Source organism: Megascapheus bottae, chromosome 1, assembly GCF_031878675.1.
Source record: "Megascapheus bottae isolate mThoBot1 chromosome 1, mThoBot2.hap1, whole genome shotgun sequence".
Classification (NCBI taxonomy): Eukaryota; Metazoa; Chordata; class Mammalia; order Rodentia; family Geomyidae; genus Megascapheus; species Megascapheus bottae.
Window position 1 is genome coordinate 104,947,667 of NC_143509.1, and position 259,031 is coordinate 105,206,697.

At 48.8% G+C, this 259,031-nt stretch overlaps 2 protein-coding genes across 14 annotated transcripts in view; both read left to right on the forward strand.

Moving 5' to 3' along the window:
- The first annotated feature begins 51,993 nt into the window (after positions 1 to 51,993).
- Pcbp3 (poly(rC) binding protein 3) lies at positions 51,994 to 232,672 on the forward strand. Of its 13 annotated transcripts, none has more exons than XM_090350672.1 (16): positions 51,994 to 52,129; positions 101,476 to 101,566; positions 165,897 to 166,028; positions 191,678 to 191,832; positions 202,904 to 202,927; positions 203,847 to 203,879; positions 204,437 to 204,553; positions 207,820 to 207,951; positions 208,703 to 208,831; positions 211,815 to 211,958; positions 215,494 to 215,535; positions 224,960 to 225,038; positions 225,629 to 225,688; positions 228,001 to 228,053; positions 230,866 to 231,035; positions 231,994 to 232,672. In XM_090350672.1, the coding sequence occupies exons 3-16, from the start codon at positions 166,019 to 166,021 to the stop codon at positions 232,028 to 232,030; spliced, it is 1,185 nt and encodes a 394-aa protein (XP_090206798.1). In that variant the 5' UTR covers positions 51,994 to 52,129; positions 101,476 to 101,566; positions 165,897 to 166,018; the 3' UTR covers positions 232,031 to 232,672. The 13 variants fall into 13 exon arrangements, with proteins under 13 accessions (XP_090206798.1, XP_090206816.1, XP_090206850.1 ...); XM_090350690.1 differs by having other exon boundaries at positions 224,963 to 225,038; XM_090350724.1 differs by having other exon boundaries at positions 211,815 to 211,889.
- Positions 232,673 to 250,777: 18,105 nt separating this feature from the next.
- Positions 250,778 to 259,031, forward strand: part of LOC150069784 (collagen alpha-1(VI) chain-like) — a 31,212-nt gene continuing 22,958 nt past the window's right edge. Inside the window, exons 1-7 of the mRNA XM_090331559.1 lie at positions 250,778 to 251,051; positions 254,190 to 254,306; positions 254,691 to 254,756; positions 255,143 to 255,241; positions 256,015 to 256,191; positions 256,910 to 257,135; positions 258,028 to 258,097. Of these exons, the coding sequence (XP_090187685.1) occupies positions 250,778 to 251,051; positions 254,190 to 254,306; positions 254,691 to 254,756; positions 255,143 to 255,241; positions 256,015 to 256,191; positions 256,910 to 257,135; positions 258,028 to 258,097 (1,029 nt within the window). The remainder of the gene's footprint in view (positions 251,052 to 254,189; positions 254,307 to 254,690; positions 254,757 to 255,142; positions 255,242 to 256,014; positions 256,192 to 256,909; positions 257,136 to 258,027; positions 258,098 to 259,031) is intronic.

Here is a 259,031-nt window from a genome sequence, read left to right on the forward strand (position 1 = left end):
TATAGAGAACGTGGAGGTGTACTGAAGATGGAGGACGTGGAGGTGTACTGAAGATAGAGGACGTGGGGGTGTACTGAAGATAGACAACATGGAGGTGTACTGAAGATAGAGGACGTGGAGGTGTACTGAAGATAGAGAACGTGGAGGTGTACTGAAGATAGACAACATGGAGGTGTACTGAAGATAGAGGACGTGGAGGTGTACTGAAGATGGAGAACGTGGAGGTGTACTGAAGATAGAGGACGTGGAGGTGTACTGAAGATAGAGGACGTGGAGGTGTACTGAAGATAGAGGACGTGGAGGTGTACTGAAGATAGAGGACGTGGGGGTGTACTGAAGATGGAGAACGTGGAGGTGTACTGAAGATAGAGGACGTGGAGGAGTACTGAAGATAGAGGACGTGGAGGTGTACTCAAGATAGAGGACGTGGAGGTGTACTGAAGATAGAGGACGTGGAGGTGTACTGAAGATAGAGGACGTGGAGGTGTACTGAAGATAGAGGACGTGGAGGTGTCCTGAAGATAGAGGACGTGGAGGTGTCCTGAAGATAGAGGACGTGGAGGTGTACTGAAGATAGACGACGTGGAGGTGTACTGAAGATAGAGGATGTGGAGGTGTACTGAAGATGGAGGACGTGGAGGTGTACTGAAGATGGAGGACGTGGAGGTGTACTGAAGATGGAGGACGTGGAGGAGTAGTGAAGATGGAGAACGTGGAGGTGTACTGAAGATGGAGAACGTGGAGGTGTACTGAAGATGGAGGACGTGGAGGTGTACTGAAGATAGAGGACGTGGGGGTGTACTGAAGATAGAGGACGTGGAGGTGTACTGAAGATAGAGGACGTGGAGGTGTACTGAAGATAGACAACATGGGGGTGTACTGAAGATAGAGGACGTGGAGGTGTACTGAAGATGGAGAACGTGGAGGTGTACTGAAGATAGAGGACGTGGAGGTGTACTGAAGATGGAGAACGTGGAGGTGTACTGAAGATAGAGGACGTGGAGGTGTACTGAAGATAGAGGACGTGGAGGTGTACTGAAGATAGAGGACGTGGGGGTGTACTGAAGATAGAGGACGTGGGGGTGTACTGAAGATAGAGGACGTGGAGGTGTACTGAAGATAGACGACGTGGAGGTGTACTGAAGATAGAGGACGTGGAGGTGTACTGAACATAGAGGACGTGGAGGTGTACTGAAGATAGAGCACGTGGAGGTGTACTGAAGATGGAGGACGTGGAGGTGTACTGAAGAGGGAGGACGTGGAGGTGTACTGAAGGTAGAGGACGTGGAGGTGTACTGAAGATAGAGGACGTGGAGGTGTACTGAAGAGGGAGGACGTGGAGGTGTACTGAAGATAGAGGACGTGGAGGTGTACTGAAGATAGACGACGTGGAGGTGTACTGAAGATAGAGGACGTGGAGGTGTACTGAAGATAGAGGACGTGGAGGTGTACTGAAGATGGAGGACGTGGAGGTGTACTGAAGAGGGAGGACGTGGAGGTGTACTGAAGGTAGAGGACGTGGAGGTGTACTGAAGATAGAGGACGTGGAGGTGTACTGAAGATAGAGGACGTGGAGGTGTACTGAAGATAGAGGACGTGGAGGTGTACTGAAGATAGACGACGTGGAGGTGTACTGAAGATAGAGGACGTGGAGGTGTACTGAAGATAGAGAACGTGGGGGTGTACTGAAGATAGAGGACGTGGAGGTGTACTGAAGATAGAGAACATGGGGGTGTACTGAAGATAGAGGACGTGGAGGTGTACTGAAGGTAGAGGACATGGAGGTGTACTGAAGGTAGAGGACGTGGAGGTGTACTGAAGATAGAGGACGTGGAGGTGTACTGAAGATAGAGGACGTGGAGGTGTACTGAAGATAGAGGACGTGGAGGTGTACTGAAGATAGAGGACGTGGAGGTGTACTGAAGAGGGAGGACGTGGAGGTGTACTGAAGAGGGAGGACGTGGAGGTGTACTGAAGATAGAGGACGTGGAGGTGTACTGAAGATAGAGGACGTGGAGGTGTACTGAAGATAGAGGACGTGGAGGTGTACTGAAGATAGAGGACGTGGAGGTGTACTGAAGATAGGGGACGTGGAGGTGTACTGAAGATAGAGGACGTGGAGGTGTACTGAAGATAGAGGACGTGGAGGTGTACTGAAGAGGGAGGACGTGGAGGTGTACTGAAGATAGAGGACGTGGAGGTGTACTGAAGATAGAGGACGTGGAGGTGTACTGAAGAGGGAGGACGTGGAGGTGTACTGAAGATGGAGGACGTGGAGGTGTACTGAAGATGGAGGACGTGGAGGTGTACTGAAGATGGAGGACGTGGAGGTGTACTGAAGAGGGAGGACGTGGAGGTGTACTGAAGATAGAGGACGTGGAGGTGTACTGAAGGTAGAGGACGTGGAGGTGTACTGGAGATAGAGGACGTGGAGGTGTACTGAAGATAGAGGACGTGGAGGTGTACTGAAGATAGAGGACGTGGAGGTGTACTGAAGATAGAGGACGTGGAGGTGTACTGAAGAGGGAGGACGTGGAGGTGTACTGAAGATAGAGGACGTGGAGGTGTACTGAAGATAGAGGACGTGGAGGTGTACTGAAGATAGAGGACGTGGAGGTGTACTGAAGAGGGAGGACGTGGAGGTGTACTGAAGATAGAGGACGTGGAGGTGTACTGAAGATAGAGGACGTGGAGGTGTACTGAAGATAGAGGACGTGGAGGTGTACTGAAGAGGGAGGACGTCTAGGTGTACTGAAGATAGAGGACGTGGAGGTGTACTGAAGATAGAGGACGTGGAGGTGTACTGAAGGTAGAGGACATGGAGGTGTACTGAAGATAGAGGACGTGGAGGTGTACTGAAGATAGAGGACGTGGAGGTGTACTGAAGAGGGAGGACGTGGAGGTGTACTGAAGGTAGAGGACATGGAGGTGTACTGAAGATAGAGGACGTGGAGGTGTACTGAAGGTAGAGGACATGGAGGTGTACTGAAGATAGAGGACGTGGAGGTGTACTGAAGATAGAGGACGTGGAGGTGTACTGAAGATAGAGAACGTGGAGGTGTATTGAAGAAGGCCAAATCCCTGTGGTTGGATCACCGTGCCTGGCTTACCGTGTGGGCCCTTGAGTAATGGCATTGTAACCCAAAGCATGGACTAGCCCTGTGTCCAATATGGCAGACGCACATCCCCAGCCAACACAAGTTCCTGCCAGCACTCAACACCCAGGCAATTTGAGGAACACCAACAGAAACGGCTGCTGGATTATAACCCATGTAGAAATGATACCCAGTCCTTGCCAAGGCAGCAGGCGGCCAGACAGAAACAAAGAGCAGGAGAAAACGCCAGGTATTTGCAGAGTCCCTTCCTTTAAGAGATCACAGGGAGAACAGCGCCACTCCCCACCATGTAGTGGGAGCCGTGGGGGACAAGCCCCTTCCCCCCGCCCCGGGACCCCTTCCTACCACCTTCCCATCCCTCCCCCTCCCATGGTCCAGGTCCACATCGCAGTGCTCAGCCAGGCAACAGTATGCTTCCTTCACGTGAAATGAAAAGGAAGACTCACCTCCGTGGTCCTCCTTCCAAACACCATAAACCGAGTTCAGCACAAGAAACTTCAGACTCCAGCACAATGGGGCCGTCTACAAAGTACCCGGCCAGTCCTCCTCGGTGCTGTCAAGGTCATCATAAACAAGACAAATGTGACCTTGTCACCGCCAAGAAGAGTGTGTGCCAATCACCTTAACGTGGTCTCCTGGGGGAGACTGTGGAATAGAAAGGGTGGCAGGCGTAAAGAGGAAATCTAAGACAGGAGAGAGGCCTCTGACTAACCCGAGATGTGCAACTGCATGTGGTTTGCGAGGATCCCCGATGCTAGCTTCATAGTCCTTACAGAATTTAGAGCTGTCTTTTAATAAAAAGCAAAGCTTATTTTAAAAAGAAAGCCATTCAGAAAATATTGACCAAGATTGTGGCTATGGGAAATAGACACATGGAAAGGTGCTGGTATTCATTAGAGAAAAACATGGAAACTCAGTAGGCCGGCTCTTCACACCCTCTCAAATCCTTAACAACAAAACTAAACAAACTAGTGCTGCAGGAGGGGCTCAGCTGGAACCCTTGTGCAGCGTGATGGAGACACGCACCGTACCCCCAAAGGGATTTCAGTCGTTAAAGAGCCCAGTGCCAGTCATGGGTCAGGCATGGTGACCCTGCCTGTAAACGCAGCAGTGCAGGAGGCAGATGAGGAGAACAGTAGTGAGGGCAAACTCTTCCTGAGATATTTCCAGCCAGTAAGCTGTGCACTGTGGCACACACTGGTGGTCCCAGCCATGTGGGAGGCCACGGGGAGGGGTATCACATTTTGGGGTGGCCTTAAGCAAAATTGAGAAAACTTCCCTACATGAAAAATCACTAAAGCAAAGAAGGTTGGGGTATGGCTCAGGACATAGCATGTGCTCTCGAGCGCAAGGCCCTAAGTTCAAATCCCAGTGCTGCCAAACAAAACAAAAGCTAAACTTACGCCGTCCTTGGGGCCCGGCCACGCCTCTCCTCGGCATTCACCCGAGATAACTGAGAACAGGAGTTCTGGGTAGCTTCCCTGTAGTAAAAACTAGCCCTAAGCCAACCGCCTCCTAGAACGCATGAGCTGCTGAACTGAGAGCGGCGCAGTGAACATTATGCAGCCGTGAAAAAGAGTGCGCTCCTGACCATCTTCTTTTGGAAGAAGGCTCCGTGGAGATGGGCCCCACAGTGTGTGCACGCCGGCCTGGCTGCGTCCCTCAGCCTGATGGGTTCAGGCTTCCCACAGTGCCCGCAGCCCAGCCAGGAAGGAAGGCAGGTGGTACAGAAAAGAAATCCAAGAGCAGGAAGGACTTCTGGGGTGGTGGTGTTCATGACCTTGTCTTTAAGGACAGTTTTTCAAGTACCCTCAACCTACATAATGAGGGTGTGTGGTTTGTTTGTGTCCATAATGAAGCTGAGAATATCCAAGGCACTGGAGATGTGAGGTGGGGTAAACCTGACTTAGTGACTTGCTTGTCCCAGGGGACTGTTGTGCTTCTTTTGTCTCGAGTCCTGCCTGCAGTTTACAGTGCCTGAGGTCAGTGGTCCAGCAGGGGTTCGCCCCCAGTGCAGCAAGCCCTAACCTATGGCCTGGGAGATCTCTGTTCTCTCTGGGATGGGGGCTTGCTCCTTTGCTGGCTGGGGAGGGCAGGGCCTGTCTGGTGGGTCTGGTGGGGTGACCAGAATTTGGCTCCCGGCACACAAATAGAAATTTCCAGAGATGCTTCTTTCCCCCTTCATCACGTCTTTAATTTCTCAAATGGGCCTCTCTGTTGCTCCAGTTGCCAGGTTAACTCAGCTGCCAGGCCAGGGAAGTCTGGCAGGCTCTCCAGGGAGGCATCTCAATCTCCAGTGGGAAGCCAGACCCTTCCTCCATCGTCTCCCAGACACCTCCTTCCAGAAAAAGCAGGGCCAGCCTAATCGGATTGGCGGCTCCCTGTTAAGCCCTAATCAGATTGCTTTGCCCACCAGCTGCTGTCAGGCAGCCCTACGCCTTCCTCCCTGTCTGGATTTGAAAACGGTGGGAGTGCAGGTGGCCTGGGTTCCCGGATTTGAGCTCGGCTCAGAGGTCTGCTTTAATGGAATTGGTATGGGGTGAGAGCTGGCCCAGTTCTGTCTCTGACCTTGAGGACATAATTTGTTCTCTCTAGGCCCAGGCTTCTACGTCCTGGGGATGACAGGTTCCCTTCTCCTCTGCCCTGCTAGCTGTCTCTGGGTGCTGATTTAATATCGCCTACACAGAGGTTACACATCTGACTTTGCCCCTGCTGCTTTGTTTTCATGGAAAACAGATAAAACTTGCCTAGCATGAGTCAGGCAGCCATGCCAAAGGTCAAAGTCAGTCACGACAGACCTGCAGATCGCTATGTGGGCAGAGAATTGTAGAGCAATGTGGTGGGATCACAAATGGCATCATGCCTGCTCTCCCCTGGATGTCTAGTTCAAGGTCACAATTAACCCCGAGATGCCTGCTTGTGGCTGGTGGAGTCCAGCTTCCTTGAGGCTGGAAGCCCATTGGACCCCAGCCCTCACCCTTCCTCTAGCCCTGCAACACACACCACGCTTTCCATCCAGTGTTCTTTCTGGGAATCTCAGGAGATGGACTGGGGCCTGGCCCACCCGGGGAGGGGGAAGCAGCAGCGCTGCTCTGTGCCAGGCACTGTGCCAGGGTCTGGGTGTGGAGTTTGCGTCATCTTCCCAGCAGCATTAAGAGGGAAGCTATAATTATCTCCACTTTGCAGAAGAGGAATTGGCCTGGAGAGGGAGCGGGGCTGCTGGCGTCCGGTGGAGGGCAGGATGCTGGCTCTGAAGCTGCCTTCGGCGGAAGGGGTAAAGCGCTCCTACGCTCCCCCCAGCAGATGCACGGGGCAGCCATGTTCAACCTGCAAGCTGTTGGCTCCCACGTCTCCCGGCCATTGGGTTGACACGGGTGTTTCCCAGTCCATAGTCCCAGCATGCATCTGTGACTTGACTTAACTCCCTAAAGCTGTGCCACAAATATTCCACTTTCCACTCTTGTTTATTCCTCAGAAATGTCTATAGTTCTTGTCAGTGCCTCAGTCGTCCATTGAGTCTGGACAGTGCCACTGGCTGTCTTCCAGTCTGCAGATCTGACTGGTGATGGTGTTGTCAGCAGTTTGGACCAGAGCAGGCTCTTCCACATCTGTGTTGGTTTCTTCGGACCCTCCCAGCACCTGTTGCTGTCCGTCTCTCACCTCTTCTGGGGACTGGGGGTATCTCCTGGCCTGCGGGGCTCCACACAGCCGGTACTTACGTCAAGGGCTGGGGCCAGGGGAGGGTCTGGCCGCTACATCACCGGGGCTGAGGGGTAGCATTGTGTGGGAACACACGTGTTGTGACGTGTGCTAGGGGGACAGGTGTGACAGCCCACACGCACACTGCCCTGCACAATCACCTGACTCAGCCAGCGGGGGCCACCCTGGTGGGGACAGGCTCCCGTCCTGACCCCACGTAACCCTTAGGTCCCTCCCTCATGCAGCAGGACCCCTGTCCCCCCTTCCAGCCCCACGGGGCTGTGGGAGGCCAGGCTACCTTCCAGGCCTGCCCCTCACAGGGCGAGATCACCATCTACCGCGGGGCCCGGGGCCCTGGGTCGCGCTGCCAGCCAGCGCTCGGCCCGGGGCCCTGGGTCGCGCTGCCAGCCAGCGCTCGGCCCGGGGCCCTGGGTCGCGCTGCCAGCCAGCGCTCGGCCCGGGGCCCTGGGTCGCGCTGCCAGCCAGCGCTCGGCCCGGGGCCCTGGGTCGTGCTGCCAGCCAGTGGCTGTTGTTTCCCCTGTGAGTTTGGTTTGGTTTCTATTTTTCTCCTCGACCTCCTCTCTCTTTAAAAATGATAATGGTCCTGCCACCAGCAGGCTCTACAGCTGGTGATTCTCCAGGGAAAACAACCACCCGACCTCTCACCTGTGAGAAGTAACGTGCCCAGGCACTGATGGGGCGTGTGCCCTTCCCACAGGACACGCGTGTGCCCTGAGTGTGCGGTGACCACAGAACTTCCCTCCCCCAGGCACTGATAGTGCGTGTGACCCCCACTAGAGGCCCACATGTGTGCCCCAAGTGTGCTGTGATAACTGCCTAGAGGGGTGTGGCGGTCAGCCACACCTAAGAATCACACCTCCCCCAGGCAGGGGAAGAGTGGGGCCCCCTCCAGAGCACCTTGCAGACTCCGGGAAAGGCCGAGGAGCCTCAGAGACACAACTGCCTGGGCAGCTCGTTGTGCTCCAAACACCTCCTGGACACTGGAGCTCTGGAGGGCCCCGCAGGAGACGGGAGGGGAGACGTCTGGTCTGTGCTGCTTTATGGAACGTGCCTCCCGACGTCAACTACACGGCTGTAGCTCACCTGTGTGTGTTTGGGGTGAGGCCAAGGCCCCAGTTCCTTGAGTGGAAAGGCGAGGGCCTGAGGTCTGCAGAAAGACATCAAGGGGTGGGATGAGTCATCCCGGATGGGGCAGGTCACCCGGGGAGGGGCAGGGACAGGAGGGAACGTGCAGTCCGGGCCTGGGTCCCACGTGGCTGATCCACTGGGTGTCACGTGGCCCAGGCACACGCATCACTTCCTGTCCAGTGTGTCCCCCGGCTGTGCCGAGATGGCCTTCGGGACGTGTGGTGCCCGTGGTGAGTGGGGCTCTGTCATCGGTGACTTTCACGGCTGATTTGTATTTGAGGCACAGAACTGCTGTCAGATCCTGGAACTGCATTAGGTTGCGGGTGGGTCCATTAGCTAATGAGGCCTCCTGCCGTCCTTCCCTCGTGGAGGGAGGAGCTTCCACGAGTCAGAGTCTCTCTTGTCCCTTGTCTTCCTCCTTTCTAGGTCTTCTCCCTTCCTCTCCTCCCAGACCACTTTTGGCCTTTTGTCTTGCTGGAGGCGGAGCTGGGCTCCAGCTCTCTGGTGAGGGCTGGAGGCCCCCTGGCCAGGGACCCCTGCACCTGTTCTGAATGGCACCTCTTTGCCAGGGCTCCTGAGTCGTCCACCCGCAGATGAGGGCTCCATGGCCCCCGTGCCCTGCAGAGGCCATTGCTCCCCTGTCAGGCAGGCCGGGGGAAGGCCAGGAATCCCACCTGGTAAGTTGTAGTTGGCCCGGGGTTTGTGTCCGGCCACACAAATGAATTGGAATAGCCTCCACACAGTGCAGGGATGTTCTCTAGTGTTTCCTACCTTCCCCCCACACACGCGCACGCACACACGCATGCACACACATGTCCTCACACCCCAGCCCTTTGGCAAGTTCCTGTGGGAGAGTGGGACCTTCCTCACCTTCCACTCTGTGAGGGGACCAGGCCATCTGTATCCCCCCCACCCTCCAGCCCCCCGCTGGCCCTGCTCTCCCTGCAGGGCTCAGCTGTGACCCAGTGGCTCCAGTGATTCAGGCTGCATGGAGACCCTGTAGGCATCTGTGCCAAACCCTCCCAGCAGGACAACTTTCTAAGTGACAGGCAGGTCAGGGGCAGTGGGGTGAAAGCTTTGACCCAGGGGATAGGGAAGCAGCTGTCTCCATGGGCCAAAGAAAGAACCTTCCAGAGTTCAGGCATGTTGAGGGCAGGCTCCACATGCAGGCCCACAGGTCCCTATCACCGGTGGTCAGCTGGTGAGACTCCTCAGGACAGGACAGCAGCCCTCTGGCCTGTTGTTCCGAGTCACCTCCGGGCCTGGGGACAGGCCCCCGCCCCCTGGTGCCCCGCTTGAGGCTTCCAGGCTTTGGACCGCAAGACTGCACAGCTGGCCTGCACCTCCCACTGGGGAGTAATTTGTAGCTTTTTACCAGGAAGTAGGGACAGCTGTTGCCTGAGCCCGGGGATTCACAGCCCAGAACTCCTTCCCCTCCCCAGCATCAAAACAAGACAGGGAGATGTTCCTTTGGGCTCAAAAACCTTCCGCTCTTGCCAAGCACCATGGAATTAGGGCCAGACTCCCACCTGGAGGATGCACACCTCGCCTGGCGCCAGACACTGCCAGGCTCGCAGGGACCCCAGGGTCCTGAGAGCCAGCACACGCCTGTCTAGGTGTGTCCTTCCTTCCGGGCATATATTAAAACTCCCATTGTCCAACTGTGTTCATATCACAGAGGAGACATCTCAATCCAGAATTCATTTTCCTTTTTAAAATCTTGAGCCCGGGCCTGACCGTGGAGATGGCCTGCACAGATGGGCCAGGGGAGCGTGGCAATTTCAGGGTGAAACCTAGGAAGTAGGGTCAGCCAGGCCCCAGGTGCGGGCAGGGCCTGCGTGCCAGGGTGTGTGGGTGTGCAGGAGCATCTGAGGTCTGGAAAGGCAGGCAGAGGGGGTGCCACGTGACCTTGTGGGGACAGGTGCCAGGATGCAGGGCTGCGATCCCAATCTGTCTCCCAGGCTCACTTCCCGTGACACCAGGTGAGGTTTGTGCTTCGATCTGGGACTGGGTGAGCAGGAGCAGCCCCCAGGCACACACCTGGCTGTGCCTCCACAGAGCAGGCTGTCGTCTGACCCAAGGTGATTGTGTTCATGTATACACGTGTGAATGCACACACACACACACACACACACACACACACACACACACACACACACACCCTGGCTTCAGTCATCTGATGCCGACACTCATCCCTGCTCAGCTACACTTCAGGCGACCTCTGAACCGGGAAGAGAAGGAGTCTCACCTTGCAGGGCCCAGGGATCCCTCCGCCTGCCTCGGGTCTCCTTCGCGCCTCCAGGGGTCACAAGAGAACTCCTTGCGGGCACCCGGGCAGCCCGGCAGCTGGAGGCCCAGTGTGGGGCTCTTATGCCGTCCTGCCCTCGCTGTGACCACTAGAGGACGGAGCAGACACAATGAACAAGGGCCTTGGCTGCTGGAAGGGCCAACAATCTTGTTCTAGAACTTTTTTAAGTGCCCCTGGTTTAAGCATCTGTGTGCCATTTGCAGCTTCCCCACAAGGGTGAGGGTGAGTCTTGGGGAGTCGAGCCCAGAGCCTGGACCTCAGATAACTTGCTCACCGGAAACCATCTAGAACTTCCAGAGCTGTGCACTGGGGCAGGCACAGCTCAAGTGCTTTGCCGAGGCTGGTGTTGTCCTCCAAGGGCAACTGTATATATCTACTGCCTTGAAACACCCCACAACCTGCCTCCCAGGTGTTCCCTCCAAGGGGACCCCCCACTGCCTCCCGGAAGTTCACACAGAGGAGAACCCCCTTCCCCACATTCTAGAAGTTCACTCTGAGGAGAACCCCCTCCACCTTCTAGAAGTTCACTCCGAGGAGAACCCCCTCCACCTTCTAGAACTTCACTGTGAGGAGAACCCCCTCCAACTTCTAGAAGTTCACTGTGAGGAGAACCCCCTCCACCTTCTAGAAGTTCACTGTGAGGAGAACCCCCTCCACCTTCTAGAAGTTCACTCCGAGGAGAACCCCCTCCACCTTCTAGAACTTCACTGTGAGGAGAACCCCCTCCAACTTCTAGAAGTTCACTCCGAAGAGAACCCCCTCCACCTTCTAGAAGTTCACTCCGAGGAGCACCCCCTCCACCTACTAGAAGTTCACTCTGAGGAGAACCCCCTCCACCTTCTAGAAGTTCACTGTGAGGAGAACCCCCTCCACCTACTAGAAGTTCACTGTGAGGAGAACCCCCTCCACCTTCTAGAAGTTCACTGTGAGGAGAACCCCCTCCACCTTCTAGAAGTTCACTCTGAGGAGAACCCCCCCACCTTCTAGAAGTTCACTCCGAGGAGCACCCCCTCCACCTACTAGAAGTTCACTCTGAGGAGAACCCCCTCCACCTTCTAGAAGTTCACTGTGAGGAGAACCCCCTCCACCTTCTAGAAGTTCACTCTGAGGAGAACCCCCTCCACCTTCTAGAAGTTCACTCCGAGGAGCACCCCCTCCACCTACTAGAAGTTCACTCTGAGGAGAACCCCCTCCACCTTCTAGAAGTTCACTGTGAGGAGAACCCCCTCCACCTACTAGAAGTTCACTCTGAGGAGAACCCCCTCCACCTTCTAGAAGTTCACTGTGAGGAGAACCCCCTCCACCTTCTAGAAGTTCACTCTGAGGAGAACCCCCCCACCTTCTAGAAGTTCACTCCGAGGAGCACCCCCTCCACCTTCTAGAAGTTCACTCTGAGGAGAACCCCCTCCACCTTCTAGAAGTTCACTCCGAGGAGAACCCCCTCCACCTTCTAGAACTTCACTGTGAGGAGAACGCCCTCCAACTTCTAGAAGTTCACTGTGAGGAGAACCCCCTCCACCTTCTAGAAGTTCACTCTGAGGAGAATCCCCTCCACCTTCTAGAAGTTCACTGTGAGGAGAACCCCCTCCACCTTCTAGAGTTCACTCTGAGGAGAACCCCCTCCACCTACTAGAAGTTCACTCTGAGGAGAACCCCCTCCACCTTCTAGAAGTTCACTGTGAGGAGAACCCCCTCCACCTTCTAGAAGTTCACTCTGAGGAGAACCCCCTCCACCTTCTAGAAGTTCACTCTGAGGAGAACCCCCTCCACCTTCTAGAAGTTCACTGTGAGGAGAACCCCCTCCACCTACTAGAAGTTCACTCTGAGGAGAACCCCCTCCACCTTCTAGAAGTTCACTGTGAGGAGAACCCCCTCCACCTTCTAGAAGTTCACTCTGAGGAGAACCCCCCCACCTTCTAGAAGTTCACTCCGAGGAGCACCCCCTCCACCTTCTAGAAGTTCACTCCGAGGAGAACCCCCTCCACCTTCTAGAAGTTCACTGTGAGGAGAACCCCCTCCACCTTCTAGAAGTTCACTCTGAGGAGAACCCCCCCACCTTCTAGAAGTTCACTCTGAGGAGCACCCCCTCCACCTTCTAGAAGTTCACTCTGAGGAGAACCGCCTCGACCTTCTAGAAGTTCACTGTGAGGAGAACCCCCTCCACCTTCTAGAAGTTCACTCTGAGGAGAACCCCCTCCACCTTCTAGAAGTTCACTGTGAGGAGAACCCCCTCCACGTTCCAGAAGTTCACTCTGAGGAGAACCCCCTCCACCTTCTAAAAGTTCACTCTGAGGAGAACCCCCTCCACCTTCTAGAAGTTCACTGTGAGGAGAATCCCCTCCACCTTCTAGAAGTTCACTGTGAGGAGAACCCCCTCCACCTTCTAGAAGTTCACTCCGAGGAGAACCCCCTCCACCTTCTAGAAGTTCACTCTGAGGAGAACCCCCTCCATACCTTCTAGAAGTTCACTGTGAGGAGAACCCCCTCCACCTTCTAGAAGTTCACTCCGAGGAGAACCCCCTCCACCTTCTAGAAGTTCACTGTGAGGAGAACCCCCTCCATACCTTCTAGAAGTTCACTGTGAGGAGAACCCCCTCCACCTTCTAGAAGTTCACTCCGAGGAGAACCCCCTCCACCTTCTAGAAGTTCACTGTGAGGAGAACCCCCTCCACCTTCTAGAAGTTCACTGTGAGGAGAACCCCCTCCACCTTCTAGAAGTTCACTCTGAGGAGAACCCCCTCCACCTTCTAGAAGTTCACTCTGAGGAGAACCCCCTCCACCTTCTAGAAGTTCACTCTGAGGAGAACCCCCTCCACCTTCTAGAAATTCACTCTGAGGAGAACCCCTCCACCTTCTAGAAGTTCACTGTGAGGAGAACCCCCTCCACCTTCTAGAAGTTCACTCTGAGGAGAACCCCCTCCACCTTCTAGAAGTTCACTGTGAGGAGAACCCCCTCCACCTTCTAGAAGTTCACTGTGAGGAGAACCCCCTCCACCTTCTAGAAGTTCACTCTGAGGAGAACCCCCTCCACCTTCTAGAAGTTCACTGTGAGGAGAACCCCCTCCATACCTTCTAGAAGTTCACTCTGAGGAGAACCCCCTCCACCATCTAGAAGTTTACTCTGAGGAGAACCCCCTCCACCTTCTAGAAGTTCACTGTGAGGAGAACCCCCTCCACCTTCTAGAAGTTCACTGTGAGGAGAACCCCCTCGACCTTGTAGAAGTTCACTGTGAGGAGAACCCCCTCCACCTTCTAGAAGTTCACTCTGAGGAGAACCCCCTCCACCTTCTAGAAGTTCACTGTGAGGAGAACCCCCTCCACCTTCTAGAAGTTCACTCTGAGGAGAACCCCCCCACCTTCTAGAAGTTCACTCCGAGGAGCACCCCCTCCACCTTCTAGAAGTTCACTCTGAGGAGAACCCCCTCGACCTTCTAGAAGTTCACTGTGAGGAGAACCCCCTCCACCTTCTAGAAGTTCACTCTGAGGAGAACCCCCTCCACCTTCTAGAAGTTCACTGTGAGGAGAACCCCCTCCACGTTCCAGAAGTTCACTCTGAGGAGAACCCCCTCCACCTTCTAAAAGTTCACTCTGAGGAGAACCCCCTCCACCTTCTAGAAGTTCACTGTGAGGAGAATCCCCTCCACCTTCTAGAAGTTCACTGTGAGGAGAACCCCCTCCACCTTCTAGAAGTTCACTCCGAGGAGAACCCCCTCCACCTTCTAGAAGTTCACTCTGAGGAGAACCCCCTCCATACCTTCTAGAAGTTCACTGTGAGGAGAACCCCCTCCACCTTCTAGAAGTTCACTCCGAGGAGAACCCCCTCCACCTTCTAGAAGTTCACTCTGAGGAGAACCCCCTCCACCTTCTAGAAGTTCACTGTGAGGAGAACCCCCTCCACCTTCTAGAAGTTCACTCTGAGGAGAACCCCCTCCACCTTCTAGAAGTTCACTCTGAGGAGAACCCCCTCCACCTTCTAGAAGTTCACTCTGAGGAGAACCCCCTCCACCTTCTAGAAATTCACTCTGAGGAGAACCCCTCCACCTTCTAGAAGTTCACTGTGAGGAGAACCCCCTCCACCTTCTAGAAGTTCACTGTGAGGAGAACCCCCTCCACCTTCTAGAAGTTCACTGTGAGGAGAACCCCCTCCACCTTCTAGAAGTTCACTCTGAGGAGAACCCCCTCCACCTTCTAGAAGTTCACTGTGAGGAGAACCCCCTCCATACCTTCTAGAAGTTCACTGTGAGGAGAACCCCCTCCACCTTCTAGAAGTTCACTGTGAGGAGAACCCCCTCCACCTTCTAGAAGTTCACTGTGAGGAGAACCCCCTCCACCTTCTAGAAGTTCACTCTGAGGAGAACCCCCTCCACCTTCTAGAAGTACACTCTGAGGAGAACCCCCTCCACCTTCTAGAAGTTCACTGTGAGGAGAACCCCCTCCATACCTTCTAGAAGTTCACTGTGAGGAGAACCCCCTCCACCTTCTAGAAGTTCACTCCGAGGAGAACCCCCTCCACCTTCTAGAAGTTCACTCTGAGGAGAACCCCCTCCACCTTCTAGAAGTTCACTGTGAGGAGAACCCCCTCCACCTTCTAGAAGTTCACTCTGAGGAGAACCCCCTCCACCTTCTAGAAGTTCACTCTGAGGAGAACCCCCTCCACCTTCTAGAAGTTCACTCTGAGGAGAACCCCCTCCACCTTCTAGAAATTCACTCTGAGGAGAACCCCTCCACCTTCTAGAAGTTCACTGTGAGGAGAACCCCCTCCACCTTCTAGAAGTTCACTGTGAGGAGAACCCCCTCCACCTTCTAGAAGTTCACTGTGAGGAGAACCCCCTCCACCTTCTAGAAGTTCACTCTGAGGAGAACCCCCTCCACCTTCTAGAAGTTCACTCTGAGGAGAACCCCCTCCATACCTTCTAGAAGTTCACTGTGAGGAGAACCCCCTCCACCTTCTAGAAGTTCACTGGGAGGAGAACCCCCTCCACCTTCTAGAAGTTCACTGTGAGGAGAACCCCCTCCACCTTCTAGAAGTTCACTCTGAGGAGAACCCCCTCCACCTTCTAGAAGTACACTCTGAGGAGAACCCCCTCCACCTTCTAGAAGTTCACTCTGAGGAGAACCCCTCCACCTTCTAGAAGTTCACTCTGAGGAGAACCCCCTCCACCTTCTAGAAGTTCACTGTGAGGAGAACCCCCTCCATACCTTCTAGAAGTTCACTGTGAGGAGAACCCCCTCCACCTTCTAGAAGTTCACTGTGAGGAGAACCCCCTCCACCTTCTAGAAGTTCACTGTGAGGAGAACCCCCTCGACCTTCTAGAAGTTCACTGTGAGGAGAACCCCCTCCACCTTCTAGAAGTTCACTCTGAGGAGAATCTCCTCCACCTTCTAGACGTTCACTGTGAGGAGAACCCCCTCCACCTTCTAGAAGTTCACTCTGACGAGAACCCCCTCCACCATCTAGAAGTTTACTCTGAGGAGAACCCCCTCCACCTTCTAGAAGTTCACTGTGAGGAGAACCCCCTCCACCTTCTAGAAGTTCACTGTGAGGAGAACCCCCTCGACCTTCTAGAAGTTCACTGTGAGGAGAACCCCCTCCACCTTCTAGAAGTTCACTCTGAGGAGAACCCCCTCCACCTTCTAGAAGTTCACTGTGAGGAGAACCCCCTCCACCTTCTAGAAGTTCACTCTGAGGAGAACCCCCTCCACCTTCTAGAAGTTCACTGTGAGGAGAACCCCCTCCACCTTCTAGAAGTTCACTGTGAGGAGAACCCCCTCCCCACCTTCTAGAAGTTCACTGTGAGGAGAACCCCCTCCACCTTCTAGAAGTTCACTCTGAGGAGAACCCCCTCCACCTTCTAGAAGTTCACTCCGAGGAGAACCCCCTCCACCTTCTAGAAGTTCACTGTGAGGAGAACCCCCTCCATACCTTCTAGAAGTTCACTGTGAGGAGAACCCCCTCCACCTTCTAGAAGTTCACTCTGAGGAGAACCCCCTCCACCTTCTAGAAGTTCACTGTGAGGACAACCCCCCCATGCCTTCTGGAAGTTCCCTCTGAGGAGAATCCCCCCACACCTGCCTCCAAAGAGAACTCCCCTCCACACCCATCAGCCTTTCTGAGTGAAACGGGGCCTCAGGCAGGGCCTCAAGAGAGGTGGCTTGTGCTGTCCTCCTTCTCTGCCACCTGGACCTCATTCTGGCACCATTTTGCCCTCTAGCCACGTCAGCTGGCTATTCTGCGTCTGGCGGCTGCAGCTGCTTCTGGAAGTGGTAAACTGTGTCCACATCCTTCCTCAGAGCTCATGGATGTAGTGACATTTCGCGTGGAGGCCCAGAGGTGAGCACCGGCCTGGGGTCCCAGGAGCCCTGGGCAGATACAGGCCAGAGCCAGGACTGGTGGGTCTGCGGCTGCAGGTCCTCTGGGAGGAGAGGCAGGGGCTGGGCAGGGAGTGGGCTAGGCCACATGGCCCGCGGGAGGGGCGCTGGGAGGAAGGGGGGCTGAGGGCTGCCCCGGGGGTGAAGGGGCCACAAATAGCCATCACAGGAGGTGCCTGAGCCCCCACAGCCAGGCAGGAGGAGAGCCACATCCCAGAGAGAGCTCCAGGGCCTTCCCACTCAGCAGATGACTGCATAGATCAGGACACGCAATCGGAAAACTGTCAAGTAATAAGCCAAGGACAGTGGCTCGCACCTATAGCCCGAGCCACGGGGAGGCAGAGATGGGGGCTGAATTCAAAGCCAGCCTGGGCAAAGATTCTGCAAGACTCTGTCTCAACCAATGACTTCGCCTTGTGGTGCCCAGCTGCCTCCGGGCTGTGTCGGGAAACAAATAGGAGTAGCAGTTCGGTCTGGCCTGAGTATAAAGCAAGACTGATGCAAAAAGGTGGTGCTGGCCTGCCTGACAGGCGACACGGAAGTCCCCAGTAAGTTCCTCAATGAGCGGGAGTCCCGTGACATGAACCAGCCAGGGGCAGCCGAGTCCCGGCGGTGCGGGCTGCCTGGGAGCTCCTGGCAGATTCTGCAGGTGCTTCCTTAGGTTTCTCTGGTGACCACAGGGTGGGTTAGGAGCGAGTCTGATAAGCAGCTCGATTAGTGTTTTTGAGGCACTGAAGAGCAGCAGTGGTGTGACTGGGGCCATTTTAGGACACCAGGGTAGAAGAACACTGTCTTTGCCTTACCCCACGACACACCAGAAAAAGAAGGAGACCAGACAGAATTCACAGAGAAGGAACACAGGCTGCTGCTTCCGGTAAGATCAATCATAGTTTACAACACATTTCAGTTTTCATAGTAAGTAATTCGGTGCCCAAATACCACATTTCTTTCCAGTTAAAAACAGACTTGTGATTATGTAACCAATTTGATTTGGCAAGTATATGGAAAACTGGTTGAATACCTTTCACAAGGCAATTTAGATTAACTTTTCTCTTTCATTGTCCTTCCGTTTTTATTAATTTGGTTTAAAGCTTGTTAACATATGTGCTTGATACATTTTAAAACAGGACACTATGTAAACTAGAAATGTAAGTTTCTCTCTGTCCTAGCTCAGACACATTGAGTATCCTTTCAGAAAATATATGTACAAGGCTTGGCCCTTATTTGGTGAAGTGTCCAGAGTCTTCAGCTGTTTCAAGACTGCATAACTTTCCTGGGCCTCTCAGGAGCAACTTCTCTACTGCCAATGGAATCCTTCAGAAGCCTTCAGCCAAGTCTTGACCCCTGAGTCTGTTCTGATGGCTGAGGAAGAGAATTCCCTGAGAGGACCAGAGCCCCTCCAACTCTTCCAGGGCCCTCAGAATCCTGAGTAATGGACCTTCAGGGGCTGACTCTGAATTTAAGTACCAACTCCCTGTCCCAGCCCAGGCCCCCAGCACAGGAGAGAAAGACTCTTAAGGCTGGGATCCGGACAGTGTTATTGGAGCAGAAAAAGCTGGCACACTTGGCATCTGTGCTTAAAAATAGGTATTTTCCAATAGAAGAGCTTCTGGAGAACCTCACGGAAGCCCTTCCACAGCCTTGGCCTGGACATTCTCTCAGAGTCCCATGAGGACAACTCAGTATGTGGACTGGTGGTCCGCTGTCCTCATCATCCTCACACAGAATTCTCAGAGTGGCTGTGCTGTGTCCCTGCACCGCTCAGCACAGGGGAAATGCTGGCCCAGAATGGCTGAGATGGATTGACCTTAAGGCAGAGGAGAACACAGCATGTGGAATCTCCAATGAAAAAGGCCATTCAGATGTGCCTGCAGTTTCTGCTTGGCTAATGATGGGGACCCTTCGGAAAATGAAAGCGTAGGGGCTGATAAAGGCAAGAGTCCTTGTGAGTGATCAATACCTGTCAATCACTTGCTGACAATTGAATACAGCCTGTTGTCAAAGCTCCTGGATGCGACCGGACACTGATTTTATATACCAAGAATTCTGAAGATTCTATGTAACCTATGATTCCAATTTCTAATTCTGGGTTTTTTTCTGCTTAAAAAATGTATTGTTATTATAAAGGTGATGTACAGTGGGGAAATAGTTATGTAAAACAGGTAAAAAGTTCATTTCTTTTTGGACTGTGTCCCCCCTTCCCTGGCTCGCCCCAGTTCTTCCCTCCCACCCTTGTTAGGTTTGATCAGGTAGCTGATGAAAGAGAACACCAGGTGGCATTCAGGCAGGAAAGAGAAGGTGATTTCTGAACTGCTGGGTCAGCCCAGGTAAGAGATGGCATCTGGCTGAAAGGGGGCGAGCCACTGGCCAGCCAGGGTTTACGTAGGGAGAGAAGATGTGGCCGGGGGGAAGGTGTGGCCACGCTGGATACGGAGCTGACCTCAGAGCCTGGGACCTTCCCACGGTCCCATCTCCCATCAGAGGCATGGCTGAGGGCAGCCCAGGATGTGACCTAGAGAAGGGGGAGGTGACTGCCTCCAGGTGTGCTAGTTACCTGGACAATGCAGGTACTGGGAGGAGACTTAGGAGGCAGAAGGCACGGGCACACCTTGAAATCCCCCACACAGGTTTTTGTTTGTAACATGGTCCGTGGACGGATCTCTTCCTACCTCAATGCCAGCGAGTCCCTTGCTAATGTCTAAGAGAGCTGAAGCAGTCACTTGAAGACATGTACATCATACAGGGAAGTTTAGGTGTTGGGTAATTAGAAGGTGACCAACCCAAGTGCTTGAGCTGTAATAAATGGAGACTTTAATGCATGGTGTAATTGTCGGTAGTAAATAAATGGAAGTACAGACTGGCACTGGCGGCACAGTGTAAGCGTAGCTACTTTAGAGACTGAGAACAGAAGGATTTCAGTGGGAGGCACAAAGGGTAATGAGAACCCGTCACACCTCATGCACGGGTGTAGTGGTGCAGGGAAGTCAACAGTGGAATGAGAACCTTTACACTGCATGCACGGGTGTAGTGATACAGGGAAGACAGCAGTGGAATGAGAATCTTCACACCTCATGCACAGGTGTAGTGATGCAGGGATGTCAACAGTGGAATGAGAACCTTTCGTGCTGCATGCACGGGTGTAGTGATGCGGGGAAGTCTACAGTGGAATGAGAACCCTTCGTGCTGCATGCAGGGGTGTGGTGATGCGGGGAAGTCAGCAGTGGAATGAGAACCTTCACACCTCATACACGGGTGTAGTGATGCAGGGATGTCAACAGTGGAATGAGAACCTTTCGTGCTGCATGCACGGGTGTAGTGATGCGGGGAAGTCAACAGTGGAATGAGAACCTTCACACTGCATGCATGGGTGTAGTGATGCAGGGAAGTCAGCAGTGGAATGAGAACCTTTGCTCTGCATGCATGGGTGTGATGATGCAGAGAGGTCAACAGTGGAATGAGAACCTTCACACTGCATGCATGGGTGTAGTGATGCAGGGAAGTCAGCAGTGGAATGAGAACCTTTGCTCTGCATGCACGGGTGTGGTGATGCAGGGAAGTCAACAGTGGAATGAGAACCTTCACACTGCATACACGGGGGTAGTGATGCGGGGAAGTCAACAGTGGAATGAGAACCTTCACAGTGCATGCATGGGTGTGGTGGTGCGGGGAAGTCAACAGTGGAATGAGAACCTTCGCACTGCATGCACGGGTGTGGTGATGCAGGGAAGTCAACAGTGGAATGAGAACCTTTGCACTGCATGCACGGGTGTAGTGATGCAGGGAAGTCAGCAGTGGAATGAGAACCTTCACACTGCATGCACGGGTGTGGTGATGCAGGGAAGTCAGCAGTGGAATGAGAACCTTCACGCTGCATGCATGGGTGTAGTGATGCGGGGAAGTCAACAGTGGAATGAGAACCTTCACACTGCATGCACGCGTGTGGTGATGCGGGGAAGTCAACAGTGGAATGAGAACCTTTGCTCTGCATGCACGGGTGTAGTGATGCAGGAAGTCAGCAGTGGAATGAGAACCTTCACACTGCATGCAAGGGTGTAGTGATGCAGAGAAGTCAACAGTGTAATGAGAACCTTCACACTGCATGCCTGGGTGTAGTGATGCGGGGAAGTCAACAGTGGAATGAGAACCTTCACACTGCATGCCCGGGTGTAGTGATGCAGGGACATCAACAGAGGAATGAGAACCTTCACACTGCATGCACGGGTGTTGTGATACAGGGACGTCAACAGTGGAATGACAACCTTCGCACTGCATGCACAGGTGTAGTGATGCGGGGAAGTCATCAGTGGAATGAGAACCTTCACACTGCATGCACGGGTGTGGAATGAGAACCCTCACACTGCATGCACGGGTGTGGTGATGCAGGGATGTCAACAGTGGTATGAGAACCTTCACACTGCATGCACGGGTGTAGTGATGCGGGGAAGTCAACAGTGGAATGAGAACCTTCACACTGCATGCATGGGTGTAGTGATGCAGAGAAGTCAGCAGTGGAATGAGAACCTTTGCTCTGCATGCATGGGTGTGATGATGCAGAGAGGTCAACAGTGGAATGAGAACCTTCACACTGCATGCATGGGTGTAGTGATGCAGGGAAGTCAGCAGTGGAATGAGAACCTTTGCTCTGCATGCATGGGTGTGATGATGCAGAGAGGTCAACAGTGGAATGAGAACCTTCACACTGCATGCACGGGTGTAGTGATGCAGGGAAGTCAGCAGTGGAATGAGAACCTTCACACTGCATGCACGCGTGTGGTGATGCAGGGATGTCAACAGTGGAATGAGAACCTTCACACTGCATGCACGGGTGTGGTGATGTGGGGAAGTCAGCAGTGGAATGAGAACCTTCACACTGCATGCATGGGTGTGGTGATGCAGGAAAGTCAACAGTGGAATGAGAACCTTTACACTGCATGCATGGGTGCAGTGATGCAGGGAAGTCAACAGTGTAATGAGAACCTTCACACTGCATGCCCGGGTGCAGTGATGCAGGGACATCAACACAGGAATGAGAACCTTCACACTGCATGCACGGGTGTTGTGATACAGGGACGTCAACAGTGGAATGACAACCTTCGCACTGCATGCATGGGTGTAGTGATGCGGGGAAGTCAGCAGTGGAATGAGAACCTTTGCTCTGCATGCACGGGTGTGGAATGAGAAACCTCACACTGCATGCACGGGTGTGGTGATGCAGGGATGTCAACAGTGGAATGAGAACCTTCACACTGCATGCACAGGTTTAGTGATGCAGGGAAGTCAACAGTGTAATGAGAACCTTCACACTGCATGCAAGGGTGTAGTGATGCAGGGAAGTCAGCAGTGGAATGAGAACCTTCACACTGCATGCACGGGTATAGTGATGCAGGGAAGTCAGTAGTGGAATGAGAACCTTCACACTGCATGCAAGGGTGTAGTGATGCAGGGAAGTCAGCAGTGGAATGAGAACCTTCACACTGCATGCACGGGTGTGGTGATGCAGGGATGTCAACAGTGGAATGAGAACCTTCACACTGCATGCACGGGTGTAGTGATGTGGGGAAGTCAACAGTGGAATGAGAACCTTCACACTGCATGCACGGGTGTGGTGATACAGGGATGTCAACAGTGGAATGAGAACCTTTGCTCTGCATGCACGGGTGTGATGATGCAGGGAAGTCAACAGTGGAATGAGAACCTTCACACTGCATGCAAGGGTGTAGTGATGCAGGGAAGTCAGCAGTGGAATGAGAACCTTCACACTGCATGCACGGGTGTGGTGATGCAGGGAAGTCAGTAGTGGAATGAGAACCTTCACACTGCATGCACGCGTGTGGTGATGCAGGGATGTCAACAGTGGAATGAGAACCTTCACACTGCATGCACGGGTGTAGTGATGCAGGGAAGTCAGCAGTGGAATGAGAACCTTCACACTGCATGCACGGGTGTGGTGATGCAGGGATGTCAACAGTGGAATGAGAACCTTTACACTGCATGCATGGGTGTAGTGATGCAGGGAAGTCAGCAGTGGAATGAGAACCTTTGCTCTGCATGCACGGGTGTGATGATGCAGGGAAGTCAACAGTGGAATGAGAACCTTCACACTGCATGCACGGGTGTGGTGATGCAGGAAAGTCAACAGTGGAATGAGAACCTTTACACTGCATGCATGGGTGTAGTGATGCAGGGAAGTCAGCAGTGGAATGAGAACCTTTGCTCTGCATGCACGGGTGTGATGATGCAGGGAAGTCAGTAGTGAAATGAGAACCTTCACACTGCATGCACGGGTGTGGTGATGCGGGGAAGTCAACAGTAGAATGAGAACCTTTGCACTGCATGCACGGGTGTGGTGATGCAGGAAAGTCAACAGTGGAATGAGAACCTTCACACTGCATGCACGCGTGTGGTGATGCAGGGATGTCAACAGTGGAATGAGAACCTTCACACTGCATGCACGGGTGTAGTGATGCAGGGAAGTCAGCAGTGGAATGAGAACCTTCACACTGCATGCACGGGTGTGGTGATGCAGGGATGTCAACAGTGGAATGAGAAGCTTTACACTGCATGCATGGGTGTAGTGATGCAGGGAAGTCAGCAGTGGAATGAGAACCTTTGCTCTGCATGCACAGGTGTGATGATGCAGGGAAGTCAACAGTGGAATGAGAACCTTCACACTGCATGCACGGGTGTGGTGATGCAGGAAAGTCAACAGTGGAATGAGAACCTTTACACTGCATGCATGGGTGTAGTGATGCAGGGAAGTCAGCAGTGGAATGAGAACCTTTGCTCTGCATGCACGGGTGTGATGATGCAGGGAAGTCAGTAGTGAAATGAGAACCTTCACACTGAATGCAAGGGTGTAGTGATGCAGGGAAGTCAACAGTGTAATGAGAACCTTCACACTGCATGCACGGGTGTAGTGATGCAGGGAAGTCAGCAGTGGAATGAGAACCTTCACACTGCATGCACGCGTGTGGTGATTCAGGGATGTCAACAGTGGAATGAGAACCTTCACACTGCATGCACGGGTGTGGTGATGTGGGGAAGTCAGCAGTGGAATGAGAACCTTCACACTGCATGCATGGGTGTGGTGATGCAGGAAAGTCAACAGTGGAATGAGAACCTTTACACTGCATGCATGGGTGCAGTGATGCAGGGAAGTCAACAGTGTAATGAGAACCTTCACACTGCATGCACAGGTTTAGTGATGCAGGGAAGTCAACAGTGTAATGAGAACCTTCACACTGCATACAAGGGTGTAGTGATGCAGGAAGTCAGCAGTGGAATGAGAACCTTCACACTGCATGCAAGGGTGTAGTGATGCAGGGAAGTCAGTAGTGGAATGAGAACCTTCACACTGCATGCACGGGTGTGGTGATGCAGGGATGTCAACAGTGGAATGAGAACCTTCACACTGCATGCACGGGTGTTGTGATGCGGGGAAGTCAACAGTGGAATGAGAACCTTCACACTGCATGCACGGGTGTGGTGATGCAGGGATGTCAACAGTGGAATGAGAACCTTTGCTCTGCATGCACGGGTGTGATGATGCAGGGAAGTCAACAGTGTAATGAGAACCTTCACACTGCATGCAAGGGTGTAGTGATGCAGGGAAGTGAGCAGTGGAATGAGAACCTTCACACTGCATGCACGGGTGTAGTGATGCAGGGAAGTCAGTAGTGGAATGAGAACCTTCACACTGCATGCACGCGTGTGGTGATGCAGGGAAGTCAGCAGTGGAATGAGAACCTTCACACTGCATGCACGGGTGTGGTGATGCAGGGATGTCAAAAGTGGAATGAGAACCTTCACACTGCATGCACGGGTATAGTGATGCGGGGAAGTCAACAGTGGAATGAGAACCTTCACACTGCATGCACGGGTGTGGGGATGCAGGGATGTCAACAGTGGAATGAGAACCTTTGCTCTGCATGCACGGGTGTGATGATGCAGGGAAGTCAACAGTGGAATGAGAACCTTTGCTCTGCATGCACGGGTGTAGTGATGCAGAGAAGTCAGCAGTGGAATGAGAACCTTCACACTGCATGCAAGGGTGTAGTGATGCAGGGAAGTCAACAGTGTAATGAGAACCTTCACACTGCATGCACGGGTGTGGTGATGCATGGGCGTGAACAGTGGAATGAGAACCTTCACACTGCATGCACGGGTGTAGTGATGTGGGGAAGTCAACAGTGGAATGAGAACCTTCACACTGCATGCACGGGTGTGGTGATACAGGGATGTCAACAGTGGAATGAGAACCTTTGCTCTGCATGCACGGGTGTGATGATGCAGGGAAGTCAACAGTGGAATGAGAACCTTCACACTGCATGCACAGGTTTAGTGATGCAGGGAAGTCAACAGTGTAATGAGAACCTTCACACTGCATGCAAGGGTGTAGTGATGCAGGGAAGTCAGCAGTGGAATGAGAACCTTCACACTGCATGCACGGGTGTAGTGATGCAGGGAAGTCAGTAGTGGAATGAGAACCTTCACACTGCATGCACGCGTGTGGTGATGCAGGGATGTCAACAGTGGAATGAGAACCTTCACACTGCATGCACGGGTGTAGTGATGCAGGGAAGTCAGCAGTGGAATGAGAACCTTCACACTGCATGCACGGGTGTGGTGATGCAGGGATGTCAACAGTGGAATGAGAACCTTTACACTGCATGCATGGGTGTAGTGATGCAGGGAAGTCAGCAGTGGAATGAGAACCTTTGCTCTGCATGCACGGGTGTGATGATGCAGGGAAGTCAACAGTGGAATGAGAACCTTCACACTGCATGCACGGGTGTGGTGATGCAGGAAAGTCAACAGTGGAATGAGAACCTTTACACTGCATGCATGGGTGTAGTGATGCAGGGAAGTCAGCAGTGGAATGAGAACCTTTGCTCTGCATGCACGGGTGTGATGATGCAGGGAAGTCAGTAGTGAAATGAGAACCTTCACACTGCATGCACGGGTGTGGTGATGCGGGGAAGTCAACAGTAGAATGAGAACCTTCGCACTGCATGCACGGGTGTGGTGATGCAGGGACGTCAACAGTGGAATGAGAACCTTCACACTGCATGCACGGGTGTAGTGATGCAGGGAAGTCAGCAGTGGAATGAGAACCTTCACACTGCATGCACGGGTGTGGTGATGCAGGGATGTCAACAGTGGAATGAGAACCTTTACACTGCATGCATGGGTGTAGTGATGCAGGGAAGTCAGCAGTGGAATGAGAACCTTTGCTCTGCATGCACAGGTGTGATGATGCAGGGAAGTCAACAGTGGAATGAGAACCTTCACACTGCATGCACGGGTGTGGTGATGCAGGAAAGTCAACAGTGGAATGAGAACCTTTACACTGCATGCATGGGTGTAGTGATGCAGGGAAGTCAGCAGTGGAATGAGAACCTTTGCTCTGCATGCACGGGTGTGATGATGCAGGGAAGTCAGTAGTGAAATGAGAACCTTCACACTGCATGCACGGGTGTGGTGATGCGGGGAAGTCAACAGTAGAATGAGAACCTTTGCACTGCATGCACGGGTGTAGTGATGCAGGGAAGTCAACAGTGGAATGAGAACCTTTGCTCTGCATGCACGGGTGAAGTGATGCAGGGAAGTCAGCAGTGGAATGAGAACCTTCACACTGAATGCAAGGGTGTAGTGATGCAGGGAAGTCAACAGTGTAATGAGAACCTTCACACTGCATGCACGGGTGTAGTGATGCAGGGAAGTCAGCAGTGGAATGAGAACCTTCACACTGCATGCACGCGTGTGGTGATGCAGGGATGTCAACAGTGGAATGAGAACCTTCACACTGCATGCACGGGTGTGGTGATGTGGGGAAGTCAGCAGTGGAATGAGAACCTTCACACTGCATGCATGGGTGTGGTGATGCAGGAAAGTCAACAGTGGAATGAGAACCTTTACACTGCATGCATGGGTGCAGTGATGCAGGGAAGTCAACAGTGTAATGAGAACCTTCACACTGCATGCACAGGTTTAGTGATGCAGGGAAGTCAACAGTGTAATGAGAACCTTCACACTGCATACAAGGGTGTAGTGATGCAGGAAGTCAGCAGTGGAATGAGAACCTTCACACTGCATGCAAGGGTGTAGTGATGCAGGGAAGTCAGTAGTGGAATGAGAACCTTCACACTGCATGCACGGGTGTGGTGATGCAGGGATGTCAACAGTGGAATGAGAACCTTCACACTGCATGCACGGGTGTTGTGATGCGGGGAAGTCAACAGTGGAATGAGAACCTTCACACTGCATGCACGGGTGTGGTGATGCAGGGATGTCAACAGTGGAATGAGAACCTTTGCTCTGCATGCACGGGTGTGATGATGCAGTGAAGTCAACAGTGGAATGAGAACCTTCACACTGCATGCACAGGTTTAGTGATGCAGGGAAGTCAACAGTGTAATGAGAACCTTCACACTGCATGCAAGGGTGTAGTGATGCAGGGAAGTGAGCCGTGGAATGAGAACCTTCACACTGCATGCACGGGTGTAGTGATGCAGGGAAGTCAGTAGTGGAATGAGAACCTTCACACTGCATGCACGCGTGTGGTGATGCAGGGAAGTCAGCAGTGGAATGAGAACCTTCACACTGCATGCACGGGTGTGGTGATGCAGGGATGTCAAAAGTGGAATGAGAACCTTCACACTGCATGCACGGGTGTAGTGATGCGGGGAAGTCAACAGTGGAATGAGAACCTTCACACTGCATGCACGGGTGTGGGGATGCAGGGATGTCAACAGTGGAATGAGAACCTTTGCTCTGCATGCACGGGTGTGATGATGCAGGGAAGTCAACAGTGGAATGAGAACCTTTGCTCTGCATGCACGGGTGTAGTGATGCAGAGAAGTCAGCAGTGGAATGAGAACCTTCACACTGCATGCAAGGGTGTAGTGATGCAGGGAATTCAACAGTGTAATGAGAACCTTCACACTGCATGCACGGGTGTGGTGATGCATGGGCGTCAACAGTGGAATGAGAACCTTCACACTGCATGCACGGGTGTGGTGATGCAGGGACATCAACAGTGGAATGAGAACCTTTACACTGCATGCACGGGTGTGGTGATGTGGGGAAGTCAACAGTGGAATGAGAACCTTTGCACTGCATGCACGGGTGTAGTGATGCAGGGAAGTCAGCAGTGGAATGAGAACCTTTGCTCTGCATGCACGGGTGTGGTGATGCAGGGACGTCAACAGTGGTATGAGAACCTTCACACTGCATGCACGCGTGTGGTGATGCAGGGATGTCAACAGTGGAATGAGAACCTTCACACTGCATGCACGGGTGTAGTGATGCGGGGAAGTCAACAGTGGAATGAGAACCTTCACACCGCATGCACGGGTGTGGTGATGCAGGGATGTCAGCAGTGGAATGAGAACCTTTGCTCTGCATGCACGGGTGTGATGATGCAGGGAAGTCAACAGTGGAATGAGAACCTTCACACTGCATGCACGGGTGTGGTGATGCAGGAAAGTCAACAGTGGAATGAGAACCTTTACACTGCATGCATGGGTGTAGTGATGCAGGGAAGTCAGCAGTGGAATGAGAACCTTTGCTCTGCATGCACGGGTGTGATGATGCAGGGAAGTCAGTAGTGAAATGAGAACCTTCACACTGCATGCACGGGTGTGGTGATGTGGGGAAGTCAACAGTGGAATGAGAACCTTTGTTCTGCATGCACAGGTGTAGTGATGCAGGGAAGTCAGCAGTGGAATGAGAACCTTCACACTGCATGCAAGGGTGTAGTGATGCAGGGAAGTCAACAGTGTAATGAGAACCTTCACACTGCATGCACGGGTGTAGTGATGCAGGGAAGTCAACAGTGGAATGAGAACCTTCTCACTGCATGCACAGGTGTGGAATGAGAACCCTCACACTGCATGCACGGGTGTGGTGATGCAGGGATGTCAACAGTGGAATGAGAACCTTCACACTGCATGCACAGGTTTAGTGATGCGGGGAAGTCAATAGTGGAATGAGAACCTTCACACTGCATGCACGGGTGTAGTGATGCAGGGAAGTCAGCAGTGGAATGAGAACCTTCACACTGCATGCACGGGTGTGGTGATGCAGGAAAGTCAACAGTGGAATGAGAACCTTTACACTGCATGCATGGGTGCAGTGATGCAGGGAAGTCAACAGTGTAATGAGAACCTTCACACTGCATGCACAGGTTTAGTGATGCAGGGATGTCAACAGTGGAATGAGAACCTTCACACTGCATGCACAGGTTTACTGATGCAGGGATGTCAACAGTGGAATGAGAACCTTTGCTCTGCATGCACGGGTGTGATGATGCAGGGAAGTCAACAGTGGAATGAGAACCTTCACACTGCATGCACGGGTGTGGTGATGCAGGAAAGTCGACAGTGGAATGAGAACCTTTGCACTGCATGCATGGGTGTAGTGATGCAGGGAAGTCAGCAGTGGAATGAGAACCTTTGCTCTGCATGCACGGGTGTGATGATGCAGGGATGTCAGTAGTGAAATGAGAACCTTCACACTGCATGCACGGGTGTGGTGATGCGGGGAAGTCAACAGTAGAATGAGAACCTTTGCACTGCATGCACGGGTGTAGTGATGCAGGGAAGTCAACAGTGGAATGTGAACCTTCACACTGCATGCAAGGGTGTAGTGTTGCAGGGAAGTCAGCAGTGGAATGAGAACCTTTGCTCTGCATCCACGGGTGTGATGATGCAGGGAAGTCAGTAGTGAAATGAGAACCTTCACACTGCATGCACGGGTGTAGTGATGCGGGGAAGTCAACAGTGGAATGAGAACCTTTGCTCTGCATGCACGGGTGTGATGATGCAGGGAAGTCAGTAGTGAAATGAGAACCTTCACACTGCATGCACGGGTGTGGTGATGCAGGGAAGTCAACAGTAGAATGAGAACCTTTGCACTGCATGCACGGGTGTAGTGATGCAGGGAAGTCAACAGTGGAATGCGAACCTTCACACTGCATGCAAGGGTGTAGTGTTGCAGGGAAGTCAGCAGTGGAATGAGAACCTTTGCTCTGCATCCACGGGTGTGATGATGCAGGGAAGTCAGTAGTGAAATGAGAACCTTCACACTGCATGCACGGGTGTAGTGATGCGGGGAAGTCAAAGTGGAATGAGAACCTTTGCTCTGCATGCACGGGTGTAGTGATGCAGGGAAGTCAACAGTGGAATGAGAACCTTCACACTGCATGCACGCGTGTGGTGATGCGGGGAAGTCAACAGTGGAATGAGAACCTTTGCTCTGCATGCATGGGTGTAGTGATGCAGAGAAGTCAGCAGTGGAATGAGAACCTTCACACTGCATGCAAGGGTGTAGTGATGCAGGGAAGTCAACAGTGTAATGAGAACCTTCACACTGCATGCCCGGGTGTAGTGATGCAGGGACATCAACAGAGGAATGAGAACCTTCACACTGCATGCACGGGTGTTGTGATACAGGGACGTCAACAGTGGAATGACAACCTTCGCACTGCATGCAGGGGTGTAGTGATGCGGGGAAGTAATCAGTGGAATGAGAACCTTCACACTGCATGCACGGGTGTGGTGATGCATGGACGTCAACAGTGGAATGAGAACCTTCACACTGCATGCACGGGTGTGGTGATGCAGGGACATCAACAGTGGAATGAGAACCTTTACACTGCATGCACGAGTGTGGTGATGTGGGGAAGTCAACAGTGGAATGAGAACCTTCGCACTGCATGCACGGGTGTAGTGATGCAGGGAAGTCAGCAGTGGAATGAGAACCTTTGCTCTGCATGCACGGGTGTGGTGATGCAGGGACCTCAACAGTGGAATGAGAACCTTCACACTGCGTGCACGGGTGTAGTGATGCAGGGACGTCAGCAGTGTAATGAGAACCTTCACACTGCATGCACGGGTGTAGTGATGCGGGGAAGTCAACAGTGGATTGAGAACCCTTGCACTGCATGCACGGGTGTAGTGATGCAGGGAAGTCAACAGTAGAATGCACTTGTCATTCCAAGCTGCTTGGGAGGTGTGGGGTGACTTGGTGTCAGACCTGCCTGGGCAGAGGGGTCCACAAGCCTGTCTCCACAGAAGGGCCGCAGGGTGTGCTGGTTGGTGCCTGTGGTCGCAGTGGTCCCCGTGAGGCGCAGACACCTGAGACTGGGCACTCCCTGGTCTAAGCATCTCAAGTGGAGAGCAGGGCTGCAGGTCTGGCTCAGCAGCATCACGACAGCCTAGCAAGCTCAGGGCCTCTGACGGCCCCTGGCTGGGAGCGGGACTCTGGGTCTGGGAGCTATGGCCAAGTAACTTTGACCCTTTGGGTGTTCAGGCTGGCGAGGGCCCACCGTAGAGACTACAGCACATAGCCGCTGGACTGGAGCAAAGGAAACTGAGCAGCCTGAGGACTCCCCGCGCCTTCTCAAGAATACCTCAAACCCATCAGGGACATTGTTGAGCTTTCTGGTTAGCGTCAGACTCCTGGAATATTGTTAAACTATGACCCTGACTAGTTTGATTTTTACTGAGTTTAGTCATTTTCCAGTTCTGAGTGTTTCTCTAAGCTATCATCTTCCATCCCCTGCAGTATTACGTCCAGTTTCCTGGTGGCTGGTTCGAGACAAGCCTCACAGGAACTGTTCTTCCTGGCCTGGCTTCAGACCACGAGCCTCAGACCACCAGACTTGTGTTCTTACTTTTGCTCAAAGATTTTTTTTTAATCTATACTGACTAGTACCTAGTCACGATTTCCCTCCAGCTCTCTGGAGGTCTAGTCCTTCCGCCCTGCTCCTCACTTTCAGCCTCTCTGTATCCCTTTCCCTCTGACCCACGCGTCATTCGCTCTGTGCTAGGCTTTGGATCTGAGATGTCCTCTAAGGGTTTTTGTAGCAGTCTTGGTCACCATGGAGCGGTTCAGAGATTGGGCTCTGCTTCTGGCTGTGCTCTTCCAGATGCAGCAGAGGTGTGTCTGCATGCCGTCAGATACCCATGCCCTGAGCACAGTGGGGGGGTGGTTACTCCTGACAGGGGCTGGGCACCTGCCCACTGTAGAAGCCACACGGAAGGCACAGAGACCCTCGGAGAGACACTGAGTGCGGTTGAGCTGGAGCTGAGCCACGCCGTGGTGAGGCAGGAGGTAGAGGCAGCATTGTCATGGGGCTGGAACAGCTTCTGTGTGTGCACCGGGGCTTGAATTCAGAGCGTGACGCTCTCATTTGGCTTTGCCACTCACCACTTGAGCCACAGCTCCACTTCCAATTTTTTGCTGGATAATTGAAGCTAAGAATCTTCCCGAGCTGGCTTTGAACGGCTGTCCTCAGATCTCAGACTCCTGAGGAGCTAGGATTACAGGTGTGACCCTCTGCCTTTCCTCCTCCATTCTTGATGGCATCCCGCGGGTCCCAGCAGCCCTTTCCTCCTTGGCTTTGGTTGGCCTTGTCTCTCTTGTTCCTGGTGTTTGGGGATGGAAGGGATTAGGGTAGGGAGGGAGAGCTGGTTCACTGGGGAGGGAGGGCTGACCAGTTGGGGAAGGAGAGCTGAGGAGGGCACGATGGCCAATGGCCGCCTCTCTCTGCCCCAGGTCCTACCACCCCTGAGCTGAGACCTGGTCTTCTGTCTCAGAGCTGTAGGCCCACCCGGGGAACCAAGCCTTCATTAGCACATTATCCTGGGCTGTCCTCTTCCTCCAGACCCTGGTCCTAACCATTTTCACTGTTGTTTTCAGGCAGATATTGAAGCAGCTTCCCCAGAGTAGCAGGCAGGCTGTTGAGCCCCGAGGAACAGGGCACGCCCATGGAAACAGACTGTGGGTGGGCACAGCTCTGCGCTCACATGTGTGTGCATGTGGGTGAGTGCACATGACCATGTGTATATGTATGTGCATGCAGTGTGTGCACACATGTACGTACACACAGGTCAGCTGGCACGTGTGCCTTTCTGGGACTCTGTTGCTTTCTCTGCAGTCCTGGCTGCACTAGGGGCAGTGCATATGTGTCCCCTCAGCCTGGACTCTGGGTGAGCTGAGCAGAGGGAGGGGGCAGCTGCTGCTGTGCTGGTGGTGGCGGACGACAGTCCACTACCCCTTCTAGGACAGGGATCTTACAGTGGCCCGTGGGATCTGATGGTCACAGAGCCAGGGAGTCCCGATTTGGGGCTATTGTACTGCTGCCCACTGAGCCCAGAGGAAACCATGACCTGGAGAGGCCCGTTCCTCGGTACCACAGGGGTCTCCTCTCCGCCCATCCTCACTGCCCAGGAGCTCTCCGGACAGTCCCCCTGGTTTTTTTCCCATAGAATATAAGCATTTACTTAATTTTACTTTTATTCAGACAATATTTAAACACGAAATCCTAACAAGCCAGCTTCTGCCTGACAGGAACGATGGTTCTAGTTTGAGTGGGAGCTGCTGTATGCTGCACTGTGAAAGGGGCAACCGGGCCGCTGACAAGGACACACAGTGCGTTTCCATTCTAGATCCAAGGACCGATGAAATATTCAGAGCTGACGTGACGAGGCGATGGCAGCGGTAGATTCAAGCCAGGCCTGGCGTGCTGGAGGAGATGGCGGTCTCACGGCGCTTTCTGGGACACACATGAAGTGCATCAGATGCTGTGTCTGAGGTGGTGTTTGGGGGTCTGTGCTTTCAGGACCCAGCACTCTCAGGATGTTCCCATGCCACGGTGGGCACCCACGGGGCCTTCCCCACCCTGCACTGCCCCTGCCCCTGTGCAGGGCAGCCAGGTGGAGCGGGCCTACACCAAAACAGAGCCCCCCACAGGGGCTGTGCCCAGGACCACCTCCTGTCCTAGTGTCTCCCAAGATTCCATTGCCGTTAGAGCCCCGCCCTCGCTGTTGAAGCAAAGTGCCACCTAGGGGGGGACAAATGGCATCCTATTGCTTCCATTTCTGGCGGCCATCCAGTGAGCACACCAGCTGCAGGACAGACCTGGCATCCTGCTGGTGGGCAGGGGGTGACTTGTTGGTCACCTTCAGAGGCAAACCTTCAGAGGCCAGGCTGCTGCCTGATGGTTCAGGTCAGAGTGAGGACTTTTAGAGAGCCCCCCACTCTGGGCTGAGGGGAGGCCTGTGTGGGAAGAGGTGTGGCTCCAGGGCAGCCACCAGGAAGGCTGTAGGATGCCCGCCAGGCTTGCACTGGAGGCAGCCTGGAGGACACGGAGTGGCCTAGCACAAGAGCAGGCAGTGGCAAGGCCACAGCACTCCACGCCGTGGCTGTCACAGCAGTGAGTGTGTCAGGAAGAGTCTAGTCTGTCACACCCACCGCTGTCACGCACTAGACCCTTCCTGACACAAGTCCAGTACAGTCGCCAGGACAACTGTCCCTTTAAAGCTCCCTCCTGTTGAGAGCCCATAAGGCACCCTTGCCCCTCCCTCCCGTGCCCCCCAAGCCTGTGATCTTGGGGTTGCCATCTTCTGCCAGCTCCACCAGATCCTTTCCCAGCCTCTGACTTTCTGGGATGAACCTTACCATTCACCTCTGTTGTAACCCCTAGTTTAGCCATGGCGTGTGGAAGAGAGTGGGCTGGGCCGCTGTGTGGGCCGCAGGTGCTGTGCTTCAGAGGAGCAGGGCAGCCCAGCCTTCCGTCCTTCCTCCTGAGGGCCCCAAGGTGGTGGCTGGTACTCATGCCTCCCAACAAGATCTAGTTCCTCACCCCTGGCCCTTGACCCCACCTCTGTAGCCCCTCCGGTCTTTCTGGCATGGGGGAGTCCTGAGCCAGGGTGGGTGGCTGTGTCCAATGGAAAAGGCTGGTCACTGCTGGCCACTGCTGGCCATTCCCCACTGGCCACGCCGGGGGTCTGGCCAGGACTCCTCGCCAAGGCCTCGCTTCTAAACCTAGCAGGGCCCCAGCTCACAGGGCTGCAGGGGGGGATCCAGCCGGGGGGGAGGGGCAGTCAGGTCTGTAGCCTTCCCTGCCTGCCTGCCTGGCCTTTCTCCCAGCTCACTCCACACTCCACCTTGGACAAGCCCAGACTGTGCTGAGTCCCGACAGCCTGAGCCAGCAGGGCAGAATCAGCGAGTCACTGATACTTGTCATGACATGCCGTGCTGAGGGCTCGCGCCTGACAGGCAGGTGGGACACACGGAGGCCAGGCCAGGGACCCACTCCAGTGGAGTGACAACTGCAGACATGACAGAAGAGCTCAAGTGGTCTGTGTGGCTGCAGGATGGCAGCTGGCCTCTGACACCTGCTTGGATGGCCGCAATATGTGCTGACACTTGCGCCCTCCCTCCTGTAACCTGGCTATGCAGTGGCCCTAGAGCAGGTGCCAGGAGGCCAGGATGGCCACCCTGCAGCAGGTGGGTCTAACTGCCCACCCCAGGCCATTGGCAGACTGCTGTCCTTCAGGCTCCCTGGGGAGTGCCTAGTCTCTGTATCCTAGGTGTGGCCACCTCCTCTCCAAACGCATGTATCTCCTCAGGACCCCTTCCTCTCCATTTAGGGTGTCCTGAGCAGGTTTTTAAGGAACAGTGCACCGGACAGCGGGAATGTTTCATGGAGCAGCTGCTACTGGGGAATGTTTGCTCCTCAGTCAACAGGGCGTGCAAACCTGGAGACCCTCTCTCCGCCAGTGGCTGGAGCCCTAACACTGGTGAGGGGGGCTTGCCATGTTTGCCTTTTGTCCCCCCAAACAGCCCCCAGTCAACTTCAGATTCAGGGCCAGCCTAGGGCCTGCAAGATGTAAAGAGCTGTTTGGGGAACAGTGTGGCTTTGCCCAGGCTTCCTGCTGCCTGGACCCTGGCTCTCCACTGACCTTGCCCCCACTCAGCTGTGCCCTTGTCCCTGTGCACACCTTGCTAGTCTTTGTAAACTTCGTCATCTGAGCAGTGGCTTTCATGGTGATTTTGGTTGACATTTCCTTGATGGGTTGTGACGTCCCGCACCTCTTACACGCTCCTTGGACATCTTAATTAATGTCTTGTGAAGTGCTGCCCATGTCTTCGCTGGTTTTGTCAGTTTCTTTATCTGTTCCTTTTTTTTACTTTCTGATACTGGATTTGACTTTGGGGCCCCTCATTTTCACTCATCATTTGTACTCACAGCTGGCACTTTACCACAGGCACCAGCCTCCACTTCTGTCTTCCTGCGGGTTATTTGGAGGTAAGAGTCATTTGGGTTTGGCCGCCTGCACTGGCTTTGAGCTGTGATCTTCAGGTCTCAGCCTCCTGCGTGATGAGGACGACAGCCGAAGCCTCCCGGGTGCTGGGCTGTGTGTACCTGACTTGCCATCCCTTACCTTGGATAGGAGTTCGCTTCCAGTGCTGAGCTCAGCACACTTTCTGCTGTGCTCCTCCCGAGGGCTTGGGTTTGTGTACCACTTCCCGTCCCGTCCTTTAAGTCTATGTTGCTTCAAATCATCCTTTGATGTGCACTGAGGGCCTTGGCTTTCACTTCCCTGCCCAATGCCAGCCGTGCAGCACCTGGACAAAGGTCCCTTCTCTCTCTGGTTGAACGCAGGTGGCCGTTAGGAGCTGGCATGCCGCTAGGCTCAGGCTTCCTAGGAAACCCTGTGTGGGTGAGGGAAACCGGCTTTCGTTCTGCTGAGAACTTTTGGCACCACAGAGTTCACTATGTAAATGTTTTCTCCATCTATTAAGTTGAGTGTGTAGCTTCTCTTCTTCATACGTCTTACACTGAGAGCTTGTCAAGATGCTAAAATATTCCCCACATTCCTGGGAACCAGGCATCGCGTCTTACCTATCCCTGAGAGGGGGGTGCTGGCACTGTGTTGAGGACTCCTGTGTGGAGCTGGTAAGCAGCGCCGGCTGGTGGGGCTTAGGGAAGGAGGGGGTGGACCCCGTCTGCATTCTCACTGAACATGTGCAGCGGTAGCTAGAGCCTGACTGCCTGGTGAGATTCCTGTCTTCATTTTTCCTTTGTTCTGTGCCTGCGGCTTGAACTCAGGGCCTGGGCATTGTCCCTTAGCTTCTTTGCTCAAGGCTGGCATTCTCTCACCTGAGCTACAATTCCACTTCCCACATTTTTAGTAATTACTTGGAGATAACAGTTTCCGGGACTTTCCTGCCCAGGCTATCTTTGAGCCACAAGCCTCAGTTCTCAGCTGAGTTGCTAGGATTGTAGGTGTGAGTCATTGGTATTTGGCTCAGGATTCCATTTTTAGAGCACCCAGGACCTTTCAGGGTTCGGCTAGCCTCCTGTTTGCATGGCTTGTGTTCCTGAGAAAATATGTCCATGTTGTGTGGCTCTGAGGTCCTTGTGGCAGCTGTCCAGTGCCTCACATCTGCAGGGATAGCAGCTACCTTGGGATTTTTCCCTTTCCTTTTCTCCTCTGTCAGTGCCGTTAGTCATTTCAAGAGCCAAGTTTTGATGTGGCTGGTTCTTGTCCCTTGACCTGGGCCCCCTGATAACTCCTTCCCCCATCCTATCTTCAGTAGCCCTCACTCCACATCGTAGGGGCCCCACTGCTCTGCCCCTGTCCCCTTACTGCTTCTTCACAGTGATTGGCAGTTGCCACTGTGCACTCTGGGACTTGGAGACTCCTGCCCAGATCCCGGAGAAGACAAGCGCAGAGCAGCTGGGGGCCTGAGTGTGGTGATGCTGCACAAGCCAACTCGGGAGCTGCACCGGTAGATCTCACTGGGCGGCCCTGCTCCGGAGAGGGCGGACTTGCTGGTGCCCGTGGCCCCTTTGGGGGATGAGGATGGGACACCAGAAGCCTGTGTAGACTGGGCAACACCACAGCTCTCAGACAACTTCCCACTTAGCAGCTCCAACTTCAAACAGAGCTGACTCACGCTCAGTCTGACAGAGCTGTCTCCTGAAGCCCCCGCCCCGTGGTGACAGTGGACGCGGTCTGAGTCAGGAATCTTCAGAACACCAGCCAGCTCCGGGCCTGGGGCCTCCAGAGAGCGCTCCTATCCCATGGCCTTCTGGAAGTGCTCTGAGGAGGAGTAGCACATTGCTTCCTCATCCACCCAGAAAGACATCCCCAAGTCCTCACTTGGTGGTGGCCTGGGTTGCGGGGGAAGTGGACCAGATCCCAGCTCCAAGAGGAAACAACAGGGTTCCTCCATCGTTCTGCTAGCATGAGAAGGCCCCAGACCTGCACCATTTCCACGTGCACACCCGCAGACTGGCCCCAGACCGTCCCTGTTTCCACGTGCACACCCCCAGACTGGGCCCAGACCTGCACCATTTCCACGTGCACACCCCCAGACTGGCCCAGGACCTGCACCATTTCCACGTGCACACCCCCAGACTGGCCCGGGACCTGCACCATTTCCACGTGTACACCTGCAGACTGGCCCCAGACCGTCCCTGTTTCCACGTGCACACCCCCAGACTGGGCCCAGACCTGCACAGTTTCCACGTGCACACCCCCAGACTGGCCCCGGACCTGCACTGTTTCCACGTGCACACCCGAAGACTGGGCCCAGACCTTCACTGTTTCCACGTGAACACCTCCAGACTGGCCCCGGACCTGCACAGTTTCCACGTGCACACCCGAAGACTGGGCCCAGATCTGCACAGTTTCCACGTGCACACCCCCAGACTGGCCCAGCACAGGCCCTCGGCACACATGGCACATGCCTCCTAAGGCCAGCGGATCCTGGTGGGACAGGGCCTGGACAGTCTACTGAACCTGCGGGGGTGGGCAGTCTTCCTGGGCCTGCAGGGCCTTGGCATTGTCTATTCATTGGTTCCTTCTTGTCACTGTCCCTATGTCACTCATAGGACAGACCATTGCCTTTAGGCCTCAGAGTGAGGCAAGTGGGAGAGAATGGAAAGACCATGGCACAGGTCCCTGCCCTGCCAGGCTGTCCACTCCACAGCAATGCTCTATGCTGCTCTATGATAGCATTTCCCCTTACCATATCTGTGTCTCCCAGGCAGAGGCAGGAGCTGAGGCTCAGAGGGAGTGAGTACCGCAGGCAGCTAGTATGAACTGAGGCAGACTCACCCCTTGCCAACTCACACCCTGCCCTGGTGAGGGCACATGTGCTGGGAGAGTAGGACAGGGAATGGAATGCAAGGCAGTCAGTTGACCTGATCATGTCACTTGAGCTAGGGTGCTGTCCTGCCACCCTAAGCAAAGCAATGTAGTTTGCTCATGAAGTGATGATCCCCCTCCCACCCCCGTGGGCCATGCAGAGCTGGGCATCCCCGAGGTGCCGCCTGGCTCAGTGGGCCTCATCTGCCCCACCCAGTTCTTCATCCTGTAACTTCTCACATAATCAGGTCACTCTGAGGGGGGCAGAGTTCCAGGTCTCAGAAAATGAATGTCTCTGCTTTATAAAGTCACTCTTGGGGTAAAGTATGAGCTGGACAACTTAATGAGAAAAATAAGCTTAAGCCAAATGCTTGGATTTCAAATGACAGGCAGCAGGAAGCATCTGTTTCATGTTTCTAGGACTGAGGGTTTTAATCTGAAGCTCTCCCTGGGCCGGGACGTCAACTCCCAGAAGGATCTGCCCCTTCATCCCTGTCAAAAGCCATGTGCAGGTTCTTTCTCTTGAACATTTTAATGCCAGTTTTGTCCCAAGATGGGTGTCATTTGTTTTTATCAGGAGCAGAACACTGGGTGGCAGGCCTTCTGAGGTTGGCAGGCTCTGATGATGAGGTCTTGGGGGCCCATCCAGAAAGGGGTCACAGGCATCTCAGGACCCGAGGGGCTGTGATACTGAGCTGCTAATCCAGGCTTATGGAGCCTGTTCTAACTCGGTGTGGTTAAGACTGCTCTGACAGTGCTTAAAGGAGCAGGGCCACTGCCAATGCTGAGTTGCTTGTATTGCTACAGTTTTGTTGCTTGTTTTTGTTTTTTTTTAAAGTGAGTTGCAGTGATCTGGTGGCTATGCCCTCACCAGGTGACCTGGAAATGAGCAGAGGCGCTTGTAGCAGGCGGTGCCAATCTCCTTCCCTCAGGAGTCAAGGTCAAGACCCTCACAGACATGACTGCCTGATTTTCCTGTAGAACCTCAGGACCATAAGCCTATGGGATGGGCCAGGCAGGCATCTGGCCGCTTGTCTCCTGTGTGGGCAGAGGCACCCACTGTTACTTCCCAGACAGCCTGCAGGCTCTCCAGACAGTTCAGGACACTCAGTTACTAGGGACAGTATATTTCTTGCCATGTATTTCGTCAGCAAGACACATTGTTTTTTGTTTTATTTTTACTCTTTCTTGTCGGTCATGGGACTTGAACTCTGGACCTGGACATTGTGCTCAAGGCTACAGCCCTATCCCTTGAACCACAGCACCACTTCTGGTTTCCTAGTGATTAATTGGAGATAAGAGTGCCCAGGCTGGCTTTGACCCACGATCCTCAGATCTCGGCTTCCTGAGTAGCTAGCATGACAAGCATGAACCTGGCCGAAAGGCAGTATTTTTAAAGTTCATTTATGAGCAAAGCTTTGTTTCAGCTCCCCAGTGCTGTCTCATGTCACTCCGATGCTGTTTCTACTCTGGTTTGTTTCAGGCTTGAGATTGGCTGGGCCCAGGCAAGTGGCTCTGGTCTGGGCCAAGAGGAGAGCTGCCAGCTGCCTCTCCACATAGTCCCTCTAGGCTCACCACATACATTCACCATTTCAGATGGCTCCTGAACTTCAGGGACCCTAAGAGAAGGTGCAGCATAGCTGTCTTTTCTAGCTAGGCCTCTGGGTCAGGGCGTCACCCTGCCATGGCCTGCAATCAACCTATGTTCCTAGCTAGTCAGAAGGTAGCAATTGCAGAATGGCCTTTGGGAGCCAGCCTCAGCAAAAGGAAATTCTAGAGACTCGGTGTCAACTGGCGGTAGTGAGTACGTGTGGTCCCAGCTTCTGGGGCATCACGGTGCACACAATTGTGTGCACCTGCCCTCCAGGGACCCAGGGAGTACAGGCCGGAGACAACCCAGCCCACTGGCCTGGGCATGCATGGAGACCCTACCTTGAAACTGGGGTTGGAGGCATGGCTTAAGTGGTGGAATGCCTGTCTAGCAAGCACACTGTCTTGAGTTCGGTCCCCGGCACTACAAACAAAGCAAAACAGAAGATTAGTTTGGGCACCCAATTTAACATTATTACCAGCCTACATAAACAATTTTAATACTCTTTAGTGTGAATGAATATGCTCTATTATTTTAAAGACTTCAGTTTAGTACATTGTGAAACTTGAGATTTTAAGGGTCTTGTCTGAGACAGTTGTTCCAATAGCTGCTGTCAGAACTAAAAAGAACACCTCAGGAAAATGAGGATTCAAATGTTAAAAAGCGGGTTGTTGGCTGCACTTGCCAAAGCATGGTATTCTTTACTCAGTCATCCATCAATTATGCAAAGGCTGTCGGTGACATTTAGCTGGCAAATTTTCATCTTCCCTAACGCGTCACTATGCTAGCCACTCTCTGGACAGGACTGATCTAGCATTTTTTTTTAACAAATGTGTTTAAAACTCACTGAAAACTTGATTTAAGACCTTTTCCTCACAGATTGGAAAAATGTTTTCATATTTTCAAAATGAGCAGATATGAGAGTTATTATAGATGATGAATTTAGCCCGGCTTGGCAACAAGATCTCACGGCAGTACAAACAGCTTCCCATGCTGATGTCAGGAGCTGCTCATGTTTCCTGCTTCTTCTCAGGGCAGATATTTTTCACAGAGTGTTAAAAACGACATTCTTACCTAGAAGAGACAGATTATGTAAGATCTTTGCTTTTTGATAAAAGTGCTGATGGCGTTGGATGCTCAAGCTGCTGAGAGTGCAGGATTGTGTTAAAAGTGCCAGCAGAGCCTAGCGTGATAACGCACAGCTCTAATCCCAGCTGCTCAGGAGGCTGAGGCCTCAGGAGGACCACAGGGCAGGCCAACCCACAGGACAAAGTTACCAAGATCCTGCCTGAAAACACACGAACGAAAAGGCTGAGGGTGAGGGTCAGGTGAAAGAGCACGTGTCCAGTGGGCCACAAGCCCTGGGTGTCATCCCCAGAACTACAGACAGGCCCACACTGGCAGGCTTGCTAAGGTGGTTCCTCTCTTATCCTCTGACGTCCCGATGACCCCGGGGAGTGCTGGTCCACTGTTTGTGGGCTGTGGGGTTGTGTGTGCACGTATATGCCATGTGCTGTGTGGTTGTGTTTGTGTATATACTCCATGTGCCGTGGGGTTGTGTGTGCCCATGTATTTGGCGTGCTGTGTGGTTGTGTTTGTGTGTATACTTGGGTGTGTATGTGTGTGTGTGTGTGCACACACGTGCGCGCATGTGTGTACTCCATGTACCGTGTGGTTGTGTGTTTCTGTGGACTCAGTGTGCTGTGGGTATGTTTTCTGACATCACTTCTCTATTTGGTGGGAGCAAAAGCTCATTAGGGCAGAATTAGGAGTCTGTAAGTCTTAAAGCATCCAGCACACGCACTTGACCCAGTCACGTGGAGGTCTCTGTGAGGCCTCTTCTATAGGATAAGAGGCTGTCCCGGGTTCTTCCCCTGTGAGTCCTAGCCCTGGTCCCTGGACTTGGGATTTCTTGCTGACCTTCTGAAGATCGTGTCAAAAGCCTGTTTCTCCAGGGCAGACTCAGTCACCTTCCCAGGCCTCTCACAGCTATGGCTGGCCTACAGGGGGCCGAAGGGGAGTGACAGAGGGTAGGGAGAGAAGGAGAGGGATTGAGACACTTCACAGAAGGGTAGTGCTCAGTGGGACAAAGATGAGTGGTGCGGGGTCCTTCCCAGGGGTGGAACGGTGGCCCAGAGAGTGAGTGGGGGGAGTCGGGGCGAGCGTGCACAGTCTCTCCAGAGCAGGGAAGTCTGCTCACACCACACTCCCTGGTGGGTGAGTAGCCTGGAGACCGTGTGGGTCTGCACTCTGCTGTGGGGCTCCTGGCAGAGGTCTCTTCCTGGCATGAGAGCTCCCCACCTGTGTGTCCTCACACGGCTGTGGTGTGCACTCTGGCTCTCACCCCACTCTAGGGTCGTCACGGTCTGCTCTGTCATGATCCAAGATTATTACAACACTCGGCACACAGCTGCCTCTGGAACCACATCTCCCCTGCAGCTCAACCACATTCTCCAGCGCATCAGCCGCTGCACTCGGCAATGGAGTGACGAGGGATCTGAGGATGTTGTGCGGGGCTATCCTGGTGCTATGATGCCCCCGTCCTCAGCCTTCCATGTACGAGCAGCGCATGGCAAGAGCTGCCGTGGGCACTGCTGCGTCTCTACTGATCCCACCGTGGCTCATTTAAGCACCCACTTTTTCTCTCTAGATTTTTTTTTAACATTTCCCTACTATTTTGAGATTCTGCTTTTGTTTGCCCAAGTCTGAACAAAAGTCTGGTTTTTCTCAACTTTCAGTTATTTTCAGTTATGAGCTGAATTCTGTCCCTTATCTGCCTTCCCAATTCCTGTGTTGACATCCCAACTGCAGAACCTCAAAGTGTGACTGTGTGGGGACAAGGCCCTTAAAAAGCGAATTAATTTAAAGTGAGGTTGTAGGAGTGAGCCCTAATTCAACATGACGGGTGTCCTTATAAAACGAGGAGGCCAGGACACACACACACACACAGAACCAGATAGGGACAGAAAAAAAATGCATGGATTCCTTGAGGCTAATGAAAGAAGCCTCAAAAGGATCAGGTCTTGACCTTGGACTTCAACATCTAGGACTATGAAAGTGGTCATTATTCACAAGTCTGTTTTGATTTGTTGTGTCAACCTGAGAAAACTAGTATTTTTTTAATCTGAAAAATCCTGAGTCATTATACCTTTGACCATTGTCTCCTCATTCTTCTCTTGCTGCCTGCTCTGTTTTGAATATATGTTATCCCTAGGTTTAGGTGTTAGGACCTAAGGTAACATTGGAAGGTGGAGACTTCGAGGGCTAGTGGTAAAGGGTCAGTTGATACGAATGGGACTGGTGCCTTTAGAAAAAACCAATGAGATGCCCTTCCATCTTCCGCCATGCAGAAGATCTTGTTGTTAGCAACAAGATGTCATCTTGGAAACAAAGACAGAATCTGCTGGCATGTTGATTGTGAATTTCCAGCCTCTAAAACCATGACCAGTAAATTCCAGCTGCTTAGTTTCCTACTCTTAGATACTTAATTACAGTAGCAGGAACAGACTAATACATCACCTGTGTTGGAATCTCATTCTGTTTTCTTCTCTTTGTAGTCTGTGTTTATTTTTGTTGGTATTAAACTCAGGACTTTCTGCATGCTAGGCAAGGACTCTACCACTATCTTAAATATGATTTTAATTTCTGGATATTTTCATCATTATATTTTAGTTTGTTGATTTTTCTTTCCATTGATCTATTTTTAGCTTCTTTTTTATTTCTGTATTGGATTTTTCATATCTGGAGTTTCCAAACTATTTGCTTCTTTAAAATTATTCATGTTACCTTCTCTTTTGCTATTGTTTTCATGCTTTGATTTTTTTTTCTGGTTCTTGGGGCCAGCTCTGTTGCTCCGTCTGCCTGTCTGCTTTCTGATGTTCTCTTTCCCTTGTGGGGACTGAATACATTCATTATGAGCTCATCCTTCGGCTTGCAGAAACGTCCTTACAGGAAAAGCATGTCTTCTTCCCAGAGACTCTAATCACATTAAACATTTTTTTATTTTAATTCCTTAGCTGAGATCCACACACCAAGAGAGAAGAAATTATACTTTTACCATCATCACATGACACACTCTCCAGGCTTTCTATTCCTCTGGAGCCTTTGTTTTCCCATCTAGATCACTAGACAGATGGAAAACTTCCTTGCCAGTTTCTGAGAAAAGTGGATAGCATCAATCTAGTCATTAGATGGACGGGGCCGCCCTTTAGGGTCTTGGCCTGACATGGAGGCCTCTTCAGTCAGGGCTGGCCCAGGGCCAGATCTGTCATGCCACTGAAATGCCCTCCCACCTGACACAACCCTCAGAACTACAGGCCCGCTGCTCCTCCTTCCCGAGAGCTCCTCCCAGATCCCTCCCTGGACAACGCTGGTGTTGACTCCTTAGTTATTTTCCACTCGGGCAAAAATTTCCTCCTTCCTTCCCTCCCTCCATCTCTTCCTTCCTCCCTTACTTTTTCTTCTCCCCCCGCTCTCTCTCTCATCTTTCACCTATTTAGCCACAATTGTATTATTAATGTCCTTTATTCTTAGCCCAGTTTCTGTGCAAGGCAATTGCTCAGCCTCAGGACTTGTCTGTGTAGCTCCAGCAACTGAGTGGGGAAGCAAGCGGAATCAGAGGATGGGCTCCCTGACCACAGCTCCCCCACCCCTCACACCTCCACATTGCACCTGTGTGGTGTTAGACATCGCCTCGCTCACTGGAAACAAGGTCCCACGAGGGTGTGGACCGGCCAAGTCCAGCGCAGTGTTTGTGGGAATGGCAATCTGGACAGAGCAGCACAGGCAAACTCTGGAGAGCCAAAGGCAGTTTCCGGACTCCTAGAGTAGAGTTTTGGTCCCCTCCCCATTTAACTTACATTTTGATAATGTACTAAACATCATTTACATTCTTTGAGTTTTACCTTAAACCAGAGGTTCTTTTTGGCAAAAGAGACTAAAAGAGCATGTACTCACTGCACAGTCCAATAAAGCAGAAAGGTGGGATGATCGATAAATGCCTTGGGTGGGACTCCAAGGAGCCGGTGATGGCTGGGTAACCTTTTCCTGCCAAACCCCCTTTTTTTCCTAGTACTTTTTAAAATTGTATTTTATTGTCAGGGTGATGTATAGAGGAGGGGTTTCAGTTACATTCATCAGGTAGTGGGTACATTACTTCTTGAACATTAATATACCTTCCCATGGTTTTGTTCCACTTTCCTTCCCCGTCCCTTCCCAATCATCTTGTTTTTACCCTTCCCTTCCCTATTTTAAATAAACAAATTAAGGTATATACAGTATACGAGGTACCAAAGTCAGATACAGTAACAACGTGAAATAAACCATGAGGGGAAAAAAGAGAAAGGAAATAACGTCACACAGTACATTAAGAACAACAGTCACAAAGGCAAGCCTCTTGTTTCCATATCCTGGAGTTCATTTCGCTTAGCCTGTATGGCCATATGTACATGGCTTTTGAGCACTGTGATTCTCTGCTAGGAAAATCCTAGACATGTACTAATGATTATGAATTAGGGAAACCATGGAGCCTATGTTTCTTTGGGTCTGGCTTACTTCACTTAATATGATTCTTTCCCCTAAGTCTTTCCATTTCCATAGGAATGGGGGCAATATCATTCTTTTTTTCACATTTTTTAAAATTGTAATTAGTAAAAGGGTTACATGATATTTGCCAGATAGAAGGTGCATTAATTCACATACATTGATACCCTTTCACATGTCTTGGTACCCATTACCCTCCCCCCCGCACCCCCCACCCGTCTTGGTTTTCCCCCCTTCCCTATCCAATTTCAAATAACCAAATACAAATAAATTCAATATATCAGATAACAAAGTGAGATACTATAACAATATGAGATAACCAAGGGACAGCAAAGGAGATGAGAGACATCATAGTACATTAAGGACAATAATCATTCATTATATGGCTTTTGTTTCACTATCCTGGAGGTCCTTTCAATTAGCTTCACATTATATGGCCTTATGTATCAAGATTTTGCTCTATTGCAGATCTCTGCTAGTAGAGCCCAAGGTTTCTACTGATTATGACAAATGAGGGAAACCATTGAGCCTAAGTTCCTTTGAGTCTGGCTTACTTCACTTAATATGATTTTTTTGAAGTCTTTCCATTTCCTAACAAATGGGGCGATGTCATTCTTTCTGACAGCAGCATAGAATTCCATTGTGTACAAATACCACAACTTGTTGATCCACTCATCAACTGAGGGACATCTAGGTTGGTGCCATATCTTTGCTATGGTGAATAGTGCTGCAATGAACATTGTTGTGCAATTCCACTACTTGGCATTTACCCAACCATCCAGAAACAAGGGCATACTAAATATCATTCTTTTTTATGGAAGCATGGAATTCCATTGTGTTTTTATACCACATCTTCTTGATCCATTCATCTGGGCTGGTTTCATATCTTAGCTATGGTAAATAATGCTGCAGTGAACATGGCTGTGCTGGTAGGTTTAGTATGGCCTTGTTTCTGGACATTTGGGTAAATGCCCAGAAGTGGGATTGCTGGGTCATAGGGGAGTTCTAAGTTTAGTCTTTTAAGGAATCGTCACACTGTTTTCCAGGGCTGCCAACCTCTTTTTATTATAAAAGAAATATTCTAACAGTCTTATGTGTTTAAATCATGTACTAGGGATGATTATGACAATGGGAGTTTAAGGTGACTAATTTAAAACAAGAAGCAATTGAATGTAAAAGTCAGTTCTAAAACCCTAACAGCATGTAGGCATGAAGATCTCTCCCCTCTGCCTGCCTGTCCCCGGGATTTCGAAGTCTTCAGCTCCTCTTCCACTCTCTTCATCCCAGAGGCATGTTTGGAAGGGTGGAAGCTCACAACTAGACCCAAGAGTTGTTCTAATTTTAGAGTCTTAATGGTACCAGGGGGAGGGGCTTTGGCTGCACTGTGCTAAAAGTCTTCCCAAAATAAAAGTTCAGGTGACCCATGCATGCTCTTCAGTGCTGTGTAACCTGCATGCAGATGTGGCTTTTACTCTGTTTACACAGAACATGAGAAACTTGGTGTAAGCCAGAGGAACTGTTCTGACTGCAGAGCAGAGCAAGCTCCTCCCAGAGGGAGAATGAAAATGGTCCCTGCTTTGAGAACTCTGTTCTCTCTGCTCTCTGCCTTTTGTCTTTTTTTTTTTGTCACTTTCATTTTTTAAAATTTTGTATAGTTGATATACATACGGGTTGCAGTTGCATGAATCAGGTACCACCAGTACAATTTGAGGTTTTTAAATTTTTGTTTTGTTTTTTATTTGGGGGTAATATATAGAGGGGGTATAGTTACATTCATCAGGTAGTAGGTGCATTGCTTCTCACACACTGATACCTCTTCTCATGTTTTTGTCCCCATTTCCCTCCTCCTACCCCTCCCAATCATCTTGTTTCCCCTTCTTCCCTGTTTTATTTCAAATAAACAAATAAATGTGTATACAATATGCTAGGTAACAAAGTCAGATACAGTAACAATATGAGATGAACCCTAAGGGCAAAAAAGAAAAGAGAAATAACATGGTACATTAAGAACAACAATCTTGTTTCCATGTTTTTAGCTATTGCCTTTTGTCTTTTGTTTCCTTCTCTTTCTATCTCCCTATCTACCATCGATCTATCATCTATCTCCTACATTTCACCAAGTCCCTCACCTATCTATAGCATCTACCTCTCATCATTTCTACCATTTATCTCCGTCTCCCTGTCTTTCCGTCCCTGTCTGTCTCTTTCTCTACTGGCAGTGATGGGACTCCAAGGCCAGAGAGATCTGAGTTTAGAGGTGCCACTTCTAGGTGAGCCTGTGACTCACTTGCTTTTTGGTGGGAGGGATGAAAGTCTGTGTTCAGCAGCCCTAGTCGACTGGGCAAAACCGAGTAAGTGCAGGGCCAGGGCCATTGTCAACTGACCATGGGGGGGTAATGGTGGAACCCACCCGAGGCCCTTCTTGGCTGGTTACCACTGGAATCCCTTTTCACCTCCAGGATATTTTGTTCTGTGGGGTTTTGTTCATGGTTTGAACCCAAGTTATTGAGATCTAGTCAGGAGAGCAAATATGGGTCCATTCTTCCCACTTAGGAGCCACCTGCCGGGAGCAGAGCAAGTGCTGGGCCTGGCCCGGTACTGCCAGTTTCTAGCAGTCTAGGAGGCGTTGGGAAGGGTGGCCTGGGCACGGTGTGGATGCTGAAGCCTGAGGACATGCACAATGTGGCCTGGGAGAGGTTTGGGAGGCTCTGGGTTTCGCAGCAGGCCACCTGGCCAGCTCCAAGTGGAAAGGGTGCATGGCCTCCGGGAGTCCATGGCCTGTCCTCGTCATTCCTGCCCTCACTCCAGGGGGCCCTTGCTCAGTGCAGCTCTGCTGTCTGAGTGTGTGAGTCCATCCCCTCCCAGGACCATGGGGCCATGGGTGGCACGGTACTGTGACTGCTGGTGAGTAGCCCATTAGGTGGGACAGTGGGGGACAGGGTGGCACAAGGCACCACCAAATGCACCACCAAACCCAACCTGAACCAGGTAAGTTAGGTTAGATGCATTTGCCATATTATGATCCTGATGTCAAGGAGAGAACTAGTTCTGAGCCTTGTGCTTTGTGTTTTCTCTGTTTTCTTAACTAAGGCACCCAGTAGGGGGTTTGCCTTCTTTCTCTTTAGTTCTCACTCTAACACTCTGGCGCTCCTAAGCCCAGCAAGCCCACTCCAGGTAGCTTTTCTGGCGATGCTTGTGCCTGAGGGCAGGGGCAGTACTGGGAACAGCAGCTAGGTGCCTGCTAGAGCTGTGGTCCTGAGAAGGGCTTCTAGGGAAGGTCTCACTACACAGAGGTGGAGGCCAGCTGAAGACGGATTCCCCTGTGGCCAGCCTAGTCTCAGGCTTACAGAGGAGACTGGGAGAGGGAGCTGCCGGGGTTGGGGGCAGGGTAAGGAAGGCCATATATCTCAGAGGACTTGACATTAATTACCACCCTGCCTGCCTGCTGTGCGCAACTATTCTCCCAGCACTTTTAGCCGTCTAATGTGTAGTAAAGAAGGCTCCAATCCCCCTACCCCTCCAGATGTCCCAGCCTGCAGGAATGCAGCCGCCTTCCAGCTCTCTGGTGCAGGGTTGTGTGTAATAGTTGGGGGGGGTGCGCTTAGAGACTTCCTAGGGCCTGGTTTGACATCATTCCAAGCAGATGATAATGATAAGGCTCCTTCCCTTCCCACTCCAAACCCTCCACAAGACACATGGAGTTATTTATCAGTGCAAGCCCCTGGGTGCCCTCCTCCTGGAAGGCTTTGGTGCGGCCTGTGCTCTGCCGGTGGTAATGGAAGGCAGGACGCACAGGGATAGACATGGCAGGATCTTCGCATAGGGGGTTGATGGAGCCCTAACTGCCGCAGCCTGGAGTGGCAAGGTGCCTGCCCTCGGCCCTCAGGGATCGGCTGAGAATCCATGACATCTGAACACACCAGGATTGTCTTGCGTGTCAAGGGCGGGGCTGAGAGAGGAACTGCTTTTTCCCCCTTTCTTTTTCTTTGCAGGGCTGGCAGGAACTAGAAATAATTGAAAGTTGTTAGGGTCCAACAAGCTGCCCTGAAAATACTATTATTACTCTCCTAATGACTAAGTGTGTATTCCAGGAGCAGATGCAGCCAGCTGAGAGGCCACAGGCTAGCAGAGAGGCGGAGCCGGAGGAGGCTGGCAGCCTGTAATCTAGGAGCTGGAAGGCGTCCTCCCAGAGCCCCTCCTCAGCTCCAGCCTTCAGAGTTTTGCCCTTAAGGTCCCTCCAGTCCCTTTGCCCTCTGAGTTGAAGCAGCTAAGAGTCACAATGTTGTGAACCCTTGAGAATTTGATTCAGACTCTGCCTCTGGGCCAAATCTTACAGAAGGGTTTACCTCCCAGTAGAGTCCTGGCCCTCAGTGTCTCTCAGGCCAGTGGAGTTGCCACCTCCAGGCCTCCCTTCCCTGCTCACCCTCTAGGGCACAGTAGACCTCCCAGAGCACATGGTCGCCGCTAGAATCCTGCCCCATCGCCTCCAAGTAGAGATACAGTCCTGCCCACATCTGCTTTGCTAAGACTTGGGACTGACTTGAGCTGAACTCAGCTGCGGGGCTGGCATCTCCTTACTCCACTCAACCCTTCCTTCTTTAAAGGTTGTTTTTGAATTTCACAGGTGGCACTTGTAGCAAGTGAGATTGCCCATCTCCTAACCCACCTGACTGTTGAATGCTGTTTGCCTTTCATGTGGAGTCTAGCACTTTCCCCTGTGAAATCTAGGGACATTAGTCTCACGGGCCTTAAGGGACTGTGATAAGACCCTAGGCCTATAGAGACCTGAGGGTTCTCAGGTCTCCACAGAAGTTACACCTTTGAGGTGCTGTGACAGAAGGAGATGCTTTCAGAGACCCTCTCACCTTGCCTGGGAGCTGGGAAGTGTCACATAGGCTTCTCTACCTCTAAGGTGCATCATTACTGTCATTGGATTATGGTACTGAAGTGAACCATTGGGGGTCATTGAGGTATCTCAGGTTTCAGAGATGGACGGCAGTTTTGTCAGCTTCACTTGAATCTAGGCCGTCTTATTCGCAGAGGAGTAGGTTTAACAGAGAAGCCACTCAGCTTCCCACAGATACCTCTGGGAAATGTCTCCTGCCCCATTTGGGGGAAACACTGTTAGGCACACCTTTGGGGCTGCCTGTGGAAGACAAAGCCGGATCTCAGGGCCCTGTTCCTCAGGCCCGATCTGACGACCCCACAGCCTTGGAGATGTCTGCCAGGCCCTTCCCCTAAGGAAGCCACCTGAGTGGAACACAAAGTCTGGGGACCCCCAGCAGGTGCTGCCACTCCGTTGGTGATGTGACCTGGCCCCTTTCCTCCCCCCACAAGTCCGTGCGAACAGGCCGCAGTCACAGATGAGACGATGGCAACAGAAACCAAGCAAAGCAAGGAGAGGTAGCCCAGGAGAGGTGCACGGAGGATGACGAAGGCAAGCGAGCTGGACATCCAGGTTTTTGGAGAAAGCCAGCGGGGGGCTTGGTGGCCGTCCTCCCGTCCGCTTCGGGCTGGGGTGGAGAGCCGGGGCGCCGCGAGCCCAGGGCCCCGGGCTCGGGGAGCGGCGCCGGGGGTCGTGGGGCTGCAGGGCCACCTCGCGTCCCCTGCCGCCGCCCCTGGCCTGCCCACCTGTGCCCTGGAGCCCCGCCCCCTGCCCTGGGTCTTCAAGCCGTGCTCCTCCCCTCCTTCCCTCACCCCGTAGGGTGGCTCTGTTCCTACCTCACACTGCCACGCCCACGGATCCCTCCGCTCCGCTTCCCACCTGTCTAGGGCTCCTCCCTACCCGGGTCCCGCCCCGCCGCTCTGGAGCCCCGCCTTCCAGGACCCCACCCTCCCACGGCCCCGCCCCGGCCAGTGGCCAGCCTCCTCGGAGCCCCGCCTCCTCGGAGCCCCGCCTCCTCGGGGCCCCGCCCCAGCCAGTGGCCAGCCTCCTCGGAGCCCCGCCTCCTCAGAGCCCCGCCTCCTCGGAGCCCCGCCCCAGCCAGTGGCCAGCCTCCCTGGAGCCTAGTCTCCCACGGCCCCGCCTCCTCGTCCTTCGCTGCTTATTGGCTTTCTACCCCCGAGCTCCCAGGCTCTGATTTGTCGCGTCGATTGCCGTCACGACATTCAATTGGCCCGCGGTGCCCGCTTTTGCCGACCCTGCCCCCGGGCAGGGGCGTGGCCAGGGACGGTGAGCCGGGCGCGATTGGTCGGAGCCGCGGAGGGGGCGGGGCCTCGCCGCGCGCAGCGCTCCAGCGGGAGCGCTCGGAGCCTCCACAGCCGCCTCGGTGGAGAGACGCGGCGACCGCACTTCGCCGCCTCAGGGTCCGCGAGACACCCGGGCGCCGCCTCTGCCCCGCCCGGCCCTCAGCATCCACCTCACCCGGCCGACCCGCTCCTCGCCACCCGCCCGTAGGCCGGACAGGTGAGTGGGAGAGGCGGCGAGGAGGGGTGGGAGCGAGGCCCCTGGGCGATTCGCACACCGGACCTGGCGGCCGAGCCCGCGAGGGGCCGCGGCGGCCAGCTTCGCTGGGTTGGGGAGCGCCGGAGGGCCTCGTCGGAGCGGGGTGTCCGGGAGCAGCGGGGTCCTGGTGGTGGGGTCCCGGGCGGTGGCCGAGGACCCGGGGCCGAGCTGGGGTCTGAGAAAGACCCGCGTCCGGGCGCGCGGCGGCGCGGGGCTGCGGGGCTCGCGGGGTCCTGGGCGCGGGCGGGTCGGGCGCTGGGCGCGGCCGGGCCCGGGCGGGGCCGGGGTGGAGGCCGGGCCGCGGCGCGCGGCGTCGGGGCCCGAGCGGGCGGGCGGAGCGGCCGCGGGACCCCCACCTCCGCAAGTTGTCTGCGGGACCGGGAGCCGCCGGGCTGCGGCCGGGCTCAACAGCTGGGATCTCCGTGCCTGGACTTGGGCGGCTCCGGTCCCCAAACCTCACAGATGCCTGGTGACGGAGCAGAGGTCTGGGGACACCGGGACACGCGCGGCGGGCGCTGTGCCGGGCGGGCGGGGAGGGGGCGCGGGGAGGGAGCGCGGGGCGGGGGCGCGGGGAGGGGGCGCGGGGGCGCGGGCAGGGCGGGCAGGGCAGGGGCGGGGAGGGGGCGCGGGGCGCAGGGCGGGCGGGGAGGGGGCGCAGGGCGGGCGAGTCGGAGGCGCAGGGCGGGCGGGGCGCAGGGCGCAGGCCTCCAGCCTCAGACCCGGGGTCTCCGCTCCTCGCTCCTCTTTTCTGCACCGTCCGTCCTGAGAATCAGAGCTGGCGCCGGGGTCCCGCGGCGGCGGCGGCGACGACGACGACGACGACTTGCGCTTTTGGCCAGTGTAGTTTGTGCGTTGGGCGGGAGGGGGGCGGCGAGCCCGGCTTCTCTCGGGCCCCGCTTGCTCTGCTCGGAAGTGCTGCTTCGCGGGCGCTGAGCTCCCTCAGCTGGGTGGGATTCTCCGGCCTGTGTTCCTGGGAGTCGGGTCCGAGGACGGCCAGTGGCCCCCCCTCCTCCACGGCGTCAGAAACACGCAGTCCTGCGTGCTCTGCATTCGGGCCGTGGGGCTGCCCGCCGCGGGCCTCGCCGAGACCCTTGGTGGCTGGACGGGGCGGGCGGACCCTGCCTGCCAGCTGTGCCCTCGAGCACGGCCCGAGCACCTCTGGAACTGGACTGGGGCATTCCTTCCGCCGCGCAGGCGCGCCATTGAGAAGGGCCACCCTGGAGACTCCCAGGCTCCTCCAGCACGTTAATTCACGGTCTCCGGAGCATCCCAGACACGTCCCCGCCGCGAGGAGGGCTGCAAAGCTGTGCCGTCTGGAGGGACCCCCGGGAGACTGGATGAGGTTTTCAGTCTGTACGTCTGACAGCTGTCCGTGCTGTCACCGACCCCTGAACCCTTCCACGTGTGTGGTTTTCACTAGTGTGTGGAGGTTGCTGTACTACGCACGTTCAGTGCACAAGTTGGACATTCAGGATTGTGAGACTTTTTTAAAGTTCTGGTTTGATAAATTCGGTTTTTGTCGTGGAGGAGATGGGCACCCCTACAAGTAGTGTTGGCTAATGGTGATACTAGGCCTAGCAATGTCACAGTCCCAGATATCTGTCACTACCCAGGAGAATTTCCACTCACGTTGACTAATAGTGAAATTTAGCGGGGGTGAGGGAAGAACAGGAGTGCCTTCTTTCTTTCTTTCTTTTTTTCTTCCTTCCTTCCTTCTTTTTTTTCCCCCCCAGATAAGGTCTTTGTTGCCGGGCTAATCTTGAACAGGTAACTTTCGTGTCTCTGTCTCCACCACAACCAGCCTGGTTGCTTGTTTGAAAGGAGGTGTCCTTTTTCCCTCCCCACCAACCCCCCTCCCCGGCCCCATCCCCTTGGTTGGAGGACAGCAGACAGCACATCCAGCTGTGAATTTGTAACACTTCGGTGACATGAGGTCCTTGAAGCAATCCAACCACTCAAGGTTGGAGTCCCTGGAGTACTCCCGGACTCAGCCATGTGCCACAGTCTCTTCTGTTTTCATGGAAATCCCAGGGCTTTATTGGAAAAGCACCACTGAAGCAGATTTTTGTGGATGGAAGCTGTCTATCTTCTTTGTGAAGGCGGCTAGTGATGGGAACATAAGCATTTCCGAACAGCTCGGAGTGCTCCGTGCCCTGCAGGTCCACTGTCCGTGGTGCTGAACCCTGGACTCCTGTTGTCCCCTCTCAAACTTCCTTTCCAGTGGGAGAGTGGTCTTGGAGCATGTTTTAAAATTAACTCCAGGAAGTGGTGCTGGGGCTCAAGGGGTAGGGCGATAGCCTTGAGCTGAAGAGCTTAGGGACAGTGCTCAGGTCCAAGGTCTGTGGAACTTGAATGAAAGCATAAATTTATTTATTTATTGCCAGTCCTGGGGCTTGAACTCAGAGCCTGGGCGCTGTCCCTGAGCTTCTTTTTCTCAAGGCTAGCAAGCTACCACTTTAGCCACAGCACCACAGCACCACTTCCAGCTTTTTCTCTTTTTGTGGTACTGAGGAATAGATCCCAGGGCTTCATATATGCTAGGCAAGCACTCTACCACTAGGCCACCTTCCCAGCCCTGAGAATATAATTTTAAAATCAAACTGTTGATTGATTGATTGGTTGGACTTTGAACTCAGGCCTTGAATATACAAGGCAATTGCTCTGCCACTTGAGCTACATTTTCAGCCTTTTGATTTCTAGTTATTTTTAGATACAGCATTGTAGGGCCATGATCCTTTTGCCCATGGCTCCTGAGTTGTGGTTCTTGTCAAGATGGGTCATTGCTTCCTGAATAGATGGATTACAGATGTGAGCTGTTATTCCAGGCCTGATATCTCTTTAGACAATTGTGCTGACTCAGCATGGCTTTCTTTTCCCCCTCCCCTCTTTTTTGTTTAATCTTTCTTCTCTCCAGGTGGGGGTTTTACTAGAATATGAATATCAAGTAACTTACAGTGAAATTAAATGAGATTCTGTTTTTAAATAACTATCCTCAATAAAATAAGCTTGTATTTAATATGTATGTGTATCTGTGTGTGGCAATGGTCCTAAAACAATGTTTGTTCCTAAACAATGCAAGCTGTATCACTCTTCCACCTCCCAGGCTTTGGTGGAGTGAGGCTGAGAATGCTGGGTTTTGTTAATTGGGAGGCATTCCTATTTCTATTGTGTTGAAGCAACAGCTACTCTCTCATGTACAATTTTGAGAAATGTAAATCATTTTAGATAGATCCTGTGTTTCTCCTGAGGTTAATTTTGTCAGTTACTTTAGATTTGCCCCACAGGTTAGCAATAAAAATAGTGATGGTTGTCATTTGTGTACAGATATGCTTCCACATGATAGTAAATTGTGCACTAGGCTGAGTGGATAGTTGGAATATTTTATTTATTTTCTCTTCTTGTCTGAGTGAGTTTTTTCACCCCACTTGTCATACCATGTTACTTGTGGTGTGTCTTTGGTTGAGGGGACCTCAGGGAAGCTTCTCACTTCAGCCAAACTTTAGTGGTACTCTGAGTGTCTGCTCTCTAAAGAGCAAAGAGCAGCCACAATCTCTCAGCAAGTGAGACTGAATTCTTGTCATTGAAGGCCTTGTCAGCTCAGACTGAGTAAGGACTGTATGGATATTGTTGTGGTAACATACACAGAAAGCCATCTGAGTGGGTGAGCAGGGATGGTCCATTAGGCTGGGACTCAGGGAGTTTAAGAGAGGAGAGACCCTTTGCTCTGAGCTTATAGAATGAATTAATTGGGCATAGATGGGTATAAGTTGATTAACAAAGACGAGAAGGTTGGAGGACTGGAGTGTATTGATATGAAGATGGAGGTGTTAGGATCCTGTATGGATGTGGTGGGAGAGTAGAAAGGGATTGTGTTGTAAGTAGAAGGATCATTTTCCAAGGCTCTCCATATCATAAGGAAGGCAACAGGTGAAAGGAAGATTTCTTCTCAGCTGATTTAAAATAAAATAGGGAGATGACCATCAGTTATCTGAGTGGGCTCAAGTTCATCACAAGTTTCCTTAAAGATGGAAAAGGGAACAAGAGTGTATGACCATTCTAGCTGCTGTGGCCGACTTTGAAGATGAAGGTCACTGGCCACGGACTGTGGGCAGATCCTAGAAAAGGGAAGAAGATGGGTTTTCCCCTAGATCCTCCAGAAAGGAATTTAGCCCCTGATCATTGCCTAGACGGACCCCCATCTGACTATTGACCTCCCAAACTATAAGATAATTAAAGGTGGTATATTAAGACAAGTTTATGGAACTTGGTATCAAGAATAGCAGACCCATGCAGGTTGGGACTCTGGTCTTTGCAGTAGTCATTGGAAAGTTTATGGAAGAGATTACATAACCAGATTGACTTCAGTTCCCCTAAGTATGGTTCTAAACTCCAGTCTCACCTCCTGGGCATGACAGCATCTGATGCTGTCTTAATGTGGCCTAAGTCCCATTTCCAGCCTTCCCCGACAGCTGCTCTTTCCTCCATCTTCCATTGGATGACCTTTCCTTGGTGCTGGCCACCTGGAAGAGAAGGGGCCAGTGCACACTACTATGATTGTACAATCACAGCGTCGTTGTGGCCAAATTACTTTCCAACCGTGTGATTCTTCACATTCTAATTCTTGGTGTCTTTTGGTGTTTTAGTTGTCAACATGAATGAAATATCTCACTGTTTTAATTTGTATTTCCTTGATTACTTGTGACTTTGAGGATTTTTACCCATTTTGTTTTTGGCCTCTTGGGTTTCCTCTCCTATAACTTATGATAGAGATGCTGTTTTGGTGAACAGATGGCTTAATTTTATCAATCATTTCCTTATGGTTTGTGGTGTAGAGTCTTATTTATGAAATCTTATGTTACTTTCAGGTCATACAATATCGTCTTCTTTTTTTAAAAAGACCATTTGCCTTTATGTTCTACTTGGAACTTATTTTTGTATGGGGTATGAAGTCGAGATCCAATTTTAGAATTTTCCACATGCCAGTACACATGTGTCATTACCCTTATCCAATACTGCCCTTTCCACTGATCTGCAAATGTCCCGAATGGTGGAATGCAGCACCCTGTCTCCCTGAGTACATAATGATAACTTGGTTTCTTTTTTTGTGGTCCTTAAATCTTTGATTTTTGGTCTTATTTATTTTACTTGGACTATTAGACAAAGAAAATCTAATAGTGCAGGAAAAATCTTATCCAATTTCTATTTTTTCACTTTAATCATATTAAAGGCTTAATTCTGTGATGGTGTTTTGTCGATTCATTAGTTTAAGGGTGATCTCATCTACTAGTATTGTGATAGAATCGTTTAAGAAAAATCAACTGGGTGTAATGACAGGCACCTGTGATCCCACCACTCAGAAGGCTGAGGCAGAAGGATTAGTCCTGGGTAAGATTCTGTCTCAGGAAAACAAAATGAATTGAAGCAAACCCCATAAGTATATTTTGATTTTTGTCAAATGCTTTTCTAATTTAGTTTGATAATTTTGTTTCCTTTTTTGTCTTTTTCAAACTGACAAAGGTTAAATATCTTCTTCTTCTTCTTCTTTTTTATTGCCAGTCGTGGGCTTGAGCTCAGGGCCTGAGCACTGTCCTTGGAATTTCTCAAGGTTAGAGCTCTACCACTTGAGCCTCAGCACCATTTCTGGCTTTTTTATATGTATGTGGTACCAAGGAATCAAACCCGGGTTTTCGTGCATGCTAGGCAAGCACTCTACCACTAGGCCAAACTTCCGGCCCCTTTTTCCCTTCTTTCTTCTTCTTCCTTCTTCTTTCCATCTGCTTTCTTTCTTCTCCTTTCTTCTTCTCTTTTCTTCTTCTTCTTGTAGTGGGGCTTGAACTCTGGGTCTGGATGCTGTCCAGACTCAAGGCTAGCACTCTACCACTTTGAGCCACAGGTCCATTTCAGTTTTTTTGTGGTTATTGGAGATAAGAGTCTCATGGGCTGCACCTGCCTGGGGGGCCTTCAAACTGTGATCTCAGAGCTCAGTCTCCTGGGCAGCTAGGATTACAGCCATGAGCCACTGGCCCCTGGCTGCATACCCAGATTTTTATTGGTTGAGATGGAAATTTCCTGAACTTTTTGCTCAGGCTAGCTTCACAGCCTTCTAGTAGCTAGTGAGCCATTATACTCAGCTACAGAATTACTTCTTAAATGTTCCATGTTGCTCCCCTTTAGAATATGGAGAATTTTGGAGAAGCAGTTACCTGCTTTGGAGAGGCCAATGGTCTGTCTGCTTACATATCACTGCTGGTTCCAGGTGGGTTCAGAGGTGGAATTTTTCATATGGGCAAACTGAACATTGGTAAATATTAGCAATATTCATCCATCAGGAAGGAATTGATCTTGCTTTGAGTGAGCTCCGACCTGACTGGGTTGCTCTCTAGATGTTATATATAGGCTTTTCAGGTCTGCTTGTTGGTCAGCAAGTGACCAGTTGGCAAGTGCATATGAAGACAATATGTAATTTGTTTTTGTTGTGAACAATGTGTCTGAATTAGCATTGCATCACTATGGTAAAATATTTTGTAGAAGCTACTTATGAAGTAAAGAGGTTCATTTTCACTTCTGGTTCTAGAGGTTCAAGCCAAAGATTAAGCAATCCCCTGGGTTTGGGCCTCTGGTGAGGGTGGGACATCATGGCAAGAGTACGAGTTCAAGTGCTCATGTTTTCAGCAAGTCGGGGACCCAGCTCCTCCCAGTAGATCCCACCTCCCACAGCCCCTTCTAATACCACTGCTCTGCACACCAAGCCTTTACATTTGGACCTTTGGAGGACACCCATAGCATTGTTCTTACTTTCTCCAGAATCCACTTACCTGCCCACTGCTCCTATTTCAGAGGAAAAGTCTCCCCTTCTCTTTCTTCACCATTTGTCCAAATCTTAGCCTCCCTTCAAGGCTGATAGAGGTCCTACCCCAACACTGCAGTTCTCTGTTAAATTTGACCTTTAGCGAGATCTCCTTTCATTTCTTCCTACAGTATTGTCCTGTCTGCAAGGCAGAAAGCAGGGTAGTTTTGCTTACGAGTTAATTGATCAGAAGTCTTCAGCTGCAAGTACAAGCTTCCCTCCTTTGCCTGGGCTCTGTGCTGAAAGCTAGGTTTTGTGGACAACTATTAAATTAGGTCCACCATGGTCCTCATCTCACAATGTTCATGACTCTGTAGAATCTCTTGCAGGTAGAACCTGTCTCCTTAGAGTCCTGTCTGCAGGCCATATAAGTCCTGAGAAATCATTTGAACTGGCTTTGTCAAAGCTACTTCAGGCAGAAATTGAAATTCAATAAATTGAGGATTTTTTTTGTTAGCAATGTAAACACCAACAGCAGCTAGCAGCACATGTAAAATGGTTCTTGACAGAAAAAGGTTCCCCACTCTCGTTAACAAGATGACAGAATGTCACTTCCCTGCTATAACAGAAATAACAAATAGCATTTAGAATTACTGAACTTAATTAGTACTTACATTAACAATTAAAACTACAATGAGATATTCTGTTTTGTGACTTAGCAAAGTAATACAATGTCTCATGTAGAAAAACTGGAGGAAGCAGAAGTAAAAAGAAGATAATATGATTTAAAGACTTACCTCACAAAGATACTCATTTTTTTCTGTACACATACAATACTCATTTTTTTCTGTACATATACAATATACATATCCAAAAGATGGCATTGAATAATACATTTTTTTTTGCCAGTCCTGGGCTTGAGCTCAGGGCCTGAGCACTGTCCTTGGACTTTCTCAAGGCTAGAGCTCTACCACTTGAGCCTCAGCACCACTTCTGGCTTTTTTCTATGTATGTAGTACCGAGGAATCGAACACGGGTCTTCATGCATGCTAGGTAAGCACTTTAACCACTAGGCCAAACTCCCGGCCCCGCAATAATACATTTTTATGAACTTTTTTTTTTAAACTTTGGGTTTGGGCTGTAGCTCAGTGGTAGCCTGTTTTGTATTCATAAGGCTCTATGTTCAATTCTTAACAATAAATAAATTAAAAGCAATTTTTTTATTAAATGGTGAGCTTTTCTATCTGTCATAGTGCTTTCTTCTCAATTATGATTTTGAGTAGTTGTGTAATCTTTCAGTGGATATCCCAATTGACCAAATCACTTTGTGAAACTGGACTGCTTTAAAATGTTTAGTATAATGCTTAGGTAAATATTCTAAAAGCATCACACACATATATTGCTTATTACTTCTAAAGATTACATTTCTAAAGGCAAAACTATCAAGTCAGATCATGAAAAATGTTCATAAGCCTTTTGATGCTTAACTATCCAGCTCCCAACATTTCTAATAAATAACATAAAACTTAGATGCTTGTTTCTGTAACTGACCAGGTTGGGATAGGACAGGACTATTGATTTTTGAGCATTTAGGTTCCTGTTTTCTTAACCATTTGCAAAGTGCTTTTAAATTATTCATTGAAGTGCAATATGGATTCTATTTATAGAACCTTTGCGAATGAGATCGTTCCCTTAATGTTTGGGGAAAAAGCTTACAAATTGTAAGTGGTTATTGCTTCCTTGTCTTTGTAAAATTTCTATTCTATCTACCCTTTCTTTGTTTTGTAGTCAATGAATTAGACACAGACTCAGAGGGGGTTGTGGGCTTGCTCAGATAAAATGGCTATGTTAGCAAGAGACCTCTTTATTATTACTTTTTATTACCTTACATTAGTTATAAAATCTTTCTTTAAAATAGTTCTCCTAACCCTAAAGTAATGGATGTTTATTTAGACAATTTGTAAAATATTTATTAGCATCAAAATCAGAATGTCTTGATGATTTTATCACTCATCAGTGACAACTGCAGAAACCTTAAGTTGGCCATGGCAACTTATTCTTATAATGCATGGCTGAAATCCCAGGACTGATATTTGAGATTTTTGCATTCAAATTTATGAGTAAAATTAGCTTATAATTTCCTTTCTTATACATGTTTTGTTCCAACCAGACATTGTTTAATTTACTAATTGTGACTTTCCCTTTTTTCTACTCTGTTCGCTTAAGATGACCTTTTTCATGATAGATAACACTTCATCCTACATTTTTATTTCCATTATTGTTTAATGTGCTAATTTCTGTTACATTTTTATTTCCATTATTGTTTAATGTGTTAATTTGTTAAAATTTTCCCCTTGATTTTCATATGTAATTTAGAAAGGTACTTTAAAAAGTCCAGACACATGCATATTTTCTGATGATCTTATTGTTTTCTAGCATAATTACTTGCCAAAAGATCTTACTTGCAGTGATTTTTACTTCTTTGAAACTTGTCCATTTTCTAGATGTGATCAAAGTACACTATAGTCTGTTTAGCTAAGTTGCTAAACATATGACTCATATCTGTTTTCTTAAATTAGTTTAAGACTGATTGTAATACTCAAAAAGGTATTTACAGTTTCCTTATGATTATGGATTTGTCTTATTTCTCTTAGTACTTCTGTCAGTTTTAATTCTTTTATCTTTCTAGGTCATATTTTTAGGTGCATGCACATTTTGAATTGTGTCTTCTTGATGAGCTGAGTCTTCCATTAGCCAGGCTTGGCTCCAGTGTTGTGTCTCTGCTTCTGTGGTTGGGAGGTGTGTGGGAAGTATGTTGGCTGTTCATGTAGCCAGCTTAGATATTTGCAAAATATCTTTTTTTTTATCATTTAGCTTTCAGCCTTACAGTGGTCTTATACTTTAGATATCTTTCTTACAAGTAAGGAACATGTCAGGTTTTTAAGATGTAATGTTACATTTTTTTGTCCTTTTTTGTAACACTAGGCTCATTTGTAGTAAATGTTTACTGATGTTTTAGTCTAAAATCCACAGTCCTATGTGTATTTTTTTGTCTTGCATTTCTGTGTTTTTTTTCTTTTCTTACATATTTTAAACTTATACTGTGGGTTTTCTTTTTTTTTAATCATTCAGTTTTCCACCTTCTCCAGTAGAATAGAAGTTATGATCAATTTTTCTTTTAGTGGTTAACATGAAATTCTATGAGGTTATTAACTTATCTAGATAATGCAATAGAACTTTCCTTCTACACAGTTCAGAAATCAGCTTTTAGAGTGCTTGAACTTGATTTATGTCCTGTAGATATATATGTACTTCTTATATAATTTAGTTCTTTACTTAAAAAAACTCAGTGAAATAATATCAATTGTCTTATTACCTTAGTAATATTGGTACTAACAGTATTGTATTAGCAATAACATTAATAATCATAGTCGTTTTATTTATATTTAATTTTTATTCTTTCGTTGCTTTTCATTGTTTTCTGACATTTCTGACTTTTTTTTTTAATGTAGGTCATGGAGCTTGAACTCAACCTGGGTATTGTCCCTGAGCTCTTCAGCTCAAGGCTACTGCCCTACCCTGGAGCCAAGCCTCACTTCCCATTGTCTAGAGGTTAATTGGAGATAAGAATCTCAGGTTCTTTTGTGCCTAGGCAGGCTTTGAACCTTGATCCTCAGATCTCAGCCTCCTGAGTAACTAGGATTACAGGCATGAACCACCTCGGCTGGCACATTTCTGACTTTTATTCTGGGGTAATTTCCCTTGATTCCAGAGGGCCTTTTGATTTTTTTTTTTAGAAATTCTGTTATTTCCGTTCAGTTGGTACAAGACACTATTTCTGTTCCTAGAATACTTTTATTTCACCTTTAAATTTTTCTTCAATTAAATTTTTCAATATAAACAAATCACAAAAATTAATCTTTGTAGAAATAAGCCCTTTTGTCGAGAAGATATTTAAGCAATAAGGTATTATTAATGGGTTGAAGGTATAGTTCAGTGGGTCCAGTGGGAGGTGATTAAGTCTTTAAGAGAGATTACCAGTTTTCTTTCTAGAATGCTTTCTCATTCTCACAGAAAGCACTTCAAGAACAGGTTGTTAAAGAGAATCTGAATCTCCCTTACATCACTGCTCAGGCATGTCTTCTGCATGTGCTCAGACCCTTTTCTGCTTCTCTACTGTGTTGTAAAGCCTTAGCCAAGACCTTGGCTTTATGCTTTTTGTCTTCTCCAGCCACTAGAATCACAAACCCAATGACTCTTTACTTTATATGTTACTAGGCCTAGGTATTTTTATTTTTTTTAATAGCAACATAAAATGGACTAAGATATGGAATATTGCCATTTGGACAATAGTATATTTTTCCAGGTCAGGTACAGAGGTTTATTTGTTAATAAGTAATTTTTTAGTAACTTCCTGATGATGTATTCTTTAAATATGGCTTATTTTAGTTTTTCTTAAAACATTTAAGATAGATTATTTAAAATTGTTTTCTCATATACTCAACATTGAAACTTCCTTAGGAATAATTTGTATTGATTGCTCTCCCCCCCCAGGATTGACAACTCTACATTCAAAATAATCTAATTAGCAGTTTTGCAATTCAGATTCTTCTTCCTTCCTTGTGTTTCTTTTGTTGTTTTTGTGCTTGCTATAGTAGTTTCTGTTTATATAATAACTTTCTTAAATATTCATACATACATACGTGTGTGTGTGTGTGTGTGTGTGTGTGTGTGTGTGTGTGTGTCCGTGTCCATCTCTACATGGCTAGCATAGTGTCAGCTAATCATTAGGTAGGGATTTCCTTGGACACCTGGAATCAGTAAGTCTTCTGCTCTTTCCCAGAGGGTCTGTGTTTGTTGGGAAATGCTTCCATCCCTAACATGCCAGTTTACACCTCTGATTTAGCCCTTACCTCCTGCTTCTACAGTCTCCCACTCAGGCCAGTGTGAGGGCTTGGGTCCAACAGGAGCAGTGTCATCTTTTTTTCTCTGAGAAGTCTCATAACCTTGAACTCTTATGTATGCATGTGGCCTTTTAGATTTCCATGAATCTGAGATTTCCAAATTTTATTCATTCCCTCTTCAGTTTTTAGGTTAATCTATCATTAGTGACAACAGTGTTCTTACTGTTGTCCAGTATCTCAGTAGTCACAGAATTAAGTAGTTGCCTTTAATCATTTTGACAGAAATATCTGAGGAAAGTACTTTTCAGATGGGGAGAGTTTTGAGTCAGGTCAAGCAAAGACAGCCATACAACTGCAATCTTTTAATTGTACCACATGACAGCTCTCTAGGAGTAAGACTGAAGGAGTTTCAGCTTGTGCTGCTCCCTGGATGGCTTTTAGGCTGTTTATTTTTAAGACTATTGTGGAATAGAGAGTTGGGTGGAGGGAGTAAGAGTAATAGGGAAAAGTAAAACACTATAGATAGTTGCATATCAAGAGATTATCTTTTTTTAATAAATGCTCTTCAGAATGTACAAAACTTTAATTAAAATGTTTCCTTTAAGACTCAATGAGTTCTGAGACCAACTAGCTGAGTGGAACAAAGATGTGAAAGCTTATAGGTTTCAGTGCAAAGCGAGGATGGCTTCCCAGCAGATGATTCATAAAAGGCATCTGTATAAGTGAAAGGGAGAAACCTGCAATCTTGGAGACAGACTGGGCCATCTCCAGATGGGGAGTCTTTGTGGGGCCTTTCTGTGTGTACACTTTTAGCCTTATGCCTTATCTTTGGGGTGCAGAAGTAACTTTCCTACTTGGTAAAGTCCATATGTCTGTGCTATCTCTAGATATGTTATTCTCTCTCTCAGGTTGTTCCCTCCACTCCTATAAGCTTCTCTATTTATTTGATGCTCTGCTGAGCAGTGTGAATAACAGTTCTCCGACAGCTGGCTCCCCCTTTTCTTTTCTCCTTGAGCTGGGTATGTGTGTGTGCACATGGATGCCCTCATGTGACTGGGGACAGTTTCAAGTGTTTTGCAGTACGTGAAGTAGGTCTTCTTGTTGCCAACTCCCTGGCATGGTTTTGATTCTGGAATCATTCCTCTTCAGAGAATCCATTTTTGTATTAATTCATCTCTGGTGAAATATATATTTAATCATATACACGTTTTAAAAAGGAAACTTTCTGAAGTCTTTCTTTGGGAATCTAACCCATTAAAAAATTTATCTCTGCTTCTTCACTTCCTGGAAACTATATTTTCATGTTAGTTTTCTGGGGAGATCTTACAAATGCAGGTATGCTAGTCCACCTTTTAAAATGTTTTTTTAAACTATGTTCACATTGGAAAATTAAGCCTGTCTTATCTCATGGAAGAAAGAAAGAAAGATGATGAGGAGGAAGGGGGGGCCCTGAAATACTTCATTTTTTCTGAGTAAGGAACAACATAAATAAGATAAATTAAGTTGATGAAAAAAAATCAATTTTGTTTTCAAATCCCAGTGCTGAGGGCAGCTTAGAAAGGCCCCCTGCATGCCTGACTGACTGGCTGGTGCTTGAGCTCCTTTGTGGAGTCTGTTTCTTCTCTGAAGAAAGGCAGATGGGAGTGTCTGGCTTGGGCTTCTCCTGGGGCTGTTGTGGGAGTGAAGTAAGATGAGTAATGTGCAAACATGCTTAGAACTAAAGCACTCTGGGTAGATAAAGCATTATTATTTCATCCTGCAGTACTTTTAGGGGATAAATAATTTATTTAGCTCACTGAGTCTATCCTCTGAGGACAGATGCTCCTACTGTCAGGTGCCCAAGCTGACCCTGGGGAACTGATGGCATTGTAGAGGTAAGGGTTTCTGTGGGCATACCTTTCTGAGTTTTGTGGAATTGGTGCTAGGTAGCTTCATATTTCTATGTCAAGCACCCATGGCAATTAACTTCCAGAGAGAAAAGATTTATTTTAGTTAATGATTCTGGAGGTTCTGTTACGCAATTGGGTGGGCTCTATAAATTCAGACCTGTGAGAGGGCTGCATATCCTGTCAGAAGTGTGGGGGTGGAATTAGACATCAGAGAACTGAGGGACGTGGGTCTTCCACCCTCTTTTAGAGAAACCCCAAATGACCCAGGAAAACTCTCTAGGTCTAGGTTGAAGGTTCCAACCAAATTCTAATACTTCTACCTTGAGGATCAGTTCTCAGCATGAACCTTTGAGAGATGCAAGCCACATTCAAACCATGGAAACCATGTTTCTTACTAGTGTCTTCTGTAACCTCCTTTGATTAGGTGGTCACTGAATTATTTTAAGTATATCCTTACTTAAACAGATAATAATGAAGTAGATTCTTTGCTTACTGAAAAAATTTTCATCTGGAAGTAGCCATAGTTCTCCAGGTTTCCTTATGAAACCAAAGGTTTGAGGTTATTCGCCTTTCCAAAAACAAGCCATGTATGATTCCTGGGACTAGTGTGGAAGTAGACATTGCCATAGGGCATGGGAATGGGTTGTGGGCCCTTGATTCCTTCAGGGGTCTGTGGTCTTGGCTTGTTTTCTACCTCCTGAAGCGGTGCTCTAGTCCCCACATAGAATTACCCCTTCTCCTGGTTCATCTGCATGTTAGTAGGGAATTTGGACATGGTGCCTATCGTTTCTGTTTCCCTTCCCTGGTACATGATGCATCTCCTGAGCACAGCTTTTCCTGAGCCAGTTGGTTGTGCCTTGGGATATTCCTGGTCCCCTGTTACAAGGTCCTAAGTGGCCTTGCTTTCTGGAACAGAAGATGGCAGAAGCAAGATCCTAGGCTTGTAGGACTGAGAAAAGTCAAGCTCTTGGCCATTCCTTTCTCTAGGCCCAGAGGGCTTTCTGGGAGTATCAGAGTATGGGTCAGTACAGACAGCATGTAGCATGGTGCGTCATATTTTACTCCTATGCTCGGCCAAGGCTGAAGTCTTGGGCTGGTCTGTCTGCCTGGTGTCCTTGCTGCAGGAGTGATTTTGTTCAGGTATATATGACCCTACAGTCAGGGAAGTGCATTGAGGGAAGTCACAGGGAAGGCACCACTTTTGTACAGTGTCCATTAGGCAAGGTGAAGATTGGGCTATCAAGCTGAAAGAGGTTACAAATTGCTACTGAACAAAGGATTAAAATGCAACTCAGAGAGGACAGTGACATCCTGAAGGCTATGTCTCATGAGTGTTTGCTAAGGACTGGGCTTGATACTGAGCATGCTCTAAGCATGCTGGACTACTTACTCCCTGTATTCACCTATTACCTCTGTTATACCCACAGTCAGCCAGGAACTTATCTTTATGATCTGTGGGTACTCAGGACACCCTAGAAACTTTAGGTGGAAGTTCAAAGCTGTTTTCAAATGACATCATGACATTATGTTCTCTTCTGCTGCAGTCATTTTCCTTGGTGACCTTTTACTGAAGACGTTAAGAGAGCTGGCAAGGGCTTCAGACAAGACTGGAGTACCATACACTACTGGCAGTGAAGTTAGCATCATTGAAGAACATTTGGATGAAGCAGAAAGAATTAATTTTGTTAAAATTTGACATATGAGTACTGCTAGGGTTTAGATGTGGTTTGTGTTCCTGAAGCTGGAGGCATGATTTCCTTCTTGGCTGCGTAGGGGTGACATTTAAGAGGCCATTAGGTCATTGAGGACATGCTCTAGGAAAGAATTAGAGGGCAGTTGTAATGAGAAAGTGTGAGCCTGACCCTTGAGCAATTCTGGTGATGTGATCGCATGGAGACTTCTGCCTTCATAGTGCTATTGCTGTTAGGTTGTCTGTCACCAGAAGCTGAACTACTAGGGCTGCCTGATCTTGAACTGTCAGCCTTCAAAACCACAAGCAAACCTATTTTCTCTACTAAGTTACCTAGCCTTAGCTATTTTGTTCTAGTAATGAAAGCTGGGCTAATAAAAGTGAATATCATTTATTTATCTACTTAGTTTTGGTACTAGAGGTTGAACTCAGGATCTTACACTTTCTAGGCAGGCACTCTATCATTTGAATCAGACTTCTAGCCCATTTTTTTCAAGATTTTATTACCATTGATTTTTACAACATGTTTCAGATGTCATGTTTAACAAACAAGTATTCAAGAAGGGAATCTCTATATATAATCACTAGTACACAGATTTTAGAGCATATTAAATTTAAGCTGAGTCTTTGTATATCATAGATATGCATTAATCTATGTAATAAAACATTATGTCTGTCGAGTATATATCCCATCATAGATTTTTATACCTATGTAGTGATGTTTATATTTCCAAGACCATGTCCGTAACTTTGGTACCCAAATACTGAGTCATCCCTTTTATACTGTTTGAATCTAATATCCACATATTAAGGAGACCATGCACCTTTTGTTCCTTTGGTCTTGATTTATCTCACTCAACATGATTTGCTCTAGTTTCATCCACTTTCCAGTGAATGCCATTATTTTATCTTGTCTATTACCTCTAGCCCATTTTTATGTTGATTATTTTCAAGGTAAGGTCTCACTTTCCTCCCAGACTAGTCTATGTTTCTCCATGTTGCTAAGATGACAGGCACACACCATTGTGCTTCCTCTGTAGCTAGCATAACAAGTAAGCATTATTGTACCCAGTCATTGGTTAAGATGGAATCTTGAAAGCTTTTTTTTTTCCTGGGCTCAAACCATGATCCCCTTTTTCTGCTTCCTAAGTAGCTAGAATTACAGGCTGGAGCACCATGCCTTGCTTTATGTGAGTGTGTGCGCGCGCGCATGCGTGCACATGTGTGCATGTGCTGGTATTGGGCTTCTTGCTTTTTTTTTTAATTTATGGCTGGTAGTCTACCATTTGCACCATGTCCCTACTCCTGGCTTTTTGGTGATTAACTGGAATTAAAGATCTTGGATTTATTGCCGGGTTGGCTGCAAACCGCAATCCACAGATCTCAGCCTACTAAGTAACCAGGATTTCAGAGCTGAGCTACCAGGTATGAATTTTTTAATCAATTTTTATTGTTATTATAATAAAGGTGATGTACAGAGGGTGATGTGCAGTTACATGAGTCAGAGTACATTTCTTTTTGGACAATGTTGCCCATTCCCTTGCTCTTCCAGTTTTTCTCCCCTTTCCTCATCTACAAGTTGTATAATTCATTTTCAGCAGTGTCTAGTGAGTATCACTGTTATCTCTCCATTTCTGTGCTTTTCCTTACCTCCCAAAGACAAACAAGACCAAAGAAGAGAAAATGAAAACAGCAAAAAAGGAAAAAAAAGAAAAACCAACTCCTGTTTCCATTTCCTGAAGTTCATTTCAATAAATATTATTTTATATGATCAGAGGCACAGAGGCATTGTGCCTTTGTGTTCCTCTCCTAAGGGTATGCTCCTTTGATCTGTGTGAATGTCCAGAGTCCTGTATAATTCACCATGACCCAGTGTATTTTAATAGATCTAGCATCTGCATATGAGAGAAAATATGTGCCGTTTGTGTCTCTGAGCTTTGCTTACCCCACTTAACGCGATTTGTTCTAAGTCCATCATTTCCCTGTAAATGGTTGTGTAAGATTCCATTGTGTATAGGTACCACATATTTTTGATCTTGGCTGTTTCTATAGCTTGGCTATTGTGAATAGTGCAGAAGTGACCATGGATGTGTAAGTGTCTTTATCGTGTCCTCGCTTGTGATGTTAAGGTAGATGCCTAGGAATGGTATGACTGGGTTGTAGGGAAAGTCTATGCTTACTTTTTTTGAGGTAGCTCCAGACTGCTGTTCAGAGTGGTTGTAGTAGTTTACATTCCCATCAACAGTGCAATAGAATTCCTTTCCCCCACATTCTCACAAACATTGGCTGTTCAGATTCACAATGTTGACCAATCCAATTGGGATGTAGTTGTTGACTTGGGTTTCTTCTGCGGCCAAGGATGATGTACATTTCCTCGTGTGTTTCTTTGCCTCTTCTCTAAGAAGAGAGATCTCAGCTTCTTGAGTAGTTAGGATTACAGGTGTGAGCCACCTGTGCCCATCTGAGTTGTTTTTAAGCCAGAAGCCGTCATTGGAAGGAAATTGCCTGAGGAATTATTGAAACATTAATATCTTGAGTGACTTTAGACATAGATGTCCAAATTTGAGTTTGGGGGCAAAAGCCCTGCAGACAATTATGCTCTGGGTAGGAGGTCTAATTCAGGTCATTCTGTTGTCTGAACACATTTACCAGTGCTGTGGAGCACAGATCTTCACCAAATGCCAAGGTGTTTTTTTCTGTTCCTTACCTCTTAAGACTTTGTTTTACAATTATTACCTTCCAATAGAGGGTTTCAATTTCACATATCCTTTTATGTGTATAGAATCACCCCTTCTGTCTTTCTTACTCCACCTGTCCCCACCCATGTCATCGTTTCCTAGTTCCATTTATGTACACTGAGTATTATGATTTTATTTACCTACCATTCATCTTTCTAGTCATTCCTTAGGCCTTTTTGTCAAGTACTCTGGGAGAAAAGAATGTAGGACAAATTTCTAACTAAAAAGCTTCCTAAGAAGATACTAGATGGAGAGTAGGAGATAGGAAAGCTGCTGCTGCAGCTGCTGCTTTACACCAAGTTCTCAGCAAGAGCCAGTAGCCAGCTGTTGTCTAGTCTTGAATAGTCTGGTAGGTGAGAGGCCCTGAAGTCTCATTTCCCTACTTACTGTTGGAAAGTAAAGCTCATTGACTGGCTCATTCACATTTACTGGGTGCCTGTGTTACCATGAAATGGAGAAACAAAGGTGAAAGAGTCACGTTTTGACACCAGGTCATTGTCACTGGATTATCCACGTAGGAAGGAAGCATCTCTGTGGGAAGTGCTGGAACACAGGCCTGCATCTGGGTGCTGGGCGCCCTGTCTGATCACCCTGTCCAGCCCAGGGCTGCCCCAGCATTCTTGTGGAAATACAGTCAGGCTTCTCCTTGTGGGAATCTGGGGAGGAGGAATCCTAACCCATCACATTTCCCCCTCATCTCCCAGACTGTCATTAGAAGAGCACCAGAAGGATAAGGTTAAATTTTGGATTTACTTCCTACTCTTTGTTAAATATGTGTGAATCTTTCTAAAAGGCATGGTAGTACAGAGCAGTGACCAGGCACAGTTTTCCCCATATGACCAGAAAGTTTCTGCCAATATTACTCTGCCTCCTGCTAGAACACAAGCATGGCCACTGGCATGAGTAGCTCTTGTTTTTTTTTAGCACCTCAGTGGTAGAAATCAAGTCAGAAAGGCAGAGTAAGGACAAGAGCCACAGATATGGCAGCCTCCATGTGACTTTGGACTATCATACCTGCCATGAGACTTGTGTTGTCACTAGTGGGAAGTGGGAAGTGTGGTTGAGGTCTCTGCTGGGTACAGTGGAGGAAGGCAGACTGGACTTTGTTTTCTAAATTCCATCACCTTGTTTAAGAGTCAATGTCAGGAGCTTAAGCCTTCTGCCCAGGATCTTCAGAATGCAAGTAGTGGACATCTTGGCACTGAGGTGGAGTCCTTGCCCTTGGGCTGTTTGGGAGCCTTTGACCACTCCTGGCTGGGGACTTACTTTCTGGTTACCCAACCCCCCAGACCTGGATTTGGTGGTTTGTGCCTGCTTTTTTATTTCCCTTCAATGGCTTTAATTTCCTTGATGTATAAAGATTTTCCTTTGTTTATGGGCCACATTTGAGTTGCTACATGAAGCACAGGGCCGTGGCAAATGACGTTAATGAGCTTGCTGGTCTTTAAATAGCATAGCTCCTATAAAGAGAATCACCTGCTTTATAGCCTGATTTTGAGGAAGAGTGCTCACAGAGGATTCAAATGGCTACCACAACATTCAAAAGGGAGTGAGATGTTCCCCCATTCCTCACCACGAGAAGGCTAGCTGGGAAAGCATACTTCACAACAGAAATTCTGGTCCTTTGGGGTGGACCAGAGTTATCTGTCATGATGCATTAAACTCAGGTTGCATTGAAATGAAGAATGGCCATGCTAGAATTGTCTCTTTGATTATCGGAAACTTAGTCATTTGTACTCTGAGTCAGCTTAATGGCATATAATGTTCACATCACACTCTTTTGGGGGCTGGGCCAAGCAACTAGCATACTTGCCAGTATTTCAGCAATGAGCTAATCAGCCCTTGGATTCCATATTCCTGGCCCAAACTCTCTGGAATTAATGAGATCACTGCATCAGACCAGAGGTCTCATGAAGATTGCTTTTTCTTTTCCTTCATGTCACATACTGGTCCTCTCTTTCATCAAATCAGATGTAGGCTGAGTTCTGATGTGACCGTAGGGATTCAGCCCATCAAATTATTGAAAACTCTTGTCCTATGACTTGCAGGGGAGCAGTAGTACAAGAACATGTGTGTCCTCCGTGTTTGCAGTGTCAGAGAAGATAGCTACAGTAGGAAAACCAACTGATGTTCTTTTTTTTTTCCTTTTGCCAGTCCTGCGGCTTGAACTCAGGGCCTGGGCAATGTCCTTGGGCTCTACCCCTTGAGCCACAGCACCACTTCTGGCTTTTTCTGTGTTATGTGGTACTAGGGAATCAAACCCAGGGCTTCATGCATGTTAGGCAGGCACTCTACCACTAGGCCACACTCCCGGCCTAGCTGATGTTTTAGGGATGGAAGGCAGCCTTTAGGAGATGGGACTTTTAGCTTGATGTGGACAGCCTGTGGAATGGAGCTGGTACATGCATAATGTACAGTAAGACATGGCTTATTATTGTCTACACTTCAGTTTTCTAATTTGTAAAATAGATAAATCTTGTTTTCCACATCTCCCGGGGGTTACATGACAGGATAAGATGCTTGGGAAGTCAGTGTGGGGAAGGTGGACTGGCTGGGTGGACACTCAGCATCTGGTGCATGGTGCTGTGATGTTTCGTCTTGACGGCCAATTTGATTAGAATGACCAACACCTAGATTAGTAAACCACACAATTGGATATGTCTGTGGGGATGTTTCCAGAGAGAATTAACTAAGGGAAGAAGGTCCATCCTTAATATGGCCAGCACTATTCTATAGGCTGGGAGCCTGGGTTGAAATAAAGAGGCTGAATAAAGAAGAAAGTCAGGCATAGGCATCTCTTTGTCTGCGTCTTGGCAGTCTTGATGTAAGCAGCTCTGCGTTTCCATGCTTTCCCTGCAATGATGCACTGAAGCCACTGAAACCAAACCAAAATAATCTCTGTCATTACACTGTTTTCCTCAGTTATGTGTCCACAGTGACTTTAAGTCACTCATACAGTGATCTAGATATCCAAAGGTACATGATACCAGCCATTGCCTGTTTGGGGCTGAGAACAGAGGAAAAGACTTTTGGAATTTTGACAATAGTAAGACATATCTGGCTTAAAGGTCAGCCATGGGCACCTGTTCTGCTTCTTTCTGATACTGTATTTTTATTGTTATTTTGAAGTGATAACAGAGGGGCTACCACTTCATAAGACAGGTAATGAGTGTAATTTCTTTTTGGACAGCGCCGCCCCTTCCTTCACTTTGCCCCAGCTTCTCCCTCCCATCCCTGTGCCAACAAGTTACACGGGGCTGGTTTCTTTTGGGAAGTTTTACTTAAGGTGTTTCCAAAACACTCTGATACAACATTACTTAATTCAAATGGTCATTGATATTTTATTTTTTCTTTCTTTTTTGTTCAAGGTTAGCACTCTACCATTTGAGCCACAGCAACACGTTTGGCTTTTTGGTGGTTAATTAAAGTTGAGTTTTATGGACTTCCTTTCCAGGCTGGTGGTGGCTTCAAACCACAATTCTCAGATCCCAGCTGACTGAGTAGCTTGGATTATAGGTGTGAGCCACCAGTACCCAGCTTTTCTCAATTTTTCCCTTCCATTTCTACCCACAAGTTGTATGGTTTATTTTCAACATGGTTTCTACTGAGTACAAATGCTGCATTTGTTTACCCTTTTTTCCCCCATTTTTGTGTCACCCTTACTGCCTCAAAACCTGAAAAACAACAAATAAGACAAAAAAGAAAAGGGAAAACTCTCTTGTTCCCATTTCCTGAAGTTCATTTCAACTAGTATTATTTTATGTGATTAAAGGCACACAGAGACATTGCGTCTGTGTTCCCCCCTGAAAAGTGTCATGCTTCGTCTCACTTTATGTGAATGCCTTGAGTCCTGTTTAACTTATCTTATATTTTAGATCTACCTTCTGCATATGAGAGAAAACATGCATCATTTGTGCATGATTGGTTATAAGTCCATCATTTTCCAGAAAATGACATAATATTCTTTCTAATGGTTGTGTAAGATTCCATTGTGTATAGGTATCACATCTTTTTGATCTACTCATCTACTGTAGGGTATCTGTTTTTTTTTCATAATTTGGCTATTGTGAACAGTGCAACTTCCACATACAAGGGAAAATATGTGCATATGTGTGGTTGAGCTAGACTTATCTCACTTGACATGATTTAATCTAGGTCTATCCAGATCTTTGCAATGACATAATATTTTTCTCTTCTTTCCTTTTCCTTTTTTTCTTTTTTTTTTTGTCAGTCCTGGGCTTGAGCTCAGGGCCTGAACCCTGTTCTTGGACTTTCTTAAGGTTAGAGCTCAACCACTTGAGCCTCTGCACCACTTTCGGCTTTTTTTTTCTATGTATGTGGTACCGAGGAATTAAACCTGGGTCTTCATGCATGCTAGGCAAACACTCTACCACCAGGTCCTATATTTCTTTTTAATGGCTATGTAATATTCCACATGTGTATAGGTACTGCATTTTTGATCCTCTCAAGTTTCCATAACTTGGCTATTATGCATAATGCAACAGTTAACATGGATGTAGAGTGTCATTATGGTAGAGTTTTGATGAATTTATGCTACTGTAGGATTACCAACCCAAACTAGTCCTCATTCACAGGTTACAGTGCCCTTTTCTGTTCCATACCTCCCTCTGACCATCTACTTCTAAGAATTATAGATGTTCTGCCTTCTAAGTAGAGTCATACAGTATATACTAGCATCTTTTGTGATTTTTTTTTTGTCTGTCATGGGGCTTGAACCAGGGCTTAGGTCCTATCCCTGAGCTCTTTGAGGTCCACTTCTATCCAATTAACCATCAGAAAATCAGAAGAGTCTCATGGACTTTCCTGCCCAGGCTGGCTTTGAACTCAAATCTCAGCCTCCTGAGTAACTAGGATTATAGGCGTGAGCCACCAGTACCTAGCTTTTCTGATTTTAAAGATGCATGGATATGGGTGTACTTTGATTCTTGTGACTGAGGACCTTTCACTGTGGAGCATGTTTGTTTTCTTGCCTGTCAGTAGGCACTAAAAGGTAAAGCTGCTCTGCACTGTTTACGTAGCTTCACATGAGCAATGCCTGGGCGTGCGATGCCTGGGCTTGCAATAGATATGTGTAGTATGGTAAGTGGCTTCATAAGAATCTGTCAAACTGTTTTCCAAAGTTGTTCAATGGTTGTATCCTCTATTACAGATACAGTTTACTGCTATTTATATCAGCTTTTACTGTCACTTTATTTTAGCTCTCTTACTGGATATATATTAGTATTTTGTGATTTTTAAATTTTTTTTTCCTCATGATCAGTGATGGTGAAAATATTTTCTATGTGCTTGCTAGTCATTTGCATGTCTTTTCTGAATCTGCTAAAATATTTTGCTATGTTTTCACTGGGATGTTTCCTTATCATTACGTTATAAAAGGTCTTTGTATAGTCTGAGTATTTTATTCCGATGTATGAGAAACATTTTTCCATTCTATAATTTGCCTTTTCATTTTGTAAATGGTGTCTTTCAGAGAACAGAATTTTAAAATTTCATAGAAGACAAATGTTATTTTCTTAAACTGATATATATATATACATATACACATGTATATATTAACTTACCAGTTGGTTTGTAAGAAATTATAAACAATCTTAATATCAGGAAGATTTTTCTTCCTTTTTTTAAAAGCTTTATGGGTTTACATTTCACATTTTGGTTATTGTTTAAATATGGTAGGAGGTAAGGATTAAGATTTTTTTTCTCTTTCATATAGATATTCAGTTTTAGCCATTTGTTGGTAATACTTTCTCTTGAAATAAATGCTTTGGTGCCTTTATTGAAAGTCAGTTGATCATACAAGCTTGGGTCTAATTTTAGAGTCTCTGATGTACTTACATATATGCATGCATGTGTACATACATATATGCATGCATCTTCATGATAATATTATATTGATTAATGGATATTTGAAACAGATAAATTATGTCTTCCAACTTTGTATTTTCTCTGAATAATGTGACTATTCCAGGTCTTTTCCTTTAAAAGAATTAGGATCAGCTTTTAAATTCTGTCAAAATATCTGCTATGGTTTTGATTGAGATGGCTTTGCATCTTTATATGAATAAAAGGTGAATCAATAGCTGAGTCTTCCAATCACTGCATGTCACAGTCTTTCCATTTATTAAGTCTAATTTCTTTCAACATTGTTTCAAAGTTTTTGAATTGTAAATCTTGAACACAGATTGTAAACTTTATATCCTAAAGTGAATGTGATATCTTGCACTTCTAATCTCAGCTACTCAAGAGATGAAGATCTAGATCATGGGTGGAGCCCAGCCCAGGCCAAAGGTTAGCGGGACACCCTCATCCTAATCATCATCGGAACACTAAGCAAGAAGGCTGAGGCACAGGCTGGCCACGGCAGAAATAACTAAAATAGCTAAAGCCAAGTGGACTGGTGGTGAGGTTCATGTGGTTGATCACTGCCTAGCAGGAATGAGGCCCTGAGCACAAACACCAATAACATAATTCCTGGACGATTTCATTTTGGATTGTTATAAATTAAAAAGAATTTTAAATTTCTTATGGTTAGCGACACAAAAGTTTGTTTTGGATATTTAACTTATATAATCAGTTTATAGTTACTCACTAGATTCAATACTTTTATTTATGATCTTGCCTTCTGTGACTATAGTTTTACTTATTTTTTCTATTAAGTAGTTGTACAAAGAGGTTACATTTCTCTAAGTCAGAGTACAAAGTATCTTGACCAATGACCCCATGTCCTTCTCCCCTCCCTGCCCTCAAGTTCCTAGTCCAGTTTTGTAATTAAGTAGTTGCACAGAGAGTTTACAATCCCGTAAGTCATGTTTTGAGTGCAAGGCGTCTTGACCAGGGTCACTCTATTCTTTTCTCCATTTCCTCTTCCATCCTATCCTCAAGTCATGCAGTTCAGTCTTTGCACAATGTACATTGAGTATACTGACTGCATTTGTTCACCTTTACCTCCTCCGTTCGTGTGTTGCATTTTACTCTTCCCCTTCAAAACATGTTTCCGCTTCCTCTGATAATACATTCGTTGTTCAGAGGAGTTACATCTTTGGATTCCTGCCTTCAGGATACCATCCTTTCATCAGTTTGTATGTTTGCACACACAGCCCTGTCTATGTTGTCATGCATGGTTTTTTTTGTTTTTGTTTTTTGGCAGGTCCTGGGGCTTGAACTGTGGGCCTTCATCCTTGTCCTTGAGGCTATCCTTGTACTCAGGCTGGTGCTATACTACTTGAGTCACAGCACCACTTCTAGATTTTTCTGCCTAGGCTGTCTTTGAACTGCAATCCTCAAATCTCAGCCTCTTGAGTAGCTAGGATTACAGGTGTAGTACTAGAAAAGAGTTACAATTCCATAAGTCAAGTTATGAATACCTTTTGGTTAGTGTCACCCCTTCCTTTATTCTCTCCATTTTCCCCTTTCCATCCCTGTCCTCAAGGAGTTCCCACAAATGAGGAAAAGCATGAATCATTGTCTCTCATAGCCTGACTTACTTCACTTAAACATGCATTTTCCCTAGATCTATTAATTTCCCTGCAAATGATATTCTTTTACTTTCTTTTTTTGCCAATCCTGGGGCTTGAACTCAGGGTCTGAACACTGTCCTTATGCTTTCTCAAGGCTAGCGCTCTACCACTTGAGCCACAGTTCCACTACTGGCTTTTTGATGTTTATTTGGAGATACGAGTCTCCCAAGTATTCTTCCTGGTCTGGCTTGCATATTCATATGTATACATTGTATTTACCTACCATTCCTCATTTTATTAATTGTTCAGGTATTTTTGTTAACTACTCTGGCAGGGTACAGGACAAACTTCTGATTGGCTTCAGATCTCAGCCTCTTGAGCATCTAGGATTACAGGGATGATCCACGGTAGCACCCAGCTCATTTCCCTTTTCGAGTAACTCAGTTGTATTCTAGGTAGTCCTTGAACTCAGGATCCTCTGGTCTCTGTCTCCTCAGACATGCCCCACTACACTTGCTTCTGTCAAGTATTTTGAATTTCATGTTTAAGGATTAAACCAACCTTGCATTCCCAAAGTGAGTCCCATTTGGTCTTGCTTTATTATCTATACCTATATTTGTGTATTATACATATTTACAAGAATAATTTGTTCTGTCACCCCTTTCAAATGATCAAGATGCATTGTTTTCATATTTAAAGATAATAGAAAAAAACTTATCTGAAAATAAATGATTTTTTGGAGTAACTTCCCTCCCCACCCTCCCGGGTCCTGAGCCTGTCTGTGTTCTAGGCTAGCACTCTACCATTTGAGCCATAGCACCACTTTTGGCTTTTTCTGAGTAGTTTATTGGAGATAAGAGTCTCACCAAACTTCAAACTGTGATTCGATTCTCGAATCTCAGCCTCCTGAGTAGCTAGGGCAGCATGAGCCACTGGTACCTGCCTTAGAGGGTTTTTAAAGGTTTTTTTTAAAGGTTTTTTGTTTTGTTTTGTTTTGTTTTGCCAGTCCTGGGCTTGAGCTCAGGACCTGAGCACTGTCCTTGGATTTTTCTCAAGGCTAGAGCTCTACCACTTGAGCCTCAGCACCACTTCTGGCTTTTTCCAAGTATGTGGTACCGAGGAATCAAACGCGGGTCTTCGTGCATGCTAGGCAAGCACTCTACCACTAGGCCAAACTCCCAGCCCCTTAAAGAGTTTTTATATCTGTGGTCATGGAGGTGACTGTGACCCCTTTTCCTCTAATATCTTTGCTGTATTTTGTGACAGAATAAAGCTGGAGTACTTACATGAATTGGAATTGTTCCTATTTTTAATTAAAGAATTTATTAACATTGATTTTTACATCATATTCCAAATGACAAGTTTAACAAACAAGTGTTCAAGAAGGGAATCTCTATATACAATCACTGGGACTTAGTTTTTAGAACATAATCCAAATTAAGCTAAGGGTTTGTATTTCATAGAAACATATTAATTTATGAAATAAAACATTATGTCTATAGAGTCATAGGTTTTTATGTCTATATAGTTATGTTTATATTTCCATTACCATGTCCATAGCTTTAAGTATGCAGTTGTTGAGTCCTCATTCTTGTATTCTTTGGATTTAATAACCACATATTAAGGATACCATGCGCCTTTTGTTCCTTTGGTCTTGACTTGTCTCATTCAACATGATTCGCTCTAGATTCATCCACTTCCCTGTGAATGCCATTATTTTATCTTGTCTGTTGGCTATGTAGAATTCCATTGTGTATATATACCACATTTTCTGTATCCATTCATCTGCAGTAGGGCATCTGGATTGTTTCCATCGCCTGGCTATTGTGAATAGTGCAGAGATGAACATAGCTGAGCAGGTGTCCTTATCATATCCTGGGTTATGATGTTCAGGGTAGATGCCCAGGGGTGGTATGGCGGGATCGTAGGGAAGGTCTATTTTCAGTTCTTTAAGAAACCTCCACACTGCTTTCCAGAGTGGCTGAACTAGTCTACATTCCCACCAGCTGTGCAGTAGGGTTCCTTTTTCTCCACAACCCTGCTAGCAACTGTCATTGTCTGAGTTCGAAATCTTGGCCATTCTTGTTGGGGTAAGATGGTATCTTAGTGTTGTTTTTATTTGCATTTCCTTGATGACCATGGATGATGAACATTTTCTCATCTGCTTTTCTGCCATTTTAATCTCTTCTTCTGATAGGTCTCTCTTTAGTTCCCTTGCCCATGTAGTGAATGGTTTGTTGGGTTTTGGGGGGATTAGTTTCTTGAGTTCCCTGTAGATACTGGATATTAAGCATTTGCCAGATGTATTATTGGTGAATATCTTTTCCCAGTTTTGGTTGGCTGTCTCTCTACTTTTGCAACTATGGTTTTATCTGTACAGAAACTTTTTATTTTTAGGTAGTCCCATTTATCAAGTCTCTCTCTAATCTGTTGTGACCCTGGGATTCTGTTCAGGAATCTTTTGCCTGTGCCTATGAGTTCCAGTGTCTCTTCTACTCTGTCAGGTATCAGTTTCATGGTTTTCGGTCTGACATTGAGGTCTTTGATCCATTTTGAGTTAATGCTTGTGCATGTCGAAAGGCTAGGGTCAATTTTTAGTTTTCTGCATGTGGCTGCCCAGTTTTGCCAGCACCAATAGTTGAATAGACTGTTTGTTCCACTGTATATCTTTGGATCCTTTGTCTAATACAAGTTGCCTATAGGTATGTGGTTCTATTTCTGGGTCTTCTATTCTGTTCCACTGATCTTCTGGTCTATTTTTGTGCCAATACCATGCTGTTTTTGTTATTATGGCTCTATAGTAGAGTTTGAAGTCTGGTATTGTAATACCACCTGCATTGCTCTTTTTGCCTAGAATTATTTTGGCTATTCTAGGTCTTTTCTTGTTCCATATGAATCTTTGGATTATATCTTCTATTTCAGTATAGAATGCCTTTGGGATTTTGATGGGGATTGCATTGAATTTGTATATCAATTTTGGCAGTATAGCCATTTTCACTATGTTGGTTCTCCCTGAATTGTTCGTTTTTTTACTTTCTCAAATAATTTGATTTGTATTATATGTTTTTACATTTTTGATTGATTTGTCTAGGAAATTTCCTTGTGGGGAGCTTGTTTTTGTGGGAAGATTTACAAAGTAATGATTTAGCTTTAAAAACTTCAGTTTTTTATGTCCTGGGACAATTTTAGTAATTCATACATATCAATGAACTATGTAGTATAATGATACAAAATTATCCTTTTCTTTCTTTTTTTTTTTTTTGGTGGGTCATAGGGCTTGAACTCAGCCTAGACCTGTCCCTGAGCTGTTCAGCTCCGGACTACCACCCTACCCTGGAGCCAAGTCCCACTTCCTGTTTTCTAGTTTTCTAGAGGTTAATTGGAGATAAGAGTCTCAGGTCCTTTTGTGCCGGGCTGGCTTTGAACCTTGATCCTCAGATCTGAGCCTGCTAGGTAGTTAGGATTGTAGGTGTGATTACAGGCGTGAGCCACGCCCGGCCTAGACCTAGTTATCCTTTTCTTTATGATTATGTTCTGAGATGACGTCTTTTACTACTGATAATATAACCTGTAGGGTTTCTGTTTCTTTTATTAGTCTAATTAAAGATTAATTTTACTGACTTTCAAATGTGAATTTTTGTTTGATTTTTCTCTATTTTTTATCATACTTTCATTAAGATTTTTAGCCTTGTCATTTTCTTCTACTTGGCTTGATGTACTTTGTTGTTTTTCTCGCTTGTTATGGCAGACATGAAAGATGATTGATTTTAAGTCTTTTTCTTCCAGATTTTAGTATCTAGATCAATAAATTTCTATCTCAGCACTGTTGTAATTTCAGTCTATATAATTTTCACAGTTTTTTTTTTCTGAGTACGGGGCTTGACTCAGGGCCTATGCTTTTGTTTGTCTGCCTTGCTTTTGACTGGCACACTGCCACTTGTGTCATGCCTCAATCCAGTATTTTGCTAGTTAATTAGAGATGGAGTTTGGCACACTGGTTTCCCTGGGATGTTTTCAGACCTTGGTGATCCAGGTTTCAGCCTCCTGAATAGACAGAATTACAGATATGAACCACCAGCACCTGCCTTTTTTTTTTTTTTTTTTGGCCAGTCCTGGCACTTGAACTTGGGTCCTGAGCACTGTCCTTGGCTCTGCCACTTGAGCCACAGCACCACTTCTGGCTTTCCTATGTATGTGGAACCAAGGAATGAAACCTGGCTCTTCTGTGCATGCTAGGCAAGCACTCTACCACTAGGCCAAACTCCCGGCCCAGCACATGACTTTTTATAACCTTTTATTTTGAAACTATTACAGACTCATAGAAAGTTTTAAAATAATAAAGACTTTCACTCCTGCTTTCTCCAGTGGTGAGATCTCATATAACATGTGTGCAATGTCAGCAGAGTTTTGATGTCACCCTGCTGTTGACTAGATCACAAATATGAGTCAACTTTTATTGTCGCTCTAACCTGCACTGATGTGTTTAAATGTATCTGTTTCTGTGCATCTCTTTTCCCTGTATGGACTTGTATCTCTACCACTATAGTCAAGACACACAATTGCTTACCAGCACAACAAACTTCCTTTGTTCTACTTTGTATTCATATCTACATTCCCTTTCATTCCCATTCGTGACTCTTAGCAAGCACTCACCTGTTCTTCTCTGTATTTCTTCATATATAAATGAACCATATGGCATGCAGCCTTCTGAGGCTAATTTCTTTCCTCTAAACATAATACTTTGAAGGCTCCTGCAGGTTGTTTTATGCATCAATAGTTGATTACTTTTTGTTGCCGAGTAATATTCTATTACATGAATGTCCCAGATTTTGCTTAGTGATTCACTTCTCAAAGTTATTATTTCCAGTATTGCCACTAAGAATAAAGTTGCTTTGAATATATATGCAGACTTATACATCTATCTTCTGTGAACATACATTTTCATTATTTGTAATAAATAGTCAGAAGTGAAATTTCTGGTTAAGTGCAAGTTGCCAGTTTATATTTTTTTCTTTTGAGATTTTTTATTTGCACATGTTAATCTTATGAGGGTAATTTCTTTGTAACATTTCCATACATGTGAACAATGTATTCCATCTACCTCACTCCATTTATTAATTTCCTTTTTTTCTCTTTCTCATTCTTAAACAATTTTAACTGACTTCATTACCTTATTTTTCTGCCCCATTTACCTTATCTACTTACCTTTCCTAATCCCTCTGATAGTCACCCTCTGTTTCAGTCACCCTCTGTTTCAGTCTGTTTTATTCTCCTATCATTTATTTGTATTAACTGTAACAAAAGATCTCATCCTGGTATTTCACACATATATCTTTTTTTATTAAAGAATTTATTAACATTGATTTTTATATCATATTTCAAATGACGTATTTAACAAACAAGTATTCAAGAAGGGAATCTCTATATACAACCACTGGCACTTAGCCTAATTTTAATTATGTTCTAAAATCTGAGGGTTTGCATGTCATAGATACATATTAATCTATGTAATAAAACATTATGTCTATAGAGTCATAAATTTTTATGTCTATGTAGTTGTGTTTGTGTTTCCAATACCATGTCCATAGTATTGGATACACAAATATTGAGTCCTCACTCTTGTACTGTTTGGATCTAATAGCCACATGTTAAGGATACCATGTGCCTTTTGTTCCTTTGGTCTTGACTTGTCTCACTCAACATGATTCGCTCTGGATTTATCCACTGCTCTGTGAATGCCATTATTTTATCTTGTCTGTTCACACATATATCTTAATCAAAATAATTTCCTCTATTGCTCCTCTCTCTTTTCTTGTCCCGCCTATTGTTTCTTATTTCTTCTTCACACATATTATACCTGTGTATTAAATGTATTGATTAGCCTGGTCGGTGGCTCATGCCTGTAATCCTTGCTTCTCAGGAGGCTGAAATCTAAGGATCAAGGTTCAAAGCCAACCCGGGCACAAAAGGACCTGAGAGTCTTATCTCCAATTAACCTCTAGAAAACGTAATTGGGGCTTGGCTCAAGGGTAGGGTGGTAGCCTTGAGCTGAAGAGCTTAGGGACAGCGTCTAGGCTGAGTTCAAGCCCCATGACCCACACAAAAAATAAATGTATTGCCTATAATCAATATTATTTCCCTATCATTCTTTTTTTCTTCCCTATCATCTCATATAATCCCTTGGTTATAATCATGTTCTATCTATATCTATACTCTATAATCTAGAGTATTATACAGAGAGTATCTACATATAATCTAGAGTCTACAAATTAGTGAAAATATGTGGCTTCTTGGACTTGGCTATTCTGTCACAACATGATGGTCGCCAGCTCCATCCATGTTCTTGAAGAAGTCATGATTTCTTTTTTTCTTTATGATTCAGTAGTATACCATGGTATATATCTATATCTATATTATGATATATATGATTCAGTAGTATACCATGGTTATACTATATATATATATACTATATATATATGCCATATTTTCTTTATCCATTTATTGAGTGTTGGGTACTTCAAAATTTTATTGATAATTCAGTTTTACTGAGACTTTTTGTATCTGTGTTCATAAAAGGGATTGGTCTGAAATTTTCTTTTTGAAATTTTAGATAGTAAGAAATAAAGGGCAAAGAGAAAAATGGGCTATGGATGCATCCTAGAAGCCACATGCAATATATGTACGACCTCATTTTATTCATACAATCTTTTAAATTTTATTGTTGGGATAATGTAAACAGAGGGGTTACAGTTACATTTGTCAGGTAGTAGGTACATTGCTTCTCTCACACTGATACCCCTTCTCATGTTTTTGTCCTCGTTTCCCTCCCCTAGCCTCTCCCAATCATCTTGTTTTTCCCCCCTTCCCTTCCCTATTTCAAATAAACAAATAGACTATATACAGTATGACAGGTAACAAAGTCAGGTACAATAACCACATGAGATTAACCATAAGGGCAAAAAAAAGAGAAATAAATTTTCACTGTGTGTGTGTGTGTGTGTGCCCATATCTGCCTGTCTCTTTAGTGTTGGGATGGGTATAATGCTAGTATCACTTTTTCTTTCTGTGTAGTGGAAAAGTTGAGGAATATTGATGTTGGTTCTTCTTTAAAGGTCGTATGTATATCTGGGGGACAGTAGCCCCCAGATATAGCCCCCAGTAGTCATTTAGGAGGCTGAGGTCTGAGGAATCTGCCAGCCTGGGCAGAAGGATCCACGAGACTCCATCTCCAAAATAACTGAAGACCAATCAGGTGACTCAGGTGATAGGGAACCAGCCAAGCAAGCAAGCTAAGGAAGCATGAGGATCTGAGTTCAAGGCCCAGAAATGGGAGGGGAAAAAAGGCATTTGGCAGAGTTCACAGTGTCGGATCACACCCAATCCTTCAGTGTCCAGCTGCCTCTAAATGACACCTTTGTTAGTCATTTTGAGCCACAACTGTGCCGTGTGGCCTTTTTTGTAATTCTGGAGCAGCTGCAACACTGGTATTTCTGCTGTGTGCCTCTTCAGGGAGTTCCAGGCCTCTCTCACTGCTACGTGTCTTGAGATCTGCCTTTGGCACATGAGCTACCAATGTAGTCTCTCACGGTTTAGCCTTGTCTGTGGGGCCCTGTCTGACCCTCTTCATTTTCTCAACCATCTCTTTTGATCAATTTATGCCCAGATTCTGTGTCAAGGTATACTCCTTGATCTGGGATTGCTCCCAGAATAATCAGTCTCCAACAATAAGCACTGATAGGAGGATTGCAGACTGCCGTTGTTCACTGAGGCTGCCTTCCACACCAGCTCCATCACTCGAGTCAGTGTGTGGAACACTTACTGCACAAGGCCTTAAGCTACCAAATCCCAATGCACATACTTTCTACCTTCCCCTCCCTCTCTCCTCATCTATATGTATATGTACGAGTTTATACACAAGTATATATATGCATACATATATATGTAAGAAATGACATTTTGATCTTTTACTGTAGATGATTTACCTAATACTCAGTTCTACATTTATCATCTCTAATTCCTTCTTTTTCTTTATTGAATATCTTGCCACCTGTACGTTGTCCTATTATCTCACCAAAGGCGTCAGGATTTCCTGATGTGTCGGGAGCAAGAGTGGAAACAAACTGTACTTTGATTTGCATCAGATAATTGCTTGATTGTCTTATTGTTTTTTGGCCTTCTCCTGTTCAATTGATCTGAGATTTACCATATGAATGTAACCCTCAACAGCTCCCTGATTAACGATCTGGATGTAACACCTGGGAGGGCCCTGGTCTCGGGAGGGGATAAAAACTTTGTGTTAAGAATAAACGAGGCGGCAGTTTTTGCTTGGGCTGCAGACCTCCTGGACCCGATGTGTTTGTCTCTCTTCTAATTTTTCCAGTCCCTGCCCCTTATTTCAGGAACCCCAATTTGCTGCCGGGAGGCCCCGGCATCTGGCGCCTGAACAGGGACTTTGCTTTGCCCGGGGTTGGCTCAAAACTGCAGTTTTCAGATCAGTGAGTCCTACGAACGGCCATGTATCTCCAATAGAGCAACAAGGTGGTAGACACAGAAATAGTCTCTAAGCATGAGCTTACCTAGAACCTGGAAAAGGCCAAAGTTACATCTGAATAAGGATTGCTGTTCTTCTCCAATGGGCTAGCTGGAAGTTACAAGAGCAAGCTGAAATAGCAATTAAGCAATTACTTTGGTAGTCCTGATTTTCCTTTTCTCTCTTTCTTTAAACATATAAGACAACTTCACTTTCAAATATTGTTTAGAAACCCATTTCCAATGTTCTTAATAACTTTTACTGATACTGGCTTAAACAATTAACACCTTAGCCTTTATTTGCAATTGAAAAACCTTTAAGGGCACAAAGAGCTCCTGCCCTCAGGCCCCCTAGGGCCCAAGGCACTCCTCTTGCCTTTTAGAAAAAAGGGGCTCTTATGCAGTTTAGATTACTGTCTAAAACTCCAACGACAGTTTAAACTCAAATAACAGTTTTTCCCTAATGCAAGAACTATAGACATCAGTGCACCAAAAGTCCAAGTCTGGACTTAGTTTTCTTCTTTTTTTTTTTTTTTTTAACATTCCTTTAAAATACTAATCACATTATCCACATTTTACCATCAGATTTCTAGTGTCAGTTTGCAAGAAAGGACAGGCAAAGTTTCTGACGTTAATGAACAATTTTACATTTAAATCTCTAATACATGTTTCCAAACTTTAACTTAAAGTAATAAATCCCAAATTCCCTAACACCTCTGAGCTGAACAGGATACAATGTTTACAATGTAAACAGCTGTATGCCCTGCAATAAAATGCAGATTTCAGGATCTAGAAAAATATTTACCAGTTTTTCTTTAAGACAACACAATAATTCTTTGAGACATTGTAAAACATCCAAACCTAATATTTTTCTTGAAGTTTTAAGCTTAGATTTACCCAATTGTCTTTGTGTTTAAGTATAAATTTATCCTTTTTTTTTTTTTTTTTTTTTTTTTGCATGCTGACAATTTAACCTTGAACATGTTCACTCACTCATTCACACACATTCATACTCAAAGATCATAAAGCGCGCAAAATTAATATCGGCCGTTCAATTTCCGGAAGTTTGTGTCAAGAGAGTATTGCCAATTTTACTCTTACAGGTGAGAACCAGGTTCGAAACAAAACTTTTTGCAAGGCAACTTAGCTGGAATTTATTTTTCCAGGGCTTGTTACAACTGCAGACATGGGGGAGCGGCCATGCTAGGCCCAGAAATGTTCAAATAAATAACAAGGATGTGTGCTTGAGTACGCAGGCCCCGGCACTGATGTACCTTTAGCTGTTAATCTAGGGTTCAAGTCTTAGAATTGATCCTATATTGCCTGTCAGAAGAATTTGAATCCATGTTATAGCTTCTTTCTCCTTGAAATATATATTGTATGTGGCTTCTAGGATGCATCCATAGCTAGTTTTTCTCTTTGCCCTCTATTTCTTACTATCTAAAATTTAAAAAAGATTCTTCTTAGTCTTTGGAAAGCCTAGGACAGATCTTTTGCACCCTTAATCATTCCCCCAATGATCTCACCTGGCTTCATGTCTTCAGATACTACCTATGTCCTGATAAATTTCAAATATGCCCTTACAACCTGGACTCCAGCCTCTCAGCTCCAGGTTCATATTAACCTGCCTTCCAATACCTGCATTTGGTTGTGTGGCAGGCATCTATCACTTTGCATTTGAAAAACATAACTTAATTCTGTATTTCCTCTGTAGCTTGTTCAACTTTCTCTGAATCAGTTTATGCCATTTTATTCTTCTACTTATCAGTTCAGACCCCTAGAAATAATTAACCCTTTCCCTCATGTTACACATCTAATTAGTAGGAGATTCTGCCTGTACTTTCCTCACAGTATGCTCTGGACATGTTATTTCTTTCCTCCCTCCCTGCTATTACTCTAGACCAAAGCCACCATTCCCCACCTGGGTACTTGTGAGCGTCTTAAAATTGACAAACGGTGACAGACCAGTTAAGTCACTGACCCCATACGAGTCAAGATGACCCGTAGATTGACTTCTGTTTTCAGTCTGTTGTTCAGATTAGATCTTTTTTATTGTTTTTTTTTCATTTTATGTATTATTTTCTCTGACCTTCCCATTCATTCATTATGGGTGATTACATAACATAGTATAGCTTCCCTGGAACACAGGTTGAGAGGTGCTTACAAAACTAGCATGCCCAAACAACTCAGTATTAACTCCTGGGTATTTATTCCAGAGAAATAAAAACTGGGTTTATATGAAATCTAATAATAAAATTCACAGTGGATTCATTGAGATGACCAGAAACGGAACACATCCAGATGATGTTCTTCAGGGTAAATAAGACTGTAGTACATTCATGACATGAAATGAAATCAGATAGACCACCTTAGACTTACACCAAAGAAGTAAGCTGAACAAACAAAGTTAACTCCAGAAGATTAGACATTGTACAATCGCATGTCTACAACATTGTGGGAACAGGAAATTGTAGACACAGAACAGGTTAGAGACTGCCAGGTGTTAAGGAATGGAGTTGGGAATGATGTGGTTATGACTGTAAAGAGAAACGAAGAATCCTGATAGTGTTTTAGGTGTGCCACAATTACTATTTTGGCTGTGATACTGCGTGATAATTTTGCAAAGTGTCGCATTGAAGGGAGTCAAGTGAAGGGTATTTGGGGTATCTGCTATTTTTTACAGCTGCTGTGAATCTAGTTATCTTTTTCTTTTTTTTGTCCATCATGGGGCTTGAACTCTGGACCTAGACACTGTCCCTGAGCTCTTCAGCTCAAGGCTAGCACTCAACCACTTGAGCCACAGCACCATTTCTGGTTTTTTGGTGGTTAATTGAAGATGAGTCTCAGGGGCTTTTTTGCCCTGGCTGCCTTTGAACCGTGATCCTCAGATCTCAGCCTCCCGAGTAGCTAGGATTACAGGTGTGAGCCACAGCACCCAGTTTGCAAATATCTTAAAATCAAAACATTTAATTACAAAATAAGTCACATGACACCACTCTTTCTAAGATACTCCATGTATCCTTCCTACCTAAAGTCATGGGTGTGTAGATGAGGAGGGTTGGTGACTTGAGAGTTCAGCCAGTTCTAGTGGATGGGGGCAGAAGGGGGAGCCTTCTTTATGGTCTTCCATTACCTGGAAATGGCACAATGGTGCACTTCTTCATGGTAGCCACAGGAGAGGTGTGGGGTTGGGGGCCGGGTCTAGGTGTGGTTTGAGACAGAGATGACAAGGTTTGCTCATGAATGTGGATTGTGGTATAAAACGGAGAGCTATGGAAAGTGGCTTTGTGACTGATAGCCAGAGTCAGCCAGAGCCAGGAAAGGTAGCCTCGCAATTCTCATAAGCAAGGAATCTTAGGGCCAAAGTCCAGAGGTCCAGGGTTGGAGATAGGGACGACTGCTTCATGTGCATTGGGGGTTGAGAGAGAGGACTAAGATCTGAGTGGAGATGGGTTTACATTTTGATGACTATATGGAGATACACAGATGAGGACCTGGGATGGGCTTCCATCAGGAGAGGCTGATTGAGAAGTCCGGGCAGGGCTGGTGGTATATAGTAACAGTAGTGATGATTGTGTCAGATACTGGAGGTGGCTTTAAGGGACATTGAAGCCTGGGTTGTGTGGAATTGTGGGTATCCAGGTGAAGGACACTTTGGTTCAGAGAGGCAGAGCCTGACTAGAACCCTTGTAGATGAATAGTTCATTGTTGCTGCAGAAAAGACTCGAGAGACAGATGGGTTCATGGAGAAAGTGGGAGAAAGCAGAAATTTTGAAAGAGGAAGACAGTAGCTGGGTCTGCTATGGGTGGATAACTGGCTATAGCCAAGAGGCTGCCAGGGCCCCTCCCACCCGTCCCCGTCTGTTGTCACAGGCGCCATGAAGGGCTCCAAGGGAGTACTGTGTGCCACCGGGAGGTAATGGGATATGGGAAGGAGGCAGACATGGAGACACAAAACTCTGCGTAAGTGAAGGGCAATCGTATTTGAGGTAATTTGAAGATTGACAGGAAATTCATAAAGGGAATATGGAGCTCCATTTACAACAGCAGAAGAGCGCCTTGTCCATGGCTTCCTGACCTCGGGGATGGCCACCGTGGCTGCTGGCAGAGTTCCAGAACATGAAATGTAAAATGGAATTGAATAATCTCTCCTAAATCAATTTTGTGAGCCAAATGACCTCCAGAGTGATGTGACAAAGTGACATAGTGCAGGTGTACGGCACAGAGCTCTGCTGTCTGCTGACTACGTTATGGCCATTGATTTTGAAGCTAACTGGCTCTCCTTTGATTTCTGGAGCCTGGTCTCTACTTAACCTCCACGGAGCTGTCTTAGGTGAGGGTGCCTCCCTTTTTGACTTGAAGTGTGACGAGAATTTCTCAGGAGGGGTTCACCACTGACTGGCACAGCGGCTCTTCCACGCGCACACAGTAGTGTGCTGGGCTCAGCATGAGTATGCATGGCCACAGGTCCTGGTCTGCTGCTTCTCAGTATGGCTCCTTCCTATGAGTATTTCCCATGTAGCCCAGACTCTGGTGAGCTGTGAACATGGCTGCTGGGTCCAAAACAGGGATGCCGTCTTCGTGCCTGTTCTGGGACCATTGTCAGTTAAGGGCTCCTACTTCACTAGTACGGCTTTCTTGCAGTATGATTTCAGGACTCATACTGAACACTAGGGTGCAGTACTGAGTGACCCCCAAGGAAGGGGCACAGTCCAAGCCTCTCACCCTGCTGAGAGGTCTCACAAGACTGCTGTTTCTCCCGAGCTGCACTAGTCTGGTCCTTCTCTGTGTATGTCGAAACAAGTGGTTCTAGTTTTTCCCTTAGGGACTAAGCAGTTAGTGGCTGAGATTTTTCTTGAGATTTTTAGGATGAACAGCTTGCTTCTACCTGGCTTTACTAAACTTGAGACATTTCATGACGTCTTTTGTCTGTGAGTTGGCAGAAGAGTGTTCAGTAGGGTGGGCCCCTGCTGGAGACATCCAGGGACCTGTGGCTTCCAGGAGCCATGGATCTGAGGTTGTTTTCATGCAGCATGTGGTTTTACTTTTTTTCCTCCTCCATTTTATTTATTTATTTTGGTGGGTTGTGGGGCCTGGACTCGGTCCCTGAGCTCTTTTGCTTAAGGCTAGCACTCTACCACCTTGAGTCACAGCTCTACTTCCAGTTTTTTTTTTTTTGCCAGTCCTGGGCTTGGGCTCAGGGCTTGAGCACTGTCCTTGGGCTTTCACAAGGCTAGAGCTCTACCACTTGAGCCTCAGCACCACTTCTGGCTTTTTGCTATGTATGTGGGGTACCGAGGAATTGAACCCGGTCTTTGTGCATGCTAGGCAAGCACTCTACCACTAGGCCAAACTCCCAGCCCCTACTTCCAGTTTTTGAGTGGTGAATTGGAGATAAGAGTCTCACAGAGACTTTGCCTGGGCTGACTTTGAACTGCAATCCTCAGACCTCAGCCTCCTGAGTGGCTGGGATGACAGGCGTAAGCCACTGGCTTTCCTCCTCCGTTGCTTGCATTTATAAGCTGCACAGAAATGATCTGTGAGCCATGTTTTACTGACCCTGCCCTAAGCCCTGTAGGCAGAGCTGAAGTGTTGGCCTTGCTTCCGTGCTCTCTAGCCCAGTCCAGCTGGAGGTGAGAACGGAGCATGTGCAGCCATGGGGTGGGTCACGCTGGTACGTGTGCATTGATTTCACTGTGAAATTCAGTCTTAGAGAAGGATTCCACCTGCCTTACAGACTCCCAGAATTTAGGTACCGAGTTTCTAACATATTGGGGGTTTAGAAAATCCCCTTTGTTGCCTCAAGTTCACCAGATGCAATGTGTTGAAACAAGACTTTTCTCATCCTGGACTGCACAGGAGAGCTCCCCGGGGGGCATCTGCCTGTGGCCCTGAACCTGCACAGGTTGAGTCTCTAGGGCTTCACTCTTTCCAGATCCAGTCTTCTCAGGATTGCAGTGTCTCATCGGTACTGTCTCCTTGCCTGAATGCTCAATCTGCTGATGATGCAGGCTTCCTCTCCTGGCCACTCTGCATACTTCCTTCTTCCTTGTCCTTCTCTATCACCTCTTTAGTGATACTGTTCTCCATCTCTACCTCTCCTCCCTTCCCTTCTCGTCCTTTCCCTCCCCTTTCCTCCCCCCCCCATCCTGTAAAGGCTATAGAATGAGGGAGGTTTTGGTTTAATAAGCAAGTGCTGGTCTAGTGAGCATAAACTCTGAGTGGTATGTGGAGGCCTCTGGAAGCTCACGTTAAGCTTCTACTAGGTGGAGGTGTCCAGGTGTCCCTCTCTGGGGAAACGTGCCACTTCCTATGAATCCCTATTCTCTCCTTCAGTTTGATATGTTGTGATTCCAGAAGAATGTTCATCCTTGCTGATTGCTTATCAAAACCAAGTCAGTATTTACCTCTGCAGTTTCCATCAGTTCACAAGCCTGTGTAGAGGGAGGCTGGTAAGACAGCACAGGAAGTCTGATGGCCACCAGGCTGTGGCAGGCGCATCATATGTGCCCTAGGCCTGAGACCCACCTCCATTCATGTATACTGCATAGATTTTCTGGGGTTTTAGATACAGATCCCAACCCAGTAGGAGTGAGGGGTTAGTGGCTGCACTTTCAGTGAGCAACTCTGCTCTACCCAGAGGCTTTGGGCCAGTCTGTGTGTCGCCCCTCCCCCACGCATGGAGAGGGTAAGGAGATTGACCCAGGGTGACTGCCACAAATAGCTTGTGTTATTAGGAGCACACATCCAAATGGAGATGGTCCTGGAGCTAGTGCTTCCTTACATATTTCCTGCCTGTTGCCAGACTCTTGGGCGTGGGGAAGATGTGGCTGTCACTGGCGTGTGCAGGTGAAACAGGGTTGTGTGTGGAGCCATCTGCTAGGCCCAGAGTCAAGACCTTGTGTTGTCTCCAGATGGCTCCTGAAGCCATGAGCTCTGGTCCCTCCCAGTGAGATGCACAGTGAGGTTTAGAATGGCTGGAGTGCTCTCTTTGGGTTATCTTATTGGAATCAAATTTCATCCCAGACTTTTCTATGGTAAAGCCCTCACTCTATTCATCAGTGAGTGAAGCGGTAGCTTCAGGGATGATCACTTCCACTCAGAGGCTCTGCTTAGCTCACCCTCCATGCTCCCTCCTGGGGCTGTACATGCACACCAGGGAGGACTGATCTGGAAAGAAATTTAGGCTTCTCCTGTGGAAAAGAAGCATATTTAGAGTGTGTGTGTTTGTGTGTGTGTGATTTAGTGTGTGTGTGTGTGTTTGTGTGTGTGTGTTTGTGTGTGTGTTAGTGTGTGTGTTAGTGTGTGTGTGATTTAGTGTGTGTGTGTGATTTAGTGTGTGTGTGTGATTTAGTGTGTGTGTGTGATTTAGTGTGTGTGTTAGTGTGTGTGTGTGATTTAGTGTGTGTGTGTGTGTTAGTGTGTGTGATTTAGTGTGTGTGTGTGTGATTTAGTGTGTGTGTGTGTGTGTGTGTAGATTGCAGTGGATCACCTTACCAAGAGCACAGATGGTTCCCTGGATGCTCTGAAGACATCCCAGAGTCTGGGTCACCTTATGGGATGAGATCTGGCAGAAGGGGCAGCAGAGGGAGTCTGCAGCGGATCAGATGACTTGTAAAACTCTGGGACAAACTTGGGATCCTATGCTGGTCCAAAGCCGTGGAGGATACCACCACTGCTTTTGCTGCCTGAGGTTTGAGCACTGGAGGACTTTTGGAAGCTGACATTTTGTTTAGGAAATAAAGTTTACCGAATGAGGTTTAAAAAGTCAGTATCTCATTTAACTAGGATAAGAAAAGCCTCCAGCTTCAGCATGTGGAAGGAGGAGGGTGTGATACAGAAGGGTTAATCCAGCAGAGTCTCCGGAACACTTCAGGGAAGTACTGTCCAAGGCTAATGCATATTGATGACATGACTCATGGGCCTCCAGGAGGCTTTTAAGCCCTGGCTTTGTTTCAGGGCCCAGATTCATATAAATACCTCCCAGTCTCCGTGTAGGAATGATCCTTTGTTCCCCAGGGGAGCCTTTTCACTAGTCACCGTGTTCACTGTCAAGAGAGCTCCGTGCTCTGCTCTTCACATGGCTGGAGGGGTCCTTGCAGCTGCCCTGTGCACTTAGCCCTGGCCACATGTGGCTAGACAGAAGGATCCAGAGAAGCTGGTCTGGATCCCAGCCTGGAAAGCAAATTTCCCTTGCTTGCTAGCTGTTGGAGCATTTGGACAGACCATGTAACCTCTCTGGGCTTTAGTTTCCAAGCCTATAAAATGGAAGCAGTTGTCCCCTTCTTGAGTTGGTGTGAGGAGCCTCAGAGCATGTAGGAAGCCTCCATGCTGCTAGGCAGTGATCCACCAGGTGGAAGAGTCTTCTGGTGTTCAGAATGGAGAGACTTCCTTCTATAATATTCAGTGTTCCAAGCTGGCTGTTCAGATTGAGAAACTGACACTTTTGTTCTGCTTCTGTAATGAACAAGCCCATTCCATTCTCGTATCAAGAGAGAAAGTCTTAAATATAGCTTGGTGCCTCAAATGACACATAATTTATTTCCTGCCAATTTGGACTGTCTAGATTACTCTACACATGCCTTTGCCAGTACTAGGAGAAGGAATAGAGTGATAGTATTAAGGAAAAGAAAAATATTTACAATTACTGTTTTTCAAATAGCTTCTTTCCTTTTTTTTTTTTTTGCCAGTTGTGGTGCTTGAGCTCAGGGCCTGAGCACTGTCCTTGGACTTTTCTCAAGGCTAGAGCTCTACCACTTGAGCCACAACACCACTTCCACCTTTTTTTTTTTTTATATGGTACTCAGGAATTAGACCCAGGTTTTCATGCGTGCTAGGCAAGCACTCTACCACTAGGCCACACTCCCAGCCCCTTTCCTTTTTTTTTTTTTCCCCAATGGAGCACTACATAGTACTCTAGGCTCACTGTGAATTTCTTGCCCTGTCTGAGGATCAGTCATGTCTCCAGGGAATCCTGGTTCCTTTTGTCAGCAAGTAAGTAATCTAAAACCAGTATCTGAGTGCTGACCCTACTTCTTGCTGTGGGGGTCCTGTTCCTTTGAGTTCGCTTGGCTAACAGAGCAAAGGAAGTATATGTATATACTAATATGTGTATACATACACAGCCATTTGTGTGTACAGCAAGATAAGCAGTAGTGTATACTGACATTTCTAGTTGCTACCTGGGTCCTTGTATACTCCTTTCCTGTATGTATAATCCTTGAATTCAACAGTATGCCCACCTGCATGGGAATAACACTACCCATATCCTTAATTGTTCAGTTCCATTGGGCATGCACAGCATTGTCACATTTGTTAACTCCTATGTCCTGGGAGACAGCTTGTCCAGCCGGAGTGAAGTGCTTACGTGTAGTTGTGCCACCCTAACTCCTACCCTTTTAGTGAGCTGATTAATATACTCTTAGTGCATTTAGACTGTGTTGTTACATTTCTACATCTCATCTTTGGATTCTCTCAACCTCTTAGACCATAAATCTCACACACACATTCACATCTGTGTGTGTGTGTGTATCTATATATATGTACATATTAGGCTTTTTATATCATTTGTGATATAAATTCTGTATTTTTTGCTTCATGTCTTATAAGTATCATTACAGTGTCAGAGTAGTTTTACTGCTCTGAAGCCCTCTGTGAGCCGCCTCTTCCACATTCCCTGAGTACCTGAGTACCTGAGATAACATTCATGTCTTTGCTAATTCTGTTGTTATCGTTCCAGCTATCCAACGTTCTGGAAAAGACATCTAGCTTTTTTAATTTTTTTTTTGCCAGTCCTGGGACTTGAACTCAGGGCTTGAGCATTGTTCTTGAGCTTCTTTTGCTCAAGGCTAGCACTCTATCACTTGAACCACACCACCACCTCTGGCCTTTTCTGTGTATATGGTACTGAGGAATCAAACCCAAGGCTTCATACATGCTAGGCAAGCACTGTCCTACTAAGCCACATTCCCAGCACTGGATTTTATTAGTGATACGCATTTATGATTCACATGTGTCTTCATAGCTTGATAACTCATTTCTTGTATAATATTTAATCCTGTGAATATAACAATAACATCAGTTTGCTTACCCATTTACCTTTTGAAAGATGTGTTGGTTGCTTTCAATTTTGACAATCTAAATAAAGCTTCTATAGACATTTATGTGTAGATCTATGGATATGTTTTCAACTCTGAGTAGATACCAGGGAGCAGTTTCAGGGTCTGTGATGGTAGCATGTTTGGTTTATAAGGAACTATCTAACCAGCTTCCAGAATGTCTTCAACATTTTGTACCCTGCCCTCTGTTGGTGATAAGAGAGATTTCCTACATTCTTGACAGCATTAGCTATTTTCAGGATTTTGCATTTTAGCAGTTCTATTTAGTATGCTGCAGTATCTCTCCATCATTTTATTAATGTGCAGCTATCTGACTTGATGGGGTTTTGTGTGCATGTGAACGTGTGTGTGTGTGTGTGTGTGTGTGTGTGTGTGTGTGTGTGTGTGTGTGTGAGTGCACGTGTACATGTATGCATGTATGCCAGTACTTGGCTTGAACTTAGAGCCTGAGCACTGTCATTTGTCATTGTCAATGCTTTGTCATTCAAGATAGGCACTCAAACATTTAAGCCATACTTCCATTTCCAACTTTGTGGTGGTTAATTAGAGCTCGGAGTCCCGAGGACTTTCTTACCCTGTGTTGGCTTCAGATCCTGATTTCAGCTCTCAGTCTCCTAATAGCTAAGATTGAGCTGCTGGTACCTGGCTTTGTGTTGGTTTTTTATCTGGCGAACCAGCTTGAAAAGCTGACTCTCTTAGACCTTTCTCTTCTCTACATAGCTCTGTCTCCCAATGATAATGTAAACATTGAATTGTGGTTAGCAGCTTGTTAGTTTGTACTGCTTTTGAATTCTTAGTGTAATATATTTCTAGAGAGGTCATTTCTTTTGCATAGTTTATGGGAAGCTATTTCTGCTCTTTGGTGAACTACACAGGTTATCACCTTCTATGACCACATGGGAATGTTAGGGTAAATGTATCCTCTTGACTTCCAGTAGTAGTCTAGTCTGGATTTCAGCATTTGATCACTGCTTAGAGGCTGTCCTGGCCCAGTCTACCTGACCCGAGGCCTCTGATCTCTGGATTGACTACTAGTCCACTGACCACATCTCTGGTCTGTGCTTCCACCATGCTGAGCTGTGCCTTTGACCTTACTCTTGCTTTTCTCTTGTCAGGCATGCCCTCGTGCAGACTGCACGCCCACTGTAGCACACGTGGCCCATGCCTATGTCTTCTTGCGATCCATGCAGTATTTTGCTTAGCATTCTGCTTTACCTGAGTGGAAGCCATTATCTTTTGCACTGATGAAACCTTATGAAAGCAGAGAAAAATCTCTCCTTTACCTTGAATCAAGGTATTCCTAACTGATTCCCTCCCTCCTCAAATGGTGTAAGCTCTGTGAAAAAGCACTCACTCCGTCACTCTGTGATGCCTGGTTCTGCTGCCTGTTGGAGGACCCATTCTGTGTGACTGGAGCTAGGATCGTATGCCAGGCATGTATCCCTCTTCTTCCTTTGTTGCATGCATCCTGCCTCATCTCTGTGGATCCAGAGAGGATGACAGTGAGGAGATGCATTAGGGGCCTGAGGCCGTTATCTCTACTTGGGTTTGTAGGTTTGAGCTGCCCTTTGGCCACAGGCAGAGTCCTATCTTGGGGACTCTTGGTCTTGTCTGCAGCACTAGGTACTTTAAGACCTCCCATGAAGAGGAGCCAACTTTACTGTCTCCTCCACACACCTCCACTTTTGCATGTGGTATCAGCTTTCAGAGGGGCCTCATTCCAGGTAGCAGTGGGTGAGAGGCACAGACACAGAGCCACTTGGTCAGAGCTGGTTTTGTTCTTCCTTGGTTTCAGTGTGGGGGTTGGGATGGTGGGATGATGGACTATTGGTAGTCTTTGTTCTTTGTGTTCCTGTAGTGTTATGGCTTCATACATGGTCCCGGGGCTCTGCCGTTGCCCTTGAGTTGTTCTTAGTTGTGCCTCTATGTCTCTCTCTTGGGGCTGTCCCTGTTCTTTGTTTTTAGCAAAAGCTTACCACAAAAAGCCAAGACATAACCATGTCATTAGCCTGAGACTACAGGGTCACAGTCACTAATGTCACTGCTGTCTTGCCTTCAGGGCCAGTAACTTGTGGAGCTGTCCCCTCTTGGTGGGAGTGCCGCCAAAGCTGCTTTACAGTTTATTTCACATTCCAAGAAGTATATACTCAAAATTATAAAAAAAACTATAGTAAAATGAATATAGAAACAGGCCACGTAGTCTTATGATCACCATGAAATGCTGAGTACCGGCAAGCGTAGGTTTGTTACACCAGCATCAAAACACACGCACACTCACATGCCCAAGCTGTTGCGCCATGTCTTCATGGCTGCCACCTTGTGATCTTTTGGCTGTATTGTAATCTACTTTTTGTTCTTGTTTTTTTAGGTAGTGCTACCATGTTTCCCAGAACTCCTATACACTTTCCTCGGTCTTCCAAGTAGATGGGACTGCATGTGCATATCTCTGCTCCTTGCTTAGCTCCATTCTAATCTAATGGAACCACTGTTCCATTAGAATGAAAAACATTTTTCTGCATATTCAGAGGGTTAGTTATTAGATACAAACATATACTTTAGGCAGTAAAGAATATATGTACATATACACTTTAGAGAGTAAAATTGGCTGACTTTCAAGGAGAAATTGATAAATCAATATTCACACAAGCTAACTTTTTTCATATGAGCTATCTTAATGTGCTTTTTTTTTTTAGTAATTGATAGATCACATTTACACACACGAGTAAAAGATTTTAATGATACCTATTCAAGCCCTGTCTCTTGGTTATTAAAAAATGCAGCTATGGGCTGGGAGCATAGCTTAGTTGGTAGAGTGCTCACCTAGCATGCATGAAGCCTCAGGTTCTATTCCTCCATACAACATATACAGAAAAAGCCGGAAGTGGCGCTATGGCTCAAGTGGCAGAGCTCTAGCCTTGAGAAAAGTGTCCAAGGGACAGTGCCTAAGCTCTGAGTTCAAGCCCAAGCACTAGCAAAAAAAAAATGCAGTCAAATGAATTCTCTTAAAATGTGAAGTGTTTTTCAAAACTATCTTTGTGTTTGCTTGTAAAGTAAATCTCAAAAATTTTCAGACTGTTTTCTATTTAAAACAATTAACTCAGAAGCCTAGTGTACTCATATACACCTGTAATCTACCACATATGGAGGGAAAAACACTAAAAATCATGAGAATTAAAGCTGAAGTCACAGTAGAAATACCTATAGTTGATAACGCTTAAAGATATAAATCACTTGTGGAGGGAATTTATATGCATTTGACAAATAACAAAGGCTGAAAATCATGTTTCCAAGTTAAGAAACTATAGGAAGCCAGGTGTGATGGCTCACACCTGTAACACTAGCTACTCAGGAGGCTGAGATCTGAGGATCAAGGTTCAAAGCCAGCCCTGGCACAAAAGAACCTGAGACTTTGATCTCCAATTAACCTCCAGAAAACTGGAATTGGGGGCTTGCTCAAGGGTAGGGCGGTAGCCTTGTGCTGAAGAGCTCAGGGATAACACCCAGGCCCAGGGGTAGAGTGGTAGCCTTGATCTATAGAGCTCAGGGACAGCGCCCAGGCCGAGATTAAGCCCCATGACCCACAAAAGAAAGAAAGAAAGAAAGAAAGAAAGAAAGAAAGAAAGAAAGAAAGAAAGAAAGAACAGGAAGCAGTAAAAAGTAAGGTTCAGAATGGAAATTTGTGAAATAGGAAACAGAACCATCTGACTTTTATTCCATTAATAGGATATACTATTATCCTATAATAAGATATATAGGATTGATTTTTTTGAGGTGTGGTAGGTATTGAACCCAGGATCTTGTCTATGCTAGCAAAATGCTCTACTTCTGAGTGATATCCCCAAGCTCTTAGCAAGGACAGTTTGTCTGCTAACTAAGTATATGACATATACTCTAGTCCTAGCACTTGAAAGGCAAAAGCAAAACACATGACTGTAAGGCATGTCCAGTGCATTAATAGATTTTTTTTTTGCCAGTCCTGGGGCTTGAACTCAGGGCCTAAGCACTGTCTATGGGTTTTCTCAAGGCTACAGTTCTACCACTTGAGCCACAGCACCACTTCTGGCTTTTTCTGTGTATGTGGTACCGAGGAATTGAACCCCCGGGGCTTCGTGCATGCTGGGCAAACACTCTACCACTAGGCCACACTCCCAGGCCCTAGTAGATTTGCTTTTGAATGTTGTACCAACTTTATGTTTGAAGCCAAATTTCACTTGGACATGGTATGCAATTATTTTTATGTTTCTGGATTAGATTTGCTAGTATTTTGTTGTAAAGTTTTATGTCTATGTTTCTAAAAGATACTGTGAAGTCATTATCTGGCTTTGCTCTTAGAGTACTTTTGTCCTTATAGATGTGATGTATGCTTTCCTTGTTGTCTTTTGGAAGAGTTAGTGAAGGACTGGTGTCCATTCTTCTTTAAATATTTGGCAGATTTTATCAGTAAAACCACTTTTCCTGTACGAAATTGTTGTTTTATTAATTAGATATTTTTAGCGCCAGTCATGGGGCTTGACCTCGGGACCTGGGTGTCGTCCCTGAGTTTTTCCTGCTCACGGTTAGCACTCTTACCATGTTGAGCCACAGCACCATTTCTGGTTTTCTGGTGGTTATTGGAGATAAGAGTCTCCAAGACTTTTCTGCACAGGTTCGCTTCAAACCGCAAGCCTCAGATCTCATCTTCCTGAGTAGTTAGGATTTTAGGAATGAGCCACAGGTACCTTGCTGGAAGCTTGTGTAGATTATGAACTCAGTCTCTTGTTTTCAGTTAAATGAGATTTTTCTATTTTTTTCTTGGGGCATTTTCTGCAGATTATTCATTTGCAGGAATTGGTTCATTTTATCTAGTTTATTTGCTAATATAAAATTGTGTTTCCTTAAAATTCTTTCTTATATAATTTTGGTAATGATATTCTCTTAATTATTCTTGTAATTTGAGTCTTCTTTTTTGTCAGTTGAGGGAAAAGTTTGTTAGTGAATCCAACTTTTGGATTTGGTTTTCCAACTTTTAGATTTGGTTTTCCATATTCTCATTTATTTTTGCTGTAGTGTTGGCTATTTTATTCCTTCTCCTTGTTTTGAGTTTTGTTTTCTCTTGTTTTCTAATTTTGAAACTTACTCAGTTGTTTTCTAATTTTGAAACTTACTCAGTTGAGCTCCTTCTTTTTCAAATGCAGGTGTTTTCACTGTGGAGGACCTAGCACCGCCCTCCTGCAGCTGGCTACTGGCTCCTGCTCCTGAGACTTTGAGAAGGGGGATGGGACTAGGGTAAGTTAAAACACTACCACATTCACTGTTCTTACCAAGAACCAGTTCTCCTTGACCAAATGACCCTTGGATTCCTGCAACTCTTGATTATTTCCACTTAATATGTTCGTTCATTTTTGTGGTGAGAAGAGCTGTTAGCTGGTATTTACTCTGCTACTCCCAGTGATGTCAGCTACTTATGTTTTATACTTAATTTTTATAAGACATTCTGCGGCAGTCACATTCAGTTTTTGAAAAAATTTAACACATCTACATGTCACAAGGACATAAGTCGTGTAAGAGTAGCTGGCAATTTTTTAGTTCAGGGCCATGGTACTCATGTCAAAACGTTCTAGAATGCTAAGAAATTAAAAAATATGACACTAGTGTAAGAGCAAAGTGATGTTAGAGCCACTATTGAATCTAGAGCCCAGCTTCTGAGAGGGTGACGGGGCTGTGAAGGAAGGTCATCTTGTGTTAGGTGCACCTAGGCTGACCATGGGTACCAGGTGTGCCCCTGCAGTGTACCCGCTGTGTCGAGTGGAGTGTTTGCACACTTTTGCCCTAGTAAGGCTGGTGTGTTGCCAAAAAAAGGTTGGTGTATGACTGAGTCTGTGGAGAGTAGTGAGTCTGCAGGTGACAGCTCCTGGGTGTTTGCTGCAGAAGTGGTGGAGGTCAGAGGGTCTGTTGCAAGAAGCTGTGCGCTGGTAATAGAAAATGTAACCAGTGTTTTTGGGGTCGTCCTTGCAGTCATGATTCCAAATCTAGTGCTGAAAGATCACTAGGTTTTTAAGACAGAGTACCATCTTCCAAGTTCAAAAGTTGGTAAGACAAAGTGCCATCATGTAACAGCTAAGTGATGGCACCTCCATATTGACATTAAAACCATGCATAGTGGCACAGGCCTGTAATCCCCCTATGCAGGGGATGGAGGTAGGGGATTGACATTCAAGGGCAGCCTAGACAACGTTAGCCTGAGGACACTGCCAAAGTAAAAGCAAAACAACTGAGGGGTCAAGAAGTGAGGGTTTGCCCAGAAAGCTTGATGATCCGAGTTCAGTCTTCAGTATTTCAAAAACCAAAACATGTGGTAGGAAAAGGGCAAAGGTATTTTTTTCTTCTTTTGCCAATTGTAGGGCATGAACTCTGGGCCAGAGTGCTGAGTAGCTAGGGTTACAGGTGTAAGCCACCAGTGCCTGGCAGGCAAAAGTCTTTAATGTTCATAATACCTAAAAATATTTTTATTGTTATTATAAAGGTGATATACAGAGGGGTTACAGTTACATAAGTCAGATAATGAGCACATTTCTTTCTGCTCACACCTGTAATCCGAGTTACTCAGGAGGCTGAGATCTGAGGATCATGGTTCAGAGCCAACCTAGGAACTAAAGAACCTGAGAGTTTTTATCTCCAGTTAACCACTAGAAAACAGGAAGTGGGGCTGTGGCTCAAGGGTAGGGTGGTAGCCTGCAGCTGAAGAAGAGCTCAGACAGCACCCAGGCCCAGAGTTCACAAAATATATGACTGCATTTAGGGCTTTAAAAAAAAATGGTAGTCTTGGGGAACTGTGGGCCTGTGCACTGTCACTAAGCATTTGTACTCAAGGCTAGCACCCTGCCACTTAAGCCACAGCTCCATTTCCAGCATTGTAGTGGTTAATTGGGGATAAAAGTCTCATGGACTTTTCTGCTGGTGTTGGCTTTGAACATCTATATTCAGACCTCAGCCTATTGGCTTATTGTGTAGCTAGGATTATAGGTGGGAGCAACTGACATAGGTACCTCAGAACCCTTTCCCTTTAGACCATGGCAATCATTATGGCATTTTTTTTTAAAGAAAAGAACAGTTGAAAGCAACCCAAATGCCCAACAATAGAGTTAGTAAATCAGTTACTGTCCATGTAAAAACAGACAATACAATATAAGGTACAGATTTGTGTATGTGTGCATGCTCATGTGTACATTGTACGTATGTGTATATTTGTGTATGATGTGCATATGCATATGTATTTTAAAAGTCTCAAAAAGTATAACCAAGGCCTTCCAACGTCTGTCTTTGATTCTGGGATCACTGCTGATCTGTGTTCTGTATTTTCTAAATTTTCTTCTATGTATATATCACTTTCTTATATTTGTAAGATAAAGAATATGTGTTTTTATCACTAGAAAATACTTATGTGACAAGCTGAATTTCAGGAAATTTTTTCTAAGCATAAAGTAATACAAAAATCCAAAATTACAGCTGTTTAATTTTTATAGACAAATTTATTTGAATATCGAACATTAAAAGAGCTGGGTACGTATGGCTCATGCCTGTAATCCTAGCTATTCAGGAGGCTGAAATCTGAGGACTGAGGTTCAAAGCCAGTTTGGCAGAAAAGTCCACATGAGACTAATCTTCAGTTAACCAGTAGAAAACCAGACGTGGCACGGTGGCTCAAGTGGTACTGTGCTGGCCTGGAACAAAAAGAGGCTCAGCACCCAGGCTCTGAATTTAAGCCCTACAACTAACAAAAAATAAAAATAAAAGGTTAAGAAAAAAACCAAGCTAGATGAACATTTTCTACAAATACTACAGATAGAAGTATATTAAATTATTAGGAAAGAATATGTAGTTGATGTTATTTTGTTTAAAAAACAGGTAGATGCTATAGTGAGAAAGTAAAATGTACCCAGCTGCTGTCAGCACATGCGTGTGGGGATGAGATGCTGTTAGGTATGGTGCTTGCATATTTTTGTACTTCACAAGCTTTCTGCACAGGGAGCAGGCATGAATTCTACAATAGTAGGGCCCACGATTGTCCTGGAAACACCTCCTGGCATCCTTGCCGACTCTGCCTCCCTGGGAGGTGACGGGGAAATGCTGTGCAAAACTGTTCCTCAGCAATTCCTCAGCGCCAGTGCTGGAGTACTCGCTGGAATGCGCAGAAGATGTATTTTAGACAGCTTCAATAAGCTGGTGAAAGGAACCAGTTACCATGTGTCTGATTCTGATGAGAGTAACTCACTTAGAAAAGTAGGAAAAGAAAGGGAATGAAGCTTAACAATGTTAACAAATGTTCAAACTTTAACAAATGAAACAAAAAGTCTTTATCTGCAAGTTGATCATAAATAAATCAGTATAATTTAAAAAGATTAAAATATGGCTATGTATATGGGTGCTTATGTTTACCTGAAACAAATATATCTTAATTATTAAATAGGAAAGTGAAACCAAAAATCCCCCCTCCCTAGAAGCAGGCGGGGGTGTGAGGAGGGCCCTGGGCGGCTGTGGTTCTGTGTGCCCGGCGTGTGGAGGGCTCAGTGGGATGATGAAAGGCTCGGCCAGGTTGACCGGGGGAGGCGTCCTCCAGCCTCATGAGAGGCCAGTGGGCACTCAGTGCTGCAAAGTGCTAGTTTGAGGTAGGGGAATAAAGAAGCTCACTCCTGACTACTTTCTTCCTTCTGTGGAGGCCATCAGTGAACATGTTAATTATTTAGAAATGGTAATTGCACTAGTGGGTCTGTGATAGGAATTGAGTTGACTCATCCTTGCCTGTCCTCCCCAGCAAAGAAGCCCTTTTAAACCCAGTTACCCACCCCCGCTTCTTGTCAGAACTGTAAGGACTGTACTATTTGGAGAGAGCTAATGAGATGCTTGGTCCTAAGATCTGGAGAAAATCAGAATCAAGGCCACCCTTCCCCTGAAGTCAGAGCCGTGCTGTGGCCTGCTTAGCTTTGGGATCTCTTCCTTCATTGAGACTATCAAAGTCTGAGCCACTGCAGACACCCTTGACAGGAGTGTCCACCCACAGAACCCCCGGTGTAATCTCCAATCGCAGCATCCTTTTGAGAGGTGATGAGCGGGTGGACCATGGGTGGTGTCCCCACTCTGGTCTGTCTCTGGGTGTATTGCTGGATCATCTGCCAACGGGCTGTTCAGGAAGCTAATAGTGCATGCTGCAAGGAGCCCAGCCCTGCCCCTTCCGTGGCATCAACAGTAAACTTGGTCCTATGGTAATGGTATCACTACAAGTGTGACTGGCAAGAGCATTCTCCTTGCATGTGTGTGGGGTGTAGGATGGATAGGGTGGGAGAAAATTTGGTTCTGGGACTTGGCCTCTGGAATCTAGAGCTCCCAGGCCTCTTCCTCAGGCACCAGCTGCCATCGGCTAGGCTGGAGGGAAGAAAGGATGGGTGGTGGGAGGACAGAACCATCCCTCTATACATTCCTCTTGGCGCGGGCTCAGTGTGGAATACCAACTCCTATGTAGTTGGAAGTAGGGAAGTAGGGAATTACGGATAAGAATTCAAGAAAGACAGCAGACTTGATAGCCAGACTTGTTTGTGCCATGCCCAGATCCTTCAACAGTTACATTTCACTCGTCTTGTTTTTAAATATCATTCTAATGAATATATTCTGTCATGGGTATGTGGTTTCACATCAGTGCTATTCCAGTGTGAGAGCCTGATTCTAGGCTCATCTGGCCTGGGTGCCCTTAGCATATTTCTCACCTGGGTGCCTGTGCATGTTCAGTGCCTGAACACTGAGGACATTTCATCAGTCTGTTGAGATTGTTTTTTTTTCCTGACTGATTGCATTTTAAGTATCTTATGGTAGGTGTTTATCCCTACCCTCATCTAAAAAGTCTACTTCTTTCTGTGTGTGTGTGTGTGTGTGTGTGTGTGTGTGTGTGTGTAGGGTACTGAGGTTTGAACTTAGGGACTCAAGTTTTCAAGACAGGCACTGAATCACCCCTCTAAGCCCTTTTCTGCAATGGTTATTTTTGACATAGGGTCTTGCTTCCAGCCCAGATGCATTCCTGGGACATGATCTATCTATGTTAGGCTTCTAGGATGACAGGCACTGCCACCTCGGTGTTCAGCTATCGTTTGAGAGTGGGTTTGGTGAGCAGAGTCAGGATGGCCTTGAATCAAAATCTTCTCAATCTTAGCCCTCCAAGCAGCTAAGGTTATACACGTGAGCTACCAGTGCCCCCAGCACACTCTGATTTTTTTTTCTTTTTACAATGAGAGTACCTGCATCTGTGAAGGTATGTAGATTCTAAGTTCCCCTACAAACTTCTGAAAGCTTACTCAAGCTGTTAGTGTCTTGCCCCTCAGGGAGAAGACCCCAACACTTTTATAGGGTGGTATGGATAGAAGGAAGGTGGTGTTTTTTGTGATTTTGTTTTGATTTTTGTTTTGGTACCAGTCTTGGAGCTTCAACTTGGGGCCTGAGTACTGTCCCTGAGCTTTTTGCACAGGTTAGAGATTTGTCACTTGAGCCTCAGCTCTACTTTTGGTGTTTGGTGGTTAATTGGACATAAGAGTCTTCTAGACTTTTTTGCCCAGGCTGGCTTCAAAATATGATCTTCAGATCCCAGCTTCCCGAGTAGCTTAGGATTATATACTCAAGCCACTAGTGCCCAGAAAGAAGGCTTTAGTAGTGAAGCAAAAGAATGTATCTGTTACCTGTTCTTTCACAATCATCTTTTTATTGTTTTTGTGGCAAGAATAGATGATAGATTTCATTTATTTCTTTTGGTGATCCTGGGGCTTGAACTCAGAGCCTCGTACTTGTGAGGCTGTCTTGTCTTATTTTTGAAACAGGGTCTTCATTCATTCCAGTCCATGTTCTTGGAAATAGACCCACTGATTTTAGGCTTCTTGTAGTTGCTGGGATGACAGGTGTACACACTGCATTCTGCTCCCATCCACTAGGTGGTCTTGGGATTTTTCTGACTCAGGACTGTGGGACTCCCAATTTGAGCCTCTCACGTAGTGTAGGATGACAGGTAGGTGCACGGCACCCAGGTCTGGGTTGAAGAAGGGTCTTGAGAACTTGACCACGAAGTCTGGCTTCCAGTCATGGTCTTCTTGTTCACAGCCTCCCGAGTAGCTAGAATTACATGCCCAAGCCGCCCCTGCCCATCTGCGTGTGTGCAGGCATGAGTGTATGCATGGTTCTTTTTTGTTTCTGTAGCTGTTACTAAGATTTCCTTTTTAAGTAACCAATTCTCATAACCGTGGTTTTATTTTCTTCATATTTTATTTTGGATAAGGATTATCACACTTCTTGGATTTATGCATTAGTTTGTAATTTTTACCAGTTTTTGGCCATGATTTCTTAAAGTGTATTTTTTTTGTCTTCTAGGCTTTCTCCTTTGGATGTTTTTAATTACGATATATTACTTTTGGGGGGAAGAGGGAAGTTGTATCTTTGTGCTTCATTTTAGATAAATACATTATTCCATCTATATGTAACCTATCTTTTCTGTAGTAGCTGTAATGTGATGCTAATCCCATCTTCCCCCCTCCCCTACCCCCGGGGTATTGATGTTTGAACTCATGGCCTGGGCCCTGTCCCAAGTCTGCTTTTGCTCAAGGCCCTTACCACTGAGCCACAGTGCCATTTCCAGCTTTTTCTGAGTGGTTTTTGGGAATGAGAATCTCATGGACTTTCCTGCCTGGCCTGGCTTCCAACCTTGATCCTCCAATCTCAGCCTCTGAGTAGTTAGGATTCCAGGTGTGAGCCACCAGGGACAGGCTTTAATCCCATCCAGTTTTATCCCTGATGACCTTTTCATCTCTGGATGTTTGATTTAGGTCTTTACAAAATTAGTTTTCTATATTTCTTTAGCATTTTATGCTTTCTTTGTCTTGAGCATGTGTAGTGTGTTAATTATGGCTTTTTGTGTATTAATTATGACTTCAACATCTCTGGGTGCTATTACCTATGTGTCATTTCTGATCATGTCTTCCTGATCAGCAGTTTACTTTGTGAGGTTATTTTCATGCTTCTGTTATGACCGGAAAATTTTGAAAACATTTTGAATTTTGTCTTATTGGGTTCTGTATTCTTTCAAACATTTCAAGCTTTGTTTTAAAATGCAATTTGAGCAACCAGGAAACTTCAGTTCCTTTGGCAAATTGTCAAGAACGTTGCTAGGCAGAGTTACATTTAGCGGGGCCATCAACTCGGATACTGATGTGGACTGTTAGAGAAGCTTTGCCTTCCTGAGCAGTTGGCCGCTTTGCATACTACAAGCTTTCTTTAGTCGAGGTTGGGAGTATGAACTCTTCCTGAATCCAAGCACTAGAGAGTGACTGAATCTCCTAAAGCCAGGAGACAAATCGGGATGAGAAGAGGTCACTCAGTTCTTCTCGTGCTTCAGTCAGGTGAATTGTGGGTAAGGTTTAGGGGAGTCTGGCCCTCAGCTTTTATCAAGACTTTTGTGTTCCAGCACTGGTTATGGGACTTTTTTCTTTGGAAACCCATTTTTGACTTTTCAAATAATTGACTTATGAAAACTTTTTTTTTTTTTGCCAGTCCTGAGCTTGAGCTCAGGGCCTGAGCACTGTCCGTGGGCTTTCTCAAGGCTAGAACTCTATCACTTGAGCCACAGCACCACTTCTGGCTTTTTTTCTATGTATGTGGCACTGAGGAATGGAACCCAGGTCTTCATGCATGCCAGGCAAGCACTCTACCACTAGACTGAACTCCCAGCCCGAACACGTTTTTTTAATGTTTTGTGAAAAATTTAATATCTAAAAGGATAAAGTATTATCGCTTTTCTTTGGATTTTCAACATGTGATTTCAAATTTTAATTATTTTTTCTTACACTATTTGCAGGATAGTCTACAGAGATTGTCATGTGGTTCCATGTAAGTAGTGATTTTTCACAGTGCTGTCTTAAAAATTACGTCTTTCCACTGAGGGAGTCTTCTTGTCTAGGTTGATTTTCTTAAGTCTTGCTTACATGTGAAGCTGACATCTTGCTGGTCTCTCAGAGCTGGTTGCTTACATGTGAAGCCTCTCAGGGTAGTTTCTCATGGCATGTAAGGGTCCTGTGTTGGTCCAGTTTCTGCAGATCCAGGCTGTTTCCTTCTTTTCTGTTTCCTTTCTTCTCCAAAGTCAACCTGACCAAATGGTCTGGCAGGGACTGGAGTGCCAGAGTCAGTTGGTTCCAGAAGACATGTGCCTTCATCCCTGTAATCTAACGGTCCTGCAGGTCTGACAGTGACTGTATGAGCCCATAACCAGGTGGGCTGGTGGAGAGGACCGGCCCCCAGACGCTCATACAAAATCACCTTGAGATAATTACTTTCCAAATTATTTTTGTTTTTCTAAAGCTAATAAACATTATTTTCCAGTTTTTCAGCAGGAAGCTTTAAAATATTTTATACTCTTGATTCTCAGTGCATTTAAAAATAATTTTATTATGTACAGAGAGATTATGATTTCCTAAGTCAGATAATTGAGTACATTGCTTTTTTGGATGATATCACTCTTTCCTTCAGTTTTCTCCTCCCATCCCAGCTCACAAGTTAAATGGGTCATTTTCCACATAATAAGTAACATGATTTCATTTGTTCACCTTTCTTCTCTCCCTTTCTGTATCCCCTTTATCCCTCCTCCAAAAGGAAAAAAAAAGGATTTCATTTGTTCACCTTTCTTCCCTCCCTTTCTGTATCCCCTTTATCCCTCCTCCAAAAGGAAAGAAAAGGATAAACAAACACTACCACCAGCACTAACAACAACAATAACAACAAAATCATTTTGATAAATGGTGTTTTAAATGTTCAGAGAGGTTACATCTTTGGGTTTTCTCCTAAGGCTATCATCCTTACTCTAGAAATTCACTGTATGTGTGAATTTCTAGAGTCCTGTATAATTTACCATATCCAGTTATATTTTAGATATAGCTACCACATATGAGAGAAAACGTGGGCCATTTGTCTCTGAGCTAACATGATCACTTAACATGATTTGTTCTAGGTCTGTACATTTCCATGAAAATGACATAATCTTATTCTTTCTGATGGATGATAAAAATTCCACTGTGTACATATACCACATATTATTGACCACTCATTTGTTATAAGACATCTGGGCTGTTTCCATAACTTGTCTGTTGTGAATAGAGCAGCAATAAACATGGATGTGCAGATGTATTTACTGTATCCTGACTTGTACTGATCTTGGTAGATGCCTAGGAGTGGTGTGGCTGGGTCAGAGGGGAGTTCCATGTTCAGTTTGAGGAATCTCTAAACTGCCTTCCAGAGTAGTTGTAGGGGAAAAGAAATCGTACCACACTGTTAGTGGGAATGTAAATTAGTACATTTGTTGTTTTAATTCTTTTTTTTATTGTCGGGATAATGTATAGAGGGGTTACAGTTACATTTGTCAGGTAATAGGTGCATTACTTCTCACACGTTGATACCCTTTCTCATGTTTTTGTCCTCATTTCCATCCCCCATCCCCTCCCAATCATCTTGTTTTCCCCACTTCCCTTTCCTATTTCAAATAAAGAAATAAATGTATATACAATATACCAGGTAACAAAGTAAGAGAATAGCAGTATGAGATTAACCATAAGGGCAAAAAAAGAGAAAAAAAATAACATAGTACATTAAGAACAACAATCACACAAGATAAAGCTCTTGTTTCTATATCCTAGAGTTCCTTTCATTTAGTCTCATTTGTTTTTTGGGGTTTTTTTTTTTTGGCCAGTCCTGGGCTTGAGCTCAGAGCTTGAGCACTGTCCTTGGTCTTTCTCAAGGCTAGCACTGTACCACTTGAGCCTCAGCACCACTTCCAGCTTTTGCTATGTATGTGGGGTACCGAGGAATCGAACCTGGGCCTTTGTGCATGCTAGGTAAGCACTCTACCACTAGGCCAAACTCCCAGCCCCTGTTTTAATTCTTGATGGTGGCGCGTCTAACTGGCATGAGATAGAAACTCAGTTGTTTTGATTTGCATTTCCTTTATGGTCAGGGATGTTGAGCAGTTCATCATGAGAAATCTCTTTATAGCTCCTTGCCCATTTATGTACTGGTTTATTAGTTTGGGGAGGTGTTAGTTTTTTGAGCTCCTTGTATATTTTGGATATGAGGCCTTTGTTGAATTTATTGCTAGAAAGATTTTTCTCTTAGTTTGTTGTCTTTCTAGTTTAATGACTCTGTCCTTTGCTGTGCAGAAACTTTTAATTCTCATACAATCCCATTTGTCTCGTCTCATTCCTAACTGCTGTGTCCCCGAGACTCAGGTTCTAATGTTTCTCCTACTCCGTCTTGCAGTAGTTCCAAAGATTCAGTTCTGATGAAGTCTTTGGTCCACTTCGAGTGGACACTGGTGCATGGTGACAAACAGGGATTCTCTATATATGGATGTCCAAGTTTTCCCAGCACCAATTATTGAAGAGACTGTCTTTTCTACTGTAGATCTTGAGCTCCCTTATCAAATCTCAGATAATTATAAGTATATGGCTTTATTTCTGAATCTATTCTATTGATTTTGGGGTCTGTTTTTATGCTAGTTTTATCAAGCTATTTTAGTATTATAGCTCTGTAGTAGAGTTTGAGATCTGGAATTATAATACTATCAGCCTTGCTTTTTGTACCTAAAATTACTTTTGCTACTTGAGGTCTCTTGTGATTCTGTATGAAGTTTTGGATTGTTTCCTCTATTTTGGTGAAGAATGTCATTTAGGATTTTCATGGGGATTGTGTTAAATTTGCAGATCACCTCTGGCAAGATGGCCATTTTCACAATATTCTACCTATCCACAAGCAGTGTTGTCTTTGATTTCTTTCTTCCATAGTTTTCACTATAGGGGGTCTTTTGCTACCTTGGTTAGGTTTATTCCTATTTTCAAATGTAATTCCTATTACAAGTAGAATTGTTTCCTGATTTTCTTTCATCTTGTACATTGATATACATAAGGCTAGTGATTTTTGTTATCTTACTACTTTGGCAAAGTTGTTGATTAGCTTTGAGCTTAAGGATAGAGTCTCTTAGGTTCTTTAGATATAACATCATGTTATCTACAATAGTTTGACTTCTTTCCCTATGTGAATCCTTTGTTTTTCTCTTGCTGTAATTACTCTGCCCAGTTCCATAATTATATTGAAAAGGGCCCGAAGAAAGTAGACATTTGCCTTGTTCCTGATTTTACTATATTTAACATAATGATTTTTTTAGATTTCTTTTTTTAGAATTTAATTTTATTGTTAGGGTAATAGACAGAGGGGTTACAGTTACATATGTAAGTTAGTGAGTACATTACATCTTGAACATTGTTACCTCTGATTTCAGTATTGTTAATATAATGTTGGCTTTTGGTCTGTCATATATAGCCTTCATTGTGTTGAGGTATGTTCCTACTATTACTACCTGCTGCAGAGCTTTAGAACATGAATAGATGTTGGATTTTGTAAAAGGCTTTTTCTGTATCTGTTGAGGTAATTATGTGATTCTCGTCTCTGGCTCTGTTAATATAGTTTATTGTTTATTGATTTATGTATATTAAACCAGCATTGCATCTCTGGGATAAAACCAACTTGATCATAGTGTATAATTTAATTTTATTATTTGTTGAATTTTTTTTGCCAGTCCTGGAGACTGAACTCAGGGCCTGAGCACTATCCTTGGACTTTCTCAAGGTTAGAGCTCTACTACTTGAGCCACAACACCATGTCCAGCTTTTTTTTCTATGTATGTGATACCAAGGAATCAAACCAGGGCCTTCGTGCATGCTAGGCAAGCACACCACCACTAGGCCAAACTCCCTAACCCCTCTTTTTTTTTTTTAACTCTGGCATGGACACTATCCCTGAGCTCTTCAGCTCACAGCTCTTGCCCTACCCCTGGGCCTGGGCACTGTCCCTGAGTTCTTCAGGTCAAGGCTACTGCTGTATTCTTTGAGTCACAGCCCCACTTCCCATTTTCTAGTGGTTAATTGAAGATAAGAGTCTCACAGACTTTAGTGCCCAGTCTGGCTTTGAACTTTGATCCTCAGATCTCAGCCTCCTGAGTAGCTAGGATTAGAGGCATGAGCCACTCACTGTGCCTGGCTAGTTGTCGAATTCAGATGGTTAATATTACAGAGTCCTGCGTCTATCTTTAGCAGAGAGGTTTGTATATAGTTCTATTTGTTGGATCACTACCTGGTTTGGGGATGAGTATAATTCTGACTTCATGAAATGTGTTTTTATTTCATGAAAAAGATTGAGGTATACTGGTATTAGTTTGTCTTTAACAGCTAAATTCTAGGAAACCATTAATCTACTGGGACCTAGGCTTTTCCTTGCTGGAAAATTGTCAATTCTATTAACTTTTTCCAAATACCAGGTTTTAATTTTTTTCATTATCAAGGTAATGTATAAAGGGGTTATAGTTACATTGGCCAGATAGTAGGTACATTATTTCTCATACGTTGATACCCCTTCTCATGTTTTTGTCCTCATTTCCTTTCCCCCACCCCTCCCAATCATCTTGTTTTCCCCCTTCCCTTTCCTATTTCAAATAAATAAATGTATATATAATATACCAGGTAACAAAGTTAGATAGAGTAACAGTATGAAATTAACCATAGGGCCACAAAGGAGAAGAGAAATAACATAGTACAGTAAGAACAACAATCACTCAAGATAAAGATCCTTTCATAGAGATCCTTTTATTTAGTCTCATCCTATATGTCCTTATGTGTCTAGGTTTTGCACTATTGTGATCCTCTGCTAGGAGAGTCCTAGATGTGTACCAATTATTACAAATGAGGAAAACCATGGAGCCTATGTTCCTTTGGGTCTGGCTTACTTCACTTAATGATTTTTTCCAAGTCTTTCCATTTCCTTACAAATGGTGCAATGTCATTCTTTCTGATGGCAGCATAGAATTCCATTGTGTATAAGTACCATATCTTCTTGATCCAATCATCTACTGAGAGGCTTCTGGATTGGTTCCATATTTTTGCTATGGTAAATAGTGCTGCAATGAACATTATTGTGCTAGTGGCTTTAGTATGTCCTTGTTTCTGGGGTAAATGCCAAGGAGTGGGATTGCTTGTTAATAGGGGAGCTCTGTGTTTAGTCTTTTGAGGAATTGCCATACTGCTTTTCATAGTGGTTGAACCAGTTTACACTTCCACCCACAGTGTAGTAGTGATCCCTCCTGGCCACATCCCTGCCAGCGTCTGTTATTAGATTTCTTGATCCTGGCCATTCTAACTGGAGTGAGGTGGAATCTCAGAGTTGTTTTGGTTTGCATTTTCCTTTATGGCCAGAGATGTCGAGCATTTCTTTATGTGTCTATAGTGTCTCTTTAAGTCTCTGGCCCATCTTTTAATGGGATGGTTGTTTCTTTGAAGATTAGTTTTGGAGAGATTCACTTTCTTTAGCTGTAGATATATTTTAGATATTAGACCTTTGTCTGTTGTATGGTTAGTGAAGATCTTCTCCCACTCTGTGGGCTCTTTCTAACTTGCTAGTTATGTCCTGTGCCATACAGAAGCTCTTCAGTTTTAATGCAGTCCCATTTGTCCAAACTTTAATTTGTTGTGTTTCTGGGTCTTTATTAAGAAAGTTTCTACCTGTGCCAAGGAGACCTAGTGTATCTCCTTTTCCAGCTTGGTCCCCATAGTAACTTTTGAGATGTGTATTGGGCATGCCACTGACTTCCTGAGGTTTGGGGAGCAAAGGAACTTGAACAGGTCACCTTGGTCCACACATGAGGCTATGTTGACTCTACAGTGCAAAGACAAGAGGGGGCTTCTTGTGTGTGTGACATTATTGGAACTTGCTATGGTTAGACTAGTAGGTTTTATGGGCGCCTGGAGCCACTGTGGAGTCACAGCTCAACAAACCATACTAGGAAGTTCTATAGCTTCCCAGAGCTACCACCTGCCTCAGAGGGGCCACTGGCAAGGAGCCCGTGTGGCCTGAGGAAGGGGTGTGGTCAGTGTGCTAGCAGGTGCTTTGTTGGAGACCTTCTGGGTTATGTGAGGGCCACTCCCAGTCTGTGTGGAGCAGGGGCTGAGGTATCCACCATGGCATGCGTGTGGGGCAGAGCTGGCTAGTCTTTTTTCTGTGCTAGATCTTTTTTTTTCTTAAAATTTCAAGCAGTAGTTATTGTGATGCTTCTTAGAAATAAGACATCTTAATACCGGTTGATTTGGGACTAATCTGTTTCCAGTTTTCACAGCGTTCTCAGGGGAGGGCCTCTGGGATTCAGTTGTAACATAACACCTTCTATGTGTTGTATCACTCTTCCCAGAGACTTTGGTGTTGTCTTCATTCTTCTAGACGTAGGGGAGCTGGAGTTCTGATCTGGCCTATCCTTCTGGAAGTAAAGCAGCATGCTGGGCTGGTCCTACCCAGGCTGCCTCAGCTGCCTGTGATGCACAGCTCAGTGGGTTCCGAGCTAGTGACGGCCCAAGCAGCCAGGTTGAGCAGCAGGCATAGATGAGCAGCAAAGTTGGAGCCATGGAGACTGCCTTGGCCCCTCCAGAACACACTTGCTCAGACTCTGGAAGCCCCAAGGCCCCAGTCACATCCAGGCAAGAGCTTTGAATAGGGCACCTGTGGCCTCTTCTGGAGATGTGTGAGGGATGCTTGGATGCCTGGAACATGGCATGGGAGATGTTGATTGGGTCCTATACTCATTTCCTGTGGGATGCCTGGCTGGCATGCCAAGCCAGAACAGAGCTTACCGGAATCGGCTGTTTCCCAGGAGAGGCAATGGCTTTGGAAGCACTTGGTTTCCATCTCTGCATTGCTCAGATTGCTCTCCACCTCCTTAGAGGGAAAGGAGCACAGCTCCCCAGGGAGAAGCACAGCTGGGCCCTTCCTGCTTCAGGCCTCTGAATCTTGCTTTGTTTTGTTTGTACAGGTGAGGACTGATCCTCTACTGTTAGCTGCCAAGTCTCCCAGCTCCATCCAAGGGCTCCTTTTCCTTATCTGCACTAAAATTGGGGGTCTCAATAAAGAAATAGTGACAGTAAATACTGCTGATTTGCTTTTTACATTTTTACCGTTACTTCCAGGTAACATAATCTAAAATTTCCAATTCTATAGTTTTTATAAGAAATATTGTACTCAGCTCATTAGTACAGATGAGCGTTTTGCTGACTGACCAGGTCCCTTCCTGCCCTGGTCCAGGTTGGTGGCCTACCTCACCTTGTCAGCCTGCACTCATTCACACACATTGTTTACTTTTCTGTGTGTATCTGATGGTCATTTGGTAGATATGCTGGGTGTGCTAGGGTGACCACATGGTCATGCTTGCTGTCTTGAAATCCTGTGTTCCAGGGCTTACTTGACCCTGCCCAGTCCTTCCTACATTCCTTGGCACATTGTCTTTTCTGAGGCCCTTCGATCAGACCTGCTGTGCCTCTACTTTTTTTTCCTCCCAGTTGTGAGGCTTGAAGTCAGGGCTTGGGTACTACCTCTGAGCTTTTTTGCTCAAGGCTAGTTCTCTACTACATTGAGCCACAACAACACTTCCATTTTTCTAGGGGTTAATTGGAGATAAGAGTCTCATGGACTTTCCTGCCCAGACTGGCTTCTAACCTCGATTGTCAGATCTCAGCCTCCCCAGTGGCAATAATTACAGGTGTGAGCCACTTGCACCTGTGTCTGCTCTCCTTTTTCCAGTTTTCACCCAGACAGCTGACAGGCCTTGCCACCATGACTTTGTCAGAGCACTCTGTTGTGAAGCAGGGCAGAGAATCAGATGCTTCTGCCAGCATACAAGATGACTCAAGCCTTCTCTTAACATAAAATACAATAAAACAAAAATCCTTCCCTTAATGCCCAGTGGTAAATTGAATTCAGTGACCTCTGCTTTCCCTTTAAAAGTCACTAAAATGACATACTTTTTAAAGGTATACTCCACTAAGAAATTGAGAGGAAACGAGAGGACTTTGAAAATTGGAAAGGAAGTGGATCAACTCACAGATGTAGCTGGTTTGAAAAAGGGGTTTAGGTGTGTGTGTGTCTAGTGCTGGCAGGTATTGTGTGTTACATGTCTGCACACATTGCATGTATGTAATGAGTAGTGCATGCTTGTGCATGAGTGGTATATATTTGACACGTGCATGAATATATTTCTGTTTATACTTGTGCTTGTGAGTGCATAATTTGGGAGTGTGAATATGTGGTATGTGTATGCTATGCATATGGGTGTACATGTGTATATATGTACTGTGTGTATGTACATGGGAAACCTGTGTGCACATGTGTGGTACCCATGTAGGTGTGGATATATGCAGGCACAGGTGTGATGACTGCTGATTTTGACACACATGTTCAGAGATGAACGTTTTCATGTACATGCATGCATAGAGTGCAGGGCACATATGTACATATATGTGTGCTTTACATGTGTTTATTATGCACACATTGGAGGGAACTGATTGGGTTTAGCATTACCATATTTCTCCAAGAACGAAGGGAGACAGTAAGGTTGAAACTGAAATAAGAAATTGTAAGAAGGAGCTAGCCTTATTCTTCCAGGATAAGAAAGGAGAGAGCCCTGTCCTGAAGGTGATCTTGAAGTTTGTAGGACTAGCAGGTGAGTGGCCAGACTGAAAGTGTGGTTGTACTCCTGTAGGTTTCTTACTCTGGAAACCTCAGGATGGCGGAAGGAAAGGGAATGGGCTGCTAGCATGGGTAGGCAGAGCCTGAGTGTGGGCCCCTGGGAGCTTCCCAGCATGTGAGTGGGTCAGAAGGCCACTGGTTGACTGACTGGGAGTTTGCGAGGAATTCGTAAGTATGTAGAGTAGCAAGCAGACGGCAATGAAACACCTATGCTGTGGTACAGGAAAGTACAGCACTGGGAAAGGTTGATAGTTAAGTAGTCAGCCATGAGATGTTGGGGAGGAGGCAGAGGGACCCAGGGGAGTTAACTTTATAATAGAAAGAGAACATAGCAATGTAAAGTCAAGAATAATGATACAGAGAACACAACTGAGGAAAGGAAGCAACATAGGGGTAGGGAGGATTATTTTTCGTGATAAATTTAGTGGAATTATTTGGGTTTTAAAAACTGTACTTCTCTGTTTTTTGAAAGAAGGCTATTTAGCAAATATTGCTAGAAAATATAGTTACAAAATTAATGCCCCTAGAGGGCCCTCCCCTTGCTTTTACTCCTGCCAGAGTAGAATTCTGTGTAGTCACCATCTGCCTCTCCCCAGGGGGGTCTTGACCCCAGCCTGCACCTATGCCCTACCTCCAGTGTACACAGTCAGGAGAATACTGTTCTCCTCAGGCCTTTTGAACTCTGTAGCTCAGCTCTGGGCATGGTTTCCATGTTCAGGTGCTCTTTCTCAGGCCCTCGAATGTGTGCTCCTGGCTTCCAGGTCTCCCTGTTTTACTCCTGAGTCCAGTGTGTGAGGTCCTGCACTTGCTCAGTGCTCAGGAATGGTGGGAATTTCATGCCAGAGCATGTGCTTCAAACGTGAAAATGGCTCATAGTTTCTGGGCCTGCTTTTCCACTGCCTAATGTTCTGTAAAATGTTTCTCTTAGCCTAGGTTGAAGACATTTTTGGAGGGGGAGAGGAAGCCATTGTTTTTTAGAAGGTTGCATAGTTCCATCCATACTGCTGTACATATGGATTATACCTCCTTTGTATACTCTCCGCCCCTCCTCCACCTGACCTGTCCCTCATGTCAGAGTAGTGAGGCCAGGACCTGTGGCTGAGTACCATAACTTGCTTCTACTCTGGGCTGGGCTCCTACAGTTGGCACCCCTACGTTGGAGGGAATGGGCATGTAGAAGAGGTACACTGCAGGATGCCAGATTGGTCTAGATTGCTCACTCACACCAACTTCAGGGTGCCCACAGTGCTTGTCTTGGGGAAGTCCTAGAACACATGGTGTCCTTGGTATATATCTGTTTTGACATGGGGCTGTACACATCACTGACCTCATGTCTAGCGGTAAGTAGTACAGTCTGTTCTGATATATCAGCGTCTTTATATTGTTGCAGACATTATGACGTTGTTTTATTGTAATTGTGTTTTTCCTTTTGTACTTACCAAATATTCAGTAGTGTATATGAAGACTACCAATTTTTATATATTTCAATATGGCCATGTGTTAGCAAGTTTTTAGCTCTAATAGGGCTTCAAGTTTAACTTTGACCTAAAGAAGTCATTATGCAGTATACTTGCTGCAGATGGCTCTTAAATAGTCTTCATTGAATTACAGGGTTATTTTGTATTGTTATCTATTTTGTTTTTTTGAGGGGTGACAGTTACATTCGTCAGGTAGAAGGTACATTGATACCCCTTATGTTTTGTCTCTCACTTTCCTTCTCCCTACCCCCTTATCAGTTGTTTTTAAAAATTGAAAACGGGCCAGGTACAGTGGCACATGATGGTAATCCTAGCTCCTCAGAAGCCTGAGATCTGAGGATCAAAGTTAGTCCAGGGGGGAAAAAAATCCATGAGACTCTCATCTCCAATTAACCAGCAAAAAGCCAAGTGAGAACTTGAGGTCCTGAGCTCAAGCCCCATTACTGGCCCACACTCAAAAATAAGTTGAAAATGAAAGTTACATTTTATGAAAGGTATGAATTGTAGCTATTAAGATGTTCACATGATTTTCTCCTTTCATCTCTTAATATAGTGAATTCTGATGAAATTACAAATGTTGGTTCTTGAAATTAATACGATTAGTTTATTGATGTTTTTGAATGTTCTGCCAGTTATATGCTGCCAAAGTTTTATTGGGGCTAGAATAAGGGGTAAGGATATGTTTAATGTCAGTGCTAGAGCTAGGATTAAGATAGACTTAGGGCAATTGTAAGGTTCAGGGTCTATGTTATTTTCAGGGTTACCGTGAGGGCTAGGGCTAGAGCTAGGCCTAACGTGGTTGTCAGCTTCCTTTAGCCTTTTACATTCCTCCTGTTCCTCCTTTACATTGTCTTTTCCCTCTCACAGGAGTTTGAGGACTGATGTCCTCCTGGAGATTTAGATCAGATTGCAGCCGGTCACAAAAGACTGGTCATTTTTCATCATGACTCACTTGTCCCTCCACTGCATGCTACCAGGCTGTCTGGTGGCCCCACATAGAGCAGTGATGAGTCTAGAGCAGCATTTTGGCCCACGAATGTCTGGGAACAGCGTGTGGTAGTGGAGAAAGCAGTCACCTCTAAGAAGCATTGAAATAGGCGGGAGCTACTTTCCTGCCTGCTTTTGTTTTCAGAATGCACTGTTCGTTGGGTGAGCTTGTGCTGGGGGCAGCAGAAACACTGTTCCTGGTGGGCTGTATCCCACCTCCAGCCTCAGCCCTGGCCTCAGGATGCTCCTGTGTCCTGGTTAAGCATTTCTCACTTTATTCCATTTCCTCCTACCTCAAATGTGCATTTCCTTCCCCCACAATGCAGCAGAACCTATCCAGATGCTCTGTCCTGTTCAAGACTTGGCCACCATAAAGTGTGACCATGGTGTCTCAGAGACTGTCTTAGGGTGCATGTGAAGGGCTGCTGGTGACATGCTTCAGAGGCACGGAACTGGAAGGAGGCTTTCAACATGTGCCCCTTTTTTCACAGTGTTTTGGCTGTTTCACTCTTTCAAGGTGCAAGACTGTCATCTACAGCTCTGTTCATCCTGTTACTGAGCAAATGTGTTTGATATTTTTTCCTACCACTGTCCCAGCTGCCACCTCACAGCTGGTGAAGAGGCCCTGCTTTACAGAACCTGGATATCAGTCCAGACCCAGGGGGCTGGCTGTAGCTGGAGGGCAGCTGTTAGTGGGAGTAGAGGAATGAGCCCTGCTTTCTCCATTGTAAGTGCATCCAGAGTGAGAGCAGAAAGGATGGGAAAAGAGCTTACTGCCAGGTGTCCAGCTGGGCTGGTGGTATCAGGTTCTGTTCTGGGAATCCAGACATTGCCTCCTCCATCCTACCTTCTTGGAACTGCTGTGTGCCCTTGGCCAGGTCATTTCCTCTCACTGCTTTTTCATCTATAAGATGGGGGCTTTCTACCTGTGCCTGTCCAGATGCAAAGCGGAAGGAGATTTAAGGCCGGATGTACAAGCACTTTCAGCTTCTACAAAGTTTTAGGACCTCAGTATCTTTCCAGAGGTAAATGATGTGATTACACGAGAAGATAGTTTCTGTAAAAATTGTGTTCCAGGCAGAAGCCCTTCACTGAATCCCCATAATTCTCCAAAATATTGATTCCCCGATTTGATCTCTGAAGGAGCAGAAACCTGTAGTAAGTCAGCATCCTATGCTTTGTTGCAGAGCCCTGGATTCATCCTCTCCCTTCATCACTATGAATTCTAAACTGTGCAGAGGTGGGAGTGCCTGCTTGGCACGCTCACCATGGTTTGTGGCTAGGTCCTGTTTCCCAGGAGCATCACCACGAGTGCTTTTCCTGTTCACCAGGTCAAGAGGGCCAGAGGACCAGAAACACTCCTTGGTTGGCATCCTCATGGTCAGGTGGTCTTGAGTCAAAGTGAGAGTTCAGGGAAGCCCATGAGCCAGCTGAGGAGGAGTGGGATAGCTGCTAAAAATACTTGACTTCGAGAAAGTCTCAGGGAGAATGCTTTTCTTGGTTTTAAAATAGAAGCTATGTTTAAAACCTGAAAAGGAGTTACTAGAAAGAGAAGCCAGAGTGCTGGCTGAGGGCAGTCAGGAAGATGGGTGTCGGTGTGTGGCCAACGCTGCTGCAGTTCAAGGAACAGGACTGCTCTTTCCTGCAGCCCCAGGACCCAGGTACAGACTGTTCTTCCTTCTACACCTGTGTTACCGACTATCTCAGCGATGTCTCTATGACCATCTTCTGAGGCAAGACCTAGCCTGGGCTCAGGGCTGTGCTGCCTTAAGGAAGATGCGGTCTTCCTTAATCTGGAGTGTTTTCTATAGCTTTCCTATTATTTCATGATATGGACATTTTTTAAGAATTTATATCCTTTCAGAGTTGGGAAAGGCATATTTGTATATTCACATTTGTGTCAACATGCATATGTGCATGTACACATACAAATAATACACATACATATATAACAAATGGATCCTTTCTCCTCCCAATATCCCTACCCTTAGGTATCACTGATATTTCAAGGCTTATCTCTTTTCTGAGAGTTGTTCTGCATCTGTTTGAAGCATTTATGAGTGGGACCATTTTCCTGATTACTTTGTGGTAAAAAAATAACAGATCTAGTGTAGTAACTCAAGTGGTAGCACAGGGTACTGACTTTGCATTTGCATGTATTTTTACTGGGGACCAGAGAGAGACAGAGAGATACTAGAAGAAAAGTTAATGCAGGAATAAATCCTAATGGCCTCTTAAAAAGAGACTAAAAAGACTTAAAAAGTAGAAAATATAACATAAAATGGTAACTAAATTAGGGTATATTAAAAGTATCTATATATATTGAGAGGCTCAATGCCTTATATAAGTTCCATGCCTAGAAAAGTTCCATGGGAAATTTTTTGTTCAAGCTCCATTTCCACTAGCAGTTCAGCATTGCTGTGCACAACTCTTGCTCTTAGCCTGGATTGGCGTGGGACTTTTGATCCTCTTGCCTCAACCAACTCACCACTAGATTACTACATGTTTTCCCCACCATCCCTGGCTCCTCAGTGTTGCAGTGTCGTCTTCATCCATTAAATGTACACAAGACTTTCAACTTTCAAGACTTGTTCCATCCACCCAGGGAATCTTTCCCTCTGGTCGCCCTGTTTTGAACCTGATCTTTGTGCTGTGCCATTCCTCTGGAACTCAAGGCTGTTCTCAGTGTCAGTGCTGCCTATGTTCTGAAACTCCTGGTTCCATCTTCTCCCCTTCCACTTTGCTCTAGAGATGCATCATTCTCCTTTTTAAGTACATGTTTGGTCTTAGTTTTGACGGAATTTTATATCTCTTCATGTCCTTATACAGCTGAGATCTGGACCCAAGAGTCTAATTCTTACTTGCTTTCTGTTTCCTCCAGAGGCCATTTGGTGCTGTCTTTCAGCATGCTGACTTTCTTCAGATACTGTTTCTTTGTTAGCTGGTAAAGCTTATTTTTTGAGGGGGTTCAATTCTTGCTGTGACCTCTTCTTGGGTCACTGAGTACTTGTGGTAGTCTGTCTCCACTGAAATGGTAAATGCTGTCTTGTGGGTACTGAGTATTCAAAATGGCTGGCTCTTGCCATGGTCAGGATATTTAGTACTATGAGAGCCTGTCCAGGCAAATGTACACGGTCCTGTAGGGTGTCCTCACTGCCCTTCACTGGCCTGTTAGCTTTATTGTGAACAAATACTACCACACACTCAGGATAGTGTCAAAGGATAGCTCACAGCCTTTCCTTCATCCACTCACAGTTGTACCTGGTTTCTATTTGACTTTTCCAGTGTTCTGACATAGACCCCTATTTTTCCTTCTACTTTTATTTATAATTCTGTAGATTTTACTACTTCTCTTTCCTTCCCAGGCAGTCTCATGTCATTTAAGGACAGAGATACATTCAGAGAAATGCTTTGCTTGGTGAGTTTGTCCTTGTACATACCACATTGAATACATTTACACAAACCTAGATGTAGTAGGTATCCTCTTACTTTACTAAGAGAAATACAAATGTGAGGTGAATGACATTGGTGGTGGTGTCACATGGCCAACTGTTTCTAGCAAGCTATTTTTAAGTGGTAGTGAACATCTTACACAAATCACCATCAGAGGTTGGTCTTGGACAAAAACAAGGTGCTACCTGAAAAAAATAAATTAAAGCAAAAAGAGTTGGGGGATGATTCAAGAGGCAGAGCACTTGCTTAGGAAGTGCAAGCCCTAAAATTCAAACCCCAGTGTTGCCAAAATGGGGGGCATACTTTTAAGATGAAGTATAGTAAATACATAAACCAGCAACTTAGTTGTTAATTTTCATTGGCAAATATTATGTCCTGTATACAACTATATGCTTGTCTTGCTGTATGACTAGGTGGTAGGGCGTTTCCAGTCCCATTTTAATCCTCTGGGACATTGTACTGTCATGATTGAAATGCTACTGTGGTCAATGACCGTTTTCTGATCTTGTGTAACAAATTAGCTCCAAATTCGAGTTTATTAGAACAACAAATATGTATTATCTCACCATTTTCTAGGATCAGGAGCTGAGTCTGGGGTCTCTTAGGAGGGTGCACTTTTTAGCCAAAGCCTTCCAGGACGCTTCCTCCCAGGTATTGGGAAGGAAGGCTCAGGCCCTGACCCAGAGCTGTCTGTAGGGCTGGACAAGTGCCCTCCCGCCATGGCCACTCCCTTTGCTGAAGGGTGGACATCAGAAGAGAGCATGGAGTAACCACAGGGACTTCCTGTGCGCATCACACAGCGTCTTTCATTATACCTGAGGGAGGAGGAATTATTCTGTACCTTCAAAAGGTGAAGTATCAAAGAATGCATGCTCATTCTTAAAGACGCTTCACTCTCAAAAGAAGTTCCTGGACCAGGAGCGTAGCCTAGTGGTAGAGTACTCCCTAGCATGCACGAAGCCCTGGGTTTGATTCCTAGGTACAACATACACAGAAAAAGCCAGCAGTGGTAGAGCTCTAGCCTTGAGAAAGTCCAAGGACAGTGCTCAGACCCTACATTCAAGCCCCAGGACTGGCAAAAAAAAAATCCTCAGATCCTCTCATGGTCTGTTGTGCAGAAGGTACTATTTGCTGTACATTGAACCATGCAGAAGGTACTATTTGCTGTACATCGAACCAACTACAAACCTTCAAAGAGTCCATGTGGACCCACCTGTTTTCATCTTGTAACTTTTGTGACTTTCCTTTCATGATAGTTTTTCCTAGGTCAGGTAAAGACAGTGTATATCTAACACTTATTTAGTGTGCTTGTCATTATTACCTGACACACCTCTTCTCAGTACCTTACGCAGGCAGAACCGCTCTGCAGCCGGCAGCAGTAGCTTATGTGGGGGGGGGGGCAGCACCTCAGAGATGAATCCCATAGCTCCCTCCATCGAGTGCTGTGACGTGTCCTTGTTTGTGACTTAGATGACATAGCGTGGTATTTATTTTTCACCATTGGCTCAGGCCCTGGACATGCAGTTTCACAATGATGTACCTTCTCTGCAGTGTCTAGAGAAGCAACCAGGGGCTTGCTGGGTGGGAGGGTGGCTTGTAGGTGGGTATGTTACTTTTTCCTTTCCATTTTATACTTCTTTAACTATTTTTTCCCCTAAACTCTACATAGGAGAACATTCGGAAGACAAATGGGCAGAAGGAGCTTGACAGAGTCACACACATAGAATTTGTTTTGTTGGATACCTGTGTGACAGGAAGAGGAGAGGGAGGCATTTCAGGTAGATGCCTGTGCTCTGCCATGAGCCACTTTGCCTCAGCAGCCCACTGACCAAAGGCTGTCAGTGCTGCACACCTAGAGCAGATCAGCTAGCACCACTGCCTCATTCCCCGACTTCTCCCTTGGTCTCCTGGCCATTTGACATTCAGCCTCTTCACTGCTTGGTCTGATGCTGTCTCATGCTGGATTCCTACTAGGACTGATTTTGTCAACCTTGAACAGTTGCGGCTTCTAGTGATACTGTATGTGTGATACATGGCTTTTATTACTGAAATAACTGAAGAGAAACGTAGCTGCATTATTTATTCTGTTAAGGTCACTGCTTTTGTGATACAGCTTTGGGAATGCCAGTTGTGCCAACCCAAACATGTGCATGACCCTCTCATCTTCCGCTTGTTGTTTTAGTTAACTTTGCTGCCCAGACAGGCTGTGCTCACAAAAGCAGATGAGGCAGCTCTATGCCTGTAGTGGGGAGGGATGGGTAGATGTGGTTGAGAGTGGCTGAAGGGTGGCTGAAGGGACCAGCATAGCCAACTCCAGGGTATTTTCATGCTTAACTCAGTCAAAAATCATGGAATGTAAAAAATAGCTTTAAAATGTTAATTTTCCATTTGTCACATTCTGCAAGGGGAAAGAGTGGTGTCATATAATTATCACTTAGCAAGCTCACAGAAACAAGTGTGGAGACAGATGTGGCATGCTGGAAGCTGGGAGCTGGCAGGCCCAGCCCAGAGATGCTTTTCTCCTGGAGGGGAAAAGGAGGGAAGTTGGTTCCCTTTACTGGCTCAGTGGCCCCTAGGGGCTTGGAATTGGACAGAAAGGGTCTGGATTCTGGATTCTGGCCTATAAATGGATGGGCACTTGGCCTAGGCACAGGGGGGAGGGGCATAATATTGCATCAGTCTGTGAGGAAATGTGAACACATGTCATTTCTGGTCCCAGACGTGAGTGAAGCCTGACAGCAGTAGTGGCCACAGACTGGCCTCCATGAGGTGGCTGCTGAGGGCACACTGCTTAAAGTTATTAGTGGTGCACTGTATTTTGTCCTGGGGTTCTTCTGCAAATTGGCATTGTTTCATCTTCTTTAGTACCAAAGGCTACAGATCACATATGCCTCCAAATTTATACATTCATCCCTAACCTCCAAAGTCCTTAAAAGAACCTCATCAAGGATCAGTAAAATCACACACGGGACCCAGACCTGTAAGACTGTAGCCTTATTTGTAAGAGCAGAGATGTCAGAGCACATTCTCCCACGTGAGGACCCAGCCAGGAGGCTACCTCCACCCCTGGACTCCATCCCTCACCAGTCAGATCATTTGGCTCCCATCTGACTCCCAGGGCTGTGTCGTGTAAGCTGCTCAGTCTGTGGTGCTTTGTCATGGCAGCTGAGTAGATGAAAATGGACTTTACACATGTCATGACTACAGATTCCAGAGAAAGAACGTGCTAGGTGGGTACTGTTAGGGTCCATTCCCCCAATATTAGGGTCCGTGATCAAAGGAACGAGTCTGACACAAAAGCGGAAGTTAAAGAGTTTTATTCCGTGTCTAGCATCGAGAATCATACTGACCGGTCAGGGCCGTCTCTAAGATGTGAGTGAGAGAGCGACCCCATCTAATCTCACAGGCTACTTTTATAGACCCCAGCTATGTAGTTGGGGTCCATACACAGGTGGCCAATGGAATTCAACATAGTTGATTGATGTCTGGGGCAACCACTGACACCTTTGCTGTTAGAACGGACCTATCATCTTGGTTGGCTTCTGGCGCACTGCTCTGACGGACGACAAAGGAAAAGGAGGGAGTTTCCTGGCAGGCGAAGCGGGAGAAGGTGGGGAGGAATTCTGATAATCCTGCCTGGTTTAACTGCTCTTGTAATTTGAGCTGTTATCAGGGATTTTACAGCCCCTGCCTTGGGTCAAGTCCTCCTTTGTCATGAAGATGGGAAATGCCTATCGGGGATGGATTTGGGGGAAGTCAAGAAAGGGGTCCCTTCAGGTACCTCACCCTGCAGGGTAATGACGCTGCCCTGTTATTTTCAAGCCTTTGACAAGTGATGGAAAAGATCAGTTTCTCTTCAACATGAAGACAAGAGCCCTTCCTCCTTTTGGGCCCTGTTGGGGTCCTTCTTGGACGACTAAGAAGCAGGGTAAAATGGCGGTGGAGCCCACAAATAATCCCAGGAACACAGACTCTGGAGACCAGACTCCAGGTGCAGATTGTTGTGCCAGGATTGTTCCATGTCTGGGAATGACCCCCTCCCCCTTGCTTAGGGCTCATGTACTTGAACCCCAGGTGGCAACAGCTTGGTGCTCAGTGGTTAGACACCTGAGCTCTGATTCGACCAGTGGTTTGAGTTATCAAATAGCCAATCAGGTAATTGTAATTCCCCTATAAAAGCTGTGTAAAATCCTTGCTTAAGGCCTTTCAGCGTTGCCAGCTACGGGTACGTGGAGGCCCGAGTCTAGACTCGTAAATAAACGATCCTTGCTTTTTAGCTTTGACTGTAGCCTCTGGTGGTCTTTTCGGAGTTCTAGGAATTCGGGTACAGCACAGATCTTTGTTTTAGAAAACGTGCTCACTAAAATATAGATCGAACGGTGGCCGCCACATCATACCAGCAGCAGTTGTTGGGTCTTTCCTGAATATGATTGTCAGTCACTGGTGGCCTGAGACACGCCCCACTTGCCAGGAGTATCTGGGAGCTCCTGCTCTAGGCGAGAGGGGCCAGGCGCCCCCTGGCTCCCACTGCTTGCGTCACTGAGTGTGCTCCTGCAGAGTCACAGAAGCACAGGTAGCAACCTGGGTTCCTATACCACTAGCTAGGAAGCCCCACAGTTCCCCCTTATTTATGGACACTCAACGGAATAGGATGGGGCCCAAATGGTGTGCAAAGACAAAGCTGGATGGCATCCAGGCAGGCCTGGATAAACTCAACCAACTTAGCTAAAGCAAACACGAGTCCTTCCTGCTGCTGTGGAAATGAGCTTGGTGGGCCAAAGAGGACTAGGGCTTGGTGGGTTTCAGATGGGATTGGGGTAAATGGGAATCATGATACCCTGTTAAAGGCACAGCCCCCATGTTCTCTCCAACATGCTTTGAGGGAAGATAATAGGGTGCAGTTCCTATGATTGTATTGTTTATAATCATATCACAGTCCCATGCCTAGGGGTCAAATTTATTACTCTGGTCCTCCACAGTTCCTGTTTCTTCTGGTTCCCATGCCTGGGTAGACATAGGATGAGGTAGCTTTGAGGAGTGTGGAGGCAGCGTCTGTGACATCCATATCCGGCAGAGCAGACATCCAGGGTGGTTTTTCTGGACAGGTCTGTGTCCTAGGCCATACTGGTGAAGTCGCAAAGGTCGAGGCAGAACTCAGGCCAGCTGGCTGTGGCTGGTGGCAGTGTCACTGAGAGGCCATTTTGTGGTGGCAGGAACTTGTAGATTGCCGGGTCCTGAAACTTGAGAGTTAGCAGTTATGCAAAGGGAATCATGTGCTGTCTGAGAGGGTGGAAAGGTTCAGGATCCCAGAGGAGGCTTTGCTTTACACGCCTTCTGACTGGGTGGCAGGTGCCATCTCAGCCAGGTGTGGTCCCAAGAGCAGGAGGTGAGCGCTGGGCCACGAGTTAGGCCTAGATTTCCATTTCCCTGATGTGACGTGCTCCACGGGGCCCATTGTTAATTGTGAGTTATTTAAGGCTAATTCTTTTGAAAAGATTTTGAACCACATAGGAAGGCTAACACAATTAATAGCAGAAAAAAATATTACTATAATTCCGGCACTAGTTGGAAAAACATGTATTTTTCCTTCTCTCTCTCATATGCATGTGTGTGCATGCACCCCCCACCCCCCACCCCTAAATCCTTTTGACTCTACTAGCAAGTGTTACATTTACCCCCCCCCCATATTGAGATGCATAAAATTCACCATCTTATCTATATGGTCATTTGTTTATTATTTAGTTACCTACTTATATATTTAGAGAGGCTTCCATTATGTAGCCCAGACTGGCCTGGAACTTGTGACCCTCCCGCCTAGCCTCAGAATGTCCCATTTTAAAGTGGAGTGTTCCGTGACAGAGCACATCCACAGCATTGCTCATCCTCCATGCCTGTCTCATCGCCACCCAAAGTGAAACTGCATTGGCTTGAAGCTGCATCCACCCTCGTCTGACACCTTATGCCACCAGTCTACCTTTGACCTTGAAATTTGTCTCTTCTGGATGTTTCATATCAATAAAATGATATGATTTATAGCCTTCACTGAGCCTGTGCTTTTCAAGTTCATCCACATTGTAGCATGCCTCAGGTCATCATCATCATCATCTATTTAGTTAGTGCATGTATACAAGGTCTGACTACCAGAACTGCTAAGCTATATCCCATCCTCTCTTGCTCTTTACAGTAGAATCTCCTCCACTGTAGGGCTGTTCAAAACTTTCTAAGTCTGCTTTTCTGTTGATCGACATTTGTTTTTTCTACCTTTGAGCTGTTGTAAATAGTACCATCACGAACATTTTTGTATAAGTTTTTATTTGGATGACTCAGTGCCCTTGGTATAAAGTTGTGGTAATTCCATGCTTAGCTCACGGAGGAACCACCAGCTGTTCTCCATAGCACCTCTACTGTGCTATCTTCCTCAAGTGAAACCTGTTACTCTGCTTTACTATGTGAAGACACAGGGTTTGGAAACATAGGTGGACTTAACCCTGGAAGAATGTTCAATGGCGAGGAAGCTCTCTGTGTCAGTCAGGAAGTCCAGCTAGGCCTGGCCTGTGCCTCAGCTGGCACTATAGGCTTGCAGAACGGTGCCAGTGACAGCCCCAGCAAGGGGCACAGAGAAGACGGCCCAGGGACTTCACTGGGCGAGATGGAGGACAAGCAGGCTGTGAAGAAACATCCATGTATGATAGAGTGAACTCAGAGTTTGGATCTGTGCCTGCGGGTTTGGTGTGATATCTGTGGTTTTAGGACCAGGACTGTTCTCTAGGCTGACTAGAGCCAGATATTCAGCAGCAGGTGTGGGCAGCACATCAACGCCCGTGGTAAAATTTCCTTCTCACCCTCTGTCAGGGAGCTCCCTGGTTCTCAGGGTGCCCTGTGGATGTGGACTGTTACGGCGACTGGCAGAGGCTGACTGCTGTCATCAGTGGGCCATGTGTGGCCAGCGATTGCTAATGCCCTGATTATGACCAAGATCACCTTGCATTCTGAGCACAGACACTTGACACAATGGAGATTCCTGCCCCTGAGAGAGTCTCGTCTCTGGAGGATAGCATTGTACTTGTCTCCACCTTTCCTTGCTTGGTGTAGGCATTTCAATTGCAAGGTAAGATAATTAGCTGTGCCCTTGCTGCTTGTTATCAACTGCAAGATGTGATCCTGGCTTCTCATGGGTGGTGCAGCAGAGTGGAGAGGACGTAGTCATATTTTCCAGTGTTTCATTACTGGCTAATGGGTGGGTGCCACATTTAGCGCAGTGTAGCAGCACTATGTTTATAAGGTGTGGGACATCAATTTTGCAAAGGGCACACTGAAGCGTATTCATAGCAGTCCTACTCTGTGTGCCATGTGGGTGACACTGGCATGCAGACTCTTAGGTATGTGTTTCATTGCACCAACATGATACTCCGCCAGCGGTGAGGTCATGCTTTTTAAATGGCAGACTGTGTGCAGAAGTTGAGAACAGCGCAAACAGCTCCTCCCAGTGGCTAGGGAATCAGACATTTATTATCTGCTTGCTCTTTGGATTTAGGAAAGCTGAACTCACCTGATGAGAATTCATCACAGGAATTCCGGCGATCTCCTCCTACTCTACCGGGGCAGTAGCTGAGTTCATATGGTCAGCTTTTACCCCTTTCTGTCTTTTCTCTTACTCACTCCCTGAATGTGCTTATTCACTCAGCATTGGGGCGACCTAGTTAACTGCCAGGACCCTACAAAGATTCTGCTGGGGCCGAAATACCACTGGTAGCACATTCCTGCATAGATTCTGAGTGGAGCTGATGTTGTAACTTATTCCCCGTGTGTAAGGCTGCTATCCCATAACTGCAACTGGAATTCAGGTAGCTGTGTGTTTTGTGGGAACTGCCTTTGGCCCATGATTGGAGGGGCTATAGACATAGACAGGAAATGCCCAGGTATCCGTTCTGTGAAGTAACAATTATGGTGTTACTTGTGTCATGTGGACACCTCCCAGTAGTGCCTTGTTTAGTTTTGTTCCTAGAACCATCTATTCCGATGGGTATTGTGTTTCCAGAAAGGAAGGAGTCATAGGCATTTTTTCACTTGAGGTTGGAATTTGGGCCATCTGCCTCTGCTTCACCTGTGGTACAAGATACAAGGTCCGTGAGTCCTGTGTTCTATATCACGTCATCTTTGGTGGGCACTTTATGGAAATTATTTACAATAGTCAAGGAGAAAACAAACGGGCCAGGGTTATTAGTGTGATGTAATGCATCTCAGTAAAAGCTTATCACAATGTAATAGCTCTGAAACTCATTTCAGTAAATCCAAATCTCTTGGGAAAGCACATCTTTTTATTAAGCACAAAAAGAAGTAGGACCAGGAGTGTAGCCTAATGGTAGAGTACTCATCTAGCATGCACAAAGCCCTGGGTTCGATTCCTCAGTACCACATACATAGAAAAAGCTGGATGTGGTGCCATGGCTAAGTGGCCGAGCACTAGCCTTCAGTGAAAAGTGTCCAGGGACAGTGCCCAGGCCCTGAGTTCAAGGCCCAGATGTGACAAAAAGCAAGCAAGCAAGCAAAGAAAGGAAGAGTAGCTGGGCACTAAAGACCCTGAGACTCATCTCCAATTAATCACTAGAAAACCAGAAGTGGCGCTGTGGCTCAAGGGGTAGGCCACTAGCCTTGAGCTGAAGAGCTCAGAGCAGTACCCAGGCCGAGTTCAAGACCCACTACGGACAAAAAAGAAAAAGTTCCACACGCATGGTCTCTGAGGAATACTCTGAGCCCAGGGTGTTCTCACTAACAAGGCTCAGTGAGCACAGAAGAACTTCAGGGGACTCGAGAGCAGGCTAGACACTGGATGTAATCAAAGGGAAAGGGCAGCCCCAGTGCTTCCTATATGTCCATCCATCTACTGACAAGTGCCAGAAGCCCAAGCCAAGCTGAAGCCCTCGCTCTGGGCTTCAGAAGATAGAAAGTGATTCTTTGTAGCTGTTTCATCTTATGACTACATTTGTGCTTGGCTTTGTTAAAGTTGTTTTATATTGTTATGATTATTCCTTAGTTAGGCTGTCAGCTTTGTAGCTTTTAATCCTCATTAATTCCCTTGAGGTTTCATTTTCTGAAACCAACTAATTTCCTTTTGTAAATATTTCTAAACAGATTCTTCTCCTTCCTGCTGAATTTTGTGCTTTTCTTTATGTGACAGCATGTTTTTCATGGTGTCTGTTTCTTTCTGCATGTTTTGCCTTAGGGAAGATCAGGATTGACTTCATGTCCCAAGGTGTGCGGATATTTTCAGGTAGGTTTTCTAATTTGTTTTTGTGCCAATCCCAGGACTTGAATTCAGGGCCTAAGTACCGTGTCTGAGTTATTTTTCTTTCTCAAGGTAGCATTCTACCATATGAGCCACAGCTCTACTTCCAACTTTTTGGTAGTTAATTGGAGATAAGAGTCTTGTGGACTTTCCTGACCAAGCTAGCTTCAAACTGCAATCCTCAGATCCCTTCTTGAGTAGCCAGGATTACCAGAGTGAGCCACTGATACCCAACTGGTGTCTATCTTTTGCTTGAACCTTCTTTTATGGCTGTCTCAAATAGATGGCTGTCTAGTTAGGCTTTGCCTCCCACCATGTTGGAGAGCAGCAGCCAGGCGTGGCATCTGGCTTCCGCGTGCATGAGCTTGTCTGGAACCAGAGCTGGCTGCCCACCTGTATGTCACCCTGGGATCTCCCTGGCTACAGCATGTGCCTCTTAGAGTAGCCTTACCATTCATGCCTCATGATAATGCTGCTTTATTCCTGACTGCTTTGTTCAGTGTGGTGGAAATTTGGGAAGGAAGGAAAGTAAAATGCATATCTGGTTCAGCAGCTTCCCTGTGCTAGACTGTCACTAGGTCTCTTGGCCTGGCTACAGGAGCTTCTTTTCCTCTTGTGTTTGGCCAGGGCACAGAATGGTCACAGTTGCTATTGTTGCCTTGAACAGGGATCAAATTTGTAGCATGTCTTCCCTTGTTTATGTAATAGGTTACATTGAAGCTAGACGAGTGGTAACTAATATTCCATACATGACTTGTCTAACTCACTAAAATGGTAACTGAATTTAAATATAATCTTATATTTGAGGACAAAAAGAAGACCATTACTTGAGGTGGAAGAGAGATTCTTTAAGAATTAAAGAGGTGTTCTTGCTAAAAATAAGATTCTCAAATTAGACATTTAAAATTCTCAAAAATAGAATTGCCTGAGGATTTTTTCCTTTCTGTTCCTTCATGTTTTTAAGACTTTGTAGTAGACTTGAACTATTTAGACTAAAAAGTTTCCCCTTTAACATTAGTTTCCAAGTATTAGCTAAGTCTAAATTTTAGTATTAAAGCAAGCAAGTTTCCTTCTGGGCCAAAAATGATATGACTCTTATGTTCTCTCTGAAAATACTTTTCTGGAAGATGTTATACATGTAGTAACATTTTTCTCACACTCTTAGACGCAGTATTTCCAGTGTGGCCATGCTTTGGCTTACTTGTTCCATCCATTCCCAGTTCTTCAGGAAATATTAATAAAGGGTGAAGAAGCGAGGAAGTCAGTGGAGTTCCTTTTTTTCTGCTGCTTGACGTTAGGGCCTGGGCACTGTCCTTGAGCTTTCTTGAGGCTAGTGCTCTACCACTTGAGCCGCGACACCACTTCCAACTTTTCCTGTGTATGTGGTTCTGAGGAATCAAACCTGAGGCTTCATGCATGCTAAGCAAGCACTCTACCACTAGGTCAAACTCCTGGCCCCTGGAGTTCCTTCTTGAGGCATCTCTTCCATCATTTGATGGCCTTTACCCCTTCACAGTTGTGCCAGATCTTTCTCTTTGATTTTCTGTCTAAAACCAGTTGCACCAGAATTAGAGTGCCAAGGTGCCGTTGTTTAGACTTCTGTCCTAGATGCACATGGAACTGTGATAGAACCTGTCTTCGATAATAAATTTAACAACTTCCAGATCACACAAGCATGGTCTCTAACAATGGTGGGATTAAATGGAAAATCAATAGCACAAAGGTGTTTGAAAATCTTCAGATAATTCCATTTAAGTTACATATTTCTGAATAAACTATGGGTCAAAAAGAAAAAGGAATGAAAATCATTTAAGTGAACAAGGATTAAATATTTGTGTTTCAGGTAAGGAAGCACCTAGAAGAAAATTTATAGCATCAAACACCTATATTAGTAAAGAAATGTCTCCAACTATTGAGTTCCAGTTAAACAAGAATAAGCAGGGAAGAACCAATAATGAAAATAGAAATCAATGAGATATTCGAGTAGGAAAAAATATATATTTTCTACTCTCAAAGTACAGGATACTTTGTAACCTCCTATGTGCAGACGTTTTCCCACAAACACCAAAAAAAAAAGGCAAAATTTCACCAGTAGACAGCAGCTGAGACTGCTCTGGTTTAAATTCTGATGCCGTCTGTGTGGAAACAGCCTCAGATCCTCAAAGAGACCTCAGTTCTACGAGGTAGCCTCCATTTCCAATACAAGTCCCAAGTCTTGGATTACGACATCTGCTCACGACTAACTGGCTACCCTCAGGGCTCCCAAACTCCCTCCGAGTGACTCTGGAAAACACTTCTTAACAATGGATATTACAGAAGACATAGATGAAGAAATGTATATGTGTGAAAATGGAGCAATGAAGTTTGAGATTGGTTTAAGAAGGAGGGAAGGAGAATAGAGTGTCTGAGGAATTGAGTATAGTATGATCAAGATACATTATCTGCATACATGTACATGTCAACATAAAATCCTCTTGTACAGATCATTGATGCTAAGAATAGAAATGTGAGAGGAGGCAGGGAGTTTCTGTGCACTCACCAGAAACCACCACACTTTCCACCATCTAGAAGCTCCTTGCCACATAGCTTTTTTCTTTTTTTTTAAAAAAATGGATATCTTACTATTTATGTATTACTGATTAAATCATTGACACTGGTAATTAGTTCAACTCCCCCCCACTCCCCTAGAGGTTAGTAATGTAGTGAGAGGTGGGAACCTAAAAGTTACAACTCTAATCCTGACCAGCTTCTTCAGGAGGGTGCTCGGTGCCGCCAGTCCTTGGCCTTCAAAGAGCTATTCCAGGACTTTAGGAGTTGAATGCCTGGAAACCGGAACAAGACCAAATACAGAACTTACAATATCATAGATATAAATAGGAAAAATGCTTCCCCCCTCCGCCAAATCAATGAAAGTGAAAACCTATGTTGTCTAGTCAAACATAGGAAAGCAAGAGAGGAGACAAACTGCCAAGAAATCGTCAAGAAATGAGGATTTCCTAAATCACTGAGATCAGAAATACCCAAAGAACAAAATCAGAGCGACACTAGAAAACAAAGCGAAGGAAATAGTCATGGGGGCCGGGAGCACGGCTGGTGGCAGAGCTGCCTAGCTTGCACAAAGCCTTGGGTTCCATCCCTCAGGACCATGCAGGCCGAAGAAGCCGGAAGTGATGCTGTGGCTCAAGTGGTAGAGTGCTAGCCCTGAGACAGTGCCCAGGCCCTGAATTCAGGCCTCAGGCCTGGCCAAAAAATAAATAAGATCATGAACTTATGAGACATCCTCATCATGAAGATACCTGTGCATGAAAACTCATGAAATTCATCATGGCCAGACACAAAACATTCAAATAGAATTCAAATACAGAAAAAACAATTTCATTTTATCCCAGGACTTCAAAAGTGTAATTATTAGCATAGTATTAGTAGTATGAAAACAAAAGTGTTATTTTAGTATATTCACTAAGAACATTTGATATAGTGTAGCACCATTCCAAGTGAGAAGTTCAGGAAACCATTAACAGGAGACTTGATGAAGATTACACAGCTGACATATTTAAAAGCAAAAGATACTTCTACCTAAAATCTAGGCTTAGGACAGAAAGCATATTTTCACATCTTCTATTCAGCATTTTTCTGGAGGTGTTAGCAAATTCAATAAGATAACAAAAAAGATGCATCAGACTCAGAATGGAAGTAAAACTGTCTCTATACTTCATCAACATGTTTAATCACTGTAAGATATTCTGCAAAATCAAAGCAAAAAAACTGAATTGAGAATTTATCAAGGTTAGAAGATAACAAGATTAAGATTATCCTACAGAGGCCGGGAGTTTGGCCTAGTGGTAGAGTGCTTGCCTAGCATGCACAAAGACCCGGGTTCGATTCCTCGGTACCACATACATAGAAAAAAGCCGGAAGTGGTGCTGAGGCTCAAGGGGTAGAGCTCTAGCCTTGAGAAAGTCCAAGGACAGTGCTCGGGCCCTGAGCTCAAGCCCAGGACTGGCAAAAAAAAAAAAGATTATCCTACAGAAATGAATTGTCTATTCTATCAACAAATAATTAAAATTTAAAAGGTAGTATTTTCAATAGTCATGGAAATGACAGTACTTGGGCTAACTAGGATAAAGATATATAGCACTTGAACACTGAAACTATAAATCATTCATGAGAGAAATCATTGAAGACATAAGAAGGTGAGATGTACAGTGTTCATGGTTTAGAAGACGGTGAGATGTACAGTGTTCATGGTTTAGAAGACAATACTATTAAGATGTTCGTTTGCCCTGGAACTAACCTACAGAGCTCATGGAGCCTGGTTAGAATTCCAGAAGGTTCTTTGTGGAAACTTAACTAACCAATTGAGTTTATGACTTACAATAAAGTACAGTAGTCAGAACAGTGTATGGTTTTAAGAAAGATGGTGGGTCAGGATAGAGCCTAAGAGACCTTCACCGATAGAATCAGTTAGAAATTTCTTTTTTTTTTTTTTGGCCAGTCCTTGGACTTTCTCAGGGCTAGAGCTCTACCACTTGAGCCTCAGCACCACTTCTGGCTTTTTTCTATGTATGTGGTACTGAGGAATCGAACCTGGGTCTTGGTGCATGCTAGGCAAGCACTCTACCACTAGGCCAAACTCCTGGCCCAGAATCAGTTACTTTTCAACAGCCATCCAGGACAGGGGTACTCAGCCAGCAAGTGGAAAGAGAGAGGGAGGGAGAGAGAATAGAGAATGCTTTATTTACACTCTCCATAGCCAGGCTACCCAGGCTGTTATCTGGCAAAGCTTCCTCAGAAAGTTGTCATGGGTAGGTTTAGAACAAGCGGACATGAGTTCCACAGGATCATGCTGAAACAAAGAGGGTCACAGTGACACATGTGGGGCTTGGGTCCTGTGGAATCCGAGGGTCAGTCGGGGCAGCCGAGTGGGTTGCATCCAGCTATCACATAGGTGATCTCCAGTAGGAGGATATATAAAGCAGACTCCAGATCAGCCACTTGTAGTTTGAAGCGTAAGTATGCAACTAAATGCTCACTCTCATTAAAACCAGAGTCAGCTGTTTGTACACCCTTTAGCAGGATATGAGAGCTGAGTCCCTTTGCCGACTCTCTCCATGATAAGCCAGAGAGGTACAAACCTTTGACAGACTTTGACATAACACAAAAGTTTATTACATATACCCCACAAGCATTTACTATTAGGTTTTCATCTAAGCATTATGAAAGATATTATGCAGAGCGTTGAACAGTGTGCAGTGGTTTGCTATTCAATAGTTAAAATCCTTGGGACATCCTAAATGGAGTATAAATTATGATGTATGAAACAATGAAATACTGAGTGGGATCATCAATATATCTACATTGAGGAGTTGCAAAAGGATTATGTTGAGTATGAGTATCGATATCAAAGACTATTTATTCTACTTACATAAACTTAGAAAAGGCGAGTGTTACAGGGTCAGAAAAGAGCATCAGTGGCAGCTGTGGAGCCAGGGTTAGTGCTGAGAGAGAGAGAAGGGGTCGCAGATGGCTCACGAGCATCCAGGGTAGGCTTGTCCACTAGACTGTGGTGAGTTCTGTGGGTGTATACGTATGCTAAAGCAGTTCAGTTTGTACACTTAAAGCATAAACATTTTGGCCAGGGGTGTGGCCTAGTGGTAGAGTGCTTGCCTAGCATGCATGAAGCCCTGGGTTCAACTCCTCAGAACCACATACACAGAAAAGCCAGAAATGGTACTGTGGCTCAAGTGGTAAAGTGCTAGCCTTGAGGAAAACCCAAGGTCAAGCCTCAGGACTGGCAAAAAAAAAAAAAAAAAAAAAAAAAAAAAAAAAAAAAAAACACATAAAAGCAAAAGCAACAACCAAAACATATACAATTTATGTGTTAAATTTCAGAGCTATTTATGTGTCATTCTATTTTCTTGTTTCAGAAAAGCTGAAGTATTCTCTTTAGAGAAAGATCACATTGTTCAGAGCCTCAGCCATTTTTCAACTAGTGTTCTGTGTTCAGAGAAAAATTCTGGTGCATGCTGAAAACAGGAATAACAATAGCCAAAACCTTGAGAAAACAAATGATAAACCAAGATATTATTATTGTGTTATTGTGTAAGAATTTAAGACAACCAAGGTTCGTATTTAGAAAGAGAAATTGTTTATGTGCCAGTGATTGTATATATAGAATCCCTTCTTGAATACTTGTTTGTTAAACATGACATTTGAAATATGATGTAAAAATCAATGTAAATAAGATCTTTAAAAAAGAGAAATTGGGGGCCGGGAGTTTGGCCTAGTGGTAGAGTGCTTGCCTAGCATGCATGAAGATCTGGGTTCGATTCCTCGGTACCACATACGTAGCAAAAAGCCAGAAGTGGTGCTGTGGCTCAAGTGGTAGAGCCCTAGTCTTGAGAAAATCCAGGGACAGTGCTCAGGCCCTGAGCCCAAGCCCAGGACTGGCGAAAAAAAAAAAAAAAAGAAAATTGGTTTTAATCCTAGCTACTCAGGAAACTGAGGATCTGGGAATCCCAGTTTGAAGCCAGCCTGGTCAGGAAAGTCTATGAGACTCTTATCTCCAATTAACCAGAAAAAAGCTAGAAGTAGAGCTGTAGCTCAAGTGGCAAAGTGCTAACTTTGAGCAAAATGCTCAGAGATAGCCCTTAGACCGAGTTTAAGCCCCAGGACACACACACACACACACACACACACACACTCCCTCTCTCCCTCTCTCACACATACACAAATATGAAAAGATAAATATTTCAAGTGTAACCAAAATCAATAAGAATCTAATGGAAATGACTTTTCTAGAATCAAATGGAATGATTTTTCTAGAAATGAAAACTGTGGTTCTGGCTTAATAACTTACTGATGTGTTTAGAAGAAGGCTAAACCTAGTAGACACAGGGAGTGTGAATTGTTATGCAGTTCAGTGTAGCAAGGTGAGATTGAAACACAGAAAAGAACAAAGCAGTGGGAGAATACAAAATAGAATATGTAGATCTTGTGAGAGGAGACCAAGGGTTTTTACTGTAGCATAGTAAGTCTGTAGAGGAGGTTAGAGGGAGTGCGTTTGAAGGAATACAAACTGTAGATTTTTCCAAGCCATCAAGACATATCTACTCAGATACATCCAACAGTCTAGCCTAAAGCAAATAAATGAAAAGGCGAGTAAGCATGTGAAACAAATTTCTCATGTATGAACTCATTATTTGACTATTGAAAACTAAACACAAAATCTAAAGCAAGCAGATTTTAGAATGGCTCAGTTTTCTTGGAAGCCCGGTCTGTCTGGACTGGGGCTGCTGTGTGCATACTCTTGAGAGGGATTGCTGCTCACTGCTTATCCATGGCTTCAGTGTGGTTCCTGGTCCCCTTCCTCTAGCGGCGCCTCTGACCCCCAGTGTCAGGCCACAGCCGTCCTAGCACCACACGTGCTATTTTCCTCTCCTCCACTCCAGGGCACCTCTGATGCCCCCTTCCGCACACAGCCTTCCTTGGATCACAGGTGTGCACATTTGCTCATTTGCTTTTGAATTATTGATTACTTTTATCAGCTTGTTTTCACTGCTCAATTAATACATGTTTCTCACTATGAAAATCATTTCTCTCTGGTCGGGGATGAATGTATCTCCATCTTTCCACTGAAATCAGTGGACACGGTTTTCTCTCATAGGATTTTGGGGACCAATCACAATCTAAATGATTGGAGGATATACAATTAGAGGATATAAATAGTTCCTCTGCTCCGTCTCCCCACAGGCACTTGTAATATATTGCCAATTCTCATGTTTGAGGCAGTCTGGTGGGCATTAATCTATTTCTGGTTTTCAATTTGCATATTTCTGGTTACTAATGGATCTGAGTACCTTTCCTGTGTGCATTGGGCATTTGGATCTCCTCGTTAGGGCACTGCTTTTTACAGCTTGTTTTCTGTTTATGTCTATGGCTTCTATAAGGGAAAGAGATCAGGCTTTTCTTAGATTTTCTACCACAATTTTCATTATAGAAAAAAAAGTATAGCAGAGTGTGTAGAATCTTCAGAGAAGACTTTTCTCAGTAATACGTGAATCTTATTGAAAGAGCACATTGAAGATGGAACCTGGGTCCCAAAATAGAAACAGAGGAAGGAAAAGTCATAAGATAGTGATCCCAGTGCAGGAGGGAAAGGTCATGTGAAGACAGGCAGTGTGGTCAAGGTTAGGATTCAAACTGTGGAAAACTGACAGGGCAAGCAGGTGGGAGAAGCCTGAGCAGGTATGTGGATGCAGAGGCAGTGGACGCAGCCTCATGCTCTGCCCCAGTATGTCAGTGCATAGACTTGGCAATGACCTACTCATACCACTTGGCACCAGTGTGGGGTGTTAGTGTGACCAGGCTGAGCCAGGCCTCCAGAGGGCCAGCCAGTGTAAAAAGACTCACTTAAAATGGCTACTTATTTTGAGTTTTTAAAACGATATACATCAGCTCAGCTCTTGATTTGTCAAAGATGAAAACGTTCGAGAGGAGCTAGTATATGCCCTGGTGTTTACAGCAGCGAGAAAGACTCCGGGTAAAACCTCTGAAACTGCACAATAGTTCATTTCTTGTGAAGAGTAGCTCTGAATATGCACATTTAAAACATTATAAGGTGCCTTGTTTGTTAGGGATAGCCAGCAAGTATGCTCAACTCCACATGCATAGGAAACTTCTAGATGGATGGGTCCCAGGAGCTGCTGGCAGTGACTGGGCCTGCAGAGGGGAGGGAAGGTGTCTTATCGTCTGTTTAAATAGCCATCATTGTGAAGATCTGTGAAACACACCTCAACATCAAGAAGACCTTTAATAGTTATTATTGTTAATAAGACAATTTACATATATGGGTACAATCATTCTGCCTCATGGTGTTAATGTTATTAAATAATTTAGAAACATGAAGTAATTCACCTTAACTTAGAAGTATCCACAGACAGAATGTTCTGGCAAGAATACTGCTCCCACACAGCAGGAACACAGAATGGTAGTCATTAAAAGGTTGTAAATAGCAACATGTCCTAAGTTTACCCCCATCCTCCCTCTCTCCTCTCCTCTGCGCTTAGCTTTACTGTGTGTGCTGTCCTTACCAGCTGCTTTTCCTCCGAGTCTGACCCTCTGCCATTAGTATTGTGACAGCAGTGCCTGCTTCTTCCTCTAATATTAGATGTCACATAATAAGCACAAAAGTCCTTAGAAATAATCAAGTACTTAAAATATTTAAAAAATTTTTCATGTTTCTACAATGTCTGTTTCTAGTATCCGCCTCTAGAACATACTTGTCAAGTATTCTTTGGAGAATGAAAAGATCTTATTTATTCCTTAGTTTTTGGAAACTTGTCCTGCTGCCTAGATTCTGTAGGGACGTCTTCAGAGCAGCAGGGGCTCCTGGGTGGCTGGTAGGCATTCGTATCCCAGGTAGGGGCTCATGGCTGTCTGTGGGGGAAGACTGACTGTTTGCTTCACTGACAGTGGGTTGGCTGAAACACAGTATACCTGGGCACCTGTTAACTGCCCAGATGTGTTACTGGGCTGGAACAATGCATCTCTGCTGTACCTGAGACATGAGAGGTTTGTGACGTTGCTTCACTTTGGTTGATATGGAGGTCTTGAGAACTTCTTCCCTCGGTTGGCCTCCAGACGACAAGTCTCTAGATCCCTGACTCTAAATAGCTAAGGTTTCAGAGGCAAGTCACCAGTACTTAGCCAATTTTGAGGTGTGACTCTGTTAATTTTTGAGGCAAGTAAAGAACCAGAGCAAAGGCAAGGGAGGCCAGGCACAGAGGGAGGAGGTGGGGATGCAACGGAAAGACTTCGACCAGAGTGGCAGGAGGCCCTGTCCGGATACATGTGCCTGCTCCCCAGGGCCTGCTGTGATCTGGAGTACCATCCCTCACAGGAGCAGATGGGTGTGGTCCTACATTCAAGTCATGGTTCCCTGTGACTCCAGAGTAAGGATGAGGGGTTGCGGGGCCAGACGGGGGCCTTGCCAGCTCCATGGGGTAATTGACACGTTTCCCTTGCTTTTTGGTAGATGGACAGTGTCATCTCGGGGAGCAGGTGGGCTGGCAGGACAGGCACCCCCGGCCGGGAGAAGGAGGCGCCTCCAGGTACTCTCCACTACCCTGCTGACGACTTCCCTGCCCGGCCAGACTGTGGCCATTTGTGACCCCCCTCACCTGCTTGGTCCCCTCTTCCCACCCACACCTGCCTGTATTTAACCTTGGCTCAGATCACAAACCTCCCTCTTCCCATACACTCAGGCCCGATTCTGACTTCTGGTTTCCTTTACCTAAGCCTGCGTCCCATTTAGCCCCTCCTGCTGTGCTAGAACCCATCCAGGAGACTGTGTTAAGAGCCTCTTAGAGTGCTTTGCCCACTTCTGTTTATTCCTGTTGACAGAGTAATTATTAGTGAAATTAGAGAAATGCTATTTTATTGCTTCAGTGGTAGGATCTGAAGTGTGTGGTGACCATTAGAAGCTCTCTACCTGCCTGTGATGATTCTCTTCAGGATGTGCCTTGGGACCTCTCCCTCCTGGCCTCGTTGGCCATCTGAGGAGGAATGGGGAGGTCTGAAGACGGAGGAATTGCATGACACCATATATTTCACCTGCTCTGGACACAGACTAAAAGACAGTTTTGTTTGGTCTAATGTAAGATTTTTACAGGGTAGCTTGGAAGATTTGAGGGTGGCCAGACCAGAGCAGTCCAAGCAAGGGCCTCTGTTATATGAGACTTGTGCAGATGTGGTATGTGTAGAGTGGACAGTGACATTTTATCAGGGTTGTGACTTTTGGCCAGCAGGGGGGAGGAGGCAAGTGGGGTTTGCAAAGACAACCCACCCAGCAAGGCTGCGTAGATGAGCTGACAGTGTATGTAGTCTGACAGGAATCAGAGAAACTCTGTAGGAGGAACAGAGACAGCAGAAGGCCGATTGCCACACCTGGCTTCTCTTCCACTTGGTGGTGGTCAGAATTAATCACTATCAAAGTAAGATTCAACCAAGAATTAAAAAACACAACTGCCTTTTCAAGTTAGAGAACAGTGCTTGGTTTCCACAGTAACTACCAACCATTTAACTATATAGCAAGTGTGTTATAGTGGCACAGGGTAATTACAGACAACAGAGAAATTGCAGGGTAAGTCTTACATAAATACAGATATGTGGTTAGGCTCCGCTATTGAAAGTGATGTGCAATTCATTTTTAGCTGAGCCCTAGGCCCAGTCACCAGGCTGGGGCTATCCCTGCTGCTGGGCTTCAGGGAAGCTGCCCACAAGCCCAGCTAGCCTCTAGGGCGACTTCCCAGGTTTAGGCTGGGAAACAGATGCCAATTCTTGTGCCTGGGGATCCAGTACACAGATACCAATCCTATCAGCCAGGACTTTAGAAAGACTGCTTTAAGCTTTAAATATAGTACACATGACACAGTACACATGGTTGATTGTGTCAGGAAAGCTGCTAAGAAATGTCATCATCTGTCATCCTGAACCAGAACCCCAGAAAAGACAGAATTAAAGTAGCAGCGACACTAGAAATTCATGGCATGACTGGAGATAGACACAACTACCATTAAAGGACCAGGTGTCTTGATTAATTTTTAAGAGACAAAAAGATTATGCTGTGGGAATAAAACTGTACCATAGATGTTCACATATGCATTAAGATTTTCTGCACAAGAAATGGACACAGTCCTGGGTCAGAGGACTTAAGGAGGGGAGAGGACAGCCCTAACATCTGGCAACTCTGTACAGGCTTCTGGAAAATTGAGCTTGACTTACCCTGAGAACGAGTGGGAGATTTGGCTATAGCCAAATGTGGCCAGCTACAACTCCAGAGCCACATTCTAAAGACAGAAGGTCACATGGATCCAAAAACTACATGCAGCCTTACCATCACCACCTCCACTTGTTATACCAGAGGCAGCAGAGAACTGAAACAGGCTCCAAGATGAACAGATTAAATCTCTTGAGCAAAACTGGGCATCTCCAAGAGCCATCCAATAGTGAGAGTAAGAAATGTCAAGTGCAGTAAGAATGATAAAGGAATAGATTTAGAGGCACAATGAAAAGATCACTCAGGTAGACTAAGACATTGCTCCCTCAAAATACAGACATCTAGAAAGTAAAACTTAAAACAAGCAGATTGGCTTAAATCAGAGAATGGACAGAGATGAAGGAATCGAAGATTAGATAAGTCAATAACTTACAGGGGAAGACCTGTAACAGTCAGAATTGAGAGCTCCTGAAAAATGTCTACCTAGAGGACTGATGGAACCATAATAACTCTTTTGGAATACAGATATAAAAGACCCATAACTATTCTGAAATGTAGACCTTCAGGGCTGACAGGTGGAGAGAGTACAAGAAAAGGCTGAGGCTAAGGGAACTGTTAAAAAGCTTTATATTATGCTAGGGAAGCATCAGGAAAGGAGAGAGCAGAGAAGGAGGGCTGTAGGGAGGGTGGGGAGGACAGTGGAATTGTACTAGAGCATTTCTCACAGCACTAAAAGCATCAGAAGATTGGCCAGTCTTGCACACCATGGGAAAGAGAAAACGCAGCTGCAGGGCTCACTAGGATAGTTGAAGGACACTATTGACAAGTGGAAAGCTTCAGTGTTCAAAACTGAACTGGCTTTCCTGTGAAAGCCTGGCTATCAATTGGCACTGAACTCAGGTCAGTTAATATTCTAGATTTAATTTAAACAGTATCTTCAGAGTGTCTAAGGGAGAGTGATCCTAAGCCTGAAGTTTGGGGTCTGGCCAGACTAGATTAAAATCAAAGGGCAAAAGAGCTCAGAGATTGCCAGCTTCATTCTCAACTGACAAAAGTTGAAAGAGAGACAACATCTATAAAGAGTACAGGTTTTATTCTGCTAATTATGGTGAGGAAAGCATTCAGTGTGACTTGTACTGATCTAAATAATTGTGGGTACGTACAGGATGCAAACAAAGAATATTAATGTGAAAATCTCAGACTTGTGTTTGTGTAGCAATGAGGAGATCAGAACCCTGGCTCAGCTCTAGGTCTTTCCCAGATCCGCCGTGATGTATGGCATGGAAATGTATATGCGTTGTATTAAGAATTTTCAGGCGCCACAGGAGAGCAGGCGCAGATACAATACTATGTGTCTTCTAGAGAAAAAAGTTCTGAAACAAAGAAAACCTGTCCAGTTTATCAAAGGGGAAAAAAGAAGGTAGACATGCTGGAAATCAGAAAATATTTAAGGCATGGTATTACGATGCCATTAGTTCCAACCAGTTGTATTTTTATTATTTCAGCTGTTTTTTTTAATTTTTTTTATTGTAATTAGTAAAAGGGTTACATGATATTTGCCAGATAGAAGGTGCATTAATTCACATATAGTTGTATTTTTATTATTATTATTTTTGGTCAGTCATGGGGCTTGAACTCTGGACCTGGGTGCTTTCCCTGATCTCTTGAGCTCAAGGCTAGCATTCTACTGCTTCAGCCACTGCACCACTTGCAGTTTTCTGGTGGTTAATTGGAGATAAGAGTCTCACGGACTTTGGTGCCTGAACTAGCTAGGAACCTTGATCCTCAGATCTCAGCCTCCTGAGTAGCTAGGATTACAGGCGTGAGCCCAGCCAGTTGTATTTGTTTAAAGGCAAAAGTTAGAAAGTCTTAAAGATGACCCAGAGGCAGAATGTGTTTGTGAGAAGGATACTCAGCAATTTGCTAATTGCCAGAAAGTAGACAATACTATTTAACAAAAAGGTGAAAGATATGCTACATCAAACTTCTGTAGGAAAATATCATTACTCTGAAATTTATATAGCTGTGAATTTTATCTCAGAAGAAATGCCCAGAGTTGGAGATGGATATACCCAGTATTGGATATGGATATACCCAGTAACATGGTAGGAAACATGACAACTCAAAATGATCTAAAATCTCACATGCATACAAGGAGTTTCAGTAGCACCCTTAAACTGTTCCTAAAGAAAATACATTTCCCCCATTCCCTTCATTTGTTCTTTAAACACACATAGGATCATTCATAAACATAACTGTTGTGTATTTGATTTTAAAAAATTATTTTCAAAAATAAATTTGATGTGCAGTAAAAACTGGAAACAAAATGATAGCTGGAAGAAACCCAGTCTTATGCTTGAAAAATGCTTGAAAATGGAATGCCTTTAAAGCATAAACTGCTTAAAACTAATGAAAACAAGAGAATGTAGCATGTCAAAACATTAGGAATGCTGCCAAAACAATTCTCAGAAGAAAATGTCAGGAAATTGGCAACACTTAAATTGACTATCCATATGACTCTAAGTGTTAGACAAAGGCAGAAAGCTCTGTGGAAAAGTCTTCATGCCTACAGTGAGTGTGAAAATGTAACTGCAATTTTTCTTGAGCTGGGTGAGGTGGCTCTCGCCTGTGATCCTAGCTACTCAGGAGGCTGAGATCTGAGGATCAAGGTTCAAAGCCAGCCCAGGCACAAAAGGACCTGAGACTCTTAACCCAATTAACCTCTAGAAAATGGGAAGTGGGGCTTGGCTGGAGGGTCGAGTGGCAGCCTTGAGCTGAAGAGCTCAGGGACAGTGCCCAAGCCGAGTTCAAGCCCCATGACCCACACAAAAAAGAAAAAGATGTAACTGCATGCTACAATAGTTGGGCAAAGTATTGGACTTGTCAGCTTCATGTCACTGGGACGAAGCACCAGATGCAGGCCTCTTAGGAGCCAAGGAGAGCTTTCTTTCATTGCATGGTTCTGGAGATTCCTGTCCAAGATCAGGTGATCCAGGAGCGTCAGGTCCCCACCAGGGTGGTGTATTGTGGGGTAGTTCACACCGGAGTACTCACATCTAGCCAGGAAACAGAGGCCCTTGCGGGGGGGCACCCTCATATGGCCTAATTTCCTTCTATCTGGCCTTGTCTCTCAAACCTCCCAATACCGTTTTTCTGTGGACTCAGCCTTCACTTATGGACCTTTGGAAGACACCATACAAACCATATCAAGGGCCAGTATAACACTGACCTGAAATCTTGGAAGGCCAGAAAGTAGAACTGTAGACCAAGAAGTCTGGGCGTGGTGGCTCATGCCTCTGGGCTCATGCTAAGAGCTGGATTGGGTGGGAGGATATAGTCTAAGGTTAGCCTCAGCAAAAGAGGCCCTATCTGAAAAAATAAACTAAAGCAAAAACAGCTTAAGGTAGGGGTTAAGTGGTAGAGCGCTGGCCTGGACAGCACAGGGCCATGATTTCATACCCCAGGACCATAAAACAAACAACTTTAAGAGACCACTGTTCACAACTTCTAAATGAAGTGAATAATTTTCCTGAGAAGTGTCAGAACTGCCTCACTGTCACAGAAAACCTTATCACTATTCATTTGTGCATTCATCAGCGCTTCTGTGGATACAAGCCACACGTGAAACCCTAAAGAAAAGGCCATTTTAGAGATGTGTAAGGAATCTTACAATCCAGCTCATTTCATGAGCTCAGCAGTAATGTGAAGTAAAAAGATATGCAAATGATCTTTTAAAAAAACATTTATAGGTGACTGTCCTCTGAAAACACTGAATATGAGCAGATTGAGTCCAGTGTAGACACAGTTCTGCCGAGGTGGGTCAGTTTAAGAAGAACGCTGTTGTGTGATGATCTCACTGTGGCCTCCTGGCACTGTGCATGCCTCTTGTTTATGGTTGTCTTCCATGTATATTACTCTGTTTACTTCTCTTCTGTTTTTATTTTTAGAAGTTTTCTGTATTTCTTCTAATTCCATATTTTTATTCTTGAATCATTTTCTTATTCTCAAGTCATTGTGACATCATTTCCAAGTTTTTCTCCCTAATTTTAATTTGTAATTTCTCATCTGTTGGATCATTGTCTTACTATCTTTCAACTAATTTAAAAATGCTAGGGGATAGGTTGTTTATTTGGTTAGTACATTTCTGTGGTGTGTTCCTTGTCTTATTTAGATAGCAGTTTGTATGAGATTTGACATGAAATTCAATGTCGTATGCTCCTCAGAAGGGGGTGTTTCAGGTCAGCATTTTCCGTTCTGTGGCTCTGGAGCGCCCTCTAGCCTTACTCTTTGGAAAGGCCGAGTTGTGAGGCCTAGTGAGTGAATTCCAATGTCTCCAGTGGTGTTCTGGGAAGCAAATGGCAGGCAGGAGGCTGCAGTGTCAAGTCAGTGTTAAAGGTCTTATTTGGTAAATGTGTAACTACGTGAAGTTGTTTTTAGGAAACACTGCAGGAAAGCATGACCCTTGCCAGTTCCTCTCCACTGGCACCGTTGCATCTGTATATCCCTCAGTAAGAGATATCAACGTTCTTTGGGATAGCTGTGCTCTTTGCTCACTGTTTAAAATAGTATCCGATAAGTTATTAAATGAATGTGTAAAATAGGCTTCTTAGGAAGTGGTGCTGTGTCTCAGGGGTAGGGTGGTAGCCTTGAGCTGAAGAGCTCAGGGACAGCACCAGGCCCAGAGTTCAAGCCCCACAACAGACAATAAAATAGGCTTCTTAGTGGGAAACATGATGACCCCCCCCACTCCAGACAGAGCTCCTGTAAGATCCTAGAGGAGGTTACTCACGTCACTTCCCACCCTGTCTTTTGAGTCCCAGTGGCCCATCTTCTTAGTCAGCTTGCTCTCCCTTCCTTTGGTTTGCTGTTCATGAAGAATCATGATCACTGAGGGCCTCTGCTCTTGCCCGAGATGGATGGCCATATAGAGAGGGCCAGTGACAGGGCTGAGTGGCCCAGGTGACTCTGCAGAGATGGGTTCTGAGGACGGGTGTTGGAGAAGGGGGCAGTAGTCCTAGAGGTGAAGATGAAGGTGAGGGCTTGGCTGCTCTGCTCTGGAAATGGGATCCTTTGATGTTGGCATGTCGCTCTCGCTTCATAGGTAGGGGCCCTAAGGGAGATGGAAACATGACCACAGAGCTTGGGCTTCGTTCAAGAGTTTGGATAGGTGGAAGTGAGAATATGGCCAGGGAAAATCTACTAGGCACGATGTAAGTCTACTCCAGGGAGGCCCTACAGGCCCAGTGAGGAGGACTTCACCCTGTCCTGAGCAGGGCATGGCTAGGCGTGTTACAATTTTAATGAGTATTCAGGCTTCCTCATATGTCTTCTAAATTCTTTGTTTCTTGTTTCAACAAAGAATATACTTTCCAACTGCATTGGGCAGTCATAACTTGACAACAAGTATTTTGTTACTGAATGCTTTTGTATGGATTCTTTAACTTGATTGACAGTCATTGAAAGTCCCTGGCAGTGCCACCAGAAGCATCCTGGTTCCCAGTGTTCCTCTCTCCCTGGTGAAGATTCCCATGCTGTCCCCCAGTGTAGGCCGGCAGAGGCCTCTTTCTTTGAGGCAGTAACCTGCCTGCCTCTGCGCTACTGTCTAGGGTTTATAAATGAACATACTAACTTTTGTGTCTTTTGCCCTTGGCCAATGACCACAGTTGTGTTCTATGGCCTTCTAGCTTTGTTCCCCAGTACAGAGAACAGGGCTCCAGGTTTCCTCATCTTTCAGGAAGTTTCTGGCAAACATAACTGCTTAGGGCAGGAGGTATGGGCCCGAGCTGCCGTCTTAGTCCACCAGCTCCCAAAGCTGCCCCTGCTCCTGGGCATCTGTCATCTGGTGGTCATTCTTTGAGGTCTACCTGTGGCAGCAGGTGAAACCAAGAACTTGGAGCGAAGTTGGGACCAAAAGGACCTGATTTTTCTCTAGGACCAGGAAGGAGGTGCCCACACACCTTTTCCAGGTGACTTGCTGCTGTAGCTGAGGCTTTGGTCAGCGACGCCCAGGATGGTCTGTCTCATCCCCTGGGAGCCTGTTTGCACTACTGACCAGCATCATGCTATCTCTAGGTTGGTGACAGTTGTGTTGCAGAGTGCCCTGAGGTTGTTGGGTCTATATTGATGGATAGCCTTCCTGGTGACTGTGCCATGCCTGTGATTGTAGCACAGACACCTCAGACGGACGTGAGCTGGCTCGAAGGGCTGGCCATGCACGTTGCCTCTTGTCTGCACATCTGAGCTGGACTGGCATGGAGAAGGCATTTCCCTCTGTCCCTCTGCACACACAGGAGTGGTCAGAGGAAGCAGCCCAGGAGGCCAACAGTAGAAGTGGCAGGACGGGGACAAGTGGGATGTCCAGAGCTACCAGCCAAGACTTCAGTGAGACAAAATCACTTGAGGCAAGACAAATCTTGGTTTTTCATATCACCTTGGGTACAAGTAGGAGTCTGAGGGGTCTGAGGGAAGGATGGTCCACACATCCCCTGTGGAGACTTCAATTTCTTCATCTTCCTAAGGACTGGCAGTTGGTGGGAAGATGCCTGTTGTAAAGTCAGCTACCAGTGACAGAGTTATGTGAACCAGTGACCTTCACTGCTCTGTGGGATGGGCTGTCTCTCCATTCCTTTAGACAAGTACATTTATAAATGTAGGTGGGGAGAAGGCTTAGCCCTTCTGCAGGTTGGCCCACAACTCAGACTGGGAAATGGAGGTAATATCCTGGGAGTGTTCCCTCTCTCCCTCCACCAGCAGATAGTACAAATCTGATGACATTTGGAACTGATGCCTTGAGAAATAGGATGATAAATGCTTTTATCTACCCTGCTTCTATCTTCTATTTTTACTTTAGAATTATACAGGGAAAAATAAAGTTTAAAACTCTACTCATTTATAGCACTTTGCAAATTACAGTGTACTCTGCACAGCCCTGAAAGGTAGATATTTTGTGGTCCCCATATAGAATGGGATTTGAGCTGAGAGGAATTGAGTCACAGAATTAGCCGGGGTGAGTAAATGGGGGTCCTGTGTGGAGCAGGCCTCCCAGGGGCCATCGTCTCCTGCTGCGTGGTCACTAGACTGGGAAGCAGCTCAGACTGGGTTCCACTCCTGTCTCTGCTCATCCAAAGCTGTGGTGCGGGCTGAGTTCTGAGAACCTGCTGTGGGCCACCCCTTCTTGCTCCTCAGATACTCGGTAACCAGTGCAGTTCTCCTCGGAGACTGCGTGCTGTAGGATCACGAAACGTTCTTGTGACTGTTTGTGATTATTATTTCATGCGCACTGCCCGACTTTTCCAGAAGGACACCGGTGCCCTCAGTTTTTTTCGCTTATGAGTTTTGAGTTTTTGCGTTTGTTCTCACTCATAGGTCATTGCACAGTTCTGTATGTATTGAATGGTTTTATAAAGCAATTCATTTTTTAAAACGTTTTGGGTTTTGTTTTGTCAGTTGTGGGACTTGAACTCTGGGCCTGGGCCTTGTCCCTGAGGTCTTTAGCTCAAGGCTACCACCCTACCCCTTGAGCTACCACTTCCTTTTTAAATGTTTTATCTAAGATTTTTTTTTTTATATCGTACAGGCCAGGGGGTCAATCAGGAACAGTTCCCACTTTAGTACTAAAATGAGTCACTTAGCATGAGAGGAGCTATGATGGAGTTGGGAAGACATAGCCACTCAGGTGAACTTGTAAAAACCCCTTAGGAAAGGCAAGTACAGGGTGTAGCTTCCAATAAATGAATTTAACACCTATATTTTCTGCTGATAGCCTGATATCTTCTTTCTGTACTCAGTTTGGCTTGCATAGTATTGGGAACCTAAGGAAATTCTAATCATACATACTGTCCTACCTTGGGAGGTTGGTTAAGAGCCTCAGCAGCTTGTAGTTCCTCGGGGCTGCTTCTGGGTTCCCAATATCTGGGAGTAGTCCCGGCCAGTTATAATTGGCTATTGATAAATTCCTTTTTACTGCTAGTAAGTTACCTCACAATTAAGATTCAGTTTTGGATCTGTGGTCTGTACCCGGAGGATCCTTGACTTGTTACAGTACTTCCAACGGAGAATTCTGTGCCCAGTGGACTGGCAGGGCAAGGCTTTGGTGGCTAGAGTAGCAGCAGGGCTAAGAGAGTAAGGGAAGGGCTCTCCATAGTCCTAGTGGCTGTTGTCCTGGGCTGCAGTCCACAAGCTCAGACTAGCTACTCCCTCATCAGAAATCCTATCTCCTTGACTCTGGGTCCTGAATACGGGGCTCCATCATGCAAAGAGAAGAGGTCTCTATCCCAGCCCCTTAAGCCCCTGCCACTACCACCGCCACTCAAACTCTTGCCAGTAGCTCTATTACTTGCTTGCCAGAGGCTGCTTCTAGAGAGCCGTAGCCATACAGAAAGTTAGCTGGTGAGGGGTGGTGGGCAGATTCTAGAGTGGCTTCAAATAATATAAATGCAGTCCTTTCGGGAGTGTGCAGTCTGTGGATAGACACCAGCCTCCTGTGGTCCTGGGAGTGGCAAAGGTCTTTTATATACGTTACTACCATTTCTAGTCAGTTGGTCTTGAGTTACTCAAAAGGGAGATTGTGACTGGACATAATCATAGGCACTGAGAGATTCTCCACTCCCGGCTCAGAGATAGAAGCCATGTGACAAGAAACTGGAGTGGGAAAAGTTGTCCAGTGTAGGGATCAAATTCACCCTAGCAAGCTTGTGCCTGCAACTGACTCCATGTCAGACTGGATGGTCCAGTGAGACTTCTATCTTACGAGAGTCTGGGGACCCCCCAGCCTGCACAGGTGGAAGCTGGTAGGGATGCTGGTTCAGCCCTTGGCTTGGTGGTAGTTTGCGACCCAGAATCACAGGGAGCATGCAAGTCAGCCTTGGAAATGCAATGCGCAGACTAGTGGCCCCAGAAGCATGGAAGAGCAGACATAGGCTGAACCCACAAAGACCTGACACTATGCAGTGTCGGGGTCCTTCATCCCCAGTCCCTCTCGACTAGCCGGAGGGATGGGGAAGCACACTCCCCGACCAGTCCAAGCCGCAAGAGGAGAGACCCACTGTCCTCCCGCACTCAGCCTTCCTTCCCCGGAGCACGAACAGAGACGCCACGCAGCTTCAAGGCAGGAAAATCTCCCTCTCCAAAAAAAAAACCCCTTCAGAGGAAGTCCTTCCAGCTAACATACCCTCACTCTAGGTCCCAGCAGAGAGTGATAAAAACACATTTGTAACTGTTATGCCCTGAGACGGAGTCCCCAAAGAAAACCACCGAGATAGATGTCTGAAATGCAAGGTTTATTGCGACTTACGTGCCAGGCAGGGAACCCATCCATGTGCACCCCAACGCAGTGAGGCAGTGAGGTGGGGAGAGGAGTCGCAGGTGAGGGTTTACAGTCTTTTTAAAGGCAAAAATCACAGGTTTACATCCATCAGGTGGTCGAGTGAGATAAGATAGGGATTAGGGAGCTTCCCAAGCTGGTGGAAACTGACGGGAAGTTCTCATGCTGGCCGGGTCCCATTCAACTGTTAGAGTAGCTATACAATGCTATACGTTCAGTCTAATTTTGACACAAAATAGGTTCGTTCCTGGAGCTTATGGACATCTGTGCGAACAATGGCTGACTAGGGTCCAGAAGTTCCTGTGTGTGCAGCCTCTGGGTCCTTGGAGATTTTTTCAAATCAGAGTTTTCTTTTTATTCTGCTTACTGAAGGGGAATAATTTTGGGTCTGGGGTAGTCATTTTTCATCTTTACAGTAACCAATGGTAATCAAGTTTTGCGTCCTGCCTCTTACGCCTTGCCTTGTCTCAGCAAGAAAGTTATTAGACATGGCGTTACTAGGTCCCAAATAGCTCCCCTGTCTTTATTTTAGAAAAAATTAGGATATGTGGGGCTACCATCATATCAGATCGACTGTGCCCGTCTTAGGTGTCTCCAAGCTCGCTAGTCTTCTTACCCGTCATGGGATCACCAAGTCCTTTTTACGTAGCCTATCAACCTAAGACAGGAGCCAACAGCTGGGACTTGTCCGTCTTTTGACTACCAGCCGTCCATTTAAGCAAATCAGACCTGAGGGGATGCACCCATTTCCATGGGAGCAGATGTCTGTCACATTAGCATTCACTTTCTACGTTGACTTTGTAGGCAAGCAATATTACAATTATATTCAAAGCATTCACTGTTGCAACCGGAGTAGCAAGGGCAATACTCGCGGCAGTAACGGCAGCTACAGATGTGGCAATGGCCACCACCACAGCTAGGAAAATACCAAAGTCTCCTCTACTGATAAGCTGGAAAGCATTCTCCGCCTGTACAGGCACTGGTATATACTCAGGGGCTCTGACTACAACAGCCAGAGAAAACAGGGAAACATTCCAACATTCACACAAGCCATAGGGAATAGCAGGGCAATGGAATTAGAAGAGTCTTCCAACCCCCACCCCCACCGCTTTTTGTCTTAAACTACTGTCTCCCATGTCTCTGTCTCTAATTTATCCTATCTCACTTTCCAAAAATGACTGGTCCCTTTATTTTAAGGGGGTTATGGGCGAGGATCCATTTTCTGTAACTTCAAGCTGACTCAGGGATGTTGTCTCTATTTTGCCAGGGACCCTAAAAAGCTTTAGCCTGTTTTCAGCTATGGGTGGTGACTCCCTCTTTTGCAATTCTGCACCTGAGCACAGGCTTTCTAAATCACTACCACTTAATTCTTAAGTATTTTTCCAACCGTCTCTGCACTTCTTTTCACCTGTTCTTAAACTGTTACTCCCGTATAAGTTGCCACATAGTTTAGACCTAGATTTACCCAGTTGCCTTTGTTTTTCAAGTGTATTATTTAGCATGCTACTCGCACAAAATTAATATTGGTCGTTCCGGTCTGAACCCATTTTGGTTCTATTCTAATATCCCTTATTCCGGTTCTTTTACCGAACCCCGAATTGCCTCGCCCTTATACCACTCAGGCCAGAGACTCCCTACCGTTCTGAAGTGACCTGCGCTTCCGAGGCGGACTGGGAATGATTAAAATCTTTTACTGTTAAAACACCTAACTGCTTCTGCTGTGTTTGCCGCTCTGCTTTGACGCAGCTGCAGCTTCTTTGCCTTTTTTTCTCCTTAGTTTTGGGAGTTTTTGGTTTTTCTTTTCCTCAATTTTTTATCTTTTGCCTTCATGGGTTTTTTTTTTTTTATCTTTTGCCTTTTTCTGGGTTTTTCTTTTTCCTTTCAGGTTTCTCTGGTTTTTCTTACTTTTGTAGCTAGTTGCTTTTTCCCTTCAGGTTTCCCTGGCCTTTCAGTCCCTTTTTCTTTGTGTTATTTTCTTTTAGATTTCCCTGGTTTTTCAGTCTGAGTTTTTTGTTTTTTTTTGTTTTGCCAGTCCTGAGCTTGAGCTTAGGGCCTGGTCATTATCCTTGGACTTTCTCAAGGCTAGAGCCCTACCACTTGAGCCTCAGCACCACTTCTGGCTTCTATGTATGTGGTACTGAGGAATTGAACCCGGGTCTTCGTGCATGCTAGGCAAGCACTCTACCAGTAGGCCAAACTCCCAGCCCCTTTTCTTTGACTTTTGTAGGTAGTTGCTTCCCTTTCTCTCGTTTACCACCTTTTTCTTTTTCTTTTTGTCTCTTTGTCCCTCTGTTTCTCGTCTTCCTCCCTGTCTTTTTTTTTTTCCTGTGAGCAATTTCAGCCTGCATTTTCCCTTCAGGTTTCCCTGGCCTTTCAATCCCTCCTTTTTCTTTTGTGTTTTCTTTTAGGCTTCCCTGGTTTTTCAGTCTGAGTTTTTCTTCTTTGACTTTTGTAGGTAGTTGCAGGTAGTTGCTTCCCTTTCTCTTGTTTACCACCTTTTTACAAAAACCTTTTTTCTTTTTCTCTTTGTCTCTCTTTGTCCCTCTCTTTCTCCTTGTCTTCCTCCCTGTCTTTTTCTTTTTCCCCCGTGAGCAATTTCAGCCTGCATTTTCCCTGGCCTTTCAGTCCCTCCTTTTTCTTTTTGTGTCTTTCAAGTTTCTCTGGTTTTTCAGTCTTTCCTCCATGTATCTCTCACTTGGCTCAACTCGCAGTTGTGCCCCTTTCGTGCACCACGTTGGGCCAGAAATAGTACTCCCATTTGTCGGGGTCCTTCGTCCCCAGTCCCTCTCGACTAGTCAGAGGGATGGGGAAAAACACACCCCGACCAGTCCAAGCCGCAAGAGGAGAGACCCACTGTCCTCCTGCACTCAGCCTTCCTCCCCCGGATCATGAACAGAGATGCCACGCAGCTTCAGGGCAGGAAAATCTCCCTCTCCCAAAAAAAAACCCTTCAGGCGAAGTCCTTCCAGCTAATATACCCTCACTCTAGGTCCCAGCAGAGAGCGATCAACAATAACACATTTGTAACCAATGGTAATCAAGTCTTACACCTTGCCTCTTGTGCCTTGCCTTGTCTCAGCAGAAAGTCATTAGACATGGCGTTACTCGGCCCCCAACAATACAGTGAAGACTTTTGTTTCTCAGTGCCATCTTAAAATTAGCCAGAAGTTTGTCTGCTGATGAGAAGCACATTTATCAGAGTAACTTACCTCATTTGGAGTGTTTTCATATATTCCATTTCATTGACATTTGTTCACTTCTATAAAGAAGCTGTGTCAAGACACATCTCACTGATTTCCTCTAAAATTGTAGTTTCTTTCATGCCTTTGCACTTGCAGTTTCATATGAAATATATTAGCTTTCTGTTATTGTAACAAATACTTGAGACAGTTAGCTTATACACAGGACAAGTTTACTTTGGCCTGTGGTTTCCAGTTTCTGTCTAGGGTCTATTGGCCCTGTTGCTTTGGGTCTGTGGTGAGACAATATGCCATGATGGTAGCACATAGTGGCAGAAACTGCACTACTCACTACTCACCTGTCACCCAGGAGTTAAAAGGGAGAAGAAAGAGCCAGGCTTCCAGCAGGTCTCCAATGGCCCATCCATCTTGGGCTATGTCCCATACCCTGAAAGTTCAACCACCTCCCAGTACTGTCATGAGCCAATGACCAGGCTCCGAATATGTGGGCTTTGGGAGGCTTACTCATCCGAAATATTGCATAAGATCTCAGCTTCTTTTTTTAAAAAAAGATTTTATTAACATTGATTTTTTACATCATATTTTAAATGTCATGTTTTCAACTTCTTTTAAAGACTATTATTTTTCACAGCCTTTTCAGTCCTGAATCAACCACTTAGCATTTTGCATTTATGGATTTCCCATCTTTTGTGGCTCAGTAGCCTGTGTCTTTCTGTTGTGGAATATCATTCCATTGTCTGTAAGCACTGCAGGGTTTGCTTTGATTTATTTTTTAACCCTTGGGGACTGCCCATGGAGGCACGTAGGGCAATCACAAAGTAGTGGGAATACTTCAACCATCCAGGTCATAGTCTCTAAATACTGTTCTATTTTACTAAAAGAACTGTTTCTTGAAAAATACTAGAAAATAGACTAAGTAAACCTTGGACATTTTTTGACTAAAAGTAAAGAAGCTAACTGAGTGATGCAGTTTCAAAATCACTTGTGTTCTACCTTGAAAGGGCTCCAGGTGGCCAAAGATGGGGTATTTTGAACATCAAAAATAATAAGTATGCAATCGATTGGTAGGTAGCAAATCTGTAATGACCCATAAGTCACAATGCGCCTGAATGACTGTCCTTTTTTGAAGGTTGTTAGGATGAAGCAATAAACAGTAGTGAGTGAATGCACTCACATGCCCCTCCTTTTCTACAAAGAATGTGTTTCAGCATAATAGTCGACAGCCTCAAGTCCTTATTTATGGAAGCTAATAGTCTTGGGCTGATAGAATTGGAAACTTGAAGTTTTAGGATCCTTGATAATCACATGGCTGCTATCCAGAAGGAAAAGCCTCCTAGAGATGTTGCTAATGCAGGCCTCACCCTATAAATCTCAGCCCACCCATAAATCTTAGCATTGTGAACAAGGGACCCTCTATCCTGTTCTGTGTCGTGGTGTGGTGTTGATGTAGGAAGCACTTAACATCAAGAGGGTGTCCATTGAATTTGAACTTGAACCAAACCTCATATCCTATTCAGTGCTGTAGAAATAACCAGAACTAGAGGACATGGCAAACTTTGTGAGAAGGCCCTCCACCAAGCTGAGGGCTTGCAGATCTACAGAAGATGACCTGATGTGTTCAACTTGTATTGGTGGGCAGGATAGGGGCTGCTTCAGGACGGAATGTTAGGGAGCACCCTAAGAAAGGTCATTCCTTAGAACTCATTTGAATCATGATAAAAAGAATGAAGATGCATAACAGTAAACTGGCATGTTTAATTGAAACCTTTTTGCATAACCACTTAAAGATAATATACATATGTATATATAAAATATATATACATATATATTTTTTTAAAGTTATCTTTAGAAGTGAAGGTGTGGCGCAAATGATAAAGTACCAGCCTTGAGCAAAAAACCTAAGCAAAAGCACATGGTCCTGTGTTCAAGCTCAGATGCCCCCCATCTTTCTCTCTCTCTCTCTCTCTCTCTCTCTCTCTCTCTCTCTCTCTCTCTCACACACACACACACACACACACGCACGCACGCACGCGCACACACACGCACGCACATGCACATGGCATCTTTGAGGCATTTAGCAATTTGAATATAGACTAGTTATTAGGTAGCACTTAAGATCTTTTCTTTTTTAAGGCTATTTTGTTCTGTATGACAACATATGGTGATTATGAAAACTATTCCTAGCTCAAATATGTACTATACACTAGATAATGTATACTGGAGAATTTATTGGTGAGACAGCATGATATTTGAATTTGCTGTGAAATACTAGCTGACATGACAATAGAAACTTGCTATGGATTTATAAAACATTGAAAAGGAGCAGATGGAATACATTGGACAAAAATGACTTACAAATCATTGAACTTAGAAAATTAATGTGAGATTTTATTGTGTCCTTTTGTCTACTCTTGTAGGTAATGAGAAGTTACATTCTGTACTTCTTCAACCGAGAGCCTATCTCTGACACATTCGTGGATGGGGTGTGCAGATGCCCATGGCTGAGGTGGCCGGGCTGGACTATATCCAGCCAGGACAGACTTAGAGCTCAGCTCATCTGAGTTCAGCTCTCTTATCTGTGTCTTTGTTTGGGGTCCTTGAGGCTTGGTCTCCTATCTACTGTGTCCCAGTGTCTAGATCAGTGTAGAACCAAGCCCCTCCCGCACCCCGCCCTGTGAAGGTGCCGAGCCAGGGTGGAGCTGTGATAATGCTGATGTGTGAGTCGGTAGAAAGAAAGAAAGCAGCTTCACAGTCATAAGAAAAGGAAAGGAGGCACAAATCATTCACGTTTTCTCTCTAATACTGTGGCCGTGTCCATTGTAGTGCTCACTCTTCTGTGGACACATCTTTATATCAATATAAAATGACTGTACCTTGTTTGGCTGTGTGCTCAGTGGTCCAGCCTTCCTCTGCAGAGGTTTTTGTCTACATGCAGAGATAGTGCTCCCACTTCTTATCTAAACAGCCACTACAGAAACAGGTGCTGTGAGGCTGTTATTGCCGGATGCCTAGATCTAGTCAGGCAAACGTGAGAATGTGAAGAGGATCACGGCTAGGAGCAAGGGTGGACCTGGCATCATCTCAACTTCTGACTTTTTATAATGAATCACAGCAGATTGAAGATGTGCTTTCTTTTAACAGGAAAAGAACCAAGTCTTTATTTGAATTTACATCACTAACAGACTCCACGAGCAACGGCCCTACAGTGTGGAGCAAATGTTGTAACTCTTCCCACGGACATGGAACAACAGGCTGGAGGACAGGGCAGCGGGGATGGTGAATTGTAGAGGTTGCTGGGCTCCGGGCCTGAGCTCTGCCCAATCTAGGGGACCCCAAAGCCGTCATGAGCCCCAGCTGAAATGACAAATGAGCTGTAGCCTGAGTCCTCCTCAGAGGAGGCCAGTGTACTAGTCAGCCACTGAGTAGAAAAGACCCACTCAGTCCTGAACGCAAAACCAAGATGGGGACATGTGGCGGCTCCCAGACAGTCACTTCTCCTGCCAGGTCTTGAGGTGAACATGTGATCCGTAAGTCTGACCTCTAAATTTGAGTGTAGCTTTAAGCTAAATGGATTAGACAAAGGTAGATACAAATCAGAGGAGGACTGTGTATCTTTTTTCATGCTTTTAGTTATTTTGTGGGCCCCAGTAAGGAGTTTGTGTTTTTAGCAAAAGCAGTGTAAGTACCTGTGATAAATTGTCCAGAGAAGTTCTAGAATCTGATCCTTGTCTTTGAAAAACAATGTGGACTAGGTCTGAGATTCTGACAGCAGAGCTCTCCTGCCACCTGGTGGTGGTAATTTAGGATAGTAGACTTGCATCCTTGATCCTCCAGGTTTGGGCTTCACCGGGAACCTTTGCTACTCCATGGTGTCTTCTGACCCTGTTTTCTACCTGACTTGTTCATTGTGGGTGCAGCCTTTGCATGAATTGCCCTGGGGGGAGCAGGAGGCCATCCTGAGCACTGGAAAGTGAGGGGTCTTTCTGGGTCCCCTGAGATCTGCACTTCGGCGGGCCTCTTCCCTCATCGCAGGCACTGCCGATAGCCAGGGCATTGCCTGGGCATCACGTGTGCACCCTTGAACGTGCAGCTTGACGGGCCACCGCACCGCGTGTCCCCACACCTACACATGAGCCCCCACGTTCATGGAAGGAGCAGAGCTGTGTGAAGACAGGAACCACACGTGAGAATTGAAGAGCAGTGCTAGAGAGGCTGCTCTGCCATCCTGTCCACCCTACACTCCTAACCTGGCCAGGGAAGGGCTCCTAGAAGAGGTAGCACTCTGCTAAGACACAAGCAGCCCCCTGAGGTATAGGGAAGAAGCTGGGAGTCAGAGAACACCTCAGGACAGCCAGGAGCCCTGACCATTCACTCTTTGCCCCACCTATAATATCAGGGAAGGTCTTCTGAAATTAATTGTTCGTACTTCATCAGGTGTGTGTGTGTGTATCTGTCTGTCTGTCCCTGAGGTTTTTTTGCCCACAGCTAGCACTCTACCATTTGAGCCACAGCTCTACTTCTGGCTTTTTAGTAGTTAATTAGAGATAGTGTTGCAGGGGACAGGAATGTGGCCTAGTGGTAGAGTGCTTGCCTAGAATGCATAAAGCCCTAGGTTTGATCCCTTGGCCTCACATACACAGAAAAGGCTGGAAGTGGGGCTGTGGCTCAAGTGGTAGAGCACCAGCTTTGAGAAATCTCAAGAACAGTGCCCAGGCCCAGGAGTGGCAAAAGAAAAAATGTGTCATGGGCTTTCCTGCCAGAGCTATCTTATCTTAGGACAATGATCTTCAGATCTCAGCTTCATGAAGTAGCTAGGACTGCAGGTGTGATCCACCAGCTCCTTCGTCAGTCTTTACGAATGAGTAGTCGTGAGTAGCTGGAGCTTGGCATAATGATGTTTATAAGCCAACAAGACATTGAGCAGATTTCACAGTCAGGCTTTCTCTAATAAAAGAACAGTCACCATCTGCTTTGTCCCTGTGGTGCATAAATAAGCCACTCTTGCCCTCTGCCCCTGTTCTGGCCCTGGGCAGTTCCCCAAGTTAACAACAATCCCACACTGCCCCAGATGGGGGTACCCACACCCAGCATCTACAGCAGCCACCAGTTTGCTTAGCCAATGTGTCTGGAATCCAGTTTGCCCTTCTTGCGATCTAATCTCCCTCTATGGCCTTCTAGAGAATACTTCAGGGCTCCTCTGCAGCCAGACTTTCTGAGATTTTTAGCCACTAGCTCACTGTGACATCTAACCATGTCCTAAGTCTTGCTGGTTGTGGCAAATTCCACAGACTGTCTTTTAAAGAGCATGGGCTTCTGCCTGCTCTACGCCACTGCTCCTCAGGAATCCTGGTGCAGGAGGAAGTAGGCTCACACATTCTCAGCTTTCCTTAAGCATCCCTTGACCCCTGGCCTGCAAGGTTCCCTGTTTCCATGAAGCCCAAGTTCTTAGCTCCTTTATAGAAAACAGAATTGCCATAGATTTAAACAAGGGAAAAGCCATTCAACTTAAATTAGAATGGAAACTAAATGGAACCATGTACTTAAGTAATGAAAGTTCTGATTGAATTTTATGTTCAAATAACTAGTAATTTTATTATCTGATTACTCCAGTTTGAGAAATTGATTTAAGACATGTAAATGAGAGAAATGTGTGTGTGTGTGTGTGTGTGTGTGTGTGTGTGTGTGTGTGTGTGTGTGTGTGTAGACAGAGAAGGAGAGGGAGAGAGAGAATGATCTTTTATTGAAAGCCTTCCTCTAAGTAATGTGGAAGTAATAGGACCTTCCCCAGCGTGTCACAGGTGTTCCCCTCCCCTCTGGGTGTGTGTTCCATGAGCAGAAAAACACTTGGCTAATCAAGGCAGCTTTGGAGGACTCACTTTCCTCCTTATTGCCAAATCGTGTTGTAAGATGTGACTCAATTCTGTTTTCTTCTTTATGCTATTTAGAAGGTCTGGGAGTAAGAGAAAGGCTTAATTTGACTTAACTAAGCTTAACGAAAATAGCCCCAGGACTTGTGTGGGTAGACCTCTAGAGCATCTAACTTGCTGGCCCCCTCTAAAGGCATAGTTTATAGATGGCATTGGTATCCAGAAAGTGGACATAGGACAGGCAAGTAGCCACACCCACTGCTCTATTAGCCTTGAATAAGAGCACTAAATAACTTCATGTTGATTCATCATGCCAGGCATAGTGGCACCTTCCTATAAAAGGCAGAGATCAGAAGGATTGCAGTCTGAAGCAAGCCTAGGCAAAAAAAGCTAGTGAAACCCATGCTAACCACAAAGCAGCTATGAGGGAGGAGGTATAAGTAGGAGGACCAAGGTCCAGGCTAGCCCCAGGCAAAAAAAAAACATGACAACTCTCACTAAAGTGTAAAATAGTTGAGGTTGTAGAGAGCCTCCCTGGCAAGCACACGCTCTGAGTTCAAAACAGCAGCAATGCCAAAAAATGAATTGGATTTTTAGTTTATCAATATGTAGTGTGTTTTTAAGAATCAAATAATTTTAGACATTTCTTATGAAAGTCTGTAATTTAATTTAAAGCTGAAACAACTCCTGTGATCTAAACTAGGATGTTTTCATACAGTACCAAAGAGATGATGAGCTAAGGGTCATTTTCTAGGCCTTAGAAACTTGGCATCAAGGCCTTTAGGACACCCAACAGACAAGATCAGAAAGAAACCTCTAGTCACCATATTGTGATCCAGACTGGATCTATAGAGAGTAAGGAGAGGGCAGTCAGGGAGAAAAGATTGATTATTTATAAAAAAAAATATCAGACTAACAGCAGATTGCTCAGCTGAGACCCTAAAAGTAAGAAGGATTTCGTATGATGTATGCCAGGCATTGAAAGTGACCAAGTACCAACTGAGAATACTGAATCCAACCAAGCTTTAACTGAAGGACAAATAAAAATCATTCTATGATAAACAAAAACTAAATTTATTGTCCCTAAACCAGCACTACAGAAGATATTCAAATGTTCTACAAACAAAAAAAATGGATACAAACATGAACTAAGCATAGAAAACAGATCCTGCCAAATGTACAGGGTAGTAAGAACAGAAGAGATACAACAGGTGAGTGGTATGTGGGTCTCCAGAAAGAGAGGTAACATGATAGGAGCCTTCATGTAATTCTCACGTCTAACACTCAGTATTTGTGGGCGTGATTCTTCAAATGTCAAGATTCATCATCTGCTCCCTACTAAGAGACACACCTGACGAAATCAAATACCTACATAGGGGACAGGCTGGAACAAAGTCTTCCAAACAACAGGACAGGGTTACAATATCATAAAACAGGTTTCTAATTTAAATCAGAAGAGACAAAGAATTTTAATAAGAGGAACTCTTCATCAGGAGGCTATAACAATTCTAAACATCTATGCACCAAATACTGGAGCTTTCAGCTTCATAAAAAATGTTAATTGACCTAAAAACTCACTTATATCCAAACACATTGATCACTGGTGGCTTCAGCAAACCTCTGTCACCATTGGATATATCATGCAGGCAAAATCCCAGCAGAGAAACCTCAGCGCTAAATAACTGCAGTCACCAGCTGGACCTAGGGGCCACCTACAAAATACTCCACCCAGCAGTGTCTCTCAATAGCGCAAGGAACATTCAGTGGACCATATCTCAGGTCACAAAGCAAATCTTAGCAAATTCAAGAAAACTGAAATTACATCTGTATCCTGTCAGACCACAGAGAATAAAATTAGAGCCAAAGGCCATTGTAGAAAATACATAAACGCAGCCGCTGTGGCTCAAGTGGTAAAGCAGTAGCCTTGAGCCGAAGAGCTCAGGGACAACGCCCCAGACCCAGAGTTCAAGCCCTACAACCACAGGTCTTGATGGACTTCATTGTGTGTGTGTGTGTGTGTGTGTGTGTGTGTGTGTGTGTGTACCCTGGGGCTTGAATTCAGGGCCTTGTGGTCTCATTTAGCTTTTTCCCCTTAAGACTGGAGCTTCATTACTTGAACACACCTCCACTTCCAGATTTTTGCTGATTAATTGGAAATTAGAATCTCTTGGATATTTTTATGTGTTGGGCTGGCTTTGAACCATGATCCTCAGCTTCCTTAGTGGCTAGAATTACAAGCATGAGCCAGTAGTACTTGACTAGGCTTGACTTCAAGAATGAAACAATGTACTTAATGTACAATTCAATACATGGCATTTCAAATGAGTATAGATACAGATAAATGGATTAGCTACTACAAAGAGAATGTTCATTCGTGTTTGAACTGCCCATTGTAGCACGCATGCCTGCCTCAGGACTCATGGCGACGTGGGTGCCTTGTCTGGTGCACAGACATCTCAAGGTCAGCTCCACCAATACATATTGGTCTACACAGGCCTTGGACTTGAATGCTTCAGAAATATTTAGTCTGCTGAATGCAGGACACGATTGTGTGTGATCAGTTCTGATGGCTGGATCATGCAGCTGGGCGCTCACATGCCCCTGTGTTTCTTTGTTTCAGGTAGGCGGGATTCAGACCAGCCCAAACTGCTCCAGATCCTCGATTCTGGTGATGATGCTCTGAGCCACAGTGCATCTGAGCATTCACCTTTGTGGACCTGATCTGAACTGCAGAGCCTGCCTATGGGGGAAGGTGAGTTCCTGCAAAGCCATTCACTTGTGCTTGCTGCTCACAAGGGATACAGTGCAGAGCCAACCTCACCTTTGAAGTTGCTGTGATCCCGAGCTCCATCCTCCTTCACTTTGTGATGGGCCCTGAGATTCTACTGTAGAGGATTTCAGGAAGCAAGCTTGCCCTGTTCCAGCAATCATGGCGAGTTATGGTTGCATACCCTCAGGCTCAGTCTCCTGACTACCCACGCAGGCTTGTTTTCCTGTCCTGGAGTCAACCTGGGAATCAGGAACAATGTACAAGTTCTAGGAATGAGGAACAGAAGGCTGTGCTCAGGTACTTAAGGTTTTCATGGGGTCTTTGGAAAGAGAAGGTCCTGAGAGACTGGGGCCAAGCAGCAGCAGAAACAGGGTGCTCGTGTGATGTGTGAATCTAGCTGTGGGTGTCAGTACTCATGATATGGCCTGTCAGCTCGTACTTGCAGTGACAGACTGCGTGAGAGGGTTGTCGGAACACCACTGGGCCTGAAGGCCCTAATACTGCAGGCTACCAAGAATCCTTTGTTAACACTTACTTTTTACTTTTTTTTTTTTTTTTTGCAGTCCTTAGACTTGAACTCAACATCTAGGCACTGTCCCTGAGCTTCTTTTGGTCAGGGCTACCACTTGATCACTTGAGCCACTGTGTCACTTGCAATTTTTTTTGATTATGTGGTACTAAGAAATTGAACCCAGGGCTTCATGCATGTTAGGCAAGCACTCTACCACTAAATCACATTCCCAGCCCTGTTTTTAACTTTTAACTGTGGTAAAATAGATATCTTAGAATTTCACATCTTAACCATTTTAAATGCACTTAAGTGGCATAAAGTGCATTCACTGTGTTATGTAGCCATCGCTTCCAAATATCTTCAAGCCTTTTTCATCTTGTAAAACTGAAACTTGATTCCCATTAAACAACTCCTTCCATTCCTCTTTCTGTCTCTAAGTCTACTCTAGGAACCTCATTCCACCTCATGTAGGAGATTATGCACTAGCTTTCTTGACTGTCTTATTTCACTTTGAAAAATGTCCTCAAGGCTCATCCATTTTTAAATGAGAGTTCATTTAAATAAGTAAGAATTATCTTACTCTTTTACAGTTGAAGAATATATTCCCATTCCATTATAGACTACATTTTGTTTTTCCATTCACCTACCCATAGACACTAGTATTGCTTCCATCTTTTGGCCATTGTGAACTATGTTGTTCTTTACACAGGAGTACAAATATGTCTTCAAGATCCTGTCCTCAAATCAGACATGTCCATAAAAGTAGACTTGCTGGATCAAATACTTCTTTTTAAAAAAAATTTAACAAATACCATGCCATTTTATATTCCTATCAATGGTGCACAAGGCTTCAGATTTTCCCCATCTATAACAGCGTTTGTTACTTGTGGGGTTTTTTTTTTAGATTGTAAACAGCTTAATAGGTACAAGGCAGTACCTCATGTGGCTTTCTTATTTACCTATTGGTTAATGACTGCTTTCTGTTAGTGTAATATCCACAGCTAGATTCTTGATTTTTTTTTTCCTGTCAGTTGTGGGGCTTGAACTCTGGGCCTGTACACTGTCCCTGAGCTCTTCAGCTCAAGGCTACCACTCTTCCACTTGAGCCACAGCACCACTTCCTAGATTCTTGATTTTAAAAAGATACTTATGTAGCTCCAATTCTGGAAAGTCAAAGGCTGGGTGCCCGATATGCCTTATCAGGTGAGGCCTCATGGTGGGTGACATGGCATCCGAGAGTGTGTACAAGAGGAAGGGACCCTTCAGTGTGGCTGGAAGCCAGGGGGACCAGTGACTCAGGGAGGTCCCTGAGAACTGAGCTGATCTTTCACGAGCACATCTATCCCCAAGGACCTCGGGATTTCCCCCCAGCTACTGCCAGGTCTGCTTTTCCAAACTTTGCTACTCTGAGGACCGGCCTCCCACACTGGAAGCATGTGGGCAGACCACACCACACCCCAGCACTGATGTTTCTCATCTTTTCATGTTGGCTGGAGAAATGTCTTATTTGGAGAAATGTATATTCAAGTTCTCCCCTACACATGTATTTTTGTGGTTCGGGGTGGCCAGGCTGACACTCTACTACTTAAGTTACACTTCCTTGCTGTTTGATTTTAGAGATGAAGTCTAGGGAACTGTTCTTCCCAGGCTGGCCTGCACTGCAACCCTCTCATTCCCAGCCTCTGGGGAGCTTCAGTGACAGCCACTGACACCAGACTTTTTGCTCCCTTTCCCTTTTTGCTAGTGTGGGTTTGAACTCAGGGCCTGGTGTTTATTCATTTGGATGGCTCTGTACCACTTGAGTCATGCCTCCAATGCTACATTTTGCTAGGTGTTTTGGGGGGGGTGTCTCAGAGTTTTCTGCCCTGGCTGGCTTCAAACCACAGTCCTCCAAATCTCAGTCTGAATGTGCTAGGATTACAGGTGTGAGCTATCAGCATCTAGCCATTTGTAAATTGAGTTTGTTTTCCCCTTGTTTTAGACGAGTCTTTTGTATCTTTTTTTGCCAGTCGTGGGGCTTGAACTCAGGGCCTGAGCACTGTCCTTGGGCTTTCTCAAGGCTAGAGCTCTTAACACTTGAGCTACAGCACCATTTCCGTTTTTTTCTATGTATGTGGTACTGAAGAATCGAACTTGGGTCTTCATGCATGTGAGGCAAGCACTCTATCACTAAGCCAAACTCCCAGCCCCTAGGAGTCTTTTATATCATATAATCTGTCAGTCTCTTATTAGATGATTTGCAAATATTTGTATTATTGTATAGTTTACCATTTTACTTTATTGTGTCCCCTGATCTACAGACATGTTAAACTTTCATATAGTGTAACTCAGCTGTTTTTACTTTATCACTTGTCCTTTGGGTGTCATATTCAGGAAATTATTAACAAATCCATAGTTATGAAACTTTTTCTACATTTGTTGAGTTTTATCGTCTTAGTTCTTCTGTTTAGGTTTGGTTTTAGTTTAGTTTTATCTTAGTACTAAGGAAGAATCTAGCTTTGTTCTTGTGCATGGGCCCTTATTGGGTGCAAAGATTGTCCTTGTTGGTGGTGCGTGTCTACAACACCAGCACTCTGGAGCTGTGCCAGGAGGACTGAGGGTTTAAGGCTGGTCTAGTCTATATAGCAAGACCGTATGTGCAAGAAAAGAGGAAAGGGAGAGAAGACACTTTCCCCATATAATGTTTTTCAGTTTGAGGGAAGTTTCAGAGAGAATCTCAGAGGCATTTGACTCAAGATGATGCCTAGAGCCTTATCCAGTGCTACTTCCACCAGCCATCCCTACACTACCTCAATTGCTCCTCAGCACTTCTCTGCATACACCGCAGGGCCTTGCCAGCTGCTCCCTCAAGAAACCCGAGGAACACCCTCCACGTGCCTTCAGTCTTGCTCCTGCCAACCTAAATAACATAGCATGTAAAACTCCCAGATTCGTAGGTCTATTTGGGTCTAACAGAGCATTGTAGTGGCAGTGTGTGTGCCTCAGTCATCTGTGGAAATGTTTGTATTTGCAGTGAGCCAGAAGTCTGTGAGCTGCTTGTGTGCAGTTTGTTTGTTTTGGAGGCAGGAGTTGGGACGAGTTCATTGGTGGTGCTGCTGCTGTGCGCTGTCTGAGATGTTGCAGCCTTCAAGAGCATTCACGATATAGACCTATGTGAACATCATACGTGAGCAAAGCATGCAGAAGGGTCAAGCAGCAGCAGAATTGGCCAGCATAACAGGGGTCAAAGAAGAGAGAATGTGGATAGAATAGAATCTGTGCGGGCCTCAGCATGACTGCGCGTCAGGAGCAGTACATACAGCCCACGCCCTGTGCAGGGTTGGGCTCAGTGCCCTGGGTCGTCTGGCCTCTCCCCTCCCTGCCGACCACACTGTTCCCAGGCAGGGTAGAGAGCTGACTCCTCTGCTGCTGCCAGAGGAAGCTGTGGCATCTCCCCACCACTGTTGAACACTCATGGCAGTGCTGATCCTGTGTGACGGACAAATCCCCAATGTGCATACTCTCACCGGTCCCTGTCAAGGCCCCAGGGCCTTCCCTTGACATGGAGTGACACTCGAGGATGCATATGAATGACAGCAGACTGGAGCACAGCAATCACTGCACCTCCATCCTGCTCCTGGAACACAGCAGGAGAGCTCCAGCTGGGGCTCCTGCTTCAAGAGGTCTACCTATGGAGGATGGGGAGAGGAAGCCCTTTCTTTCCTTCCACACAGGATGTTTTAGAAGGGAGTTGGCATCTAGCCATGAAGACGCCCAGTCTGATGGCCAGGCCTGGCCTGAGTTTTTCTTGTCGTCACCGTGTCTGATCCCCAGCAGTGCCTGGTGCACTTGCCTTCTGCTGATTTTAGAGAAAATTGCTAATGACATGTTTCCCATTTGGGGATACATGTGTATGTATATGTAGATTGCTGAGTTCTGATTTTTCACAGCCCCATTAGGTTCCTAACAAATACACCAAAAGCTGAATGGTTGGCAAGGGGTGAGTATTTATATGTGTTAACAAGACTTTTGACTGTGGCCTTTAACCCTCTGTCTTCTGAAATGCCTCAGAAGTGAAAGGATCAGGCTGCGTGGAGTACGTGGAGGTAGCGGCTGCAGGGCTGGGCGGGAGGCACAGGCCCCCGGCACCGAGGGTAAGAAGAAGGGGAGCACACGACTCAAACCAGAACCTGGAAAGAAGGGGCACGTCAAATAAAGAAGAGCATCCAAATAAAACAGGAGAGGAGGGCTGGCCTGTGCCTGTGGTGCACGGTACACGCTGGTATGTTAAGGGGGAAAGAGACCACCTGCTTGAGAAGAATACTGGTCTCCTGTGACTGCTCCCCCTCGAGGGTCAGGCCCCCTAGACATAGCTCTGGCCATGCCTGAGAAGGGGCACAGTGGGGCTGCAGCCCAGCACCTGGGAGCAGGCCAGCACACCGGGTCCTTCCTCAGTCTTCACTCTCTGTCCTCCACAGCAACTCTCAGAACTGCAGTGATGCTGTTGTGTCCTACTCCCAGCCATGCCAATCGGCCTCTGCCTGCAGATCCCACCGTGACCCATCGCAGCTGGGCCAGTACCGTCTGCTCCTTCCTCCCTTGCTTGTGTCTCTCTGCGGCCTCAGCTTCATATTGGGTATGGCTCGGGGTGCTATGACTCTCAGGAGGAATGACTTCTCAGCTTTCAGACTGGCGCCTATGTCTTCGCCCCTCCACAAGGCCCATGTACACTAGCTTCCTGTCCTTTCCTACTGCGGGACCTAGCTCCTGCCATTGTCCCTCTCTGTTTCCATATTGCCATCGACCTTTCTCTCCCATCATACATAATAGGCAGGAATGTCACTGCTCCAGATCATGTGACTGCTTGAAGCTCCCTGTCTTCTCTGCAATTAAGTCCTCAGTGCCTGGGTTGCTGTCGCCTCTGTGGTGAAGCAGCTCCACCAAGCTGCTGCATCACACTAACCGCAGACTTGCCCATGCCAGCCCAGGGGCAGTGTCCAGGGCTCCCCAGATGCTCAGCAGCAACCACCAGGCCCTCGAGGGCCTGGGTCTACCTGCTTTCCCCCGTGTGGTGACTCTGGGCCTGAGCAACACGGCACCACTGTGATTGCCATCAGTGACAGGAGCCTTTGAGCCTCTGCCAGAGCTGCAGGGCTTGTAGATGCAGCCAGCAGGGACGATGCAGCTAGGTGCCATAAAATGGAACGCATAGTGTCTTCTTTTTAAATTAGCTTCCATTTATTATACAGGGAGGGGTTTCACTGCTACATTTCCATACATGTTTACAATATTTCAGCTAATTTCACCCCCTCTGTCACTCTCCCTCTCCCCTTCAAAACAATTTCAACCGATTTCATTGTTCTATTTCTAGTTGTAAACTAGAATTCCTCTTCACATTATTCCTCTTCCTTCCTCCTGGAATATATAATATCTTAGTCACAGAATGACATGCCATTGGAGAACTTGATCACCATTAGGTAAATTACTTATATTAACGAAGAAAAATATGTACGTAATATTGAGTATGAAACATGGGATATGCATGGGCAATGTGGTCCTGTTTTCAGAAAAAGATGTAAGGGTTACCAATTGGGTGGAGGCCTGAAAAGCAGACTTCCGAATCATGCAGTCAGGCGGCCTTTCCCCTGGATGAGTACTTGTGAGTTTTCTGTGATAGATGCTCCTGTTGTTTACTTGGCGAGGCGACGGGACTCTATTTTCTCTCTGTATACCTTGCTTAGCTTCAGAAAGCTGCAAGCCTACATTGGCTGCGGTGACCAGCTCCTTCCACCCGAGCCCTCGTGCCCAGCACAGCAGCTCTTCTTGGCCTCAGAGCCCTCATGTGCATGTGCATGTGCATCTTGATCTCCTCTGACTTCTGTGTAGGGATCTGGGATGACCTACAGCCTGGTGGAGTTGGAGGGCAGCGTTTCCCACCTGGAGACGCATGCTGCCCCTCCTCTCAGGTCTCTCTGAGAGGGACTCTAGACTGTTCCCTGCAGATCACCACCCACATAAAGATGCTGACCAGGACATGGCACGTTTGTCCACTATGAACTTATTTAAAGGAATCTGCACAGTAATTCAGCAAGGCAGAAGGACAGAATTTTCAGGCTGAGCCATCCCAGATACTTCATTCTGATGGGGAATGGCCTCCACACGCAGCTCTAGGAGAACCAGCAGTGCATCTCCAACCAGGTCCACACCAATGGGTAGTGACCTCCCCTGCCAAGGCTGCGTGTGGACACAGTCAGAAACAGCAGCAACAGCCTGAGTCTGGAGAGCTGGGTGAGGATTAAAGCTGGCTGAGGCCCCCACGGCAGGCTGAGTGGCTGCCCATATGTCCTATAGGCATGCCGGCTCTCCCAGCTCTGTTGGGGGCAGGGGCCATTGAAATGACAGCCATGAGCGCTGGGTGCTCCTCCAAGGGCACAAGGGGAGCTGTGTGAAAAGTAGGTCACGTGTGCCCGTGCCATGTCACGCGGTTCCCACCCCAAGCCAATGGGATGGGTGGAGAACAAAGCATCCCCCTAATTTTTCTTCTTTAGCATTTCATCGTCTCTAAGCAGGGAGAGTGGCCATCTGGTACCTACATCCAACTCGGTCATCCTGACCCCACAGGGTGCTTTATTCTGAGGTAAGGGGACTCTGTGGGCTGGGTGAGCATTCAGCATAGCAAAGCAAGAGACCCAGGCTGACTACAACGAAAGCAGACCCCACGTGTGTGAGTGGAGCTCCAAGCAAGGGGGCATGGCAGGCAGAATGCGGGGGTGGGCGTCTGGAAGGAGCGCTGCCGGAGACTGTGGTAGCAGGTCATAGAGCTCCCTCGGTGATGGGGAGCAGAATACACTTCTTGTGAGCAGTTTCGGACATTGAGAGGGTTCATTTTTGGTCTTCCACTTTCATAGTGCGGTTCCTTCGGAAGGACTGTGTTCTTCTAATGCTCTTTGCTTTGAAAGCGACGTTATTCATAGAAAAAGCCATAGAATTTACGCGTCTGTTAGTCAGCTGTGTCAGATGTGAATGGGAATACAGTCCCTGTCCCTGGGTGTGTTGGTTCCTTAGGAGCCAGCACCCTGGTGCCTGGCTTCATCAGTGTCTTTGGTACTTCACCGCGGATCTTGAACTCAGCTTTGAGCAGGCACGCGGTGGCGACCCCAGTGTAAGGCTAATGCCCGCAGGTTTTTAATGAATGGAAAGCATTTATTTTGGAAGTTGGTACTTAGGTTGAGAAATAACTAATTCTCTTTATGTCTGGAAGGCCGTTGAACATAATTCCCACATGATAAAGCATATGTGGGATATATAGTCGTTTTTAACTTGTGAAACTAATGAGTAATGAAAAATTTCACATTTTTGCCTGCCCTATAAATGAGCTCAAGAGTTTATAAGCTAAGACCCTTCATGAGGATTTTGTCACATGAAGGGCAGTGTGAATCTGCAGTCTGTAACCCAGGGTGCCACACTCAGGTGACATGGTATTCTTTATGTCTGTTAGGGAAATGCTTCCAAAATTAATTTGCCAGAATCAGAGGTATTTGATCTAAGCATATCTCATTAGGGAACTATCTATTGCCTTTCAGAGGTAAAATACTTTTAACTACTTCTCCAGAGAATACGAATTTGTGGCCAGTATCACAGAAACAAAGCACTAGCACTTTAGGTTAGAAACTGTTCCACATCTCCGCTGAATGGCATAGCAGCAGCTGTGCCCTCGGGGATAGAGGCAGCCTCCCTCTTCATAGAGCAAGGCCTGGGAAGACTGCACTTGGCCAGCTGCTGCTTCCCTCCTAGGCAACGTAATGGCATGCTCCTACTTCTAGTCTTAGGGAAGGGGAAATGGAACCAAAAACTGCAGTACTTTTCAGATTTGGTTGTAAATGCCTCCGGAAAAAGCCCTCCTTACTAATGCAGTTTTAGTGTTACCTGAATCTTTGTCCAAACAATAGTCATGGTGTGTGGTCACAGGAGCAGGTCATACAGCCATGGTGACCAGGCAGAGTCATGTTAAATCATAAAATTTTACTCCCCTCCCCAGATCTTGCCTCCAGGGAAATGATCGATGGTGTCTGTGCCCATGGGGCCCACTTTGCTTTCATCTTCTCCCTGAGGTGATGCTGAAAGATGGGGCACAAGTAGAGCAGGGCTGCAGGAGGAGAATGCCAGCACAGGCTGTAGTAACTGCCTTGGTGCCCCCCCACCCTTCACCGAGCTCCTTACAGGCAGGATGGTACACCCTCAGACCCTGAGAACCCCCTCCTCTCACATACCACCCCGGGACCATTATTTGGAAACTGAAGCACCTCTGTGGAGTGGAATCTGGTGGTTTCAGGCAGGTCCCACACTCTGTGGTGGGAGGTTTGTGCTGGACCCTGCTTAGAAAGGACAGGAGCCTCCTTGTAGCATTCTACCACCATGCAAGGAGGCCTGGAGAAGAAGCCTTCTGATATCTTTACTTCAATAGAAGGGGCTTCAGGGGCCAGTAACATAAAAAACAGGCCCAGATGCTGAGAGTTTGTTTCAGCAAGTCCTGAAAAATGGACAGGACCATCCATGGCAGCACTAGATGGTGCCAGGTATGCTAGATCAGCTGGAGGAACAATATTTTGTTTCCAGTCCTGGGCTTGAACTCAGGGCCTGATCACTGTCCTTGGGCTTTCTCAAGGCCAGCGCTCTATCACTTGAGCTATAGCACCACTTCTAGCATTTTTTATGTTTGTGATACTGAGGAATTGAACCCAGGTCTTCATACTTGCGAGGTAAGCACTACCACTAGGCCAAACTCCTGGCCACAATGGTTTTTGCTACCTCTCTTAGCTGCTCTGAACCCGATCTGCCCTACCCTTGGAGGGACTGAGTCAGAAACTCCATTTAGGCAACATTCTGAAATGGGACAGGCCTCACAGGCTTGTATGTGGTGTCTGCTCTGAGTTTGAGAAACACTGATGTGGCTGTGCAGGAATTATTTAAATGCAGGTCGCCCAGAGTCCTTGCTGCAGCTGGAGTCATACCTAGAGGGTTTGCACCCAAGTACTGGGGTTGGGAGAGGGGTGCATGCTATTTAGTGGTGTTGCAAGTCTGATGCGAGCAGAACAGCCAGACTGGGGGACACGGTCAGGAGGACAGCCAGGCAGGGCGGGGGCACTCAGGTCACAGTCCTATTGCTTTAGTTGTATGCAGCTGGAGTTTCCTTTAGGAAGTTGGCTGGTAAGAAAGACACTGGTAAAAAAAAAAAGGAGGACTCCTTTCTGCTTGCTGGAGTTGGAGGTTACAGGACCTCAGGACCAGTGTCTGGGGAGGAGTTCTGGCAGAGGCCAAGGCCCTAGTGACAGAGAGCACCCACATGGCAGTCAGTGGAGAGGAAGGAGCTACAGCAACCATGCTGTATCTCCAACAAGGAGCTGGGCCCTTTAATCTCAGGAAGAAGAGAGCCTGTGGGGACAAGCCTGGAGAGGCTGAGGTGTGCCCTCGGGTGCACATTCTGCCTTCCTGTCTGCCGCAGACATGTAGAGAGGCAGATTCAGAGCCCTGTGCCATGGCTTCCTCTCGCAGGCTCCCACCCCTCCTGTGCTCTCTGCTCTGCTGCTTCCCTGGTGTGCACCCCACACTAAGTTAGGGAGAGGACACATTCAGGAGGAAGAGAGGTAGAAATGGTCCAGGCCTTTTGTTTTTGTTTTATTGTTTTTACTGTAATCAAAGACACTTTTAAATCATGAGGAATGAATGAACTAGCCAGCAAGCAGTACTGAGTCAGATATCTTCATGAAACAGACATATCATTATAGAACACAGACACATGCTGAATAAGAACATGTGTGTGGTAGCATAATGTACTCATGGTTCAGAAATCCAGAGGGAAGAGGGGCATGACGCAGTCGATAGAGCACCACTCCAGTACCTGTGCACATGCATGCACACACATAGACACACGTGCACTGTGCATGCACATGTATGCATACAGATGCACCTATACACCGGTACACATGTGTATATGTGCACACATACATACATGTCACATACACATATGGGTGTGCATGCACACCTGTGCACATATGTACTCACATGCACCTGAATACATGTATGCATGCATGCACACGCACCACATGTGCATGCATGGATACACGTAAACAGAGGCACACATGCATACACATGTGCACAGGCATATGTGTATACATGCACACATGTACACACACGCAGTGTTTCTCCTCGGAGGGCAGCACAGGGTACATACACACTCACAGAAAGTTTGAGTGTGGGTGAACAAGCCAGCCCATCTCCCAGATAGGAGGAGCAGCATTTCCACAGGCTATGAATCAATACAAAAGAAATACGGTTGGTAGGGAATGCAGAACACAAATCAACTGACTGAAGTCCCAGGTGCAGCAGGGCTGGGCATGCCCCACGGGAGTTGAGAGCCCAGGCTGCCCGCACACCTGCAGGAATGGAGCGTCCAGCTCTGTTTGGAAGGTAGCAGGCTATATCTACCCACATGCAGATGTAAATCCCCGCTGCTCCTGCAGCTCTTCCTCCAAACTCTCTTACATGTACAGGCCTCTGTGTCTCTGAGTGGTGTGACACTGTGGTGGTCAAGAGAGAAAAGAGGTTCTTGATGCCAGTGCTCAGGATGTGAGACTTCCGTGAAGATGGCAAGTCACCTCGAAGAGATGAGGCCCGGAAAGGTGGTTCCCAGGGCCCAGCGTTGCTCCTCCTCCCTAGACTAGAAGCAGCATGATAGATTGGTAGGAGGCACCAACTGTGGTCATGGTTGTGCCATGAAGTCCAGTAGGGCTGGTGATGACTGGGCCCAGGCCTGTCACAGGCGGGCACATGAGACAGAAGGAGCACTGGTCACGAGCAGCAAGAGGTGCTGGGCAAGCACCAGTGGCAGCTAGCTGGCCCTGACCGTCTGTGTTACACTGGGTCTCGGATGTGGTGGGCTGTCTTTCCAGTTAAGGTAAGGCAGCTCACACGTGCCAAGCAGAGCCTCCGGAGTGTGCGTCCGCTTAAAACCAAGTCACAGACACTCGAACTCTCGGCTCAGTAGCTGCTTCTCTGGTGTGGTGTCTGCCACTTTGTCCCTCCAGTGGTCTCCCTTGGCTGCCCTCTGGCATGCTTGAACTGAGTCAGAATATAAAACACAGTTTTGCTGCTGGCATCATGATGCCCCCCTCCCCATTTTAGTAGACCTTAGAGAAGATTCAGCTGCTATAATCATCAAATTTTGAAAGCCACTAGGTCTGGATGACCTAGAAAGGTAGGTTTGACGTTTAAGACTGCTGTTGGCTTGAGCCCAGGAACAGCATCATGTCAGGAGGGTGAATGCACTGCTATGTTTAGCCATGAAGCCCTCTCATTATTTTTCCTTCTTCTTTTCTTTTTTCTTTGTTCCCTCAATGATATGTATTAAGAAAACCACTACATAAATGGTACTCAAATGCAATTTTCATTGTGGTAAATATGTCATTATTGTGAAAATTTAATCGTTGTAAAAAAAGTTATAGACATCAACGCCTCATGGTATATTCCAGAGCACCTGCACTCAAAGGCTATTTTGTATTTGATATCGTTGACCTACTTTGGGTTCTCCAAGCTGTTTGATCAAGGACAATGTTTTTTTAAGCTTCAAAGCAGCAGAACAAACTGACTTAGACCAGTGTGCAGCTATAAGAAAATACCAGAGGCTGGGAAGTTTATAAAGAATAGAAATGTAGAAGGCTAGTTGTTCAAGAATAAGGTGCCGGCAGGCTCCGTGTCTTTCAAGGGGCAGCCTCTGCCTCCAGGAGCATGTGCTGTTGCTGGAGCCTGGGAGGAACTCTGCCCATACAGGGCACAAAAGTGAGACCAAGAGAGGCAAACTCCCCGAAGCGTCTTAACAGAGCTCTCGTAACGTCATCCCTTCCTCTGAACCTGGCATGGCTTCTGGACTGGTACCTGAGATTGCGCCTAAATGAGCTTCCAGAATCCTGGTGCCCACTCCCCATGAACAACTCCAGTGACCAAAGCCCCAGCCTAGGACTCTGAGAAGAAAGGGGAGGCCTCAGGGTGTACTGCCTTAGCCCCCGTGGGGTCTCCTTCAGATCATGTCTAGCAGGGAGGTCTTTGGTCTTGTTGGTTTCTTTGTTTTGTTGCTGCTGTTTTATGAGCAAGTTTATGTGAAAGTGAAAGAAGAGGGTCTCCAAATTAGAGTCCCCTGTTTGACAAAGCCCATGCAGTTCTTTCTGGCAGAACATAATAGCACCCACCTTGAGAACTTAGGCATCAAATCTGAGGGCTTTCAACCTGATCTTTACCTGGGTGAATATTTATGGGTCTGTTCTTAAGTTTATCTCTGTGCTTTGGCAAATAAAAAAAAGAAAGATTGCCTTTCATACACATACTTGCCTCGTTTTCCAAGAGTACACAGAAGTAATAGCAAGCCAAATGCATATAAATACATGAGGCAGGCAGCATGATGGTTTGGGGATTATCAGGCCATCAGAAGATTATTGAAATCCCAGCACTTTGCTGGGCGGCTGCCGTTTTAGGGATTAAATCTAATCCCGTGGAGGAGTGAGGGAGTGCAGTGCAGTCACGTGGTCTCCAGAGCCTCCCCATCCCCCACAGCAGCCTCCTGCTGAGGTTACCCAGCAGGCTCAGGTACCCCAGGTCAGCTGGTAGCCCTGAAGCCCTCAACATAATGTGTGGCCTGAAGGGGCACAGCTCTCATGGCACCCTCTGTCCCAGGCTGCCCGGCGCACTGTTGACGTGCACAGGGCAGAACCTGGACGACACTTCCACACACACAGAGGCAGGACCCGGGGCCAGGAGGCCTGGGTGTGGGAGGGCAGCAGCGGGGGGGAATTCCTGTCTGCTTCCCACAGCGTCCCCATACCACACCACAGGCCACTGTGAATTGGTGAGGCTCCAAGTGGCAGAGCTTCATGGCTGAGGCTTTCCCTGGGTTCAAAGCAATGGTGTCAGGTCAGCTCAGCCCTCCCCAATCTTGGCTTTTCAGTCTGATTCTTAGTAGCTTTGGGGTGTTTCTAAGGCTGCTGGGTTTTTCCTTTAATGTATTGATGGTGTAGGCAGTATTCCAGCCCTATACTCCATGGAGACATTGGGTAGTATAGAGAACAGACTCCATAGAAACGCTGGGCAGGATGGAACAAATCAATGGAGACACTGGACAGTCTAGGTTAAGTCCGTGGAGACGCTGGGCAGTATAGCGCTGCTCTGCCTGTTAACATTTGAGGTAGAATTTTAGCTTTTGTATCTATCCCCAGAAGCCGGGACTGCTGGGTCTTAGGAGATTCATATGGACTAGTTCATTGTTGCACAAAACGTCTTTCCCCAGCTGATGTACCAGCTGGCATGCAGGCAAACTGCATGAGTGCCCCAGTGATCCTGCTGCTTTCCAGAGCTTTCTGTTCCATTTTTTGTGGGATGTTGCAGCCATCCTGGTAGGCAGGTAGGATTACGTTCTATTACTTTTGACAAATGTAGATATCTTTTGATATATATCATCCCTATGCATCCACTGGAACATTCATTTAAGAACCTTATATGTGTACTGATAACCCTTATCAAGATGACATTCAAGTCCCTTAGAGACAATGATGCAGTATTTGCCTGTAATTTCTGCTATCCTCCATTCTTTACTCATTAGATGACTTCATATACAACAAAAATGCTGTTAGTAGTTGATACTATATCATTATAGAATGATGCCAAGAAAAAGTTCTGCACATGTTGAATACAGATGCAGTCTTTAAATTACCTTTAAATAGTTACACATAGGAGAAATGTTTTTTCAAATATTTTCAATCCATCGTGGACTGAATCTGAAACGCACAGTCACAGAGGGTAGACGGTAGCCTGGTGAGAGCAGCTGCTGGGAAGGGCTCTGACCCCTTTTCCATGAGCAGCATAGAAACATTCCCTAGATAAAAGTGCTTCCCAATTTAGTGAATACAGATATCTTCCTCCCTATCTGTGGGCTGTTTTTTCTTGTTGACAATGTTTGTTGACGCAGAAAATCTGAATTGTAATGTGGTCCGTCGTCTTTTCTTAGCGCAGCCTTTTCTTAGTGCCTTTCTGTGCCTAAGGACTCCCCCCTTCTTCCTGGCTTGTGTGGAGGAGGCCTGTGCTGTCTGCCACACTGCTCACACTCATCATGTGGACACTCTGGAATTGAGCGGGGGATTGAGGCCCTAAGGGACTATCCACTCATTTTCTGCCTTGCTTGTTCAGCTGACTGAGCAACATTCCCCAAGAGACCTGTCCTCGGCTTTGCCATGCCTGTGAGCACTGGCTTCTGGCTGCTTTTCTCCTGATCTTCTGGTTTCTCCTCATGTCCCTATCACATGGACTAATTTACTTAATTAATCGTAGCTTTGTACATATAGGTCTCTGGCAAAAATGAGTCTTTTTGCTTTGTTTTGTTTCTTGGGTTTTCTTGGTCTGATTAATCTTTCCACATACATTTAAGAAATAAAAGCTTAAACTACTTTGTTGAATGGCAACTCCTGTACAACTATTTAAAGATAATTTAAAATAGATAAAATTAAATTTTAAACCAAAGTTTGTCTGTGAGCATGTAACTATAAGTCAGTTTGGATGAATCAGTGTCTCCAGGCTGGAAGTTTGGCCTAGTAGTAGAGTGCTTGCCTAGCATGCATGAAGACCTGGGTTCGATTCCTTGGTACCACATATATAGAAAAAGTCAGAAGTGGTGCTGAGGCTCAAGTGGTAGGGCTCTAGCCTTGAGAAAGTCCAAGGACAGTGCTCAGGCCCTGAGCTCAAGCCCAGGACTGGCAAAAAAAAAAAAAAAAAAAAAAAAGAATAGGTGTCTGAAGTGTTCAGTGTTTGAGAATGGGGGTGATCAGCTCTCCCAGCTCTCCGGGTCCTTTCAATCTTCACAATGATGCTTCCCAGTTTTCCACACCCAGGTTTTATAAGTCTTTTGTTAGGATTATCCCAAATCTGATTTTTTACATTCTTACGTATGGATTTCTTGTGGATTTTATTTCCTAACACTTGCTGTGTAGGCACATGTGAATTCAGACACTGTTGGAATCCCTGCTTTGTCATTTGTGGCTCGTTTGGGCTTAGTGTGTCCACTGTACATTTTGGGCTGTTGTTCCTTCATTTTGACTTCTAGCTGTGTGCAGAGTAGAAGAGGATCACATGTACTCCGGAGGGGCCCCTCAGGCCAAAAATATGGGAAATGCAGACTCCCAATGTCCTGTCTCAAGACCAGAGGTTGTACAAACCCTGCAGGTATGCTTAGGAGGAACACCTGGAACCAGTCACTTCTCTACCTGCAGCCTCTAACTGCAACCTGCTGGTTCCTAGTCTAAGTCAGGGATGACTCGGAAGATGGACCTAGCCCCAGCCAGCCCTCGATGGCCCAAGCTCCAGGAAGGTTTGAGCATCTGCTTGACTTGCCACTCTGCACTTCATGCCCTGGCTGGCTGCAGTGCCCTTTGCCTCCGTCCACCATGCTCAGGTCTAGGGGTCAAGGTGTCCATGAATCATGGGATCAGGAAGCACAGGCTTTGCCAGGTTGGGGTTGGAAGGGCTAGCTCTTTCCAGCCTTGCCTTTACTCTCAGACACCCCAGGTCACAAGAAGTGCCTTCTGAGTTGGATTGGCACCATTCACTACTGGACCTTTGCCTGTCTAGAGCATATGTTTGAAGGGCTAGGTGGGGAATCTCATGCTGATTTTCAACTGTGTACTGTCAGCTGTCCCTGAGCACAGTCTGATTTCCCTCACCAAATTGTTAATGCCTTGGAATGATCACTGTACCTACCCACCCTGCAAGCCTGCTGTCTGGTAAGCGCTGTAGGAGGATGGGTAGTATGAAGAATGTCCCAGTGGAAGACCTGCTGTAGCTGGCCCTGCTGACCGGAGAGCCCATGGGAGGTGAAGCTTGTGCAGAAGATGGGCATGCAAACACATGTCCCAGACAGCAGGCATGGCTTTGTCTAGACTTGGGTGGCACACAGCTCCAGTCTGGGTGGTGTCAGAGGAAGGACTCAACTCTCAGGAAAGCCTGTCCTGTTGCTACATGAGAAGTATGATAAATCTCAAAATTCGTATTTTTTTAAAAGTTGGGACATCTGTAATAGATTTGTGCTGTATGGGTTGCATGCTGGACCTCTAGGCACTTTCTCCCAAAGGTAGGACCAAGAAATATGGGGACTATTGGGGGAATCCTGGCACATCACTAGGAAGAGAATGGCTCTGCAGGTTCCAGATGAGGCCTGCATGGAAGGAGGGAAGAGATGAGGTCTCTGGTCCTAGCCTGTCACTTTTTGTCTTGACACTTGAGTGATAAGTGAGCAGGCTATTTAGAATGTTCATTGAAGTCAGGGCTATATGAGCCCTAAATGTCTTTCTAAGCCTAACTCTAGCTGGCAAGAGCACTGAGTTGCAGAAATCTCCCCCAGTCTGGATGGCCTCAAGGACATAGATGCATTGTGTGTCTCTCAAGGAAGATGAAGCAGCTAATCAACTCTGTCGGGTTTGCTGTTGTGGCCTCATGTAGCCTGATGTGGGCACTGAGCTGTTAAATACGATAAATCAAGTCTGTGCTTGCCCCTCTCCATTCCATGTCCCTTCTAGACAGCTGAGGCCACAGGTGCAGCCTGCAATGGAGCACAGCTAATAGGGGCAGGCCAGAACAACTGTCCTTGGTGGGCACTTGCCAAGCTGCTTGGACACAGCAGCCAGCAGCGTTTTCCAGCCTCCTCCAGAGGTGAGTTCCCATGCCAGGGACTTGGAGGCTGCATGTAATCATGCAGCAGGCATGTTTGCTGCTGCGAGGCTCTGGACACAAGAACCACACATGCCTACACACAACCCAGAAGATGCATGAGCTTCTCATTCCAGTCTGTGCCTGTATCCATTGATCAGCACGGAAATAGGGAATCCTGGAGTTGCCCTGCCTGGGTTGCTTCCGCAGCACTTCTCATTCCATGTGTAATGGCAATGAACACGCTTGTGGAGTTAGGACAGCAAATGTGCACACACAGACTCGTGGGCTAGGGCTGGTGTACAGTGCATTGCAGTTCTCATGATGACAGTAATTGCTTTATTAGCAGCTGTCAATTTGAATACTTTGTGTATTGCCAGTCCTGGGACTTGAACTCAGGCCCTCAGCACTGTTTCTGAGCTTCTTTTTGCTCAAGACTGATGTTCTACCACTTGAGTCACAGCTCCACTTCTGGCTTTTTCTGTGTGTGTGGTAGTGAGGAATCAAACCCAGTATTTCATGCATGCTAGGAAAGCACTCTACCACTGAGCCACCTTCCCTTGAATACTCTTTTTAGAAGACTGATTAATTTATCAGAATTTTGTTATGGTGGTGTGGTCAATTCAATAATATAAAGGTTAAGCAAGTGTTGTCTCTAGTAGAAATGGAGTGTCCTCTTGTCTCGGTGTACCACACGTCCACAGACGTGCACAGGAAAGGCCACTGGCCTTCTACATACAATGCATGGAACAACTGCCCAAAGGGTCTAGAGTGAAAAGCAGTAGGCCAAGAAGAAGGAAGCCTGCCCTGCACTGTCCATCCTACCTAGAATGTGAGACAGTCCCCAGTCCAGAGGTGCATGCTGAATGCAGACAGGAAGCACTCCAAGAGCACCGCTGCCTATCTACCTAAGAGACAAAGAGGGCATCCCTGTAGGACAGAGTAGAGTTCTCTTCCCGTTGTTTTGTTTTGTTTTTATTCTTTGCATTCTCCTGAGCCCCAAGCTATAGGACTGAGTGAGGCTCTAAAGGCTGTGCTTTGTAGCTGGTCTACATGTGGGAAGAGGGGGAGCCTTCTTCTCTACAAAGGAACAAGGCTTCGGGACACAGAGCTGCCCCCCTGTTACTTCTTCCTATCTTTATCAACTCATCACTGGCCCTGAAGGAAGACAGACAGGGTAAGGTTCCAGCTTTTGGCCAGAAGGGCAAGAAGATACCTTGGATGCTGGAAAGTATTAGGGCCCGCACAGGGGTGGAAACTGAGAAAGTGACCCTATACTGTCATGAGTGACTACTGGGCACAGCTCTGAATGTACAGGTCTGACTGTGAGCAGCACAGCAAAACCTTTGACAAGAGGATTGCAGGGCAATCCTGCACACAGACTACAGAGGCAGAAGAGAATATTGCTGCAAAGCTCTCAGACGTTGCAACCCATGGGAGGCGGGGGGACTGACCCGCTAGAGTGTCTGCAAAAGATTAAGTCAACATTTTTGGCTTTACGACCATGTTCAGAGTGCCCAGTGTTCATGCTGGAAGTGAAGAACCAAGGCAGTCGGCCTCTTTAAGAGAAAGATAAGTGGAGGATGCCAACCTGGAAAGCTCTATGCCAAGGTAACCAAGACCTCAGCAGTGCGGAAGCCTCTGCACCAGGGTAACCAAGACTTCAAAGAGCCATGACGACCTGGGACCAAAACTCACCCTTTTGAAAAGAATGGACAGGAAAAAGGTCCAACAGGAAGTACCAGATGTAAAAAGAGCACAGTGGAGATTTTAAACTGGAAATCCAATAACAAAGTGAAACAATGCATTGTGTAGACTTAGTGACAAAATGTGGGTGATGCCACTGACCCAGACTGAGGGATGTAGAACAAATGGGGGAAATTGAGTACAACCTCAGACCTGTGAAGTAACACACACACACTATCCTGCACTGCTTCCTGTGCATGTCTGTGTTTACCTAATAGACCATATTCTGTGAGCTGTAGTAACTTTTTTAAAGTATAACATTTAAATAACTGAATCATACAGAGTGTACTTTAATGGCAGAGTAAATCAGTAAGCAAATATAACGAGACAATTCCTGAATATTTAAAAATCAAAATACACTACTAGATAATACACAGGTCAAAGAAGTATCAAAGGAAGTTAGAAGGTATTTTAGATGAAGAAAAATGAGGACATTTATTAAAATTTATGAGAAACTTGAATGGTTCCATTAAAAAGGAAGGAAAAGAGGAAAGCCAGAGTCCCATGGGTTCGTGCATGTAATCCTATCAACCTGAGAATTGGAGATCAGAGGATCCCAGCTGGAAGTCAGCCCAGTCCACAAGTTCACACAACACCATTTCAAAAGAAAGGGCTGGGGGCGGGTGACACCTGTCACCCAGCTACCTTGAGGAGCCTAACCGGGCGCCTCCAAGTCCAGGCCAACCGGCAAACAGCCTCAGCAACCACTCTTGGGCTTTGGCCAAGAGCGAATGTACTATCTGTTCTTAGACTAGTATCTGGTATGGTGTTAAAAAATTAAAACAAAGTATGCATGTACACAGTACTACTTTTATCCTTCCTTGTTATCTTACTTATTTAAGACAAGAAAAATCTGTCCTTTTTTTTTTTTCAAACTGCTGAATGTTATTGATATTCCGGGCCATACAAAAAGTAATCAGGGCAAAAAAGGCTTGACATGTGGCTCAAGTGATAAGAGCACCTGCCTGGCAAGCAGTACTGCCAAGAGGGAGGGAACCAAACAGTTGTCTCATCTGCCCTCTGGAAACTTGAAAGAAAAAGCAAAGCAAGTAGAAGAAAGGAAACATTGGAGCAGCTCAAACAAAAGAAAGACAAAAGTAGTAGTGAGTCCTGCATTTGCCAAACTAGAAAGGTTTGTATCAATTCTTTGTTGCTTGTTTTTATTTTAGGGTCCAATTGTGTTCTCATGGTAATTTTTCCTTATCCTTTTTACTGCTGTTATGAAGACCCATTGCCTGAGAGAAGGGTGGGAGAGAGATTGGGGGGGGGGGGAGAGATTGGCTGGAGTATTGTAAATGTGTGAATATAACAAGTGTATACATTTATGTAACAAATGTCTTCTGATAAATACATTTTAAAAACCATTGCCTCTGTGGGTGTGTCCCCTCTGCCCCACCCCCTGTAGAAATTATAGCTTTGTACCTCAGGTTGAACCTTGTGTGAACTGAGTAGCCCTCTGGTGAGGTAGGCACAGGGCCCAGGTGTGCTATGGAGCTATGCCTAGTCTTCTAGTGGCTGGAGGACCCTTGTCCTGGTCCCAGGGGTCTCCTGCCCCTAGTTGGTTGGCCCTCCACAGGGTTCTCCTCCATGGCGACCCCCAGGTGGCCCTCAGAGATGAGGTACAGGACACAAGCCCACAGGTCCTAGTAAGACCAGGTGTGTTCATTTCTGTAGAGGGTCCCTGGTGTTCATTGCAGACCTTGTGCGATGGCTGCTTTACATAGTTGTCAGCTGATGCTCACAGCTCTTTCATCTTGGAGTTGTCTCTCTATTGGAACCCGAATATTAGAAGCATTACATAATGTCTCTGGATCTTACTGACATCTGCATTTTGGCTGGCTTCTGACAAAACTCCAGCTGGGAACAGAGATTCGGAAGTCCCTCGGGTGGGAGAGCAGGTCCAGACCTCTGTGCGCTCCTCAGGAGTAGGGAAGCTCTGAACTGCCAACCTGGACAAGAGTTCTGGCTTTCCTGGCTGCACAGACACCATAGCCAGGATGTGTTGGCACGTGTTTGGGGTATCCTGTGTACCCTGACGAGGACAGGACATGTTAACACAGATTTGAGATGTTCTGTGCACCCTGGTGAGGCTAGGAGGCCCCCAGAGCTGGAACAGGAGGTGCTGCTGCAAACTCGAGTTGTGCCCCTGCCCTGTGGTGGAACTGCTTCCCTTGGAGAGCTGGCCAGTCCTCATCTGCAGCACCTCCAACTTGCCACCTGTGCCCCTCCAAGGCACAAAAGGCAACAAAGAAGCCTAGGAAAATCACCCATCCCTAATTTCTAGGGCCCCAGCTTCTTGCTGGCTTTCTTCCTCCAAACATCACGGTCTTTTGGTGCTCCTATTAAGAAAAATCTGGAAAAACATCTACTTCTTCCCTAGAGCACATGGCCTCCTTGTAAGTGTGATTTCAATCATGGTGTTGAAGCTGGCTGTCTGGGGACCTGCCTGGTCTTGTTCTCTTCAGCTCTACTCCCTGAGTCCCCGAGCCCCTCCTCATCTTAAAGTGGGGTCCTAGAGTCTGTGGTAGGGTGCTGGTGACACCCTTGCCTGGCGTTCAGGGGAGAGAAGCTGTGTACAAACTTGTCTCCATCTCTGTGGTTTTGTGTTTTCCTTTGGGGGAGGGATTACTATGAATGAAATTTCTCATTTGAAGGTTACAGCTATTTTAGGGCTCTCAGCATGCTGTTCCGGATTGTTTTCCATTGATGACACACTGTTCCCCTGGAAGTGGTCCTGAAGCCGGAGGGCCCTGAGGGCAGAAACCTAGGAATATGGCCTGGCAGGGACTTGGCTGAGTCTCTTGAGCTAAGGTTGTTTCTGAGGGGGCTGACACCCCAGACTGGCAGCCAATGAGGAAGGATTCCCACAACTCCAGGTCCTTTCTGACCAGAGTCACACCAACTGCCCTACATCGCCTTGGTGCTGTCTCAGGCCTTGGAAGACAAGATATCCTGTTCTGAGTAGCACCCTCAAACCAATCCCCATGTCAGCTCGCCCTGCTCCCCACCCCCGTCCTTTACCAAGCCAACTCCAAGCTCCAAGCTTTCTCCTGTCTTAGCCTACAGTTCCTAGGAACTGTTGCTCTGTTCACTGGTGCATCCCTCCAACCTGGGGCAGTGCTTCAGGATTGCCATATGTGCCAACTGTAGCAAATCTGGGGTGATGAGAGATGGGAGCCCCAGTCTTACTGTGGGAAGAGGCTCTGCCTGTTTCTTGGGTGAGGGACAGCAGCATAAAAACCTACAGTAGGGTGTGGGAAGGCATCTAGGAGCTGAGTCGGCAGTGTGGACCTAGGTCACACTCTAAGAGAGCAGGATGCCCTGAGGAAGGAGTTCTTCCTTTGCACATGTCAAAGGCAAAATCTGTTAGACCCTGTGTGGTTGGGGAGCCCCTGCATCTGTTAGCAGTCCAGATTGGGAGTCTGGGTGCAGCATGGGCATGGGGCTGGGGAGGGTCTACACAGAGTGGCACTTAACCCACCACTGGGACAGGCCCTACAAGGGCAGGGGATGAGGTCCCAGAGGGGAAGAGCTCCAGGAAGGGCCACCAATCCAGTGTGTCCTCAGAGGGCTGGGCATACCACAGCTTGCTTCCCACAGAGTCCCTTTTTTTCTCGTTGGTTGTGGGACTTGAACTCTGGGCCTGGGCATTGTCTCTGAGGCTACTGCCCTACCGTTTGAGCCACAGAACCACTTCCAGTTTTCTTGTGGTTAATTGGAGATGAGTCTCATGGACTTCCGTGTCGGGGCTGGCTTTGAACCGGATCCTCAGATCTCAGTCTCCTGAGTAGCTAGCATGACAGGTATTTGCTACCACACCGGCTGTTTGTTTTCCAGTCCTGGGGCTTGAACTCAGGGCCTGGGCACTGTCCTTGGACACATTTTGCTCAAGGCTAGCGCTCTGCCACTTGAGCCACAGTGCCACTTCTGGCTTTTTCTGTGTATATGGTAGCAAGGAATCAAACCCAGGGTTTCATGCATGCTAGGCAAGCATTCTACCACTAGACTACACTCCCCCGCAGAGTTCCTTTTGAAGAAAACTTTGATCTGTCTTCTCTGGTACCACACAACTGTGGCAGAAGTGTCCTTGTGGCTAAGTCAAGATGTAGGGTTCTGTAGAGTCATCTTACATGCACAAGAGCCCCAGGCGTGACAAGAACAGCCGAGGACAAGCTAGGTGCTTACTCACCCTATACCAGCTGAGGGGTCTGTGGCTCTCAAGCGGTAGCTATAATAAGGTAGGTTCTTGAAGGCCACATCCTTGTTCTCCAGTGACCTCACCAATGTTACAGGATAACCACTCACACTCAGACTCCAAGAGTTGCATGCTTCCCCCTTGTGCCCTCAGATGCAGAAAGGCATTGGCCTGTGTGATTGATTGCTACTGACAGCATAGAGCCAGAAGCATGGGGGGCAGGCGCTGACCTACTTTCTCCTCTCTGGGCTGGAAACATTTATGTAACAAACTGCCACAGGGCCCTGCTGTCCTCCTGGCAGGGAGATACGTTTAACTAAAAAGGAGGCACAGAGCACCAGACTGGCCACAGTGTGATCCAGTTTATGGGGTTGGTAAATCAGTCTTAGCAGAAGCAGGAATCTGTAAGAAGAGCTTTTCCAGAATTATCTGTGTAGATGATGAGCTGTCAATCACATGGGCCAGACCCTGCTCTCCTGAGGCCCTTCTTCCTGATACCCTCTTAGGGTTCAGCATTTTGCGAAGACCATGTTCTAGTGCTGGTCAGCAGAACTTTCTAGTCTCTGCCTATACTTTTCCACATGGACCTGTTTAGCATTTAAAATATAATCATTGCAGAGTCTTAAACTCCTGTTTCCTTGAAGGACAGCAGGAAATGGCTCTTTTTTTTTGTTTCTCCCTACATTAACCTTGTTATACTCAAGTTAACCTTGATAAACTAAATCCTTACTAGAACTTTTTTTTCATGTAGCCAGTGAGTGTTTGTTTTTAAATGTAAATAAATGTGGCTGGTATTGCACCAGAAAGACATGGAGTAATAATGGCAAGATTGGAGTTTTAAACTCTTTGTGTTATATGAAATCCTTGTTAGATGTTATGTTAAAGTTTTGTTATTCAAAAGGTGTTGTTTCATTGTAAGCAATAATTAAAACTAACAATGTAGTCTTTCGAGGAAGTATTTGTAAACCCATTAGTGTGAGTAAATGATGACATGTATTTTGTCAATACATCAGCTTTACAGAGGCCTGCTGGCACACATAGCACAAATAACTGGAATGTGCTTAATTTATTTTTCTCTATTGTGTATCTTTTAGCAGATATATTTTTGTTGAAGAAAAAGAAGCTGCCCCAACTTTTACCCCACTATCTTTCCTTGTGTCCCCTCTCTGTGCAGGCTAACTCCAGGGCCTCCAGGCCCACCGCAAGACTGTTCCTGGACAGTTTCCTTAGGCAGCTGTGTGTGTGTGTGATGCTTTCACTTAGTGAAGGTCTAACTGGGGGACAGAACAGGAGGCATTCTCTGTAGCTCATCCCAGGACACTGTACTTCTTCCTTCATCTTCCCCGTGACCCTACTCATCCCTCAGGTACACACACCTGGGTGGGTATGTAGGTCCCTGGTCAGCTTCTTTGCTCCACAGGTCTCTAGGTACCCGTGCTGGGCCAATCCCTCTCACCAAGCAGCTCTTCACCACTGGAACCTGACCAGCTTGGTTCCAGGGCCCAGCATCCTTTCCATGCGCATGTCCCATCCTGTGCCCTATCCAGTTTCCCCTCTTTTCTGCTGGGGAACCAGGATTTGGGGACTCAAGAGCCCCACCAGCCTTTTCCTCCCAGGTCTGGCCGCCCTAGGATATCTCCTGTGCACGAGCATTTCTAGAGCCACTTTATCCTCTCTGCCCAGCCTCCCTGATCCGCTCCGCCAGGCCCCTTGGGCCTGTATTCAGGTATGGCCAGGCAATGAGTTGGCACCCTTCTTGTTGGGGTGAGCTGTCCTCATCCTACATTTTCCCTGAGAGGGGCCGGCTTGCTGCTCATGGAATCTTAGTGCTGGGGATCTAAGAGCATCAGTCACAAGGCCCTGACCCCAGGTCGCCCCAGTGGCAGTCATGGTGTCACTCTTCTGTGAACACTTCCTGATTATTGCCTGAAACCCCGCTTTGTCTGTAAAGACTGCACAAAGGCCGCGGATGCAGCGAGTGGGAACGGCATCTTCTGGGGACTTGGACTGGGGTAGAGTTAACAGTTCCGTGGCGAATCTAAATCAGCGGAAGGAAGCTTCCAAGGACACAAGTGGGATAATCCTGGGTGGTGAATACAGAGCCAGTTCCACAGGAAACTAAAGCCCTGTGTGATAGGAAAGGGGTAACGAGCACCAAGAGAGACGCAGGCTTCCTAGGCCAGGGGCTCTGGTGCTGCCTCCCAGCCCCTCTGTGCTCCCTGACCCTCCTTACACATTAGGAAACTGAGACTTGACTGACCTGCCCAAAGTCATCAGCCGAGGCTCAAACACCAGGAACTCCCCGGTGAAGCCTTCCACCTGGGGCAGCAGCCACTGCAGGCCAGGAGGCGCTTTCAGGACCATGGACATTCCCCAGAGGCCGTGGACGGCCCGGTGCCCACAGATGTTCCCTGATTGTCATGGATGTTCTCCAGTGATCACAGCTATGCCTTCTCATTCCAGGTGACGCCATCTGGGTTCCATCCGTCCTTCCTCACAGCACCCTCAGCACCTTCAACCACCACTCCCAGCTGCATTTTGGAAGAAAGATGGAGTCGAAGGTCTCAGAAGGTGGCCTGAATGTCACCCTTACCATCCGTCTGTTGATGCATGGAAAGGTAGACAGAGCACATGCCAGACCCACTGTGGGGACAGGGCTGTGGGGGAAGGGACTGTCAGGACTAGGCTGTGGGGGACGGGACTGTCAGGACTGGGCTCTGGGGACTAGACTGTGGAGACTGGACTGTGGGGACTGGACTGTGGGGACTGGACTGTGGGGACTGGACTGTGGAGACTGGACTTTGGGGACTGGACTGTGGGGACTGGACTGTAGGGACTGGACTGAGAGGGACTGGGCTGTGGGGACTGGACTGTGGGGACTGCACTGTAGGGACTGGACTGAGAGGGACTGGACTGTGGGGACTGGACTGCGGGGACTGGACTGCGGGGACTGGACTGTGAGGACTGGACTGTGGGTACTGGACTGTGAGGACTGGACTGTGGGGACTGGACTGTGGGGACTAGGCTGAGAGGGACTGGGCTGTGGGGACTGGGCTGAGAGGGACTGGGCTGAGGGGACTGGGCTGAGAGGGACTGGGCTGTGGGGACTGGACTGTGAGGACTGGACTGTGGGGACTGGGCTGAGAGGGACTGGGCTGTGGGGACTGGGCTGAGAGGGACTGGGCTGTGGGGACTGGACTGTGAGGACTGGACTGTGGGGACTGGACTGTGGGGACTGGACTGTGAGGACTGGACTGTGGGGACTGGACTGTGAGGACTGGACTGTGGGGACTGGACTGTGGGGACTGGACTGTGGGGACTGGACTGTGAGGACTGGACTGTGGGGACTGGACTGTGAGGACTGGACTGTGAGGACTGGACTGTGGGGACTGGATTGTGGGGACTGGGCTGAGAGGGACTGGGCTGTGGGGACTGGGCTGAGAGGGACTGGGTTGTGGGGACTGGACTGTGAGGACTGGACTGTGAGGACTGGACTGTGGGGACTGGACTGTGGGGACTGGGCTGAGAGGGACTGGGCTGTGGGGACTGGACTGCGGGGACTGGACTGTGGGGACTGGGCTGAGAGGGACTGGACTGTGAGGACTGGACTGTGGGGACTGGGCTGTGGGGACTGGACTGCGGGGACTGGACTGAGGGACTGGGCTGTGGGGACTGGACTGTGGGGACTGGACTATGGAGACTGGACTGAGAGGGACTGGGCTGTGGGGACTGGACTGTGGGGACTGGACTGCGGGGACTGGACTGTGAGGACTGGACTGTGGGGACTGGACTGTGAGGACTGGGCTGTGGGGACTGGACTGTGAGGACTGGACTGTGGGGACTGGGCTGAGAGGGACTGGGCTGTGGGGACTGGGCTGAGAGGGACTGGGCTGTGGGGACTGGACTGTGGGGACTGGACTGTGAGGACTGGACTGTGAGGACTGGACTGTGGGGACTGGACTGTGGGGACTGGACTGTGAGGACTGGACTGTGGGGACTGGACTGTGAGGACTGGACTGTGGGGACTGGGCTGAGAGGGACTGGGCTGTGGGGACTGGGCTGAGAGGGACTGGGCTGTGGGGACTGGACTGTGGGGACTGGACTGTGAGGACTGGACTGTGGGGACTGGACTGTGGGGACTGGGCTGAGAGGGACTGGGCTGTGGGGACTGGGCTGAGAGGGACTGGACTGTGGGGACTGGACTGTGGGGACTGGGCTGAGAGGGACTGGACTGTGAGGACTGGACTGTGGGGACTGGGCTGTGGGGACTGGACTGCGGGGACTGGACTGAGGGACTGGGCTGTGGGGACTGGACTGTGGGGACTGGACTATGGAGACTGGACTGCGGGGACTGGGCTGTGGAGACTGGACTGTGGGGACTGGGCTGTGGGGACTGGACTGTGGGGACTGGACTGTGAGGACTGGACTGTGGGGACTGGACTGTGGGGACTGGACTGAGGGACTGGACTGTGGGGACTGGACTGTAGGGACTGGACTGTGAGGACTGGACTGAGGGACTTGACTGTGGGGACTGGACTGTGGGGACTGGACTGAGGGACTGGACTGAGGGACTGGACTGTGGGGACTGGACTGTGGGGACTGGACTGTGAGGACTGGACTGAGGGACTGGACTGTGGAGACTGGACTGTGAGGACTGGACTGAGGGACTGGACTGAGGGACTGGACTGTGGGAACTGGACTGTGAGGACTGGACTGTGAGGACTGGACTGAGGGACTGGACTGTGGAGACTGGACTGTGGGGACTGGGCTGTGGGGACTGGACTGTGAGGACTGGACTGCGGGGACTGGACTGTGGGGACTGGGCTGTGGGGACTGGACTGTGGGGACTGGACTGTGGGGACTGGACTGTGGAGACTGGACTGTGAGGACTGGACTGAGGGACTGGACTGTGGGGACTGGACTATGGGGACTGGACTGTGGGACTGGACTGTGGGGACTGGACTGTGAGGACTGAACTGAGGGACTGGACTGTGGGGACTGGACTGTTGGGACTGGACTGCGGGGACTGGGCTGTGGGGACTGGACTGTGAGGACTGGATTGTGGGGACTGGACTGTGGGGACTGGGCTGTGAGGACTGGACTGAGGGACTGGACTGTGGGGACTGGACTGTGGGACTGGACTGTGAGGACTGGACTGAGGGACTGGACTGTGGAGACTGGACTGTGAGGACTGGACTGTGAGGACTGGACTGTGAGGACTGGACTGAGGGACTGGACTGTGGCGACTGGACTGCGGGGACTGGACTGTGGGGACTGGGCTGTGGGGACTGGACTATGGGGACTGGACTGTGAGGACTGGACTGTGGAGACTGGACTGTGAGGACTGGACTGTGAGGACTGGACTGAGGGACTGGACTGTGGGGACTGGACTATGGGGACTGGACTGTGGGACTGGACTGTGGGGACTGGACTGTGAGGACTGGACTGAGGGACTGGACTGTGGGGACTGGACTGTGGGGACTGGACTGCGGGGACTGGGCTGTGGGGACTGGACTGTGAGGACTGGATTGTGGGGACTGGACTGTGGGGACTGGGCTGTGAGGACTGGACTGAGGGACTGGACTGTGGGGACTGGACTGTGGGGACTGGACTGTGAGGACTGGACTGAGGGACTGGACTGTGGGGACTGGACTGAGGGGACTGGGCTGTGGGGACTGGACTGTGGGGACTGGACTGTGGAGACTGGACTATGAGGACTGGACTGTGAGGACTGGACTGAGGGACTGGACTGTGGGGACTGGACTGTGGGACTGGACTGTGGGGACTGGACTGTGAGGACAGGACTGAGGGACTGGACTGTGGGGACTGGACTGTGGGGACTGGACTGCGGGGACTGGGCTGTGGGGACTGGACTGTGAGGACTAGATTGTGGGGACTGGACTGTGGGGACTGGGCTGTGAGGACTGGACTGAGGGACTGGACTGTGGGGACTGGACTGTGGGGACTGGACTGTGGGACTGGACTGTGGGGACTGGACTGTGAGGACTGGACTGAGGGACTGGGCTGTGGGGACTGGACTGTGGGGACTGGACTGCGGGGACTGGGCTGTGGGGACTGGACTGTGAGGACTGGATTGTGGGGACTGGACTGTGGGGACTGGGCTGTGGGGACTGGACTGTGAGGACTGGACTGTGGGGACTGGACTGAGGGACTGGACTGTGAGGACTGGACTGTGGGGACTGGGCTGCGGGGACTGGACTGCGGGGACTGGGGTGTGGGGACTGGACTGTGGGGACTGGACTGTGGAGACTGGACTGTGAGGACTGGACTGAGGGACTGGACTGTGGGGACTGGACTATGGGGACTGGACTGTGGGACTGGACTGTGGGGACTGGACTGTGAGGACTGAACTGAGGGACTGGACTGTGGGGACTGGACTGTTGGGACTGGACTGCGGGGACTGGGCTGTGGGGACTGGACTGTGAGGACTGGATTGTGGGGACTGGACTGTGGGGACTGGGCTGTGAGGACTGGACTGAGGGACTGGACTGTGGGGACTGGACTGTGGGACTGGACTGTGAGGACTGGACTGAGGGACTGGACTGTGGAGACTGGACTGTGAGGACTGGACTGTGAGGACTGGACTGAGGGACTGGACTGTGGCGACTGGACTGCGGGGACTGGACTGTGGGGACTGGGCTGTGGGGACTGGACTATGGGGACTGGACTGTGAGGACTGGACTGTGGAGACTGGACTGTGAGGACTGGACTGTGAGGACTGGACTGAGGGACTGGACTGTGGGGACTGGACTATGGGGACTGGACTGTGGGACTGGACTGTGGGGACTGGACTGTGAGGACTGGACTGAGGGACTGGACTGTGGGGACTGGACTGTGGGGACTGGACTGCGGGGACTGGGCTGTGGGGACTGGACTGTGAGGACTGGATTGTGGGGACTGGACTGTGGGGACTGGGCTGTGAGGACTGGACTGAGGGACTGGACTGTGGGGACTGGACTGTGGGGACTGGACTGTGAGGACTGGACTGAGGGACTGGACTGTGGGGACTGGACTGAGGGGACTGGGCTGTGGGGACTGGACTGTGGGGACTGGACTGTGGAGACTGGACTATGAGGACTGGACTGTGAGGACTGGACTGAGGGACTGGACTGTGGGGACTGGACTGTGGGACTGGACTGTGGGGACTGGACTGTGAGGACAGGACTGAGGGACTGGACTGTGGGGACTGGACTGTGGGGACTGGACTGCGGGGACTGGGCTGTGGGGACTGGACTGTGAGGACTAGATTGTGGGGACTGGACTGTGGGGACTGGGCTGTGAGGACTGGACTGAGGGACTGGACTGTGGGGACTGGACTGTGGGGACTGGACTGTGGGACTGGACTGTGGGGACTGGACTGTGAGGACTGGACTGAGGGACTGGGCTGTGGGGACTGGACTGTGGGGACTGGACTGCGGGGACTGGGCTGTGGGGACTGGACTGTGAGGACTGGATTGTGGGGACTGGACTGTGGGGACTGGGCTGTGGGGACTGGACTGTGAGGACTGGACTGTGGGGACTGGACTGAGGGACTGGACTGTGAGGACTGGACTGTGGGGACTGGGCTGCGGGGACTGGACTGCGGGGACTGGGGTGTGGGGACTGGACTGTCAGGACTGGACTGTGGGGACTGGACTGTGGGGACTGGACTGTGGGGACTGGGCTGTGGGGACTGGACTGCGGGGACTGGGCTGTGGGGACTGGACTGAGAGGGACTGGACTGAGAGGGACTGGACTGTGGGGACTGGGCTGTGGGGACTGGGCTGCGGGGACTGGACTGCGGGCACTGGGCTGTGGGGACTGGACTGAGAGGGACTGGACTGAGAGGGACTGGACTGTGGGGACTGGGCTGTGGGGACTGGACTGTGAGGACTGGACTGCGGGGACTGGGCTGCGGGGACTGGACTGCGGGGACTGGGCTGCGGGGACTGGACTGCGGGGACTGGGCTGTGGGGACTGGACTGTCAGGACTGGACTGTGGGGACTGGACTGTGGGGACTGGACTGAGAGGGACTGGACTGTGGGGACTGGACTGCGGGGACTGGGCTGCGGGGACTGGACTGCGGGGACTGGGCTGTGGGGACTGGACTGTCAGGACTGGACTGTGGGGACTGGACTGTGGGGACTGGACTGAGAGGGACTGGACTGTGGGGACCGGACTGTGGGGACCGGGCTGTGGGGACTGGACTGAAAGGGACTGGACTGTGGGGACTGGACTGTGGGGACTGGACTGCGGGGACTGGGCTGTGGGGACTGGACTGAGAGGGACTGGACTGAGAGGGACTGGACTGTGAGGACTGGACTGTGGGTACTGGACTGTCGGGACTGGACTGAGAGGGACTGGACTGTGGGGACTGGGCTGTGGGGACTGGACTGAGAGGGACTGGACTGCGGGAACTGGACTGAGAGGGACTGGGCTGTGGGGACTGGACTGAGAGGGACTGGACTGCGGGGACTGGGCTGTGGGGACTGGACTGAGAGGGACTGGACTGCGGGAACTGGACTGAGAGGGACTGGACTGTGGGGACTGGACTGAGAGGGACTGGACTGTGGGGACTGGGCTGTGGGGACTGGGCTGCGGGGACTGGGCTGTGGGGACTGGACTGAGAGGGACTGGACTGAGAGGGACTGGACTGTGAGGACTGGACTGTGGGGACTGGACTGCGGGGACTGGGCTGTGGGGACTGGGCTGTGAGGACTGGACTGCGGGGACTGGACTGTGGGGACTGGGCTGTGGGGACTGGACTGTGGGGACTGGACTGTGAGGACTGGACTGTGAGGACTGGACTGAGGGACTGGACTGTGGGGACTGGACTGTGGGGACTGGACTGTGGGGACTGGACTGTGAGGACTGGACTGAGGGACTGGACTGTGGGGACTGGACTGTGGGGACTGGACTGTGGGACTGGACTGTGGGGACTGGACTGTGAGGACTGGACTGAGGGACTGGACTGTGGGGACTGGACTGCGGGGACTGGGCTGTGGGGACTGGATTGTGGGGACTGGACTGTGGGGACTGGGCTGTGAGGACTGGACTGAGGGACTGGACTGTGGGGACTGGACTGTGGGACTGGACTGTGAGGACTGGACTGAGGGACTGGACTGTGGAGACTGGACTGTGAGGACTGGACTGTGAGGACTGGACTGTGAGGACTGGACTGAGGGACTGGACTGTGGCGACTGGACTGCGGGGACTGGACTGTGGGGACTGGGCTGTGGGGACTGGACTATGGGGACTGGACTGTGAGGACTGGACTGTGGAGACTGGACTGTGAGGACTGGACTGTGAGGACTGGACTGAGGGACTGGACTGTGGGGACTGGACTATGGGGACTGGACTGTGGGACTGGACTGTGGGGACTGGACTGTGAGGACTGGACTGAGGGACTGGACTGTGGGGACTGGACTGTGGGGACTGGACTGCGGGGACTGGGCTGTGGGGACTGGACTGTGAGGACTGGATTGTGGGGACTGGACTGTGGGGACTGGGCTGTGAGGACTGGACTGAGGGACTGGACTGTGGGGACTGGACTGTGGGGACTGGACTGTGAGGACTGGACTGAGGGACTGGACTGTGGGGACTGGACTGAGGGGACTGGGCTGTGGGGACTGGACTGTGGGGACTGGACTGTGGAGACTGGACTATGAGGACTGGACTGTGAGGACTGGACTGAGGGACTGGACTGTGGGGACTGGACTGTGGGACTGGACTGTGGGGACTGGACTGTGAGGACAGGACTGAGGGACTGGACTGTGGGGACTGGACTGTGGGGACTGGACTGCGGGGACTGGGCTGTGGGGACTGGACTGTGAGGACTAGATTGTGGGGACTGGACTGTGGGGACTGGGCTGTGAGGACTGGACTGAGGGACTGGACTGTGGGGACTGGACTGTGGGGACTGGACTGTGGGACTGGACTGTGGGGACTGGACTGTGAGGACTGGACTGAGGGACTGGGCTGTGGGGACTGGACTGTGGGGACTGGACTGCGGGGACTGGGCTGTGGGGACTGGACTGTGAGGACTGGATTGTGGGGACTGGACTGTGGGGACTGGGCTGTGGGGACTGGACTGTGAGGACTGGACTGTGGGGACTGGACTGAGGGACTGGACTGTGAGGACTGGACTGTGGGGACTGGGCTGCGGGGACTGGACTGCGGGGACTGGGGTGTGGGGACTGGACTGTCAGGACTGGACTGTGGGGACTGGACTGTGGGGACTGGACTGTGGGGACTGGGCTGTGGGGACTGGACTGCGGGGACTGGGCTGTGGGGACTGGACTGAGAGGGACTGGACTGAGAGGGACTGGACTGTGGGGACTGGGCTGTGGGGACTGGGCTGCGGGGACTGGACTGCGGGCACTGGGCTGTGGGGACTGGACTGAGAGGGACTGGACTGAGAGGGACTGGACTGTGGGGACTGGGCTGTGGGGACTGGACTGTGAAGACTGGACTGAGGGACTGGACTGTGAGGACTGGACTGCGGGGACTGGGCTGCGGGGACTGGACTGCGGGGACTGGGCTGTGGGGACTGGACTGTCAGGACTGGACTGTGGGGACTGGACTGTGGGGACTGGACTGAGAGGGACTGGACTGTGGGGACCGGACTGTGGGGACCGGGCTGTGGGGACTGGACTGAAAGGGACTGGACTGTGGGGACTGGACTGTGGGGACTGGACTGTGGGGACTGGACTGCGGGGACTGGGCTGTGGGGACTGGACTGAGAGGGACTGGACTGAGAGGGACTGGACTGTGAGGACTGGACTGTGGGTACTGGACTGTCGGGACTGGACTGAGAGGGACTGGACTGTGGGGACTGGGCTGTGGGGACTGGACTGAGAGGGACTGGACTGCGGGAACTGGACTGAGAGGGACTGGGCTGTGGGGACTGGACTGAGAGGGACTGGACTGCGGGGACTGGGCTGTGGGGACTGGACTGAGAGGGACTGGACTGCGGGAACTGGACTGAGAGGGACTGGACTGTGGGGACTGGACTGAGAGGGACTGGACTGTGGGGACTGGGCTGTGGGGACTGGGCTGCGGGGACTGGGCTGTGGGGACTGGACTGAGAGGGACTGGACTGAGAGGGACTGGACTGTGAGGACTGGACTGTGGGGACTGGACTGCGGGGACTGGGCTGTGGGGACTGGGCTGTGAGGACTGGACTGCGGGGACTGGACTGTGGGACTGGACTGTGGGGACTGGACTGAGAGGGACTGGACTGTGAGGACTGGACTGTGAGGACTGGACTGTGGGGACTGGGCTGCGGGGACTGGGCTGTGGGGACTGGACTGTCAGGACTGGACTGTGGGGACTGGACTGTGGGGACTGGACTGAGAGGGACTGGACTGTGGGGACTGGGCTGTGGGGACTGGGCTGCGGGGACTGGGCTGTGGGGACTGGACTGAGAGGGACTGGACTGAGAGGGACTGGATTGTGGGGACTGGGCTGTGGGGACTGGACTTTGGGGACTGGGCTGCGGGGACTGGGCTGCGGGGACTGGACTGCGGGGACTGGGCTGTGGGGACTGGACTGAGAGGGACTGGACTGTGGGGACTGGGCTGTGGGGACTGGACTGTGGGGACTGGGCTGTGGGGACTGGGCTGCAGGGACTGGACTGCGGGGACTGGGCTGTGGGGACTGGACTGAGAGGGACTGGACTGAGAGGGACTGGACTGTGAGGACTGGACTGTGGGGACTGGGCTGTGGGGACTGGACTGAGAGGGACTGGACTGTGGGGACTGGACTGTGGGGATTGGACTGCGGGGACTGGACTACGGGGACTGGGCTGCGGGGACTGGGCTGTGGGGACTGGACTGTGGGGACTGGACTGTGGGGACTGGACTGCGGGGACTGGGCTGTGGGGACTGGACTGAGAGGGACTGGACTGAGAGGGACTGGACTGTGAGGACTGGACTGTGGGGACTGGACTGCGGGGACTGGGCTGTGGGGACTGGACTGAGAGGGACTGGACTGAGAGGGACTGGACTGTGAGGACTGGACTGTGGGGACTGGACTGCGGGGACTGGACTGCGGGGACTGGGCTGTGGGGACTGGGCTGTGGGGACTGGACTGCGGGAACTGGACTGAGAGGGACTGGACTGTGGGGACTGGACTGAGAGGGACTGGACTGTGGGGACTGGGCTGTGGGGACTGGGCTGTGGGGACTGGGCTGCGGGGACTGGACTGTGGGGACTCGGCTGTGGGGACTGGGCTGTGGGGACTGGGCTGTGGGGACTGGGCTGCAGTGGGCTGTGGGAACTAGACTGCCAGGAGTGAACAGCAAGGACTGGACTGTTGGGACTGGACTGCCAGGACTGGGCTTGGACATCTTCATGGTCTAAGCAATATCAAACCTACAAAATCTGAGGTGATGGCTCAAGCAGTAGAGTGCCTGCCTAGCAACCATAAGGACCCGAATGCAAGCCTGAGTGCTGACAAAAACCTTTACTTCAAACTTATACAGCTACTGCAACCACCTGAGTTGTGCAGCCCACCCGTACCTGTCACTGAGTACCTAGTCATGTTTCCTACATAGCTGGGTGCACACTGCCTAGGATGTCAGGTCCTCCTGCAAGGAGGGACACACCTAGATAACCCTTATGGGAGCATCAGTCCCTCATGCTCTCTGCTTCCTCCGGTCCCATGCCCTGGCCACGGCCCTGCAGCCGTGCAGGGGTTGTGAGAGCTTGGCTGTATTGAGGAAAAGCAAGGCAAATTTAAGACATCAAGCTGGGTGGCTACTCCTGCCTCAAGTGATGCATGGAGGTCGCCCTAATCCGGGCTGTCCTGCAGGCAGGGAAGTGCTGCAACCACTGACCCCACCAGGGTGTGCACCCTGCGACCATCTCAGCATGGCTGCAGAACCATGGTGGCTGTGGAGGCACTGGAAGTGTCCACGTGAAACTAGCCATGGTAAAGGCAGTGCAGCATCCTGGGAAGCAGGATTTCCTTGAGGCCAGAATTTGAGTGCCTTTCCCAAACTGTCTATCTGGAAATCAACTGGCTGCCTGTGTCCTGTCCTCTGGCAGTTTGTCAGCCAGGGTGGGCACCATCTCTAATCAGCCCTAGTCAAATGGCACAGAGGAAACATACAACCCAGCTTAAACTGAGTCTCCCCCCTCCCCTTCTTCCTTCTCTCTCCCTTCTTCTTCTCCCTTTCCTTTACTGTCTTCTCTTGCAGAACTGGGGTTTGAACTCAGGGACTTATGCTTGCTAGTGTGGTGTTCTGCCATTGAGCCACACTTCCACCCCATTTTTGCTTTATTTTTTAGATAAGGTCTCACATTTTGTGTAAAAGGCCAGCCTCAGACAGTGATGCCTACCCCTTCTTCTGCATAGCTGAAACACACCCTCATGCCTGGCTTATTGGCTGAGATGGAGTCTTACTAACTCAAACTACACTCCTTCCAGTCTCTCCCCCCCGGACAGCTGAGATATAAGTGTGTTCACATCTCTTGTGGATGGAATATAATTTCCCTCCTGTCTGGCTGGAGTGTGGCTCAGTGATTGAGGGGTTGTCTAGCATGCATGTCGTTCTGGTTCCATCCAGCACAATGGATAAGTAAATATTCTTCTCATGTTAGAAAGATAGATGGCAGCACCTGTCCCCAAACTATGTTCTCTTCTGCTCTGTGACATTCTCCTTCTGTGGCTTTGTTTCCCCACAGGAAGTTGGAAGTATCATTGGGAAGGTAACTATTACACGTGCTCTGCTCACTCTGAGGGGATGGCAAGGTCACCGCAGCCCCTGGTTCTGGGCGTCTATGGCAGGAGTGCTGCCTGGCAGTCCATTAGCAGTTCTTCCTGCTTCTGGCTGCACTCCCTTGAAGCAGCCTCAGAGGTGGACATGTCCCTTGACCCTGGCAAAGCTGTTGTTAGCCACCACTGCCCACTATGTTAGCGGTCCACAGGACACCCAGGCTTGCAACCCTAGAAAATTACTTGCTTGTATTATTCAGCAGGCCTCCTCTGAACACTCTCCCTAACGATAGTAAATCCTTCTTATATTTCCCTTCCAAGATGGGCTGAAGGCCAAGAGGAAGCTTCCTGCAGGCAAGGGAGTTGGGGCAGAGGGCCAGGCATACCCTCCCTGCATGTTACCTTGGCCACTTTGGGAAACCCAGGGTCTCGTCTCTGCATGGTACCTTAAGTTTGGAGGAGCCTTCCACTGACCGTCACCTGAGTTCTTTCTTACCCTTTGTCTTTGGAGACAATATCTGGGGGTGACTACACTTGGTACAGCCCTCCTGCTAGGCACCTCTGAGTTCCCAGGCCCACCTGGTGCTACCCCTGATGCTGTGGTGAGAGTGGGCCTTAGAGCCTGCCTGGCTGGTCACTGTGCCACTGAGGGAGTGTCCCCACCTTCCCAGGACTTGGTTTCCTCATCATAAAGTCTTTGGGGTTGTGGGGAAATGATCTCACCCAATGAGTGAAGAGACTGGCTCACTCACAGTGTCAGACAAGGCTGGACACTCATAGGGGATAGGCCGGCTACACTGGCCACCATAGCCTGCAGAACAGCAGCAGTCCCTAGCATCCAAGGCCATGTCAGGCCCACACACCCTCTGTCGAGCTGTCAGTGACGCCTTCTCATCTACGTCTCCATTCCAGAAAGGGGAAACAGTGAAGAAGATGCGCGAGGAGGTGAGTGTGACTTGCCATGGACACTATCCCATGTCAAGGTCAGGATGCCAAGGCCCAGGAGGATCTCAGGGCCCGTACAGGTCTACTGTGGGCCCTTCATGCCCTGCCCCATATGCATAGGGATGGAAGTTTCTTGCTCAAGTGGGTGGGGGTGGTATTCCCCCTGACAGCAGAGGGCGTGCAGACTCCCCTGGGAGCATACAGACTTTTGCTAATTAAAATTCCACTCATAAGGGAAAAGGATTTTACTTGCCTGTGTCTTCAGTGGTTAGGACCCACTGAAGAGCCAGGCCTGTACCATCACGAGTCTGGTCTGCAGTGGGTCCTGGTTCTGGAGATGTAGACCTGTGCTACCTGGAGTCTGGGTCTGAGGTGGGTTCTGTCTGGAGAGCCAGGCCTGTACCATCGCGAGTCTGGGTCTGCAGTGGGTCCTGGTTCTGGAGAGGTAGATCTGTGCTATCTGGAGTCTGAGTCTGAGGTGGGTCCTGTCTGGAGAGCCAGGCCTGTACTATCTGGAGGCTGTTGTTTCCAGACCCCTCTTTTTCCTCTTACCATAGAGTGGTGCCAGGATCAACATCTCAGAGGGAAACTGCCCAGAGAGAATTGTGACCATTACAGGTCCAACAGATGCCATCTTCAAGGCCTTCGCCATGATTGCATACAAATTTGAGGAGGTAAGTTTCATCTGCACAAGGCCTCAACTCAGCTGGTTCCCTTATTCCCATCCTCTAAGATGAGTTGGCAATTCAGGCCCTCACAGGACATCTGCTGGCCTAGGGGGCCACCCTCTGAACACTTCTCACCTCCTGTGCCCCTGTCCACCCTTCCTCCTCCTCAAGCCATGCCTGATGTGTGCATGTTGGAGAAGTCCACTTCCGTCCTGTTTCCTCAGACCATGCACCAGACCTGCCTCAGAACATAGCTCCCACCAGACTCACAGCTGCCCCTGACCTCAGAGTCCTGCCCACACTGCCAGCATCCAGCTTGCCCTCCCACATCATCACAACTTAGATGTGGATTTGTCCTGTCCATTGTTGCCTGAAGGTTATTGAGTTAAATGTAGAATCCCTGACCCAGAGACTACAGGAGGAAATGAAAATAGCTAGGACATGGTCGATGGCAGTCTGCTGTCCCCACCAGATGTGAGTGAAAACACCATCACTCTAATTCCTACCAGCGCAGTTGACAAAATCAAACATACCAGATAAAGTGGATCACACCTGTAATCCCAGCTCTTGGCGGAGGGGGAACAGAGACTAGGATGGATTCTGGTTTGAGGCTGGCCTAGGCAAGTAGTTCAGAAGACCCCATTTTACTAGGTCCCAGCTGTGTGGGAAGGTGCAGGTAGGAAGAGCCCAGCCACATACTGGCGCTGGGCAAACACCCCAAGACCCAACCTAAAAATAATCATCCAAAGAAACAAGGCTAGGAGGGTGCTCAAATACACAATGCCCTGAGGGTCCCCCTTGCCAAAAGAGGGGGACAACAGGAAAGATGTGTCTGTCACTTGAGTAACAAATAGAAATAATTTGTTAATCAGCTGGCACATAGTTCATTTATAAAGCGAAGGGTTTGGTTTGGCTTGGTTTTGCAGTTGACAGTCTATAGTTGGGCAGAGTCATTGCCAGTCCAGCGGGGCTGGGTTGCGCATCGTGGAGTGAGCATGTTGGCCTAGGGAAACCATCCCCCTTAGACCTGTGATACCCTGTCACCTAGAATCTCTACTGTCTCCATGTCCAGTTTTCACCCCCTCCCCAGAGTACCAAGTCAGGGACAGAGCCTGTAACACATGAGGCTCAGATGAAGCGAAGCAACTCTGCCCGGGTCCCAAAAGACTTAACTGTGGCAGTGTTTATCCAGAGTCCAAGTCTAGAGGTCCTCCGAGACTCAAGGCAAACTACAAGTTAAGTGCAATGGCCCGTTCCAAAAAGAAGGAAGAGGAGTGACATGGAGGCACTGGACCCAGCCAAGACCAGACCCAGTGGGGCCAGCAGGGCTCCTTGTAGCTCCATGTCTAGTCCCAGAGCTGCTGTGTGATGGCTTGGGCATTACCTCTAACTTCACACTGCAGCCACACGACTGGTCTCCTGGGCTGGTTTTTGTGCCGCCTACAGCTTCCCTTGGTAGACATTGCATGTTCCTGCATTTGCATTCAGCACTCCAGGGCTGGTGGTGCCCTCAGCCCCATGCAGCACCCTGCCCAGCTGCTTGCATGGCATCTGGCTCCATCCCACACCATCCAGCTTCCCAGGCTTTCCTTTGAAATCTTGGTAGATGCTTCCATGCCACAGTTCTTGCATCCTGCCTGCCTTCAGAGGCAGCAACCTGCAGGTGGCATCTAGGCTTGCTAGCAAGGCCCTCCTTGGACCATGGCCGCCTGGCTTCGTGGCTTGGGTGGTCCTGACAGGTGGGACATGCTGGTGTTCCTGTCGTAAAGTCTACCCTGGGGAGTCTTTGAGACAATTCTCCCTTTCATGGATGTGATCTTCCTGAATCTGAGAATTCATTCATGTATTTTCCTATCCTAGCATAAACCAATGGGCTTCTTTAATGCTCCTAATCCGTTTAGCAACTCCCCTTTTGTGGAAAAATTCCAAGTGTTGAAAAAAATTTAACTAGGTTAAACACAGGACCTCCCATATGCTATGTGCTGCAAAATTACATCTCTAGCCCATGTTTCTGTGCCTGGTTTTCACTGTAAATCTAACTGAAGACAGCCAGTAATACCTGAGGCAAGAGGACCACCAGACCAGTGTGGAGCTTGTGCTGAAGCCTGTCAGGTTGCTACTTATGTGAGCCAAAGATGCTTTAGGCGAAGCAGTTTTTAAACCAGAATCTCATCTGGAGACGTGCCACCCCCTGGGTCTGAAGTCTCCCTCCCTTCCTCTTTGAAGAGACCGTATTAGCTGGTCTAGTGTCCCCAGGTCCAGTGTACCCGTTGAAGGTCCTAGTCGTGCTTGATGGGGAAGACACATAGAAAGAGGCGTGAGGATCTGGACCGAGATGGGATCCTGCAGGCTGACACTTCCAGAAAGAGGAGCATTAGGTGGCCCGTGGGATCTGGCCAGATAAGTGGGAATGCGATGCTCACATGCCTCCAGCACAGCCACCCCCAGCAGGCAGGCCTGCTTGGGTCAAAGTTGAGCTCTCAGCACAAGTGACTGGGAAGAGAACATCTTTACCCACCTTCACTGGTAATCCCCAGCATCGCTCATCCAGTGGGTGCTAGTGCAGGAGCCAGTCTGTGAACACAGAATGCCCTGTATGGCTGACCCCAGGACTCCTCGTGTCAGGAAGCACAGCACATGGCAGCTACAAAAGCCACTCGCTGGATAAAGGGCAGAACATGTGTCTACTGCAAGCAGGAAACAGAAACCAAAACTGTGCCCTAGGCTAGGGATGAACAGACAAGAAACCCAGTCAAGCCAGTGTGGCCCGAGTACAAGCTGGGCAGTGGGCCACCTCTAACAGGCTGTGGGTGGGTGGGACTGGGCCTAAGACAAGGAGCAGTACAGTGTGTGGAAATGAACAAGGAGCCCAGAGCTGCCCAGGCCGTGTTTTGGGTATAACAAGGGATCAGTCACTTCCCTGGTGCAGCTGGCACTGTACAATAGGCATTGTACTAAGAAAAGGGAAGGCGTTGGGCCTGTTTCCTGGTGATGCTACTCCATGACTCCTGACCAGGCCCCTTCTGAGGCTGGTGTGTGGCCAGCACGTGGAGTCCCCCTCTTCTGATCTGGCTGGTATGTCCTTGTGCCTCTGAGTCCAGCCTAGCTGTGGGGACTCTGTGACCACCAGGCCTGTCCTCTGCACACTTTGCCATGTGAGGGGGGCCTCTTGAGTTCTGAGTGTGCAGCAAGGCAGGTGCGAGGCAGGGAGGCCCTGAAACACAGCCGTGCCTGCCTCCATGGGGCCAACATGCCTGTCTTTTCTTCCCTAGGACATCATTACCTCCATGAGCAACAGCCCTGCCACCAGCAAGCCCCCTGTGACACTGAGGCTGGTGGTCCCTGCCAGCCAGTGCGGGTCCCTGATCGGCAAAGGCGGCTCCAAGATCAAGGAGATCAGGGAGGTACCAGGACCTTCCCTTCCCAGGGCGGGAGGACAGGCCTGCAGCACGGTGGCCCAGTCACTGTACTGCGTGTTCCCTGAGGAGTCCACAGTACTGGCATGGGGCCCCGCAGCTGACACGTGACAGGGATGAGCAAACGAGAGTGAGCAGTGGGAAGCCTTGCCACCTTCCCAGACCAACACAGTGGCCTGGTGGGGTGCCGCCCTGCTGGGGCAGGAGCAGCCATGCAGCTCAAGGCTGTGGCCAGACTCATTTGAGGGGTGCACCTACGAGGCACCCCTCAGCCACCAGGCCCCCTCCTGGGCGGACACTGCTGGGCCCTGCCACAGGTGTAAGCTTGTCCTCCACAAATGCCTGACTTCAGGGAGCACTGAGCCTTCCCTTCCCCAGCGGACAGCCACTGTCTCTCACTTTCTCCTGTCTTCCTCCGTGGCTTGGAACTCCACAGGGGAAGTTCCTGCAGCTGCTCTTCCTGAGGTTCAGGGCTTCCTGTCTAGCGTACTATGGGAAAGGATAGCAACTGCCTGAGGAGCTCGTGGCTCACTGAGAGATGCGCAGAAGCAGGCATGGAAGAGAGGCAACACTGGGGTGGTGGGGTGGAATGGGGAGGGCCCTGACCAAGCCAGGCCTCATTTTAGTGACGGGTACTCGTGTGCAGACTGCCCTGGACTCACCCTGAGTCTGACCTCTCTGACCTGTATACGGTCACACACTCTCTTGCCTATCCTCTTCCAACATCCCTTTTCTTCAGTCCACAGGTGCCCAGGTCCAGGTAGCTGGGGACATGCTGCCCAACTCCACAGAGCGGGCAGTGACCATCTCAGGGACGCCAGATGCCATTATCCAGTGTGTCAAGCAGATCTGTGTGGTCATGCTGGAGGTACAGCCACACAGCAGGCAGCAGCCCGCCTCCCGCTCAGCCCTGGGTTCTTGACCAGGGCCGCCCTAGGCCTCCAGTGCCTCACTGGTCCTGAGGGTTCATGAGGGTGGTCATGGCTGAGTGGGGGCTGGGCATCTGAAACAGGAGGAGAGTCAGGGCCGCCATGCAAGATGCAGGTTCGTGAGCAGGCACTGGGGCAGACCTATTGCTGTCAGTGTCAGCCAGCCTGGGGCTAACACCTTGTGGGACTACAGGGGGGAGCGTGCAAGGAGGCTGAGCTTTTCCCCCACTGAAGCTAGTGAGACGCAGAGGTCCTGATGAGAGCATGGAAACAGTGCCACCTTAGCACTGGGACCCCCTAGCACCTGCCGTAGGCAGGGGCAGTGAAGGTCAGGAGTGCCACCCCTTGGCCACCATGCTACCTCATGCAGCAGAGCTTCCTGTTCTGCATATGGCATGTGAACTAGCACCAAGAACCAGCACTGTGATACCCAGGTGGGACTCAGGGCAGACCCGGGGAAATGCCCACCGTGTGAAACGAGAGGTGAGGGAACAGAAGCAAAGAAGCCATCATCAGACAAGAGCAGCCTCTCCTAGCTGGGAGAGGCCAGCATCGCCCATTCAATCTCGTCAACAACCAAAGGAAGCAGACTTGAAGCTGCATCGGTAATTGTGGTCATCTCTTCCGAAGCTCCTACTGCAGCCCTGCCTCACACAAGCGTCAGTACTTGGGGTCTTCTGCAAAACTCCTGATGCGTCTCGGCCTCACATGAGGCTCCGGGGTCTTCCCAGGCAGATAGCCTCCTTCAGCCATGGCCAGCACCTCGACATCTCCCACAGGACTGAACTCTCATTAGAAAGCTGCCAGATCATCTGCTTTTCATGCTTGGATTTGTATTCTAATCCTAAATCTCATTCTTGAAAACTTGGGATATTTGGGGAAATCGACGATATTTTCCTGTGTATTACTGTTATGGAGTTTCCCCACACACTGGTTGGGGTGCTATGATTGTTCCAGAGGCTAGCTTCAAGTCACCACAATGGTCTGTGGCAGTTCATGTTGCCACGTGCCCCAAGAGGCAGGAGCACGACCCTCCTGTTCAGCACGGCAGACATCTTCAGGGTGCCAATGAGTGACAGCAGTGGTTCTGTAAGAGGTACCACTTCCTATATGGCTGATCTGACAGAAAGTGTGGCCTTGTCAGAGGCCCAGAGTGGGCCCTTGGCCCAGTGGTGGTGGGGAAGCACTGAATCCCTCTGCAGGAAGGGCCCCTGGGCTGCAGCTCTGTGCCGGAACTGCCTGTCTGGAGCACCTGCCTCAAGATGATGAGGAGAAGATGGTGTGACACACACATACAGATATTGGCTGCTGGCTGGCAGGGATGCCACAAGCCTGCTCCCCCGATTCAGATCAGATCATGGGCCAGAAGAAATGGCCAGGTCCACTGATCCGTGAAGAGGGCTGAGAAGACCGTCCAGAGGTGGTCCGAAGGCCCGGAAGAGAGAAACGGCTGCCTGGCGCAGATGCACTTGGTGGGGTCGTCAGAGCCCACAGGTATGCCCGTCCAGGGCTGCCCTCCTGCCCAGCACTGCCTGTGAGGCCTGGCCAGTTCGTCTCTTCTCCTCCCAGAGAACATGGGCCTGTGCCCAGAGGGTCTGTCCTCCATGGGTAGGAACGGGGTTTGGGGATCACCGCCAGTCAGGGCCTCAGGACCAGTACTGAGGAGCCCTCCCTGGGACCTGTGGCCGAGAGCCCCGTGGAGTAAGGCTGACGGCCAGGGTCTGGAAGGGCAGCAGCAAGGCATGATGTGGGCCAACGCTGGCTCACAGCACAGTGACGCCCTGGGAGGCCCCATTTTCACAGGAATAACTAGAAGCCTATCATAAGGACCCTAGAAATGTATTAGCTGAGCCTTCCCTGGGGACTTCTCTGACCTTCCCCAGCTCTGGCAAATTTATGCAGCAGAGATGACTCCTGGGCTGCCACCTGCTCTGTGGGGGTGTCTCCTCCATGCCGTGGGTTTCCAGCATGAGGAGCGTTTGTACATCCTACCTAGGGAGCTGACAGGCCGCAGGCGCTGCAGGGCCCCCCTCAGGAATGGGCTATGCCTTGCTGGGCAGCTGAAGATTCTGACCTTGGCCCCAAAGCTCTAGCTGTAGGTGCCATCCAGCCTGGCTCAGCCCTCGTCTCTTCTGTGGCCCAGGTGACTGATGAGCTCTAGCAAGGCAGAGAGGGCCAGGCAGGAAGAGCTGAGGACAGCACTCGCCTGAAGGAACAGTCTTACATTCTGTCCAAAGAATGATCCAGGAAACAAACCTCTTCACGGCTCTGGAATCGCTCACTTCTCCTCTGCACATTTTTAATGACTCTTGGTTCAGGGGTGAGGTTGGGTTTTTCACTTCTGGCTCACTGACATCGGTTCCAGAGGTGGCTATGCACGCCGCTCAGCGCTTCCCACAGATTCAAGAGCATCCCTGGCAGAATGCAGTCTGCCCACCTATGGAAAAGCCACTGCCATGCCTGCCTTGTAGTGTGCATTAGCTGTCTGGGGACAGCACCGGGAGGAAGGGGCAGCAGCACAAGAGCCCATCCACCCCAGCAGAGCCCCACAGGCTAGTGGCCCTCCCCAGCTGGCCTCTGAGATGGACACTCCACACTGCAGAAGAACTGCTGCCCCTGGTAGGCCTGGCTTCAGGGCTTTGTTGAAGGCAGGAAGCAAACAGCATGGACTTGAGGGAAGAAACCATCTGTCCAGAAGAAATGGGCGGTGTGGATACAGAATGCTGCTTGCTGCCCACATGCTCTGAAGGCCAGGTGTCCCCTGCAGCCCTTCAGCTGCACACTGCTGCAGCCTTCAGAGACCTTGCTGGCCACATCCGGGGCTGGGAGGGTCTGCACAGAAGGGCGGACTTGGGAAGGTGGCCCACGGCCTAGCAGCAGGCTTCTCTAATGTCTGTCTCCCTCTCCTGTCCCTTTTCCTAGTCCCCACCGAAAGGTGCCACCATTCCCTACCGCCCAAAGCCCGCCTCCACCCCTGTCATTTTTGCAGGTGGTCAGGTAAGAGCCGACCCGCTCGCGGCCTCCACTGCCAACCTCAGCCTTTTACTGCAGCACCCGCCGCTGCCCGTTAGTGCACTCAGGTTTTCTCGCCTTCTCACTGCACGCCCTCCCACCCTGAGCCAGACACAGAGCTTTCCTGGCCCACACCAGGCAGAGGTGGGGGGCAGAGGTGGGGGACACAGGTTCAACTCAGAGCCACAGGCTTTCCTGGCCCCCCCAAGGCTGCAGGGTGCATGCCTTCAACTCAAAGCCACGCCCCTCAGATACCTCTCCAGAGAGACCCCTGACCTAGACAGGAAGGACCCAAATACCTACTTGCAACCGGGTGCTGCCTAGAAGACTCCTGCGAGGCCTCAGAGGATTGTCCCTAGAGCCCACGGCTGTTCTTAAAGTGAGAGGCCGTCGGGCAGGGAGCAGTCGTAAGTGACATGGTGGCCCCTGTGGGCAGCAGCCCTCACTCTGAGAAGTGCACTTGCTCCGGAAATGCATGTCCAGACCCAATGGTGCCACCTAGAGGGGACGTGAGGAGCGCAGGGTGCGTCCCTGTGAGAAAGGGGGTAGCGGCAGGTGAGCCCTGCCTCCTCCTGGCTCCTGCCAGTCCTGCCAGGAACCCCATGCTGTTAGCTGGGTGCTGCGGCTCCCACCAGTAGCCCTAGCTACTCAGGAGGCTGAGATCCGAGGATCACAGCTCAAAGCCAGCCCGGGCACAGAAGTCCATGAGACTCTCATCTCCAGTTAACCACTAGAAAATGGGAAGTGGAGCTGAGGCTTAAGGGGTAGGGCAGTAGCCTTGAGCTGAGTAGCTCAGGGACAGTGCCCAGGCCCAGAGTTCAAGCCCCAAGACCAATTAAAAAAAACTGCTGGATTTTAGGCCCTTCCAGAGAAGAGGAAGGAAGCTGCCCAGCTTCCCATTTCTCCTTTGCCCACCCCCGTCTGTCCCGTAGCCCACCCACATACATGATTTGAACATGGTTGCCCAGGGGTAGGCCCAGAAGAGCCCTGTGTCTGACAGGCTGTGATGTGTCTTTGTTCAAGAGAGAGTTGGGACAGAGGCTACCCACAGGTGACCCGGCCATGGCAGGGTGGGCACAAGGTTTTATCATTACAGGGCGAAAGACATAGGAAACTTTACTGATGTCTTGCTTCACAATGTAAAGAGTCTTATCAGATCTTTTGGGGGACATGGCAGCCTGCCTACAGCCCTGACACAGCCTCAGCCCATGGTGTGTGCTGCCTCACCTCAAAATGAGGTGACAGGGCTCTTGCCAGGCCCATGTGCTGGAACACAGCTGTCCCTGCCTGTTCTCCCCTCCTGGAGCACGGCTCCCTTAGCCACACCACCACTGTCTACAAACGCCCCTCCACTGCTTCCCGAGCCGTGGCTCTCTGGTAGGTCAGTGACTCTCAGGACTCAACCTCAGTGTTTATTGACAAAAAAAAAAAAAAGAATTTTTATGAAAAGGGAAGGAACCCTTATCGAGAATGGCCAAGGCCACTCAGCCCCAGTTGCCTGCGAAACAGGATGTTCTAGCGGTGTAGTCACTGTGCCATGGTGTTTGTCCCTAAAAGTGGCCCACAATAGGAGCCTAGGAGGCCTGTCACCATACACTAGGGCAATCTGATCTGTGTCCTTGTAGATGGGCGGGCTACAGCCACAAGGAAGTCACTTCTGCACCCCAGACAACTCAGGAGAGGTGCTAAAGCCAAGTTAGGGGGTGTGGACGTTGATCAGTCCTGAGACAGCAAGGTCACCTGAGGACTGCCCCTGTGCCCAGGACGGGGAGTGGAGGGAGGGAGGGAGGGAGACCCCTGAGGACTGCCCCTGTGTCCAGGACGGGGCGTGGAGGGAGGGAGGGAGACCCCTGAGGACTGCCCCTGTGTCCAGGACGGGGCGTGGAGGGAGGGAGGGAGGGAGACCCCTGAGGACTGCCCCTGTGTCCAGGACGGGGCGTGGAGGGAGGGAGAGAGGGAGACCCCTGAGGACTGCCCCTGTGTCCAGGACGGGGCGTGGAGGGAGGGAGGGAGACCCCTGAGGACTGCCCCTGTGTCCAGGACGGGGCGTGGAGGGAGGGAGGGAGACCCCTGAGGACTGCCCCTGTGTCCAGGACGGGGCGTGGAGGGAGGGAGGGAGGGAGGGAGACCCCTGAGGACTGCCCCTGTGTCCAGGACGGGGCGTGGAGGGAGGGAGGGAGGGAGACCCCTGAGGACTGCCCCTGTGTCCAGGACGGGGCGTGGAGGGAGGGAGGGAGGGAGGGAGACCCCTGAGGACTGCCCCTGTGTCCAGGACAGGGCGTGGAGGGAGGGAGACCTCTGAGGACTGCCCCTGTGTCCAGGACAGGGTGTGGAGGGAGGGAGGCAAACCCTTAAAATGTCAGGTATAGATGCTGCAGGTGCTTGATCCCTCTTGAACTTATGGCCCCCAAGGCCAGGCCCCTCAGTGCTATGCTGAGAGGTGCACAGGTTGGTGCAGAAATGAAGAAATGTCACCGTGGCCCAGGGTCATGAAATTCCTCTTCGACATGTAGGGTAAAGGGGGCAGCAGTCCCCTAGCATCCCAGCTGCTGGGCCTGGCAGGAGCAAACCACTGGCAGCAGTATCACAAGACAGGTGGCCAGGTCTGCAGGCCTGCTCTCCCCAGGGACACCTTCCCTGGGGCCCCTGGGGCTTGGTGATCTGATGAGATTCTTTCACTTACTCTGTGGCCCAGTGGGGCCAGGCCTGACCGGCTCCTCCCCTGCGGCACTGGGTCCCTGTGGGGCAGTTGATAAGCTTTGAACTCTTGAGTTTGGGTTATTACTGATGAAAACACTTGACAAACTCAAGCCGTATAGGGAATCTGGGATCCACAGGAGTGGTGTGATCTCCCCTGAGGTGTCTGTCACAGAGCCCTGTGTCTCTCCTGTGCGCCCCTCCCCCGCCCCGAGCTGTGTGCCAGGCCTGAGAGGTCTTGCTCTCCCTTGACTCAATGTGGTTGATTTGTCTGAATCACTAACGGTGTGTTACTGAAGAGACCATGGAGGTCCCTGCTCCACTGGGGCTGTGCGGGGAAGCAGGCAGGAGGAGTGTGCGGGGAGGGGGCGTGTGCCAGGGGAGGGGCCATCTCAACTGGCCCAGTTACAGATCCGACCCAAGGAGAGCCTCAGAGACCCCACTGACTGAAGATTTGATACGGAAGATGACAGATTGGGTCAGTCCTGTGATTCACTGAGTTCCATTTTCTTCGTCTGTTTTTGACAAAGCTGATTTTGGTCTCTACAGTTTTTCTGTTTAGATGCCATGAGTGTATTTAATTGGGTAACAGTAGACCTCTTATGGGAGATAGAGTGGGTCCTCTTTGTTTCCTTTTACAGAAATTTTGGGGTGTCTGGGCTTGGCCACTGGGCTTTCTGTGGCTCCCCTGGGCACACTACCTGTCTGCCTCTCCGCCCTCACATCAGTGGCAGGATTTGCCTCTGCTCCAAGAAAGGAGGGCAGGTCGAGGTGCACCTCTAGGGGGAGCTGCCACTCGGGGATCCTTGTCACCCAGGGTGACCTCCTGCGGGTGGCAAGCCCAGACCCCCTGCACTGTGGGCTGAAAGTCTCTCTTCCTCTCTCTCTCCAGGCCTACACCATCCAGGGACAATACGCCATCCCACACCCGGATGTGAGTTTTCACTCTGTCTCCCTTCCATTCCTCTCTTATTATTGTGTATCTACTTGCATGCTGCTGTTAATTGCTACCAATATTAATATTACACAATAATATTAATCAGTTTTCTCAGTGTCCCTGACCTGTGTTGTATCCATATAACCTTGAGTAACCTTTTCACCCCTTAGCACTAATTCTGCTTGTGTTGAGGACTTGGCCTGATGTCAAAATTGTTTTCATTGCTGCAGTCCAGGACCTCCCTCCCATACCTGCAGAGGGCTTTGTGCACTCCTTCCCACGAGACAGGTGCCACGGCCGAGTGGGCAGGGTGGCCCTGACCAGCTATGGCCAGGGTGCAGGACCTTATGTACACCCATGGAATTAGGCAGCACTATCAAAACAGACCTTCCTAGGTATCCTGGGAAGATTGTGCACCTGTGCTGAACCCAGCACAGAAGTACCCAGTCCTCTGGTGTACAGAAAGCCTGCAGGCCCCGAATCTCCTTCCAGAGTTAATAAGATGCCATGTGGGGTGCGTGAGCACTGGAACTAGTGTCGGGGTCTCTGAGCTGGACCTGTGGTGCTGCTGTGTGTGCTAAGTCCTCTCAGACATTCCCGGCAGCTCCTAAAGGAGCCTGTGGGGCAGAGAGACCTCACTGCAGGAAGGCAGGAAGGCAACAGGAGGTACTCAGGTAGGGGAACCCTGAGTCTTGAGGGACCAAAAGATAGAAAAGGCGTGTGTGTGTGTGTGTGTGTGTGCGCGTGTGTGTGTGTGTGTGTATGTGTGGGTATCCTGGGGCTGAACTCGGGTTTTTGCACTCCCTAGCATTTCAAGCATACCTTTACTTCTGGCTTTCTGGTGCTGAATGGGAGATAAGAGAGTCTCACTTCTTTCCTGCTCAGGCTAGCTTCAGTCATGATCCTCACGTCTCACACTCCTGAACAGCGAGGGTAGCAGGCATGAGCCACCTGCACCCAGCTAAAGGGCATTCTTGAAAAACTTTAGGGTGATGGTCAATGGACCATGTTGAGAAGAGCTACGAAGACACAGGAGAGGGAGAAGACAGCCAACCCGGGGGAAGCTGCAGCACCCTGCAGCTAACCGAAATATCTTTTCTTGACCCATTTTGAACATTGCCAGGCTTGTCGGCTCTCCTGGAGCTGTGTCCTGTCTGAGCCTTGCCACTGGCCAGGCCATCCCCCTCCTGCAGGCTCTGCTTTGGAGTCAGGCAGGAAAGAGACACTTGGTTGGTTGAGATTAGCAGGCAAAGAAGGTAAGGGTTTAAGAATTCATTCACACTAAATATTTGAAATATGGATTCAATTCCTTATCATTGCAAAATGCAAATCAAATGCTAGGGGAACACTGATGAGAAAAGCCTTTCTCTCCCTCGCTCAGAGCTGTGTCCCGCACTCTTGGTCTTAGATCCTGGGGGTGCTGCCAGGACTCTGAGTGAGCAATGTCATGCCCCCAGGTCATTGATGCAGATGTTTGCCTGTGACTACGGGAGGCGGAGGCCCTGGGCCACATTTCTTCTGGCCAGAGCCTACTGCTAAGGCTGTAGTTGGCCTGACTTAACTGGCAGCACTGAGTGCAGTGAGAGTATGTGTTCCCATTCTGGTACATTCAGGGCAGGCCACTGAGAAAGGCTCATAGAACACTTGGAGTGATGGGAGATCGGGGGACAAGAGCCTGACCTCCAGATGGCCCCGTTTTCCGCAGCGCGGGACAGGCAGCCCCATAACATAGTGTGTGTAGAAGCCACCTCAGAGCTTAGCTGTCTGATCTGGATGAGGCTATTTAACTCAAAGAGGCATCTTCATTGATGGACAAGATTAATGCTTATCTGTCTTCATGCCAAATAGTAAAGTCAGATGCTGGGGCCTGCAGGGTCTGATTGGCAGATGCCTTGTCAGTGTCTATGGCAGTGGGTCTGAACCCTCACTGGAGAGGAGTCCGAAGCCCTCCCTGCCCCTCTGAGGTGAAGCCAGGGACATCTAGGGAAGTGTGTTTCTGATCTGGGGGACTCAAATATGAGAGAGATGGTTGCCATGTTGCTTGATTTCTGTTTTTTCTCTGTGGCTCCCCTCAGTATCTCTTAATGGGAAGTTTAACAGATTATTTCAGGTTAGTTTAAACTAATGTACAACTGATGCTATGGTTGTCTGTGTATGATGAGGGTGCTATGATTTGGATGCTTACGTGGAAACCTGATCAGTGGTGATGCTCTCAGGAGGCAGGGTCTCTGTCAAGATTGGGTCTTGAAGGTACCTCATGAAACAGCCTCTCGGGGTGATGGAGGGGGGTGGGTTGGGGAAGTCTCCTCCTCCTTCTCTCTGCTACCAAAACAGAGCAAAGTACTCATCTGGAAACAGAGACAAGAATTTACCCATCATAAAGCCATCTGGCATCTTGATCTTGGACCTCTGGCCTCCAAAACTGTGAGCAGTAAATTCATGCTGTCTATAAATTACCCAGTGTATTTTGTTAGAGCAGCAGATAAAGACTAGGACCTTAATTATTTTATCATGAAAAGATTCCTGTCGACATCATCCTATTTTCACTACCAAGGTCATGTGATTTGTGAGCAGAGTGGGAACTTAAAGATGTCTTTCTTGCAGGCACATTAAAATGGAGGGCTTGCGCAATCACTCGAAAAATCCACATAAATCAAGGGTTTTGTGACACAGAGGATAATGCTTGGGATATAATTGTTATCTGTGCTCAGGACTCAGTAGGAATATTTGCTTACGTATTTGTTTTGTGCCAGCACTGGGGTTTGAACTCAGGGCCTCATGCACTTGCCGGGCTTCTTCACTCATGGCTGTTAGAGGCATACCTTTACTTCCTCTTACTGGGAATTTTTAAAGCTTCAATTTTTTAGAATGAAAATATAGTTATAGGAAATGTTAACTTTTATTTTACAGTGTAATTGAACACAAAGTTTACCTCAGTCAAAGTGGTTGGTCTATATAAATATATACGCATATACATATTTATGTACTATGCATATGTGTGCATGTATTTACTGCAGTCAATTTTAGCAACTTCCTTCCTTATCTGAACATGTGGACTCGTGACTCAGACACATGGACTATAGAGATTTGTTTTTAAAATCTGAGTATTCCTTAGCTATCCTGGGGACATGCACATTTTCAACACCTAATTTTAAGCAGTGCTTTTGAGCTAGCACTTATTAAAATCATCCTTGCTGGAGACTTTCAGTTTCCTCTGTTTGTCCACGTGCTCCTTTACCCAGACCCTCCAGAACTTCTCCAGCTCTCCAGGCGTGGGCATTGTGAACAGGTATGAAGTGCCATTGGGCCGGGAGTGGCCCACACACTCCGGTCCATTCCTGTTCTCTGAGACAGCAGCTCACCAGTTGTGGAAAATTTCCAAGAACTTTGGCATCCATGAAATGGACACGCAGCAGCTGTAAAGAGTGACCGTGCACCTTTGTGTCCAGTTTACTACATGACCACCCAGTGGGTGTGGAGAGTGACCATGCACTCTTGTGTCCAGTTTTTGATGCCTTGGAAAGCAGCTGCATGCCTCCACATCCCAGTAGCACCCCTGAGGTACAGCTTTGGAAATGCAGAAAGGAAACCTCACCAAGACCTGAGGCATAGGAGTGACGCAGAGACCAAGCCTCAGTGGACTTGAGAGGGGCAGCTGCTCAGCGCCTCACCCCTGCCCCCCACTCTTGGTATTTGCACTTCAGTGCCATCATCAGGAGAATAACCACACTGTGTGTTGTTGTGGCAGCTTGTGTGGGGCCACAGCCTGATAAACTCATCATAACTTGAAAATACACTCAGTGCACCCCATTCACTGAGCATCCCAACCTGGCAGAGCTGCACCTGGAGAGTGTGGACTGCTCACCCCAAATCCCAGGCCTGCCGGGGTGCCAGAGCTCGTTAATGCCATCTGGCACCCTAAGAGTCTCAAACAGCATCTGGACACGGTGACTCCTACCTGTAACTAGCTACTCAGGAGGCTGAGATCTGAGGATCGTGGTGTGAAGCCAGCCCCAGCAGGAGAGTCTGTGAGACTCCAGTGAATCACCAGGAAACCAGAGTGAAGCTGTGGCTCAAGCATTAGAGCAAAACAGCTCAGATACAATACCCAGGCCCTGAGTTCAAGCCCCAGGACCAACACCAAAAAAAACAAAAAGTTGTTAATACATATCATTAGGCCAGAAAAATACCAGAATCCAAAGTACATACTGCATGAGAACATCATAAAGTCTGAAAATTCTAAATCACAGGCTATCTGGAGTACCCTCAGAACAGCCTCAAACTGTCTGAATCCTTATACTAGTGTTTGATTTCTGAATCATTCGCTTATTAACATCCCTATCATTTAGAGGGATACTGAAAGCAGGCAAAACTAAAAACAACCGCATAGTGATCTTGATAGAGAATCCAGCACCTCCGCTTTCCTCTGATCCAGTGCTCCTCCCTGACCCTTTTTCTCCTGAGCTTTGCATGTGGAGCTCAGGAACATCCTTACACACCTGAAGAAGCAGACATTCTAAGAAGCTCCCTTGGCAGGGATGAAGAGCCGGCATGCTCTGCGTGGCACAAAGGGTGTGACCTTCCCGAGGAGTTAAGAAGGCACCATGACCTACTAAGACGCTTGTTCTGGTGCATCTTGAGAAGCATGTGAAGTCCTCCAAGGATGGGCAGCAAGATGCTGCATCAGTTTTGCCCAGGGCCTCTGATAGGCCCACACAGGGCTCAGGATATCGGCATAGTGAAGCTTGTTCACATATGAAGATGGTAATGCTGTGTACTGCAAAGCTTTGTAAAGACTGCTTTGGAGTGTTTCTCCCTTGCACTGCTTAGGACCCTGTAGGGAGTGGAATGAGATCACCCTTCCACTGACAGTAGAAGAAGAGGAAATTGTTGATAGCTTCTTGTGGCTGCCAGCTAATGCCACCACTCCTTGGCTCTGAGCCTGACTTCTTCCAGGGTCCTGGAATGGGCATGCTGGAGAGGCTTCTCCTGGCACTCCCTCCACCAACAGAGCAACTATATTGTATATCACAGAATAAGAGGTCCAGAGTAGCCTTCCTTCCCTGCCCCGCTCCCCTCTGGAGAACACAGCCATCTCCCACTGAGCTGCAGCCTGACTTTGGCATCCATCCTTCACCTGCCCCACAGCAAGCTATCTGTGATCAGCTTACTGTAGGTCTTGTGTGTGTGCCAGCATCTGAAAAGCCCTGGAAAGGAGGACTGATGGGACCCAAGACACCCAAGAGCTAGCCCTGAGAATTTTCTACAATTCAAGTACTAGAGATAACCAGAATAAGAATAGAACAGAGGAGCCAGGTATGGTGCTTCATGCCTTAATCTTAGCTCTCCAGAAGAGGCTGGCACAGAAGAATCTTGAGTTCAAGACCAGAACTGGCTACATAGTAATATCCTATCTCAGAAAAGAAGAGGAGAAGGAAAAGGAGAACAAAGCAGCAGCAGCTGGATGGCAATGGAAGGAAGAAGAGGAAGCAGCTGCATGCCTTTCTGACATGCCAGGCTACACTGGAGACTGGACATGGTGGAGTGAGCTTGTGATCCAGCAACGATGTGAAGCTGGAAAAGTAGGCAGTCATAGTCCAGGTGTGTGCCTGGTGGAAAGCGAGACCTGCTCTGAATAGTCCAGGGTAGGGCTGACGTGTGGCTCTGCAGAGTGTGAAGCCCTGAATTCAGCACTAACGAAATGAGAGAGACGTTATTAACTAGGAATGAGGAGTGAGAAATATAGCTGTTTTCACCAGCAACAATGGCCGTCAGAAAATAGTAGCATAGTAAAGGAAAGTGACAATGCAAAAGATGGTCTCTTCCAAGGACCAAAATGTGTCCGTTTGTAGACAGATGGCAAAGACCAACTAGCCTACAGAAATCACTTTTTAATGGCTATTCTTTAGAAAGAAGGGAAATTATATCAAAAGGAAGGCTGGACTTGAAAGAAGGAATGGTGAACAAAGGAAACTGGAGGCATTTTGGCAAATCAACACAAACGTAATCTTTTACATCACCATTCATGTTCTCTACAGGATGGAATGAATACAAGTAGATAAAAATAGTGCATGTAGCCAGGTACTAGTGGCTCATGCCTGTAATCCTATCTTCAAGGGGAGCAGTCTGAGGACTGACAGTTCAAAGCCTTCTAGGAGAAGGAAAGCCCATGAGATTCTTATCTCCAATTACCACCAGAAACTAGGAAGTGGAGCTGTGGCTCAAGTGGTAGAGTGATAGCTTTGAGCAGAAGAGCTGAGGAACAGTACCCAAGCTCTGAGTTCAAGCCCCATGACCACCAACAACAACAAAAGTACACGTGAACTGTTTTTATGCCCCAATGTGCTTTTTGTACTCTCTGGGAGGCATAGAACGATTTATGTTCTAAAGCCACAGAAAAAGAATCAACTAAAAGAAAAACAGGGCTGAGGATAGAGCTCAAGTAGTAGACTTACTCGCCTAACATTCAAGGCTCCGAGTTAAAATCCAGTACTGCCTAAAAAAACCCAAAATATTAAATGAAGAGAGACATACCATATCCATTAATAGAAACACAAGTATTACAAAGATGTTAGTTTTCCCCAATCAATATATGAATGCAATATAATTCTAAGCCAAATTTTGTAAGACTTTTTGAGGACATTAAAATATTAATTTGGTATAGAAAAGCACCATTCAAGAATCATCAATATGTCCATGAGAATAATAAGATTTTCCCTGGCAGATGCAGAGAATTTCTGTGAGGTAATAACTCAGATAATGCAGCTTGGGTACAGGGAAAGACCAACAGAGCAGTGGACCAGCTGAGAGCCCAGGGGCTGAGTTTGAATAAACACACTGTCATGAAAGCCTCCGGGTGCAAACCCTGAAAGAAGGGGCCACCACAAATGTGGCTGGACAGGGAAACTGGGCCTTGAGACAATAAAAAACGAGGGCACGTACCAAAGAAACATGGGTCTGTGCCTGAACTACAAGGGGCTTTGGTGAGTCCGCAGCTTGGTAAGATTAGACTAGAGACACTTCCTAGAAATGCCTGCGTGAGCTGCATAGATACTTCTGCACTTGTGTGTTACATTCTGATACAATGTCAAGTGGAAAGAGTAAGAGGTGCCCTGTGGTAGAACACCTTCCCTTTCCTCTCCCCTTCTACCTGCTGTTTTCCTTCCCTCCCTTGCCCAAAACTGAGAGTTTAGGATTTACTCGTATCTTCAGATGAAGCAGAAAGCCACCAGGTGCTCAGTTCTGCTCCCTCTTTAGAACAAAATGTCCAGAGTTCCACAGGGTGCAGTGGCTCGACTGGAGCAGATGCCCACCCGCTGTGCAGTAGCTGGCCGACCCTGTCCCTGTACCACCACTCTGCATTCATGAGTGGGGACATCTGTTGCTATTGTGGCGAGTTCTTCATGATGAGCAGAGTATGTATTGAAATAGGAAGGGCCAGAGTTTGGGCCTTGCTGAGCCACTGCATGTCAGAGTCTGGGAGTAATAGACCCAACCTTGGAGATTGGTTTCTGTCCCCCGTGGGCCAGGGCTCAAGAGCACCAAAGTGGATGAGGGTCACCATGTGGCCTGCAGGGAGTGGCAGAGGCAGTGAGCAACGAGGAAGCTTGGCCATTGTGGCCCACACTGACATGCAGACAGCCCCCTCCCTATCTCTTATGGACCCCATTTTACAGAGGCGGGAGCAGCGGCCTGTTCAGGCACATTGCCATGACAGCCTATGCCCCGCCTTCTTCCTCATCCCTGGTCATCCTGACCCTGGTTCCCAGGGATGCTGAGGCAGAGGAGAGGGTCTGCCCTGGGAACATGGACTCTGGAGTGTGAGATCGGGAGGCAGAGGGTGGCTGTCGGGACTCCGCAGGCACAAAGGTCTCCACAGGGTGCTTCCCACAGACCCACGGTGCCAGGCCCTGCAGGCTGCCTCTCTATCTTCCTATGACTTGCCCGTCTCTCATCAAGGCCCTGTGCATATTCCATTTCCTTCTGCAGACCCGTAGTGCAGAAGTGGCTCTGGCCCTCCACTACTGGCCTGGCATGGCCCTATGCAGTCCCTGAAACTTGGGCTGGTGCTGGGGACAGGCCTAGATATTCTCTTCTGGCCTTTGTCAAGCATGTCACTCCAGTGGGGCAGATACAGATGTGACCGTATGGAAGCCCAGCAGTGCCTGCCTGAGACAGCAGCTGTGGGACATGCCAGGCTTGACTGTTCGCCTTCTGTCCTGCTACAACCTTGCACATGTCACCTCTTCGGTGGGCCCTAGAGCTGAAGCTGACACCAAGTAACTGATCCTCCCAGACCAAGCTGCTCTGGGCACGTTGGTCAGGTTTCCCCTAAACAGGCCCAGCCTAGGTCCAGAAGCTTAGGGGAGCCAAGAAGCTAGGGACCCAGAGGAGTAAGGCTGCTTTGAGGACAGGCTCAGGTGTCCTTGTCTTTCCAGGGGAAGGAGGGTGCCAGGTGTGGGAATGGGCAGCCGTCCCAGGAGCCCTGCTCTCGGGAGTCTGGGCACAGTGCTGAAAAGCACTGGACAGATACTGGATCCTAGTGCCGCTTCCAGAAGGGACAGGACCGTGTTCTCTCTGAAGCAGACATCCATACAGCAGCCATTCCCACTCACCCGAGGACAGCAGCGCCACTTCCGTGGCCCCACCCAGCAGCCTCTGTGCTCTTCTCATAGTCACCACCTCTGCCAGCTCTGCTGGCTGTCTTGGAGCAGCAATACCAGCCCAGGTCCACCTGAATCCGTGGCATGCCCACACAGACCTCTCTGTGAATGGCTTACAGAAAAGCCAACTGAGGGAGCCCAGAACCTTCTGTTCTGGATCCCAAGCTCTGCAAAGGGTATGGGTACCCTGAGCACTCCACCTGCCCTCTCCAAGTGATGCCAGTTCTGCCACATTCTCCTTTTCTCTTCCGTTGCCCTTAACGAAGCCCAGGTGAAATGCCTAGGGAAGCCATATGCCAGCGTTCCCCTTGAGTAGCCTTGTAGCTGCCTGGGGCCGAGAAGCAGCTTCTGCATGAGCGCTGTGCCCTCAAGTCCCTCCCCCTACCACGCTACTGCAAGGCCGGGCCCAAGCACAGGCTGGGACAAGGACTAAGGGAGGGTTTGCCTTGCTGTGCCCCACAGGTGCCAGCGTGAGCCTGCCATGCCAGTCTTGGGATCCCGGCTGTGCCCCTCAGATCCGAGGCCCCATGGGGTCTCACCCTGTGGGGAGGCGTGGCTGGCTAAGGCCTCTCAGCTACCAACATCCAGGCCCATTGGTTCACCCAGGCCAAGTCCTTGAATCCTGCTGCAGCGTCTGCCATGTGTCCGCATGGCCCCTCTGAGCCTGTCTGTTCTGTTACTGCCATTTTTAACTTGGTGTGACTGACTGTACTCGATAACAATAACCTTCTTAGCTCTCATGTCCCTCCTACCCCCAGCAGTTGACCAAGCTCCACCAGCTGGCTATGCAGCAAACCCCCTTTCCTCCCCTCGGACAGACCAACCCCGCTTTCCCCGGTACGTACCCAGCTGCCCTTTTCTGACCTTCTCTTCCTACCTGGGGAGTTTTTCTCTCTGTGAACTGTCTATCCAGTGCAGCAAGTGTGTTCACAGTCAGATCTTTGAGTGCTGAGCGTTGTGGCTGAGGGTGGCAGGGTCAGCCTGGCTCCACTGTGGGCTGTCTGACCTTTGGCTTCCCGTCCTTGCCCTTCCATGGTCTGTGTGCACAGCACCCCCCACCCCAGGCCATCTCAGGCAACTCTTGCTGCTCTGGAGCAAGTGCTCCCTGCTGCAATGTGGCTGTGCTGCAGAGGGGCAGAGGGGTGACTTGGCCCCAGAGGCACACCCTGAAATAGCAGTGACAGGAGCCAGCCTCCGCCCAGAACTGCCATGGGGCAGCCAGAGCAGCTGGCCACTGCCTAGTCAGGCTACTGCAGTGAATGTCCCTCCACAGAGGCAGAGCCAGCCGCCTGGGGCCACACAGAACCCACCAGCCATCGGTGTCAGCTGTGCGTGCGCCAGTCATATTTTGAGCTTCCCTAGTTGAAGGGAACTTGCTTATCTCCTTGAGGGCAAAACATTAAATCTGTCTCTCCTTTGCTCTCCAGGAGAAAAGCTGCCTTTACACTCCTCCGAAGAAGCTCAAAATCTGATGGGCCAGTCGTCAGGTAAAATAGGCCGCAGTGCCATGGGGCAGGCCAGGGCCATGCACAGAGAGAGGGACCCCTGTGCCTGAGGCCTGTGCCAGGTACCCACTTTGGCCAACAGCTGGCAGCTTCCTGTGCTTCAGGCCATGGATGCACCTTGGGCCCTGCTAGGAGCCAGGAGGCGGCTCTGTGGTCATGCTAGGGTCCGATGGCAGGGCTGCCTCAAGGTCATCCAGGTGGCCCAGGCAGGGTGTGCCTGTGTGAAGAGAGCCATCATGCGGTCACTCGTCCTCATGGCAGCACAACCTGTAGAGCCTGCAGTGGAGATGGAGCTGGGGTAGCTGTGGTGCAGCTTTTTGGAGATGTGTTTCCTTGGAAGTAGGAGTGGCGCTTAGAAGTTGGGTCTGTGCTCTGTGTGCCTGCACTTCCTCCTGTTCTTTGGTGCTTGCTGCCAGCTGCGGGTGCTTTGAGAGCACAGAGGACAGGCTGGGGTGAGCAGAGCCCTGGGTGCTTGTGAGGGAAATGCCACATGTAGCTGCAAGATGCCACCCTGTGCTCGCCCCCTGGGCTGGGGCTCCCAGAGCTATAGTCATCAGTCTCAGTCTCCCAATACCCTGCCCCACCAGCCCAGTCGCAGAGGAAGGTGGCATGACAGGTGTGGGCCACAGCTGCTGAGGGAGGCTCGCCAAACCACTGGCTCTTTCCCTGTGCCAAGGTGACGGCTGATGAAGCCACTTCCTGAGGCACATGCTTTAAGCGGACCTGTTCCCACACCAGCCACTTCTCTGCAGTGCCTCTTAAAACCAGTGCTCACGCTGCCTCCCTCTGGCAGAGCATGCCCAGTTCAGCCACCAGCACAGCCCATGCCTGACTCTCCTGTGGCAGCTCAGGGACTCCAATCCAGGACTGCAGGGACCAAGAAAGTGCAGGAATGATACTTAAGATGTTCAAATGTAGAGGGCACAACCAAGTAACATTAAAGGTTGTTAAAGAAAATAAAAGGACAGACACTTATAATTTAGATAGGCGCAAGAAAGAGAGCCAAGTTTGGGGTCGGTTGATGCCCTCCTGGGCCGACTGCTGGCGTCTTACTGGCCGGGGACTTGCTGATGAGACAAGGCTGTGAGCAGGCTGTATACCTAGGGACTTGGGGAAAGAGGCAAGGCTGGAACAGGAGCTGAGAGAACAGCTGGTCCCAGGAGGAAGTGGGAGCTCAGGGGCACTGAGGGAGAGCTCTCGGGGAGACTGTGCGAGCAGGGACAGAGGAGGGACCAGCAAGGACACTGTGTAGAGAGAAGGCCTAGCTTTGGGGGCATTCTGAAGGCACAGCAGGGCCTGGCTGAGCTAGGCCTGATGTGGGGACCTTGTAGGGCTGGGCAGTGCAGGCCTCAGCTTCACGTGTGGGAATGTGGAGTACAGGTAGTACAGAGAGCCCTAGAGACACAGCCATGACTGCTTCTATCTCTGAGGCCTGGAACTGTACTTTCACTCTTCTGAGACAGGAGAAAGTGTACACTTGGACTTTGAGAAGTTGTCTGTTATCTGGTGGTATAAGCTGAGACCTGAGAAAATGAAAGCCTGGCCTTAGCTAGCTGCATATGGTGACACAGGCCTATAATCCCTGCACTCAGAAGGCCAAGCCAGGAAGATCTCATGCTTCAGATTTTCTGGAACTAGACTGAGATTTGTCATGGAAGAAAAGGAAGGGAGGAAAGGAGGGAGGGAGGGAAGATGAAACCTGGGCTTTTCATTGTTCAATGTAAGAAAGAAGTCTGCACACATGGAGCCCTCCCCTGGGTATAGCAGTTTATCTTGTCTCCGTGAAGCTGACACACCTCTGCTCCAAATTTGAAAAGCCTAAGGATGACCCACACTCTCCCAACCACTGCACGATGGCCTGTGGTTAGTTATGGCAGAAGCAGGGTTAATAGCTGGCTGGCTGCAGTAGAGCCATGGAAGGCTACAAGAGAGAGAAGGGGGTTCTGAGACAACCAAGAGAGAGCCAGGCCCTCTGGCCCCAGTGATCCCTGCTGCGGTGCTGGGCCCAGACCTGAGGCCTCATGAGCCCCTCCCCTAGGCCAGGGTGCTGGGGTGAATGCACACGCACAGTGGGGGTGAAGTCACAGTGCTCCCCCAAGGGAAAGGTGCAACGTTCTTGTGCTCAGGTGTTGTTTTCCTATGAGAGAGGAATGAGGACTGGGAGAGCTCTCAGGCCCTGGCCCTGGGCTATGCGGGCCGTCATTCTCAGCCAGCCAAGAAGAGTAAGGGGCAGGCCAGGAATGGCTGTGGGCAACCTTCCTGCTAGCCTAACCATGCGCCTTTGGTGTGCCCAGGTCTGGATGCCAGCTCCCCGGCCAGCACTCATGAACTCACCATTCCCAACGATGTGAGTATGCCCTGTGCCCTGCCCGCCCTCCTCACCCAGGCCCCAGCCCTGCGCCCCCGCCCTCCTCACCCAGGCCCCAGCCCTGCACCCCTGCCCTCCTCACCCAGGCCCCAGCCCTGCGTCCCCGCCCTCACCTCCCAGGGCCCAGCCCTGCACCCCTGCCCTCCTCACCCAGGCCCCAGCCCTGCACCCCTGCCCTCCTCACCCAGGCCCCAGCCCTGCGCCCCCACCCTCCTCAGCCAGGCCCCAGCCCTGCGCCCCCGCCCTTGTCACCCAGGCCCCAGCCCTGCACCCCGCCCTCACCTCCCAGGTCCCAGCCCTACACCCATCCTCCTCAGCCAGGCCCCGGCCCTGCGCCCCCGCCCTCATCACCCAGCCTTTGCCCACTGCAGGGGCCCAGTCTGCATCCTTTCCCTTGCCTTCCTGATGTCACCCACTACACAGTACCTGCTCTCATACCGCATGCCTTGATCTGCTTCTTCCCTCCTTTCCTATCTCAAGTTTTACCACTGCCTATAGAGGTGGGTGATTTTTACATCCCTAAGATAGCCGACAGTAATGGAGCAGGAACTACAGAACTAACTAGACGTCAGGTGCAGGCCGGGGCTGGGAGCCCTTGTCTCCACGATGTGTGAGGAAGTCCCACGTCACTGGAGGTTTGGGGTTCTCAGTAAAGTGGCTCCAACAGACCCAAAATTTGCTAGGTGACTGGATTCAGGAGGCCATAGGTTGTAGAAGCTTTCTAAATCATTGGATTATCTCAGGAGCAGGAGCAGGGGAGAGACAGTTCCTGGAAGGGAGCTGCCAGGGAGCGGCAGGGAAAGGGCTCGTGGGTACACAGGGGCCGCCCTCCACTCCACTTGTGTCTAGAGGCCGCCTCTGCTCTAGAGCTGGGCTTTCAGGAACCTTTTCCCCTCTGGTGCTTGCACCAGCCAGGTGGGAAACTGAAGCCCTGTCTCTTCCTGCATGTAGGCAAACCAAAGAAAGCACAGATTTGAGATGAAAGGGAATCCTGGTCTCAGTTGTGGATGGAGGGCAGGAGAGACCAAGCAGGCCATCAGAGACCTTGAGGCCATCTGGCTGGTACCTCTGACCAGCCTTCCGGGTCCCATGGTAGCTACAGGCCAGGCTCCGCACACATGGCAAGACCAGCCCCAGGACTGCTTCCCTGCTACGTGGCACACAGGCTCCCCAGCCTAGTGGTGTTGTTAACCACCTTGAGGTCCCAGGAATATTTCTGGGATTGGGCCAACTTAGCAGGTCCCAACACAGAGCCACCTTCCATGGGGTGTGCCACCGGCTCCTGCGCCCCCCTCCCCAGCCGCTACAGTCTTCCCATCGATGCATAGCCAGGGAGGGTCTCTCCTCCGCGGGCCCTCACATAAACCACCGCTTTGCCAACCTCAGGGCGAACACTCTTACCACACATGCATTCATGTTGAAATGGTCAGAAGGAGCACAGCAGAGCTGAGCTGGAGAGCCACGTGCCTGCGTCCTGTGGCTGCTGTGGAATGGAGGCGTGCCAGCTCCCCCCAGCCACCACCTAGGGAGGGGAGCCTGCTCCTTGGTAGGAAGACAGATCTCGTCTGCACACACAGGACCCTGGGCAGTCGGTCCTCTTGGGTTATCTGGACTAGAGGAAAAGGCCCAGGCCCTGGAGCCAGTGTTCTGTGCCTGGACGCTACGTGCCTCCTTAGACAGGAAAACACAGAACGCATTTTCCTGACACTCCCTTCATGTGCAGGTTTACCTCCTGGTCACAACAGGATTGGGCAGTGTCCAACACAGGCGCAGGCTGAGCCAGTAAGCACCCCACTTCTCTGCCCACCCATGAGGCTCAGGACTGCTCCCTGTTCCTGAGCAGCACCCTCCCTGGGGCTTTGGCTAGATAAGGAGCTAGGACCCCTGCACAACTCCCAGAGTGGGGCCAACAGCAGGACTGCCACAGGGCTGGGGGATTTCCACAGGTTTCCATAGCTGTGGAGGGACAGGGTGATGGCAGCATGAGCTCAAAGCTCCATGCCATTGGAACTTGCATCCCGACTTGGGGAGGCTGAAGGCAGGCCAACTTTCCCTGTACGTGGCCGTGGGCCTCCCCTCCGCACTGAAGGAGCCAGCCCAGGTGAGACCAGCAAGCGGGTCAGCTGCATCACCCTTCTCTGACTGGAGCATGGTGTCCACCCTGTCCCCGGGCTGGGACCCAGGAGGGCTCTGGGCAGCAGCAGCAGAACACACGGGTGTGGGTGGAAGAAGTCTCCCACCTGCCGACCACCTAGGCCACAGGTCACTGGCCCATCTGTAAACAGAGGCCACCAGGTAGAAAAGAAAGGAAGTGTCGGATGGGGAGATGTGTGTCCTCAGAACAGCACCCAGACCGTGAGAAGTCGGGGGGTAGCAACGCCACACATTCCTGAATACCCACATTTGTGACCTTCCTCTACGGCACAGCTGTCCATCCTCACCCTGCGGGGACAGCAGAATGATGCTGACCATGCCTGGCCTGGGGACGGCATCGGCCCCTGCCCAGCTCCGGCTCACTTGTAATCAGGATGATGAGGCCTTATGACCATTATTCCTCATAGGAAGGCACTGAGGCAGTAGTAGGCCTAGCGGACAAAGCCCAGGAACCGGGCCCTCCTCTGACCTGGCTCAGTGGGAGACACACTGGAGTGGGGGGGGGGGGTCTTAGGCCTGGTGGCCTGGCTTAGCCAGAAAACTGGCATTGATACTAGTAACTGTGAGTGAGACACGAGTTCTTATGGGTGCCTTGGGCTCCTCTGCTAAAACAGAATTCCCCCATCCTTTCCTCTAGCTAATAGGCTGCATAATTGGGCGTCAAGGAACCAAAATTAATGAAATTCGACAGATGTCTGGAGCCCAGATTAAGATTGCCAATGCCACTGAAGGGTCGTCCGAGCGTCAGATCACCATCACGGGGACCCCTGCCAACATCAGCCTTGCCCAGTACCTCATCAACGCCAGGTGAGCCACGTGGGCCAGAGGGCCGTGAGGGCCTCACTGGCCACCGCCTGCAGCTCTGCGTCCTGGCGGAGGCCCAGTGGGCAGAACGATGGGGGTGGTCTCTGTAGGCAGAGGCCATCCAGCTCCCCCCAGGGGCTGCACCTAGAGCTGGGTGCCATACAGCGTCAAGGGGCCCTGTGACTCAAGTGAGGGGCCTGGGTGGCCGGCCCCAGCCGCACCACAGAAGGAGAGCTGCTGGTTTTGTGTTTTGTCTCTGGCTCTCATTACTCATTGTCACAGACTGCTGTGGGACAGCACAGGACAGGGCCCTTCTGTCTGGAGCTGAGCCGGCTTGGCCAAAGCCAGCCTCCCACGGTGTAGCACACTGCACGCCAGGCAAGAAGATTGCTGTCACCCCGGTGGGGCGTCCCTGTGGGACCCCACCCCAAGCCCAGACAGAGTTATCTTTTCCTGTCTCTTTCTGCCACCTAACACCCCTCGTCCCTAAGCTGCCCCTGCAGCTTAGCCACCTTCCATCCTCAGGGAACAGGAGCCAGGCTGGGTGTGATGTTGACAAGCCCAGAGTGAGACTTCCAGCGCTCACCCCTCCCCCTATATCCCCCTCATGACCATCCCTCACCTCCCTCCCTCATCCCCCACTTCCCTGCCCCCATGGCACCATGCCCAGTTTGGCAGAGGCCTCTGACCACGTCCCAGCTGCTCTGGTGACAGATTTGAGGGCTGACATCCAGGAGGCTGTGCCCACCTGGAGGCGGCTAGTCCACTGGCCAGGGGCTTGGCCCAGAGGACCCAGCATGATGAAGTCCCCGTGGGCGAGAAGGGTTCGGTGTCTGGTCTGATGCTCTCCTCCAGTGTGCTGCCCGGTCCTGCGCACACCGCCTGCCAGGGGTAGCGCTGTCCCGGCAGCCCGTCTCCCCAGCAGGCTGTGACGCATGCCCTCTGCCTCTGTCTGTTCCAGGCTGACGTCTGAGGTCACCGGGATGGGCGCGCTCTAACCCTGCGCACGACCCAGCACACGCCCTCGGCCTCCTCGGTTCACCCCGCGCAGACTGCCGCTGGCGCCGCCCCTCCTCACAGAGCTGACTAGAGTGTGTTCTTTGCTGACAGAGGCCACCCTTGCGTAGCCATGCTGGCGGGTGTTAGTTTAGCCGTCTCCGTGTGTGGGCATGCTGCTCTCTACTTTAGTGCGCCAGTGGCTCCCGCCCGTGATGTTTTCAAGTGCACCCTTCCGTGTCCATGTGACCGTTTTGAGTTGGTTCGACGCTTTGGCAGCACTTCCAGTAATCTGCCCCCCGTGCTCTGAGAGCCTCCTCTCTCTCTTGTCCTGACTCAGTTTCCCCTAGAAACTGAGGTCTTGGCTCCTGTTTCTACCCCTGATCACATGCTGAAATCAGGGTTGTTGGATTTTTGTTGTTAGTTGTTTTTTTTTTTTTTCCTCAAGCCTGTGGAGAATGCCAGGAGTGAAGGGCCCTGAGCGTCTGAGTAGCAGGGTGGGTGCCAGCGTGCCAGGTGGCTTCCCAGGGACATCTCATACACCCTGGTGTGGCAGCATCCATGGCGCCGAGGCATCTTACAGGGTATTAGAGATCCAGGACTTGCCAGGACGCCCATCTATGCTCATCAGAATTCAATAAATGTTGTGCGCCTCCACCCTGTCTCTGGTTCCTCTCTTCCCCACACTGTGTGCCCACTGGGCCCCCTGCCAGTCAGAGGCCTTGGCGTCTTCTCACGTACACAAGCTAAGGTCTAACCCCGCTTTGGTGACTTGCATAGGCTCTGCCTACACTTTTCACGCCAGATGACTTTAAACATTACAATCTCACTCTTGTGCGGGCACCAAAATGCTAGGTTCCCGCCTGTGTACCTGCTTTCCCTGATGCTGGCTTGGCACCAATGGCTGGGCAAATGCCCATCACTGAGCCTGTCCACATCCCACTAGTGCAAGGCACAGTCTGCCCTTGCAATAAGCAGCTCCATGGGCCTGGGGCCTTTGCCAGCATGCTCCCCTCACGTGAGTCCCTCTGGCCCTTTCTCCAGCCCCAGGAGAGCTAGAGCTGGCCGGGAGCTTTTCCTCTCCTCTGTGCCTGTCCCAGCTCTGTGGACCCCGGCTGAGCTCCAATCTCAGATTCTCCAGAAGGCAAGTAGGGCTGGCTGAAGCTAGCAGACCCAAGGAGTCCATGCTGGCCTCTGCTGGCCTCTCCAGAGTCAGCCATCCTGGCAGAAGACATCAGCCTGGTTCTGCAGAGCATCCACAGTCACAGCAGCCTGTCCCAGTGCCCTGTCCAGCTGAAGCGCCCTTGCTCCCATATGCTAGCCAGGCATACCTGGGCACTGCCACATGCCAGGCAGGGGGCCCTGACTCTGCTGGACATGCACGGCACCCCACCACAGCTGGTATCCAGCCCAGCAGCCCAGCAGGTCAAGCCCAGGCTCCAGCAGGTCCCACTGTGATGGAGAATGGTAGAAACCATGTAAATGACACACAACAGGGGATCAGAAGTGCTAGGCCAGCTGAGGCCACAGGAAAGGCTCCTCCAGAGATGCACAGAGGATCTCCTTGGGCTAAAGTGAGGGTGTGTGGAAGAGGCACACACCAGGTAGGGCCCAGACCAGGCCAGAGGAAGCTCCACGGACATCGAGTCAGTCCCGTGTGTCCTGCAGGAGAGCGTTTTCCCCACCTCTGGGGCCCAGCAACTGCTCCAGAGAGCCCTGATGCCACAGGCTTGTTAAAGCAACATCCAGATGGATGGTATATAGTGGGCATCGGTGCCCCCTGGGAAACAAGCCCTGCCCGTGGCCTGGAAGTAAGCGGGGCCCAGGCTGGTGAAAGCCTCGGGTCAGAGCATGACCACCCCACCACCCTCCCCTTCTCCCATGTGCACACCATCTCCTGGCACTCACAGCACCCAGGATCGCCCTGGGCCAATGGGCACTGAGGCCAAAAGCAGCCGTGGTGACAGGGCTCAGCTCTGGCCCCACAGCCTTGAGGCTGTGAGAACAGAAGGCTCCCTCCCTCCGCTGTGGTCAGCAGTGGGTGAGGAGGTGGACAGAGGACCTGCGCAGGGGAGTCTCCTGGGGATGGTGACCCGTCTGCAGCGACGGAGTGGCCAGGAACCATGAGGCTAACGGGTGGAGTAGAAGTTGGTTGGGTGTGTTCTTTTGTTTTCAGTTGTTCTGTTAGAGGACCGAGAGCAGTGGGGAGAATGCCAGCACCAGCTGGATTTACAGCAGCTCTCCCACCCCGGCTGTGCATGCAGTGTCTCCTTGCATCGCCCTTCTCAGGTCCCAGGCCCTGAGCTGTGCCGATGAGAGCCGGGCTGGGAGTGAGCAGGATGGAGCCCCAGCCGGCCCATCCTGAGGCAGCCTCGGGCACTGGTTGTGCTTGGAAGACACCCGCTGACTGGCGCTGTGGATACTGCTGCCCACTGCGAGCTCCATGTCTGCGAGGTAGAGGCCTGCTGCCATAGCGTCACCACTCCATGGCTGATCCTAGAATGCACATTATGAAAGTCGTACCAAGTAGGCACAACGCTGTAACCAGAGGATTCGAGGGTTTCGCTGGGTTAAAGGATGAGTTACCATGCCTCAGCTGGGCATGAGACCCTGTACCCAGTCTCCCCCTGCTCTGCAAAGTGCGGCAGCTGGCGCCCCTGGTCCTGGAAGGGCTGGTTTCAGAAGTTCAGGGTTTTCTTTGCATTTGGGCTTTCAAAATTTTAAACACAGCGAGTCATAGTGTTCTTTTGAGTTTTTTCAGCCTTTTAGTCATGGTTATTTCTGATTTTAGCCTTTTTGTATTTGAATCTTCCTTTTTTTTGTTTGCCCTGTATTTTCAATCAATACATCTCATTGATATTTTCTGGGTACTGGCTTGGTTGTCACTATTAATATTGTCTTCTATTTCATTGACTTTTATTAGTACTTTATTATCTTTTTGCTCATTCATTTTGACTTGTTCTAGTAGAGTATTTTTTTTTCAATTACTAGGCTTGTGTAATTAATTCTGTTCTTATCTGACTTACCACCCGAGAAATGAATTTAGGTGCTCCTTTAGGCCACACTCCCGGCCCCTCAATGCAGGTGGGCCCATTTTAACCACCAGGTCCCGCAGTGGGGTGGGGTCAGCTGAGGAGCCTGCACTCGGCAGATGAGGGCATGCACATAGCTCACCAGCCACCCTGAAGCCTGCAGAACGAGCAGCAGACTGGGCAATCCACGTGGGTTAACGGCATAGACAGTGAGGCACTTGGTATAGTTTGACACCTGCCCACAGACCCAGAGCACAGACTCTGGTTAGCTTGCCCAAACAGAAATGAGGACTCAGAAGCTTTAGCTGTCTAACATGGAAAAAACAGAGGGAGAGCTCTTGGTCACTGCCCACCGCCACTGTGTGCCCCTTGCATGCACCAAGGCCAGCCATGGGTGCTCGGAGACCGGCGGCGGCGGTGGGGTAGAGTATGGGACTCCTTCACCCCTGCAAAACAGCCAGCTGTCAATGGTTTCCCTCATTTGTAATAATCAGTAGAAACCTTGGACTCTCCTAGCAGAGGATTACAGTAGCTCCAAACCTAGATCCATAAGGCCATGTAGGATGAGGCTAAACGAAAGGACCTCCAGGATATGGAAAGAAGAGCCATATAATGTGTGATTGTTGTTCTTAATGTACTATGTTCTCTTCTCTTTTGTTGTCCCTTGGCTATGTCACATTGTTACAGTATCTTACCTTGTTATCTGGTATATTGTTTATATGTTTATTTGAAATAGGATAGGGAAGGGGGGAAACAAGATGAGGGGCAGGGTGGGGAGAGGGAAATGGGGACAAAAACATGAGAAAGGGTATCAGTGTGTGTGAAGTAATGCTCCTTCTATCTGGTGAATATAACTGTAACCCTGCTATTAATTACAATAATTTTTAAAGTAATGTATTACATACATTAATATGTACCGATGATATGCAAACCCTCAGCTTAATTTTAATTATGTTCTAAAATCTAAGTGTCAGTGATTGTATATAGAGATATACAGAGATTCCCTTCTTGAATACTTGTTTGTTAAACATGACATTTGAAATATGATGGAAAAAGTAATAGCTTCAATAAATACAAATAAAGGCCTATTCGAGGATTAAAGAGATGCCACAATTGCTTCCCAATTCACTCAGAGTAACAGCCCAGTTCCTAAAATGATCTAAGTAATTCTGCACAAGCTCTTCCATGTACCTGTCCAGCTACTTCCCACTCCGTTTGCTAATATCGTAGTGTTCTTGCTATGGTTCCGTCGCTACACTCAAGCCCATCTTGTTTCAAGACCTTTGCAGTTGCTGTTCTCTCTGCTTAGAAATTTGCTTATTCGTTTGATTTTTCTCCATAAAGTTACTTCCTCGCTCTGTTCAGAGTTTACAGAAGTTACTCTCTCACTGCAGCATGCACTGGTGACCCTGTCTCAAATTGTAAGAGATATTCCACATTTCACAGGTCTAGTTTATTTTTACCTTGTCCCCAAAGGGCCCAAGAAGTGTGTTGAAAGTTTTAATGTTGCTGTCCTACCAACGTTCATGTTTAATACAAAACTTTTAAAAGGTAAGATCTTAAGCAACTGTGCACCACAAATCATGAGGTCCTCCAGGCGTGAAGGCTTTTAGTGCCTATATTAAAAAGCTCTAATGGCTCGTGTTTGTCGCGTGTCTATACCAGGGCGACACCATCTTTAAGTAGATCAAGCCTCAACCACTCATGAAATTTGCTGGCACCTGAATAGTGGCCTCCCCTAGCTCAAAATTGTACTTTAGAAGAATAAATTTTTCTCATTTATAAAAAAAAAACCAGGCAGCCATGCACTGCATGGCATCTGATGCCCTAAGTTCTGCTCCAGCAGATGCCAGTGTTTTTATCCCAGAGGTTTCTAGAACTTGGTATGTTATTTTTCTCCATTTGTTTTATTTTCAGTATTTCCTGCTGGTGGTTTTTTTGTTGTTGTTGTTGCCAGTCCTGGGCTTGAGCTCAGGGCCTGAGCACTGTCCTGGGACTTTCTCAAGGATAGAGCTCTACCACTTGAGCCTCAGCACCACTTCCGGCTTTTTTTTTTTCTATATATGTGGTACCAAGGAATCAAACCCGGGTCTTTGTGCATGCTAGGCAAGCACTTTAACCACTAGGCCAAACTCCCGGCCCCTGTTGGTGTTTTTATCCATAGCTTATACGGGGTTTGGATTGCTCAGTGATAATCAGATCCTTGTCAAAATTGTTTTCAATGAGAAACTTTTAATATTTGTTGAAATTATGAACCTGGAATTTATGCTATTTTATTTCATATTTCTCATTACTCCCTCTGTTTCTATTTCCACTGTAAACTTAAACTTTTTTTGAATAGGATACATCTTAAATGTATCCTTATACAGTGCTGTGCTTATTTGTTCTCACTAATTTCTTACCTATATCTGTCTGTGCAAAGGCCATCCACTGAGCTCCCAAGGCCTTTTCTTCTCCCTATGGCAACTTCCCAGCATCCACCACACAGAGGCTCTGTCCTCTACCCCCCACCCCCACCCCATTTCCAAGGCCTCCGCAGTACCTGCCACCTGTACCAGGCCTGGGCATGGATGCCATGCTCTGCTGTGGAAGGGCTGCCTCCCCAGGTGTGGACGCCAGGGACCCAGCCATGGAGACAGGAGATCTGAACTCTCTGTTCCTTTGGAGGAAATGGGCTTGTGCGAACTTCTCTTCTTCTTTTCTGGTGGGCCAGTTTTGTATGAATCAGCTCTGTCCCTATTCCCAATGCCTGAGCTTGCAAAGAGGGGAGGTCCCCTTTGGTCCATGGTTGCTTTCTCTGCTGTTTCCATGAGGGAGAACCTCATGGTAGGAGTGAAAGAAGGAAGGGGCCCAGAGGCCCCCAGGGACACACCTTGTGACCCCTAAAGGCCGTCCCCCACCCGCCCCGCTCCATGCAGTGCCAGCTGGGGGCAGGCTTCCCACCAGTGGGAGCCATATTCTCCTAGAATATCCATTCTACCCCCGTGTCCGTCTTGGAATGAGCCGGTGCTCTGGCAATCCCTTCATTCCCTCTCTGACTATGTTAATTTCCTCTTTTCCCCAAATCCATTGTTTTCTTTTTCTCTGGGTGGAATTACCTAGTATTTTAATGTTCATGATTTATTTCAAAAGATCCAATTTTAGATTTATTCATTTGTTGTTATTTTTCTTTCAGTGACCATGTTCATTTGTATTAATTTGCTTCAGCTTTTCTTCTTTTTCAAAATGTTTTCTTAGTTGGTTTTGTTCATGTTCATCAGTTTTATCCTTTTTTCCTATTATTTGCAAAGTTCAAATGAGATTCCAAGACCCTCAGTTAAGAAAAGCTAGGAATCGGACCAGGAGTTTGGCCTAGTGGTAGAGTGCTGGCCTAGCATTCACGAAGACCCAGGTTCGAGGCCTTGGTACCACATACGTAGGCGGAAAAAAAGCCAGAAGTGGTGCTGTGGCTCAAGTGGTAGACTGCTCGCCTTCAGAAAACCCAAGGACAGCCTGGAGTTCAAAGCCCAGGACTGGCAAAAAAAAAAAAAAAGAAGAAAGAAAGAAAAAAAGAAAAGCTAGGAACTTTATTAAGACAGATGGCGTCTACTTCCCAGTACTGACACGGTGAATCACCAACTTGATAGTGAAAAACTGCCCCAACAGTCAGTGGGGTTGGGTTTATAAAGGCAGAAACTACACACAGGTTGCCAAGCAGATTCTGCTTAAGCAAACAAGCAGTGACAGAAGCAAAATTTTGCAGATAGCTTTGTAATTTTGTATAACATAAGCCTATTTTTTAGGGCATCCTCATCTTGATTATCTTAGTGCAGCTGGAATGTTTTCTTTCCCTGAATCATCTCAGATGGCATTCAGGTCCTTCTGGGCCTTGCAGTTTTAACCTGTGACTCACTGCTTCCTCATTCCTCCCTAGGCCAAGTCTGGGGTCTTTCTCTAAGGCAGAATGACCCAGTAGAGACCACATTCTACAGTATCTGAACTCAGGGACTGCGATCTCTCCCTCAGCTTCTTTTTCCCAGTGCTAGCTCTTTACCACTTGAGCCATAGCCCCGCTTCTGGCTAGTTTATTGGACTCTCATGGACTTTTCTAACCAAACTGGCTTTGAACCAAGATCCTAAGCTCTCACCCTCCTGAGTTGCTAGGATTAGAGGCGCAAGCCACTGGCACCTGGCCCTGTTTCATTTTTAATGTATTTAACGTATTCTCTGCCATTGTCACCATGTGTACATGTATGTGACCTTGTGTATATGTATACGAGTGTAAACTGTTTTCTGAAGGATTTCTCTTTAGTGTCTCAATTTCTTTTTAGCCACAGAGACTTCCAGAGAGCGTGTTCATACACATTTTGTGATTTTTTCTATTTTAGTTCTTTTAAATCATTTTTCCTCTTAGAGAAAGTTGTCTCTTTTGAAACTTACTGAAGTTTATTTTTTGTCTTATTTAACTTTGGAAAAACTAGATTTTTTTAAGGAAAAAATCAAGTTTTTAAAATTGACTACCTCTAAAGTTTAATCTTTAACTTAAGAAGCCATTTGGAAAGAGATGAGTGGTTTGGGTCATGAACAGACAAAAAAGCACATTATAAAAGAGGAGGGCACTGTGTACTGTGTCATCCCTGTGGCCTCTGTGTCCTCCCCGTGTGTACTGTGTCCTCCCCGTGTGTACTGTGTCATCCCCGTGTGTACTGTGTCCTCCCGTGTGTACTGTGTCATCCCCGTGTGTACTGTGTCATCTCCGTGTGTACTGTGTCATCCCCGTGTGTACTGTGTCATCTCCGTGTGTACTGTGTCATCCCCGTGTGTACTGTGTCATCCCCGTGTGCACTGTGTCATCCCCGTGTGCACTGTGTCATCCCCGTGTGTACTGTGTCATCCCCGTGTGTACTGTGTCATCCCCGTGTGCACTGTGTCATCCCCGTGTGTACTGTGTCATCCCCGTGTGCACTGTGTCATCCCCGTGTGTACTGTGTCCTCCCGTGTGCACTGTGTCATCCCCGTGTGTACTGTGTCATCCCCGTGTGCACTGTGTCATCCCCGTGTGTACTGTGTCATCCCCGTGTGCACTGTGTCATCCCCGTGTGTACTGTGTCATCCCCGTGTGTACTGTGTCATCCCCGTGTGCACTGTGTCATCCCCGTGTGTACTGTGTCATCCCCGTGTGTACTGTGTCATCCCCGTGTGCACTGTGTCATCCCGTGTGTACTGTGTCATCCCCGTGTGTACTGTGTCATCCCCGTGTGTACTGTGTCATCCCCGTGTGTACTGTGTCATCCCCGTGTGTACTGTGTCATCCCCGTGTGCACTGTGTCATCCCCGTGTGCACTGTGTCCTCCCCGTGTGCACTGTGTCCTCCCCGTGTGCACTGTGTCATCCCCGTGTGCACTGTGTCATCCCGTGTGTACTGTGTCATCCCCGTGTGCACTGTGTCATCCCCGTGTGCACTGTGTCATCCCCGTGTGTACTGTGTCATCTCCGTGTGCACTGTGTCATCCCCGTGTGTACTGTGTCATCCCCGTGTGTACTGTGTCATCCCCGTGTGTGCTGTGTCATCCCCGTGTGCACTGTGTCATCCCCGTGTGTACTGTGTCCTCCCCGTGTGTACTGTGTCATCCCGTGTGCACTGTGTCATCCCCGTGTGCACTGTGTCATCCCCGTGTGTACTGTGTCCTCCCCGTGTGTACTGTGTCATCCCGTGTGCACTGTGTCATCCCCGTGTGTACTGTGTCATCCCGTGTGTACTGTGTCATCCCGTGTGCACTGTGTCATCCCGTGTGCACTGTGTCATCCCCGTGTGCACTGTGTCATCCCCGTGTGCACTGTGTACTCCCCGTGTGTACTGTGTCCTCCCCGTGTGCACTGTGTCATCCCCGTGTGTACTGTGTCATCCCCGTGTGCACTGTGTCCTCCCCGTGTGCACTGTGTCATCCCGTGTGCACTGTGTCCTCCCCGTGTGCACTGTGTCATCCCCGTGTGTACTGTGTCCTCCCGTGTGTACTGTGTCATCCCCGTGTGTACTGTGTCATCCCCGTGTGCACTGTGTCCTCCCCGTGTGCACTGTGTCATCCCCGTGTGCACTGTGTCATCCCGTGTGTACTGTGTCATCCCGTGTGTACTGTGTCATCCCGTGTGTACTGTGTCATCCCCGTGTGCACTGTGTCATCCCCGTGTGTACTGTGTCATCCCGTGTGCACTGTGTCATCCCCGTGTGTACTGTGTCATCTCCGTGTGTACTGTGTCATCCCCGTGTGTACTGTGTCATCCCCGTGTGTACTGTGTCATCCCCGTGTGTACTGTGTCCTCCCCGTGTGCACTGTGTCATCCCCGTGTGTACTGTGTCATCCCGTGTGTACTGTGTCATCCCGTGTGCACTGTGTCATCCCCGTGTGCACTGTGTCATCCCCGTGTGTACTGTGTCATCCCGTGTGTACTGTGTCATCCCGTGTGCACTGTGTCATCCCGTGTGCACTGTGTCATCCCCGTGTGCACTGTGTCATCCCCGTGTGTACTGTGTCATCCCCGTGTGTACTGTGTCATCCCCGTGTGTACTGTGTCATCCCCGTGTGTACTGTGTCATCCCCGTGTGCACTGTGTCATCCCGTGTGTACTGTGTCATCCCCGTGTGTACTGTGTCATCCCCGTGTGTACTGTGTCATCCCGTGTGCACTGTGTCATCCCCGTGTGTACTGGGTCATCCCCGTGTGTACTGTGTCATCCCGTGTGTACTGTGTCATCCCCGTGTGCACTGTGTCATCCCCGTGTGTACTGTGTCATCCCCGTGTGCACTGTGTCATCCCCGTGTGTACTGTGTCATCCCGTGTGCACTGTGTCCTCCCGTGTGTACTGTGTCATCCCGTGTGCACTGTGTCATCCCCGTGTGTACTGTGTCATCCCCGTGTGCACTGTGTCATCCCCGTGTGTACTGTGTCATCCCCGTGTGCACTGTGTCATCCCCGTGTGTACTGTGTCATCCCCGTGTGCACTGTGTCATCCCCGTGTGTACTGTGTCATCCCCGTGTGTACTGTGTCATCCCCGTGTGTACTGTGTCATCCCCGTGTGCACTGTGTCATCCCCGTGTGTACTGTGTCATCCCCGTGTGTACTGTGTCATCTCCGTGTGTACTGTGTCATCCCGTGTGCACTGTGTCCTCCCGTGTGTACTGTGTCATCCCGTGTGCACTGTGTCATCCCCGTGTGTACTGTGTCATCCCGTGTGCACTGTGTCATCCCCGTGTGTACTGTGTCATCCCCGTGTGTACTGTGTCATCCCCGTGTGTACTGTGTCATCCCCGTGTGTACTGTGTCCTCCCGTGTGTACTGTGTCATCCCCGTGTGCACTGTGTCATCCCCGTGTGTACTGTGTCATCCCTGTGTGTACTGTGTCATCCCCGTGTGTACTGTGTCATCCCCGTGTGTACTGTGTCATCCCCGTGTGCACTGTGTCATCCCCGTGTGTACTGTGTCATCCCCGTGTGTACTGTGTCATCCCCGTGTGTACTGTGTCATCCCCGTGTGCACTGTGTCATCCCCGTGTGTACTGTGTCATCCCCGTGTGTACTGTGTCATCTCCGTGTGTACTGTGTCATCCCGTGTGCACTGTGTCCTCCCGTGTGTACTGTGTCATCCCGTGTGCACTGTGTCATCCCCGTGTGTACTGTGTCATCCCCGTGTGCACTGTGTCATCCCCGTGTGTACTGTGTCCTCCCGTGTGTACTGTGTCATCCCCGTGTGCACTGTGTCATCCCCGTGTGTACTGTGTCATCCCTGTGTGTACTGTGTCATCCCCGTGTGTACTGTGTCCTCCCCGTGTGCACTGTGTCATCCCCGTGTGTACTGTGTCATCCCGTGTGCACTGTGTCATCCCCGTGTGTACTGTGTCATCCCCGTGTGCACTGTGTCATCCCCGTGTGTACTGTGTCATCCCGTGTGCACTGTGTCATCCCCGTGTGTACTGTGTCATCCCCGTGTGCACTGTGTCATCCCCGTGTGTACTGTGTCATCCCCGTGTGTACTGTGTCATCCCCGTGTGTACTGTGTCATCCCCGTGTGTACTGTGTCATCCCCGTGTGTACTGTGTCATCCCCGTGTGTACTGTGTCATCCCCGTGTGCACTGTGTCATCCCCGTGTGCACTGTGTCATCCCCGTGTGTACTGTGTCATCCCCGTGTGCACTGTGTCATCCCCGTGTGTACTGTGTCATCCCCGTGTGTACTGTGTCATCCCCGTGTGTACTGTGTCATCCCCGTGTGCACTGTGTCATCCCCGTGTGTACTGTGTCATCCCCGTGTGCACTGTGTCATCCCCGTGTGTACTGTGTCATCCCCGTGTGCACTGTGTCATCCCCGTGTGTACTGTGTCATCCCGTGTGTACTGTGTCATCCCCGTGTGTACTGTGTCATCCCCGTGTGTACTGTGTCATCCCGTGTGTACTGTGTCATCCCCGTGTGTACTGTGTCATCCCCGTGTGCACTGTGTCATCTCCGTGTGTACTGTGTCATCCCGTGTGCACTGTGTCATCCCGTGTGTACTGTGTCATCCCCGTGTGTACTGTGTCATCCCCGTGTGCACTGTGTCATCCCCGTGTGCACTGTGTCATCCCCGTGTGTACTGTGTCATCCCCGTGTGTACTGTGTCATCCCCGTGTGCACTGTGTCATCCTGTGTGTACTGTGTCATCCCCGTGTGTACTGTGTCATCCCCGTGTGTACTGTGTCATCCCCGTGTGTACTGTGTCATCCCCGTGTGTACTGTGTCATCCCCGTGTGCACTGTGTCCTCCCCGTGTGCACTGTGTCATCCCCGTGTGTACTGTGTCATCCCCGTGTGCACTGTGTCCTCCCCGTGTGCACTGTGTCATCCCCGTGTGCACTGTGTCATCCCCGTGTGTACTGTGTCATCCCGTGTGTACTGTGTCATCCCGTGTGTACTGTGTCATCCCGTGTGTACTGTGTCATCCCCGTGTGTACTGTGTCCTCCCCGTGTGCACTGTGTCATCCCCGTGTGTACTGTGTCATCCCGTGTGTACTGTGTCATCCCGTGTGTACTGTGTCATCCCCGTGTGTACTGTGTCATCTCCGTGTGTACTGTGTCATCCCCGTGTGTACTGTGTCATCCCCGTGTGCACTGTGTCCTCCCCGTGTGCACTGTGTCATCCCCGTGTGCACTGTGTCATCCCCGTGTGCACTGTGTCATCCCGTGTGCACTGTGTCATCCCGTGTGTACTGTGTCATCCCGTGTGTACTGTGTCATCCCGTGTGCACTGTGTCATCCCCGTGTGTACTGTGTCATCTCTGTGTGTACTGTGTCATCTCCGTGTGTACTGTGTCATCCCCGTGTGTACTGTGTCATCCCCGTGTGCACTGTGTCATCCTCGTGTGCACTGTGTCCTCCCCGTGTGCACTGTGTCATCCCGTGTGTACTGTGTCATCCCGTGTGCACTGTGTCATCCCGTGTGCACTGTGTCATCCCCGTGTGCACTGTGTCATCCCCGTGTGTACTGTGTCCTCCCCGTGTGTACTGTGTCCTCCCCGTGTGCACTGTGTCCTCCCCGTGTGTACTGTGTCATCCCCGTGTGTACTGTGTCATCCCGTGTGCACTGTGTCCTCCCCGTGTGTACTGTGTCATCCCGTGTGTACTGTGTCATCCCGTGTGCACTGTGTCATCCCGTGTGCACTGTGTCATCCCCGTGTGCACTGTGTCATCCCCGTGTGTACTGTGTCCTCCCCGTGTGTACTGTGTCCTCCCCGTGTGCACTGTGTCATCCCCGTGTGTACTGTGTCATCCCGTGTGCACTGTGTCATCCCGTGTGTACTGTGTCATCTCCGTGTGTACTGTGTCATCCCCGTGTGTACTGTGTCATCCCCGTGTGCACTGTGTCATCCCGTGTGTACTGTGTCATCTCCGTGTGTACTGTGTCATCCCGTGTGCACTGTGTCATCCCGTGTGTACTGTGTCATCTCCGTGTGTACTGTGTCATCCCGTGTGCACTGTGTCATCCCGTGTGTACTGTGTCATCTCCGTGTGTACTGTGTCATCCCGTGTGCACTGTGTCATCCCGTGTGTACTGTGTCATCTCCGTGTGTACTGTGTCATCCCCGTGTGCACTGTGTCATCCCGTGTGCACTGTGTCATCCCGTGTGTACTGTGTCATCTCCGTGTGTACTGTGTCATCCCGTGTGCACTGTGTCATCCCGTGTGTACTGTGTCATCTCCGTGTGTACTGTGTCATCCCCGTGTGTACTGTGTCATCCCCGTGTGCACTGTGTCATCTCCGTGTGTACTGTGTCATCCCCGTGTGTACTGTGTCATCCCGTGTGCACTGTGTCATCCCGTGTGTACTGTGTCATCCCCGTGTGTACTGTGTCATCCCGTGTGCACTGTGTCATCCCGTGTGTACTGTGTCATCTCCGTGTGTACTGTGTCATCCCCGTGTGTACTGTGTCATCCCCGTGTGTACTGTGTCATCCCCGTGTGCACTGTGTCCTCCCCGTGTGTACTGTGTCATCCCCGTGTGTACTGTGTCATCCCCGTGTGCACTGTGTCATCCCCGTGTGCACTGTGTCCTCCCCGTGTGTACTGTGTCATCCCCGTGTGCACTGTGTCATCCCCGTGTGCACTGTGTCCTCCCCGTGTGTACTGTGTCATCCCCGTGTGTACTGTGTCATCCCCGTGTGCACTGTGTCATCCCCGTGTGCACTGTGTCCTCCCCGTGTGTACTGTGTCATCCCCGTGTGTACTGTGTCATTCCGTGTGCACTGTGTCATCCCGTGTGTACTGTGTCATCTCCGTGTGTACTGTGTCATCCCCGTGTGTACTGTGTCATCCCCGTGTGCACTGTGTCATCCCCGTGTGTACTGTGTCATCCCCGTGTGTACTGTGTCATCCCGTGTGCACTGTGTCATCCCGTGTGTACTGTGTCATCCCCGTGTGTACTGTGTCATCCCCGTGTGCACTGTGTCATCCCCGTGTGCACTGTGTCCTCCCCGTGTGTACTGTGTCATCCCCGTGTGTACTGTGTCATCCCCGTGTGCACTGTGTCATCCCCGTGTGCACTGTGTCCTCCCCGTGTGCACTGTGTCATCCCGTGTGTACTGTGTCATCCCCGTGTGTACTGTGTCATCCCCGTGTGCACTGTGTCATCCCGTGTGTACTGTGTCATCCCCGTGTGTACTGTGTCATCCCCGTGTGCACTGTGTCATCCCGTGTGCACTGTGTCATCCCCGTGTGTACTGTGTCATCCCCGTGTGTACTGTGTCATCCCCGTGTGTACTGTGTCATCCCCGTGTGCACTGTGTCATCCCGTGTGCACTGTGTCATCCCCGTGTGTACTGTGTCATCCCCGTGTGTACTGTGTCATCCCCGTGTGTACTGTGTCATCCCCGTGTGTACTGTGTCATCCCCGTGTGCACTGTGTCATCCCGTGTGTACTGTGTCATCTCCGTGTGTACTGTGTCATCCCGTGTGCACTGTGTCATCCCGTGTGTACTGTGTCATCTCCGTGTGTACTGTGTCATCCCGTGTGCACTGTGTCATCCCGTGTGTACTGTGTCATCTCCGTGTGTACTGTGTCATCCCGTGTGCACTGTGTCATCCCGTGTGTACTGTGTCATCTCCGTGTGTACTGTGTCATCCCCGTGTGCACTGTGTCATCCCGTGTGCACTGTGTCATCCCGTGTGTACTGTGTCATCTCCGTGTGTACTGTGTCATCCCGTGTGCACTGTGTCATCCCGTGTGTACTGTGTCATCTCCGTGTGTACTGTGTCATCCCCGTGTGTACTGTGTCATCCCCGTGTGCACTGTGTCATCTCCGTGTGTACTGTGTCATCCCCGTGTGTACTGTGTCATCCCGTGTGCACTGTGTCATCCCGTGTGTACTGTGTCATCCCCGTGTGTACTGTGTCATCCCGTGTGCACTGTGTCATCCCGTGTGTACTGTGTCATCTCCGTGTGTACTGTGTCATCCCCGTGTGTACTGTGTCATCCCCGTGTGTACTGTGTCATCCCCGTGTGCACTGTGTCCTCCCCGTGTGTACTGTGTCATCCCCGTGTGTACTGTGTCATCCCCGTGTGCACTGTGTCATCCCCGTGTGCACTGTGTCCTCCCCGTGTGTACTGTGTCATCCCCGTGTGCACTGTGTCATCCCCGTGTGCACTGTGTCCTCCCCGTGTGTACTGTGTCATCCCCGTGTGTACTGTGTCATCCCGTGTGCACTGTGTCATCCCGTGTGTACTGTGTCATCTCCGTGTGTACTGTGTCATCCCCGTGTGCACTGTGTCATCCCCGTGTGTACTGTGTCATCCCCGTGTGTACTGTGTCATCCCGTGTGTACTGTGTCCTCCCCGTGTGTACTGTGTCATCCCCGTGTGCACTGTGTCATCCCCGTGTGCACTGTGTCCTCCCCGTGTGTACTGTGTCATCCCCGTGTGTACTGTGTCATCCCGTGTGCACTGTGTCATCCCGTGTGTACTGTGTCATCTCCGTGTGTACTGTGTCATCCCCGTGTGCACTGTGTCATCCCCGTGTGTACTGTGTCATCCCCGTGTGTACTGTGTCATCCCGTGTGCACTGTGTCATCCCGTGTGTACTGTGTCATCCCCGTGTGTACTGTGTCATCCCCGTGTGTACTGTGTCATCCCCGTGTGCACTGTGTCATCCCCGTGTGCACTGTGTCCTCCCCGTGTGTACTGTGTCATCCCCGTGTGTACTGTGTCATCCCCGTGTGCACTGTGTCATCCCCGTGTGTACTGTGTCCTCCCCGTGTGTACTGTGTCATCCCCGTGTGCACTGTGTCATCTCCGTGTGTACTGTGTCATCCCCGTGTGTACTGTGTCATCCCCGTGTGTACTGTGTCCTCCCCGTGTGTACTGTGTCATCCCCGTGTGTACTGTGTCATCCCCGTGTGTACTGTGTCATCCCCGTGTGTACTGTGTCATCCCCGTGTGTACTGTGTCATCCCCGTGTGTACTGTGTCATCCCCGTGTGTACTGTGTCATCCCCGTGTGTACTGTGTCATCCCCGTGTGCACTGTGTCATCCCCGTGTGCACTGTGTCCTCCCCGTGTGCACTGTGTCATCCCGTGTGTACTGTGTCATCCCCGTGTGCACTGTGTCCTCCCCGTGTGCACTGTGTCATCCCGTGTGTACTGTGTCATCCCGTGTGTACTGTGTCATCCCCGTGTGTACTGTGTCATCCCCGTGTGTACTGTGTCATCCCGTGTGTACTGTGTCATCCCCGTGTGCACTGTGTCATCCCCGTGTGTACTGTGTCATCCCCGTGTGTACTGTGTCATCCCGTGTGCACTGTGTCATCCCGTGTGTACTGTGTCATCCCCGTGTGTACTGTGTCATCCCCGTGTGTACTGTGTCATCCCCGTGTGCACTGTGTCATCCCCGTGTGCACTGTGTCCTCCCCGTGTGTACTGTGTCATCCCCGTGTGTACTGTGTCATCCCCGTGTGCACTGTGTCATCCCCGTGTGCACTGTGTCCTCCCCGTGTGCACTGTGTCATCCCGTGTGTACTGTGTCATCCCCGTGTGCACTGTGTCCTCCCCGTGTGCACTGTGTCATCCCGTGTGTACTGTGTCATCCCCGTGTGTACTGTGTCATCCCCGTGTGCACTGTGTCATCCCGTGTGCACTGTGTCATCCCCGTGTGTACTGTGTCATCCCCGTGTGTACTGTGTCATCCCCGTGTGTACTGTGTCATCCCCGTGTGCACTGTGTCATCCCGTGTGCACTGTGTCATCCCCGTGTGTACTGTGTCATCCCCGTGTGTACTGTGTCATCCCCGTGTGTACTGTGTCCTCCCCGTGTGTACTGTGTCATCCCCGTGTGCACTGTGTCCTCCCCGTGTGCACTGTGTCATCCCCGTGTGCACTGTGTCATCCCCGTGTGTACTGTGTCCTCCCCGTGTGTACTGTGTCATCCCCGTGTGTACTGTGTCATCTCCGTGTGCACTGTGTCCTCCCCGTGTGTACTGTGTCATCCCCGTGTGCACTGTGTCCTCCCCGTGTGTACTGTGTCATCCCCGTGTGCACTGTGTCCTCCCCGTGTGTACTGTGTCATCCCCGTGTGCACTGTGTCATCCCCGTGTGTACTGTGTCATCCCCGTGTTCACTGTGTCACGGGGGGGGGATCACCATCGCCAGCTGGATCATGGCTCTGATCCTAGGGATCCCACAGGTGCCTAGCTGGCTAGGACAGCCCTAGAGCCACGTGGCCAGGCACTGGGCCCCTTAGCCACTGTCCCCGTTGTCCTCCACTGAGGGCTCAGGTGAGTATCCAGGGCTAATTTCCTCTGTTCACAGTGGCTCTTAGCCTCGAGCAACTGGTTGGAAACTTCTGGGAGCTGGGTAGAGGTTGGGCAGGACAGCTAGGTCAGGTCACCAGAACTGAAGCTGCCCACTCTATTTGTGTGTGGATGCTGCTACTGGAGCTTGTTTGAGCTCAGGGCCTCTTGCTTAGCTTTTTTTTTTCCTTTTTCTCTCAATCGGGCACTTGAATCATGCCCCCACCTCTGGTTTTGCTAGTTCAATGGAGGTAAGAGTCTTTCAGACTTGTCTGCCTGGGCTGGCTTTGTACCTTAATCCTCAGACCCCAGGCTCCCACCCTCTGCCCGTCTATTCTGTCCAGGGCCGGGCCAGCTGACTGCTGACCTGTGGCCTACCAGACAGAGGCCGGCTTCGGGCAGGAAGGTCCCCCAACTGGCGGTGCAGCTGTGGAGACCACACCAGCCTCTCAGCTCCTGCTTACCTCCTGGAGCCAGACACCCTCATGGCTAGAAGCCTAAGGAGGCCTGTCCACTCCCTGACTAGCAGCAGACATCCTGGATGGACAGCAGAGGGCGCCCATGCCCACCACACTGGCCTCCAGAACACAGCTTGGTCACTCAGCATCCTGTCTGCAGCTTGGGCAGCCTGGTTGGAGGGAGGAGGCTGGGGAGGCAGATTCCCCCACCCTGGGGGCAGATGGAAGCATCATGCCGTCCCACCCCCACTGGCCCCCTCCACCTCCCACTGCCTGACCACCTGCCTCGGGGCCAGGGGTGGGTTTGCTGGTCTGGGGCCTCAGCGGGCAGCTGATCCTGGGGGTGGACAGTACCCTGCCAGCGTGGGGCCTCAAGGCCTGCCATTTTCTTACCCCACTGGCAGGTTATTGCTGGCTGCTCTGCCCCTCAGGTTCACCGTCACTCCCTACAGGCTGGCCCGATGGCCACATGGCCTGGTACTCCTTGAACTCCAGGCTGTACACCTGACACCCAGGGAGGGGGACCCACGGGGCCTTCCTTGAAGAGGCTCAGTCACCACACCCACAGCACACCCTGGGCCCGGCAGCCATCCTGAACTCTGTGGTGGGGCGCTAGGCCCCCTCCCGACCCCTTCTCCCCTGCATCACCAGAAGTGCGGTTCCCAGGGCCTGCTGCTGAGGCTGGTGTTTTTGTGGGGGAGGGGAGTCTTCCCAGGGCAGGGACTGTCACCATGCAGAACCCAGAGCAGGGGTGGATGACCTCTCCCCTCGAGGGTCTCAGACCTATTGGCGTTTCAACCATGATTTTTTCAGCAGGAATTCTGCTGTGTTTTACCCTGGCCTTTAGCTCCCTGGGGCTGGGGCTGTGGGATAAGACCCCTTCCCCACCCAACAGGGTGTTACAGGGGCTTCTGGGGTTTGATGGGAAATGTGGGACCCCAGCAGCACAGCAGGGGCTGTGCCTAGGAATCGGCATGATGTACAGCTGCCCTCCCAGGAAGCTGGTCAGGAGCAGAACCAGAGACCAGGGCGTGGGTCTGGGGAGCCGAGACCAGGGCGTGGGTCTGGGGAGCCGCGACCAGGGCGTGGGTCTGGGGAGCCGCGACCAGGGCGTGGGTCTGGGGAGCTGCGACCAGGGCGTGGGTCTGGGGAGCCGAGACCAGGGCGTGGGTCTGGGGAGCCGAGACCAGGGCGTGGGTCTGGGGAGCCGAGACCAGGGTGTGGGTCTGGGGAGCTGCGACCAGGGCGTGGGTCTGGGAGCTGCAGGACTTCTTTGGCCCACTTCCCTGTGTCTGCCTATACTTCCTATACCTGCCGTACTTCCCTGTGTTACTGTACTTCCTTTATCTGCCTGTACTTCTCTCTCTCCACCCTTCACGACTGTCCATACTTCCCTGTATCTGTCTGTACTTCCTTTTCTGCCTGTAGCGTCTATGCCTATCTGTATTTCCTATGTCAGTCCATACTTCCCTGAGTCTGTCTATACTTACGTGCCTGTATTTCCTGTGTCTATCTGTACTTCCTTGTCTACTTGTACAGAGTCTATGTTTGTCTTTACTTCCTATGTCTATTTCCTGTGTCTGCCTGTACTTCCCTGTGTCTGTCTAATCTTCCCTGTATCTGTCTCTAATTCCTTGTGTATGGCTGTACTTCCCTGGATCTATCTATTGTTCCCTGTATCTGTCTATACTTCCCCATGTCTGCCTGTACTTCCTCTGTGTATGTCTGTACTTCCTGGGTCTGCCTGCACTTCCTCTGTGTATGTCTGTACTTCCCTGTGTATGCCTGTACTTCCCTGTGTGTGTCTGTACTTCCCTGGGTCTGCCTACACTTCCCTGTGAGTGCCTGTACTTCCCTGGGTCTGCCTGTACTTCCCTGGGTCTGCCTGCACTTCCTCTGTGTATGTCTGTACTTCCCTGGGTCTGCCTGCACTTCCTCTGTGTATGTCTGTACTTCCCTGGGTCTGCCTGTACTTCCCTGGGTCTGCCTGCACTTCCTCTGTGTATGTCTGTACTTCCCTGTGTATGCCTGTACTTCCCTGTGTATGCCTGTACTTCCCTGTGTGTGTCTGTACTTCCCTGGGTCTGCCTACACTTCCCTGTGAGTGTCTGTACTTCCCTGGGTCTGCCTGTACTTCCCTGGGTCTGCCTGCACTTCCTCTGTGTATGTTTATACTTCCCTGGGTCTGCCTGTACTTCCCTGGGTCTGCCTGCACTTCCTCTGTGTATGTCTGTACTTCCCTGGGTCTGCCTACACTTCCCTGTGAGTGTCTGTACTTCCCTGGGTCTGCCTACACTTCCCTGTGAGTGTCTGTACTTCCCTGGGTCTGCCTGTACTTCCCTGGGTCTGCCTGCACTTCCTCTGTGTATGTCTGTACTTCCCTGGGTCTGCCTGTACTTCCCTGTGAGTGTCTGTACTTCCCTGGGTCTGCCTGTACTTCCCTGGGTCTGCCTGCACTTCCTCTGTGTATGTCTGTACTTCCCTGGGTCTGCCTGCACTTCCTCTGTGTATGTCTGTACTTCCCTGGGTCTGCCTGCACTTCCCTGTGTATGTCTGTACTTCCCTGGGTCTGCCTGTACTTCCCTGTATATGTCTGTACTTCCCTGGGTCTGCCTGCACTTCCTCTGTATATGTCTGTACTTCCCTGGGTCTGCCTGTACTTCCCTGTGTGTGTCTGTACTTCCCTGGGTCTGCCTGCACTTCCTCTGTGTATGTCTGTACTTCCCTGGGTCTGCCTGTACTTCCCTGTGTGTGTCTGTACTTCCCTGGGTCTGCCTGTACTTCCCTGTGTATGTCTGTACTTCCCTGGGTCTGCCTGCACTTCCTCTGTGTATGTCTGTACTTCCCTGGGTCTGCCTGTACTTCCCTGTGTATGTCTGTACTTCCCTGGGTCTGCCTGTACTTCCCTGTGTATGTCTGTACTTCCCTGGGTCTGCCTGTACTTCCTCTGTGTATGTCTGTACTTCCCTGGGTCTGCCTGTACTTCCCTGTGTATGTCTGTACTTCCCCGGGTCTGTCTATACTTCCCTGTGTATGTCTGTACTTCCCTGGGTCTGCCTGTACTTCCCTGTGTATGTCTGTACTTCCCTGTGTCTGTCTGTACTTCCCTGTGTATGTCTGTACTTCCCTGGGTCTGCCTGTACTTCCCTGTGTGTATCTGTACTTCCCTGGGTCTGCCTGTACTTCCCTGTGTGTGTCTGTACTTCCCTGGGTCTTCCTGCACTTCCTCTGTGTATGTCTGTACTTCCCTGGGTCTGCCTGTACTTCCCTGTGTATGTCTGTACTTCCCTGGGTCTGCCTGTACTTCCCTGTGTGTGTCTGTACTTCCCTGGGTCTGCCTGTACTTCCCTGTGTATGTCTGTACTTCCCTGGGTCTGCCTGCACTTCCTCTGTGTATGTCTGTACTTCCCTGGGTCTGCCTGTACTTCCCTGTGTGTGTCTGTACTTCCCTGGGTCTGCCTGTACTTCCCTGGGTCTGTCTATACTTCCCTGTGTATGTCTGTACTTCCCTGGGTCTGCCTGTACTTCCTCTGTGTATGTCTGTACTTCCCTGGGTCTGCCTGTACTTCCTCTGTGTATGTCTGTACTTCCCTGGGTCTGCCTGCACTTCCTCTGTGTATGTCTGTACTTCCCTGGGTCTGCCTGTACTTCCCTGTGTGTGTCTGTACTTCCCTGGGTCTGCCTGTACTTCCTCTGTGTATGTCTGTACTTCCCTGGGTCTGCCTGTACTTCCCTGTGTGTATCTGTACTTCCCTGGGTCTGCCTGTACTTCCCTGTGTGTGTCTGTACTTCCCTGGGTCTTCCTGCACTTCCTCTGTGTATGTCTGTACTTCCCTGGGTCTGCCTGTACTTCCCTGTGTATGTCTGTACTTCCCTGGGTCTGCCTGTACTTCCCTGTGTGTGTCTGTACTTCCCTGGGTCTGCCTGTACTTCCCTGTGTATGTCTGTACTTCCCTGGGTCTGCCTGCACTTCCTCTGTGTATGTCTGTACTTCCCTGGGTCTGCCTGCACTTCCCTGTGTGTGTCTGTACTTCCCTGGGTCTGCCTGCACTTCCTCTGTGTATGTCTGTACTTCCCTGGGTCTGCCTGTACTTCCCTGTGTGTGTCTGTACTTCCCTGGGTCTGCCTGCACTTCCTCTGTGTATGTCTGTACTTCCCTGGGTCTGCCTCCACTTCCCTGGGTCTGCCTGTACTTGTCTGTCTGCCTGTACAGCGTCTGTGTCTACAGCCTAGGCCTTGGCTTCTGGGAGCACCTGGTGATTGCCCTACCCTGACTCTTCCATTATGGCCCCAGCACCAGCCATTGAGGCCAGGGTGGGCTTACACAGTAAGGTCTGGAACATTAGACAGGTGAAGGGAGGACCTGATTGCCCCGCCCTCCATGCCCAGATCCCCAGCTGGCTGGGGAGGGAGGAGTGTCTGATGGCGGGAGCAGCCTGGATGCATTGCTGAAGGGCAGAAGGGGGTGCCGGCCCCTGAGCAGCACCCAGGGCCAGCGCAGGAGGGGTAGGTGTGGAGCCACATGGACCACACGAGGGGGTGTGCAGTGGTCCCAGCCGTGGCTCTCGGCCTCATGTATCTCATGCTTCATCTCCAGCCTGCGTGCCTCTCCACTCCCCCTTCCATGTGGCTCAGCCCCTCTTAGAGCCCCAGCTGCTCTCTGGCCAGGACAGGAAATGATTCTTGCGTGCAGGAATGTTTAGCTGTGCTGCTGGGCCCTGAGGACCCTTGGGGTGGGCTCTGGGACCCAGGTGGCGAGTGGTGAGACGCCAGCCCTGTCATTACTGGCCAGGCAGTCCTGTCCCTGGGGTCTGGCCAGGCCTCCCGCTCCAGCCATGCCTGGTGTGCCTGGGAGAGGAGCCAGGCTCCCTCCCTTCCCCTCCCTACCAGGCCCAGCCGCCAAGAACTATCACTGCCAGATGTTTCCCTTCTCTACAGACCCAGAGCCAGTACAAGGTAATGGGAAAAACTAACCCATCAGGCCCCACGGCACCCAGGCTGCAACCGGCTTCTGGGCCGCTGTCCTGGTGGGCAGCCCTGTGCCCAGTGGGTCCATGGGTCCTGGCCTTCAGCTAGACACTCCTTGGAGTGTCTCTGAGCCCCTCTACCCCTGAGTCAGGATCCTTAACTGCCCTAGGACCCTGTCTCCACCCTGAACACAACTCAGGACTGTCTTCCAGGGGGCTACTCCTACCCCCCCTCCAGGCAAAGGAGGGGTCAGCCTCCCTCAAGAACCCTGGGGACCTTGATGGAACCAAAGGGCCTTTGGGTGAGGGGTGGAGCCACTTCTCTACCAGCTTCTGCCCAAATGCCCCCATCAGGCTCCTTGTGTGCTGGCACAGGCAAGCCTGGAATGGGTTCCAACAGCAGTGCTCCAAGCCCAGAGCCAGAATTCCACAGAGACCAAGGGGGCCGCCAGGATCCTGCCACCATGTGGGCAGGTGAGCACTTTCTGGGGAAGAAAGCGTTTGCATGGATTTGCTCTGGTTTCTGTGCCAGCCACAGCTTCCAGAATACCCACACTCAGACCCCTGGGCCTCACACCAGCTCCAGATGCTGCTGTCAGGAGCAGGGGCTGCAGAGACCTCTATGCAGCTCAGGGCCTGGGGTGGTCTCCTGCCCTCAACTGCCTGGCCTCACCCTGGCCCATGGCCACCAGGCCTCACCTGCATACTGACCTTTGATCTTGTGGTGTCTCTACAGAATGATGGTGTGCAAACCAGAGCCTCTATGTCTGATCTCACCAGAAAATAACATTCTCAACCTTCAGGCAAAAGAGCAAAAATAAATTAGGCCAATGCGTGGCTCAGGAAGAGACCGGAGCTCCACCTGTCCGGTGAGTGGGAGTGTGGACAGGTGCACACTGGTGTCTGTAGAGGGGCTGTGGGCATGGCTCCAGGAAGCGTGAGGGGTGCACACTGGTGGGCTGTGTGCATGGCTCCGGGAAGTGAGCAACCTGACAGCTCCTGTAGCCAGAGACTCCGCAGACAAGCAGCCCCTTGCTCGCTTTGGAAGGTCCTTGTGCCATGGCATCCTCTGTACTATGGCAACCTACAGCCTGGAACCAGACACCTCAGCTCTGTCCAGCACAGCCTGTAACCCCAGGACTGTCCCAATGGCTTTGTACTGCTGCCCTTCGGGATGTTGCTTCATTATTTTTGGTTAAAGAAAATGCTGCAGAAACCCACATTCTGGTATGGATGCTGTGCCTCAGCAGAGAGGTGGTCTCTCATTAGCCAGGGAGGTGCTGGGGACACAGTGGAGTTACTCGGTCTAAAAGGGAGTGCCACCGCCAGCCCCAGCTCCTCTGGGCAGCGCCGAGCATCCCGCAGCGTGTGCCGAGGTCTTCCACGCCTCCAGCCCTCGCTGGCTGCTGAGGTCTCACTGGAAGGTTGGTGCCCCACTGGCTGGCATGTGCTCCTGGGAGTACCTGCTCTCCCACCTAGCCACTGACCAGGGGTCAACGAAGACCAACTGGACACCTGAGGGATGACCCCAGGACAGGCAGCTCAAACCAGGCACCGCAGCTCTGGCCACTGGTCCTGGTAGAAGGTCCAGGACTCACTGCACCGCTCAGACCAGGTCCCTGCTGCCGGGAATGGCTGGCCGGGCTCAGGCCCACCGACCACAGGCTCTCCACCCTTGCCTCCTCCCCACCCCAGTGACTCATTTGGAAAACCGTGGCCACTGAGTGTGTGATGACCAGCGAGCCACTGACTGGTTGAGCGTGAGTACAGGTGGGTCACGGAGGGCTGCCAGGAGCCAGGCTCCGAGCCGCCCACATGGAGGGCTGGGCAGGAGTCCCGGCCACCACTGCATGGGGCCAAGGGTGAGGCTGTGCCGCCCAGAGCATGCCAGCTCTGTCCACCGTACAGGCTCCATAGAAACCAAACGTGCAGCGTGGAAAACATTCTCTGCCTGGATGAATCATGTCCCAAACCAGGAGGAAAATTTACTGGGTAGCTGAGGCAATAGAAAAATAAAACTGTCTTTGTAGGGTAGATGCCCAATGGGTCTGGGTCTTTGGGTGTGTAATGAAGGCAGCTTTTCAGAGCCCAGGAAGGGTGTGGACGGTCCGGAAACACCACCGCCTGTGGTGGACCCCTCAGACACCCCGCGCCCCCCATTCTCCAGGCCCGACGCCATGCCCCACAGCCCGGCAGTCACCACACCCTCCTCCCCCTCCTTCAGTGGGTGGAAAATCCTCTGTCAGAGTCCTCCGGGCCTTTGGCGGGTGATCCCTGGCCGCCCTGTCCACAGCAAGGCTGGCCCCTTGGCCATCAGAGCAAGGCTGGCGCTGTGTCCTCGGGCGTCTTTGAGGGCCCTGGCCTTAGGGTGAGTGGCATGGTGAGGAGGCCCAGAGGCTCGTGCAGCACAGACCTTGTCCCCGTGGGCCGTGATTCAGGCGCCCAGGGCTGGGCAGGTGTCCTTGTGTGTCCTGTGCATGCTGCCTGTGGCCCGGGGCCCCTGTCGATCGGGCAGAGCCTGTGGAGCGGGGCACATCTGAGCTGCTCCCAGATGGAGGAGCAAGGAAACGAGCAGACGGCCACCCACAGGAGCAAGGCTCCGTCAGGGCCCAGACCTGGCCCTCACCCTCAGGCCACTCAGCTGCCACACCCCTGCAGGCACATTAACCCACCTCACTGGACCCGGGCGAGCTCTTCCCAGTCCCATCCACTGACTGCCAGACAGCAGGAATTCACTCACGGCTACTATCGTGCGGGTTAAACAGTCTCCCCTGGAGACAATGCCAAGCCCTCTGCTAAAGTGGAGTCAGCTCCTGAGGAAACATGGCGCAGGGGCTTCTCCCCCAGAGCTCAAGCCCAAGACTCCATGTGACTGGCGCGCTAGCCCCAGGGATGCAGAGCACACAGAGCTGGCTGGGAAGCGCAGGCATGGTGGCTGTCTGTTTCAGACACTGCTGGCAGTGCTGTGATGACCTGGGTGACAGGCTGGCCCACAAAGCCCACCACAAGCAGAGGTGCGGCACGTGTGAGGCCTCGGGGCCCGGCAGGCCTCCGGCTGGGCACAGGGCCTCTCCAGACCAGGAGGCTCCAGTGGTCTTTTTCCTTCACAGGCAAACCTGCTTTGAGGCCCAGGGGGGCTCGGGACACTGAAGCCTGTCCCTAGGGCCATAGGTCACCAGGGCACTGTGGCTGCCACCAGAGCAGGCCCTGCAGGTGGCTCCCGTCCACACCTCTCCTTCCTGTCGGCCCTCTCTGTCCAGTGTGGGCTCCTGGGCTTCTGTTCTGCTGTCCACCTTGGAGAGGGCCGCCCCGCCCTTCCGGCACAGCCAGGTGGGGAGCGCTAGGCGGGCAGGGAGGGACCAGCCGCCCACTTCGCTTCTCTTGGTGCTCAGAGCTAAAGCAAGTGGGGACCATTCCTTTTCTTTGTTTTTTTTTTCTCTCTTTTTTGTCCCTCTCTTTCTTCCTTCCTTCTTCCTCCCTCCATCCCTTTCTTTTTTGTTGTTTAAAAGTCTTGTTCAAGTTGTATTAAGTAGTTGCACAAAGGGGTTACACATCCACAATTCAGTGTAATGCTTCTGCAGTGATGCCCCCCATCCCTGCCGACCTATGGACTCATTTTCTTTTACTTTTTCTTTCTTTCTTGGTCCGTCATGGGGCTTGAACTCTGGACCTGGGCTCTGCCACCGAGCTCTGCAGCTCAGCACTGGCGCTCTACCACTTAAGCCACAGCACCACTTCCGTTTTCTGGTGGTTCATTGGAGATAAGAGTCTCATGGACTTTGTGCCCAGGCTGGCTTTGAACTGCGGTCTCAGATTTCAGCCTCCTGAGCAGCGAGGGTTCAGGTGTGAGTCACCGTGCAGCGGCTTCATTTTCTTTTCTTAAATGGTTTTTAGCAGACCCATGAGGACATAAAAATCTCAGGTGCTGTGGGACATCCAGGCTGCACTGTTGTTAGGCACAACACCCCAGCTCCAGCCCACCCCACACTTTCCTCAGTGAAAAGACACCTAAGAGAAATCCCTTCTCAGAAAGAAAGGAATTGTGAGCGGGGCAAGAGGAGGAGAAGGAGAGGGAGAGGAAAAGGAATAGAGGAAGAAAGGAGGAAGAGGAAGTGAAGGAGGAGAAGAAGAGGGAGAGAAGAGGAGAGGGAGAAAGGAGGGAGAGGAGGAGAAAGAGGGACAGAAGTAGAGGGAGAGAGGAGGAGGAGGAGGAGGAGAGAGGGAGAAAGGAGGAAGAGAAAGAGGGACAGAAGTAGAGGGAGAA

What these genes read in the sequence shown, in the direction of transcription:
- Pcbp3 (XM_090350672.1), top strand. An exon ending in TTGGAAGTATCATTGGGAAG is followed by an intron (nt 202,928 to 203,846) that starts GTAACTATTACA and finishes TCTCCATTCCAG; the next exon opens with AAAGGGGAAACAGTGAAGAA. An exon ending in TGAAGAAGATGCGCGAGGAG is followed by an intron (nt 203,880 to 204,436) that starts GTGAGTGTGACT and finishes CTCTTACCATAG; the next exon opens with AGTGGTGCCAGGATCAACAT.